Here is a 217,698-nt window from a genome sequence, read left to right on the forward strand (position 1 = left end):
GTCTGCTTTCAAAGCCTGCCTGCCTCAATTGCTGGATGAGCTGTGGCCCGCATGGGAGGAGAGCGCCTGTCCCCGGGTTCCTGCTGCACACAGAGAGGATTCGGCTGCGCCCAGCTCATGATGCAGCGGAATCCTCTCAGTGTGCAGTAGGACATTTCACATAAAGGTGCAGGAATTATAAGCCTGTATATTATTTGGAAGAAAGTCGAGGTGACTGACTTTAGCCCACGAACCCCCCGCCTTGTCCCTTCCATTACAATGGAGGGGAACTGTCCCCCGTGCATCCCTCCGCTTTCTTTGCTTCTGTGTCTCTTCTGTGTCTGTTCTGTGTGTGTCTTTGCTTCTGTGCACTCTCAGACAGCAAGCGGGAGGGGGGATTTGCCAATTCTACACACAGTGACACAGTGACTGTCACCATTTTGTGATGGAAATTACTTTTTTTTAAGTACTTGTGCCCACAGTGCAGCTCCCCATTAATGCCACCCCAGGTGGTGGTCCACATCACCCATACTAAAAACCATCACTGCATTTAATCCATCGTAACTCTCTGAATACTACAACCCCAATTCCAATGAAGTTGGGACATTGTGTAAAATGTAAATAAAAACAGAATACAATGATTTGCAAATCTTCTTCAACCTACAGTATATTCAGTTGAATACACCACAAAGACAAGATATTTAATGTTCAAACTGATAAACTTTAATGTTTTTGTGCAAATATTTGCTCATTTTGAAATGGATACCTGCAGCACTTTTCAAAAAAGTTGGGACAGTGGTATGTTTACTACTGTGTTACATCACCTTTCCTTCTAACAACACTCAATAAGCATTTGGGAACTGAGGACACTAATTGTTGAAGCTTTGTAGGTGGAATTCTTTCCCATTCTTGCTTGATGTACGACTTCAGATGTTCAACAGTCCGGGGTCTCCATTGTCGTATTTTGCTCTTCATAAAGCGCCACACATTTTCAATGGGTGACAGGTCTGGACTGCAGGCAGACCAGTCTAGTACCTGCACTCTTTTACTAAGAAGCCACACTGTTGTAACACGTGCAGAATGTGGCTTGGCATTGTCTCACTGAAATAAGCAGGGACATCCCTGAAAAAGACGTTGCTTGGATGGCAGCATGTGTTGATGTGTGATCACAGATGTGTAAGTTGCCCATGTCGTGGGCACTAACAGACCCTCCATACCATCACAGACGCTGGCTTTTGAACTTTGTGCTGGTAACAATCTGGATGGTCTCTTTCCTCTTTTGTCCAGAGGATACAACATCCATGATTTCCAAAAACAATTTGAAACATGGACTCATCAGACCACAGCACACTTTTCCACTTTGCGTCTGTCCATTTCAAATGAACTCGGGCCCAGAGAAGGCAGCGGCGTTTCTGTATGTTGTTGATGTATGGCTTTCACTTTGCATGGTAGAGTTTTAACTTGTACATGTAGATGTAGCGACGAACTGTGTTAACTGACAGTGGTTTTCTGAAGTGTTCCTGAGCCCACGTGGTAAGATCTTTTACACAATGATGTTGGTTTTTAATGCAGTGCCGCCTGAGGGATCGAAGGTCATGGGCATTCAATGTTGGTTTTCAGCCTTGCCGCTTATGCGTTCAAAGTTCTCCAGTTTCTCTGAATCTTCTGATTATATTATGGACTGTAGATCCATAAAACCATAAATCCCTAAATTCCTTGCAATTGAAAGTTGAGAAACATTGTTCTTAAACTGTTGGATTTTCACGCAGTTGTTCACAAAGTGGTGATCCTCACCCCATCTTTGCTTGTGAATGGCTGAGCCTTTTGGGAATGTTCCTTTTATACTCAAACATGAGTGTCCTCAGTTCCAAAACACTTATAGAGTGTTGTTAGAAGGAAAGGTGATGTAACACAGTGGTAAACATACCACTGTCCCAGCTTTTTTGAAACGTGTTGCAGGTATCTATTTCAAAATGAGCAAATATTTGCACAAAAACAATAAAGTTTATCAGTTTGAACATTAAATATCTTGTCTTTGTGGTGTCTTCAATTGAATATAGTTCAGGGGTGGGCAATCATGTGCCATGAAGGGCCGAAGCACTGCAGGTTTTCCTTGCTACCAATCACCTCAGCAGGTGATTTCATTAATGTTCAGGTGTTTCAGCAGGTGGTTTCATTGACAACCAGGTGTTTATGTTCAAGGGAGAAGCTCATCACCAACCCACCTGCTGAGGTGATTGGTTGTAAGGAAAACATGCAGTGTCTCGGCCCTCGTTGCCCACCCCTGATATAGTTTGAAGAGGATTTGCAAATCGTATTCTGTTTTTATTTACATTTTACACAGTGTCCCAACTTCATTGGAATTGGGGCTGTAAACTGATGTTCGCATGTTTTTTTTTTTTTTCTGTAAACATCATACATGTAGCTATGATACAGAATGAATGGTTCATCGCATTTTAATATTCATAGTGGGATTAACAGTAACAGAATATTCTGATATAACCTGGACTGTAGACAGGTATTTTGCAGACACTGTAAACACATATTATACATATATACAGTGGGGCAAAAAAGTATTTAGTTAGCCCCTGATTGTGCAAGTTCTCCTACTTAGAAAGATGAGAGGGGTCTGTAATTTTCATCATAGGTACACTTCAACTATGAGAGACAAAATTGAGAAAAAAAGATTCCAGGAAATCACATTGTAGGATTTTTAAAGAATTTATTTGTATATTATGGTGGAAAATAAGTGTTTGGTCACCCACAAACAAGCAAGATTTCTGGCTCTCACAGACCTGTAACTTCTTTAAGAAGCTCTTCTGTCCTCCACCTGTTACCTGTAGTAATGGCACCTGTTTGAACTCATTATCTGTATAAAAGACACCTGTCCACAGCCTCAAACAGTCAGACTCCAAACTCCACCATGGCCAAGACCAAAGAGCTGTCAAAGGACACCAGGAAGAAAATTGTAGATGTGCACCAGGCTGGGAAGAGTGAATCTACAATAGTCAAGCAGGTTGGTGTGAATAAATCAACTGTGGGAGCAACTGTAAGAAAATAGAAGACATACAAGACCATCGATAATCTCCCTCGATCTGGGGCTCCACGCAAGATGTCATCCCGTGGGGTCAAAATGATCATGAGAATGGTGAACAGAAATCCCAGAACTATACGGGGGGACCTGATGAATGACCTGCAGAGAGCTGGGGCCAAAGGAACAAAGACTACACACTACGTGCAGAGGGGCTCAAATCCTGCAGTGCCAGGCGTGTCCCCCTGTTTAAGCCAGTGCATGTTCAGGCCTGTCTGAAGTTTGCCAGAGAGCATACGGATGATTCTGAAGAGGATTGGGAGAATATCATGTGGTCAGATGAAACCAAAATAGAACATTTTGGTAAAAACTCGACGTGTTTGGAGGAAGAAGAATGCTGAGTTGCATCCCAAGAACACCATATCTACTGTGAAGCATGGGGGTGGAAACATCATGCTTTGGGGCTGTTTTTCTGCAAAGGGGACAGGACGACTGATCCGTGTTAAGGAAAGAATGAACGGGGTCATGTATTGTGAGATTTTAAGCCAAAACCTCCTTCCAACAATGAGAGCATTGAAGATGCAACATTGCTGGATCTTCCAGCATGACAATGATCCCAAACACACCGCTCAGGCAACGGAGGAGTGGCTCTCTAAAAAGCATTTCAAGGTCCTGGAGTGGCCAAGACAGTCTCCAGACCTCAACCCCATAGGAAATTTGTGGAGGGAGTTGAAAGTCCATGTTGCCCAGCGACCCAAAACACCACTGTTCTAGAGGAGATCTGCATGGAGGAATGGGCCAAAATACCAGCTACAGTGTGTGCAAACCTGGTGAAGACTTACAGGAAAGGTTTGACCTCTGTCGTTGCCAACAATGATTATGTTACAAAGTATTAAGTTGAACTTTTGTTATTGACCAAATACTTATTTTCCACCATAATTTACAAATAAATTCTTTAAAAATCCTACAATGTGATTTCCTGGTGGCAAGGATCCTGGGGTGGATGAAATCCGTCCTGAGTACCTTAACTCTCTGGATGTTGTGGGGCTGTCTTGGCTGACATGCCTCTGCAACATCGCGTGGCAATCTGGGACAGTGCCTCTGGATTGGCAGACCGGGGTGGTGGTCCCTCTGTTTAAGAAGGGGGACCAGAGGGTGTGTTCCAACTATAGGGGGATCACACTCCTCAGCCTCCCCGGTAAGGTCTATTCCAGAGTACTGGAGAGGAGAATTCGACCGATGGTCGAACCTTGGATTCAGGAGGAGCAGTGTGGTTTTCGTCCTGGTCGCGGCACACTGGACCAGCTCTACACGCTCCATCGGGTGCTCGAGGGTTCATGGGAGTTTGCCCAACCAGTCCACATGTGTTTTGTGGATCTGGAGAAGGCATTCGACCGTGTCCCTTGGGGCACCCTGTGGGGAGTGCTCCGGGAGTACAGGGTCCGGGGTCCTTTGCTAAGGGCTATCCAGTCCCTGTACGACCACAGCAGGAGCTTGGTTCGCATTGCTGGTAGTAAGTCAAACCTGTTTCCAGTGCATGTTGCCCTTTGTCACCGGTTCTGTTCATTATTTTTATGGACAGAATTTCTAGGCGCGGCCAGGGTGTAAAGGGAGTCTGGTTTGGGAACCACAGAATCTCGTCTCTGCTGTTTGTGGATGATGTGGTTCTGTTGGCTTCATCAAATCAGGACCTTCAGCGTGAACTGGGGCGGTTTGCAGCCGGGTGTGAAGCGTCTGGGATGAAAATCAGCACCTCCAAATCCGAGGCCATGGTTCTCGACCGGAAAAAGGTGCTTTGCCCTCTTCAGGTCGGTGGAGTGTCCTCAAGTGGAGGAGTTTAAGTATCTCGAGGTCTTGTTCACGAGTGAGGGACGGATGGAGCGTGAGATCGATAGACGGATCGGTGCAGCATCTGCAGTGATGCGGTCGCTGTATCGGACCGTCGTGGTGAAGAGAGAGCTGAGTAGGGAGGCAAAGCTCTCGATTTACCGATCGATCTACGTTCCGATCCTCACCTATGGTCATGAGATTTGGCTTATGACCAAAAGAACGAGATCGCGAGTACAAGCGGCCGAGATGAGTTTCCTCCGTAGGGTGGCTGGGCGCTCCCTTAGAGATAGGGTGAGGAGCTCGGTCACTCGGGAGGAGCTCAGAGTCGAGCCGCTGCTCCTCCACCTCGAAAGAAGTCAGTTGAGGTGGCTCGGGCATCTTTTCCGGATGCCCCCTGGACGCCTCGCTGGAGAGGTGTTCCGGGCACGTCCCACTGGGAGGAGGCCCCGGGGAAGACCCAGGACACGCTGGAGGGACTACATCTCTCAGCTGGCTTGGGAACGCCTTGGGATTCCCCCGGAGGAGGTGTGTGTGGATCGGGAGGTCTGGGCGGCTTTGCTTGAGCTGCTGCCCCCGCGACCCGACTCCGGATAAAGCGGAAGAAAATGGATGGATGATTTCCTAGATGTTTTTTCCTCATTTTGTCTGTCATAGTTGAAGTGTACCTAATGCGGTCTTCACTAAAATGTTTTTTGAGGATAATGAGAATCATCGAGAAGACTTAAAGTGTTATATCTGTAACGTTACTGCTGGCACAATATTTTTACCTGTAAGATAGAGTTAGAGTCACAAAACTCGAAAGGCTTCAGATCCACTGAGCTACAGTAAATGGAGTACATTTAGAATTGCCCCGATGTCACTGAAATGACAGCATTTCTCATACACTGTTAAATCATTCAGCATTGACTCGTGGAATAATGAACTGTGTCCACTCATCAAACTACTGGTTCAACAATCAAGTTATTTATTTGCCGTTTAATTGTATTTTAAGAGATAAAACTGTTCTGGTGTTAAATATACAAAGCTGGCTTGAATTCCCAAATTAATGCCTTATAGTCATAAATTAATCACAAAATTCTACTTTGACATTCATGACAATAAAAAGTTACAATTTCAGTACAAAAGTACAGTATAACTACTGGTAAAGCTGTATGAATTCCTAACAATCACATTTATCTATATAATCTATTTAAAAGGGGAGTAATTATTTGGGGTGTCCTTTGTGTTGTCTCCACAGTTCACAGTGATGCTGAGTTTTCAAGTATTCTTCATTCTGTAGGCACAAAAACATGATAAATCAGATGTGTCATGACATGTTGGAAGTACAGCAGTCCGTACAGTTAATGACATTGGTTTGACATACTCCTATTTACAGTTCATATTGTGTAAAATCAGTTTTTAGTCTACCATTTTACACATAAACATGGGGTTTTTTTTTATGTTAAAAACCTCCAAAGTCACACAATTCATTGACTGTGCATGTAGAAATGATGATGCTTTAAACAAATTTAACATCTGGACAGAATATATTGAGGGACACACTGAACTGGTCTGTGTTCTGTGTGACACACTCACAGTCTTTGGGAATTGAAGTTATTGCCGAGTAAGTTCTCACATACAAGGAATTTGATTTGGTGTCATTGGTGCATAAACAACTTTGTGGGAGTGTGTGTGTGTGTGTGGGGGGGGGGGGGGGGGGGGGGGGGGTAAATAGGGGTTTATGGCATTATTTGTAAGTCTAGCTGTGGATGGAAAGAAGCTGTTTTAGTGTCCTGAGTGTGGCAGGAGGGTGGGAGAGAGAGCGATATAGCGCTCAGGTTAGAGACCTAATATCAACAGATTGACACCTAGGATAGGCCTAGGACCCTGCACAAGGCAGACACAGGTTCGTTTTTACCTTTTTGAATTAAGGGGACCAGAGACCAAAAAGAATTAACTATAAAAAGAATATACCTTTATTTATTCCCAACCTTGATTAGTTAAAATCACCCCATTTACCAATATAGAAAAAAACACACTGTAAGTGAAAAAAAAAACATAAACCCAAACTCAATAATATTACAAAACTTTCATCCACACAAAAAAAGAAAATATGCAAATAAACCAAACACCAATATATTACAGTTAAAAACAACATTAAACACGTAGGGCGATGATAAAAAAAAAACGACACACTCAATAAAATACAGGAATGGGATAAATGTGGATCACAAAGCCAGCACGCGATATGTTATTTCTCTTTTTTTTACGCCCACCTCTGGCTTTGTAACCCCTACAATGTCCGTACAAAGTCCAATTTGTTACCAGACTATTAACAAGATGCAGCTTGGTCAAATACCCAGGATCCAGGAAATCAGCAGCAGGAGAAGTTACGCAAGGCGTGGATTATCAAGCCGACGCAGCTGTCCCCAGCAGCCAACGCGGGAGCTGCAGCCTGGTCCCGCTGTGATGTAGACACCACATTAGCAGACCAAAATAATTTATAATTGTTTATAAAAGATAGAAACCAGCAACTCACCAGTAAGAAGACGCACCGGTCTGCTCAAGACCCCAGTGGAGCCGCACTCCCAGCCTCCAGACAACGTGCGTAAAAGCGCACAAAGTGCCACGCTATAAGAAAAAACGACATTATAGAACGACAAAAGACAACTGAATGGGCCAAAAAGGTGAATCCGGCCGCTTACCCCAAACCAGACGCTGGTGGCCCAAACAAGCCCGCGAACAGCAGCAGCTGTAAGCCGCAGTGGTGCTTGGAGTAAAGCAGCACTCCAAGCCACTAATAAAGAGCCACCCAAAGCTTCAAAAAGGAAGGAAACAGATGAACGCATGCAGTCACCACAGCATGTAAAGCCACTCCAATGCTGCCACACAGGAGAGACCAGGAAGCAAAAGAGGAACGAAGCCACAAAACAATGCTGAATTTATATCCCTGGCTCACATCAAACACAATCAGAACCCAGGTCAATCAATCAATCAATCAATTTTTTTATATAGCGCCAAATCACAACAAACAGTTGCCCCAAGGCGCTTTATATTGTAAGGCAAGGCCATACAATAATTATGTAAAACCCCAACGGTCAAAACGACCCCCTGTGAGCAAGCACTTGGCTACAGTGGGAAGGAAAAACTCCCTTTTAACAGGAAGAAACCTCCAGCAGAACCAGGCTCAGGGAGGGGCAGTCTTCTGCTGGGACTGGTTGGGGCTGAGGGAGAGAACCAGGAAAAAGACATGCTGTGGAGGGGAGCAGAGATCGATCACTAATGATTAAATGCAGAGTGGTGCATACAGAGCAAAAAGAGAAAGAAACAGTGCATCATGGGAACCCCCCAGCAGTCTACGTCTATAGCAGCATAACTAAGGGATGGTTCAGGGTCACCTGATCCAGCCCTAACTATAAGCTTTAGCAAAAAGGAAAGTTTTAAGCCTAATCTTAAAAGTAGAGAGGGTGTCTGTCTCCCTGATCTGAATTGGGAGCTGGTTCCACAGGAGAGGAGCCTGAAAGCTGAAGGCTCTGCCTCCCATTCTACTCTTACAAACCCTAGGAACTACAAGTAAGCCTGCAGTCTGAGAGCGAAGCGCTCTATTGGGGTGATATGGTACTACGAGGTCCCTAAGATAAGATGGGACCTGATTATTCAAAACCTTATAAGTAAGAAGAAGAATTTTAAATTCTATTCTAGAATTAACAGGAAGCCAATGAAGAGAGGCCAATATGGGTGAGATATGCTCTCTCCTTCTAGTCCCCGTCAGTACTCTAGCTGCAGCATTTTGAATTAACTGAAGGCTTTTTAGGGAACTTTTAGGACAACCTGATAATAATGAATTACAATAGTCCAGCCTAGAGGAAATAAATGCATTAATTAGTTTTTCAGCATCACTCTGAGACAAGACCTTTCTGATTTTAGAGATATTGCGTAAATGCAAAAAAGCAGTCCTACATATTTGTTTAATATGCGCTTTGAATGACATATCCTGATCAAAAATGACTCCAAGATTTCTCACAGTATTACTAGAGGTCAGGGTAATGCCATCCACAGTAAGGATCTGGTTAGACACCATGTTTCTAAGATTTGTGGGGCCAAGTACAATAACTTCAGTTTTATCTGAGTTTAAAAGCAGGAAATTAGAGGTCATCCATGTCTTTATGTCTGTAAGACAATCCTGCAGTTTAGCTAATTGGTGTGTGTCCTCTGGCTTCATGGATAGATAAAGCTGGGTATCATCTGCGTAACAATGAAAATTTAAGCAATACCGTCTAATAATACTGCCTAAGGGAAGCATGTATAAAGTGAATAAAATTGGTCCTAGCACAGAACCTTGTGGAACTCCATAATTAACTTTAGTCTGTGAAGAAGATTCCCCATTTACATGAACAAATTGTAATCTATTAGACAAATATGATTCAAACCACCGCAGCGCAGTGCCTTTAATACCTATGGCATGCTCTAATCTCTGTAATAAATTTTATGGTCAACAGTATCAAAAGCAGCACTGAGGTCTAACAGAACAAGCACAGAGATGAGTCCACTGTCTGAGGCCATAAGAAGATCATTTGTAACCTTCACTAATGCTGTTTCTGTACTATGATGAATTCTAAAACCTGACTGAAACTCTTCAAATAGACCATTCCTCTGCAGATGATCAGTTAGCTGTTTTACAACTACCCTTTCAAGAATTTTTGAGAGAAAAGGAAGGTTGGAGATTGGCCTATAATTAGCTAAGATAGCTGGGTCAAGTGATGGCTTTTTAAGTAATGGTTTAATTACTGCCACCTTAAAAGCCTGTGGTACATAGCCAACTAACAAAGATAGATTGATCATATTTAAGATCGAAGCATTAAATAATGGTAGGGCTTCCTTGAGCAGCCTGGTAGGAATGGGGTCTAATAAACATGTTGATGGTTTGGATGAAGTAACTAATGAAAATAACTCAGACAGAACAATCGGAGAGAAAGAGTCTAACCAAATACAGGCATCACTGAAAGCAGCCAAAGATAACGATACGTCTTTGGGATGGTTATGAGTAATTTTTTCTCTAATAGTTAAAATTTTGTTAGCAAAGAAAGTCATGAAGTCATTACTAGTTAAAGTTAATGGAATACTCAGCTCAATAGAGCTCTGACTCTTTGTCAGCCTGGCTACAGTGCTGAAAAGAAACCTGGGGTTGTTCTTATTTTCTTCAATTAGTGATGAGTAGAAAGATGTCCTAGCTTTACGGAGGGCTTTTTTATAGAGCAACAGACTCTTTTTCCAGGCTAAGTGAAGATCTTCTAAATTAGTGAGACGCCATTTCCTCTCCAACTTACGGGTTATCTGCTTTAAGCTACGAGTTTGTGAGTTATACCACGGAGTCAGGCACTTCTGATTTAAAGCTCTCTTTTTTAGAGGAGCTACAGCATCCAGAGTTGTCTTCAATGAGGATGTAAAACTATTGACGAGATACTCTATCTCACTTACAGAGTTTAGGTAGCTACTCTGCACTGTGTTGGTATATGGCATTAGAGAACATAAAGAAGGAATCATATCCTTAAACCTAGTTACAGCGCTTTCTGAAAGACTTCTAGTGTAATGAAACTTATTCCCCACTGCTGGGTAGTCCATCAGAGTAAATGTAAATGTTATTAAGAAATGATCAGACAGAAGGGAGTTTTCAGGGAATACTGTTAAGTCTTCTATTTCCATACCATAAGTCAGAACAAGATCTAAGATATGATTAAAGTGGTGGGTGGACTCATTTACTTTTTGAGCAAAGCCAATAGAGTCTAATAATAGATTAAATGCAGTGTTGAGGCTGTCATTCTCAGCAGGTGCGCGCAAAAATATAATCAACCCAGGTGCGCACAACCAAGAACTTCCAAATACAGGTAGGGGAGGGCATACACACTCCACACTACCACATCTACCCCCCACCTTTATATCGTCGTCCCGACGATAAAAGGTCAAGACCAAGGCCTAAAGATAGCAACCTGAAGATTTGAAGTTTGCTCCGGAACTCTAGCAACCCGCTCAGCAGCCTGATTACTACCCAGAGGCTGAGGAAGCCGATGTATATTTGAATGTTGACCAGCCGTAGAACGAGTGGTTCGGTGCAAGGCCTGAGCACTGGTGTTCGGCTGGTCAACATCAGCGGAAGACGAGGGTTCAGATGACTGTATTAGAGCAGGTGCTCCACTCCGATTGCGATCTGTCACACACAAGGCCTGGGTTACTAAGGGAACAGGAGAAACTACAGGCCGATGGGATCCTGAAACCAAGAGCAACACTTCACTATCAGAGGAACAAGAGTCCTCAAGTGAGGCTGCCTCTGGTACAGAGGAAGGTGGAGCTTGATTACCCTCCAAAGGTCCCAAGACAGCTTTCAACATGTCACGATGCACATTCCGGACCTTATGCAAGTTCTCAACAGGAGCCACGGTGTAAACTGCACCCTCCCCAGATGGAATACTCACCACCTGATGGACCACCGAATTCCACAAACCCTGAATTTTATGACGCGTGTGCGCAGCATAATCCCTCACATACACCCGCTGGCCTACCGACAGTGGTGCATACCGCACACATTGATCATGGTGCTCTTTCCTACGATTTGCAGCTGCAAGAAGCCGCTCCCGAGCACAACCAAAAGCAACCCTAAGTTTCTCTTGGTGCTCAGCCACCCAGCCTTGCACCTCACCTAATCTAGGTTCCTCAATCCTCCGTAAGAGAAAGTCAATGGGAAGCCTTGGCTCTTGGCCAAACATCAAATAATACGGCGATTCTCCTGTACTCTGATGTGGTGTGGTGTTATAACAAAAGAGGACTTGAGGCAAAGAAGAAGCCCAATCCTGCTTCTGCGGCAACGGCAATGTCCGCAACAGATTATGAAGAGTGCGATTAAAGCGCTCACATTGCCCATTGCCGGCTGGATGGTAGGGCATAGTACGAGATTTTTCCACACCGTACAGCGAGCAAAGTTGCTGAATCAAGGCACTCTCAAAACTACGTCCCTGATCAGAGTGCAGACGACCTGGAACGCCAAACTTGTAGACCAACATGTGGGCCACAGCGGAAGCCCTTTGATCACGTGTTGGAACTGCCACAGTAAATTTACTGAACACATCAGTCATGATCAAAACATTTTCATACCCATTCTGCGAGCGCTCCAGCATCGTAAAATCTATGGCAAGGATCTCATTGGGCCGCGAGGAAAGCAGGTGTCCCATGTAGCTGTGTGATACTGTTGACCATAAAATTTTATTACAGCGATTAGAGCATGCCATAGGTGTTAAAGGCACTGCGCTGCGGTGGTTTGAATCATATTTGTCTAATAGATTACAATTTGTTCATGTAAATGGGGAATCTTCTTCACAGACTAAAGTTAATTATGGAGTTCCACAAGGTTCTGTGCTAGGACCAATTTTATTCACTTTATACATGCTTCCCTTAGGCAGTATTATTAGACGGTATTGCTTAAATTTTCATTGTTACGCAGATGATACCCAGCTTTATCTATCCATGAAGCCAGAGGACACACACCAATTAGCTAAACTGCAGGATTGTCTTACAGACATAAAGACATGGATGACCTCTAATTTCCTGCTTTTAAACTCAGATAAAACTGAAGTTATTGTACTTGGCCCCACAAATCTTAGAAACATGGTGTCTAACCAGATCCTTACTGTGGATGGCATTACCCTGACCTCTAGTAATACTGTGAGAAATCTTGGAGTCATTTTTGATCAGGATATGTCATTCAAAGCGCATATTAAACAAATATGTAGGACTGCTTTTTTGCATTTACGCAATATCTCTAAAATCAGAAAGGTCTTGTCTCAGAGTGATGCTGAAAAACTAATTCATGCATTATTTTCCTCTAGGCTGGACTATTGTAATTCATTATTATCAGGTTGTCCTAAAAGTTCCCTAAAAAGCCTTCAGTTAATTCAAAATGCTGCAGCTAGAGTACTAACGGGGACTAGAAGGAGAGAGCATATCTCACCCATACTGGCCTCTCTTCATTGGCTTCCTGTTAATTCTAGAATAGAATTTAAAATTCTTCTTCTTACTTATAAGGTTTTGAATAATCAGGTCCCATCTTATCTTAGGGACCTCGTAGTACCATATCACCCCAATAGAGTGCTTCGCTCTCAGACTGCAGGCTTACTTGTAGTTCCTAGGGTTTGTAAGAGTAGAATGGGAGGCAGAGCCTTCAGCTTTCAGGCTCCTCTCCTGTGGAACCAGCTCCCAATTCAGATCAGGGAGACAGACACCCTCTCTACTTTTAAGATTAGGCTTAAAACTTTCCTTTTTGCTAAAGCTTATAGTTAGGGCTGGATCAGGTGACCCTGAACCATCCCTTAGTTATGCTGCTATAGACGTAGACTGCTGGGGGGTTCCCATGATGCACTGTTTCTTTCTCTTTTTGCTCTGTATGCACCACTCTGCATTTAATCATTAGTGATCGATCTCTGCTCCCCTCCACAGCATGTCTTTTTCCTGGTTCTCTCCCTCAGCCCCAACCAGTCCCAGCAGAAGACTGCCCCTCCCTGAGCCTGGTTCTGCTGGAGGTTTCTTCCTGTTAAAAGGGAGTTTTTCCTTCCCACTGTAGCCAAGTGCTTGCTCACAGGGGGTTGTTTTGACCGTTGGGGTTTTACATAATTATTGTATGGCCTTGCCTTACAATATAAAGCGCCTTGGGGCAACTGTTTGTTGTGATTTGGCGCTATATAAAAAAATTGATTGATTGATTGATTGATGCTGAACCAGCATCCTTTGCTACTTGGCACCGCTCACATTCCTGGACCCAATCCCTTATATCCTTAAACATGCCTGGCCAATAGCACCGTTGACAGACCAAGTCTGCCGTCCGTTCCATGCCCTGATGACCATGTTGCTGATGAAGAAGATTTAAGGTCTCATGCCTTAGAGAAGCTGGTAAGAGGAGCTGAAGAAATTCCTCCCCACCATCAGGATGATAAGCCTGCCGGAAAAAGACCCCATTTTGCTCCACAAACCTTTTACGCTGGCGAAGCAAGAACGAAGCACATTTCAAGAGATGCCGCCTCTCTACAGCAGAAGGTTGAATTCTCTGCCGCAAAAACACTAGAACCTCTTTTAACAGGGGATCATTCTCCTGTAAAGACCTAAGGTCGGAAGCGGAATAGCCTGGAAGGGCTAAAACCAGAGACTGAGTAGCAGCCTCAACTGGATGTGACAGTGGACCATGCTGCAAAGCTAAAGGGGCTGCAGTACCAGGCAGTTGTTGGACCAGGGCTTCAGAGCCTGAATATTGCCGGGATAAGGCATCAGCATTTCTGTTACTTCGACCCGAACGGTACCTGATTTCGAAATCGAAGGCAGCCAGCTGAGCACCCCATCGGTGCTCCGTAGCCCCCAATTTTGCAGTCTGGAAATGACTCAGCGGATTATTGTCAGTGTACACTATGCACTTGTGACCCAACAAATATTCACGAAACTTCTCCGTCATGGCCCACTTGAGCGCTAAGAATTCTAACTTCATGGAGCTGTAAGTTGCCATGTTGCGCTCAGTGGGCTGCAACCCCCTGCTGGCATAGGCCACAGGTCTTACTCCACTGTCCGTCTCTTGGGAGAGAACAGGCCTCAGCCCACTATAACTAGCGTCCACTTCCAAAATAAACGGCTTAGAGAAATCTGCAAAAGCTAGAACGGGCGCAGATACTAGCTTGGACTTTAGTGCCTGGAATGCCTGCTCACACTGCATACTGCCTCTAAAGCTTGGCCCGAACCCTTTTTGGACTTTGTACCTGCCAGTTCATCCACCAGCCGGTGTAGAGGGCCTGCCAACCTGGCAAATCCCTCCACAAACCGGCGGTAGTAACTGGCAAAGCCCAGGAACGACCGCAGCTCTGAGGTATTGGTAGGACGCAGCTTTAATCTTTTCAGGGTCCGTCGACACCCCTTGGTCTGAGATGACATGGCCCAAGTACCCCACCTTACGCTGGAAAAATTAGCACTTTTCAAGCCGCGCCTTCAGGACTTCTGTGTTAAGCCGCCCAAGCACCATCTCCAGACACTGAAGATGTTGTTCAACAGAGGAGGAGTAGACCACAATATCATCAAGGTACAGCAAAAGAGACTGACCTTGCTGGTCACCAAACATCCTCTGCATCAGCTGCTGGAAGGTGCTTGGGGCATTACACAAGCCAAAAGGCATGCGGTTAAACTCAAAAAGGCCAAAAGGGGTACAAAAGGCCGTTTTAGGACGATCTGCCTCAGTCACAGGGACCTGGTTGTAACCACTGGCTAGATCGAGTGTAGAGAACCAGACAGCGCCTGACAACGAATCCAGTGTCTCCTCGATCCGAGGCAAGGGGAAAGCGTCCTTCCGCGTTTTACTGTTAAGCAAACAGTAATCCACACAAAGGCGTAGGCCACCATCCTTCTTTCTCACCAATACAATTGGTGAAGCATACAGACTGCTGCTTTCCCGAATGACTTGAGACTCCAGCAGCTGATTTATATGCGCCTTAACTGCCTCATATTCAGAAGGCGGGATACGGCGATACCTCTGGCGAATTGGAACATCATCCACCAGGGGTATGTCATGTAATAGAAGAGTCGTACATCCCAAGTCGTTTTCATGCTGGGCAAAGACTGACTCATAACGTTGCAACAATGACTTCACCTTCTCCTGATCCTGAACTCCTAAAGCAGGTAGTTCCAGAGATGCTATTCTGTCAGGCACAGAGGGCGAAACAACATGAGAATTTGTAGACGCCAACAGGGTTCTATCCTCAGTCACCCCAGCTGGCAAGCTCACAATCTGCGCCACACCCAGACTACCAAGTGTGGTCTGTGGGTAAAGCAGGAAGGCCTTCATCCCCACATTAACCACAGGGATATATGCAGTCCCTCGAACCACTCTCACTAGGCATGGGGAGACAAGTAAACCCGCGGCTAACCCAGTCTCTGGTGGCTCTAACAAAACACTCTCTCCATCAAACTCCTCTGAACAAGTGCAAGCCACCAACTTCATGGTACCTCCAGGCACCCGCACCACTCGTCTACCCCGGACCTTTACCGTACTAGTCATCAAATCCTCAACTGGACCCGCCTCATGGCATTTCTGTAATGCAATGAGGACCGGTTTAGGGGCCTCTAAAACAGCCGGTGTATCAAAAAGAGATGAGCCAAGTGCAGTAAAAAGCACCATAACGCTTGATGACATTCATCCCCAAAACACCAGGAACTGAAGAAACAGCACCAGGGGGGTCCCTAACCACTAAAATGCCACAATGCAGAATAACCTTACCACACAGCTCAACATCAAGTTCTAAATAGCCAATGTAAGGAATTGCCAGCCTATTTGCTGCTCAAAGCTGAAGCCAATTACAGAAACGGAGGCGGTCCTGACCCCATGTTGCAAAATGCTTCATGAACAAACTTTCTGTAATAGTAGAAACCATAGAACCAGTGTCCACTAACACGAGACCAAAACACCCCCGATTGACACATCTATATTTGGACATTGCGCAATCAGTCCGCTGGCGGTATCCAACTGTAAGCCTAAGGGTTCCCCACCTGAGCCATGGCTCAAAAGCTCAGTGGGCTCTAGTTTCCTGGCAGCCAGTCTGATTGAACAGACCTAGCAGTTCCTGAACCCGGATTATCATGCCTAGGTTGATACTGATTAAAGACCCGAGAACGGGTACAGTTCCTAGCATAGTGTCCTATTTGCCGACACCTACGACAAATTAATGGAACTGAACCTGTTGTGTGTTGGGGGGTGTGGCTGGATATTTTGGTGTTCTTTTCTTTTCTTTGCTCTCCAGGTGGCATGAGAACTGATTTGTCTGTGGAGAAGGTGCTGGCTGAAGAGTCCTTCACCCTCATCAACGTTATGTGCAGCACCTGTGAATGGTGCTCACATGCAACCTTAAAGACTTTCAGCTGAAGCAGATAATTGGATGGCGTTCTGCATTTAAGTCATGTGTGATTCAAGCAGAACTGCCGGGAACTCGACCTTGAGATGTTCGTTTGTGAGACGCTGAGGACCGCACCTGGGTTTGACACATCAAGCCCGTGAAGCAAGGAAGGGTGAGGGAGACATGCTGTCAGCACACATCAAAGGTGATTAAGTGTTTGACTAATTGTTGATAGTAACTTAGTATTTTGTTACGCAGTATACTTGAATTTGAGATGAGAATTGTGCAGCTTGCTTCTCACTGCTGTGGTGTGCGGACGAGTGATCCTCCACCTGTTGTGAGAAGCTGCTCATTTGCATAAAGTTAAAAAGACAGACCTGAATGTGTTGCTGATAGTGTGTGTCTTTTGAAGGATATTAGTTGTAACTGCTGACTTACCTCACCTCTTCTATGCTTCGCAGAGAGTCGGTTTGTCGTGTCCACCTGGGGGGTGTTTGGCGGTGGTAGTGGGTCCAGGAACGCCGGGCTTCGATCCTTTTAGGCGCTGGAGAGCGTGCCAGCCTTCACTCCACCAGAAGGACGCTATTTCTGTTTTTACACTTTTTATGCACCAGCGGGTGAAATAAATATATTGTTTTTGGAACCGCTTTTCTGGTTATTTGTAGCGCTGGGTTCCGTCTGACGCAGGTCCGCTCCTCAACCCGCGTCGACACATAACAGAACCTGAGCTACTCTCTAAGGAATAAGGGGCCTGTAGTGATACAACAGTTTGAGTAAGTTTATTCATCTGTTCTTGCTGCTGCTTTAATATGTCCATAAGCTCTCTTAAACCAGGCTCCGGTGGCTCACCCTGCTTACTTGACTGGACACTGCCTTGCACGCCATACTGAAGGCCAAAAGCCGAGGGAACAGAATAACTACGGCCTCTAGCACCACCTAGTAGGCCCTCGCGTTCCCACCTCATCACCTCAGCCCGGAGCTCCATCAATCTAATGTCTGGCTGCCTACGAACAAGGTGTTTTAGCTCGCGACGCAAGGCACTATCAAGAACGTGTTCAGTAAATTGGTCTCGAAGCAATACCTCGGCATTAGGGATCCCACCTGGTGCCTGCTGTCTAACCCGAGCCATCAAAGACATTAAAGCTAGCAAAAACTCCTGAAGGCTCTCACCCTCAAGTTGGTGCCGAGCAAAAAAATCTTGCTGCAAAGTGATGTAAGATTGACGACATCCATAAAGCTCCTTCAAAATGGCAAGAATTTTATCAGAGTCCCCACGTTCAGCAGGTGGATGGAACTTAATTTCCTGTTTGGCTTCTCCTTCCAAATGATCAAAAATAAACAAAGCACGGTCAGCAGCGGCCAGATGTTGGGAACGCATGCACGCCTCAATCTCCTCGGCCCACTCAGTTATCCCCAGCCCAGTCCTTCCATTAAACATAGGGCACCTACGGTCCCGAGGTACAACCACAAATCGCTCTGTGACAGCAGGAAGAGGGGACACTGTATTTACTGCTGAACCAGACGGCTGAGGGGCGCCCCCATCTGGGTCCAAAGCCACCGCACGCTCCCGACGGAGTTGCTCATTATCTGCTTGAAGCTGTGAAACAAGATCTTTTAACTGCTGCAATTCCTCCTCCATGTCAACTGAGGAAAGATGCCAAAAGGCCCCCCAAAAAAAGAGATCCTAAAAGTTTGGGTCCTAACACCACCTCCGCTGTTCTGGATACCTTTTTATGAAAAATCTAACAATTTAAACCACCAATACTACTAACAAAATAAAAAAAGTCTCTGCCCCCTTAATTTCCTGGTAATCCTGCCGGGGATGCCAAAATGTGGCAGGAGGGTGGGAGAGAGAGCGATATAGCGCTCAGGTTAGAGACCTAATATCAACAGATTGACAAAGTTGCTGACAGCGCCACCTAGGATAGGCCTAGGACCCTGCACAAGGCAGACACAAGTTCGTTTTTACCTTTTTGAATTAAGGGGAACAGAGACCAAAAAGAATTAACTATAAAAGAATATACCTTTATTTATTCCCAACCTTGATTAGTTAAAATCACCCCATTTACCAATATAGAAAAAAACGCACTGTAAGTGAAAAAAAATAAACCCAAACTCAATAAAATTACAAAACTCTCATCCACACAAAAAAAGAAAACATGCAAATAAACCAAACACCAATATATTACAGTTAACAACCACATTAAACACGTAGGACGATGATAAAAAAGGACACACTCAATAAAATACAGGAATGGGATAAATGTGGATCACAAAGCCAGCACGCGATATGTTATTTCTCTTTTTTTTCGCCCACCTCTGGCTTTGTAACCCCTACAATGTCCGTACAAAGTCCAATTTGTTACCAGACTATTAACAAGATGCAGCTTGGTCAAATACCCAGGATCCAGGAAATCAGCAGCAGGAGAAGTTACGCAAGGCGTGGATTATCAAGCCGACGCAGCTGTCCCCAGCAGCCACCGCGGGAGCTGCAGCCTGGTCCCGCTGTGATGTAGACACCACATTAGCAGACCAAAACAATTTATAATTGTTTATAAAAGACAGAAACCAGCAACTCACCAGTAAGAAGACGCACCGGTCTGCTCAAGACCCCAGTGGAGCCGCACTCCCAGCCTCCAGACAACGTGCGTAAAAGCGCTCAAAGTGCCACGCTATAAGAAAAAACGACATTATAGAACGACAAAAGACAACTGAATGGGCCAAAAAGGCGAAGCCGGCCGCTTACCCCAAACCAGACGCTGGTGGCCCAAACACGCCTGCGTACAGCAGCAGCTGTAAGCCGCAGTGGTGCTTGGAGTAAAGCAGCACTCCAAGCCACTAATAAAGAGCCACCCAAAGCTCCAAAAAGGAAGGAAAAAGATGAACGCATGCAGTCACCACAGCATGTAAAGCCACTCCAATGCTGCCGCACAGGAGAGACCAGGAAGCAAAAGAGGAACGAAGCCACAAAACAATGCTGAATTTATATCCCTGGCTCACACCAAACACAATCAGAACCCAGGTGCGCACAACCAAGAACTTCCAAACACAGGTAGGGGAGGGCATACACACTCCACACTACCACATGAGGTTTTAGTCCTAATTGACCTCAGCCATCTGTCAGAGGGAAGGTAACAAAAAGTTTGTGTCCTGGGTGAGAGGGATCGGCCACTATCTTCCTTGCTTGCATCAGGGCCCTGGAGGTGTGCAGGGGGCGTGGCAAGCTGCAGCTCCTTTTCATTTAAGTCGGGTGACCATATTTTTATGTTTTTTTAATTGAATTTTTCTTATGCAAAACAGAGAAAAAACAACTGCCAACCAGCTAAGCAAGAAGGCAGAAACAAAAGTACACACCAAAAAATACACACTAAACCCCCCCCCCCCCCCCCGAAAGAAAAACAGAAACACATTCCCAACCAATAGCTACAAAACTATACCCCTTCACTGCAGTACAATACACAGTTTTATAAAAATAAGTACAACCACATGTATTTATAAAGAACTGTTAAAAAGAAGGAAAAAATAGACAACAAACTGGCATGCTTCCATGAGGCACCAGATTATTACCCTATGGAGCTAGAATCAACATTTTTGTAGAAAAGCGTGCAGGGGAGCCCAAAATCTCTCTTTTTTGATTTGTGATTTAAGTCATGAGTCACTTTTTCCAGAGGGAGAAGAGTTGATATCTGTGATATCCACATATTGACTGTAGGCACCTGAGGGGCAGACCACAGCAGTAATATACATTTATTAGCAAGGAATAGCAGAATTATAATAGAGACCTTGTATCTGTATCAAAAAGACTACCAGGTACATGGTTTAACAGATAGAAAGAGGGTGACATTATAAAATGTTTACCAGTCACCTCCTGACTAACAGAGTGTACATCTTTCCAAAATGATGGATGTGATCATGTGACCAAAACAAATGAATAAGTCTCCCCTTATGAGCTTTACATTTATAACAAAGGTTGGAGCCGTTGGGGAACATCCTCTGGAGGTGGACAGGGGTGAAGTAAGTCCTATGAAAAAATTTGAAATTTTGTTTGTGTATTGAAATTGAAGAGCATTTTGGAAATTTTCCATTGCAAATCTTGATCCAGTCACTAGAGCTAAATGTTACCCCAGATCGCGCTCCCACAGCGGCCTCAAAGAATTGCAGGCAGAAGCATTGGAGTGCACAATTACAGCATAATACAGGAAGTCAGGGTGTTTTCTAGATCAGAAAGATTCCCCTGCAGAAGGGAATCAAGAAAATGATGAATTTGGAGGTATTTATAGAAGTCTTCAGAAGTAATGGTAAACTCTGTCCTAATTTGTTCAAATGACTTTAAAGAGTCAGAAGTAAACAGGCTGGTGAAATCTCAGATGTCTTTAGACATCCATTTTAACAAACAATACTCCTAACTGGAGGAGGAAAATCAGGATTCAGTGCTAGAGGGGACTGAACAGAAATAACTGAGGGAATGTTCAAATATTTAAAAATCTCTGAATGTTTCATTAATGGTAAAAGGGTTGTAAGAAACATCACAAGATGTCCTTACCATACTGATTGAACAGTCATTGTTTTGTTTTTTCAAATGAAAGGTGTCAGGGCGCGTGATGGATTGATACAGGAAACAGGTGGAGACCAATGCAGACTCTCAGACATGGCTGGTTGTGATGAATAAAAGGCTTTATCTGGTAACCAGGCAGTAGAGTCGGTACACTGGTAATCAGATAATGAGGCAGAGGTATCAGACAGGGTACAGGCTGGGACGTGGTCAAAAATACAAGCTGAGGTCATACCAACGGCGTTGAGGAGTGTCACAGGCAAAAACAGAGGCAGAGTCAAAATACAAGCTGAGTTCAGGATTAAGGCAAGGCGGAGGTCGGAGCAAACAAGCAAGGTCAAAACACTAAGGCGCAAACAAGACATGAACTAAAGGCAAGAGAGTGAACAAAGTCAACAATTTGGCAGTGAACTGTGGAACTGTGAGGGTTTTAATAAAGAGCAAACTAATCAGGTTGATGTGAAGCAGGTGTTTGGAAGGTTCTGGAAAGAGGTGTGGTTTAGTGAACAAAGAAGAGGGAAGAAAGGCAAGAGAGTGCGGGAGGGCAAAACAAAGCAGTGCAAAGCAAGAGAAGTGAGTGACAGAAAAACTAACTGAGAAACATGACATGCTGAAATAATTAATGTGAGCAAAACAAAAGGGGCAAACCTAAGAACTAACGTGACAAGTCAAAAATGGGGAAAACAAGAAAAATAATGATTAAAACTAAAACTAGAATGGAACTGTTATTGACTGATATAGAAAAGTGAATACAATAAAAATGGCAAAACAAACTATTGGTTCAACAGAGAATAAGTGATGATCAGAAAACAAAACCAGTGACTAAGTGATGATCAGAAAACAAAACCAGTGACTACTGAATAATGCAATAAACAACAAACAGAACATAATCTGATGAGCAACTCTGAAGATTAAAAATAACAAAAACCTGTGACTAAGCATTATACAACAAATGTGATAAACAGAACTAAACTAAGACTAAAGTAACTTAAAAGACCCAGAGTGAACAAATACAAACTGCACAATAAATGATAAGCAAAGAGTGAACCAGTGATGAAAGTATAACAGGAAAAGGAAAAGCAACAAATCACTGAATGACTGCAAACTAAATGATGAGGTGCTGAATGAAAACAGTGACTAAATAATAAACAAAGCAAAACAATAAACAGAACCAAACTGAGACTAACATGATAAATTATGAACTAATGAAAAGTAAAGCCAGAAAATCACAAAAGAAATACGCCAAGGGCTAGGACCTAAAACCCGAGCCAGGGCGGAGCATGACAAAAGGCAAGTAATCAGCTGGATTTGTTACCAAATTCATAATACTTTTGTTTAGACAGGAGCATTAACTTCTGAATATGGCGCATGTGATCAACATTGAGTTTAGTCTTTGCGGCCACCAGTGTTTTGAAATTTAAAATATTGGGTAATTGTTTGGGTGACCATATTTTGATTACTGAAAACCAGGACACTCAGCCAGGACACTCGGCCCGGCAATGAAATACTCATCTGATACTTGAAGTTTACTCAGAGATGCTCAAAGTTGAGAAACAATGAAAACCAGGGCCTGTATGGAAGCAGCCTAAGGCTACAAATAGCTAGAGTGACGTTATTCTAAGAAAAAAGTTCTTAGAATTTTTCTTGGTAAGATGAAAGTTGTCTGCAAAGTGCCTTAGACCTTAAGAGAGCTCCTTAGGTGTTAAACTGGTAAAAGTAGGGAGGAGGACATTTAGGAAGCCTAGAAATATCTTAAGCTGAGAAAAGACAGAGAGAAAGCAGAGATATTCTCCAAATGTAGGATGACAGTGAGTCAGTAACACACTACTCACTTGATATATGTAATTATTTTATGTTAATTTTATTTCAGTTTTGATTTATTTTCATTTATATAGCACCAAATCACAACAAAGGTGCCTCAAGGCACTTTACACAAGGTCTAACCTTACCAACCCCAAAGCGCTTTTTTTTTTACTTTATGACAAGCAAGTTTTATAAGTCCGCGGACACTGATCTGTGTGTTATAGATATAAATTTCCTTGAATCCACGGAACTTACCTCCGTAAAAGTTGCTTGTCGTAAAGAAAAAAACTGCTTTGCGACAACCCTTTAAAAAACCTCAGTGACGATCACGATTACAGAGTACACACTAACTGACTCCCCCCCCATGATGAAATACGCGCATCTCGTGGATTCGCTGAGTTTTCACAGCCCTGAATTTATAACCGCTAATGGATAGTTTCCGCCAAGTGCAGGTAAAAGTGATTATCATTATGCTAACCCCATGTTCCTGCCACAGTGCCATGATGCGGACCACATCTGTCCCAGATCCGTGCCAGATATGGGCTGTAAACAGTTGGTCTTTTGCGCATCCAGTTCAGATCTGGTCCGGATCTGTTCCAGAACTGTAAAGTGGAGCCATGCCGGATCTGGGCCAGGGTGCAAAAACACTCTGGACATCCGGCCCGGATCCTTTTGCTGTCTGGGCAAAGATTTATTGTCTTACTGTATTTATAAATTGTTTAGGTTCTTGTTATCAGATACACACTGTTAACATTACCATTATTTTATTATTAATATTTATCAGGCTCGATGGTCAGGAATGGCTGGACGCAAGTGCAGAGCTCAGGCACTAGAGGAATACGGTTAAAAGGCTTTACTGGTTAAACAGGCAAAAAACGGTACACAGTTAGGCAGTCCAAAATCAGAAACAGTAACAGAAACATAAGGCTAATGTGTGGTCCTGTCAGGATTTGAGTTTGGTTTGCTTTTATTTCTTTGCTTTGCTTTCAGTTACTTTCTGTTTGTTCTCTTGCTGGGCTTTTTTCCTGTTTGGGTCTGTCTGTCCCTTTCTCTCTTGTCTGTCTCTGCTGGCTCTTGCAGGTGGGTGTTTCCCTCTCTCTGGCCACACCCTCTTTCTGGTGCGTTCTACCTGCTCCCAATCTGCACCTCATCACCTGGGTGTATTTAAACTCCTCATTTTGCCTTACTCCTTCGCCAGATTGATGCACCTAGTGCCTTCTCTCCAGCTCTGTTTGTGTATTCTCGACCTGCTTGCCTCACGTGTGTTACGACTACCTGCCTGTATCTTCGACCAGGCATGGTCGTTGATGATGTTTTTGGTATTGTTACTCTTGTTGGACTGCCTCACTGTGTACCTGACCCCATTTACTGTTACAGTAAACTGCTTTTACTTACAGACCTTGTTGTCTCAGTCCTGCATTTGCGTCCAGCCTAACCTGTCACTCAGACCTGATAGGTCCAAAACAAGCAGGTAGTCAAAAACATATCAAGGCAAAAACGAGTCAAGAACAGAGCAAAAAATGGAGCTGGAAGTGAAGGCACAAGGCACAATGATCTGGCGGGGAACAAGTGCAACCAGTGAAGCTTATATACACCCTGGTGATGAGCTACAGATTAGAAACAGGCGTGTGGAAAGCTCCAAAATAGGATGTGGCCCAAACAGTGTGCACCGCCTACCACCAAGCACCAAGAGAGGCAGACAAGAGAGATATGGAAAGACAAAGCCCAAGCAGGAAAAACCCAGTAAGAGAAATCACATACAGGAAAACAACCAAACCTAACTAAACAGAACAAACATAATACAAAAGTCCAAATCCTGACAATATTTTTATTTTATTATTACATCTATTTTGCTATTTGATTTTAAATGGATCACAATGGAAATAAGTGTTTTCACTTTCTTGTGTCATGCATGTATTTTTAATGTATTATGTACTCACAATGAATGTACTAAATAATCTCACGCATGCACACACACAGGCATGCTTTTAATATATAGATATTTGGCATGTGAATGACGTACGTTCAACATTTTTAAGTTGTGTAACAATTCATTTAATTTTGCTAGGTTTCATCATCATAACATTAAGTTATCCTCACGATTACACGTCTTAATGCAGTTCAGGTTCATGTTGCAGGAATCCATTTCAAAATGAGCAAATATGTGCACAAAAACAATAAAGTTTATCAGTTTGAACATTAAATATCTTGTCTTTGTGGTGTATTCAATTAAATATAGGTTGAAGAGGATTTGGAAATCATTGTATTCTGTTTTTATTTACATTTTACACAACGTCCCAACTTCATTGGAATTGGGGTTGTATGATCGGTTGGTTTCACAGTCCATTCATGACTACAGCCCCTGGCAAAAATTATGGAATCACCGGCCTCGGAGGATGTTCATTCAGTTGTTTAATTTTGTAGAAAAAAATCAGATCACAGACATGACACAAAACTAAAGTCATTTCAAATGGCAACTTTCTGGCTTTAAGAAACACTATAAGAAATCAGGAAAAAAAAAAATTGTGACAGTCAGTAACAGTTACTTTTTTAGACCAAGCAGAGGGAAAAAAATATGGAATCACTCAATTCTGAGGAAGAAATTATGGAATCATGAAAAACAAAAGAACGCTCCAACACATCACTCGTATTTTGTTGCACCACCTCTGGCTTTTATAACAGCTTGCAGTCTCTGAGGCATGGACTTAATGAGTGACAAACAGTACTCTTCATCAATCTGGCTCCAACTTTCTCTGATTGCTGTTGCCAGATCAGCTCTATGGCAAGATGCATTATCATTTTGAAAAATGATTTCATCATCCCCAAACATCCTTTCAATTGATGGGATAAGAAAAGTGTCCAAAATATCAACGTAAACTTGTGCATTTATTAATGATGTAATGACAGCCATCTCCCCAGTGCCTTTACCTGACATGCAGCCCCATATCATCAATGACTGTGGAAATTTACATAATAATAATATTATAAATCTCATAGGAACGGCACCAAACAAAAGTTCCAGCATCATCACCTTGCCCAATGCAGATTCGAGATTCATCACTGAATATGACTTTGATCCAATCATCCACAGTCCACGATTGCTTTTCCTTAGCCCATTGTAACCTTGTTTTTTTCTGTTTAGGTGTTAATGATGGCTTTCGTTTAGCTTTTCTGTATGTAAATCCCATCTCCTTTAGGCGGTTTCTTACAGTTCGGTCACAGACGTTGACTCCAGTTTCCTCCCATTCGTTCCTCATTTGTTTTGTTGTGCAAAAGACACAGCTGACTGTGAACAACCAACATCTTTTGCAACATTGCGTGATGATTTACCCTCTTTTAAGAGTTTGATAATCCTCTCCTTTGTTTCAATTGACATCTCTCGTGTTGGAGCCATGATTCATGTCAGTCCACTTGGTGCAACAGCTCTCCAAGGTGTGATCACTCCTTTTTAGATGCAGATTAACGAGCAGATCTGATTTGATGCAGGTGTTAGTTTTGGGGATGAAAAGTTACAGGGTGATTCCATAATTTATTCCTCGGAATTGAGTGAGTCCATATTTTTTTCCCTCTGCTTGGTCTAAAAAAGTAACCGTTACTGACTGCCACAATTATTTTTCCTGATTTCTTATAGTGTTTCTTAAAGCCAGGAAGTTGCCATTTGAAATGACTTTAGTTTTGTGTCATGTCTGTGATCTGCTTTTTTCTACAAAATTAAACAACTGAATGAACTTCCTCCGAGGCCGGTGATTCCATAATTTTTGCCAGGGGTTGTAGGAGGGTGGAGCGCATTTGATTTTTTTTTTCTCCTCTCCTTTATGTGACAACCTATCACAGCTCTTAGAGGAGTGTGTCATACCTAGCAATGGGGTCAACCCCACATCCTCACAAAGATAGGAGTTTCTGTCCCCTCCTTGCTCAGACTCACTCTCAGAAACCTGCTGGCTCTCTCTGAGGCTAAGATTCCTTGCCAGGAAATGTTAGGCTTTGAGAGGACTTTGATTTGCTTTGTGGATACGCGCCCAGGACATTTTCAACACTTTCTAAAAATTAAAAAACCAGGAAAGGCAGTGAAAACAGGCATGTCCTTGGAAAACAGGATCATTTGGTCACCCTAATTTAAAGTAACAAACACAGTAAATGTGTTACATTTACATTACTGCATACAGTTGTGGACACACACACACACACACACACACACACACACACACACACACACACACACACACACACACACACACACACACACACACACACACACACCCTGGCTAAATACATTCATCCTCAATATAAAACTATTGCACATATTTCATTTTATCAAATGATATGGGTGTTAAACCATTCAGAATTTCCCTATAAAATTATTTTAAAGTGATATGATTGATTTCACTTTTTCTTCACTATGTCAGTTTTTCAGTTTGTCATTTCCACACAAAGACAAATGCTGTCGCAGGGAAGACTGAACTAAAGCGCTCTGATGTCAGATTTATATGATATGTCCTGTTGTGGGCTGGGGTGTTTGGTTGGCTTGGTTTTTGTTTTCTGTTTCTCCCACCAGGTGGTATGCATTCAGGACTGAGTGGCTGAGCATTAGGACCTCACCCTGAACACCTGAGGCTTGTTTTCACGTGCAGGTCATCAGGGCTCACAGCTGTGGTGTATTCTGTCTTGATCAGAGATTGCTGCACTTAAACCTTGAATGCACAGTGTGTGATTGCCAGAGACTCGACCTTGTGAGCAGACGTGTGAGATCGACGTCAGGAGAACAATCTCACCATCACGGACGCAGAGACCGCTCCAGGTTTGACGCCACAGTCTGTGAAGGAGGATTGGGTGAGGTCTCACGCTCTTCAGCACACTTCCTGAGGTAATTTGGTTTTGGTGACTTTTATGAAGTAATGACAGTGGATTTGGTGTCCCTCACACCTTGTGTTATTGAGCTGTCACGTTATGCTAATTGTCTAATCAGCTTCTGCTGCAGTTGAGATTTGAACTGAGTTGTTCTGTGCCTGCAGGGTGAGAAGCTGATATATATATATTTAAGCCAGGAAGTGTTTGCTGATTGTGTGCACCTTTTGAGCTGTGTCTCTCTGGGTGGAGAGTGTTGGACTCACCTCATGTTTTCTTTCTTCACAGACTCTGTTTGTCGCGGCCACCTGGGGGGTGTCGGCGGGGTCCCTGGGTCCGAACTGCTGTGGCTCCGGACCGTTTGCACTGCTGAGAGCGCGCCGTGTTTTCACCTCACCAGACCGCGGACTTTTTAGTTGTTTATCACTTCACTCACTTTCATTAAAATGTGTTATCCTTTGAACCGTGCTCTGCTTATTTTATGCTGGGTCCTGTCAAACGCTGGGTCGGTGCTCCGACCGCGTCCGACACATAACATGTCCATTCTGAAGGTATTAAAGTTGTCAATTAATGAATCTCGTGTTTTATTTTTAGACACAATTAAATGTTTCCCATCCAAAGTCTCTAGACAAAATGTCCTAAAATTTTTTTAATGTGCTCAGCTGCTGTACTGTTATTTAAAATCAAATGAATTTGTACTAAATGTTGTGACACAGAATTTTATTAGGATTCACTAAATCCTAAATTAGCCTCTTAAGGCTTGCTTTGGTAATGTTTTGTTGGGTGGAAGTTGTTTTTGCCCGTGTTTGTTTGTCTGTTTGTGAACAGTATGGAACCCACAATTTTTCATATATCGTTATGAAATTTTTACAGAGGATTCACATCCTGATAGGCAAGAAATTATTACATTTTTAAGGTCATAGGTCAAAGTCAAGAAAAATCTTGGAAAACTGGAGCAATCCCTATCCTTTAACATTGAAAAAATTGTCAAAAATTCATAGGTCTGTCAAAAAAGTTTTTTTCCGATTTTAGAATGTTATGTAGGATGGTATCCTTTATTGACTGACAAGGTTTGATCCGGATATGATCCAAATTACAGATTTTGTGGCCATTGAAAACCCCACTTAATGTATATTTTACAGTATGCATATATATATAAGGGGTGGGCGTTTATAAGTTTTGCTTCTGCCCACGCCCTTTCGGTCACACATATTCACTGCTGAATTGTCTTGTTTATCAGTTTTTTTGTTATTGTTGAGTCTGTGTGCTGAATAAATTAATTAATTCATTCAACACCGCTAGTGCACTAGGCCAGCTGTATGACGCCATCTGCAAACAAGAGACTAAACACCTGGATGCTGTATTTATCATAGCCAGAGATTTTAACCACCGCAACCTCAGGACTGTTCTCCCTAAGTATTATCAGCACGTATGCTTTCTGATGAAGGAAAGCAACATCATGGAACAAGTGTACAGCAATGTGAAAGGTGCCTATAAGGCTGCCCCAAGGCCACATTTTGGAATGGCTGACCCTACTGAAACCTTCTCAAGCAAGCTCCCCCAGTAAGTAAAGCTGTTATAGTGTGAAATGAAGAAACTGAACAAGTGCTTCAGGACTGCTTTGGCTGCACAAATTGGGATGTGTTTAGAACTGCAGCTTTGAGAGAGGATGGTACTGTAGATTTGGACGAATATGCCTCTGCAGGTATCAGCTGCAATAGCACACGCATAGAGACTGTTTTTCCCACAAAGCACTGCAGAAAATATCCCAACCAAAAACCCTGGGCAAACTGCAATGTAAGGGCCAAGCTGCATGCACATTCAGCTGCATTCATCTCGAGCACTGCTGAGGACTATAAAAGTGCCAGATATGACCTGAGAAGAGCCATCAGAGAGGCCAGAGACAACATAGACTGACATTGGAGGGTTACTATTCTACCTCTGACCCTCGACGCATGTATGAAGGACTCCAAAACATCACAGACACGGCAGAGGAACAGCACAGTCACATCCAGCAAAGACACACCGCCAGATGAGCTGAATGACTTCTACGCACGCTTTGAGGCCCAAGATGCTGATCAGCAGGAAAGGACGTTCGGCAAGAAGAAAATACAGGACTCATCCCTCATGGTGACATCGGCAGATGTGCACAGGGTTCTGAGCAAAACAAATCCACGGAAAGCAGCTGGTCTTGATGACATCCCCAGCCGCATGCTCAGGGTTTGTGCATCAGAGCTAGCCAGGCATGGACAGGCCATCTGACATACTGGGCAATGTCCGGTGGGCTGACGCCCATTTATAGGCCGGCTGTCATCATAATTTAAGAAAAAGTATATTATAAATCATTTTTATTGACTGTGATGGCCCTTCTTGAAGAACAACTGCAACAAAATAAGTTAAAAAGTCAACAAGTAGATGCAGCAAAATGTACCAAACTACACCATCACAAGTTTAACGCCGCCAGCAGAGACGGAGCTGGGGGGGGGCAGTTAATGAAGAACTAACCATTTGGGGAGATTCGGAAGACCAGGAGACAGATGGCAGACGTGACCCAAAGACAGGCTGAGGAGGAGCTACAGCCCCTGGCAAAAATTATGGAATCACCGGCCTCGGAGGATGTTCATTCAGTTGTTTAATTTTGTAGAAAAAAAAGCAGATCACAGACATGACACAAAACTAAAGTCATTTTAAATGGCAACTTTCTGGCTTTAAGAAACACTATAAGAAATCAGGAAAAAAAAATTGTGGCCGTCAGTAACGGTTACGTTTTTAGACCAAGCAGAGGGAAAAAAATATGGAATCACTCAATTCTGAGGAAAAAATTATGGAATCTTGAAAAACAAAAGAACGCTCCAACACATCACTAGTATTCTGTTGCATCACCTCTGGCTTTTATAACAGCTTGCAGTCTCTGAGGCATGGACTTAATGAGTGACAAACAGTACTCTTCATCAATCTGGCTCCAACTTTCTCTGATTGCTGTTTCCAGATCAGCTTTGCAGGTTGGAGCCTTGTCATGGACCATTTTCTTCAACTTCCACCAAAGATTTTCAATTGGATTAAGATCCGGACTATTTACAGGCCATGACATTGACCCTATGTGTCTTTTTGCAAGGAATGTTTTCATAGTTTTTGTTCTGTGGCAAGATGCATTATCATCTTGAAAAATGATTTCATCATCCCCAAACATCCTTTCAATTGATGGGATAAGAAAAGTGTCCAAAATATCAACGTAAACTTGTGCATTTATTGATGATGTAATGACAGCCATCTCCCCAGTACCTTTACCTGACATGCAGCCCCATATCATCAATAACTGTGGAAATGTACATGTTCTCTTCAGGCAGTCATCTTTATAAATCTCATTGGAACGGCACCAAACAAAAGTTCCAGCATCATCACCTTGCCCAATGCAGATTCGAGATTCATCACTGAATATGACTTTCATCCAGTCATCCACAGTCCATTGCTTTTCCTTAGCCCATTGTAACCTTGTTTTTTTCTGTTTAGGTGTTAATGATGGCTTTCGTTTAGCTTTTCTTTATGTAAATCCCATTTCCTTTAGGCAGTTTCTTACAGTTCGTCACAGACGTTGACTCCAGTTTCCTCCCATTCATTCCTCATTTGTTTTGTTGTGCATTTTCGATTTTTGAGACATATTGCTTTAAGTTTTCTGTCTTGACGCTTTGATGTCTTCCTTGGCCTACCAGTATGTTTGCCTTTAACAACCTTCCCATGTTGTTTGTATTTGGTCCAGAGTTTAGACACAGCTGACTGTGAACAACCAACATCTTTTGCAGCATTGCATGATGATTTACCCTCTTTTAAGACTTTGATAATCCTCTCCTTTGTTTCAATTGACATCTCTCGTGTTGGAGCCATGATTCATGTCAGTCCACTTGGTGCAACAGCTCTCCAAGGTGTGATCACTCCTTTTTAGATGCAGACTAACGAGCAGATCTGATCTGATGCAGGTGTTAGTTTTGGGGAAGAAAATTTACAGGGTAATTCCATAATTTATTCCTCAGAATTGAGTGATTCCATATTTTTTTTTCCCTCTGCTTGGTCTAAAAAAGTAACCATTACTGACTGCCACAATTATTTTTCCTGATTTCTTATAGTGTTTCTTAAAGCCAGAACGTTGCCATTTGAAATGACTTTAGTTTTGTGTCATGTCTGTGATCTTCTTTTTTTCTACAAAATTAAACAACTGAGCCGGTGATTCCATAATTATTGCCAGGGGTTGTAGATGGTGTGTTTGCTGATGTGTTTGCAGAGCTGATGATGTGTTCAATCTGTCCCTTACACAAGCCTCTGTACCCACCTGTTTTAAGTCCACCACCATAGTGCCCCAAGAGAAGCACTGTCACCTGCTTAAATAAGTATCGTCCCATCCCATAGCACTCACTCCAATCACAATGATGTGCTTTGAAGGATAGTCAAGACCACATTAAAAAGACCATCCCAGACACCACAGACCCCCTACAGTTTGCATATAGTCAGAACCGATCCACTGACAATGCAGTTTACACCGCTATCCACAGAGTCCTCACGCACTGAGAGGGCAAGGACACATATGTCAGAATGCTGTTCATCAACTACACCTCAGCATTCAACACATTCATTAATGTAAATAACAATAATTAAACAACGACAAATTATACATATAGCTGAGGGCATTTTAGCATTACATTATATTTTATATATTTTTAAAATGCAAAAGGTTTTTGTAAAAGAACTCAGCCGGGGGGAAAGACAGGTATGAGACATGTCACTAAAACTAGATGTACATATGCTTTACATAAAAATAACTAAATAAATACATTTAAAAAAAAAACTGTTTGTGAGAGAAAATCAGATTCCAAACTTTAAAATCTACTTTAAACACACCTGGTGATCTATATACAGTAAGTGTGCTAAAAGTATTTAACATGACCCCTTTAAGAGAGGAAGTAATTGGCATATCCCAGGTTTAACTACAGGATTTCTGTCACCTACATTTATTTTAGGTGAATTGTCCATATGTTTTACCCTGTAATTGTCTCTAACATGAACTTATAATGAAACGTTTGTTTGCTTTCTCTGAATCTCTTCAGGCTAAACTTAGTGGATTGAAATGTAGGTTCAGTATATTAAATGGAATAAAAAAAAGATCTGACCTGAATCTGTCCTGAGAGTTTTAAATTTTCTGCACCTGAGAGACAAGTCTGAGAATTTTAGACTCTGATGAATATGCTGATATTCTGCACCTCGTTCCAGGTTCCCGAGGGACATAAAGTGCTGTTGGCCATGCTGCTACCAGAGGGATGTGCTGACCTGTGAGGATGCAGCATCCAGCAGGTCCACTGTGGGGAGGAGACAGCTGGCCTCACCCAGGAAGCAGATCAGGATGTGGAACACGTCGGCCCAGCGACCCACAGTCAGCATCAGCACCATCAAACCACCGAGACGCACCGTCACCGTGTTCAGGACAGCCTGGCTGCTCGGCAGGCGATGCTGCTCCTCTGCAAAACCACAGAGACGTGAAGGGTTACAGGTCCATAAGTATTTGGACAGTGACACAACGTTTGGAATTTTGCCTCTGAAAATCAAGTTGTGTTTGCAGTGTAGACTTCCAGAGGTAATTCAAGGCGTTTAAAAATGTTAACCAGTTAAGAATTAGGCCTGCAGCTATTTTTATACACTGTTCTTATATTTCATAGGACACAAGTAGATGGACAAACTAATATCATTCCAAATATAAGGATTAAATAATCACTTTATATTCGCTTTTCTTATCAGGCCTGTGAGGGAAAGCATGGTGGAGTGGCACAGAGAAGGAGTCTTTTACTAGCAAAAAGATCACACACAGGCTTCAATATTTCATTTATATATATTTTTTTAGGTCTGGTGGTACTCATCACTAGAAAAAAAAACCCTCAAATTGTGAGGTGCATTGTGTGGAAAAATGTGATGCTCACAAATACAGAATTGCAAAACTTGATCAAACCATGCATCTCACAGAAAAAAATACATTTATATTCTGTGAAATGTAGCACTTTTACCAATGAGTGAGTATATCACATGAAGACATGAGCATTTAAAACATGCTCAAAGACTGGGATCCCTCTGTCTCAGCATGATGAACCTCTGCAGTGCCAGCTGTATGACTGCAAATGATATACTGTATTTGGTTAAAAGGAAAAGTTAATGTGTATATTTAATTCTCAGAATCCCCTCAGCTATGACTGGCAGGTCTCACAGTGTGTCAGTTATCTTCACAAAAGTTTGACTCCAGACCCCCCAGTAAAAAAGTATTTCAAAACAAATGTAGATGCCTGACCAAAAATGCAGACCCTGATTCAGGCGCTGATTCAGGCCCTGATTCAGGCGTTACACAGCAGCTGACTTAACAAGCTGCTGTTGGACAAAACATCACACTAATCATCAAAGTTTATACCTTTTTAAAAAGGCACTTTGCCTTCAACAATGCACGTTTGTGTGATACAGGAGTTACTGAGGACTTTGAAGAACACCAACAGATTACGTGAATCATGAGAGAGCATTTCATGTGCTGCACAAAATATACTGTATATTCAAAGAGAGAGTAAATGGAGTTTATTATCTGAATTTGGTTACGTCAATAGAAGTCAAAATCTGTGGAGCTGATGTCAGATTCTGACATCTGATGCTTTCTATCAAAAGCTCTGATGGTTAACTCTAATGTTGGACAGACTGTTTCAATGGAGTTTTCAACATCATACTGCTGTCAGCTGACAGCCGGTGTGAACACACACACACACACACTGTATATATGTATGTATATATATATATATATATATATATATATATATATATATATATATATATATATATATACATATATATATATATATACGAGGTCTGTTAGAAAAGTATCCGACCTTTTTTTTTTTTTTTCTTTCAAAAACCATATGGATTTGAATCACGTGTGATTGCATCAGCCAAGCTTGAACCTTTGTGCGCATGTGTGAGTTTTTTCACGCCTGTCGGTTGCGTCATTCGCCTGTGAGCAGGTTTTGTGTGAGCACTGGTCCACCCCTCTCGTCGTTTTTTTATTGCGAATAAATGTCTGAACAATTTGGACCTTTGCTGCATCAATTTTTTTCCAGAAACTGTGAGAGACCTCCAGGTGGACACCGTTCGGAAAATTAATATGGCTTTCAGGGACGATTTTATGGAGATTACACAGATTAAGGAGTGATCCAGACGGTTTAAAGACCGCCCACAACTGCTGAGAGCGCGCCGCGCTCCCAGCGCCGATCGACATGCTCAGACCCCGCTGAAACAACCAGATCATTTCCAACGTGAAGGCTTTGTTGATCCGGGACGTCGTCTGACTTTCACAAAAAGGCAGAAGGCGTGGACATCAGCACTTTTTTGGCACATTCCACTGTTACAGGAGTTTTTTTCATGGAAAGAAAAGCGGAGGGATGCGCCACGGAGCCGTTCATGACGCGGCATAAAACCACCTCCGTGTTGGTCTCACAGGACGGCTTTCAGGTGGATTTCAGACGGCTGTCGGTTGCTTTTGAATACAAAGCAAATGAATACAAATTCAATATTTTTACTATAAAAGAAAGCCATAAGAATTATTAGTAATAAACCATATCATGAGCTTACAAATTTATTGTTTGTCTGTTTAAACATTTGCATTGTGTGGGTGAGCGGTTTTCTGATGTCAATGTTGTGGATCGAGTGGCCCATGGTGGCGGTGGGGTTATGGTATGGGCAGGCGTCTGTTATGGACGAAGAACACAGGTGCATTTTATTGATGGCATTTTGAATGCACAGAGATACCGTGACGAGATCCTGAGGCCCATTGTTGTGCCATACATCTAAGAACATCACCTCATGTTGCAGCAGGATAATGCACGGCCCCATGTTGCAAGGATCTGTACACAATTCTTGGAAGCTGAAAATGTCCCAGTTCTTGCATGGCCGGCATACTCACCGGACATGTCACCCATTGAGCATGTTTGGGATGCTCTGGACCGGCGTATACGACAGCGTGTACCAGTTCCTGCCAATATCCAGCAACTTCGCACAGCCATTGGTCACACCAGATACTGACTGGTATCCCCCCCAATAAAACAAAACTGCACCTTTCAGAGTGGCCTTTTATTGTGGGCAGTCTAAGGCACACCTGTGCACTAATCATGGTGTCTAATCAGCATCTTGGTATGGTACGCCTGTGAGGTGGGATGGATTATCTCAGCAAAGGAGAAGTGCTCACTATCACAGATTTAGACTGGTTTGTGAACAATATTTGAGGGAAATGGTATACACACATATATACGTGTATATATATATATATATATATATATATATATATATATATATATATATATATAATCTGGCAGTTGTGGGAAGGCCTTTTTTTTTTTTTTAGTTTATTTTCTACAAGCCGTCTGGTGGCTTAAAAGTCCGATGCGGGATGCAGAAGACCTGTTACACTTGAGGCAAATGAACACTTGAGTAGGCTGGGCTTGTGCTGCTGCCTGCTCTTTCTGTCTTTGATGCTTCTGGTGTGAGGCCTCACTTCTTTCTGCCTAGAACTTCAGACTGGCGGATTTGATGCTGGAACGCAAGCTGAGTCTATCTGTAGCTAGATGCTGCCATGACTGATGCTGAATGCCTGCAAGGGAGAGCTGCTTCTTCAGCTGCTCCTTGTAGTGCTTTTTGGGGGCCCCTTGGTTTCGTCTCCCTTGTTTAAGCTCGCCAAAGAGAATTAATTTCGGCAAGCGTGTATCATCCATCCTGGCTACGTGACCTGCCCAACAAAGCTATTGTTTGAGTGTAATAGACTCCATGCTGGGCAATTTGGCTCTGGTAAGGATGTCCTCATTTGAGACGTAGTCCTGCCACTTGATCCCGAGGATGTTTCGGAGACAACGCTGATGAAAGTGTTACAGTAATCTGATCTGCTGGCGATACAGAACCCAGGTTTCAACTCCATACAGTAGGGTAGGGACCACAATGGCTCTGTAGACCTGCACTTTTGTGGAAAGGCGCAGTGCATGATTCTGCTGGCCTTGTTAAGGCGACTGTCTAGGTCCTTGGCGACAGATGCGTCGTTTGAGATAACACTACCGAGATACGTGAAGTGCTCTACTGCATTCAGGCTGGTACCCTCGATGTTGATTTGGGGTGGGGTATATGCTGTATGGAGGACCGGTTGATATAGCACTTCTGTCTTTCTCAGGCTGATGGTGAGGCCGAAGGCTCTTGCTGCTTCAGCAAAACAGTTGATGATGTGCTGCAAGGCTTGCTCCGTATGGGCGACGAGGGCACAATCATCTGTGAAGAGCAGCTCCATGATTAGGTGTTCTGTGATCTTAGTATAGGACAGAAGGTGCCGCAAGTTAAACAGACTTCTGTCGGTTCTGAAGCGGATATAAATGCCGTCTGTCAAGTCTTCTTTGGCCTCACGAAGCATCATGCTGAAGAAGATGGAGAACAGAGTGGGCGCGAGGATACAACCTTGTTTGACGCCATTTGAGATGGGGAAGCTGCCTGACAGAGGCCCGTTGTGCTTCACTTGTCCCATCTGGCCTTCATGCAGCTGGCGAAGGATGGTGAGGAGCTTTGGAGGGCAGCCAAGGCGTGCAAGAATCTTCCACAAGCCCTCACGACTGACCGTGTCGAAAGCCTTGGTTAGGTCTATGAAGGCTGCATAAAGGGCCATGTTCTGTTCTCTGCACTTCTCCTGGATCTGTCTCAGGATGAAGACCATGTCGGTGGTTCCCCTGTTGGCCCGAAATCCGCACTGACTCTCAGGAGTATTTTCATGCGCTATGGTAGGGGTAAGCCTGTTGAGTAGCACTCGAGCCAGAATCTTGCCTGCTATTGAGAGGAGAGTGATGCCCTGATAATTAGAACAGTCGGACTTGTCGCCCTTGTTCTTGTACAGGGGGACAATGAGCGCATCCCGAAGGTCATGTGGAACCATTCCCTTTTCCCAGCAACTGGAGAAGAGAATCTGAAGCTTGTCGAGGACTGCCTCACCAAAATTTTGGTACACTTCTGCTGGGATCCCATCTATGCCAAGAGACTTCCCTGGATTCAGCTGCGTGGTGGCCTTTCGGATCTCTTCAAGTGTTGGGGGGTCATCAAGTTCCCATTTCACCTCCACCTGAGCAGGCGTTTCTGTAAGCTGTCTTGGCAGAGTGGTCATCAGGTTTAGTTAAAAGAGTCTTGTGGCATGCATGTTTCTTTGCTAGTAGTTCCTGGATCTGTGCGTCAGACTCATCAAACCAGTCTTTATTTTTTCTGGCTGAGAAGCCCACTACTTCTGCTGCCATCTCTTGAAGGATGGTCTTTAATCTCATCCACTGTTTGGCCTGGAACTCCATTTTTGTGTCTAAGTCTTGCAGCTTGTGGACTTGTAGATTCTTAAACTGTGGGCCTTTCTTCTTTGGAGGGGGCTTGAAAGTGAAAGCAATCTTGGAACGGACCAAGCGATGATCTGTATAGCAATCCGTGCTAGGCATCACCTTGGTATGTAGTACGTCACTTCTATCACGCTGTCGCGTCAGGACATAGTCCAGAAGGTGCCAGTGTTTGGAGCGTGGGTGTCTCCAGGTTGCTTTGAATCTCTCTTTCTGTTGGAACAGGCTGTTAGTGATCGTCAAGTCATGAGCAGAGCAGAACTCCAGCAACAGGCGGCCATTGTCGTTACAGTTGCCTATGCCATGTTTCCCTAGGACGTCCTTCCATACAACAGAGTCGCGGCCCACTCTGGCGTTGAAAGCTCCCATGATGAGGAGCTTGTCCTGGGTGTCGACGCCCTGTAGAAGGTTGTGCAGATCACTGTAGAAGGTTGTGCAGATCACTGTAGAAAGCCTCCTTAACTCCGATGTCGGCCTGCATAGTTGGGGCATACACACTAACAACAGTGGCAAAATCCTTATTGTTGATGGGGAGTCGGAGTGACATGAGTCGGTCAGAATGTCCAACTGGCAAACTGTGTAACCTATGTGCTATGGCGCTCTTGATCATGAACCCGACCCCTGGGAGTCGACGATCTTCTTTAGCCTTTCCTGACCAGAACAGTGCCTTCCTCGGTGAGTGACCCTTGGTCTGCAAAGCGCACCTCGCTGAGTGCAGCAATGTCTATGTCAAGCCTTGCTAGCTCTTTGGCGACTAAGGCTGAGCGTCTTCGAGGACGATCGCTATTGTCTGAGTCCATCATTGTGCGTACATTCCAGCACGCAATTTTCAGGTTCTTTGTTTTCCTTTTCGCACCGCATGTCGTGATGCCCGTTGGCAGCGGTGAGCCAACCGAGTCCAGTGAGACAAGCCCTGTTTAGACCACCTTTTCTAGGTCTGTCTCCATGTGGAGCAAGTAGGGCTATCCCTAAACAGGGCTGCTTGGTCACCCAGGGCTCTGCCAGATGATGCTGTTGTCTCGGGTCAGCAACCAAACGACCATAGCTCCTGAGCCGCCTGCATGCAGGACCGAGACTGCAGCTCCCAGTGCCATCATGCACCTGCTGTTTTCGCCTCTTCCCATCGCTGCAGGACTTTCCTTCCCGCCTGCGCTTGTTGCTTAGAGTGGGGATCAGCTCGCGCACACCAATTCCACTCTTTAGGCAAGGTGGCACTCCACAGTGGCACAGACAAGCTGAGACGGCTGTGGCGACCACCAGGCTGTAGGTTTTACATCAGAGTGATGTTCTCCTAGCCTCTGGCTAAAAAAAACTTCCTCGGAGGCACGGGGGCAGTAACCCAGGCTGGGGGTTTAACATCAGGGTTCCCTTCCCCTAGGTGGACTGCCTTGACAGGGCTAATGAGTCCCATCTACCCACTGCTATAACCCAGTCAGCTGGGAGGCTCGTGATGGCGGGAGCGCCTAAATCCCGTATAGGTCCTGTATGGTCATGGACCTACCACTGCCAAAATATATATATACATATATATATATACATACACACACACATTAGAGCACCAGAGAGAGACCAGCCAGTGACGTCATGGTGCCGCTCTACTCTGATGGGCTGTCCCCCCCCCCCCCCCTCAAAACAACAACAACAACAAAAAAAACAGTTTTGCATGATTCATAGCATAAAAATATGAAACAGAATGTGACCTTTTAACCTCTTAAAATATGTCAAGGTTAGGCATCGCTGAACTTGTCCAAGGTCTGTGTCCCAAGAATGTTCCCTGTGAATTTGAAGACTCTGGCAGTAATAGGACTGGACTTATGCTGATCACAGACAGACAGACGGACACACAGACACACGGACAGATGGACGCAAAGCCTACAATACACAATGGCCATATTTTGATGACCTCGGGTAAATATAATGCAATACCCTTGGCTGTATGAGCATGCAATCAGTGAAAGAGTGTGTGGAAAAAAGTGACCTTTTGACCTCTTAAAATAGGTCAAGGTTAGCCATCTTTGAACTTGTCCAAGGTCTGTGTCCCAAGAATGTTCCCTGTGAATTTGAAGACCCCGGCAGTAATAGGACTGGACTTATGCTGACCACAGACAGACAGGCAGACAGACAGACGGGTGGATGGACGGACAGACTCACAGACACAAAGTCTTTATGATACTGGACTAAGATGGTACAGTTGATTAGTGGTTAGTGCTGTTCCCTCGCAGCAAGGTCTTGGGTTCGCTTCCTGCCTGGTGCTGTCTGTGTGGAGTTTGCATGTTCTCCACATGTTGGTGTGGGTTCCCTCCCATTTCCCACCTCTGTCTTTCTCCCACTTCCAAAAACATACAGGGTAGGTGAAATGGAATCTTTAAATTGACTACAGGTGTGTGTGTGTGTGTGTGTGTGTGTGTGTGTGTGTGTGTGTGTGTGTGTGTGTGTGTGTGTGTGTGTGTGTGTGTGTGTGTGTGTGTGTGTGTGTGTGTGTGTGTGTGTGAATGTGTTTGTCTGTCTATATGTGGCCTAAACTGGTGTCCTGTCCAGGGTGTAATCCCCCTCACCCCGCCCTATATCTGCTGGAATAGGCTCCAGCTCCCCTGTGACTCTTGATTGGAATAAACATGCACAGGAAATGAATGAATGAATAAGATGATTAATGTGATCAAACCACTTCCAAATAAACTTACTCCACAGAAGATAACGTGTGGGGAAAGCCACTTTCCAAGTGCTGTGGATGTGCTGAAAGGATTGACATCCAACTTCATTAATATTTAGTGTTATTTTAAAAATGGCCTGGCGGGCCGGCAGACCCCCAGGAACACCTGCCATGTATCCATCCTGCCAGGGTGACCATGAGTGAAACTGTCAGGCTCAGCACTGGGTTTGAGTCTCTCATGAGCCTTCTGATGAACTGTAACTGAAATTTCACATCATCTTTTTGATAAAATCCTTCTCTGTTCTGCCATCAAGTTGTCTAACTGGTGCAGCAGATAACTGAAACAATCCTGCAAATGGTGATACAAGCACCAAAGTTGGCACAAATACTCCTTAGACATTATTCTTTTGAAAAAACTGACTAGCCACTTGAATTAGCAATAGGCAGCCAGGTAGAGGTCAACTGATAAATTACACAGGTGTCACAATTAAAAATGCTCTAATCAAATTGAAAACTACACTACATTATTTGTCTGATCATAATGATTCCAAAAAGGTGTAATTTGGACTATCTATGACTGAATGTTCAGAAGTAAAAACAGCAAAAATGGTGACCAAAGTCAGTTTCAGTTTGTACAGGGGTCAAAAGTTAAAGTTCCTTCAGTTTTGGTAGAAAGTGATGCAAATTACTGGTTGGGCTGATAGAATTAATAAATTGAGTAGTCTTGACTGTGTTGAATGTTTGGTCTTCAAAGCAAAGGTCAAACAAGGTCAACACCCATTGGATTCTATGACATGTGACATATGTTACCCTGTAACATGAAAAACTAAGCAAGATACATAGTCAAAACTATTCCTTTGTAAAACCCTGTTAACTCAAGTAATAATTTGCATAACTTTTTACCAAAATTGGAGCAACGTTAACTTTTGACCATTGTACAATCTGAAACTGACCTTTGTCACCATTTTTGCAGTTTTTACCCCAAAACTCCTGAACATTCAGTCATAGATAGACTAAACTATACATTTTTGGAATTGCTATGATCAGACAAATAATATAGTGTAATTTCAATTTGATTGGGGCATTTTTATTAAAAATTCAAGTGGCCAGTCAGTTTTTTCAAAAGAGTAATGTCTAAGGAGTATTTGTGCCAAATTTGATGTTTGTATCACCATTTGCTGGATTTTGCTCTAAACATTCTCTTAGCTACTGCAGGCAAAAGCTACACTATGCAGATTCTCCAATCACACTCAGAGTTGTCATGGATGTCTTGGTGGCTTTCCTCACTGGTCTCCTTCTTTCACAGTCACTCAGTTTTTAAGAATCACCTACTCCAGACAAATTTACCACACAGTACCATACTGATAGGAATTCTCAATGACTCATGTTAATGAAGACTTAATATTCACAGGCTCCTGACTTGTCAAAAGAAAACCGGTTGTGATTTAATCCTTATATTTCAAATGATGTTAGTTGTGCAATTACCAATACTTGTGGACACTGAGTGGAACTTGTCAGGTTTGTAGCTACTGGGACATCAGAATGGTCAATTTAAAGATAGAAAAAGAAGATTCCTGCCAGTGAGAGACAACAAACTGATGAACAAACACTTTAGCTGTGAGATTTTCATACTGAAAAAACTGATATTTCAGAAAGAAAAAAAAAGACTTTGACTTAATTTTTGTCTACATAGAAAAACAATCTTGTCAAGCATTTTTACATAAGAAAAAATGTCTTATTTTGGGAAAATGTATCTCACTTTTTCTTTTCAGTTTTTCCAGCTAATATCAAGCTGTATTTAACCAGTAACAAGGAAAGGCAATGGATTTTAAATCATCCAAGCAAAGGAACAAGACTGTTTTCCTTATTTTAAGACGGAGACTAATCTTAAAATAAGAATTCTGTCTATTTTTAAGGCACATTTTGATTATTCACTGCCTAGACATTTGTCTTACCCCACAGCCAGATTTTTTTTTTTTTTTTTTTTTTTGCTTACTACAAGACAGTTTGGCTCGATTTCAGATTATTTGCCTTATTTTGAGGGGGACAGTTTTTGCAGTGCACTTTGCTGTTGTATGCGATATTGGATGCATGGAGAAGTGAATTTAGATGTTCCTCACCCTGCATGTACACCACCAGCAGGGTGTAGCAGATAGTCAGTGGTGTCCAGAACCTGAGGGCCTCTGTGGCAGAGAGGAACTGTTGGTTGATGATGGATATGGAGGCTATCACAGCCACACAGAATGTGATGATGAGACTCCTGCACAGCATCGGCAGCAGGCAACGGCCTGACGACAGCAGGCCGATGCAGATACCGCAGTACCGCTGAGAGCTGTGCAGCTTATACAAAGTCATGACGTGGTGCAGCAGGTGGGAGGTCTGCCGAGCCAGGAACCAGCTGAGAGCTGCTGCCAGGAGCTGGCACAGCCAGCGCTGCGGTGCCCCCTCATGGAGAAAATGTAAGCTGGCAGTTAAAGCACAACCCAGAGAGAACTGGCTTTGAACCAGCAGCTGTTGCAGAAAGTTCCTGGACTCCTGAGGAAAAATTAAGTGACATGAATGAAAAAAACAAACAAAAAAAACAGCGTGAGGAATGTAGTGCAGCAGATAACTGAATCCTTCACATGGTGATAGCATCAGATTTGGCATGAATGTTCTTCATAAGTCAGTGTTTGAGAAAAAGTGCTGGCCACTTGAAAATCCAATATGGCGGCCAGGTAGGGGTCAATGAAGAATTATACAGGGGTCAAAATTTAAAAATGCTCCAATCATATTGAACGCTTACCACGTTATGTGTCTGATCACAAAGATTCCAAAAAGGTATAGTTTGGACTATCTGTGACTGAATGTTATGGAGTTATGTGGTAAAACATTAAGAATGGTGACAAAGGTCAGTTTCAGTTTGTACAGGAGTCAAAAGTTAAAGTTGCTCCAATTTTGGTTAAAAAAAAAAAGTGGCTTGAACTAATAAGATTAATAAATGGAATAGTTTTGACTGTGTTGAATACTTGGTTTTAAATGTAAATGTCAAACACTGTCGGCATCCATTGGATTCTATGACGTGATATATAATGTGATAACTAAGCATGACACATGGTGCAAACTATTCCTTTTTAAAACCCTGTTAACTCAACCAATAATTTGCACATTTTTTTAAAAATTGGAGCAACTTAAACTTACCTTTGTCGCCATTCTTGTTGTTTTTACCCCATAATAGGCCACCGCAATCTCGTTTGAGGATGGGCGCTAAAGGGGTAAAATATGACGCATATGACGTGATTTCTCTACTTCCGGGGTACCAACCACAGCATTGTCACTGTTTTTTTGGGGGGCAAATTACACCCAAACAAAGTGAAAATGCAAAGAAAAATAACGATGTGGTGGAAAGTGGGCATGTGTTGCGGTTTGTTTATGATCCAGAGCTCTAGCATGTCGAGGCGGTTTTGTAGGCGAGAGAACGGAGCTACTCTGGTTTGCTGTGTAGGCTAACACTTACCGACACAATGCCTCCGACTCGCTTCGTCTTTTTGTTCTCCAGTGACAAATGAAAAAAAAAACTTTTCACGATTGCTTCTGTGATTGCAGCGGAAAAAAAAAAACAGTACACCATTTATCTGTGTGAAGTTATGCTGTGTATATATTAAATGGAGGTCCAGGCAAGTTGTCAAATCCCGCGATATCACAGAGGGTTCAAACGAGACTGTGGTAGATAGTCCAAACTATACTTTTTTGGGATATTTATGATCAGACAAATAATGTGTTAGTTTTCAATATGATTGGTTTTTAAATTTTGATCCCTGTGTAATTCTTCTTTGACCCCTCCCTGGCCGCCATATTGGATTTTCAATTGGCCAGCACTTTTTTCTCAAACACTGACTTATGAAGAACATTCATGCCAAATCTGATGCTTGTATCACCAAGTGAACAATTCTGGCCAAAAGTCAAAGTTGTCTGCTCCACTAATGTTTGGTAAAAAGCGTTGGTTTCTTACAGGTCCTGCTGTGACCCACGCAGAGACGGCTCGGAGAGAAAACTCTAACACCACCAAAGAGGCCACCCGGGAACCCACTACAGCCAGAATCCCAGTCACAAAGAAGAACTGGATCCTCCCTACAAGTCCACTTTGAGCTCTGCTTTGGTGACTTGATGTGTCTTTCTTGGTTTTATTACTCCAGCTGTAACAGATGAGGGTACACTTGTGACAATGTCTTCCCGAAACATTAAACCTTGTCACCAGGCTCATGTGGGGTTCAGTAAACATTCCAAAATAAGTGATTTCCTCACCTCTCTTCCTCTAAAAATAAATGTACTCTCATCAGAGAGCACAAGACCGAGATCCCACATGCACCGGCCAGTCCTGCAGGTCAGACAACGCACACAATAAAACTCTTCAGATATTTAGATACAGCAGGTTACAGCTCACAGTTACCAACAATTGAGAAGCTCACCCTGTAGAAAACTCTCCAGTGGATTTCCATCCAGAGTCAACCACGCTGGCGGGAAGTAGGAGGTGGGAAAGAGCGAAGTAATGAAGGAAAACATTGTGCCAAGTTTTACAAATACAGTCTCAATTTAAATACCCTCTTTAAAAAAAAACACACAAAAAATAGACATTGACACCAACAATTAATTCTGTAGTAATTTATGCCATCTTGGTCTGTAGTAGATAGTACAGACCGCGTAGTGTGCAGCGGCAGCTCGCCTGTTGTTTCTTTCTGTGGCGTCAGTTGAGATATGCACGTACAGAAAAGCCTGTCGTGTGTTGCGTACCAAAGGTTATGCGTGAGGAGTCACAGCCAGATAATACGGCAGCGCCACAGCAAAGACTTTGCCCTCAAACATAATGCCAGCAGTTAGCTTGCTCGCTGCTAATCCACCACTTACTAATGATCAGCGGCATCTCTTTTTGGAAAAATTCTAAACATGACAAAGTTCTGAAAGGATGTGGTCAAAATCTACCTCTAAATTGATATTACTATATTTTTTATTTATTATTTGGCTGGGTGGGGTGGGGGTAGGGGAGCTGAATCCTCTTAACCCTTTAAAGCACATGAGAGACAGAGAAGGAGCAGTGTAATACCCCTGTAGCTGCTGCAATCCAGGTGATCACCCTTTACTTTCCAGGAAGGGATGTCAAGTCCTTTCTTCCCCTTTGTATAATGACACCTGCATCACAGATTCAAACAAATATTGTTTGCAATGCCAGAAGAACAGCATTTCCACCCGCCTGCAGGAGTTCAGCTCCATTATAGATCATCCCAATGTTTTATGATTTGTGGTTATATGTCAGATGATCCTGCATAAAAGAACAAGAGCAGAGATTCCTGACATCTGCCAGTCTGGATCCGGATCACCTCCAAAATTCAGTGTAGTATTCCATGCCTTAATGTGGTGCAAATTTGGTGAGAATCCGTGAAGTAGTTTTGACGTAATCCTTCAAAGTGTATATAAAGAGAAATCTTGATCCAGAATCCAGATTCAGAGCCGGATCACCTCCAAAATTTAATGGAGTCTTCCATGGCCCAATATGTATCTGTTGAAAGTTTCGGCAAAATCTGTGCAGTAGTTTTGATGTAATCCTGCTAACAGTAATCCTTCAAAGCCTATATAAAGTGAAACCTGATCCAGAATCGGGATCCAGATGTGTTCTTCTATGGCCTAATATCTATCTGTGGTGAAAATTTTGTCATAATCCATGCAGTAGTTTTGACGTAATCCTGCTAACAGACAAATAAATGCCAATGATTTTATAACATCCTTGGCGAACGTAATCAGCTGTGTGAAATTCTCACAAGAATATGTAAATATTCAGACATAAGACAATCCAAGATGGTGACATTGACTGATGAACAACAACTTGTGAAATCAAAGTCGTGTAAATTGCTTGGCTGTCTCTTTGCCCTGATTTGCTATTTTTGGTTGATGCGTGGTGCATGCTCCCAGACCTCACCCGTTCTTTGATGAGAAACTTGTCATTTGCATGTGTAGAGATGCAATAGCTATCAGTTAAATTTGGTCATCTGGATGAGTAGGATATCATTTAGCCCACCACTGCTTAGAAAATGCTTGATTTCAGTATCTCTGATGACAACTCATAGATCATCAGTGTTAAATCTGAATGTTATGTTTTGTTTTTAATTAAATAAGATAGTGTGGTGTTCTGTCATTTGCATATGTGTGCTAATACTTAAAGCAGATAACCCGTAAGTTGGAGAGGAAATGGCGTCTCACTAATTTAGAAGATCTTCACTTAGCCTGGAAAAAGAGTCTGTTGCTCTATAAAAAAGCCCTCCGTAAAGCTAGGACATCTTTCTACTCATCACTAATTGAAGAAAATAAGAACAACCCCAGGTTTCTTTTCAGCACTGTAGCCAGGCTGACAAAGAGTCAGAGCTCTATTGAGCTGAGTATTCCATTAACTTTAACTAGTAATGAGTTCATGACTTTCTTTGCTAACAAAATTTTAACTATTAGAGAAAAAATTACTCATAACCATCCCAAAGACGTATCGTTATCTTTGGCTGCTTTCAGTGATGCCGGTATTTGGTTAGACTCTTTCTCTCCGATTGTTCTGTCTGAGTTATTTTCATTAGTTACTTCATCCAAACCATCAACATGTTTATTAGACCCCATTCCTACCAGGCTGCTCAAGGAAGCCCTACCATTATTTAATGCTTCGATCTTAAATATGATCAATCTATCTTTGTTAGTTGGCTATGTACCACAGGCTTTTAAAGTGGCAGTAATTAAACCATTACTTAAAAAGCCATCACTTGACCCAGCTATCTTAGCTAATTATAGGCCAATCTCCAACCTTCCTTTTCTCTCAAAAATTCTTGAAAGGGTAGTTGTAAAACAGCTAACTGATCATCTGCAGAGGAATGGTCTATTTGAAGAGTTTCAGTCAGGTTTTAGAATTCATCATAGTACAGAAACAGCATTAGTGAAGGTTACAAATGATCTTCTTATGGCCTCGGACAGTGGACTCATCTCTGTGCTTGTTCTGTTAGACCTCAGTGCTGCTTTTGATACTGTTGACCATAAAATTTTATTACAGAGATTAGAGCATGCCATAGGTATTAAAGGCACTGCGCTGCGGTGGTTTGAATCATATTTGTCTAATAGATTACAATTTGTTCATGTAAATGGGGAATCTTCTTCACAGACTAAAGTTAATTATGGAGTTCCACAAGGTTCTGTGCTAGGACCAATTTTATTCACTTTATATATGCTTCCCTTAGGCAGTATTATTAGACGGTATTGCTTAAATTTTCATTGTTACGCAGATGATACCCAGCTTTATCTATCCATGAAGCCAGACGACACACACCAATTAGCTAAACTGCAGGATTGTCTTACAGACATAAAGACATGGATGACCTCTAATTTCCTGCTTTTAAACTCAGATAAAACTGAAGTTATTGTACTTGGCCCCACAAATCTTAGAAACATGGTGTCTAACCAGATCCTTACTCTGGATGGCATTACCCTGACCTCTAGTAATACTGTGAGAAATCTTGGAGTCATTTTTGATCAGGATATGTCATTCAAAGCGCATATTAAACAAATATGTAGGACTGCTTTTTTGCATTTACGCAATATCTCTAAAATCAGAAAGGTCTTGTCTCAGAGTGATGCTGAAAAACTAATTCATGCATTTATTTCCTCTAGGCTGGACTATTGTAATTCATTATTATCAGGTTGTCCTAAAAGTTCCCTAAAAAGCCTTCAGTTAATTCAAAATGCTGCAGCTAGAGTGCTGACGGGGACTAGAAGGAGAGAGCATATCTCACCCATATTGGCCTCTCTTCATTGGCTTCCTGTTAATTCTAGAATAGAATTTAAAATTCTTCTTCTTACTTATAAGGTTTTGAATAATCAGGTCCCATCTTATCTTAGGGACCTCGTAGTACCATATCACCCCAATAGAGCGCTTTGCTCTCAGACTGCAGGCTTACTTGTAGTTCCTAGGGTTTGTAAGAGTAGAATGGGAGGCAGAGCCTTCAGCTTTCAGGCTCCTCTCCTGTGGAACCAGCTCCCAATTCAGATCAGGGAGACAGACACCCTCTCTACTTTTAAGATTAGGCTTAAAACTTTCCTTTTTGCTAAAGCTTATAGTTAGGGCTGGATCAGGTGACCCTGAACCATCCCTTAGTTATGCTGCTATAGACGTAGACTGCTGGGGGGTTCCCATGATGCACTGTTTCTTTTTGCTCTGTATGCACCACTCTGCATTTAATCATTAGTGATCGATCTCTGCTCCCCTCCACAGCATGTCTTTTTCCTGGTTCTCTCCCTCAGCCCCAACCAGTCCCAGCAGAAGACTGCCCCTCCCTGAGCCTGGTTCTGCTGGAGGTTTCTTCCTGTTAAAAGGGAGTTTTTCCTTCCCACTGTAGCCAAGTGCTTGCTCACAGGGGGTCGTTTTGACCGTTGGGGTTTTACATCATTATTGTATGGCCTTGCCTTACAATATAAAGCGCCTTGGGGCAACTGTTTGTTGTGATTTGGCGCTATATAAAAAAAAAATTGATTGATTGATTGATACCACCCTGAAGGCCAATCAAGCCATATAAATTTGAAAATGCCACTGATCCTATAAGTTAATTCCTAATCCTGTCCATCCTTGTCACTCCCAAGGAAAATCACCCCATTTTCAGCTCTCCCACCTCCTGTTCCACCTCCTGACTTTTTGTCAGACGCACTGCCTCCAACTCATTTGACGTAGCTCATCTCACTACTGTCTTATAAACTTTTCCCTTTACTCTCGTAAATTCCCTTAAATCACAAATCACTCCTGCCATCTTTCTCCACCCTGCATGCAGTCTCTTCTTCACCTCTCCACCACACTCTCCATTACTTTGAAAAGTTGATCCCAAGTATTTAGATGCATCTACCTTCACTACTTCTAGTCCTTGCAACCTCACTATTCCACCGTGTTCCCTATCATTCATTTACTGTACATGCACTCCATCTTGTTCCTCCTGACTTTCATGTTTTGCTCTCGTTCTCTCCAGAGCATATCACCACCTCTCCATGCTTATTTCAACCTGCTGTCTTCTCTCACTGCAGATCACAGTGTCATCTGCAAACGTCATCGTCCATGCGACTCCTGTGTGATCTCACCCATTAAGCGGTCATTCAAAAATTACACAATGTTATGTAACAGTGAGGTAGGTATGTGCCCTGTATTACATGGTGTTGCGGGGTGTGTGTGTGTGTGTGTGTGTGTGTGTGTGTGTCAAAAATGGCCTATTTTTGCATTACATAATTTTTGAATGGCCTCTAACCTGCAAACTTTACTGTGGTCATGTCACCCAGTGATGTACATAGTTTATAAAAGTAAAAGTCATGTCTGAAAATTTGCAAATTACCATCTCTAATACAAGTGAAGCGCTCGCTCTTATGGTAGACGAAGGCACACACAAAAAAGAATGGCACAAAAAAAAAAAATCACAATTTGGAAATGGCACAAAAAAATGTGCCCATAGGCGAAAAAGCCACAAACCAGACAACATTGTCATAAAAAGCCGTAAAAAGCCACAAACAGGAAATGGCACAAAAACAAAAAAAAAAAACAACAAAAAAACAAAACTCTGCCCATGGTAGAGGAAGCCACAAATCAGACAACATTGTCATAAAAAGCCACAAACTGATGGTAGGTCTGCAACAGTTATTCAATTTTAATTTATTGTTTGGTGATATACATATACACAGATAGTGAAGCGTTTCGCTCATTAATGTCAGCGACATCGAACATATACAGCTGTATGCAAACGTTTGGGCACCCCTGATAACTTTCATGATTTTCCTTTATAAATCATTGGTTGTCTGGATCAGAAATTTCAGTTAAATATATCATAATGCAGATGAACACACTGATATTTGAGAAGTGAAATGAAGTTTCTAGTATTTACAGAAAGTGTGCAATAATTACTTAAGCAAAATTGGGCAGGTGCATAAATTTGGGCACCCTTGTCATTTTATTGATTTGAATACATTTAGCACTAATTATTGGAACACCAAATTGCTTTGGTAAGCTCATTGACCCTTGACCTTCTTACACAGGTGACTCCAATCATGAGAAATGGTATTTAAGGTGGCCATTTGCAAATGTTTCCCCTCTTTGCATCTCTTCTAATGAGTGGCAACATAATCAATCAATCAATCATAATCAACTCTCAAATGACCTGAAAACAAAGATTGTTCAACATCATGGTTTAGGGGAGGGACAGAAAAAGCTATCTCAGAGGTTTCAGTTGTCAGTTTCCACTGTGAGGAACATAGTGAGGAAATGGAAGACCACAGGCACAGTACTAGTTAAGGCCCAAAGTGGCAGGCCAAGAAAAATCTCAGATAAGCTGAAGTGAAGGATGGTGAGAACAGTCATAGTCAACCCACAGACTTGCTCCAAAGACCTACAACATGATCTTGCTGCAGATAGTGTCTCTGTGCATTGTTCAGCTCTACAGCATGCTTTGCACAAAGAGATGCTCTATGATGCTGTAATGCAGAGAAAGCCCTTTCTGCGTACAACACACAGAGTCACTTGAGGTATGCTAAAGCACGTTTGGACAAGCCAGTTTCATTTTGGAATAAGGTTATTTGGACATAACAAGGGCCGGTATGCATGGCTGAAAAAGAACACAGCATTCCAAGAAAAATGCTTGCTACCTACAGTAAAATTTGGAGGTGGTTCCATCATGTTGCGGGGCTGTGTGGCCAGTGCAGGTACTGGGAATCTTGTTAAAGTTGAGGGTCACATGGATTCCAGTCAATATCAGCAGATTCTTGAGAACAATGTTCATGAATCAGTGACAAAGTTGAAGTTGTGCCGAAGCTGGATCTTTCAACAAGACAATGACCATAAACACTGCTCAAAATCTACTAAGGCATTCATGCAGAGGAACAAATACAACGTTCTGGAATGGCCATCTCAGTCCCCAGACCTGAATATTATTGAAAATCTGTGGTGTGATTTTAAGCGGGCTGTTCATGCTCGGAAACCAGCAACCCTGATATGTTTTGTAAAGAATGGTCCAACCAGAATCCAGACTCTCATTGGAAGCTATAGGAAGTGTTTAGAGGCTGTTATTTCTGCAAAAGGAGGATTTACTAAATATTGTACACTTTCTGTAAATCCTATAAACTTCATTTCACTTCGCAAATATCACTGTGTTTGTCTGCTATATGATATATTTAACTGAAATTGCTGATCCAAACAACCAGTGATTTATAAACCAAAATCATGGAAATAATCATGGATGCCCAAACTTTTACATACAACTGTAATGTGTGAAATTTCAAGTGTTCCAATACTTTTGGAGGACTCTGTGTCTTATGATTAGTGCAAAATGAGTGTGGTATTATTACTGTTTTGTTTAAGAATGTTTAATTTTCACTGTTGGTAATACACAAATTACCGTTTAATATGAAAATAATTAATGAAAAGAAGTCTGATTAAACTTTGCTATGCGTTGATAAATGACGTCGGTGTGACGTCAGAGAGAGAAGCGGATGTCGCGGAGCGCAGGGCGGCGTGTTTGGGGCAAAATGAAACATGGACGAGGAGGACGTTGCTGAAAGTTGGGAGAAAGCGGCAGACAGTGGGGTAAATATGCAGCAGGGCTGGTTGAGAGTTAAAGTCAAATAACTCGTGTGGGTTTTTGCTGTTGCTAATGTGAAGCTGTTTCGTGTTAAGTGCCGCAGGCCAGTAATGTGTACTAGCTCAGGCTAGCACATGTTAGCTTTGACAAACTTAGCCAGCTAACGGCAAACGCCACAAGGCGTCACATAGACAACCAGTTCGTAATTTATGCTTGTTAAAGTGTTTGCTCATTAAAGTTGGATAACGCACCATTAATAATAGAGCCGGTGTAGTTTACTAGAGTTGCTAAGCTGTGGTTAACGTTATGTAGCTGTGAGGTTAGCTTGTAACATGGCTAACATGGAAAACTTTAGTCCACACACTTTTCCATACGAACTGTTTCATGAACAGCCATAACCGTTATATACATATTGATCTAAACTTTTAATTGTCATAGGTTTTCTAGAAGTAACTTGATTAACTCTGATGTTGTGTCACGCTGTGTTTGTTTTAGCAGTTTGTTGTTTTTCTGTAAGTTGTGTGCTTTTTTTTTAATACCATGATAGCTAAAAATTTGAAGTGAAGTTGAGTTCGATAAATAGGTAGTTCACTTAGCTTCTACAAGGTCAAGTTGTAGGACAACATTCCCAGCCTTGTCATCAAATGTTTGTTTTTAATGTCGTCAGACAGGTTGGCAGCACCAAACTAACGCTAGCTGGCTACATTTAGTAGCCAGAACGTGGCCACAACGATGACCTTATAAGACACCGCTAAAGTCAAACATATTCCACTGCCGACTCATAAAAAAGCACATTTTGAAGAGTTCATCTGAACTTTCTAACCAAATCTTGTGTTGTGTTGATTAGCAGTCTAATGTTAGCTCACTGAGCTCAGTCTTTGCTGTGTCTTGGCAGCTGCCTTCTAAATGTATAAATAGCCTGAAAGTAAGTCTGCTATCAGTCTATTCTTGATTTTTCTAGCTGTCTCACTTTGTCTCATTAATCAAATCAGTGTGACCATGTTATGTTTTCACCCCACCTCACAGGAAATGGAAAAACGGTTAGAAGAGAAGCTCAGGATCAGCCACAGAGAAAAGTAAGGACTTAAAAGGTAGAAGAAAACAGCCCAAATACAGGTGCATCTTTAAAAATGTGTATTGTGGAAAAATGCTATGAATGCTATATCTAGACTCATTATATATGAACTAAAATGTTTTACTTTTTAATTTTAATTTTGAGGCCTTATGGCTCTCAAAAACAAGGAAAAGCAAAATATTAGAATATTTCATAAGATAAATAATTAAAAAAGGATTTATGACGCAAAAGTGTTGAATTTGTGAAAGTATATTCATTTGTGCACTCAATATTTGGTTGGGGTTCTGTTTGCACAAATTACTGCATCAATGCCATTAGGTCTGACAAGCATCTCCCTGGCCCTTGCTACGTTACTTATGGCAATGATGGTGATTATCTAAACTAAATAAATAAAACTAAAATTCTGGCAGTGCTTCTGGCAAAAACTAAAATTTTGGTTTGTTTTTTTGATGAACGGTAAAAAGCCATTTTGTGGTTTGTGCTGCAGTCTGACCATAGACTGTGTATACGAGGTCTGTCCATAAAGTATAGGTCCTTTTTATTTTTTTCAAAAACTATATGGATTTCATTCATATGTTTTAACGTCAGACATGCTTGAACCCTGACGTTGAACACCTCCGTGTTGATAACCATTTGTAAAATCCAGGCAGCTTTTGATGGCTTTCAGTGGAGTGAGTATATGAGAAATTGTTTAACAGCTGGACATGTTCCAACTTGTCCTTAAGGCTTCCAACGGAGGTGTTTTTCCTGTGCCGCCGCACTGCGCCGGCTGCGTCCCGACGCGCGGACCCGTCCGCACGTCTTTCATTAAAAAAATCTCCTTTAACAGTGGAATATCCGGATAAAATGCTGAAACCGACTTCTTCTGAAACGTCTCTGTTCTCGCATGACGTCCTGGATCAATAGAGCCTGAAATGTGGAGGTTTTCAGCTTGAAACAGGCTGATGATGGCGCCTGAGAGCGCTGCGCGACGTCTCGCACCGTGGGAAGTCCTTAAAGCGACAGTATCACCTCAAAATCTCTCATCAGCCGTTAAAATTTTCACTGAAAACCATCTTAATTTTTCGAACCGTGTCCACTTCGATGTGCCTCACAGGTTTAGAAAAAATTTTGATCAAACAAAGCGCCAGTCTCTCAGCAACTTCTCAGACAAAGGAATTCCGACGAGGGGCTGGACGACTCCTCCCACAAGGAGTGCTCACAGGCGAATGACGTCACCGACAGGCGTGGAAAAACTCAGGCATGCACACGAGGGTTCAAGCATGTCTGACGTTAAAACATATGAATGAAATCCATATAGTTTTTGAAAAAAATTAAAAGGACCTATACTTTATGGACAGACCTCGTATATACTGGACAAAGCCTGTGTACTGTCACCCATTGTTTTTCTATAGAAAAACAGAACAGCAGATATGAAGCCCATATCTGGGCATTGCCATGTTGGCAGCAGCAGCAGGATGATCTCATTCATTCACAAAGAGGTAGAACATGGGTGACTCAGTGTGTGAGGAAAGAAGCCTGAACATGCCCCTATTTTGGTCTCCAAACCACCTTAAGCTAACAGGATAATCTCAGGTGTTTATTAAATAGTATTTTTGGGGACTGTGCAGTGATTCTCATAAAGATTTGCTTTGGTGTGGACATTAAAAGTTACGAGCTGCTCATTTTCTCAGTAATTGTGCATTAACGGGGCTTAATGGATCAGGCTACTGATAGCTGCTAAAAGTCTTAATGCTGTTAACGAACAACATTAAATACCACGAGAATTGCACTTGGCACAAATGTTGCACCAGGGAGGTCTTAGATGATCTGTTAGGGGTCATTCCGTGTGAAATCATCAGGTGCCTCCCAGGTCACCGACTTGGATTCTCATGATTTTTTTTTTTCTTTCAAGTACCTATATATGTCTGATGAACACATGCAAAATGTTGTTGTCCATTCAGCTGCTCCCATTTTTATTTGGGGTCGCCACAGTGGATATAGCCAGATCCACATTGGCATTTGGTGCAAGTTTTATGCCGGATGCCCTTCCTGAGAAACACAGCCGCTGGTGTTCCAAAGAGGTCTCCCATCCAAGTACAAACCATGCCCTGCACTGCTTAGCTTTTGAGATCTGACGGGATCAGGCTGACACAGAGCAGATCGGCTGCATGAACGCATGCACAATATTTCTGCTTAATTTCAAGTAGTTTTTTTGGATATAATTTTTTTAATAAGGGTACCCACAATTCTATTTTACACTTGCGAATGCATTTTGAGCTTTTTTTTTTTTCATTTTTAAAAGGCATTACCGCAGCTAAAAATGCAGATATAAAGACCAAATTTGGAATACACTCTATTTGGGCACCCCAGATACAGTATTAAATTTCAAAAATGGGATACAGAGCTAATTTTTCTGTAGCATCACAAAAATGGCAGTTTTCCATTCTCGCAAAAAATACAAAATTTCAAAGAGCTGTACTAAAGAAGTGATTCAATGGATAATCTTCATATTGTAGAATACACATCTGGTGTACTAGTTATGTGTGTGTAAAACATTGTGGTCATAACTTGAAGGGTCTTTGAATTATTGACTCTTGAAAATCAAACATGATTGTAAAATGTCAAAAATAGGCCTCCAGTCTCTTTATGATTTGACCATGTGGGCAAGTGCTCAGCCACTTCATAATTTTTTTGTGGAGAGCATATTGATATACCAACTTTGTTTTTTTTTTTTTTTTTTTTCTTTTTCTTTTTCTAATCTAGCTCAGATGCCTTCATAGTGAAAAAAAAATTGCAAAGTAGGGTACCGTAACATAACCTGAACCAATTTTGAACCTCTATTTGCATATTCAGAAAGCAGTATAAAGCTCAAATTTGGTATTTACAATATTTGGCATCCCAAAATAATGGATCAACTTTGAAAGACAGATTACTCACCTTATTTTTTCTTTCATGGCACCATAAAATTAGCAATTCAGTCATCATCGCAATTTTGTTACAAAGTTTTGAAGAGCTGTACTCCAAGAGCAAATTGAGAGATAATTTTGATATTTCAGAATTTACTTTCTCTAAGTAAAATATATTTATGCATAAGTACTGCATAAGCTGTAATTAATTACTCCAAACAAAGCAATACATGCACTCCTCACTGATACAATATATACACTGGCAAGTGAACAGGTGACTCAAATTTCTTTATGTGCAGCAGCTGATTACATCATAAGCCACATTTAAAACAATGAGCAGTTACTCTTGATATCAGATCTATTTTTAAACTGCAGTGACTGTGATCAGCTTGTCTAAAATTGTCATAACAATTCCCTTGCCCTATTAATGCCTCTGATGAAATGAACAGATTAAGAAAAATACATATTGTCAGTTGTTTTAGCTACTGAACTAAGCACTATTAATATAATACTAGACTAAATATACACTTTACTGCACCATGCAAGATTTCACCTGCTTTGAGAGAGAACCCCCCATCCTGATAAATATATTTTACTTAGTGCAAGTAACTTCTGATATATCAAAATTATCTCTGTTTACTCTCGGAGTACAGCTCTTCAAAACTTTGTAACAAAATTGTGTTGACTGAACTGCTAATTTTATGATGCCATGAAAGAAAAAATAAACTCAGTAATCTGTCTTTCAAAGTTGATACATTATTTTGGGGTGTCAAATATTGTAAATACCAAATTTGAGCTTTATCCTTCTATTCGAAGCTGATATATTGCTTTCTGAATATGCAAATACAGGTTCAAAATTGGATTGCGTCATGTTACGGTACCCTACTTTGAAAATTTTTTTTCCACTATGAAGGCATTTGAGCTAGATAAAAAAATTGACATAAAGTTGGTATATCAATATGCTCTCCACAAAAAAATGTGGCTGAGCATTTGCCCACATGGTTAAATCATAAAGAGAGTGGAGGCCTATTTTTGACATTCTATGATCATGTTCAATTTTCAAGAGTCAATAATTCAAAATCCCTTCAAGTTATGACCACAATGCTTTACACACACATAATTAGTACCCCAGATATGTGTATTCTACAATATGAAGATTATCCATTGAATCCTTTCTTTAGTACAGCTCTTTGAAATTTTGTAATTTGAAATGGACAAACTGCCATTTTTGTGATGTTACAGAATGGGGAAAAATTAGCGCTGTATCCCATTTTTGAAATTTACTGCTGTATTTGGGGTGCCCAAATAGGGTGTATTCCAAATTTGAGCTTTATATTTGCATTTTTAGCTGAGATAATGCCTTTTAAAAATGGGGGAAAAAAAAAAAAAGCTCAATGCATTCGCGAGTGTAAAATAGGATTGTGGGTACCCTGATTAAATATACGAGGTCTATCAGAAAAGTATCCTACCTTTTTATTTTTTAAAAAACTATATGGATTTGAATGACGTGCGATTACACCAATCATGCTTGAACCCTCGTGCGCATGCGTGAGTTTTTTCACGCGTGTCGGTGACGTCATTTCCCTGTGGGCAGGCCTTGAGTGAGATGTGGTTCAGCCCTCTCGGCTGAATTCCTTTGTTTCACACGCTGCTCGAGACGGCGCGCGTTGCTTTATCAAAATTTTTTCTGGACCTGTGAGGAATATCCGAGTGAACACTATTCGAGAAATTAAGCTGGTTTTCTGTGAAAAGTTTAACGGCCGAGAGATTATGGGGTGTTTCTGTCGCTGTAAGGACTTCCCACGGAGCGGGACGTCGTGCAGCGCTTCCAGGGGCCGTCGTCGGCCTGTTTCGACCTGAAAACATCCTAATTTAAGGCTTAATTCACCTAGGACGTTGTGAGAGAACAGAGATTCAGAAGAGGCCGGCATGAGGACTTTATGCGGACATTCCACTGTTTAAGGACATTTTGTAATGAAAGACGTGCACGCAAATTCGCGAGTCGTCACGGAAACGACTCGGCTGTGTGCGCCGCGACAGGAAAAACACCTCCGTGTTGAAAACCATTTGTAAAATTCAGGCGGCTTTTGATGGCTTTCAACAAGTGAGTAACTGAGAAATTGTTTAACAGCTTGGGCATGTTCCAGCTTGTCCGTTAAGGTTTCCAACGGAGGTGTTTTTCCTGTCGCGACCCCCCGCGGTCGGGTCCGGCCCGACATGCGAATCTGCTCGCACGTTCTTTCATTACAAAGTGTCCGTTAACAATGGAATGTCCGAATAAACTCCTCATGCCGACATCTTCTGAAAGTTCTCTGTTCTCTGACGACTTCCTGGGTCAACAGAGCCTGAAATGTGGAAGTTTTCAACTTGAAACGGCGAGACGCTGCTGCCTCGAAGCGCAGATCGCCGTCAGGCACCGTGGGCCGTCCTTACGGCGACACTACCAGACCAAAATCTCTCATCAGCCGTTAAAATTTTTACCGAAAACTAGCTGAATTTATCGAATGGTGTCCACTCAGTTGTGCCTTACAGTTTTTGAAAAAATTTTGATCAAACAAAGCAGCAGTCTCTGAGACATTCCTAAACAATGAAAAAATCGACGAGAGGGTGGGCGACTCCTCACTCAAAGACTGCCCACAGGCGAATGACGTAACCGACAGGCGTGAATAAACTCTCGCATGCCCACGAGGGTTCAAGCATGTCTGATGTAATCACACGTGATTCAAATCCATGTGGTTTTTGAAAAAAATAATAAGGTCGGATACTTTTCTAATAGACCTCGTGTGTGTGTGTGTGTGTGTGTGTGTGTGTGTCTGTATATATATATATATATATATATATATATATATATATATATATATATATATATATATATATATATATATACTACTTGGAATTAAGCAGAAATATTTTGCATATGTTCATCAGACTTATGTGGGTACTTGTATATTTAAAGAAAATTAACCCTTAGGACATTTCACCAAACAGCAAGCCATATTATTCTAGAAATACTCCAAATGACAGCCACGGCCTCCACAACAGCGAGCAGCCACTGCCAGTGGCTTCTGAGTTACAGATGTTACAAGATACAAGATAATTTATTGATCATATGCAGGTTAACACAGAGTCAACAGTGCAGTGAAATGCTTAGGATGAGAAGGACTGTTCAAACCTGCAGGAAGTACTAATAGCATGCAATATAAATACCGAAAATATAAGCATATGTTAAAAAAAAAAAAAAAAAATATATATATATATATATATATATATATATTAGTGGTCCCTCGCTATATCGCAGTTCACCTTTCGCGGTCTCGCTGTTTCATGGATTTTTGTTTTAGTGCAATTCTGCATGTTTCTTCTTTTTTTTTTTTTAAACTGTCTGCTGTGCTTAGTCGCAGCCAAAATCTGGCAACAGGTCCAGAGACTACACTCGCTGTTTTGATGCAGAGCGCTCCAGCAGCGAAGAAAAAGCATGCGCATTGTGTTCTGCGTGTGTCTGTTTCTAAGAATCTTCTCGCTCAGAAGAAAAAAAGAGCGCCAACAACTACCCATATCACTCGGAAAAAGACACCTGCCCCGAGGTGGAAAAACACGCTGCGGAGCGGCGCCACGATGAAGGCGTGATCAGAGGAATACTGGTCAGTTACTATTAATAATTTGTTAGGTTGATCGTTAAAATTAAATTTGTTAGTTCTAAAAGCCATCATAATTATTTATAGGAAAACGTTCTATTTTTATTTCTCAAACAAATGTTTGGGCCTGAAAACAGGTTTTGATCTTTGGTTTCATTCTATAGTACTGGACTTATTTTTCTACTAAGGTTTGAACTTTGCGAGTGTTTACACAGGAGAGAAAAGTGAGAAAATGTGTGTAGTGAGGGGTTTTACAGCCTTAAAACATCTATAATAATTGTAAAAAAATAACGCCGCTACTTCGCGGAATTCACCTATCGCGGGCTATTTTTAGAACATAACTCCCGCGATAAACGAGGGACCACTGTGTGTGTGTGTGTGTGTGTATATATAGTAATTTACAAGTCTAGACGCACTTCAAGTCTTGCATACATCTTGATGTAGATATGAATGATTCTGAATCGATTCACAAATGTGAATTGTTTTTTTTTTTTGTGTCATTTGCAGGGGTGAGAACATGGGTGCTGTTTGGTTTGAGTACTTTTCATGTTCCTTATTAAGCCTGTTTCTACTTTTACTCTAGTCATTTTTAGAGCTGGAAATGTACTTTTTATTTAAATATATTTGGCGTACAGCTTCATTTCAACCATTCTGTTCCAAAATATGGGGAGACAGTGCACCTGCTGCTGCTGATCAGCTGCAGATGTTGTACAGTGTAACAGAAAAACCTCCTGGTTTTGGAATATAAATCTGAAATGCACCATAGGACAAGAAGCCCCTCATGATAAGTTTTGGCTACATTTCAACGGTTTTTAGTCCAAAAAAAAAAAAAAAAAAAACCAAAACAATGTGACGGAGCACTTGTTTGTACCGATAAAGAAAATCTCTGCTTTTGTCAGCATGTTAAAGGTTCAGGTAAAAGAAGGCTAATTAATTTCTTCAGTGATTTCCTCCAGAACTATCTGCCAAGCTAGAAAACTGCTGCATCCTAGTAAGAGCAGAATACTACTGGAATGAATGTGAATAAGAAAAGTTTTTTTTTTTTTTTTCCCTTATCAAAATGGATGCTGCACTCACTGCAGTTTATTGTCTGGAATAGCCCCAGATTGCATTTCAGAGCTTCTAGAATTCAAAAATTATCATGTGGGTGGTGTTGGTGGTAATTTTGGGTTTCAGCTTCTTTTTTTTTTTGTTTTTCCCCACTTTCCTCCCTTAATATGTCAATTGTGAGTCACTTTGTGCGGATTAAAGTCACTAACTGGGACTCCTGTCTTGTTGGGAGAAAGAAACAAGAATCGTCCTCCGTTCTGTTCATGCGGCTCTCTGCCGAGTCAAGTTAGAATGATAGTCGGAATTAACAACTTCAAAGCGAAACAGTTTAAATCAATTGACACATCTTTCCAAATGTTGTAATACAAACTGCAATCTATCAAAACGTTTTGTTTTTTTTTTTCCTCCCAAAACGAGACGTCCTGCACGGAAGTGCAGCAGCCGGCTGAGCGCAGCTCAGAGGTACGGAGAGACATTCATGCCAAAATGTCTGAAAGGAAATGCTTTTGACAAAAACTACAGATTTTATTTATGTTCAGAGATCAAGGATCCATTGACCGATTTAAAATGTTACTGACATAGAAAACCTGTAAAGCCTACTTTTAGTACACAGAAAATTCACAAGAGGTATTGATAAAGGAATTGATAAGGAATCGGCTCGATAAGCGGAGTTGATAATGGCGTCTATCGATAAAATCTTATCAATAATCCCAAGAATATTCCCTGTAAATTTGAAGACTCTGGCAAGAATAGGACTGGACTTATGCTGAGCACGGACAGATGCATGGACGCAAAGCCTTCACAATACCCATTGGCCTCGGGTAAAAATGTACAACTCTAATAACTAAAAACTTAACACACACAGCCTGGTGGCCACCTACACTTCCCAGAATGCACCACAGTGCCAGCAGAGTTCCTCTGTCTCACAGCGCATGTAAACAATGGCAAAGGGAGGATGTGGATGGTGCTGATTCACTGAGTTCAAGAGCGATTATGATATGTTCTCTCAAGTTGATTGGGTTATCTAGAGGAGGTGTAGTATCTGTGATAAATCTCTGCTGTGCGCCAATGTTGTCCACGCTTCACAAGGTGTGTTTACATTGCCCTAAACTGGAACTCTGCTAAAACGACCTCCTGCGTGAGTCATGGGCTGCCAGACGGTGCGAGATTTCACAACTGCGAAACACCAAATTAGATAGTTTAGAACTGAACCCACTTATTTTATTTTATTTTTTTTAAGTTTAGTCCGTCACTTCAGGAAATGTCCCACATTCAAAGAAATCCACAGTGTGTACTTCTGTGTTAATGTGCACAAAACAGTCTGATCCGTGTGTGATAATCCATTTTTTATTATTAAATGATGAAGTGGAAAATTCCCAACCAGCAGACTCTGCTCTGTATAGAGACAACATATGGGGATTGAGTTGCACTTAATTTTCACAAACAGTGAATTCAGAGTTGACTTGTGACTCAACCTCAAAAGACTTGAGACTTGGCTCTGACTCGAGGTTAGAGACTTGTGAACCTAATTGGTGCACGGGCCCCTTTGATTCTAAAAATGACTTTGCATATAACCCTAATGTGTAAGATATCCGTTTAGATTGATTTTCCTAAATTTATAATTGCTCTCTCTCAACTTTACCTGCTACAGCAGAAACTGATTTGCAGCTTGATATCAAGCGTGCATTAGCCAAGTTCAACTCTTGCATAAATACACAAGATCGTTCCCCATTTTACAATCATTGAGAATTCATCGGCTGGAGACGACTTATAACATGAACACTCTGCGTTTGTTTAAATCAGTTATGTGCAATAACTCCAGGGTGAGATATTTATTCCTCCACTTGATCATTTTGGATATGTGTAATCGGCTTACTGGTCATAACAATCTGGTGACATGGTTCAAGACAGTTTGCAGGGAAAGAGACATTGCCCTTTGTCGATCACGGGGGATGATGTATATGTAACCTCAGCCCGTGGAGATGTTAAAAGAACTTCTATCATGGGTGATAGATTACCAGACAGTGTGAGGCAGCTTTTAACTTGTCGTAATCCTTACGTGTTTAACCTTTTATTGATGCCATTTTAGTTGATTTGTGATGTTTTAAATTTTGAAGGCAAGAAAAAAAATTGAATAAATTATGAAGCATTTGCCTCACTCACACCAGAACGGAAAGATACAGAGCAGTTACAGACCAGTTTCGTTTAAGTGTCAAAGCCATTAAATGCTCCATTATGAATCTTCGGCTCTGGTTGGTGATGCTTCAAATTGTGAGCATCATATTTCTGGGCGTGTGGAGGCTGATTTAACGCATCATGTGGCTTTCATTGTAACTCAAGAAAATAGCGTGAATAAAACTAAATGATGGTACCTTTCAGGTGATGCAAAAGATTTATATTCCCCGTCTTTGTTGATACCAACCAGTGGGTGGTTTTGCAGTCTGCCTTAACCTGTGATTCCTTATTTTTTAAGATATCAAACCACTGCCATACAGCTGATATTGTTAGAGTAAACTGCTTTGAGTTACCTGTTAGAAAGATGTTCAGCATTACAGTGCTCCATGTTTAGTGCTTTTATTGTGAAAAGCCAGATGGAAGGTGTCTCCCCCTTTTTGCTAAGTGCACCTTTAACCCTCAACTACCTTTTCCCTCTGCTTTAGATGATGATGGGAAGTTGTTTTGTCTCTAATTCTTGTCCTGCTCTGTCATATCACTAATTTTTGGTTGTTGGGTCTTCCAGAGAGTCCAGTAGAAATTCTTCATGGTCACCGCTTAAGTCAGCCATGGTGATTCAGGACAATTCCTTGCCAGCAGCACCGCCACCTCAGATCCGCATTTTGAAGCGGCCCGCAAACAACGGGTCTTTGGGCTCACCGTTGAATCCAAACAAGCCGACACTGCAGGTTAAGTCTCTTGCCCAGCGTGAGGCAGAGTACGCTGAGGCCAGAAGGAGAATACTGGGCAGTGCCTGTGCTGATGAGACGCCTCAGGACAAGCCCAACACAGACAGGTAATCCTCAGACTCAGTGGCTTTACCTGTGTACTAAATCACCTTTTCTGGATGACAAAACCTCCTTATTTGGGTTTTTTTTAATTTTTTTATTTTTTATGTTTTTCTTGTAGCAACAGTACATAGTGGAATGGATTCTTTGTAATTGGTGCTTTTCTGCTCTTGTGTTTGCAATGGATTCAGACACCACTACAGTTCTGGGGCTGGTGCTGTTAGCTCTTAGTGTTGTGTTTGATATGGGGGATCACCATATTCTGCTTGATAGGCTGGGGAATTATTTTGGGATTGCTGTGCATGTCCTTGCATGGTTGACATCATACCTGACCAGTTGTTCTCACTATCTTGTACAACACTACTGCTAACCTTGGTGACATGAAATATGGGGTTCCACAGTGGTCTGTCTTAGGCCTTCTGCTTTTCTCCTTTATATATATATCCATCCCATTTGGGCACATATTGCAGTGTTTTGGGATTGCCTTTCATTGTTATGTTGATGACACTCAGTTGTACAACCCCTGGCAAAAATTATGGAATCACCAGCCTCGGAGGATGTTCAGTTGTTTAATTTTGTAGGAAAAAAGCAGATCACAGACATGACACAAAACTAAAGTCATTTCAAATGGCAACTTTCTGGCTTTAAGAAACACTATAAGAAATCAGGAAAAAAATTGTGGCAGTCAGTAATGGTTACTTTTTTAGACCAAGCAGAGGGAAAAAAAATATGGAAACAGTACTCTTCATCAGTCTGGCTCCAGCTTTCTCTGATTGCTGTTGCCAGATCAGCTTTGCAGGTTGGAGCCTTGTCATGGACCATTTTCTTCAACTTCCACCAAAGATTTTCAACTGGATTAAGATCGGGACTATTTGCAGGCCATGACATTGACCCTATGTGTCTTTTTGCAAGGAATGTTTTCACAGTTTTTGCTCTATGGCAAGATGCATTATCATCTTGAAAAATGATTTCATTATCCCCCAACATCCTTTCAATTGATGGGATAAGGAAAGTGTCCAAAATATCAACGTAAACCTGTGCATTTATTGATGATGTAATGACAGCCATCTCCCCAGTGCCTTTACCTGACATGCAGCCCCATATCATCAATGACTGTGGAAATGTACATGTTCTCTTCAGGCAGTCATCTTTATAAATCTCATTGGAACAACACCAAACAAAAGTTCCAGCATCATCACCTTGCCCAATGCAGATTCGAGATTCATCACTGAATATGACTTTGATCCAGTCATCCATTGGTTTTCCTTAGCCCATTGTAACCTTGTTTTTTCTGTTTAGGTGTTAATGATGGCTTTCGTTTAGCTTTTCTGTATGTAAATCCCATTTCCTTTAGGCGGTTTCTTACACTTCGGTCACAGACGTTGACTCCAGTTTCCTCCCATTCGTTCCTCATTTGTTGTGCATTTTCAATTTTTGAGACATATTGCTTTAAATTTTCTGTCTCGATGCTTTGATGTCTTCCTTGGTTTACCAGTATGTTTGCCTTTAACAACCTTCCCATGTTGTTTGTATTTGGTCCAGAGGTTAGACACAGCTGAGTGTGAACAACCAACATCTTTTCCAACATTGCGTGATGATTTAAGAGTTTAACTCTATTTTTTAAATCTTTAACAAAAAAAAGTTAACTCTTTTAAGAGTTTGATAATCCTCTCCTTTGTTTCAATTGACATCTCTCGTGTTGGAGCCATGATTCATGTCAGTCCACTTGGTGCAACAGCTCTCCAAGGTGTGATCACTCCTTTTTAGATGCAGACTAATGAGCAGATCTGATTTGATGCAGGTGTTAGTTTTGGGGATGAATATTTACAGGGTGATTCCATAATTTATTCCTCAGAATTGAGTGATTCCATATTTTTTTTTTCCCCCTCTGCTTGGTCTAAAAAAGTAACCGTTACTGACTGCCACAATTATTTTTCCTGATTTCTTATAGTGTTTCTTAAAGCCAGAAAGTTGCCATTTGAAATGACTTTAGTTTTGTGTCATGTCTGTGATCTGCTTTTTTTCTACAAAATTAAACAACTGAATGAACATCCTCAGAGGCCGGTGATTCCATAATTATTGCCAGGGGGTGTACATTTAGCATCTTAAAAAGAATCATAGTTTTGTTTCGGTCAAACCATATTTTCTATTTGTTCAGCGATTTCCTCTAGAACCATCTCCCAAGCTAGAAAATTGCTGCATCCTAGTAAGGCAGAGTACGACTAGAGAAGTGATTTTGAGTAACAATAATAATGAAAGTTGGCTTTTTTTTTTTTTTCACCAAAATAGATGCTGCACTCACTGCAATTTATTGTCTGGAATAGCCCAAGGTTGCATTTCAGAGCTTCTAGAATTTAAAAATCTATGAGGGGATTTTGGATTTCAGCTTTTTTGTTTTTCACCACTTTCATTGTTGAAATTGGTTAAAAATGCTGCTGCCAGGCTTTTGACAGAAAGTTCAACCACATTACACCCATTTTGGTATCTCTTCACTGGCTTCCAGTCCCAGTGAGATCAAATCAATTTTATTTATATAGCGCCAAATCACAACAAACAGTTGCCCCAAGGCGCTTTATATTGTAAGGCAAAGCCATACACTAATTACGGAAAAACCCGAACGGTCAAAACGACCCCCTGTGAGCAAGCATTTGTCGGCAGTGGGAAGGAAAAACTCCCTTTTAACTGGAAAAAAACCTCCAGCAGAACCAGGCTCAGGGAGGGGCAGTCTTCTGCTGGGACTGGTTGGGGCTGAGGGAGAGAACCAGGAAAAAGACATGCTGTGGAGGGGAGCAGAGATCAATCACTAATGATTAAATGCAGAGTGGTGCATACAGAGCAAAAAGAGAAAGAAACACTCAGTGCATCATGGGAACCCCCCCCAGCAGTCTAAGTCTATAGCAGCATAACTAAGGGATGGTTCAGGGTCACCTGATCCAGCCCCAACTATAAGCTTTAGCAAAAAGGAAAGTTTTAAGCCTAATCTTAAAAGTAGAGAGGGTGTCTGTCTCCCTGATCCGAATTGGGAGATCAGATTGTAAGGTTCTGCTAATCTCAGGGCGCAGGAATACTTTGTGTCCCTAGGCTGATTAAGAAGTCTGCAAGTCAGAGTTTTCTCTTATCGTGCCGCTGTTCTGTGGAATGATCTCCCTGTGTCAATAAAACAGTCAGATTCTGTGGAGATTTTGAAGTCTAGACTTAGATGCACTTATTTTCCCTTTCAAATGGCTAGCATACTGGCATAGAATGGTACCTACCCTTTTAAATTCATTTTATTAGTAAACAGAGTGGTCTGCGGCCTCAACTTTATCTAATGTCTGAGTCTTTAATGAAGCTTAGGGCTAGTGGCCGGCGATCACCTTAATATTTCTTCTGTTTTTCTTGTTGCTTAATGCTGACAAATTATACCTTATTTGTTGTCTTTCTGCTGCCTGATTCTGGGTTGTTGTTGTTTTTGTTTTTTTCTCTCTCTCTCTCTGTTTGAGGTGCGGCTCTGTCCAGAAGTGGGAGTGGGTGTCTTCTGCAAGCCTCCCGTCCTGGACACCAGCATGGACCCCCAAAATTTCCTGTATATTTGTGTTACAATGCGCAGGAGTGATGTCTGTGGACAACACGATGCTGGACTGACCGCGCGATGCCATGCTTGAAGCTGGTGCAGCAGATGTATTGGTTTCCTGTTTTCTACTTCTTCAGCTCTGTAAAACTTTGGAAAAACCTTGGAACTGTTGGAATGGCCCAAGCAGAGGGTCGCACCTTTGAGTCTGGTCTGCTTGAGGTTTCTTTCTGATATCATCAGAGGGAGTTTTTCCTTACCACTGTTGCCCGTATGCTTGCTCTGGGGGTTGGTCAGGTTAGACCTTACTTGTGTGATGTACATTGAGGCAGCTTTGCTGTGATTTGCCGCTATATAAAATGAAATAAATCAGGGCTGGCATGATTTAAAAAAAAAAAAGAAATCAGTACTTAAAACATCACTGGAATATGAAATCACTACCATTAATTAACGGTACTTGTACATGTTGTATGTGCACGTTTATGCTTTAGCCAGTAAAGAGTATAACTAAAGATATTTGTATACTAGTCTTATTTAGAAGAGTGAAATAAATGAAAAAAGTCTAAATCAATAAGTTGATTTAAACAGAAAAATCTAAAATCTCGGCATTCTTAAGTCTTTTTTTTTTTTTTTAAACCAGCCCTGAAATAAATTGAAGTTTCTCTCCAGCCATAAGGCTGAGTTTTTATTTTGCCATTTTTGCTTGCATTGCCTGATTGTCACTAATGCTAACACAGTTGCTAATTCAGACCAGTTCCTTGCTGATGCACATGACACTGAGGTCGGATCCAACTGAACATAAAAAGATCTTTGTGGCTGTACCTCTGGAATTGAGAAAGATGAAAAGGGGCTGCCCTGGAAGAGCAAAATGCCGGAGACAGGAGCAGGAGATATTTGTCCACAGGTGAGTAAGAGTGAGACCAGGAGAAAGTGACGCAAGCCGTGTCTCCCTCATTTATCAGGGGTAATGCTGGATCACTGGACAGTGAGATGGATGAGCTCGTGGTACTGGTTAAGAGCAGCAGGGAGTTTTGACAGTGCAGTTTGATGTGCTTTAAAGAGACATGACTGCATGAGCTCATTCCTGACTGCAGTGGACATTACTGGCTTTGATTGTGTGCGGATGGACTGAAGACAGGCTGGAAGTGGAAGGTGCAGAGGTGGTGGGCTCACTGTCTTCTAGACACACTGATTAACAGAACTTGGTTACAGCTCTGATGTTGACCTGTGGGACTGCGCCCAAAGTACATACCCAGAGTGTTCTCACATGCAGTGACTATCGTTTACATAGTAGAGAAGCTTGAATCTTCGACTGGACTGGGTTGCTTGACGCGAGGATGTTTCGCTTCAAATCGTAGAAGCTTCCTCAGCTAAAATTCTTGCTCTGGTAGTCTGACTTCTGTCTTGACTCTTGTGGAGAAGAATAAACAGAAGCCAACAAAAGCTGGAGTTTTTTTTTTTTTTTTACCTAACCAGACCCCTCCTACCGAGAGGCCTACTGCTATAGGCTAGTAACTAAACAATAGCTCTAATTAGCACCTATTGTGCTCTAGGTAGCACCCTCCTAAGGACAGGGCAGCTGTCCCTCCTAATGATGGGACGGAAGCCTCTCCTGATGGCTCCCTTGACGACTCTCCTGATGACGTGAATGACTCCTTACCATGAACAAAAGACTGAAACTGCTTTGACCTGAGTACCCCATTGTAAACAGGGGACAAAGCGTGTCTCAGACCCCCTCCCCGGTTAAGGCTGGGTTTCAACTTTCACATAGAATGCTTCCTTGACACCTCTCTCAAACCAGTTCTTCTCTCTGGCTAAGATTTTAACTTCCTTGTCCTCAAACGTGTGGTTAGTGTCTTTCAGGTGGAGATGAACTGCAGACTGAGGTGTTCTGTCTCAACACCTTGAGACAGAAATTAGTTCACCCTAAGGACAGGATCCCTAGTTACAAACAGAGCAATATAGTGTATTCTATCAGATGTCAGGAAGACTGTAATGAACACTACATAGGTGAGACTAAGCAACCTTTGCACAAAAGGCTATACCAGCACCGCAGAGAGGGCGCAAATGGACCTCAGTCCATTTGAAACCCAGCCTTAACCGGGGAGGGGGTCTGAGACACGCTTTGTCCCCTGTTTACAATGGTGTACTCACGTCAAAGCAGTTTCAGTCTTTTGTTCATGGTAATGAGTCATTCACGTCATCAGGAGAGTCGTCAAAGGAGCCGTCAGGAGAGGCTTCCGTCCCATCATTAGGAGGGACAGGTGTCCTGTTATTAGGAGGGTGCTAACTAGAGCACAATAGGTGCTAATGAGAGCTATTGTTTAGTCACTAGCCTATAGTAGTGGGCCTCTCGGTAGGAGGGGTCTGGTTAGGTTTAACAAAAAACAAAAAACTCCAGCTTTTGTTGGCTTCTGTTTATTCTTCTCTGCAAGAGTCAAGACAGAAGTCAGACTACCAGAGCAAGAACTTCAGCTGAGGAAGCTTCTGCGATTTGAAGCGAAACATCCCCGCGTCAAGCAACCCATTCCAGTCGAAGATTCAAGCTTCTCTACTATGAAAACCACCTGGACAACTGAGAGCCTACACAGAAACAGCGTTGTTGACGTTCCTCCATCAGTGACACGTTAAGGGCGTGTGACATCCTCAACTTGGTTATCACAAGACTTCAAACGACACATGCCGTGCTTTGATCCTCATCTCAGGTGATTTGAAACATGTCTATAAACAAGATGCAAGAATGAAATTAGCATGCATTCTTGTTGAAAAGAATTGCGGGAAATAAAAACTGACATAAAATCTCTCTATTTTCCTCCACAAGCTCTTACGCTTTGAAAATGTGTCCGGCCCTCGTTGGATTTAGTCTGTGGGCTGTCATCTGTAAAATTGTTTGGAAATGTCTCTGAGATGCCACAGTGGACATCAAGTCTCACATTTTCACGTCCTGATCTGAGATTGAAGGGTACATGTTACGTGCGCTACTCATCCAAACAGCAGCAAATGAGACGTCGTTGCAGATTTTACTGTGAAATCCGCGCTGTGCTGAAAAGACAGCAATGGATGAAATGTTTGTCTGGGAGACTAAAGTTCACCAGGAATAAATTCAAATGGGGCTGGTTCAAGCAAAAAGGACCAAGACGTCGCCCCAACTTTTTTTTTATTTTATTATTATTGCTTATACATAAACACCAACACTCCCGGTAAGTCTTTGGTTTTTGTATATCATGTTTGAGAATCTGCCTTTGGGAAGAGTTTACTTCAGATTGTCTCCATACAAACTCGAGTCTAAAACTGCATTTTGTGGTTCTTCTGTTAATGTGAAATATGCAACTGGGTGAAAATATAAACATTCAAGATGCTCTAAAAGTCAAATATTGATATGAAAAACCTTTGTGTGTTGTTTTGTGCGAGACACAAATTGTCAGTATTCCAGAAATGCTGACATCTTCAATGGATGGAAAAATCTGTTCTTGTTTCCAATTTATACAACCCCTGGCAAAAATTATGGAATCACCGGCCTCGGAGGATGTTCATTGTTGTTTAATTTTGTAGAAAAAAAGCAGATCGCAGACATGACACAAAACTAAAATCATTTCAAATGGAAACTTTCTGGCTTTAAGAAACACTAAGAAATCAGGAAAAAAAATTGTGGCAGTCAGTAACGGTTACTTTTTAGACCAAGCAGAGGTGAAAAAATAAGGACTCACTCAATTCTGAGGAAAAAACTATGGAATCACCCTGTAAATTTTCATCCCCAAAACTAACACTTGCATCAAATCAGATCTGCTCTTTAGGCTGCATCTAAAAAGGAGTGATCACACCTTGGAGAGCTGTTGCACCAAGTGGACTGACATGAATCATGGGTCCAACACAAGAGATGTCAATTGAAACAAAGGGGGGTTGTATAAGTAATAAGAATCGAATTTAAACCCAAATCAATGTTCCTGAGAACTAAAAGTGATATGAACTTAATGAACAGTAAGTGCAGCTTGTATCAGTTTATTTTTTCTTCATGTTAAGACACGATCAGTCGTTATAGAAGCACAAATTGCTGAAGACAAAAGTTTAGTTAAAAATATACAACCCCTGGCAAAAAATTATGGAATCACCGGCCTCGGAGGATGTTCATTCAGTTGTTTAATTTTGTAGAAAAAAGGTCACAGACATGACACAAAACTAAAGTAATTTCAAATGGCAACTTTCTGGCTTTAAGAAACACTATAAGAAATCAGGAAAAAAAAATTGTGGCAGTCAGTAACGGTTACTTTTTTTGACCAAGCAGAGGGAAAAAATATGGAATCACTCAATTCTGAGGAAAAAATTATGGAATCATGAAAAACAAAAGAACGCTCCAACACATCACCAGTATTTTGTTGCACCACCTCTGGCTTTTGTAACAGCTTGCAGTCTCTGAGGCATGGACTTAATGAGTGACAAACAGTACTCTTCATCAATCTGGCTCCAACTTTCTCTGATTGCTGTTGCCAGATCAGCTTTGCAGGTTGGAGCCTTGTCATGGACCATTTTCTTCAACTTCCACCAAAGATTTTCAATTGGATTAAGATCCGGACTATTTGCAGGCCATGACATTGACCCTGTGTGTCTTTTTGCAAGGAATGTTTTCACAGTTTTTGCTCTATGGCAAGATGCATTATCATCTTGAAAAATGATTTCATCATCCCCAAACATCCTTTCAATTGATGGGATAAGAAAAGTGCCCAAAATATCAACGGAAACTTGTGCATTTATTGATGATGTAATGACAGCCATCTCCCCAGTGCCTTTACCTGACATGCAGCCCCATATCATCAATGACTGTGGAAATGTACATGTTCTCTTCAGGCAGTCATCTTTATAAATCTCATTGGAACGGCACCAAACAAAAGTTCCAGCATCATCACCTTGCCCAATGCAGATTTGAGATTCATCACTGAATGACTTTCATCCAGTCATCCACAGTCCACGATTGGTTTTCCTTAGCCCATTGTAACCTTGTTTTTTTTCTGTTTAGGTGTTAATGATGGCTTTCGTTTAGCTTTTCTATATGTAAATCCCATTTCCTTTAGGCGGTTTCTTACAGTTCGGTCACAGACGTTGACTCCAGTTTCCTCCCATTCGTTCCTCATTTGTTTTGTTGTGCATTTTTGATTTTTGAGACATATTGCTTTAAGTTTTCTGTCTTGATGCTTTGATGTCTTCCTTGGTCTACCAGTATGTTTGCCTTTAACAACCTTCCTATGTTGTTTGTATTTGGTCCAGAGTTTAGACACAGCTGACTGTGAACAGCCAACATCTTTTGCAACATTGCGTGATGATTTACCCTCTTTTAAGAGTTTGATAATCCTCTCCTTTGTTTCAATCGACATATCTCGTGTTGGATCCATGATTCATGTCAGTCCACTTGGTGCAACGGCTCTCCAAGGTGTGATCACTCCTTTTTAGATGCAGACTAACGAGCAGATCTGATTTGATGCAGGTGTTAGTTTTGGGGATGAAAATTTACAGGGTGATTCCATAATTTATTCCTCAGAATTGAGTGAGTCCATATTTTTTTCACTCTGCTTGGTCTAAAAAAGTAACCGTTACTGACTGCCACAATTATTTTTCCTGATTTCTTATAGTGTTTCTTAAAGCCAGAAAGTTGCCATTTGAAATGACTTCAATTTTGTGTCGTCTGTGATCTGCTTTTTTTCTGCAAAATTAAACAACTGAATGAACATCCTCCGAGGCCGGTGATTCCATAATTATTGCCAGGGGTTGTAGTAACAGTTCAATGCAAATGCCATTTTTGTGGAGTGGTAGTAACTGTATTCTAATCCTTGTGACAGACTGTGGATTATAGTTTTGTCATCTTACCAATATGGTAAAATAGGATTTTATGACTAAAATGAACAAGAAAACGGGACTGAGAAAGAGCTCTCATTTAGCTTATTAATTGCACCAAATTGTGTGTAGTATTTCCCAACGTCATGAAAGAAAATGTCAGGATCCCCCCAAGGCCGCTTTCATCACTGCACTTGTAACCAGCCAGCCATTGTCTGAGGTGAGGTGTGGCGGGGGGGGGGTGCACTGCTCTGCAGGACTGACTTGAGGCAACAGACTGGGATGCTCTTTGTGAACCTCAGTGGTAAAGAAGAAATCTCAAGCAGACCAGACTCGGGTACTAAAATTATGTTCACATAAACACCCCCCCCACACACACACACACCCACCCATTTATTTGCCACAACCTTGTGTACACGCCGGCACCGTCTCATTTCAAATTGCTACCGTTTGGGTAATCTGTGGAACACCCTGTGCTCATCAGTGGTGATGGAACAAAGCACCTTGTGGCCATAGTGACCATTTAGTTTCAGTGTTCAAGAAGGCCCAGGAGTCACCAGAGAAGTCTCCCAGAGTCCACATCTATGTGTAATAGGCCCCAGCCTTCAACCATCCTTCTGATCAGTCCCAGTTCACTGAAGGTAAATTCAAACATCCACCTTCCCAAAATCCTCTTCACACTCGGGTAAATGTGACCCTGTGGAGCTGCTCCCCAGTGATGCTTGTCGAGGCCATCAGTGACGCCTCTTCGAGCACAGCACCTGTGGACAAGAGGACTGAGCAGAAATCAATCAGTTGGAACAAACGACTCACGGGAGCAATGTTTCACAACAGCAAAATAGTGGATCAGATGTGAGCGTGATCACTGGCCTGACATTTCTTTCACAAGCCTAGAATTTAGGTATGTTAGACAGAGTCCAGCTCCAACAGTATTAATGTAAATTTAGGGGAAAAGCTACAGTGTATCTGGAAAGTATTCTGTGCTTCATTTTTTTTCCACATTTTATTTTACAATCATCTTCTAAAATGGAGTAAAAAAATTTTTTCCCCTTAAAATTCTACTCCCAACACCCCATAATGGCAGCATGAAAAGTTTTTTGTTTGCAAATGTATTAAAAATAAAACTTCACAGAGCTGGAGGTGGCAGAGCTGAAGATGTTGCAATTCTCTTTGGGAGTGATGAGAATGGACAGGATTAGGAGTGAACATATCAGAGGGACAGCTCAGGTGGGACGGTTTGGAGACAAAGTCAGAGATGCGAGATTGAGATTGTTTGGACATGTGCAGAGGAGGAACTTGGGTTATACAGGGAGAAGGATGCTGAGGATGGAGCCACCAGGCAGGCAGGAGGAGAACAAGGAGGCCAAAGAGGAGGTTTATGGATGTGGTGAGGGAGGACATGCAGGGCGGTTGGTGTGACAGAGGAAGTTCCAGAGGACAGGGTGAGATGGAAGTGATTTATCTGTGGCGACACCTAACGGAGCAGCCGAAAGAATAGATTTGCAAAAAAAAAAATCATTGTCATTATGGGGTATTGTGTGTAGAATTTTAAGGAAAAAAAAATAGTTTAATCCATCTTGGAATAAGGCTGTAACATAAGAAAATGGAAAAAGTGAAGTGCTGTGAATACTGTCTGGATGTCTAGTATTTCTTTGCAGCAAAACTATATCAGTCATGACTGAGAACAGGGAGGACTTTAACGTAGATTTGAATGACTTCACAAAGTCTGTTTTATCTCAGCAAGCAGATTGTTCCCCAGAAAAAGCTCTGTGACCTGCTGACTTAACTTTTGGAGTACACAGTAATTGTGCATCCTGAGAAGGCAGAGCCAGTGCTGGTATATAAGGTTTAATTAGATCAGCCTGACAGAGACAGGTGCCAGTCCCTGAATCATTTTGTATGGTAATAAAGTCTGACCTGTGGATGGAGGCCACCATCAGGGTCAAACTCCATGAGCAACAGAGGAAAAGGCACATGGTCTGTAGAGCTGATAGGCATTACTTTTAACACAGATAAAAAAGTATGAAACACACAATAATGGCCTGGACTCGATCTTTTACTGTCCCAGCTGGCTTAAAATACACTCAACAAAAATATAAACGCAACACTTTTGGTTTTCCTCCCATTTTGTATGAGATGAACTCAAAGATCTAGAACTTTTTCCACATACACAATATCACCATTTCCCTCAAATATTGTTCACAAACCAGTCTAAATCTGTGATAGTGAGCACTTCTCCTTTGCTGAGATAATCCATCCCACCTCACAGGTGTGCCATATCAAGATGCTGATTAGACACCATGATTAGTGCACAGGTGTGCCTTAGACTGCCCACAGTAAAAGGCCACTCTGAATGGTGCAGTTTTATCACACAGCACAATGCCACAGATGTCGCAAGATTTGAGGGAGCGTGCAATTGGCATGCTGACAGCAGGAATGTCAACCAGAGCTATTGCTCGTGTATTGAATGTTCATTTCTCTACCATAAGCCGTCTCCAAAGGCGTTTCAGAGAATTTGGCAGTACATCCAACCAGCCTCACAACCGCAGACCACGTGTAACCACACCAGCTCAGGACCTCCACATCCAGCATGTTCACCTCCAAGATCGTCTGAGACCAGCCACTCGGACAGCTGCTGAAACAATCGGTTTGCATAACCAAAGAATTTCTGCACAAACGGTCAGAAACCGTCTCAGGGAAGCTCATCTGCATGCTTGTCGTCCTCATCAGGGTCTCGACCTGACTCCAGTTCGTCGTCGTAACTGACTTGAGTGGGCAAATGCTCACATTCGCTGGCGTTTGGCACATTGGAGAGGTGTTCTCTTCACGGATGAATCCTGGTTCACACTGTTCAGGGCAGATGGCAGACAGCGTGTGTGGCGTCGTGTGGGTGAGCGGTTTTCTGATGTCAATGTTGTGGATTGAGTGGCCCATGGTGGCGTTGGGGTTATGGTATGGGCAGGCATCTGTTATGGACGAAGAACACAGGTGCATTTTATTGATGGCATTTTGAATGCACAGAGATACCGTGACGAGATCCTGAGGCCCATTGTTGTGCCATACATCCAAGAACATCACCTCATGTTGCAGCAGGATAATGCACGGCCCCATGTTGCAAGGATCTGTACACAATTTTTGGAAGCTGAAAATATCCCAGTTCTTGCATGGCTGGCATACTCACCGGACATGTCACCCATTGAGCATGTTTGGGATGCTCTGGACCGGCGTATATGACAGTGTGTACCAGTTCCTGCAAATATCCAGCAACTTCGCACAACCATTGAAGAGGAGTGGACCAACATTCCACAGGCCACAATTGACAACCTGATCAACTCTATGCGAAGGAGATGTGTTGCACTGCATGAGGCAAATGGTGGTCACACCAGATACTGACTGGTATCCCCCCCCCCAATAAAACAAAACTGCACCTTTCAGAGTGGCCTTTTATTGTGGGCAGTCTAAGGCACACCTGTGCACTAATCATGGTGTCTAATCAGCATCTTGATATGGCACACCTGTGAGGTGGGATGGATTATCTCAGCAAAGGAGAAGTGCTCACTATCACAGATTTAGACTGGTTTGAGAACAATATTTGAGGGAAATGGTGATATTGTGTATGTGGAAAAAGTTTTAGATCTTTGAGTTCATCTCATACAAAATTGGAGCAAAACCAAAAGTGTTGTGTTTATATTTTTGTTGAGTGTAAGTCAACAGGTTTCCAGGAGTCACTGAGAAGTGTGTGATGCAGCGCCAAATCTGACCAAAGCCGTCCTTGGAAATGAAGTCTGGTCTGCTGTGTGCCTCCTGGGAAAATGCAGTTTTTTTTTAATATATATTTAATTTTGTAAGTCCGTCATAGTTGTCACAGGACTTGTGGCTTCCCTCACTTGTCTCATATGCAGACTGTCACTGGGTTTTTGATGGTTGTTTCAGCATCTTCCTCTGTAAAGTTTCCCAGCAACAGCTTCAGGATGGGAGCTCCTGGATGCTGTGGGCTTTAGAGCACTACAGGGGCAGCTGTCCACAGAAAACAGGATGTGCTGTTGAGTTCCGAGTGTCCAAAATCTTAGTTTCTGGACTATTTTCCTGTTCTTCTCTCGACAGGTCAGGGCGCATCAACTCGCCGTTGCCTTCAGAGGAGAATCGGTCCCACAATCATGCAGTCAGACAGCAAGTCAGCCCAGACGCCGCCCAAAGGTTTCGCCAGCACAGATAAGTGGGCCACGCCCCCCCTCAGCAGCCATTGGAGGAGAGAGTCGGAGGCCCCTCCCAGAGCACAGCACCTTTCCCTGCAGTCCTGAGTGTGGCGCCGCTGTCAGGCCGACCGGACCTGCTCCGAGGAAGTGCTGTGTCCTCTCCTGTCTGACACTGTGATTAAGGATGCGACCTGGACACTGTGATGATCCCTTTAAGAGACACGTCCGTCCCCGGCAGCTAAGTGGCAGGACGCCTGCAAATGGCAGCAAAGAGCGGTGGACGTCTGAGGCGCTGTGCCGGGTTGCAGCAGCAATAATACCCACGTGTTTTTAACATGTTCTCATTTGTAGCCATTTATCTGTCAAAGCACCTGCACTAGGGATGCACTGATAACTCTCTTAAATTACTTTCCAATGCATCATGTGCACATGAGGGAATTTGTTCCAGCTGAACCCAGCAGCATTTAAAAGCCACACCACCGCGTGTCCCCGACTGTAAAATATCCACACACCTAAAACTGTTTTTGAGTTAAATCGGACCTCCGTGTCTCCACGTGTCAGTCGGAGCTGTCAGTGCACCCCTAATTGCTGCACCGCCGCTACTTTCATTTTTTTTTAATTAGGTCATTGGTGTTTATTAGAAGATGACCTTTCAGAACACAATAGGTGATGCTGGTGACTCAAGTTTCATGTCTCCAATCATGAATCCATGGGTTGGGTCTGGTCCCAAGAAGTTTCGACTTCTGATTCTGTCCTGCGGTGTGATTGGCTGCACTGTCACATGACTGGATGAAGGGCCAGCTATAGGAGGACTGTTTGTTGCTACTTACAGCAGAAGCGTCTTCCCTCTAATCGCCGCAGGCCTTCTTATCCGTCACGGCTAGTAGCCGTGTGTAGTGGGGTCGAGCTTTTGTTGTGAGCAGTGTGTACTTTTTTTTTTTTTTTAAATATAAAGTATCCTGCTTTCTCAGACTGAACGGTCCACCCCTAAAAATTGTTCCGCCCTGCCTCCACTGCGCATGCATCATTTTGCAGCTCGTCTGAGACGGAGTCTCTTCGCCCAAAGCAATCAAATGGATTAATGTGACTATTAACCATCAGATGACAAGGTAAAACCTCTTAAATTATTCTAAAGTCAGTTTTAAGCTGAAACGAAGCAAAACTCTATGGACACTTTGAAATGACCAACGCGCAGTGAGCACATCAGCAAAGCAGCTCGTGTAGCCGCGGTGCTCTGATCGCTTCATCCGTCTTTTCTGATGTAATAATTCCAAAAGCTTCAGATATCTGTCGCTGAGACAGGACAACTGGAGTGCAGTTTGAAGCAGAAACGAGGTGATAAATCTGAACCGCGGCTGATGACACATGCGCAGTGAAGGCAGGGCGGACTGATTTTTAGGGGGAGCGTTTGGTCGGCGACACCGGTACCTTAAAGACAGCAGTGTACTTCAGTGGACAGCCTCTGGTGATGGACGGTCCACAGTGAGGTGGGGCTGCAGAGGTCCGGACAGCGTTCCTTCCACCAGTGAACATGAGACACCAGATGAATTCTGGTCAGTACAGTAACACCATAGAGATGTAGAAATGACTAGAGCAGACATCCAGCTCAGTTCCACAATTTTTGTATCCACATTCTTGTACGAGAAATTGCTTTGTTTTTTTGGGGGGGGGGGGGGGGGGGGGTTGCTTTAAAACTGAATATTTCACTGTAATCACTTCAGTTGTCATTATCACCTCGACGATGCGTCACAATTCTGCATTCAGTTGTAGCGTTGTCACAGTACTCGAATTTCAACTTCAGTACCACTTTCAGGGCTACAGGAGATGAATGATAAAATTGAGAGGCATTTAATAAATTATATATATAAAATAAAAAAATCAATGACGGCACTATTTTTAAGTTGTATGACATACAGTAGTGCAAAACTGTAAGGTGTGTGTATGTGACGTATTTTGTAGTCTTACTATGTCAATAAAATATTAAGTCTGAGGTAGTTAAAAAAAAAAAAATCCCAAAAATGAATCAACATAATTACGTGTTCCTTGTAAAGATGACAAAGCTTGAATATGTTACTGTTTGCATCCATATTTTCTGAGTTCATCAAGTGAATTGTTTTCTGAAGTTTCCAACTTGGATTATGAGACATTTTGGGCACAGTACAAGTATGAAGCAGTTAGTGGACCAAGCAGCCATGGTTTCTGCTCCAAACTACATTAAAATGAGAAGCAGTGCAGTCTCCTTGTATCTGACACACACCTCTGTGACCCCAGCTGTCTTTTTTGGCAGGGGTGGGGGCACTGACTTTTGTGATGTCAGCGGTTTGCTTAACACCATTCTGTATCTTAAACAGCATAGCTGTGAGGTTTTGGTTAATGTCTGGTTTGTAGAGTGATGATGTCCGCTCTAGTCTTTTGGTTTTCCCGTCTCTATGGTAACACGGTCTGTTTCACCGTGCTGCTGTCAGCTCACTGCTGCCTTAACGGTCCTCTGATGGCTTCCCTTTACACGTTTTTTTTTTTTTTAAATAGATGCTTTTTGGCTGTCTTCCTGTCATATAAGATATATATATATATATAAAATAGTTATTTAAATTGTTTTTAAATGGACACCAGTTTTACCTGTTTTTAAGAAGCTTTTCTGCCTTTTTGTATTAAATCACAGCAAACCCAACAGTGTTTTAATCAGTGAACCAAAATCCCCTTTAATAAAACTTTATATATTTTTGATTCAGATGTCTAGCTTGCAGCAGATGAGGAGATGGTCAGATGGAGAGTAACGGCACAGGTCTCTGTGTACCGCCGCCTGGTCAGCGGCGTGCACGTGATGTCACTGATGTATACAGGAACTCAGGTGCATGCAAGCAGACTGAAGTGCAGTGATTGTATTTTCTGCTGCGGCGCCCTGTGGGATGTCGGACTGAGACCCATCTCTGGACCTAGTGCCTATAAAAAGTACTTAGTTTTAAGGTTAAAAATTAAGGTTGTTTTCTAAACAAGTGAGTCTGTGCTGATGCCAGGATTCTGGAATGTTTTTTAAAACAAACCTGTGCAACATGATCAAAATTCAACTAAAAGAAAGTGTATTGTGCAAGTACACATTACAGAGAACTAAACCTGTCACTTCTGATATTTCAGCTCACTGAACCGCTTAAAACCAAGAGTAGTAAGGAGTGATGGTCGTGGCCTCGCCGGCCTGGACGCACGGGCGGAGACAGTGGCTGTGACTGGAGGATGTGCATGTGAGTTGCTGCTTCACCGGTCACAGCTGTCTGGTCGTGTGGCTCAAAGCCAGTGTCAAATCTATTCTCAGGTTTGCCAGAACAAAAGTGGGAGATTTTGAAATCAGCTGGAATAAAATTCTGTGGTCTCATGAAATCACACTGAAGCTTTTTGAGTATTGGAGCGTAACTTGGTCTGGAAAGTCTCCAGTCACTCAGCTGGGGAACGGTTGTGACCAAACAGCAGGGCACGTTTATAGGCACAGTCCACGTTCACAGAGAGCCTGTGTGATTTATTTTTGTAAGGTGTTGGCAGTAACGTCACCGATTGTTTCTTACTGACAAACAACCAGCTGTCAGTCAAAGAAGAGCGACTTTATTATAAAAAAAAAAAAAATCTGACTGTCCACCACCGTTGTGCCCAACAGTTTGTTTTTCACCTGCATCTGCTCACACATCTTAAAGCCATAATGAGCGGTGCACGTACTTCCTGACTGCTGAACCTGACGGGCTTCACCGAGCTCCGATTGAAAACAACAAAACTGCTTGTAAATACTCAGTTAATAAAAGGTTTTGCCAACATCATGTTTATGTGGAGCATTTTTAGATCTTTTATTTGGTGTAAAGCACCTGTGACAATGTGTGTGTGTACACAGATCAGTAAATTTGAATTGAATTTGTTTCTCACCCACAGATGAGCTACACCTCAAATTCATCATTATGTACTGTACAAATTAAAACAAAAGGATAAAATTTGTAAATTGTCACATGCAGTTTATTGGAAAAGTGAGCACATGAAAACTAGCTTCAGACTCACACCAACAGAGCTGTTATAGTTCATGATCTGTTTGTGTAAGACAGACATGAAAGTAAAATAACTGATCTGTTACATACGTAATTGCCATTGCTTGAATTCACATGCTGGTATTCAGATGTGTAAATCTGCGTGACTTCATATTTTTTGTGCAGGGGGTGTGAATGTTTTCCATTATAATCACTGCCCTGTGGTGTGTAATGCAGGATTTGTGTGCATTCGTTGAATGATTTTCTTCCATGCATCCAGGTTGGGGTCACCATGGCAGCAGACCAAGCTGCTCATCCCATGCATCCCCATCCTCGAACAAGTCCTGTAACTCTTACCGGGGGATCCAGAGGCATTGCCAAGCCAAATGGGAAATACAATCCCTCCAGCATGTCCTGGGTCTTCGCTGGGGTCTCCTACCAGTTGGACGTGCCTGGAAGACCTTCCTAGTAAGACAGTTAGGGGGCAACCTCACCAGATGCCTGAACCACCTCAGCTGGCATCTTTCGCTGCGAAGAAGCAGCAGAAGAGTCCCTCACATGGTTGAGCTTCACACGCTCTCGGAGTGTAAGCCCAGATACCCAACAGAGGAATCTCATTTCTGTCACTTGTATCTGCAACTTTATTCTTTCATTACCCAAACTTCGTGACTATAGGTGAGGTTAGGAGCATAAATCGTAGGGTAAATTGAGAGCTTTACCTTCTGCCTAAGCTCCATCACTACAATGCATCTGTAAAACATCAGACGCCGTCCTAGTCTATCGATTTCACGCTCCAACTTACCCTCCCACTCATGAACAAAACCCCAAGATACTTAAAACTCCACTTGGGGCAGCAACTCTCCCCAGACAATCCACCACTTCTTGACCATGGTCTCAGATTTGGAGGTGCTGATTCTCATCACAGTCACTTCACACTCGGCCTCAAACCTGCTCAGTGTGCATCGGAGGTCACGCCTGATGAAGCCAGCAGAACCACATCATCTACAAAACGCAGAGGTGCAACTCTCAGGTCATCAAACTGAACACCCTCCAGTCCCTGACTGCACCTTGAAATCCTGTTTATGAACATCACGAACAACACTGGTGACAACAGGCAGCCCTGGTGGAGTCCAACACCCACTGAGAACGGGTCCAATATGATGCTGAGAATTTGTGTGCACTGAGAAAGTTAAAGTGTAAGTTGTTTGTGTGAGAGTGAAAAAAACAACAAAAACCCTGACTTCATATTTACTGATCCATGACCTTATTCCCCACAGCTATAAATTCTACTGTCTCAGGTTCTCAGGTGTTTGGGAACTTCACAGGTAGCAACGTTTTGGCTTCTATCAATAAGAATTATTAATAATAAAAAAAAACTTGATTCTGTCCTGCAGGTGAATGACAGGATTTTGACCAGCTGCTACATTTAACGGTGTTACAGAAGAGTTGCTCGATCCTGTTCACAACACCCACACCCTCTTCTGGATTCAATGTTCCAGCAGATTAAAGAGAACACACCATGTGCTGCCAAATCACCAGAAAATAAAGTATTTCATGTCAAAACAGTCTTTAATCAAGTGTGAAGTTGCAGAAGCAGAAAAAGCAGCAGGTGTTAGCTAAGGCCAGTCAGTGAGCACTGTGTGGAGAACAGGGTGTGGTTCAGTGGCGGCCATGACGGCGAGTTGCACAGGTCAAGTTTCAGACGTTTATAGTGTTTCTTTGATGGCTTCGCCCGACGTAGTCTCCGCAGGCAGTTGAGGACACCCTTGTCGATCAGCACCTAGAAGACATGTTCACAATTAATAGTTTATAGAATCAGCTGCCATCAGTAAGGATGGTTTTCGACATCACTACTCACAACCTACAGTGGAGGCCACAACTTTACATACATGTGGCGAAACACAATATTCCATGTTACCAAACAGTAAGTGATATTGTGTTAAATTAACTGCAGATAAGTCTTGCTGATCTCCCGCAGTGGGCCAGATCCCAGAACTACCACTCGGCTCGGTGCTGCGGGTCACTCTAACTCGTGCAAAAATTGTAAAATCTCATTAAGCTCTACAGAAAGGATTATTCTCATAATTTGGAATTTCATTTGTCAATGCATGTTGTATAGGATGTTGAAAAGTCAGTAATAAAACTGCTGCAGTGAAACAACTTTGAAAAAAATATCAGGGTTTGGTGAAAATATCATGTAATTTTCTAAAAAGCTGCATAAATGGGATATTGGCATTTAGCACAATGAATTAACTAATTATTAAACTTTCCTGTTTTAAACAATTTAAGCAAGTAGTCTCATCTTTACAGATTTCAGAATGTCCAAGGTGCACCTGAAGGCATCATGAAGGCACAAACAGTTACACACCGTCAATGAAGAGCAACCATTTGAGACAGCGGCTTTTATTAAACAGCACAGAGTCCTGGTTGACTCGCACCATTATTTTATTAACCAAGTTATGTTAATACTGCTAGTACTAGTGTTTATAAATGGAGTCAGTGGGATGCAACAATTCAAACGTTTATTTGAGCTTGTGTCACTCGGGGTGTCAGGTTTTGTTGCTCTGACTGGTTGAAGGTCTTAACAGTTGCATCCAGAGATGTTTTTCTCTCCCCTTGGAGATCAAAGCTGACCTGAGAGGTTAGTTGGGCTGTGCCATAGTGAACAGTATGCTGTGATTGGCAAATTGTTTGTCTGGCACAGCCACTGAAAGAAAAGAACATATTTTACTTTCTGAGGACTGAGGATTTTAATTCAACCATCATGTAGACTCAACATCTTGTCCAGCGGTGTTTGAGATATTTATTTTTTTCTTCTATTTTAGGCAAGTACAGTAGTGTTCAGAATAATAGTAGAGCTATGTGACTAAAAATATTAATCCAGGTTTTGAGTATATTTCTTATTGTTACATGGGAAACAAGGTACCAGTAGATTCAGTAGATTCTCACAAATTCAACAAGACCAGGCATTCATGATATGCACACTCTTAAGGCTATGAAATTGGGCTATTAGTAAAAAAAGTAGAAAAGGGGGTGTTCACAATAATAGTAGCATCTGCTGTTGACGCTACAAACTAAAAACTATTAAGTTCAAACTGTTTTTTTTAGCAATCCTGTGAATCACTAAACTAGTATTTAGTTGTATAACCACAGTTTTTCATGGTTTCTTCACATCTGCGAGGCATTAATTTTGTTGGTTTGGAACCAAGATTTTGCTCATTTACTAGTGTGCTTGGGGTCATTGTCTTGTTGAAACACCCATTTCAAGGGCATGTCCTCTTCAGCATAAGGCAACATGACCTCTTCAAGTATTTTGACACATCCAAACTGATACCTGGTATGTGATATATAGGCCCAACACCATAGTAGGAGAAACATGCCCATATCATGATGCTTGCACCACCATGCTTCACTGTCTTCACTGTGAACTGTGGCTTGAATTCAGAGTTTGGGGGTCGTCTCACAAACTGTCTGCGGCCCTTGGACCCAAAAAGAACAATTTTACTCTCATCAGTCCACAAAATATTCCTCCATTTCTCTTTAGGCCAGTTGATGTGTTCTTTGGCAAATTGTAACCTCTTCAGCACGTCTTTTATTTAACAGAGGGACTTTGTGGGGGATTCTTGCAAATACATTAGCTTCACTCAGGCGTCTTCTAACTGTCACAGCACTTACAGGTAACTCCAGACTGTCTTTGATCATCCTCAAGCTGATCAATGGGTGAGCCTTTGCCATTCTGGTTATTCTTCTATCCATTTTGATGGTTGTTTTCCGTTTTCTTCCACGCGTCTGTTTTTTTTTTTTTTTGTCCATTTTTAAGCATTGGAGATCATTGTAGATAAACAGCCTATAGTTTTTTGCACCTGCGTATTGGTTTTCCCCTCTCCAATCAACTTTTTAATCAAACTACGTTGTTCTTGAACGTCCCATTTTCCTCAGGCTTTCAAAGAGAAAAGCATGTTCAACAGGTGCAGGTTTCATCCTTAAATAGGGGACACCTGATTCACACCTGTTTGTTCCACCATATTGACAAACTCACTGACTGAATGCCACACTACTATTATTGTGAACACCCCCTTTTCAATTTTTTTTTTTACTAATAGCCCAATTTCATAGCCTTAACAGTGTGCATATCATGAATGCTTGGTCTTGTTGGATTTGTGAGAATCTACTGGTACCTTGTTTCCCATGTAACAATAAGAAATATACTCAAAACCTGGATTAATCTTTTTAGTCACATAGCACTACTATTATTCTGAACACTACTGTATGTCCTTTTTTCATGTGCACTCACCTCCACTAAGAAACAAAGAAAGAGGTTGAGAGCAGCCAAGGCGACCAGCAGCACTTTGAAGATCATGTCAGTGATGTCATACAGCTGAAAAACCTGCCTGAACAAAGGACCTGGATACAGCACCAGCCATGTCAACAGTGCAGCAAGGATCAGCAGGATGCAGAGAAAAAGCACTGCAAACACACAGAAGGCAAAAGCAGTCTCCACTTCATTTTGTTTCAAACCTTAAGTATACATTTGGAACACGTTTCACAGCTTTGCGTCACTGATGACGGTGCCTGGTGGTGCACACACTCACTGTTGTAGTAGAGAGGCTTTTTGTGAGGGTAGCCTTTGGTGACAACCACAGCCATGATGATGTACTGAAAACCCGACAAGGCAAACACACCCACATTCTCCATGTTGGGCAGATTGGCTGTTCCAATCACTGTGGAATTTAGTGGAATGTACCTTTAAAAAAAAAAAAAAGAAGAAAGAACTCCTGCAGTGTGTTCAAAGACCATGTGAACCATCTCAGTGGGTTTCACAGTGATAGTCTGACAGGTGTGACAGATCTCATGCTCTCTCAGTGTGTGTGTGTGTGTACTGACCAGTCCTGGGACATGGTGATGAAGAGAGCAGCAAGCTGGCCTAGGATGTTCAAGGAGGAGAGGATGAAGAGGCTGCCCAGGACAGGCAGGGCCAACAGACTGGCAGGAGGTCTGTAGGAGTGCAGCTCCTCGCTGGGGCCTCCTCTCCCCATCACAATGGCCAGCACGGTCACCATAAACAAGTCACACCACAGGAACTGAAAGTCCGACAGGGTTGTCTTCACCTGAACACGCACACAAACAGGTCAGCAGTGACACGGTCGAGTTAAACTGCAGTCATGATGAGAAAACCATTGTTATGACATGAAAGTGAGGCCTGGGTCATGTGGTTTTGTTTACATTCTGTTGTCCCCAGAAACCATGTGGATTTGACAGACACCAACAACAAACCTTAAACTATTTTCACTTTTGGGTTTGGGTTACCCCGTGTGAATCAACCATAAATATTCCAGACGTCTTGTAGTAAAACTACATTATTTCACCTCCCCACATAAAACTAAGTCCATGTGAATATCAGTCTGCAACCTCCAACACTGTCACAGCAGCAATTCTTACAGCCCCCTTAATGTTGGTAATTATATTACCCATTTTATTCATAGACATTTTATGGTTGATTTTTGTTAAGACTTCCTTCAGAGTTGAAAAGCTCTAAAATACGGACATTACTGGAGCTCAGGTTCTTTCATCATAGGAAGCAGAAATCTCTAATAAGTGTGTGTGTCTCTCTCCGTGCGTGCGTTGAGTCGTCACTCACCGTGTAGAGGATGAGGACAGAGGAGAACTGGACCAGACTGTACAGAGCCATGTATCTGAAGAGACTGGCTGAGGTCACCAGAGCACATCGACCCTCTCTACACACAAATTAAACACTAGTGTTTCAGGAACCACTCAGCCCACTCATCAATAAATTTTGTGCTCACCTGATGAGCAGTGGGACACAGCTGATGTTAGGGGTCTTGGAAGTGAAAGGTGACGCTACCGACGCCTCTGCCTCAGACAGAGAAATCCCAACATCAGCTGCTCTCAAAGCTCCACAGTCATTGGCTCCATCACCACACATGCCTACCTGGTAACTGAAGACAAAGAGACAACCAATCAGGTGCTGGCTAACATTTCGATCTTTATTTAGTAATAGTAATAATGATTATTACCATCCTATATAAAAAAGCCTAGCATGTCAGTCTCTTGTTCTCTCTCTCTCTCTGTGTGTGTGTGCGCATGCACGTAGCCCAAACAAACTAAACCCAAGCACCAATAAATTCAGTTTACAGTTTTACAGGTTAATCTCAGTTTGGGTGTTTATTAAAATCATCATTTTGGGAGCTGAGCAGTGATTCTCATCCCGACTTTGCTTTGGTGGGGCCATTAAAAATTCTGTCCTGCTTACAACTTGATGTCATGAAGTTACCAATAGCTGCTACAAATGCTAACACCATTAGCATCCAAAATGACATCACTAAATGACAGAGAAATTTTATGGTTGATATTTGTTGTTAAGACTACATTCAGAGTTGAAAAGCTCTAAAATAAGGACATTACTGGAGCTCAGCTTCTTTCATCATAAGATGCAGACATCGGTGTGTGAATGGGTGAATGTGAGGCATAATTGTAAAGCACTTTGAGCGTCTGATGCAGATGGAAAAGAGCTATATAAATGCAGTCCATTTACCATAATTTGAGATATGCCGTTTAATATTTTTTTTGGAGCTGTAGGTCATAATTAAGAAAAGTAAAATTAAAAAAATGATTGAAACATTTTAGTTTCTATATACTAGAATATGTAAAATTTTCACTCTCTGAAATACCTGACAAAAAATATTGTACTTTGTCACGATATTCAAATTTTTTGAGATGCACCTGTACAGGCTGGCTCAGTGCACGCATGCACGCACGCACACACACACGCGCACACAGCATCCAGAAAGTATTCACAGAGTCAGATTTCCCCACATACTAGGTGATACAGTATTTCACCCTGTTCAGCACTCAGACTTTTTTCTTTCCCCTCTGCTGTTTGAACTCACTTCAGTTTCTGCAGCTCTTTCACCAGCTGGGTTTTCTGGTCAGGAGCCATGCGTGCAAATATTGTGGCACACATCAGAACCTGCAATGGTGGTGCATGAGAAATGACAAAAACAAATGGGTCAAACCCTGATCTAACAACATTTGACTTAACCTAATCATGACCTTTGAACTGCTGTCCCAGACAAACATCATGGCTGCATTTTATTCTACAGTGAACATTATTACCTTCGGCAGATGCTCGGGAAAATGGTCACAGAGGGCAGCAAAAGACTTGCCATTGACAGCCAGGTGATATCCAAACCCAGCCTGGTACAGACTCTGAAGGGAGGAGGACAACGGTCAGTGACCAAAAAAGCACATACTGAAGCACAGAACTCTGCCAATGGGCCAAAAAACAAACAAACAAACAAACAAACAAACACACAAGATGAATATCAACAAACTCTTCTCATACTTTGATAGTACCAGTCTTTTCTTGATCCACTGACCTATCTGCCAACGGCCTGCCCACAACCCACTTGTGCCACCTTTCTGTGTTCTTGGACAAAGTACTTAATCTGTACTGTCTCAGTCCACCCAGCTGTAAACGGGTACCAGCCTTTGCTGAGAAGTAACCTGCGATGGACTGGCATCCCATCCAGGAGGAGTCGTGGACTCTCATCTACATCATATCATAGAAACCAGAGAGAAGCACTGGCCCAATGGGCCTCAGGGCCGATTAAGACGTACTGTAGTCTTATTCAGAGCAGCTTCCTCCCACTTCCAAAGACATGCAGGTGTAGTGAACTGGTGACTTTAAATGGACAATGAATGAGTTTTTGTATCTATATGTGGCCCTGCGAAAAACCTGGCAGTCTATCCAGGGTGTTCCCCGCCTCTCATGCAGTGACCACTGGGATAGGCTCCAGCTCCCCCATCATTTTTAACTCAAATATGCAGGTTTAGAAAATGGATGGATGGTTCAGAAACACACATTAAGTACACAGTGTTAAAGTGACTCTGGACCAGTGCAGCGCACAGGACGGACCTGTGTAATGACCTCGATGGAATCTTGGGTGGCACTGGTCCCTCCGTCTCCCAGATGGTACTTGAGGGTGGCTGGAGAGTGAGCAGTAGGGGGGGTGGCATGGACAAATACCACCTGTTCCTTACAGCCCACCATCTCACAGCTTTTTGCCACATTAACTGCTGTTAAAATGTTGTCCCCTGGTGCAGAATGAAAACAAGGTTTTAATGTGGCACAGAATCTTCCATTTTTTTTCTTTGTGTGCACAGAAGGAAAAACAAGAGATCAAGCAAAGTAAGTTTTGAAAAGATCACTGACCAGTGACCATGACTGTGCGAAGCTGTGCCATTTTCAGGATTTTAATGACCACAGGACTTTCTGGCTTCACCAGGTTTTTCATTACCAGCAATCCCAAGAAATTCATGTCTTTCTCTACTGCCCCCCTGTGGAGAGACACAAAACTGCATTAACCCTGAGGAAATCACTGTAGAAGTGTTTGTTTCATTGTACACAATCAACTCAAGTAAAACACACTAATTCAGTTGTAGGACTGAAGCTACAGTGAGGTCCGTAAGTATTTAGACAGTGACCTTTTTTAATTATTTTCCTCTGTAAAGCATCACAATGGAGATGAAAAGAAACAATCACGATATGTTTGCAGTGCAGAGTATTAGTTGCAATTCAAAGGGTTTCATAAAAATATCACATTAACCATTTAGAAAATACACATTTTTATACAGACTGTAGCATCAACTGAAAACATGGCGCCATTTTTGGACCAACTGCGCTGAACTACTGAATGAAGCTTTTATGTTTTCAACATTTTTTTAATCAGTTAAATACAAACAGCAACACATCCAGGTAGAGATGCTATCAAAATAAATATAACAGTTAAGCTATCAAATTTATGTAAATTTACAATTTATGATGATTTATTGATTAATTTAAAGCCTGATTTATGCAGCTGTAGCTTTGTAACTCTGTGTCATGCAATGACGTGCTTGACAGTTTTAAAGTTCTCAGTTGCTGGATTATGCTTTATTATGGATTAATTTGACCCTCAGCAAGATTTTCTTTTTGCAATCATCACCTCCAAATCAAAGGTAAGCTGTACAATTTCATCTTTTTCAGACTCTGTGTTTTAAAGTTGCGCACTTTTCTGCCAAACATATGTGATCCCAAAATGTAATCAGCATGTGCACTGCAAAAACTATTAAAAGCTTTTTGCTGTGTCTGATTTAACAGGTCCGAGTCTGAGCACGGTATGAAAAAAAAAAGTAAGCGGGCAGTTTTTTTACTCACAGAAATGCCTCCGGTCCCACATGTGAGGGGGTTTTTATTTTATTTTTCCCAACTCGTCATGTCACTACTCTCTGAATAAAGGGACTCTAAGCTGAACATACTAATTTTTCATGGGGTAATTAAGTCAACTGCTTTATTTCAAATAATGTTAAGGTTAACTCAACAACTTTCCATTGAATCAATACAAACAAACGGAGCAGACTATTCGTAATGAAAAATATAATGGCTTTACGGCTTTGACATTTAAACAAAACTGATCTGACACCTCTCTCTGGTGAAAGCAAAGCAAAATGAAGCAATGCTTCACCAAGAGTAGGGCTCTGCCACAGAATTAAGGGCTTGACTCTGCAAACAAAGTGCAATGAAGCAATGCTTTGCAAGAACAATGATAGTCAGGTTGGGTCAGTTTTGGTCACATCAGCACAAAGGCACTGAACGTACAGAACTTGTGTGAAATGATGTCATAGACCTGCCTCTGTAACTTCAGGCACTTATAGTTAATGACATGTTATTGTTAACAGTGTAAATTAATATACTTTTTTTGTTGGTCTTGGCGGATCATTAATGGGATTTATTTTCATCTTGAGCAGAATGCTGAAGTGTGGCAGACGGCATTACATTTGCATCATGTGAAGCAGCACACAGAGTAAATAAAAAAGTTTTAATCTGACCTGTTGCATCCTTTCAGACGGATTCATCAAATCCTAACGGAAATTGATTTCCACATAAGACACCCTTGTTCCGGAAGACAATGTCTACAAATAATTTAAATCCTCATTGTGAATGAATAAATAAAGAAGCGTGTCTTAAAAGCTTGAAAACAATGAACTGATGTGCACCCACATGTATTGACCATGACCGACCCTGGACATGTAAGATAACAGGCCTACATGTGGGAGACTTTTTTCAATTTATAATCGCTCTCCATCACGTTTGTCTGTTACAGCAGAAATTTGCAGCTTGCTATCTGAAGCTTGTATTAGCAGAGTTCGACTCTTATGAAGCATTGCTTCATTTCGCTGAAGCCCCTTTCACAGCGGGCTAATGTAGAGTTGCGTAATGCGGTGTACCAACTACGCTGAGTTATGCAGCTCTACGCTGAGTTTTTGCTCCCCTACGCAGCAGTATGCTGATGGATATGTGAGAAAGTATGCAGTTTTTAAGTAAGACTACACAACACTCTGCTACTGTATGTAAATCTACACAACACTGTGTTACTGTACACCAAGCCTCCACAACTGTACACAACCCAACACCAGGGTGAAAAATCCTTTTTGGTTTTTTATCAGTACATACCACATTGATAGATCTTATTCATCCTGCTGAACTTTGCTGGCAGTGAATCGCCAGCAACCTACAGTAACTATAATTACTTAAGAGTTGTGATAAGTCTCTTGGTGGCTTCCCTCACTATTCTCCTTGTTGCACATTAATCCAGTTTTTGAGAAATACCTACTCCAGACAGAATTACCATATAGCACCATAATGTTTCTATTTTTCAACAATTGATGCAAATGAAGTCCAAGACAGTCAGTGACTTAAATGTTCATCTATTATATGAGCATTATTGCGTCCGCCAATGGTATGTTTTCACCCGTTTGTTTGTGAAAAGCCTGGAGCCCACAACTTTTCATATATTACAAACTTTTTTTTTTAACTCAAGATTCATATCCTGATAGGCAAGAACTGATTAAATTTTCAAAGTCATAGGTCAAAGTCAGTAAAAATCTTGGAAAAATCCCTATTTTTTTTTAACATTGAAGGAGTTTTCAAAAATTCATAACTGTCAAAAAAGACCAAATATCTGTCATATTTGAGAGTGTTATGTAGGATGGTATCCTTTGTCGACTGAGAAAGTTTGATCTGCATCTGATCCATATTGCAGATTTTGTGGCCATTCAAATTTAACACTGAAAACCACAATTAATGTATATTTTACATTATATCTTAATCAAACATGCCCCAATCTCACTCATATTTGAAAGTGAGGTGCAGACTGGCACTCACCATCACCTGACAAATTTTGATCCAGATCTGATCCAGATTGTGGATTTTGTGGACATTTGAATTTAATATTGAAAAGCCCATTCAGTGTACATTTTGCATTATATTCTCAAACAAAAGTGCCTCAATCACTCATTTGTGACAATGAGGTGCAAACTGGTACTCTCAGTGAATAGACTGTTTGCTCTGCATCTGATCCATATTGCAGCTTTAGCAGATATTTGATATTAACACTGAAAAGCCCTTTTGATCTATATTTTGTATCATATTTTAGCTTATGAAAAGCCACTTAGAACAGAGCTTTGACCCTGAAAAATTTTTCAAAGGTAAAAATTTGTGGAATTGGAAATTGTTGTTGGTGGAAGTTTGCGCTCTATGAGCGCAGTGCTCTAGTTTTTAATGTGTAGTTGGTCCAATTACATTTGCCCTCTGAAAATGGAAGGACTGTGCATATGATGGTGTGCACAGGCAAAATTACCAAATAAATAAATAGTTAAAAATTTAAAAAAAAGTGTCACTGTCCAGATGTATGGACCTGACTGTACGAGAAAACTCTGGTCCAATTTCAAATACAGAATGGAGTGTTCATGACTAACCGTTCAATTGTACTCAGATCTGTCTCCTTATCTAACGGTTTGTATCCGAGAGCAAGAACTCTGAAGCCTTCGCTGGAGAAGGTATGAAGTGTGCTTGAGAACTGTATTGGTACTGTAAAGGCAAAACATCACACTTTTCATCAGTGGTTCAAAATGCAGCACTATTTACATACATGTACACACATTCAGTTTGAGGAAAGGCCTTAGAACATTTATGCTTCTTTAACTCTAATCTTTATTATTGATATTAATTACTAAAAGTAAAACAAACTTTAATTGTTTGTGTTAAACAATTAATTAAATGTATCAAACTTAATAGTTTAAAGAATTTTGCAGTACAACAACAGTAAGTCCCTTCTGCTTCTCCCTTGTTTCACTCGGTGTCACCACAGCAGGTCCTAGGTGGATCTGCATGTTGATTTGGCACAGGTTTTACAGTGGATGCCCTTTCTCGTGCAACTCCACATTACATGGAAAATGGGCAGGGGTGGCCTTGAACCAGTACAACAATCCTTAAATATTTAACATGCCCAGAATCAGAAAACACTGATGTGTGTATCATCTTCACAGCTCATTTTCCTACATCTGTGGGGCTTTGTGTTTTTTTATGTACCAAATAAAGTTACAGAAAGGTGTGGATTCTGGATTATACATTGCCAGATTAATTTTTTTTTCCCACATTTTGATCAATTATTCATAAACTAATATGTTGATCTTTATGAAAATCAGACATACTTCCAATGATAGACAAGTTGAGAAGGGAAGTGTTTATTAAACCGCTACACTGTGAAAAACTGTGCTCTAAACATCTAATAAATGACTACATCATTTCAGTATTGTTCAGGCCTGTCACAGGAACACGCTCTGTGTGCTTCTCTTGGTCTCACCTGTTTCTTCTCGGCAGAGACTCGCCACCATCTCTGGGGACCCCTTGATAAAAGCTTGAGCTGAGCACCCCCCAGGTGCCACAGTCACCACACTCATCCTCTGGAGGGCGGAAGAGAAGGGAAAGCGTTGAACAATGCCGACAGCCTCTCTTGTGACCTGACAGCAAAACAAAAGACATAAAAAATAAGAATCACACGTACTTTTTTTTAGCTAACTGCTTTCATCATTTTCCAAAGAATAGTTGGGATCAGTTCAGGGAGCATGAGCTCGTGCTACCACATTCACAAGATTATGGAGCGATCCTGGGACCTTGAAACCAACCACCCAGGAAGACAATCAGTCCAAACCCAAATCTCAAAAGCAGACATCTATCTGCTGCAGCCAGTTGAAGCATGGACGTCCCCTTTTCCTTTCCCAGTTGCTGCGATTCTCAATACTGAGCAGGGATTAAAGCAAAAAACAGACTGATTTTTTTGTATTTTTTTTTTTACAGCCAAATCATAAGCTGTTCACCATCCAACTGTATACAGAAACTCTTTCGCGATCACATCCTAAGATTTAAGGCAGCCAAGAAAACAGCAAATGGTTCTCCCGCTGAACAAGATTATATTTCACTCACTAACCATCGCTGCTCTTTTCTAACACAGCATCCACTGATGGGCACAGTTCCATTAATCCGCTAACTGCTAATTTGCTAAACTAACTTTTTTGTTAGCTGATTACCTTTTCAGCTAACTTTGAAAACCATCAGCGGACCAATTAACTTCTGCTAAATATAGTTCTGATAACTTTTAGACCACTAACATATTTTTGGGACATAGTGAATGAAGCTTAACAGTTAAAACCATTTGGAAAGTCTGGAATCATAGATTTTAGTGCCTGCCTGTTACATGTTTTGTGGCAGACAGACAGCTGAGAGGTAGAGCTCAATCCTCTGCCTGTAGAGGAGACCTGGCTACCAGAAAGAAAGGAAGAGGGAGGGAAAAAAAGGCCATTTATTTTCACAGCCATACAGACCTGCAGACGTATCACAGGAGTCATGCACAGCAAGACAATTTTGACTTATGGTTAAAATTTTAAACAAACAAATCCAGACAAGTTATTGAAATTAACATCACCTCAGTCCTTTTACAAAGTGAAAATATCAACTATATGTTTGAGTTTAACATAATGCACTAATTTGGAAGGTTTTAGGACAGGACAATAATCATGTCATTACCTGCTGTATTTATTAGGTGCAATAATTTAACTTATGGTGCAAACTCAAGTCACTTTACCTACTATATTTTAACCTGTCCATATTGTAAATAGAGTAACTTATCGTACATTTCACGCTGAAGTCACTTTATCTGATCACTTTTACATCCCAACAGTGTATAACATCCCGGCAGTGCAGCATTGAACTGAACAATGGTAGCCTTAGCTTTACCCGGCACTCAGTGCTTTTTTTTAGTTCTTGTTTTTTAAGAGATGTTTTATTTATTTGTTTTATTGCATGCCCTTCTGTCTACTCCTACTGTTCTATGCTGCGATGTGACACTGAAATTTCCCCATTGAGGGATGAATAAAGGCTTTTCTTATCTTATCTTAGCATTTACAGACAGGAGCCTATCCCAGCACTGGGATAGGCTCCTGTCCCTGTAACCCTTAACTGGAATACCTTTATGGAGTATCGACAAAATTGTGACGGCAGGAACACTCACAGTGCCTTCAGCTTGCTGTACAGGAGGTCTCATAACAGCCAAAACTCTCTGGCCTCCAAACTGTGAATCCAGCACCTGTTTGTCTCCTTCTGGCTCTTGCAGAGTCTGGAACAGAACACACCACTTGTAAGACTGACATCAAATGTGACTGTCAATAAATGGCCTGAAACATCTAAAAAGGGAATGGCTCTTACAAAAAGTTAGAAATTTACTGTTTGTTATGCTTATGTATTTTGGGTCAAGGATAAACGCCACCAAAATGGAACACTGATAGGACTAATATTTTTGGAGAAACTATGGATATTAAAGGGTTCTAGCTAGGATAAAATTTTAGTGTAGTGGTAATGTCGAGGGAGCGCAGCGAGCAAGGGGGGTGGTGATGCGGAAGTGGGGTCCCCCTTCCATGGTGCGGAGCTTTTGAAAATTTAAGCTACAAATTGACCATTCTAGGAGTACCCAAAGGGGCAAATTGTACTTTTTACACTATGTAGTCTTAATGGATAATTTTCTTACCTTTGCATCTTGGCAGTGTGTTACCTTCACCTTGTCAGAAGATATTCAAACTCAGACACAACCAGGAATAGAGATTAAAAAAAGTTTTATTGAAAGATACACAGAACACCATTTGATTTGTTGTTCAAACTCAAAGAAGACTGTACTGACTAGTCTTTTTATACTATGTGTTTGTTTTATGTTTTGTATGTGATGGTGTCTATTTGGACGTTGGAGTCTGCAATAAAGTTTGATGTTTGTCTTCATCTCAAAGCAATTTCTGTCTGCTATTACACAAAGCTCACATCACAAATTTATACTTCTATGAAGTTGACTGTGTTTGCTCTCTCCTGCTCTGAAAGTACTTTTCCCACTTCCAGGCTTATTTACACTCTGAGGAGCGGCCCCTCCCCCTCACTCCATTGATATGGTAAACGGTGGTTTACACCGCAGAGAGAGAGCTGGCCACAGACTGATCCAATAACATTCACAGCCAAGCTAGTGGAGCAATCCTGATACTCAAACACTCTTTGTTTGAGCACGTGAGATTGTATGAGAGGCCCTCCGTCTGCTCCCTTTCAGTGATCGCTGTGCGTAATGGCGAAGGGCGCATTTGGAACAAACAGGCAGGGGACTATTCATTTCTTGCGATCAGTCACGTCCGTTTCCTCGCGATCCCTGCTGGATTCCTCACCATCAGGCCCGCTGGTTTTCTCCCGATACGGCCCGTCGTCACGACCAGGCTCGCCAGCTTGGTCACCATCAGATTCATTCAGAGTGGGACTATCCGATTTCCTCTGCGAAACTGGTCTGAAATACAATGCGATACTACACATACCTTTGTTGTCGTTTCTATGCCATTTCGATGCCTGCATGATGCCACGGATAATATTGACACAGATCGCGCAGTAGCCAAGAAGACGGTGCGTTACAAGAAGAAAATCAGCATGCACTGACCTGAGTAGCTGATGCGTCGAGGAATAACCCACGCTTACGCTGTACTGAAAATAAGTGTAACAGTCCAAAATTATAGCGTAACGGGCCATAACACAAGTTTGCGCTAGCTAGAACCTTGATATTAGCTAACAACACTGAACAATGGCCATTGATAATTACATTCTGGACTCATGCCAATAGATTGATTGCGCATAACGCGAATCCACTTCCGGTCGCCGCTATCATTACAAACAAACCCACGTACACACACATCAGGCACTGCTTACTGTTGCATCAGGCTTTGTTTACATCAGCGATTCATGCTAATCTCACTCTCAACACTTGGACTTCAGTGATACACAGCTCCCAGACCAGCAGCAGATGTTCAACTGGTAGTAGAGGCAAGATGGGCAGGATATGTGCAGTGAAAGACTGTGGGAACAGTACATAATCTATTGAGAGATGGAAGGAAAGAGTGTGGTACACAACTGCAGGTTTGTATCTGGGGATTATGATTGCCCAAGGCCATTTCAGCTATTCCCATTCCCAACTGAGCCAGCCAGGAGAGCAGAATGGACAAAGTTAGTGAACAGAAAGCAGCAGCTGGAGTCCAGCAGTATAAACAACTGGATAATTCTCATGTCTGCGATGTACACTTCACTGATGTGAAACGGACAGAACTGCACCCAAACCCAACACTTCAACTTGGCTATGAGCTAAAGCAGGTGTGTTATAATAAAGCTTATTTCTTCATGATTTTTCTACCTGTTTTAGTGCTTGTTGATTCCTCCTCCACTACAGGGAGTGACATTAAGCTTTTTCATGCGCCTGTTTTCGTGCAGGCTGGTGACCATTTTACCTGCCTGAAGAAGTTTTTCACTTGCCCACTTTTTCATTTCCTACCAGAAAACATTTATTCTTCTTGCTTTAGGTGCAAAATGTCCTTGAAGGGCGAGCGCTCATGAACGATATTGAAGTGCTTTGCCGAAGCGTGTGAGGCACGGGTTTATTTCACTGAACATAGTGTAGATTTCAGTGGTTTGTTTGTAATACTGGCATCCCATCAACTCCTGCGCGCGCGGAACTCCGATACGGTCTATCCAGCGGGGTGTGCTAAATCATCCATATATTAAAAGTGTGCGTGTGTGATTTTATTTAATTAAGTTTGATGTAAGTACACAATATACTTGTAAATATGTTAATACATGGATGACACAAGAAAGTGAAAACACGAATTTCCATTGTGGTCAATTCAAGTTAAATTTTTTTTTTAAAATTTTAAATGCAACTTTTATTTAACCAGGTTAGTCCCATTGAGATTGAGATCTCGTTTACCACGGAGACCTGGACAATTACAAAGCTTCCAATTCACCTAACCTGCATGTCTTTGGATGTGGGAGGAAGCTGGAACACCCGGAGGGAACCTACACAAACACAGGAAGAACATGCAAACTCCACACAGAAAGGCCACAGGTTGGAATCGATCCCATGACCTTCTGCCCTAATAATAATAATGATATGTGTATATGATAATAATAACCTAAACAAGTTATAAATACATTAAGACAGTAAATTAACATTAAAAAATTACATAATTAACAGGAAATAAAAGGGTTGAGGTCTTCTAAAAACTGTGAAAGTCAAAGGTTCTAAAAACATTCTGGATTCATTCTTGTAAAGCACTTTGAGCGTCTGTTGCAGATGGAAAAGCGCTATATAAATGCAGTCCATTTACCATATGCCATTCCAACTCATGATAGAAACTTTGCATAACTTATTACACTTATTAAATGTCAGCTAGCCTATTTTATAAACACTACCCAAACTACAGGCAGTGAATCCCCACGGGCAATACGCCAGTAAAAATGATAAATATAATGCAATGCTAAAATGAGCATGTACCTTTTTAGTGGAGTCTGCAGAAGGGTGTGCATGTGTGCATAGATGAGCTTTTGGAAAGACTGGAAGTTCCCGTTGACTGCGTGTGATGCGTGTGCATGCTGACATCTGTTAGATGTCTTGTAAATCACTCCAGAGGTGTTATCAGGTTACAAAAATAAGATTTTCACTTTTAAGTGTTCATTTCTCACTAGCTTTTACATAATATCTGAGAAACAAGTCAGATTTACACAGAAACACAGCGGTTATATGTATTCATTTTCTGAGCATAAGAAACCAGTAGACTACTAATATGAGCACCACATGAGGGTGAAAAGTAATTTTAGAATTTCTGGAATTTTACATGCCATTTAAAGAGTCATTTTGGTGATACACTGGTGATACAAATCTGATATGTGCTTTCTGTTTCTGCACGGTGGTGTCTCAGCCCCAAAGATGGATACTGCAAGAAGATTCATTCATTCATTTTCTGCCACTTTTCTAGGTCAGGTTGTGGTGGCAGTAAACCAAGCAGATCATCCCACCCTTCCTTATCCTCGACCAAGTCTTCGAATGCTTCCTGTGACATCCTGAAGCGTTCGCTAACAATCTGGGAAATATAATCCCTCCAGTGTGTCCTGGGTCTTTTCTGGGCCTCCTCCCAGTTGAACATGCCTGGAAGACCTCCATTGGGAGACAACCAGGGGGCATCCTCATCAGATGACCAAACCATTTCAGCTGACCCCTTTGAAGCAGAGAAGCAGCTGCTACTCAGAGTCCCTGACCGATATTCAAGCTTCTTTACTTGTTCCAGAGTGTAAGCCCAGACACCAGACGTAGCCGCAACCTTGTCATTTCGATCATTACCCAAGTTCACGACCACAGATGAGCTTAGCTCTTTCTTCACTGCAACAGTTTGGTATAGCATCCCCAGGACCTCAGACAGAACTAATATATCTGTCAATTTCATGCTCCATCTTACACCCACTCAAGAACAAGACCCCAGATACTTGAATTCTTCCACTGAAGGTAACAACTCTCCCCTGACCCAAAGGAGAATTCACCCTTTTCTAACAGAGGGCCATTACCTCAGATTTCAAAATGCTGATTCTGTTCCCTGTCGCTTCCCACATGGACACCATGAAACTGGCAGTGTCTAGGTTTGTTAATCAAGGGCCATAACTCTGGTAAAATGGACCCAACTTCAACGATATGATAATGTGTATTACCAACCTATAATAAGAAATTGTACCAAGTTTCACAAAATTCCTCTGAAAAATGTGGGAGGAGTTTATTTCAGAACGTTTACACCGTTTTTTGGGATGGACAGTCGGACGGATAGACGATGGAAATTGCGACAACATAAGCCGTCTTCTGGCCTTTGGCCAGCAGGGAATAAAAAGCAGAGATGTAATTCTGAAGTGACCAAACTAGGCACCCTCCAATCCCTAGCTGCACCTTGAAATGCTGTCTGTGAAATCACAAATAAGACTGGTGGCACGGGGCAGTTCTGGGGGCATCCAATACCCACTGGGAACAGGTCTGATATAATGCTGAGAATGTGGACACAGCTCCTACTCTGGTTGTATAATACCAGACTGCGCATCACACTGGTTCCGTTAGCCTATACTCTCATACACCCCCACCCCCCACTCCAAGAGGACACCATGTTGTTTCATGGTCTTGTACCCCTTTTCTTAGTCCACAAAACACATGTAGACTGGTTGGTCATATTCCCAAGCCCCTTCTAATATCCATGCAAGGCTTAAAGAGCTGGTCCAGAAAAAAGATTTACTTAATCGGGCCTATAAACCACCAACACGTTTAAAAATGCTGCTAGGCCAGCTCAAAATTAAAATAAATAAACTGAGTTTTATGATGCCATACCCAACCAGTGGACTCGACCATCTTGAGCTCCAGAGGGTCTCCGATGGGCTGACCGCACAGGAGCACCACTGTGTGGCAGCAGGCCAGGCCTGACAGCATGAGCCCTGGGGGGAGGAGCCTGGGCTCTCTGAGCAGTTGTGAGAAACCAGCAGGTCCTCGCTCAGTCACCCCCCACACATCCAGACCCTCTTCAGTCAGAGTTCCTGTCTGGAAAAGCAAAAGGACTTTTACAACTGATGACATCAGAATACACTGTGGTCACTCATCTTAAGTTTAGTATTTCACAGTAAACTTCAGCTAATGTTTTCTTCACCTTGTCAAAGCAGAATAGAGAGACTTTGCCGCAAACATTGATGCGTGGTGGGCTGATGCAGAAGATGTCCTGAATCTTCAGCCGGCGCTGGGCATAGATGGTGCCAGCGGTGATGGCAGCGGGAAGGGCAGGAGGTACCACAATGGTCACAATGTCAAGGGTCCTGATGACAAGCTGCAGTATGGTCACCTGAGCACACAGCTCACTAAATTAGTGATGACTTTATAATCATTGTTTCAGTTACAACATAAAATATTTTGTCCTTACAAAATAAGTTTATAAATCATAAAAAAACACTTACATTGGAATTAAAGAGGATCACAAAGCTGTAAATGCTGCCAAACAGAGCTGAACCAAGAAAGGTATTATTGGACTTTAGTATCAAAACTGAACCAACTCAACTCAAGCAATCGCTTTACTGTTACATTTATATTGCAGATTTACCACATATATTCAGTCCTGAAACAAAAAAATTCACACAAATACACATTTTTTTTCTCAGCGGCAATGGCAGCCACTGTTAAAATACTTACCAATACAAGCCAGGACAAGAAGGAACTTTGTAGCATCTTTGTAGAAACGGAAGTTAATTGGCTGAGGATACAGAATGGAGCTGACCAGTTTACCTTTGGCTGTGAAAAACCCTGGACGGCAGAAGTAGGTTAACTGAGTGATACTGGAGAACATAAGCAAAATTTGCTTCAAGAAATTTCATTGTCATCCATTTAAAAGAAGACAAGACATGCAAGACCTGTGAGCAGGATCTCTCAAGGAACAAACAGGCGTCAGTGACTCATCGCAATCTTCAAATCAACTCTATGACATAAAGCTACTCAAGATTGTGTTCTTATGACATGTAACTTGTAATTTAAAGGTAGCAACCCTTTATTCAGTGGCAAAGGATGTAAGCCAATCAAAATATGTGTGTATGTGTGTGTGTGTGTGGGGGGGGGTTATGAGGAGGTGCCATCCATGTTGGAGTGCCTATATACATACAGTGTTGACAGCTAGTGGTCTGAATTCATATTGTTTCATAGTAGTCTGGCAAATATGTAAAATACAGCAAACATTTGTGAGTTTATACATAGAATTATGAAATTTGGCACATGTCCAGGCCATGACCCTAGTAAACGTTTTAGCTATGGAGCTACCGGGAAAAAGATCTGTGTAAGCTTTGGCAGCCATTTTTCAAAATGGTGTCTAATAAACACTGGCACACATAACTTTAACACTGCATTGCGAGAGATATTGGTTCCCATCTAACCTTAGACTTCTCCAGCATGTTTCAATGAGTACATGTGGGTGTTTGGTAATCCTGGAGACTTTCACAATTATCCTGACTCAGATGACAAATGACTCAGCAAAATAATAATAATGTCACAATTTACCAGCATAAACATAACCAACTTTGTGCTAATCTTTTAGAAAGCATCACTGTTGGAATTACACATTAATGTGAAAGCAGACTCAGCCATATTATATCACATGGCAACATGCAGATTATGATTTATAAAAATGACTGCACCAGATTGATGTCAGTGTTGGTCAAGGGCACTGTACTATGGCAAAAAATCTGATATGCTTCAATGAGCTGCAGGCTATGCCCATGCCACTTGACCTAAGGCACCTCGATGATGGCAAAGGCATCAAAGCCACTGTGATGGAACACTTGGCCAAGTGGCACAAATCCCGCCAAGCAAAATTCAACAAGTCAAAGCTATAGCAAACAAAAAAAGAGACATTCTGAGAAAGCCTGTGGCGACAGTTCAGGTGCTTCCAAGAAGTTCACCTGACAAAGTGCTACACACAGAGCAGTGACAGAAGATATGTTTTTTTTTCTGTGGGGATGATGACACAGTTCACACTCTCCACGAAGCAGCAACTTTTGGGCTCAAAAAGAACACTACAAAATGTGCCACAGATCTTCAAGATCAGCAACTTCTTGCAAAACACAGTGCTGGCGACTTGGTAGCACAAGACGAGAAGTGTCACCTGTATTGTTTAATATCATTTTACAACAGAGCTGCAGCAGAGCAAGCCCAGGAAACTGTCAAGTTTCTGTGGGTTGACGCCAAAAAAACAGTTGGTAGTGCACCTCACCCACCTCGAAACAGAGACACAAGTAGTCACCACAAGTGGTGAGGATGCCCTGTGCAATCTCCTCCATGGACTTTTGATCCCTTGCTCCATGCAACCATGAAGGAGCTGACAGCCGGATGATTCTGCATTTTGTAGATGCTGTCAATGAGAGCTACAAGGAGGGTCTTCTGTGGACAGTGGACACAGATGTGGTTGTCTTGGCCATGGCAGCAGCAGTGGAGATGGACATCCAGGAGCTGTGGCTGGCATTTGGTACAGGTTGACACTTCAGGTACATACCCACTTATGAGATTGCTACATCCCTTGGTCCTGACAAGTCTCGAGCTCTGCCTGTATTTCATGCATACAACACTGGATGTGATACAGTATCATCCTTTGGTACAAAGGGAAAGACGTCAGCATGGGAAACCTGTAAAGTATTTGAAGATGTCACTCCAACTTTCCTGACTCTGTCCTCAGGACCAGCAGAAATAACTGATGACGATGTTGCTGTGCTGGAGTGCTTCATCATCCTGCTGTATGACCACACTAGTGACCCGATCAACATAGATGAAAGTCAGAAGGAACTGTTCACCAAGAAAGGGAGAACCATGGATGCCATCCCACCAATAAGAGGTGCAGTCTACCAGGGGGGACACTGCTGTGGCCAGGCAACTGCAGTCGCTCAAGAGCTGCCATCCCTTGATGAATGGGGGTGGGTCGCCCACCCAAATGGAACCCACTGTGGACCACCTTGACAGAAGCCAGCACATCCTTGATGCAAATGCAAGAAAGCAGCACTGAAATGTACTGCCTTGTGTCAGAGCAGTGGACAAGATTGTGATCCATAGAGCGGTCCCAGGCAACCTGAACAACTTATTTCACTTATATAGCTCCAAATCACAGCAAAGCTGCTTCAAGGCACTTCACACAAGTAAGGTCTAACCTTATCAACCCTTAGAACAAACACACAGGTGCCAGTGGTAAGGAAAACCTCCCTCTGATTATTTTGAGGAAGAAATCTCAAGCAGTCCAGACTCAAAGGGGTGACCCACTGCTTACGTCAAACTAAGAAAAAAAAAAAAAAAAAAAAAAAAACATTTTTAACAATACAGAGGAATATCACTTTTTTGAGAATTATTAAGTCCATGCAGATGTCCAGGAGATGGACAACAACATTGACTGTTTACAACCCCTTCAACTACATTATGGCTACCAATTAGTCTCACTTGAGGTGCAGCCTCACTCTAAGGGCCTGGTCACATGGCGCACGACGATAGCTGAACGAAGGAAAATAAGTCACACAGTCACAAATCGTTGAGAAAAGGTGGACGAATGAGCCTGCACTTCTCCCATCACCGAAAAACCTGTGAATCAAGAGCACATAAAGCAACGAAACAAAACTAAAATTAACAAAAGAAAAACAAAGTGAACGCCAACCTTATCGCCTTAAACAAAAACAAAATGAAACATGCGAATGTGTGCACAGCCATTGGTGGCACACAGCCGTTTGTGGCTGTGCGCACACGCAGACTCCAGCCAGCTGTGCACAGGGCTGTTTGTGGCTGGAACATGCATGTGCGCACAGCCTTTCCAGCCACAGACGGTTGGAACATGCGTAAATAGTCAAAGTAGTTGACAAAACGTTCTTGCCGCTATTGTTTCTGTATGACAATGTTGCTTTTCATCCCACATATGGACCAGTCACATTCAGGTCGTTGGATCTTTAGTTATTGATCTGTTCCGATATTGTCAATGTTCGTGCAAGACGTTGGAAATGGGAGGTTGGACAATCAAACGGAACACTGATGGTACGGGAACTACGCAAAAGATGAACTGTCAAGACAGAAAGCAAAACAAAATATGGGCGAATTGAAGTTGACGTCGGGATGAAGTTGGACGACAATCAATTGGAACGCTGACGGTACGGGAACTACGCAAACGATGAGGAACTGTCAAGACAGAAAGCAAAACGGAATACGGACGAATTGAAGCTGACGTCGGGATGAAGTTGGACGACAATCAAATGGAACGCTGACGGTACGGGAACTACGCAAATGATGAGGAACTGTCAAGACAAAGCAAAACGGAATACAGACGAATTGAAGTTGTCGTCGGGATTCGTTCACATTTTTCAAGAGTTTGAAAATTCTGACGATGCGCCAGTTGCAGGAATGAAGCTGGACGACAGTTAAATGGTGTCTTCAAAGTCAACGCAAGTCCAGATTTCTTGTTTCGTTTTGGCTTTGGTGTCCTTTATTGGTGCCGTGTGAACACAGCTTAATCTGCTTTTGACCTGTTGACTTGGCCAACAAAATGTTATATGCAGCAGGCGATCTGCTCTGTGTAAGCCTGATCCCGTCAGATCTCAGAAGCTAAGCAGTGCGGGACCTGGTTAGTACTTGGATGGGAGACCTCCTGGAACACCAGCAGCTGTGTGTGTTTCTCCAGGTAACACTGGAGTTGCATCAGGAAGGGCATCCGGTGTAAAACTTGTGCCAAATATCAATGCGGATCTGGTTGTATCTGCTGTGGCGACCCCGAACACAAAACGGGAGCAGCCGAATGGACAACAACATTGGTAGATTTGGCTGACCAAGCATTTTGATAATGTGCTTTTACACCTTATTTTTAATGGTTTAACATTAATAAAGGGTGCTATTTAGACAAATTGGATCATGCAATCATCTGTGATTGTTTCATTATGCAAAATACTCTGACAACAGTGTTCTTTTGACTGCCATTTTGGAAAATGGCTGCTAAAGCTCATACAGACCTTATTTCGAGTGCCTCCATAGCTAAAAGTTTACAAGGCCCATTGTCTAGACGTGCCAAATTCCATACTTCCATGTATAAACCCACAATTGTTATACCAATCTGCCTGACTATGGGCAGATCCCTTGCACGGTGCATTTACTGTGTTTGTGCACAGAAACTACATAGTCATACCTTATTCTCACCAAATAAGGTTAATTAAGATCTTTAAACAATATACCCATTTGATATGATTTACATAATTGAAATTGGAGGTTGGGGGGAAAAGTGTATTTGCTCGTTTGTTTGAATTTATTATTTATGCATGTGAATAGAAATCATGTGGAGCTATGCGTTATTCCTACACCTGCTCCTTGAACATTAAAATCTAGATGAAAAAACAACAGGAATCAATTTTTTTTTTTTTTTTTTTTACAAAGTTTCACGCAAGGTACGTGCTGTGTTGCATGAGAATGTCATCTCTTTCCTTGTATGGTACATCCAGCAGCAGTTTTGAATTTCTTTGCACTCCTCTGAGTGCTGGTTTTACCTGTGTAACCCGTTTGTTTTAGTGTATTGCTCTGTGTGTTGCCTCCGTTCCAGTCTGCATTGCCTCACATGCACCCACCGGTTTCATGCAACCAAAGTACTGCAGTACTCTGCAGTTCTTGGGTTCTTCTTCTAAAAGCTGTTGAGGTCTAAGGTCTAAGGTTCTAAAAATTTCTGTTTTCACATGCCATCCCAAGTGTCATGTTGCCATTACTATGAGTAAAAAGTGTAGTGCCTTTCTGTCTTCTGCCAGCGTCTCCATTTGTTGGTGTGTACAAATAAAAGCACCTGCTCGCGACAGAATGCAGAAAAGACAAAAAGCTCTGTGTGCATGTGTGCATGCGTATAATTTCGGTCACGGACAAACTGGGGAGAGCTGACATTTGCCGTTTGGTATCTTTATGTATTTTGGGTCAAGGTTGAACACTGCCAAAACGAAATGTTGATAGGACTAATATTTTTGGAGAAACAACATATATTAGCTGACAACACTGAACAATGGACATTGATATTCTCATTCTGGACTCACATCAATCCAGCAAGGTGTGGTAAATCATCTATATATTAACAGCATGCATGCATGATTTTATTTAGTAAGTTCGATGTAAATACATAATGTAAGTGTAAATACATTAAACATACATGGATGACAAGAAAGTGACACTTATTTCCATTGTGGTCCATTTAAAAATCAAATGACAAAATAGAAGTAAAAATAAAATAACAATAATAATATTAATCATAACAATAATAACAAATAATTGTGTATGTGATAACAAGAACCTAAACAATTTATAAATACACTGACAGTAAATTAACATTAAAAAAAGTACGCAATTAACATGAAATAAAAAGGTTGAGTTCTTCTTCAACAAACTGTTGAGGTATAAGGTTCTAAAGCATTCTGGAATCACACACCATTCCAACTCATTATAGAAACTTTGCATAATTTATTACCACCCTTGAAAAATGTCAGCTACCTATTTTATAAACACTACCCAATCTACAGCCCCTCGATCCCTATGGGCAACATGCTAGCAAAGTATTAACGTTATAGCCAAGATCAAAGTTTTTTTTTTGTCAAAAATCAGGTTTTTACCCCAAAAATACACATGGGTATAGGATAATAATATATCATCTAGTAATCAGACAGCCAAAAGATGCTGCTGCATAGGGAATCTCTATGTCCAAACTATCGTGTCTGGAAAAAACTTTGATGTAGGGTCCACACACATAACAACGGCGACGACAGATGGATCATTCATGACAGACTCACATTGCATTACATGTGAGCCAATTAACAGTTATCACTTAAAAATGAGTCATTATACGACATCATACTTATGCAAACATTACAGTTAATCTGCGGCTCTGTTCTTAACGTTAGCAGCTGCATTCCATTCAAGTGCACACTGGGACATTTTCCTCAAAGCTAAGTAAACGTCGTTGAAAATACAGTACTCAGAAAAACGAGTACTTTGTTTTTGGCGTCTCCGTACCTGTTTGTGGTGAATGCCGTATACTTTGAGATTGGTCACGGAAGTGCACAAAGTAATCCCGGTGTCACTGACCAAATTGGTCCACCCTGCCTTCACTGTGCATGGGTCATTAGCCGCGGTTCATGGATTATCACCTTGTTTCTGCTTAAAACTGCACTCCAGTCATCATCTATCTCAGCAACATATCTGAAGCTTTTGTACAACAATCAGTTCCACATAAATTCAGCATTATTTCATAATAAATGACAGATGAAGCGATCAGAGCGCCACGGCTGCACGAGCTGCTAGCTGATGCATTCACTGCACGTCGGTCATTTCAAAGCGTCACATAGTTTCACCTCATTTCTGCTTAAAACGGCCTCGTTTCTGCTTAAAACGGACTTTAGAATGATTTAAGAGGTTTTTCTTTGTCATCTGATGGTTAATAATCACATTATTCCCTTTGATCGCTTTGGGTGTAGAGGGTCAGACTCAGACGAGCTGCTATGGTCCCAAATGACGCATGCGCAGTGAAGGCAGGTGGACCGATTTTTAGGGGGGGAGCGTTCGATCTGCGACACCGGTGTATCATCAGATGGTCACTAACAGCCTAAATCTAAATTGTTATGATGTCCTTTAAGTGAATGTTTGTATATATTTGAACCTGTGTGGATTAGATGTGCTCCCAATTCTTGTTTTTAAAGTCATTAATGATGTATGTTGTGCAATCATTCCACCCCAGCAAATGAACACTTCAAAGACATCATCAAATGCCCAAAATTACCATGATATTCACAACCATGATGAGTGTTTGGAAACATTTGACCACAACAGTATGACATGACACCTCATGATTGGACTGCTATTTCAAAGTGTCCTTGGACAGAGATGAAAGGCAATTACTTAACTGGAAACTGAAACAATATACTTTATAGCAATGTTAGTGCTTCATGCGCAGTCATATTTCAGTTTTAGTTTAACAATGCCACATAAAGATTAAAGACAGTCTTATGCCGCGTTCACACTAGGCGCGATCAGCCGCTACAAATTCGCAGGGGTCGGACGCGCGTCCTTCGCCCGGTGTGTCGCTCTGCTTTTGCTGTGAAAATTCGCCCCGGTGTGTCATCAAATAGGAGGAGCTTCCATTCCGCTCGCCGGCTCCGGTTGTCAGTCAAGTTAACATGACGGACCTTGATCACACGGAGCGAGTTGTTGTGGAAAGCTCCCAATACAGGGAGTATCATTATTTGCTGCAGGAGCTGCGTCTGGACAACGACCGCTTTCAGTGGTCCTTCCGCCTCTGCGGGACCCAGTTTGAGGACCTCCTGTCCCGTTCACGCGCGCACATGTAAACAATATAAAAAAAAAAGAAACTCCGCTGCTTGTTGTGGGGCTGCAGCTCGCTCTTTCCCCCCAAAAAAACTCTGTCATAATTGTGTTTAGAAACTAGTCACCATTTGCTTTATTATACATCTGTGTAGTTAATAAGTAAAATAATCTCCATGGACAATTCGCTCGCGTGCACGTAAAAAAAAGAAAAAGAAACTCCGCTCCCCACTGCTGCGGGGCTGCTGCTGGCTCCAAAAACTGTCATAATTGTGTTTAGAAACCAGTCACCATTTGTTTTATTATACATCTGTGTAGTTAATAAGTAAAATAATCTCCATGGACGATGCGCTCGCGCGCGCACGTAAAATAAAAAGAAAAATAAACTCCGCTCCCGCTGCTGCAGGGCTGCTGCTCACTCCAAAAACTCTGTCATAATTGTGAAATAAAGGACAAAAGAGACATAAGTCCTGCTCACAGGCTGCTACCAGATACAGGACATGTTCACATCTTCAGTCAAACTCCAGACATCTCCACGTCACTACATATTCAGTCCCTGATTGGTCATCGCAGCGCGACGAGATGAAAAAGTTCAGATTTTTCAACTTGGGGAGGAGGGCAACGTGACGTGATGCGACGCAATATCGCGCCACAAAGGCGCCAATTGCTCAAAATTGCTTCACTCGCGTCGCTTCATTCGTATCCATCGCGTCGCGCTGCATGACTTGGCACCAAAACGCGTCGTTCCATAGGGATTACATGGCAACCTGTCGCTGCTGTTGCTCATGTTGCGCCCGGTGTGAACGCAGCATTAGAACAAAGTAATTCAAACATTCCCCTTACCGGTGCTCATAACAATAGCAACAGCACCAGTGGCTCCCATGCCTCCTGCTTTGGCCTGGATGATCTCAGTTCCACAGAAGAGAGTGTGCCTGCGTGCACTCTCAGGGCTGTACCTTCCTTCACCTGCTGGAAGAGAGGTTTTCAGCACTGGAACACTTTCACCTGCACACAGAATAAAATGTGATTATAGATTTTTCCCCCAAAGGTTTATTTATTGAAGCTTTTTAAAGTACAGAATACTCCATAAAAGCAATTCATGCTATAATGGCAGTACAATGTGTCTGATAAATGGTAAATGATGGCTAAAACTACTGGCTACGCTGGCTAAAACTACTGGCGTATTATATAGTGTATTACGAAACAAAAATATAGCACCCCAATGGGGTCGGCCACAGTGTGGATTGCTGTGAAAAGAACTGTTATGAATTATAATAGAGGCCCCCCCCCGGCCCTACAAGAGTGATATAACTCATTTTCTTCTTAATTTCAGAAGCCTTCAAATGAGTTTTTTGCAGAAGGGCTACCACTGTGTTCAGGCTGTACACCCCTGCCACACTTTGATGATTTATTCAGCATATACCAAGCATATTAAAAATGCTAGCATACATCTGGTAAGTTATGGGTAAGGTTTGTATAAGTTAAGAACACGTTGAAGCACGCCAATATATATCGTAATATGGCAGGTAGGTAGAATAACTTTGGGCATGCACAATATTTTCAACATATGCCAGTATATGTTTGATACATCCCGCATATGTGGACCATAAGTTGTAGGTAAGTTATGCGATTGTTGACAGACTTTTCTTGTAAATCAAAATACGTTCATTAAAACCATTCACACATGGAATAAATATGAAGTCTTCATTTCGCCTGTTTGTTTCAGTCAGATTCATCATCACAGCCTGATGAAAACTTATCCACATAAAGCATCCTGATTTTGGAAAACGACATCTGAAAATACTTTAGTTCCTTGTAGTGGCTGAAGAAATGCAGCATTTTAAAAGAAGTCCTTCAGTGTTTTGTGCGTTTCTCAGCCTGAACCAGAGAACACTGGTGCTTTGTGCCACAACAAGACAATTAACTTATTTTACAAGTTGAAAAGTCACAGCACCTCATTTATTCATGTTAGCATTTACTACAGGCATCAGTTGATTTTTCAGCATTCTACACACAATGAAAATAAATCCCATGATCCATCAAGACAAAAATAAAATGTTAAAAAATGTTAAATTACTCTCTTTGGCCTCCGTGTATAGCAAAGAGGCTGTGTGACAGCGTACGAGTGTTCGATAATGTGCTTGCCAATATCTACTTGTACCAACTGCCAAACAAAACAGTTCTGCTGCTGGTGGACATGCAAACCAAGCCAGACTTAACTGTTCTGCCCCGGACCATACCATGCAGTACCGACTTGGACCGCTCTGTGGAAACAGGGCTGTCAGCATATGCTGGTTAATCTGTCAAAGTGTAACAGCTCCATTAATGTATTCATCGTATCCAGTGTATTTGGTGCATTTTTCATACGTCGGTATATGCTGGGTAAATCGTCAAAGTGTGACAGGGCCCTAACAGGTGAATTCAAGCCTTTGACATTCCAGCTCACAAAGGGGAGGTTGCCTCCATGGGTCAGAAAGTCTGGAGCTGTAATCATAGTAAATTAGAAAAAACAAGTGGGGATAGTGTTGAAGACATGTCTGCGTATGATAGACAATGCGTGTGATGAGGGGAGGGACTACTAGGAAAGGTTTTGACAGGAGCACACACCAAACCTGAAGACATAGGTCATGGCATTGAATGCACAAATTATTTGCTGAATCAACAGATCAATATTATTCTCTTTGGGCAAAGTCCTAGAATGGCAGCACCCTATGTACATTGACTTTTTTTCTTTTGGAACCCGCATAAACTTTTTTTTTTTTTTGGAAAACTTAGACCAATGGCATGGTACTTCACTTCAGCTCTAAACAAACAAAAGTTACAGAAAACACTGGCTACTGGCCTGGTACTTTCACTGTTAATAATCCAGTACCCATTTTCAAATTATGCAGTATTTTAAGATGCACAAAATATACACTTATACATCTTATACACTACACTCTTCCCCATCTATTTTTTATGATTCCATCCCATGTTAACTTTATAGGCTGTTTGTTGATGTAGACAAGATATTGTATGATCAGTGATTGAATGGTTGTGACTTTAATGTAGTGACTGATGAAGTCTTATTATTTGGTAAGAATTATGATTTCCTTTAAAGAGCGTACCAGTATAAATATATATTTTTATTTTTTTACATATTACATCCCAAATATTCAAAATTATTTTTCTGCTATTTCTAAAAGCTCCTTCCATTTTTTTAACCAATGCATTGTTACATGTGCTTTAAAATATTTTTTGACTTCATTTCATACCTTCAAAATGACAACGAAATGTGCAGCAACAAGTAAAATCAAATGAAAGTTTGTGGAGCACAAAAAAGGAGGAAATAAAAAGAAAAGGAACTGGCAAAGCAAAGGGAAAGAATGAAAGTCATGTCATTCACAAACTGGTGAAGAAAAAGAAGAGCTCCTACAGGATAAACGAGAAAAGGCATCCAATTTGAGAGAAGAAAATGTTAATCTAACAAGTGCCAAAGACCTGCTAATATTCTTTATGTGAAGGACGATGTAAAAATAAAATGTAAAATATTGTATATAAAGAGACTTTAACATGATAATATTAGTTCTCTTTTTAAATGATTATCAATAGTAGCATTTACCGTCACACAGTGACCAGTAGTCAACATGCTAGTTAACTAAATAAAACTTTGTGCCATAGTGACTACAGTAAAACTCACATATAATAAATGCAGGTGGACCGGCGTATTTTGTCCTTTATAATCAAAATCAGCCATATGTATGAAATGGGTAAAATCTGTTTATATGTATAAAATGTGCAAAATCCGTTACATGTATGTTATATGTATGTAATGGATTAGTTGCAGTCAGGAGTATCTACGGTAAACTCCCAGGACCAATTAGGCTTACATATTTCCTTGATTAAAAGCCTGATCTTGAATAGGGAGGGGCCTGCCTCATTTAATGGCTGGGTCAAAACTTCGTCTGAAAAAATAAACACCTGCCTTAAATAAGCGCCGTACATTGTGTGCATTAAAAAAAAAATTACATTTGGTCGAGTCACTCGTTTTTCTAAGTCCACTGCAGTGGTACCTTAAAATCCTAAAGCCTGATTTAGCTTCTATAACTTTGCAACGGGGGACCGCTCGGTCTGCAACAGCAGTTTATACGATGATGGTTTATGCGAGTTTTACTGTACCTGTGAGCATGCTCTCATTGATGAGACACTCCCCAGCCAGCAGGGTGGCGTCACAGGGTAGCAGCAGCCCTTCCTGAGGAATGATTAAACAGTCTCCAGGGACCAAGTCTAGTGAACTCACACACTGCTCTTCTGAGACAACACAGAAAATAGAACATAGCCTTGTGAAGCTTTGTAGCATGAAAGCAACACTCAAACATTACCGTTACATCTGCTAGCAATATTTGCTTACTTCAAGAGTAAAGAAGGACTTACAAATGTTCACATTTTCAGAAGATTATGAATTCAAATTTACATATTTTATGGTTGTTCTTAAAATTAATTCAAAATTTCTAGTTCCCTACCCCAGACATAATATTGTTCAACATCCAGGTTGATGATGGACGTCTTCACTGGTCTTTTAACAGCTCTTTAGACGTCATACAGAAGACATGGTCTAATTTATGAATGCACCAGATGTGGATGCAAAAACCATCAAATTAATGCTGTGTAATTGTCAAATTGTTTCAAAAACTATGGATATGAGCAATAACCTAAGAGTAATATCATTTACAATTCATACTCATTCTAAAAGTTGTTTTTGCAAGGATAATGCATTTGTAAAAACTCACCTCCCGACACTCTGCGTATTGGAACATCAGTGACCAGACGAGCCATGTTGTGCAGAGTGGTGCTTTGCTGTGGAGACATAAGTTAAATAAGGTACCAATATTTATTTCAACTGTGTCTTAATTAACATCTACAATGAAAAACAATGTTTCATGCAGACTCACCTTACGGATCTCATAAAGTGAGGTAGCGATGGAGAGGATGGAGATAATAAATATGCACAAAGCATAGTAATAATATTCATCAATTATCCACAGAGTAATGCTGAATAACTGGAAGACATAGAATGGGTTGAGGACCTAAAGAAAAACAGAGAGTCAAGCAGGCTAATTCACACTCAGGTGTCCACAGACATCCTGTGAATGGAGATGCAACAGGCAAATGCTGCACCATTCCCAGTTTCTCCACTCACAAAACCCAGAAGTCTATAGTCTAGTTTCTACCAAGTGGTCCGGGTTGGTACTGCACATGTAGTATGGGTCAGAATGGTTAAGTCTGGCTTGGTTTGTATTGCTAACACCAGCAGTACCCTTTTGTTTGGTCGGCGGAGCATGTAGATGTTGACATGCATGTCATCGAGAGCGCGTACACTGTTGCTCACAGTTGAAGTGTACCAAACAGAGTAATTTACCTTTTTTTTTCTTGATGGATCATGGGATTTATTTTCAGCATTAGAATGCTGAAGAGTCAACTGATGCCTGTGGTACGTGCTGGCGCGAATGAATGAGGCGCTGTGACTCTTTCAACTTTTAAAATAAGTTAATTTTCTTGTTGCGGGACAAACTGTACCCGGAGCAGACAAACACAGAGGGACTTCTTTAAAAACGCTGCATTTCTTCAGCCATGAAAAGGAATTAAACTATTTCCAGACATTGTTTTCCAAAAAAAGGCAGCTTTATGTGGATACATTTTTGTTAGGCTGTGATGATGAATCCGACTGAAACAACGTAACAGGTAAGCTTAAGACTTTATATTTACTTGGGGTGTGAATGGTTTTAATATTTGAAGCAGTCTATACTGTTCACATGAAGACTGCAGCTTTCGCTTCGGCTGTTGAGTCAATCAATGCACAGCAATAGGTTAGCGCCTCTCCTTTGTAACCATTGATTTGACCTTATTTTCTACACAAGATGGCTGTTGGATGAACCCACTCCCACTGAAGCAACAATATTTTTGCTGTTCAAACATTACACTGTAAAGAACACAGGGATCTGATGGAAATGTTCCCTCTTTCCATGCTGTCAATAAAAGAAAGAAAAAAAAAAACCTGGGTTTTCCAGTGGCTCTTGATCAGTATTCATACCAGAATGCCAAATGTAATACTTCTAAAAACAATAACTTGTGCAAGTCAACTTATCCATACCACATCAAACAAAATACATTATTGAACTGTTCCCTTATCACACAATCTGCTTTGAATACACTCAGATAGAAACTGTATTTAGTAATGGCTGCAGAATATAGTATGTCTGAGCTTTTTTTTAAAAATTCCCACAAGGACAGCGTTAAAACAGGATGATCCATCCTGCACCAATAAACCAAAGCAATCTGTCTCACCTCTTCAAACAACAGCTGCACGTATGACTTCACAGGCACATCAATAAGATTGACCCCATACACACGTCTCCTGAAAGAACTCATGTTAATAATTCTGCAGTAACATTAAACATAAGAGGATGAGCCTGTTTATCCATCCGTGCACCCATTCTTACCTCAAACTCTGCTCCTCATAACTCAGACCCTTCCGAAAGCTATGTATGTCATTGCAGGTCCAGTCCTCATTGAGGACACTGTAGACAGAGAAAGAAGTTTAACACTGACAACTACACAGATGTTCATTCTTAACGCTGAATCCAACATGAGCTCTACAGTCACTGGTATCATTAATGGTTATTTTATTGGAGCAGGGACTGTGAAGTATGTGAAAAGGTATTAAACAATGTATTGGGAGACAAACACACAATGTCTGCAAGAAAACACCATTTTTAATTTTCAGGTCAGTTTAAAACATCAGTTAAGTACCAGCACAAAGTAGAGTCAAGGCACCAAACACTATTAAATCAACTGGAGTTAGGGCCACAAATTTTAGATATTGTCAGATTTTTAATTCAAAGTTTATTTCAGCTGAAATAATGAATATTACTTTCAAACAAACTTTCAGGTTTAATTTCAGGGTAATTACAAACAAATCAAGGTAAAAGTGATTATTTTAGTTTTTTAAGCACAAAAATTATTGCAGTTTCAACTAGTAGCACTTGGAGAGCGCAAACCTCTGCCAAGGCCATAGGGTCACTGACGTCACATGGAATACCCTTTGGCAAAGAGACTATACCACGTCGTGTCACACATCTACTGTCATGTTTCAGATTCAGTGGTTAACCCTCTGGGGTCCGAGGGCATTTTTTGGACAGTTCACTCGCCTGGCATAAATGTTTTATTATTGCTGTTAACAGCTCTCCCTGCATCCCACAATCAAGTTTTATGTCTCTTATTTTCAGGACAACCTGTGCTTTCAAAATATATATGCTATAGTTGTGTTTAAGTGTAATAAAGGTTTATAATCAGAAATAAAGGAAAAAGTAAAGCAGAAATAATTTTCCACACACACATTTATTCAAAACACGCAGAAAACTATAATAAACTAGTAACACATCACTCCTGAAAACGATCTTTGGCTTTCCACGTGACGTGAATCTGCCCTACGATTGGATTTTGGAAAACCATGTGACGGTGAACCAATTCTGATTGGACACTCACATTGCTCACGTCATCACAGAGCTTCTATGAGGAGTACAAAGATGGTGGACGGTGGCTCGAAAGGCCATGGAGTTAACTTTTCAGCAAAAAAAGTAAGTTTCTATCTCATATCATTAAAAAGTTATTTAGAATTTAGTAAAGCTTGGTCTCAGCCGTTGTATACGACGGCGTCGGCTCCAAAGGGTTAAACCCTTAGATCTTCAGCAAATATATTTATAAAGAGAAGCTGCATGAACTACACAAGTTTTTTTTAATTTTCTAATAAGTTTATTCAATGAGGAGAAACAAATGCTAAATTATTGTGTCATAACTTAATTTTTGTTCAGCCTATGTGACTCGTCTTCATGAAGTCAGATGCAAAAATGTTGAAATTGGCCCTATCCTGCAATGATAAAGAATCCTTAAAAAAAATTACTGGACCTGGATCGTGTTCTGGATCATTACCAAAATTTAATGATTTCTAAGTTAGGCCAAGATACACCCCTGGTAAAAAGTTCATTGAAATCCGTTGAGAATTTTTTGAGTAATCCTGCCAACCAACCAACCAACCAACCAACCAACCAACGCGACTGAAAACATAACCTCCCTGGCGGTGGTAACAAACAACTGGATTCACTGTTAACCTTCTACCCTTCTCTAAAACTAAATGAGCAAACATATGTCAAGTGAGACAAATGCCATCAACATCTTTCGCTCTTTCAATTTATGCAAACCACCACTACAAAACTCATTTCCTTACACAGAACGTAACAGAGACTGTGTCATGCTACTCTCACAAAGGGGGCGTGTGCATGGTGTGTTGGTGAAAACCACTGGAGTGCTATACTGCGCACACACCCACACTCACAACTGTGAGCGTGCATGCAGCCTGTGACCGCTGCATGTGTTCGGTGGTGTTTGATGTAGAGCGTCATTGGTTGTCTTCGTTTTCTACCATTTAATCATGGATTTGAAGTGTCTAAACAACCTGATGCTTTCCAGCCAGTCACACAGGTGGTGGTGTGTGTATGAATAGTTAATGCCATCTAAAGGAGCGTCCACATGATGACTAAAGTTGAGTGTTTTAATTATGTTCAAAACACTTGCTACAACCTGGTGACTGCCAGCAAATGTGGCATTGCGTGACACGTTTGTAGTGGTGTGTTTGTGATGACAGTAGCATGTTTGATGGTGAGTGTTACATGCGCCTCTAAACGCCACGCACACGCATTCTGTTGAGAGCCACTATATACCAAAGGAAAACTGCTTACACCTGCTCTATGAAATGGGAAAAAAAATCTCAACAAAAGAATTCCCTTTTTAGCAAGTTGCCCTCCTCCCCAAGTTCAAAAATCTGAACTTTTTCATCTTGTCGCGACGCGATGCCCAATCAGGGACTGAATATGTTGTGACGTGGAGATGTCTGGAGTTTGACTGAAGATGTGAACATGTCCTGTCTCTGGTAGCAGCCTGTGAGCAGGACTTATGTCTCTGTCCTTTATTTCACAATTATGACATTTTGGAACGAGCAGCAGCCCCACAGCAGCGGGACTGCAGGTTTTTGTTTGTTCTTTACGTGCGTGCGCGAGCGAATCATCCATGAAGATTATTTTACTTATCAACTACACAGATGTATAATAAAACAAATGGTGACTGGTTTCTAAACACAATTATGACAGTTTTGGGGGGAAGAGCGAGTGGAGTCTCTTTTTTTTTTCTTTTTACGTGCGCACACAAGCGAATCGTCCATGAAGATTATTTTACTTATTAACTACACAGATGTATAATAAAACAAATGGTGACTGGTTTCTAAACAATTATGACAGAGATTTTTGGGGAAGAGCGAGGAGCAGCCCCGCAGGAGGGGGAGCGGAGTTTCTTTCTTTTTTTTCTTTCTTTTTTTAATTGTTTACATGTGCGCGTGTGAACAGGACAGGAGGTCCTCAAACTGGGGCCTGCAGAGATGGAAGGACCACTGAAAGTCATCCAGACACAGCTCCTGCAGCAAATGATGATACTCCCTGAATTGGGAGCTTTCCACAACAATTCGCTCCGTGTGATCAAGGTCCGTCATGTTAACTTGACTGACAACCGGAGCCGGCGAGCGGAATGGAAGCTCCTCCTATTTGATGACGCACTGGGGCGAATTTTCGCAGCGAAAGCAGAGCGACACACCGGGCAATGGTGGCGCGTCTGTCGCCATGCGACCAAAGCGAATTTGTGGCGTCTGGTCGCGCCCGGTGTGAACACGGCATTAAACCAAGCAGTAATAATACCACACTCATTTTGCACTCATCATAAGGTTAGGATACTGTGCCCTCCAAAAGTAGTGGAACAGTTGGAATTTCACACATTTTAATTTATTTATGCCATTTTAAATACAAGAAATACAAAAAAAGAATTTATAAAATTATCTTCCTCAAACTCAAACTGAAAGCAAATCTCTAAAACTTGATAAAACCTGTAAAAATAATCAGTTTTATTGCCAATTTTCTTTAGACAAGTCAGGGGATGGAAACACGAACAATATGTCTTGGACTTTATTTACATCAATTATGAAGAAATACAAAAGTTTCTTTCACCAAAACATCAAATCTAGGCTTTCATCTCAAATGCACTTTCTGTGAAATTGCAGCGGAACTTTCAGGTCTTCTTTTTAAGAAAATCCTCCTCTACACCACTTCATCAGGAATCTGGGTTTTATATTTTTAATTTATATCAAGTTGTAGAGATTTGCTTTCAGTTTGCGTTAAGGAAGATCATTTTAGAAAAAAATGTATCTGAAATGGAATAAACAAATTAAAATGTGTGAAATACCAAGTGTTCCAATACTTTTGAGGGCAACTGCCAAACACTGAGGGGCAGCATCTTACATCTCATATATAGTGCAGCAGATAAGAGAATATTTAGAGTGGAATCCTGCAAATGGTGATACAAACATCAAATTTAGCACAAATAATCCAGAGACATGAACTCTTTTGGGAAAAAAAAAACCTGCTTGGGCACTTGAATTTTCAATAGGCAGCCAGGTAGGGGTCAATTGAAGAATTGCACAGGGGTCAAAATCAGGGGTGGGCAACTTGTTCCAGAAAAGGCCAAGAAGGTGCAGGTTTTCTTTGCAGCCACTGACTCCACTGATTAGTATCACTTTGAGCAGATGGAATCAGTCAATCAGTGGCTGCAAAGAAAACCTGCACCTTCTTGGCCCTTTCTGGAACAATTTGCCCACCCCTGGTCTAAAGATGCTCCAATCATATAGAAAACTATACCACATTATTTGCCTGATCATAATGATTCCAAAAAAGGTATAATTTGGACAATATGTGACTGAATGTTATGGAGACAAGAATGGTGACAAAGGTCAGTTTCAGTTTGTACAGGGGTCAAAAGTTGAAGTTGCTCCATTAATTTTGCTCCAGCTGTATTTGTGCTGAATTTGGTGCTTGTATCACCATTTGAAAGATTGTTTCAGTTATCTGCTCCACTAATAAGCCAACAACAATAAGACCCCCCGAATTAAAGGAGAAATGCTGCTTTTAACAACCTGGACCTCATTTCTGGCACAAAATACGGTCGTTTACTCACCAATATAAGTTTGGTGTTATTAGAAGTCCATAGTTCAAAAGACGTGTTCAGTTCAAATCTGGAGCAAACATTTTTCTTCTTCCGCTAAGGTGGATTAGAATGTTTTGTGGTACACAGCACAAACTACTGTACAGGAGGAACCTAGCAGTCAATGTGACTCACTAATTTGAAAATGCAGCTCTTTCAACTAGACGTGTGGTGCCGTGACATGTCAATCATCTGTGTCCAATCAGATTTCAGGAAAGTCCAGTGAAACCCCGGCCTCCGCTCTAGCTCCACCCATGCCAGGAAATGTTTGACATTTGAACATTTCCTGTTTCACTGTGACTGAGAATTCAGCACTTCCTGTTTGAGTGTGAGCTCGCCACTGAGTTCCCGTGAGATTCCATGGGATCTCATCTGTCAATCCAGGAAGTGATGGATATTTGAGTATTTCCTGTTTTACTGTGGATTTGAAAATTGGCACTTCCTGTTTAGGACGCCCTGTACCATGAGTGAGCTTCACGCCGCTGCCCGACACTTCGCTCATATTATGATGATAAGTTTACTTTTATTTTGTCATTGATTTTTTAAATGGGCCAAAATGGAAATAAGTGTTTTCACTTTCTTGCATCATCCACGTATTTTTCATGTATTTACAATTATATTATGTATTTAATAAAAAGATCTCACTGTGATTCTTATCATGTTCTAAGTGATAGTTTGTGGGACACCAAATGTGCCCCTCTGCAGTACATGAATGAGGGTTAGGCCTACTAACTGGTGCAGCGGCAACCCACAGGCCACATAAAGCCCAGTCATGGCCAGGGTGTCTGGAAAGGTTGAAGAAAAAGCAGATGCATATGCACCCTGAGATCTGTGATGAATGGTGATATTCTGACAAACATGCATATTAAAATTTGCTTATATCACAAATATATTTTTTCACCTAGGCAGTTTTGCGTGGTTACTGAAGGTAAAACCTGAGTGATCCTACTTTTCTAGTATTTTTTACTATGAAAAATATTTGTACATTGTTCTGTGAAAAGTAGGGGGAGGGGTTTATAAATCACAAATGCAGAAATATGGTTAAAAAAAGAAAAACAAATAATGATCCCCATCACTTAGTATTTTGTGTTTTGAGCACCTCACATTTTTCACACAGCTCACCTTGCAATGTTCTTTTTTTGGGGGGTGTGATTACCACTTTGACAGAAAAAGCTGAGGTGCAACTTATACCTCTACAAAATATGACACTGTTCTGCAATGGCCAGGACAATCGCCTGACCTAAATTCTTTAAGGCTTATATTTCAACTGCTAATGACAAAACATCCCAAGCTCAAGCAGGAACTAAAAACACCTGAAGGGGAAACCTGGTGGAACATCACAACAGAAAGACAAAAAATGCTGCCACTGTCAGTCAATTCTAGACTTCAAGCCATTGCTGACTGCAAAAGTAATTTAAAATTTCCAATATAGTTTGTGATCTTGGTCATTTCTCCCACTATGTTTTGTCCTTCAAAACTGGCCAACCACATGCAAAACAGCTCCGACACTGTTCACATGCTTCAAATACCGGCCGCAGCTTGAAACTGAAAGTCTACACCTCAAGCTCATATTCAATATTTGTTTTCAACAAAGCTCCAATACCCTGTGGCAGAAATGACTTTAAAATGCTGCCAAAGTCTAAATATTTACATTTGTGCTCAAACGTTTACATACCCTGGCAGAATTTGTTTTGTTTTGTGGGGTTATTTTTTTTGGCCATTTTTTAAGATAATATGAATGATGGCGATACTGCCACTGAATATGTCTCGAATATTATTTACATCTGTTACGAAGAAATACAAACAATATGGCACTCTATGGTAAATCTGCATGGGGTAGACAGTTCTCAAAAACTGAGTGACTGTGCAAGAAGGAGAAGAGTGAGGAAAGCCACCAAGACACCCAGACGTTGTTACAGGCTGATGTGGCAAAGATTGGAGAAATTGTGCAGTGTAAATTTTGCATCACCAGTCTTTGCTTCATAGTGGAGTAGAGTGGAGTGGAGAAGGATTTTCTTCCACCAAAACAGATCAAATCCAGCCTTGCATCTCAGATGTACCTTTTGGCAATTTGAAGCTAACCTTTCAGGCCATCTTTTTTAAGAAAATCCTCTTCTATACCACTTCATCATGAAGCTGTATAAGTGGTGATGCAAAATGCAAAGCTTGCACTGTGCACAATTTCTCCAATCACAGCCACAGAAACTTGTAACTTCTTGTGGATTGTCTGGGTGTCTTGGTGGCTTTCCCCACTCTTCTCTTTCTTGCACAGTCACTCAGTTTTGAGAACTGTCTACTCCAGTGGTGTTCAAAGTATTCCAGAACAAGCCAAGAGGATGCCTGTTTTCTTTGCAACCACTGACTCCAGCATGTGATTTCACTGATTAGCATCACTTTGAGCAGATGGGATGAGTTCATAAGTTCAACGTTAGAAAAATGGTGGAAAAACAACGAGCCAAAGGTTTCTCTTTGACAAAAAACTTTAATTATATACACCTGCACGTTGATTATATACACCTGTGTGGATCACACGACTTCCCAAAAATAAATAAATAAACCCTGAAACCCTGAGTACAACACAAGATCCACAAACACAAAAATCAACCCATCCATAACAATTTGACATTTTATATATATATACATACATAAATAAAACGGCTGAGTGGATCCTTGTCATTTGATTAGTGCTTTGTATGTTACATGATATACAAATAATGAATGTTAATGAGTTCAATGTTATGTCTGGCCTCATTGAACAGTATGTTCCAACTTTCAATGAATGAAATATTCATTCAATTGAAAGAATGTAAAAACATTCATTATTTGTTTTATATAACAGCTAAAATAGATCCTTGCCATTTGATATTTTATTAATATATAAACAACAGAAAAGGGACTTACATTTTGGTGTTCCACTGCTGCTGAAGTCCAAATTGTGACGTGTAGTCTGGTGATGCTGTGCACTGACTTCGGACTTCCATAAAAAAAAAAAGAGACTGTGTAGTTCCTCAGTCCAGCCAAAAATCATGTCAACGTTTCATGTGAACAGCTCTTCATGCATCCAGACGGCTTACAGCGTGTGTGTATGTGCATGTGTATGTTGCAAGAATTAGCAGCGTCAGTTAGTTAAATCAAATCATCATGTCGCTGTCCCCCACGCGCGTGCACACACGCAACCGGGTCGGTCGACTGTGTACATCCTCAGTGCAGCGAAAAAAAAGTCATGTCAGAAATTAGTCCAGCTTTTCAGTCTTTTTTCCTCCTAACAGCCTCCATACAGCACAGTGGATTTCTTTTGTGTGTACATTAGCAGCGGTCAGTAGCTCGATCAAATTACGTGTCAGGAGAGTCGCTGTCCCCCCGCGCGCACAACACAACCTGGTCGCACTTGTGCGTGCGTGTACTACCAAAATGAGATTGTGTACATCCTCAGTGCGGCAGGGAAAAAATGTGCACGTAAATGTGCATGCATGAGGACGTGCGTGCGTGCAGAGTGCAATGGTACCAAACGTATGGAACCAAATTTGCACTCTACGAGGGTAGGCTGAAAAGCTCTAAAGGCTCACCAAGAAGGAGAAATGCCATTTCAATAAAACTTGCATGCATTAAGTTCAACTCTTCTGATGACTAACTGTGTTATTTTCGTCCAGATTGTGAGGTACTTGCGGTTCATAGCCAAGTTTGAAAGTTTTGTGGTAGAGGGAAACAGCAAAAATGGATAAAATCTGGCATCGCAGTGTGATTAAGTTACCTGCATAAGAAGGGGGTTAAAGCCCAAGAACATTCATGCAGATATGGTTGCTACATTAGGGGATAATCTCCCTCCATATGTACAGTGCAGAAGTGGGCAGCTGAATTTAAGAGTTGCAGAGAGAGCCTTGAAGATGACCCAAGGTCCTGGGCGGCCTGCAAGCAGCCACAACCCAGAAAAACATTGACCTTGTTCATGAATGGTGATGGACGACAGACGATCGACGATTAATCAGCTAGCAGATGCTGTGGGAATAATCCCATGAGAGAATTGAACACATTCTGCATGAAGACTTGGAATGTCAAAGTGTCAGCTCGGTGGGTGCCACGTCTTCTGACGCCTGATCAGAAACGCACCAGGCTAGTCATGTTGAAGGCAAACTTGGCGCCATTTGAAGAGGATCCAGCCAATTACATGGAACGTTTTCTTACCCAGGATGAGTGTTGGGTTCACCACATTTGAACAAGAGACAAAAAAATCAATGCAGTGGAAACACCCAGGTCACCACCTCCAAAGAAGGCCAGGTCGTTTCGTCTGCGGGAAGGTCATGGTTTCAGTTTTCTGGGATATCTTGAAAAGGACAAACCATAAATGGACAGTACTATTCTAACCTACTGAGACAGTTACATGAGGCTATCAAAAGAAGCGACCAGAAAGCTGACGAAAGGGTGCTGTTCCATCAAGACAATGCCCAGCTCACAAGTCAACTGTGGCCATGGCCACTATCCACGAGTGTGGATTTGAACTGGTAGATCACCCACCATATTCCCCTGACTTGGCACCCTTGGACTTTCATCTGTTCCCAAACATGAAAAAAAACTTGTATGGAAAGCACTATTGGAGTAATGATGAGGTGATGGCTGCCGTTGAGGACTATTTTGACTCAAGATGAAAGCTTCTATGCCAAGAGAATTGAAGCACTCAAGCACCGCTGGAAGAAGTGTGTGGAGTTACAGGGAGACTATGTAGAAAAATAACCCTGAATTTGTTCAATTCAACAACTGCATCATAGTCAGCCTTAGAACCTTTCAGCCTACCCTCATAAATGGAATACAACACAAATGGGATGAATTAATTCATGTCAGGTGACATACAAAGCACCAATCAAATGACAAGGATTCACTCAGCCATTATATAACATGCACCTGCCAACAGCCTCCTGCTCTCTGGAGGCTGTTGGCAGGAAGTTGGAATGAAAAGCTGGACTCATTTCTGATGTGATTTTTTTTCGCTGCACTGAGGACGTACACAGTCTTTTTTGGTAGTACACGAGCGCACAAGCGCCAGCCCGGTTGCGTGTTTGTGCGTGCGCACGCACGAGGGACAACGACCTAACTCACGCTGCTAAGTCTTGTAACACACACACACACACAATCCAGTCCGCTGTAAACCATCTGGATGCATATTAAGAACTGTTCAGATGAAAAGCTGATGTGATTTTTGGCTGGACTGAGGAACTACACAGTCATTTTTTTTTTTTTTTAAATGAAGTCTGAAGTCAGTGCACAGCATCACTGGACTACACGTTACAATTTGGACTTTAGCAGCAGTGGAACACCAAAATGTATGTCCATTATCTGTGTTTATAAATTAATAAAATATCAAATGACAATCTATTTTAGCCGTTATATAAAACAAATAATGAATGTTTGTACATTCTTTCACTGGAACAAATATTTAATTTGGTGAAAGATGGAACATATCATTCAGTGAGGCTTCGACTTGTTGAATGGTATGTTCCAGCTTTTGCCTCATGAAATATTCGTACCATTGAACTCAAACATTACGTATTTGTATAATATATCACATATTACAACAAAAATCTGCCCTATACTCATAACCAGGCCTCATGAGATACAAGAAAAAATAGGGCTGATAAATCATACACTTTTCCTATCAATTTGGAAACTGTGGCAATAAAATCATGGTGATACAAAAAAAAAAAAAAAAAAAGACATTGAAAATACCAGGCTTTGTATCGCCCCGCTTTTCATCCAATCGGGAGCCTCCATTTCTCGGCCCCACCAATGACACACCCCCATTTTGTGTTACCCTGGTGACAAGTGCAGGATTCTGATACAGGATCCGGATCATTTCATTCAACCAAGAGGTCCGATCAAGGTGAGAGAGTTTTAGCCTCCCTAGCAGGGAGAATTCTACAACTCAAGTTGTGAGGCATCAAGAAGTTAGTGAACAGGACACTCATGACTTAACAGAGACATCAGAACAAGAACACCACCAGGAAAACAGAGAGTGATGTGAACTTGTTCACTAAATGGCAGAGTGGAACCAAGAAGGAGAAGAGAGGGCTCCATGTTCTTTCTCCAGTGGAACTTGACGAATGGAGTTGACAATAATTACATGGTTCTTCTTTATTTTTCAGACTCAGACTCACTTTTATTGTCACTCGACCCTTACAGGCAGAACAAAATGCAGTCTCTCCAGGTCTTGGTGTAGTTAACTGGGACAATTTTTTTTTTAATTTTATTTTTGTTGTAATATGTGATAAATATCTTATTACATGTCTGTTTATGTATCACACCCCGCATGATACATAAACAGACATGTGAAATAGATATATTATCCTGTATATCCCGTGATATAAGTATATCCAGTGGTGGGCACAGCTAACCAAAAAGTTAGCTTTGATAACAGCTAATCAGCTAACTGAAAAGTTATCTTTAAAGCTAAACCAATAAACCACCCCAAAATTTATCGGAAGCTACAGCTAACCAATAACTTCCAGTATTGTCTCCGGTACACTTGCAAATACAACAAGCTGATTTTGAGTTTTAACACCACGATCGCTTCTGGTAGCATCAAAAGTGACCACAGACCCAAACAATGAGTCAGCACTTCTGTCTTTGAGCGCCCTGCCCACTGCTGGAAGCTCCTGTTTACTACATAACTCTGCAGCAGTGAACCAGTTGAGAGGAGCAGCAAAGCTCAACTGCACGCACGCACGCACACACACAGAATACAGCCGTGCTGCAGTGAGGCAGTGGCCTTGGAAAATAAAGCAGTTTTGAGTTATGGTTTTGATTTTAAAAAATCATCAAATTATTCCAGATAAAATAACTCCATTAATGTCAATTCTGTCATTTGTACAAAGTTAAAATATAACACACATCTTTTAATTTTAAATAATGTATTAATTCTGAATGTTTGTAACAAACAGACAGATGCCAAAGGGATTATGGGTAAACGAGCCTCCGCTAACACTGACTGGTTTACTCATTCATTCTATGTAAAAACGGTGATGTGATGTGTGTGTGTGTGTGTGTGTGTGTGTGTTGGTGTTTACATATATATGTGCTTTTGTAACATATGCCTTTTTAAAAATTTGTTTAAAAAAGCCATTTGCAAAAAAGTCAAGTTGTGATGTGACAACTGTCTGATATAACCGGGGTCAAAATAAACAGAATACTGCCATCCAAGGGCGTCCAGACGCTCATACTGCCATGAACACTACTGGCCAGTAGATGGCAGTAGAGACTAAAAACTTGCCAAAACAAAATTCCAGATAATCTGTGTCTGCTACATTTAAGATGCATGGAATTTAATAAACGCAAACTGAATTTCAGACATCTTATATATATTACTCTGGAACAAAGACGACAAACAGTGTCTGACATAAGCAGGACTCTAAACAGGAATCGAATGCAATGATTCCAATTGAAAATATGGAGAAGCAACCTGAGCTTCTTCTGGCATTTTTACATAAAGCAAACACAATAACAATGTCTCTAGGCACAACATACAAAGAGTTTAATGCTATTGTCCATGTGGAGCCTGATCAGAGCGTCTGAAATGCATTTCTTCTGTCGTGAATGTACTGAGATTACCCATAATGCACCTGGACACAGCATGTCCACACTAAAGCTTCAAAGTTAGTGCATTACAGTGGTCCCTCGTTTATCGCGGGAGTTGCGTTCTAAAAATAGCCCGCAATAAGCGAAATCCGCGAAGTATTCAGCGTTATTTTTTACGATTATTATAGACATTTTAAGGCTGTAAAACCCCTCACTACACACTTTATACACTTTCTCAAACAGGCATTAACATTTTCTCACTTTTCTCTCGTGTGTAAACACTTTATAAAACTTCAGACGTGACGTTAACTTAAATAACTTGTGCAAAATTAATTTGGTTAAAATTTTAGATAGAGCGGTTTCTTCTGGAACCAGCTCTCCGGGTGATCGCATCTCTCCCACCTGTACTGGACACAATTCTGAGCCAAACCACATCCGATCCTTGAGACTAAATGCTTACTAAGTGAAAATCTTTCAAACGGATTGTCATCCATCTGGATGTGATGTGTTTTTTATGCACGGCAGTGATCTGTCAGCGTGTGATGGATCACCAAGTGCACACTTTGAATCTTCAAATATTATGCACAGTCAGTGGCTGCAGAGTTTTCTGCTTACCGGTGTGGCCCCCGCCCGGCGCTTGACATCATCACGATTCCTTTTATTTCTTCATAAATGAGATAACTACATTCCAAGATATATTCAGTTGCAGCTTTACAATCAGAAAGCCTCATTCACAACTACCACAAAAGACTCCAAGCTGTCACTGATGTTAAAGGGTGGCAATACACAGTATTAAGAACAGGGGTATGTAGCTTTTGATCAGGGTCATTTTGGTAGTTTCTGTTGTTGTTATAATTTAAAAAGAGAAACACAGTTGTTTGACAATAAATGGCTTCAACCAACCACTAACCATGAGGGGAAAAAAGTTTTGCGTTATCATTCATATTCTCTGAACAATGCCCTCCCCCCCCCAAAAAATCTAAAATTCTGCCAGTGTATGTAAATTTTTGAGGACAACTGTATGTAAGTTTCTGGAAATCCCACTGGTTTGTGGTATTCCAGTAGTGTCACCTCCATTAGTACCTGACTCGACAGAAAGCCCCCTTCTTGTGCAGCCAGACGTATCGCAGCCCTTCATACAGGTAGTACCGCAGCAGAGTTTTCTGAAACACAGCAAAGCTTCATTTCACTCATGAAATTCACTGTATTACCTTTTTAAAAAAACACTTCTGGTTGTCATATCTTACGTACAGTTTCCTTATACAGCTGATATGTATCCTTCGATTCATGAGACTCCAAATCTTCTACAAACTCCCAACTGAAAAAGAAATTAAATAAATTTAGTAATAAGAGACTAAAGCTTCCTGAAAACATCTTTTAAATATAAGTTTGAATATTTCAAAGGGCGAAGTATAAAGGCGTCTGATGATACGGACAAACCTGACCTGCCATCTTCCATTTCTTCTGTCAGGACCTCCACTACATGCTGCCGTCCAGCACTGTCCTGAAGAGACAATTCAACAAAAAGAAACAAGCAGAACAGAACAGTATAAAACATGACCTACATAGCATTAGCATCATCACAGAGACCGCATGTTATATTATAACCATTTTACTTATAAAGAACTTTCAAAACAAACATTATAAAATGAAAGTGTTGTACAATTCAAAGTTTACAAGATAATACAAGTTTAAATATTGAATGAAGTTTCAAAAAACATACATATACAGTTGTATGCAAAGGTTTGGGCACCCCTGAAAATTTTAATGATTTTCCTTTATAAATCATTGGTTGTTTGGATCAGAAATTTCAGTTAAATATATCATATCGCAGACAAACACAGTGATATTTTAGAAGTGAAATGAAGTTTCTAGTTTTACAGAAAGTGCGCAATAATTATTTAAACAAAATTAGGCAGGTGCATAAATTTGGGCACCCTTGTCATTTGAATACATTTAGCACAAAATTGGCTTGGTTAGCTCATTGACCCTTGACCTCCTTACACAGGTGAATCCAATCATTAGAAAGGGTATTTAACACAGGTGAGGCACAGCCTCACCTGTATTAAATACCCTGTCATCACAGAAAGAAACATGTAAAATGAAAAAATAAATGGTTATATTTATCCAGTGAGTTGTACTATAAAGTTATTTTCCTTTTAACCTCACCAATTTTGCATTTTTTTTTAATTCAAAATCACTGAATTTTCACATTTGCCGTTCGAATACTGAGAAGAGATGTGCAGTGAGGTAGCAACCAGCCGTGCCTCACCTTAGATTGCGCAATCACTGAGCTAACTGTTGGCATGCTGTGCAGTGAGACTGTCTCACTGTCTCTCTGTATGTCAATATTAAAATGGTCAAACACTTTGGCTGTATGAACTTGGATTCCATAGTTTAGCTGATGTATGTAATGTACAGTGTTTTTTGTCAACAACTGTACATGTGTAACGTGTTTTGTGTGCTGATCGATCAGAAAACGGCTACAAAAAGGCCCGGTGAGGCACGCAGTTCTCCTGCCTCATGTTAGGGGGCACTAGTGATCCCAGCAATTCTTCTTGCAGCAACTCTTCAGCTGCAAAATAAGTGACAGCAAGCTATAATTTACAGTTAGCAAGTTAAGAGCCACGGTCCATTTATTTTACTTTCAGAATTGAGGATTACCAGACTGAAACAATGTTCTAAACTGGACTTTCAATCGAAGCAGGAGGTAATAATTAAAGGAAGGGCTGCGGGACAGAAGACCTGCGCTTTTCAGACGGAGTGTGACACACAAAGTCTGGCTGTGTGGACGTCCAGCAAGAAAATGCGTTTTCTGCTGTCTTCTTTTTTCAGCTTGTGACTGTCTGGACTCTGAAGGGATATTGTGACCTGAAGAATTTTCTCAAATACGCGCGGTCAACTGCTCACATTCAAAACCAGAAAGGACGACTTTCTTCCCTGGCAGTGATCTTCACAGACAGAGAGACTTTAAAACTGAAGGAAGATAAGGAACACTTAAAAACAAGTCATCGATGCTTTTCTTCAGAAGGAGCGGCACATATGGACTTCATTTGTAAGTAAAAAGGTAAGACCATAATTTTTTTTAATTAAATGTGCTTTTTTGTGTGCTACAGTTTATATGTGTAAAGACTGCTGATATGAGATTTTACATATACATAACCAGTTAATTGCTGTCGGGGGGGGGGGGGGGGGGGGGGTCATGTTTCTTCCCATCCTCGTCTCTGCCATTGCTTCACAAGGAAATGACACTCTTGTTTGCTGTGGGTTTCTACAAAAAGGCGCAGCAAAAATGACAATAATATTCACGAAAATGCATGTTGCAAAAAAATAAAAACTCAACTCAAGTTATACTAGGCCTATTATCAAAATTTTAAAACTGGTATATAGGTTGTAGTTTGCACTTTCAACAAACATTCGAACTGAAACTGAAAGTGTGGGAATTTGGTGTGGGGGGGGGGGGGGGGGGGGGGGGGGGGGGGGGGGGGGGCTTAATTCGGTCACGTCATTCGATTCCAGAGGGTTAAAGCTGAACACACTTTGCTATCAGTAAAGTGTCTGTCACACTATAAGAGATTGAAGAAATGTATGAGGACATATATCCTGTGGCTGTCTGATGCTTCATACTGGGTTTCTGATTTGCCAAAGGGGTGTGAATTCAACACAAAAAGAGAAGACAGTTCCTGATGCAGCAATATGCAGTGCAGCTGTTCAATTAGCCAAGGTCACTGAAGAAAAAGACAGCACTGCTGTTTTTGTTTTTATGTGGACGTCACAGTGCGCTCTGCGAATTCTCTTGGTAATAAAGTGCCGCAGAGAAGGAAGGTTGTTTGCCGTCCTGGCTGTTGCAGCCACAATGAAGGCGGGCACAGAGAGAAGACGCTGTCAGCGCAAGAACATATGATGTCTTGATCCCCCAAGCTAGCCGGATTCTAGCCACATTTGTGTTCGGACCTTGGGGAATCCCACTCAAGTCCGGCTCCGTCCAGTGTGCATAAATGTCTTCAAACCAGGAAAATCATTCTTTGTTGTTTGTTTGTGTTGCAGGTGGAAATGTGATGTCCAAATCTGCCGGAGATGGATGGATTCAGCGATATTTGACACTGGACAAATTATTTCAAACCATGATCAGTTTACTCCATGTGTCACACAGCTTGACTACATCTTAACAGAGCAGGAGTGGGAGGGGTCAATGCTCATTTTACCAATACACCTCTAGGAACATCACTGTGGTCACGTCATCCTCACGTGAAAGACAGACGTTTTAATAATAAAAAAAAAGACTTACTGTGGACAACAAAATACGCATAATGATAATTATTTTGATAATCTGAATAGAAAGCTCAGTAGTATGAGAGGTATCAAATGACTAAGTGCAGAAAGGAATTAAGTTTTTTCTTACTCTGATGAGTAGAATTTCTGCAAAAGCCAGAGGACAGGAGGTGCAGCGAGCGAGGACAGCAAGCCGTGGACGCCAGTGAAACACAATCAAAAGGAGACCCAACGACAGCACTGCAGATAGCCGACACAACCACACTCGCCAACACACCCACTTATACCCCTGAACATCCTGGAAGAAGAATGGAGTAACACAGAAGTTTATTTCCAAAATAGCACTTTGTTTAAAAACAACAACAACAAAAACAGTAAATCTGAATCTATTATGTTATTGTTATTATAGAAGGAACTTGTTCTAGGAGCCTCTTACCATGTGGGAATCAGGATTGAGCAGGGGGTCTCGTGGACTGGGTGAGGGGAGTGCACTCTGTGGCTCCACCACACTACCTACAGGATAGATTAAGACACCCAGAGTCAATATTCAACAACCGATACAAAAAAAATGCAGTTTCTACTTTTTCACGTGTTTTGACCTAAGAAATTGATTAACACATTAAGGGGGACGTGATGGTCTAGTGGTTAAGCGTTGGGCTTGAGACCACAGGATCACTGGTTCAAATCCCAGGCTGACTGGAAAATCACTAAGTCTTGGGCAAGGTCCTGAATCCCCTAGTTGCTCCCGGTGTGTAGTACCATGTATGGCAGCACCCTCACATCAGGGTGAATGTGAGCCATTATTGTAAAGTGATTTGACCGTCTGATACAGATGGAAAAGCGCTATATAAATGCAGTCCATTTACCATTAACACACAGGTTTCTCCCCAGACAATGGAATAACGGTGCTGCACGTTTATACTGCAATCACATGCAGACACCAAGTTCTTCTGCTGTGGATACAGTGGCGTCATCTCGCAATTTTTTTTAAATTGACAATTTATTCTTTAAAGATGTCAATCGTGACTCACCTTTCTGCTGATTAAAGTCACTACTGCTGCATTTACACATAGGCAAGACGCGTTACGAATGTCATATTTGCGTCTCTGCACATTTCTGACATTCTTAATGTAACTTAACACATCTGAATAGGTTTCTTAATAATGTGTGTTGGTGGTTGATATTCGTGATTTTCATGGAGCATGTTTTTGGCTGTCAAAAAAATCTTCCACAAATGTCACGCACCACCCTCATTTTGCCTCATGTCGTGGAGGTTGCAACTGAGTGTGTTGATCCGTCCTGATTAGTGGTGATCCTTAATAGAGCCTGACAGCGCTCTTCTCTGATGTGCGCACAATTAAATCCTGCTGCACCGCATTCAGGTTTATTGCTGCAGTATGCTGAAGAAGGACAGTAACGCCAAGTTGGCTAAAAGTCTTGTTCCAGTGCTCCTCAGCGCGCTCCTGCAGGTGTTCCACCTGCTGCATGTGCCTGATGTTTGGGAAAACGAGCAAGACAGGAGCCACGTGAAACCACACATCTGGCTCTCTCAGTCTCCTCCTCTCTGCGCCACTGCACGGCACAGAGCCCAACTAAGCATGCAAGTTCTGCTGTGGATTTTGAGGAGCAAACTGGAGGGATCTGAATTGTTCAGCAACGGACGGTTGGATGAATATGGGGGTGTGGAGACAATTCACCTCATTCACAATGTGACAGAACTTAACTATGCACTGTTATGCGCGATAGCGTGCAACAACGTGGAACATTATTCTTGACTGTGTGTAATGCTCCCTGATAATTCTCCAGCACCATGTGCCATTAATCGTAATGCGTGGTAACAGGTTGCAGCAGTTCCTGAGGACACCTGACGCCTCTGCCTCAAATCAACACATTCGTGATCAGCGGCCAAGAATATATACTTTGTGGCGTTTGTGACTTGCGTCATTATGTGTAAATGCAGTTTTCCGGGACTTGAATGAGCTGATTACTTAAATGAGCTGATTATTTCATTCAAGTGTCTGTTAGTACTTGTTTGGCTGCACACCTGAATGAAATAACTTATAGCAGAGCAGGGGGAGATGGAAAATGTGTAGGTTAAGTGGTACGTGAGGACACAGGGTCGAGAACCACAAAGTTCCCAGGACTTGACTGAGGATAGGAAACTGCAGGGTTGATCTGTTTGGTTTACTGCCACTGTGACTCTTACTGGGAGAAGCTGTAGAAATTGAATGAATGCTCCACATTCAACAGGAGGCCATTCATTAGCGCACACCTCACAACAGGCCAAAGACACCCTTGTTGTGCTAATCCTGTAATAAGCTTTATTCCACAATGTTCAGTTAAGAAGTCAGTCAGGTTTTAAGTACTTTTTAAATACTTTTCAATTTTGTTCAATAAAATTATTAATTTATCTTTAAGAATGCAACCAACCAGCCTTTGTTAAAAAAAAAAAAAAGTTAGTACATTTTCTTTCAATGGAACCAGCATCTCCATAAACCACTGTTCAACAACCTTTAGACTCTATAAACTCATCAGGAGCATCTCAATATCAAGGCCTGAGACCAGGATATGTGCATCACTCTACAAGTTCAACACTTTCACCACATAGATACACTTCTAATGGCCAAGTCAAGGATGTCATTGAAAGCCTGCACCTTAGACTTGAATCTAAGATCATCCACAAAGTCAGTAAACATTTCCTCACCAACAAGGCCCCTGTGTTACAGGCCCTACCCAACACCCAGTCCATGTAAACATTTAGAGGACATAATAAAGCAAACACTATAGAAGCCAAAACACATCTGTGATGAACACTAAAATTCAACTGGAAGAAGTCAAAGTCTGTGCACCCGCTCCACATTGCGCGCACAGTACTTGCATACCAGCTGTGATGTCCTGTAATTTAGTGGAAACTCAAGAATTTTCAGGAATTTCCAAAGAGATGCGAAGTCAAGAGAATCCTGTTTTTTTTTTGGGGGGGGGGGGGGGGGGGGCGGCACGGGCTGAATATGAAACAAAGCTCTGCTGATATTCTTGCTTACATTCAGTAACTACTCGTAGTGCTCGGATGCCGGTGATGGTTGAGTTGATGAGTGTGAAGCCAGACAGTTCTAGTGTTCTGTCGGGTTTGTCAATTTATGCATCCTGATGCATAAATTGACAGTTCCATGTCCCGGCAATATTGGGCTGTAAATACAGCGTGCACATGCAAATTTTAACTTTTTAAAACTGAAAAGACACTTAGCTCAGATAAGATAATTATAGTGGGCGATTTTAACATCCACACTGATGCTGAGAATGACAGCCTCAACACTGCATTTAATCTGTTATTAGACTCTATTGGCTTTGCTCAAAATGTAAATGAGTCCACCCACCACTTTAATCATATCTTAGATCTTGTTCTGACTTATGGTATGGAAATAGAGGACTTAACAGTATTCCCTGAAAACTCCCTTCTGTCTGATCATTTCTTAATAACATTTACATTTACTCTGATGGACTACCCAGCAGTGGGGAATAAGTTTCATTACACTAGAAGTCTTTCAGAAAGCGCTGTAACTAGGTTTAAGGATATGATTCCTTCTTTATGTTCTCTAATGCCATATACCAACACAGTGCAGAGTAGCTACCTAAACTCTGTAAGTGAGATAGAGTATTTCGTCAATAGTTTTACATCCTCATTGAAGACAACTTTGGATGCTGTAGCTCCTCTGAAAAAGAGAGCTTTAAATCAGAAGTGCCTGACTCCGTGGTATAACTCACAAACTCGTAGCTTAAATCAGATAACCCGTAAGTTGGAGAGGAAATGGCGTCTCACTAATTTAGAAGATCTTCACTTAGCCTGGAAAAAGAGTCTGTTGCTCTATAAAAAAGCCCTCCGTAAAGCTAGGACATCTTTCTACTCATCACTAATTGAAGAAAATAAGAACAACCCCAGGTTTCTTTTCAGCACTGTAGCCAGGCTGACAAAGAGTCAGAGCTCTATTGAGCTGAGTATTCCATTAACTTTAACTAGTAATGACTTCATGACTTTCTTTGCTAACAAAATTTTAACTATTAGAGAAAAAATTACTCATAACCATCCCAAAGACGTATCGTTATCTTTGGCTGCTTTCAGTGATGCCGGTATTTGGTTAGACTCTTTCTCTCCGATTGTTCTGTCTGAGTTATTTTCATTAGTTACTTCATCCAAACCATCAACATGTTTATTAGACCCCATTCCTACCAGGCTGCTCAAGGAAGCCCTACCATTATTTAATGCTTCGATCTTAAATATGATCAATCTATCTTTGTTAGTTGGCTATGTACCACAGGCTTTTAAGGTGGCAGTAATTAAACCATTACTTAAAAAGCCATCACTTGACCCAGCTATCTTAGCTAATTATAGGCCAATCTCCAACCTTCCTTTTCTCTCAAAAATTCTTGAAAGGGTAGTTGTAAAACAGCTAACTGATCATCTGCAGAGGAATGGTCTATTTGAAGAGTTTCAGTCAGGTTTTAGAATTCATCATAGTACAGAAACAGCATTAGTGAAGGTTACAAATGATGTTCTTATGGCCTCGGACAGTGGACACATCTCTGTGCTTGTTCTGTTAGACCTCAGTGCTGCTTTTGATACTGTTGACCATAAAATTTTATTACAGAGATTAGAGCATGCCATAGGTATTAAAGGCACTGCGCTGCGGTGGTTTGAATCATATTTGTCTAATAGATTACAATTTGTTCATGTAAATGGGGAATCTTCTTCACAGACTAAAGTTAATTATGGAGTTCCACAAGGTTCTGTGCTAGGACCAATTTTATTCACTTTATACATGCTTCCCTTAGGCAGTATTATTAGACGGTATTGCTTAAATTTTCATTGTTACGCAGATGATACCCAGCTTTATCTATCCATGAAGCCAGAGGACACACACCAATTAGCTAAACTGCAGGATTGTCTTACAGACATAAAGACATGGATGACCTCTAATTTCCTGCTTTTAAACTCAGATAAAACTGAAATTATTGTACTTGGCCCCACAAATCTTAGAAACATGGTGTCTAACCAGATCCTTACTCTGGATGGCATTACCCTGACCTCTAGTAATACTGTGAGAAATCTTGGAGTCATTTTTGATCAGGATATGTCATTCAAAGCACATATTAAACAAATATGTAGGACTGCTTTTTTGCATTTACGCAATATCTCTAAAATTAGAAAGGTCTTGTCTCAGAGTGATGCTGAAAAACTAATTCATGCATTTATTTCCTCTAGGCTGGACTATTGTAATTCATTATTATCAGGTTGTCCTAAAAGTTCCCTAAAAAGCCTTCAGTTAATTCAAAATGCTGCAGCTAGAGTACTAACGGGGACTAGAAGGAGAGAGCATATCTCACCCATATTGGCCTCTCTTCATTGGCTTCCTGTTAATTCTAGAATAGAATTTAAAATTCTTCTTCTTACTTATAAGGTTTTGAATAATCAGGTCCCATCTTATCTTAGGGACCTCGTAGTACCATATCACCCCAATAGAGCACTTCGCTCTCAGACTGCAGGCTTACTTGTAGTTCCTAGGGTTTGTAAGAGTAGAATGGGAGGCAGAGCCTTCAGCTTTCAGGCTCCTCTCCTGTGGAACCAGCTCCCAATTCAGATCAGGGAGACAGACACCCTCTCTACTTTTAAGATTAGGCTTAAAACTTTCCTTTTTGCTAAAGCTTATAATTAGGGCTGGATCAGGTGACCCTGAACCATCCCTTAGTTATGCTGCTATAGACGTAGACTGCTGGGGGGTTCCCATGATGCACTGTTTCTTTCTCTTTTTGCTCTGTATGTACCACTCTGCATTTAATCATTAGTGATCGATCTCTGCTCCCCTCCACAGCATGGTTTTTTCCTGGTTCTCTCCCTCAGCCCCAACCAGTCCCAGCAGAAGACTGCCCCTCCCTGAGCCTGGTTCTGCTGGAGGTTTCTTCCTGTTAAAAGGGAGTTTTTCCTTCCCACTGTAGCCAAGTGCTTGCTCACAGGGGGTCGTTTTGACCGTTGGGGTTTTACATAATTATTGTATGGCCTTGCCTTACAATATAAAGCGCCTTGGGGCAACTGTTTGTTGTGATTTGGCGCTATATAAAAAAAAATTGATTGATTGATTGATTGATTGACTTATTGCTGTTGTATTTTCATGTAAAGACAAAACATATGTGCGTTTCCTTCAGTGGGGGAGCTCAACTCCGTGTGTGAATGTTCTGTCGAGTTGAGTGCTCAAGTTGTGCGTCCCCACAATATTGCACTGTAAATACAGCGTGCACATGCAAGTTTTTAAAGTTGAAAAGAGACGTATTGCTGTTGTATTTTCATTCCTCAGTGACTCGGTCGGTGAGTTCAACGCAGTAAAGAGGAGCCTTCAACCCAACCGGGGGAAGTGAGCAGTTGCGCGGAGGGCTGGCTTCTCAATTGCAATGACATCTTGCTGGGACACTGGCCATTGAACATCAAGTCACTGGGCAGAAAAACTGTTACTAGCCATTTTCCTAAGTTTTAGACAGGCTATGACAATGGCCATCTCAGATTACACTCAGATATAGTCCATAGTGAGTAAAGTCAGCTACATAATACGCCCATCACACATAGCAAGAATGTGCAAGAACCAGACCAACACTGCAAAATTGGTCATAATCCAGACACAGTCGGGAGGATTAGAGGCGTGGTCAGCCATGTCAGAATGCAGCCAGACTGCCTTGTGCACACCTGCAGCATGCAGCCCAGACATATTTCAGACAGCAGACTGCTGTCAGACGCCACCAACACTGGAGCTGTCACTCACTCACTCACTCACATCTTCATTCATCCTCACATACCCAGCACTCACTGACCTCGCATCAGGAGGAGGGTGCACTGGCAGGAGTCTGTGTGTCTCTTACATGACAGACTGTGCACACTTGTGTGCACAGAACAAGTGACACAAGCAGTGTGCGAGTGTGTGGTCAAAATGTTCGCTCAACTGCGTGTATGTGTGTTCATAATGGCTGAACGAGCCACTCTGCATGCACATGTGTGCCCCATGTGCAAGCCCGGGAGCTGTCCATCCAGAGGGGTGCGCACACAAAAAGGCTGACAACTGTCAGTGATCACCTGCTGTTGTACAGTCTGGCAAAAAAATCCCTTTAGGTGTTTGATAAGTATAATGTTCCAATGCACGCAACATTCTTCAGACATAGCCAGTGAACCTTTTTTCTTTTTTGGTAACTTTTTTTTTTGCCAATCTGCCATCTCCTTTTTCCTTTTACTTGTGGCCATTTCAGTGTACTTGATATGCATCTTAACACAACTCCAGCTGGACTATCTGTGTGGGGCAACACTTCACATGGGATTTTTTTTTATGCCGAAGTGGATGATGCATTTGTCAGCTGATCGATGTTGCCAGCACACAGTGCAGCTGGGTGAAAGGGACTTCTCATCCTGGCTGCTTTCTGCCCTGTGGAATGCTTCTGGGGTACTGAAGGTGAGTTGCATGTTTATTCATGCTGTCATGGGCTCAGTTCCAAGTCAAACCTGCTACAGAGTTTGGATGTGAACAAGTAATAATACGTGTATTACAAAGGTGACATCCCGTTCTGTGTTATGGGGTAATATATCGAGCCTGTGACGCGTGTAATGACGCACGTCAGAGTGCCACATACATGTTATTACATATCAACATTTCCTTTACCCTCCCTGGCCGGGGTCCAGTGGAGGTGGACGTACGTGGCACAACATGCCAGCAGGCTTTGCTGTGACCAATCCAACTCAGAGCTCAATCAACCGCAATCCGATTGTTTCAAATGCTGTGATGATGCCGTCAGAATATGGAGACTGCGATCAGATGATGCAGAAACTGCACATAGACCACTGTCAGATGTGTGTCCCATCTCGATGGTGCAAAGTGTTTTAAACTGTGCAACACACTCGGGACAGCTGAGCAAATGGGACCAAATATGTAGACTGCTCAGAGACTGCCGTTTCGCCTGCCTTCAGACCATATCTTAATACTTTCCGACTATGACTGACGCAGTTCAGCCCCAGTTGGCGTATGTGTGAGGGGGGTTTAAGTATTTGGACAGTGGCACAATTTTTTTTTTTTTTTTGTAATTTAGCCTCTGTACACAACAGAATGAACAAAAATGTATTAGCCAGCCACTTCTATGAACAGCATCTCCATTTTCAGAGGCTGTAAATGATTGGACACATCGTTATTTGATGAACCAGCCAGCAATGAGTAGCTTAGTTCCACATCTTGTTTAAGGAACTGAATGAAGTTACACAATGTAAATAAAGCAATCTGCTTTCTGTGTACTCCATAAAAGTTTTGGGAACCAAGTTACTTGGTCATCCAATCCACTGGATTAAAAACTGAAAGCTTCAGAATCAGAATAATAATGTCATAATCACTGCCTGGGTGATAACAGAGGAAACTGAAAGTTTGAAGTAATCATAGTGATAAATATTCAATTTCAATGCACAGGAACACCGTTTACACTAATGATCATTCATTCATTCATTCATTCTGAACCCCTTATCCGTGTCACGGTGGCAGCACAGCAAGCAGCTCATCCCACACTTCTTTATCCTCAGCCAAGTACTGTAAATCTTCCGGGGATCCCAAGGTGTTCCCAAACCAGCTAGCAAATATAATCTCTCCAGTGTGTCCTGGGTCTTCCCCGGGCCTCCTCCATGGAAGACCTCCTTAGGGAAACGACCAGGGAGTATACTCACCACATGTCCGAACCACCTCAACTGGCTCCTTTTGATGTGAAGAAGTAGCAGCTCTACTCTGAGTCCCTCCCGGATAATCGAGCTTCTCACCCTGTCCAGGGGTGTAAGCCCAGGTACAATTTCTGCCGCTTGTATAGACGATGTTATTCTTTCAGTCATTACACAAAGCTCACAACCATAAGCGACGATAGGATCGTAAATCGACTGGTAAATTTAACACAACGGTCCGGTACAACATCCGTGAAATTTCAGACGCCACCCCAATCTGTCTTTCGATCTCCCGCTCTAATTTATCCCCACTTGTGAACAAGACCCTGAGATATTTAAACTCCTCCACTTGGGGCAGTAACTCTCCCCTAATCCTAGTGTTGCATTATTTAAAGAGAGGGCTACTGGAGTTTACTTACAATCACGTTTCACACAAAAACACACCAAAAATTGTGGCAATTACCTTTACAAGAAGGCTGACAAAAATATCAATGAAACAAGCTCAATGGCTGCTCTAGCCTTTTTTCTCATCTCTACCAGCAGAAGTTAAGTAGCCAGTCTATTCTGTGTATACCCAATCCCATCAGAACTATGAATATAAGCAGAGTAATTCCTGAACAGTACTTGGATGGGGGCCCAATTAGGAATGGGCTGTGTGTGTGTGTGTGTGTGTGTGTGTGTGTGTGTGTGTGTGTGTGTGTGTGTGTGTGTGTGTGTGTGTGTGTGTGTTCCTCCAGGTGAAACTGGAGTTGCATCAGGAAGGGCATCCACCATAAAAATCCTGGTGCAGATCTGTACTCGAACTGCTGTGACAACTCTGTTCAGAAAGAGGGCAGCCGGAAGATGAACATCAACAAGAAGAAACAAAATTGCATGCAAAGCAAAGTGAATAACTCATAAGCCAATAAAACTTGAGGCAGTGTGGTGGCCAAGTGGTCAATGCAGAAGTTTCCTGGTTCAAGACCACCTATGCCCATTCTCCATGTAATGTGGAGTTGTATCAGGAAGAGCATCCAGTGTAACACTTGTACCATATCAACAAGCAGATCCAGTGGCAACCCAGAGCATACACTCCTCCCCACCACCCCCCGAAAAAGTTGGAAGGACTCTCAATTATAGCTGAAACAACTAATCAAGTTAATCGATTTAAATCGATTATTAAAATAGTTGTCAACTAATTCAGTCATCGATTAGTTGCTAAATAGCTTAGTTTTACCGCAAATGTTTCATTTCTTCCATATAATCAACCAAGCTTTGCTTTGAATCTTGAACCAATGAAGGAGTGCTTCGAGCTGCTGTTTTGTTGGTTTCATTTGTTTTATTTCACTTTATCTTCATCTTTCCCTAAAGAGAATATGTCTGAGAAATATTTACCTTTTTTATGTTAAACTGACCTCTTATGGTCTTCTGAAACAGTTGATAGATGTATTTTATGCTAATGCCGATGCTAACGCGTTAGCATGTCTATGGCGTTTTCAGTGTTAAAGTTAGCATTAAGCTGCTGGCATTTCAGCATGTTTGTGCATTTGTTTTCTGTATAATAATTAATGGCTCAGCGTTTGTTGTCGTAAAAGAGTCAAATGTATTACAAATATTTTTTTAATTTATTTTTATTTATATATTAATAATAATAATAGCAACAATTAATAATAATGCTACAATACAATTTTAGAGAAAGAGGCATGACTCACATGTTTGTCATGAGACATGACTCACATGTTTGTCATGAGACATGACTCACATGTTTGTCATGAGACATGACTCACATGTTTGTCATGAGACATGACTCACATGTTTGTCATGAGACATGACAGGTTTGCTCAGTCCTGCTCATGACCCAGGGCAGGGATATACATCTGGAGCTGGGTCCCCGGGCACCAAAAAAGGCAACCTCTGCTCCTAACTGGCAATTAGGATGGGTAAAAATGCAGTAAACACATTTCATTGTGCAGGGAACATGTTCCTACACTCAACAAAAATATAAACGCAACACTTTTGGTTTTGCTCCCATTTTGTATGAGATGAACTCAAAGATCTAAAACTTTTTCCACATACACAATATCACCATTTCCCTCAAATATTGTTCACAAACCAGTCTAAATCTGTGATAGTGAGCACTTCTCCTTTGCTGAGATAATCCATCCCACCTCACAGGTGTGCCATATCAAGATGCTGATTAGACACCATGATTAGTGCACAGGTGTGCCTTAGACTGCCCACAATAAAAGGCCACTCTGAAAGGTGCAGTTTTATCACACAGCACAATGCCACATATGTCGCAAGATTTGAGGGAGTGTGCAATTGGCATGCTGACAGCAGGAATGTCAACCAGAGCTGTTGCTCGTGTATTGAATGTTCATTTCTCTACGATAAGCCGTCTCCAAAGGCGTTTCAGAGAATTTGGCAGTACATCCAACCAGCCTCACAACCGCAGACCATGTGTAACCACACCAGCCCAGGACCTCCACATCCAGCATGTTCACCTCCAAGATCTGAGACCAGCCACTCGGACAGCTGCTGAAACAATTGGTTTGCATAACCAAAGAATTTCTGCACAAACTGTCAGAAACCGTCTCAGGGAAGCTCACCTGCATGCTCGTTGTCCTCATCGGGGTCTCGACCTGACTCCAGTTCGTCGTCGTAACCGACTTGAGTGGGCAAATGCTCACATTCGCTGGCGTTTGGCACATTGGAGAGGTGTTCTCTTCACGGATGAATCCCGGTTCACACTGTTCAGGGCAGATGGCAGACAGCGTGTGTGGCGTCGTGTGGGTGAGCGGTTTTCAGTGTCAGTGTTGTGGATCGAGTGGTCCATGGTGGCAGTGGGGTTATGGTATGGGCAGGTGTTGTGTGGGCCGCTGAAGAGGAGGTACTGCTGGCCCACCACCACCAGAGGGCGCCCTGCCTGGAGTGCGGGCTCCAGGCACCAGAGGGCGCTGCCGCCGACGAAGGCTGCCAGGGTGACAGCTGTCACCCATTACTGGACACAGCTGACTGCACTCAGGACGGAGGTATATCAGCAGGACAGCGTCTCCACCTCAGTGCCGAGATATCGCCTTGAGCCTAAGGTAATCTTCTCTGCAGCTTCTTTAAGTATAATCCTATAATACTTGTTAAACCTTTCAGGACAGCTGACTACCGAAAGCCGAGTGATCGGATAAGTACTCACCTTCCTGCTTATTGTGACAAGAGGTGGAGGCGGCTTGCCCCTCTCATCTACTGGGTGCGGTCGCATCCCAACCTGTGTGTTTGTGTTCTTTCCCGCCAGCAGTACCGGATCCGACGAGCGAAGGCAGTGGCCACCTGGGAATTCGGGACTTGGCGGTTCCAGTACTTCTGGGTTTCGGTGGCAGAGGAAATCTGGGTGGTTCCGGTTCGACTAGGACGGACGTCTCCTACCTTCGGGCCTGCCCACAAGACACCAGCAGATTTCGGCTTACACCTCCAAATTGTGAATTATTGTATCAGTTGTGCTAATTTCACAACAGTAAAACTTGTTCTTACCTTTTTCCATTGTCCGTTCATTGCGCCCCCTGTTGTGGGTCCGTGTACCTACACTTTCACAACAGGATATCTCGGCCAGCGTCATGGATCCCGAGGGGCGTCAACTGGCTGTTGAACGGCCAATGGAAGACCAAGGCGCGGTGGAGGCCTCGGGAGGGGTAATCGGTGAGTTGCGGCGGATCCTCACCGCTTTCACCTCTCGGATCGATTTAATGACCGAGCAACACGTTCTCCTAAACCGCAGGGTGGAGGCTCTCGCCGCACAAGTGGAGGCACGCCCTTCGGGCGCCGCTGCGGCTCTCCCTCCCGAGGACCCTGCGCGTGAAAGTAACGTTCCACTGGTCGTTCAACGGTCCCTCCCTCCGTCCCCAGAAGCATACATAAGCCCTCCAGAACCGTACGGAGGCTGTGTGGAGACGTGCGCGGATTTTCTGATGCAGTGTTCGCTCGTCTTCGCACAGCGTCCCGTAATGTACGCGACTGATGCTAGCAAAGTAGCTTATGTGATAAATCTGCTTCGCGGGGAGGCACGCGCTTGGGCTACAGCGCTCTGGGGGCAGAGCTCACGGCTCCTTCATACATACGATGGGTTTGTACGGGAGCTCAGAACGGTATTCGATCATCCCAACAGAGGAGAGTCCGCTTCAACCGCACTACTGTCCATACGACAGGGGCGTCGGAGCGCAGCTGCCTATGCAGTCGCCTTCCGCATCGCGGCAGCGAGATCCGGCTGGAATAGCACTGCCCTCCGCGCTGCCTTTGTAAACGGACTGTCTCTGGTCCTAAAAGAACACCTGGTGGCTAAGGACGAACCACGGGATTTGGATGGGCTCATTGATCTAGTCATACGACTCGACAACCGGTTAGAAGAACGCCGCCGGGAACGAGGCGAAGGGCGTGGCCAGGCACGCGTCGTCCCTCTCCCTTCCGGGTCCGATCGAGCTCCGCCCTCCCCACGCTCCTCTGTTCCTGCGCTCCGTGGGGTCACAGCTCCCCCTACTGACGAAGCTAGGGACACGAGTAGGGCAACATTTAGGGCACCAGATGCACAGAGGAGATGGACCCACGGAGCGTGTCTTGTTTGTGGTTCAATAGAGCACCATGTGAGAGACTGCCCCGAGCGGTCAAACGCCAAACGCCCGCCCTTAGAGACTGGGCCAGGGGTGGGCCAAAACATTCACGTGGGACACACCCACATTGCTACACGACTCCCAGTCACAATCCTGTATGAGGATTCAACCCTGAAGGCCCCAGCACTGGTGGACACGGGCTCTGAGGGGAATCTGCTTGACAGCAGATGGGCCAGGGAGATAGGGCTCCCTCTGGTGGCTCTTACCTCGCCTGTGCAGGTTCGAGCACTAGATGGCTCCCTACTCCCACCAATCACACACAAGACACCTCCAGTAACCCTGGTGGTGTCAGGTAACCACCGGGAGGTGATCGAGTTCTTCGTGACTCAGGCCACCTCCCGTGTGGTTTTAGGGTTTCCATGGATGCTTAAGCACAATCCCCGGATTGATTGGCCGTCCGGGGTAGTGGTGCAGTGGAGCGAAACCTGCCATCGGGAGTGTCTCGGTTCCTCGGTTCCTCCCGGCTCCCACGCTAAGGAGGAGGTCCGAGTCCCGCCCAATCTGACGGCGGTGCCAGCGGAGTACCATGACCTCGCTGACGTGTTCAGCAAGGATCTGGCTCTCACGCTTCCTCCCCACCGCCCGTACGATTGTGCCATTGATTTGGTTCCAGGCAGTGATTTCCCGTCCAGTAGGCTGTACAACCTCTCACGGCCGGAACGCGAATCAATGGAGACCTACATCCGGGACTCATTAGCCGCCGGGTTGATCCGGAATTCCACCTCACCGATGGGCGCAGGTTTCTTTTTTGTGGGTAAAAAAGATGGCGGACTTCGTCCATGCATTGATTACAGGGGGTTGAACGAGATCACGGTTCGCAACCGATACCCGTTGCCCTTGTTGGATTCAGTGTTCACCCCCTTGCATGGAGCCAAGATTTTCACCAAGCTGGATCTTAGGAATGCGTATCATTTGGTTCGGATTCGGAAGGGAGACGAATGGAAGACGGCATTTAACACCCCCTTAGGTCATTTTGAGTACCTGGTCATGCCGTTCGGTCTCACTAATGCTCCCGCGACCTTCCAAGCGTTGGTAAACGATGTCTTGCGGGACTTCCTGCACCGGTTCGTCTTCGTATATCTAGACGATATACTCATCTTTTCCCCGGATCCTGAGACTCATGTCCGGCATGTCCGTCAGGTCCTGCAGCGGTTGTTGGAGAACCGTCTGTTTGTGAAGGGCGAGAAGTGTGAGTTCCACCGCACTTCTTTGTCCTTCCTGGGGTTTATCATCTCCTCTAACTCCGTCGCCCCGGATCCGGCCAAGGTTGCGGCGGTGAGAGATTGGCCCCAACCCACTAGCCGTAGGAAGCTGCAACAGTTCCTCGGCTTCGCTAATTTCTACAGGAGGTTCATTAAGGGCTACAGTCAGGTAGTTAGCCCCTGACAGCCCTGACCTCTCCAAAAGTTCCCTTCACCTGGTCGGACCGGTGCGAGGCCGCGTTCAAGGAGTTGAAACGGCGCTTCTCGTCTGCACCAGTTCTGGTGCAGCCCGATCCTAGCCGCCAGTTAGTGGTTGAAGTGGATGCCTCGGACTCAGGGATAGGAGCGGTGCTCTCCCAGAGCGGGAAGACCGATAAGGTCCTTCACCCGTGTGCCTATTTTTCTCGCAGGTTGACCCCCGCTGAACGGAATTATGACGTCGGCAATCGGGAACTCCTTGCTGTGAAAGAGGCCCTCGAAGAGTGGAGACATCTGTTGGAGGGAACAGCCGTGCCATTCACGGTTTTCACTGACCATCGGAACCTGGAGTACATCAGGACCGCTAAGCGTCTGAACCCCAGGCAAGCCCGCTGGTCATTGTTCTTTGGCCGTTTTGACTTCCGGATTACCTACCGCCCCGGGACCAAGAACCAGCGATCGGATGCATTGTCCCGGGTGCACGAAGAGGAGGTCAGAACGGAACCGTCGGATCCCCCGGATCCCATCATCCCGGAGTCCGCTATCGTGGCCGCCCTCACCTGGGACGTGGAGAAGACCGTCCGGGAGGCCCTGACCCGTGTCCCGGACCCCGGAAACGGACCAAAGAACAAACTATACGTCCCACCAGAGGCCAGGGCCGCAGTCCTAGACTTCTGTCACGGTTCTAAGCTCTCCTGTCACCCAGGGGTGCGAAGGACCGTGGCAGTCGTCCGGCAACGCTTCTGGTGGGCATCCCTGGAGACCGACGTCCGGGACTACGTCCAGGCTTGTACCACCTGCGCCAGGGGCAAGGCCAATCACCAGAAGACCTCAGGGCAGCTACAGCCACTGCCCGTGCCTCATCGCCCTGGTCCCACATCGGCCTGGACTTCGTCACGGGTCTCCCGCCGTCCCAGGGAAACACCGTCGTCTTCACGATAGTGGACCGTTTCTCCAAGGCGGCCCACTTCGTGGCCCTCCCGAAGCTCCCTACGGCCCAGGAGACAGCGGACCTCCTGGTCCACCACGTCGTCCGTCTGCATGGCATACCATCAGACATCGTCTCCGATCGCGGTCCCCAGTTCACCTCACATGTCTGGAGGAGCTTCTGCCGGGAACTGGGGGCCTCGGTCAGCCTTTCGTCCGGGTACCACCCCCAGACCAACGGGCAAGCAGAGCGGGCCAACCAAGAATTGGAGCAGACACTACGCTGTGTGACAGCCGCGCACCCGACGGCCTGGAGTACCCACCTGGCCTGGATCGAGTACGCCCACAACAGCCAAGTGTCATCAGCCACCGGCCTCTCCCCGTTTGAGGTGTGCTTGGGGTATCAGCCCCCCTTGTTTCCGGTGGTCGAGGGAGAGGTCGGTGTGCCCTCGGTCCAGGCCCACCTACGGAAGTGCCGTCGGGTGTGGCGTGCTGCCCGCTCTGCTTTGTTGAAGGCCCGGACGAGGGCGAAGAAACATGCAGACCGGCGACGGGCCCCGGCTCCCACGTATCGTCCTGGGCAGGAAGTGTGGTTGTCCACCAAGGACATTCCCCTTCAAGTGGACTCCCCCAAGCTCCAAGAACGATACATCGGTCCCTTCAAGGTCCTCAAAGTCATCAATCCCGCCGCAGTGAGGCTTCAGCTTCCGGCCTCACTGCGGATTCACCCAGTGTTTCACGTCTCCCGGATAAAACCCCATCACACCTCACCCCTCTGCACCCCGGGTCCGGCACCACCTCCTGCCCGGATCATCGACGGGGAACCGGCTTGGACCGTGCGCCGGCTCCTCGATGTCCGTCGAATGGGCCGGGGTTTTCAGTACCTGGTGGACTGGGAGGGGTACGGCCCCGAGGAGCGCTCCTGGGTGAAGAAGGGCTTCATCCTGGACCCGGCCCTCCTGGCCGACTTCTACCGACGCCATCCGGACAAGCCCGGTCGTGCGCCAGGAGGCGCCCGTTGAGGGGGGGGTCCTGTTGTGTGGGCCGCTGAAGAGGAGGTACTGCTGGCCCACCACCACCAGAGGGCGCCCTGCCTGGAGTGCGGGCTCCAGGCACCAGAGGGCGCTGCCGCCGACGAAGGCTGCCAGGGTGACAGCTGTCACCCATTACTGGACACAGCTGACTGCACTCAGGACGGAGGTATATCAGCAGGACAGCGTCTCCACCTCAGTGCCGAGATATCGCCTTGAGCCTAAGGTAATCTTCTCTGCAGCTTCTTTAAGTATAATCCTATAATACTTGTTAAACCTTTCAGGACAGCTGACTACCGAAAGCCGAGTGATCGGATAAGTACTCACCTTCCTGCTTATTGTGACAAGAGGTGGAGGCGGCTTGCCCCTCTCATCTACTGGGTGCGGTCGCATCCCAACCTGTGTGTTTGTGTTCTTTCCCGCCAGCAGTACCGGATCCGACGAGCGAAGGCAGTGGCCACCTGGGAATTCGGGACTTGGCGGTTCCAGTACTTCTGGGTTTCGGTGGCAGAGGAAATCTGGGTGGTTCCGGTTCGACTAGGACGGACGTCTCCTACCTTCGGGCCTGCCCACAAGACACCAGCAGATTTCGGCTTACACCTCCAAATTGTGAATTATTGTATCAGTTGTGCTAATTTCACAACAGTAAAACTTGTTCTTACCTTTTTCCATTGTCCGTTCATTGCGCCCCCTGTTGTGGGTCCGTGTACCTACACTTTCACAACAGGCAGGCGTCTGTTATAGACGAAGAACACAGGTGCATTTTATTGATGGCATTTTGAATGCACAGAGATACCGTGACGAGATCCTGAGGCCCATTGTTGTGCCATACATCCAAGAACATCACCTCATGTTGCAGCAGGATAATGCACGGTCCCATGTTGCAAGGATCTGTACACAATTCTTGGAAGCTGAAAATGTCCCAGTTCTTGCATGGCCGGCATACTCACCGGACATGTCACCCATTGAGCATGTTTGGGATGCTCTGGACCGGCGTATACGACAGCGTGTACCAGTTCCTGCCAATATCCAGCAACTTTGCACAGCCATTGAAGAGGAGTGGACCAACATTCCACAGGCCACAATTGACAACCTGATCAACTCTATGCGAAGGAGATGTGTTGCACTGCATGAGGCAAATGGTGGTCACACCAGATACTGACTGGTATCCCCCCCAATAAAACAAAACTGCACCTTTCAGAGTGGCCTTTTATTGTGGGCAGTCTAAGGCACACCTGTGCACTAATCATGGTGTCTAATCAGCATCTTGATATGGCACACCTGTGAGGTGGGATGGATTATCTCAGCAAAGGAGAAGTGCTCACTATCACAGATTTAGACTGGTTTATGAACAATATTTGAGGGAAATGGTGATATTGTGTATGTGGAAAAAGTTTTAGATCTTTGAGTTCATCTCATACAAAATGGGAGCAAAACGAAAAGTGTTGCGTTTATATTTTTGTTGAGTGTATGTGCATATGACAATAAACTCCTTTTGAATCCGTCATTGTGAAAAGACCACATAGTTTACAAGTTATACAGGGAATGTTGCACATATAATAAGTCAGGCTACAGTTTTTGATTTAGGTTTTATGGTTAACTGGTTATGCTAGTTGCTCATTTGTAGCAACAAAAATACCTCTTTTTTCACCATATATTTTATAATATTTATATGTTTCAATGTTGTTTTATGGCAACTCAGCACTTTGATAAAGCAATGTAATTTGAAATAATTATTTTTGTTCTTTATTATAAACTGTTTTATTCTTTATTATTTTATATTTCAACAGCCAAGGGACATTTGATGATTTGTTGATTTTCAAGTATTTTAAGTTTTCAAATAATGTTCTGTTGTTAAATAAAGTGATGGGAGGAGAGAAAAATTGTTTTCCTGGCACATTTTTAAAAAATTCCCCGCTAATTTGATTAATCGATTGTGTCGAAACCCCATCAGATTCATTGATGATCCAAATAATCGTTTGTTGCAGCCCTACTGTCAATACAGCAATGAAACAGCAAAAAAAAAAAAAACAGTATGTTGTGTGGGCCGCTGAAGAGGAGGCACTGCTGGCCCACCACCACCAGTGGGCGCCCTGCTTGGAGTGCGGGCTCCAAGCACGAGAGGGCGCCAGACCTAGAAGAAGTGACAGCTGTCATTCATCCCCTGCCCCAGCTGTCACTCGTTCATCATCATCACCACCATAAAAGCCGGACTGCAACTCCACCTCCTCGCCGAGAAATCGACTACCATTCCTGAGGTAATCCTTCTCTGCAGTATTTGGATTAATCCACGTTTTGATCTCTGTTTGCAGCCGTTTATTCCTGTGGGACAGTTTTGTCGGAGTGGCGTGTTGTGGGAACCGCGACGTCTTCGCATCCCACTCCCTCCAGATAAGTGACTGACAGGAGCTGCTTGAGTGTATGATTGGAGGTGGAGGTGCTCCCTCCCATCAGTGTTGGACTGTGTATTACTGAGTGTGCGGACTCACACTCACACATCCTGTTTTTGCTTTCTGCCAGCAGTGCCAGGGTCGACAGCCGGGAACAGAGGCCACCTGGGGACTCGGGACTTGGCGGCTCCGGTGTTCTTCAGACCGTTGGTGGTGGAAGCCGTGTGGAGTACGGCTTCTCTCTCGTCGGGGGGGGTCTCCTATCTTCGAGCCTGCCACACGTCACCTGGTGCTAATTGACTGTGCATATTTTCTGTGTCTTTTCGTTGTGTAGCGTCACAACATTAAATTGTTACCTTTTGGTTTAGTCATTGTCCGTTCATTTGCGCCCCCTGTTGTGGGTCCGTGCTACGACACCTTCACAACAGGATTTCTCGGCCATCGTCATGGACTCCGAGGGGCGTCAACCCGAGCTTGAACGGCCAATGGAAGAACCAGGAGCGCAGGCGTCAGCAGGAGGCGTGTTGAGTGAGCTGCAGCAGATCTTAACCGCCTTCACGGCTCGGTTAGACTTAGTGACCGAGCAGAATGTCCTCCTTAATCGGAGGGTGGAGGCTCTCACCGCCAGGGTGGAAGCGCACGAGCAGGGCGCTGCTGCAGCCGCTCCTCTGGCTGGTCCTGGGCCTGTATCAGACGTTCCACTGGTCGTTCAACGAACCCCTCCACCGTCCCCTGAAGCATACATAAGCCCTCCGGAACCGTACGGGGGCTGTGTCGAGATGTGCGCGGACTTCCTCATGCAGTGTTCGCTCGTCTTTTCACAGCGCCCTGTCATGTACGCATCAGACGCTAGCCGGGTGGCTTATGTGATCAATTTGCTTCGAGGAGAGGCACGCGCATGGGCTACGGCGCTTTGGGAGCAGAATTCACGGCTCCTAACGTCTTATACTGGGCTTGTACGGGAGTTCAAACAAGTGTTTGATCATCCCAACAGAGGCGAGACCGCTTCGAACGTGCTGCTGTCGATGAGACAGGGGCGCCGTAGCGCAGCCGAGTATGCAGTCGACTGGAATAACGTTGCGCTCCGCGCCGCCTTTGTAAATGGACTGTCACCGGTCCTCAAGGAGCACCTACTGGCTAAGGAGGAACCGCGGGATTTTGACGGGCTTATTGATTTAGTTATACGCTTAGACAACCGCTTAAACGAGCATCGTCGGGAGCAGGCCGGGGGGCGTGACCGGGCACGAGCCGTCCCTCCTCCTTCCGGTTAAGACAAAGTGACGTCGTCCCCACGCTTCACTGCCAGAGAGCTCCGTGTGGCTACAGCTCCCCCTGCTGAGGAAGCTATGGACACGAGCAGGGCCAAAGTAAAAACAAACATCAGACAAAGGAGACTGGCCCGCGGGGAGTGTTTTATCTGCGGCTCATGTGAGCACATGCAGAGGGACTGCCCTAAACGGTCAAACTACAACGCCCGTCCTTAGAAACTGGGCTAAGGGTGGGCCATAATACGCACGCGGGAAAACCCCGCAAATCTGCACGAATCCCAGTAACAATCCTGAGTGGGGATTTAACCCTTCATGCCCCAGCACTATTAGACACAGGGTCGGAAGGAAATCTGCTGGACAGCAGATGGGCAAAGGAAGTAGGGCTCCCCCTGGTGGCTCTGCCGGCACCATTGCAGGTGCGAGCACTGGACGGCACCCTGCTTCCATTAATCACACATCAGACTCAACCAATGACTTTGGTTGTGTCTGGGAATCACAGGGAGGAGATAGTGTTCCACGTCACACCATCTACTTCCCGAGTGATTTTGGGCTTTCCATGGATGGTGAAGCACAATCCCCGGATTGATTGGCCGTCTGGGGTTGTGACGCAGTGGAGTGAAACCTGCCACCGGGAGTGCCTAGGATCCTTGGTTCCTCCCGGCACTACGGCTAATGAGGAGGTCAAAGTCCCCCCCAATCTATCGGCGGTGCCAAAGGAGTACCATGATCTTGCTGACGTTTTCAGCAAAGATCTGGCGCTCACTCTTCCCCCGCACCGACCGTATGATTGTGCCATCGTTTTGGTCCCGGGCGCTGAAGTACCCGTCCAGCAGGCTGTACAACCTCTCACGTCTGGAACGCGAATCAATGGAGACCTACATCCGGGACTCCTTAGCTGCCGGGCTGATCCGAAACTCCACCTCCCCGATGGGTGCTGGTTTCTTTTTTGTGGGCAAGAAAGACGGCGGACTCCGTCCATGCATTGATTACAGAGGGCTGAACGAGATCACGGTTCGCAACCGATACCCATTGCCCCTGTTGGATTCTGTGTTTACGCCCCTGCATGGAGCCCAAATTTTCACTAAATTGGATCTTAGAAACGCGTACCACCTGGTTCGGATCCGGGAGGGAGACGAATGGAAGACGGCGTTTAACACCCTGTTAGGTCACTTTGAGTACCTGGTCATGCCGTTCGGCCTCACCAACGCCCCCGCGACATTCCAAGCTTTGGTAAACGACGTCTTGCGGGACTTCCTGCATCGGTTCGTCTTCGTATATTTGGACGATATACTCATCTTCTCCCCGGACCCTGAGACCCATGTCCAGCATGTACGTCAGGTCCTACAGCGGTTGTTGGAGAATCGGCTGTTTGTGAAGGGCGAGAAGTGCGAGTTCCACCGCACTTCTTTGTCCTTCTTGCGGTTCATAATCTCCTCCAACTCCGTCGCCCCTGATCCGGCCAAGGTTGCGGCGGTGAGAGATTGGCCCCAACCGATAAGCCGTAGGAAACTACAGCAGTTCCTCGGCTTTGCAAATTTCTATAGGAGGTTCATCAAAGGTTACAGTCAGGTAGTTAGCCCCCTGACTGCCCTGACCTCCACCAAAGTCCCATTCACCTGGTCGGATCGGTGCGAAGCCGCGTTCCAGGAGTTGAAACGCCGGTTCTCGACTGCACCAGTTCTGGTGCAGCCTGATCCTGATCGCCAGTACGTAGTTGAAGTGGACGCCTCTGACTCAGGGATAGGAGCCGTGCTGTCCCAGAGCGTGGAGGCTGATAAGGTTCTCCATCCTTGTGCCTTTTTTTCCCGCAGGTTGACCCCAGCTGAACGGAACTATGACGTCGGCAATCGGGAACTCCTCGCGGTGAAGGAGGCTCTTGAAGAGTGGAGACACCTGCTGGAGGGGGCGTCGTTGCCCTTCACGGTTTTCACGGACCATCGGAACCTGGAGTACATCCGGACCGCCAAGCGGCTGAACCCCAGGCAAGCCCGCTGGTCTCTGTTCTTCGGGCGCTTTGACTTCCAGATCACGTACCGCCCCGGGACCAAGAACCAAAAACCAGATGCATTGTCCTGGGTGCATGAAGAAGAAGCCAAAGCGGAGTTGTCGAACCCCACCGAGACCATCATCCCCGAGTCCACTGTCGTGGCCACCCTCACCTGGGACGTGGAGAAGACCGTCCGGGAGGCCCTGACAAGAAGCCCGGACCCGGGGACCGGCCCCAAGAACAGACTCTACGTCCCACCAGAGGCAAGAGCTGCTGTCTTGGACTTCTGTCACGGGTCCAAGCTGTCCTGTCATCCCGGAGTACGCAGGACCGTGGCAGTAGTCCAGCAGCGCTTCTGGTGGGCGTCCCTGGAAACCGACGTCCGGGACTACGTCCAGGCCTGTACCATCTGCGCCAGGGGTAAGGCGGACCACCGGAGGACGACGGGACTCCTCCATCCCCTGCCAGTGCCTCATCGCCCCTGGTCTCACATCAGCCTGGACTTCGTCACGGGCCTCCCGCCGTCCCAGGGCAACACCGTGATTCTCACGATAGTGGACCGGTTCTCCAAGGCGGCCCACTTCGTGGCCCTCCCGAAGCTCCCGACGGCCCAGGAGACAGCAGACCTCCTGGTCCACCACGTCATGCGGCTGCATGGGATACCGTCGGACGTCGTCTCGGATCGGGGCCCCCAGTTCTCTTCACAGGTGTGGAAGAGTTTCTGTAAGGAGCTGGGGGCCACCGTAAGTCTCTCGTCCGGGTACCACCCCCAGACCAACGGCCAGGCAGAGCGGGCTAATCAGGAGTTAGAGCAAGCCCTCCGATGTGTCACCTCCGCGCATCCGGCGGCCTGGAGTCACCATCTGGCCTGGATCGAGTATGCCCACAACAGCCAAGTTTCGTCTGCTACCGGCCTCTCCCCTTTTGAGGCATGTTTGGGGTACCAGCCCCCGTTGTTCCCGTTGGTGGAGGGAGAGGTCGGTGTGCCCTCGGTCCAGGCCCACCTCAGGAGGTGCCGCCGGGTGTGGCGGGCCGCCCGCTCTGCATTGGTAAAGGCCCGGACGAGGGCTATGGCCCATGCGGACCGCCGGCGTTCCCCGGCCCCCACATACCAGCCTGGGCAGGAGGTGTGGCTTTCGACCAAGGACATCCCTCTGTCAGTCGCCTCCCCTAAATTGAAAGACAGATTCATCGGACCATTTGAGATCCTCAAGATCATCAACCCGGCCGCAGTGAAGCTTCGACTCCCGGCTTCACTGCGGATTCACCCCGTCTTTCACGTTTCCCGTCTCAAGCCACACCACACCTCGCCCCTCTGTACTCCGGGATCACCGCCGCCTCCTGCCCGGCTCATCGACGGGGAGCCTGCTTGGACAGTGCGCAGGCTCCTGGATGTCCGTCATAAGAGCCGGGGTTTCCAATATCTGGTGGAGTGGGAGGGGTATGGACCTGAGGAACGCTCCTGGGTGAAGAGGAGCTTCATCCTGGACCCGGCCCTCCTGGCCGATTTCTACGCAAAACATCCGGACAAGCCTGGTCGGACGCCAGGAGGCGCCCGTTGAGGGGGGGGTCCTGTTGTGTGGGCCGCTGAAGAGGAGGCACTGCTGGCCCACCACCACCAGAGGGCGCCCTGCTTGGAGTGCGGGCTCCAAGCACGAGAGGGCGCCAGACCTAGAAGAAGTGACAGCTGTCATTCATCCCCTGCCCCACCTGTCACTCGTTCATCATCATCACCACCATAAAAGCCGGACTGCAACTCCACCTCCTCGCCGAGAAATCGACTACCATTCCTGAGGTAATCCTTCTCTGCAGTATTTGGATTAATCCACGTTTTGATCTCTGTTTGCAGCCGTTTATTCCTGTGGGACAGTTTTGTTGGAGTGGCGTGTTGTGGGAACCGCGACGTCTTCGCCTCCCACTCCCTCCAGATAAGTGACTGACAGGAGCTGCTTGAGTGTATGATTGGAGGTGGAGGTGCTCCCTCCCATCAGTGTTGGACTGTGTATTACTGAGTGTGCGGACTCACACTCACACATCCTGTTTTTGCTTTCTGCCAGCAGTGCCAGGGTCGACAGCCGGGAACAGAGGCCACCTGGGGACTCGGGACTTGGCGGCTCCGGTGTTCTTCAGACCATTGGCGGTGGAAGCCGTGTGGAGTACGGCTTCTCTCTCGTCGGGGGGGTCTCCTATCTTCGAGCCTGCCACACGTCACCTGGTGCTAATTGACTGTGCATATTTTCTGTGTCTTTTCGTTGTGTAGCGTCACAACATTAAATTGTTACCTTTTGGTTTAGTCATTGTCCGTTCATTTGCGCCCAATGTTCCATGTTCTATGTCCATTGAACTGTCAGACCATATAATGTTTATATTTAGTCGATGTGATCTCTGTATCACACTGTATCACAAGATCATTGCTTCACTTTATCATACAGGACTAATTATATATGAGGACTGTTTTACTGTGTCGCACCGTTTCAAGCGCTCTCTCGCGTGCGCACGCTCTCCCTCCCTCATTCTCTCACTCTCTCTCTGTGTCTAATCAGAGCTGCGACTCTTTAAAATAAACACGCACTCGCTACATGTCGGTGCGCTCATCAAACGCCCTGATCGATCAGTCTGATCAAAGCTGAAAAGAGCTGTGACTCTAAAATAAAGGCGCACTCGCTGCATAAAAAAAAAAAATAAAAAAATAATAATAATAATGTTAAATGACTGTTTTTGAGCGACACCACACCATGCAGTAGAGAACAGAGTGCACTTCCACAGATTACGCTTAGCCAAGGGTGGGCTTGGATGGGCCTGGGCCCGCCCACTTGTCAGCCAAGCCCCGCCCCATCCAATGAGAAGGCTGAGTCGACACTCGACAGTCACCTGTTGTTGCCTCATTGTATTCCTATGATTATGGTATTGCATTAGCACTGAGCGACAATTAATACATTTTGTCAAAAAAATCTGGTTCATCTTCTCTGATTTTTATTAATTAATTTTCAGAGTACAGTGATCCCTCGCTATAGCGCGGTTCACCTTTCGTGGCCTTGCAGTTTCGCGGATTTTTTTTGGGCAATTTTGCATGTTTTTTTTTTTTTTTTTTTTTTTTTTTTTTAATGGCGCATTGTGTTCTGCGTCCTTATCAGGCGGGCCGGTTGCGGCACCAGTCGGCATCACCGCGATTGCTCTCACTGCCTCCGATGCGTTTTCTGCCTGCTCAGTAAACGCCGCAGCGGGCCACCTCCTCCTGTCTGCTGTGCGGAATTGCGCCAAATCTGGCAACAGGTCCAGAGACTACGCTCACTGTTTTGATCCGGATGTTGACCGCCGAGAGAGGACTTGGATTCTTTGTGGGTCCTGCATCTGTACCTCCGGAGGCAGTGAGTGAAGGGAGAGCACGCGCATTGTGTTCTGCGTGTGTCTGTTTATAATCTTCTCGTCCAGAAGAAAAAAAGAGAGTGTTTACACAGGAGAGAAAAGTGAGAAAATGTTGATGCCTGTTTGAGGAAAGTGTGTAGTGAGGTGTTTTACAGCCTTAAAATAACTATAATAATAGTACAAAATAGCGCTGACTACTTCGCAGATTTCGTTTATCGCGGGTTATTTTTAGAACGTAACTCCCGCGATAAACGAGGAAGCACATTTTTCCTCAAATAAATAGTCTTCTGTGGGCCTCCATCACAATGCCAATAACAACATGCACCGTCGAACGGCTGTTTTCTACTGTTAATCGGATAAAATGTCCACCAGAACATCCATGTTGACTCAGACTGAATGCACTCTCCGTGCTTTCCCTTGAAAGAGAACTGACTGAATCGTTGGACTACGATGACGTGATAAGAGAGTTCAACAAAAAAAAAAACGTCGTCTCCTGCTGTAGCATGCATTAAAAAGAATCATCAAATGTGTGAGACCATTAATTACTTTTTCTTCTAAATAGGCCTAATTGTTAATATTATATTGCAACTGCCACGAATCATGTTGGTGTCCGTTCTGATGGTTTTTAATTTGGCCACCGAGCCATGGTTTCCATTGTTTATCAATTTCATAATTTGGCCGCCGAGCCAACCTGTTTTCATGTTGCGGATATATTTAGAATTTTTATTTTAAAGGACTTTACATGACTAAGCGTTGCGTTGCTGCTTGCATTGTCCATGGAGTGCTTGTGTCTGACACTTTGCGTCTGTGTAACTGCACACAGCATCTGTGCAGTTGGCTGAGATGTGTTCATCATTAAACTTGGAATTCATGTTTGAAACAATGCCTTATTTAAAGACCTATTGACGTTTTGGGTTTAGGCCGAGCCAAGTAGGCTACCAGACTTGCACTGAATGTGTGTGTGTGTTTGTGGCGCTGCACTGCAGCTTCCATTATCCATGAAAAGTACTTGTGTCTGACGTGTCGCGTCTGTGTGCTCACTTTGCCAGTGCTGTAGGTTAAGTGATAACGTTGCTTGCGATGTCCAAACGAGGCATACTTTTTCAAACAGTGTATTATAATACCTACACCTTACCTACAACCCCAAAGGTTGGGCTCGTCTGATTTTTTTCTGGGCCCACCCATTTTATGATTTCTGCCTACGCCCCTGTTCCACAGAGGCAGAAAATAGCACTGAAACTGGTGCAGCATGGCACACGCGACTGTGTGCACATTAAAACGCGAACACACACAGCTGCAAGTATGAACGAACACTGTTAAAGGTTGAGTGCGCACATATTTCGTCCGTATTTAAATGAAACAATGCTGCAATGAGCAGCTCTACGAATACGCCACTGTGAAAGCCCCTAAAGGTACTCCTGGCATTAAATTTTTTTGCATTCTTACCCCCCCCCCCCCCCTAAAATTTTCTCAATGGATTTGGACGTTTCACAAAATCGACCCCCAGGACTGTCAAATCCACGGATCCGCGGAAAAATCTCATCCCTGATTCTGCACTCTTTACCTGTATTAACTGCACCTGTTTGAACTTGTTACCTGTATAAAAGACACCTGTTCACACACAATCAATCACACTCCAACCTGTCCACCATAGCTAAGACCAAAGAGCTGTCTAAGGACACCAGGGACACAATTGTAGACCTGCTCAAGGCTGGGATGGACTACAGGACAACAGGCAAGCAGTTTGGTGAGAAGGCAACAACTGTTGGAGTAATGGAAGAAACACAAGATGACGGTCAATCTTCCTCGGTCTGGGGCTCCATGCAAGATCTCACCTCGTGGGGTAAGGATGATTCTGAGAAAGTTCAGAACTACACAGGAGGACCTGGTCAATGACCTGAAGAGAGCTGGGACCACAGTCACAAAGATTACATTAGTAATACACGATGCCGTCATGGTTTAAAATCCTGCAGGGCAGCAAGGTCCCCCTGCTCAAGTCAGCACATGTCCAGGCCCATTTGAAGTTCACCAGTGACCATCTGGATGACCCAGAGGAGGCATGGGAGAAGGTCATGTGGTGAGATGAGACCAAAATAGAGCTTTTTAGAATCAACTCCACTTGCCAAGTTTAGAAGATGAGAACAACCCCAAGAACACCGTCCCAACCGTGAAGCATGGGGGTGGAAACATACTCTGGGGGTGCTCTTCTGCAAAGGGGACAGGACGACTGCACCGTATTAAAGGGAGGATGGATGGGGTCATGTATTGCAAGATTTTGGCAAACAACCTCCTTCCCTCAGTAAGAACACTGAAGATGGGTCATGGCTGGGTCTTCCAGCATGACAATGACCCCAAACACACAGCCAAGGCAACTAAGGAGGGGCTCCGTAAGAAGCATTTCAAGGTCCTGGAGTGGCCTGACCAGTCTGTAGACCTGAAATCAATAGAAAATCTTTGGAGGGAGCTGAAACTCCAAACCTGAAAGATCTGGAGAAGATCTGTATGGAGGAGTGGACCAAAATCCCTGTTGCAGTGTATGAAAACTTAGTCAAGAACTACAGGAAACGTCTGACCTCTGTAATGGCAGACACATGTTTCTGTACCAATTGTTAAGGTCTGTTTTCTAGGGGATCAAATACTTATTTCATGCAATAAAATGCAAATGATTAAAAAAAAAAAAATCATACAATGTGATTTTCTGGATTTTTTTTTTTTTAGATTCTGTCTCTCACAGTTGAAGTATACCTACGATAAAATTTACAGACCTCTCCATTCTTTGTAGGTGGGAAAACCTGCAAAACTGACAGTGGATCAAATACTTATTTCCCCACTGTACGACCTATTGCACTGAGGTTTGGGGAAACACATACAAAACAAATACAATACCTTTATTACAAAAGAAAGCTATAAGGGTTATAAGTAATAAAGCATATAATGAACCAACAAAGCCACTATTTGTTTACATATTTTGAATTTCTGGAACTTGGTTGACTATATTGCGATATAAATCATGTATAAAGTTAAAAATAAAAACTTTTTGCCTCAACATGTCCAGGATCTGTTTAAAATGAGGGAGTCCAGCTATAATTTGAGAGTAACATTAGTATTTGATAGATTAAAGATTCGAACTACTGTAAAAAGTCAATGTGTTTCTGTAAAAGGTGTAAAAATTGTACCATTAAATCATGTGGTATTTTAGTTGGCTTAAAGAGAGTTTCTAAAAACAATATAATTACTTATTATAGTATGATGAATTAGATTAACTGAGTTTGTTGCTGGTTTTTTTTTATTATTATTATTGTGCATTGCACTATTGTTTGTTCTGTGTTGAGATATTTTAGTTCACTTGTTTTTTTCTTTTTGGTATTTGTTGTTATGAGTGTACATACGTGTATATAGCAAATGGTAAAAGGGGTGGGTGTTTATAAGCTTTTGCTTCAGCCTTTTGTTTTTTGTTTTGTTTTTGTTTTACAAGAGATTTTTTGTTATGTGTGTGTGTGCGCGCGCGCGCGCCGAATTAAAAAAAAAAAATCATTCATTCATATACATCTGAGCGCAGCTGAGAAGAAGACACTTTGCGGCTGGTGGAAATCAAATTTCTTTTTCTACCTTTAATGGCAAACATGAAACAGTCTGTTAAAACGCTGTACTCAAGGAAAGCAAACAATATATCTTTCTTCTTCCCCTTTAATGATAAACACACTGAATCAGCCGCCCTGAGAGTTTTCCCTCCAGCACCCAAATAAATAATACAAATTAACTGTCAAAAGTCGGCACTTGATATTTGCATAGCTTTAACTTAAACTATATGTTTACAGAGAAGTGAACCGCACTCGTTTTATAGTCTCACCAGTACGTGTGCCATAATTCTACTTTATAGAACAGAAAGAGTTTAAACTTCAAGAAAGTCGTTAAAACACACCTGGGAAAGAAACGGAGCTCAGGTACAACCTTCACAAATATCGTCAGTCCACAGAGGCTGCTTCTTCAGAAAGAAAGAAAGTAAAAGCAGTTCAAATCAGTTGTGTTGAAACAGCTGTTCAGCAGGAACTCCTCGACGTCACACGCACTTATAACTAAAGCTGGAATAAAGATATTCACCGGAATCATTAACTTCAAAGCGAATCGACGTTTTAAATCAAAAGACATCTCTTTCCAAACGTTGTAATACAGACAACGAAGAATCTACCAAAACCGACTTTTTCCCCAAACGTGAGACGTGACGTGCAGCCGCAGCTGAGGGACTGTCAACAAATTACCACGGTGACAGGAAAAGCGTCAATTAAAAACTCAATGACGTCACATTTATGGTTTGTAGTGCCACCAAACTCACGTCACACATCAACGAACACCGTCTGGTTGTACTACAGCACCTAAATTGGAAAAATGTACAATTATATAATTTTGGGGATTTTTTTTTATTCCAATAAATTTGAATAAAATCTCAGGTTTTTATTTATTGTTTGTAGTGCAACCAAACTCACATCACACATCAGTGAACTCCCTCTGGTTGTACTACAGCACTTTCAAAATGTGTGACTATATAATTTGGGGGATTTTTTTATTCCAATAAATTTTAATAAAATCTCACCTTTTTTTTTTTTTCTTTTTTTTTTTTTTTTTGGTAGTGCAACCAAACTCGCATCACACGTCAATGAACTATCTCTGGCTGTATTACAGCACTCTCAAAATGTGTGATTATATAATTTCGGTGATTTTTTTATTCCAATAAATTTGAATAAAATCTCAACATTTTATTTTTATTTATTTTTTTTGTTTGTTTGTTTGTTTGTAGTGCAACCAAACTCGCATCACACATCAATGAACTCCCTCTGGTTGTACTACAGCACTCTCAAAATGTGTGATTATATAATTTTGGTGATTTTTTTTTTTATTCCAATAAATTTGAATAAAATCTCAGCTTTTTATTTATTGTTTGTAGTGCAACCAAACTCACATCACACGTCAGTGAACTCCGTCTGGTTGTACTACAGCACTTTCAAAATGTGTGATTATATAATTTTGGTGATTTTTTTATTCCAATAAATTTGAATAAAATCTCAAGTTTTTATTTTTATTTTTTTGTTTGTTTGTAGTGCAACCAAACTCGCATCACACATCAATGAACTACCTCTGGCTGTACTACAGCACTCTCAAAATGTGTGATTATATAATTTTGGTGATTTTTTTTTTTATTCCAATAAATTTGAATAAAAGCTCAACTTTTTATTTTTTTGTTTATAGTGCAACCTATCTCACATCACACATCAATGAACACCGTCTGGTTGTACTACAGCACCTAAATTGGAAAAATGTACAATTATATAATTTGGGGGATTTTTTTATTCCAATAAATTTGAATAAAATCTCAACTTTTTATTTATTGTTTGTAGTGCAACCAAACTCACATGACACATCAATGAACTCCCTCTGGCTGTACTACAGCACTTAGATCCTCAAAATGTGTGATTATAATTTTGGTGATTTTTTATTCCAATAAATTTGAATAAAATCTCAACTTTTAATTTACTGCTTGCAGTGCCACCAAACTCACATCAACCACTACACATTAGATGTCTTATGGAGGTGCAGCTCATGCGGCCATCAGTCCAAAACCAATTCTGGATATCTACACGACGTGCAAACTAGGTTCGCTATGACCCCACTTAGACATCAATACACAGTTAAAATTTGAACCTCAAGACTAGTTAACTTTTTTGGATGTTGTGTGGACATCTAACACAGGTGCAAGATATCCTTCCCCTAAACCATGATGTTGAACAATCTTTGTTTTCAGGTCATTTGAGAGTTGTTTAGAGGCTCCCATGTTGCCACTCATTAGAAGAGATGCCAAGAGGAGAAACATTTGTAAATGGCCACCTTAAATACCCTTTCTCATGATTGGATTCACCTGTGGAAGGAGGTCAAGGGTCAATGAGCTTACCAAACCAATTTTGTGTTCCAATAATTAGTGCTAAATGTATTCAAATAAATAAAATGACAAGGGTGTCCAAATCTATGCACCTGCCTAATTTCGTTTAAATAATTATTGCACACTTTCTGTAAATCCTAGAAACTTCATTTCACTTCTCAAATATCACCGTGTTCGTCTGCTATATGATATATTTAACTGAAATTGCTGATCCAAACAACCAATGATTTATAAAGGAAAATCATGGAAATCATCAGGGGTGCCCAAACTGTATAAAGTAATAATTACAAAGCAAAAAGAATAAAGAAAATGCAAGGAGTAGAAACGAAGCAAAATCTTGGGTATAATTCAAATAAGCAAAAAACAAGATATATCTCCACAGATCTTTCTAGCTATTGTGTTGGAGCAGCAAGACAAACATACAAGTGACAAGTTCCGGGCCCAGCTCGGTTCAGCCACAGCATACTCGCCACGTAGCACTGATACCCCCATCCTCTGAATGGTTTGTGCCAACACTGCACACTCAACTCGTGCATTAGTCTCACACATGACAGACCTACTTAACTAAGATTTCAACCAGTCAACACCACTCTGACTGGCTGAGGCAACATGTCATCATGACCTAACCAGTCAACGCCACTCTGATCAGCTGATTGCTTGTTTTTTCTTCTTTTTTTTTGACAAAAAAGAACAGATTTGCTCACCTTTTTGTTTCATTTCAATAATTTTGCATCTTTGAATATTCTTTGCCTTTTTTCAGGCCATCACGATGCAAGCACAGCACTTCAGCACAAACATCTGTCACCACCTGGTGAATATTCATCTCATCACACTTTAAACAGTCACTTTTTTATTTTATCAGGCCTTGTGTAAAAACACTCTGTGTTTTTCAGGATCTCGACATGCAGCAAAAGATTGTTCCAGGGATGGGTATTGCTCCAGGTAAAGAAACAGGATCAAATCAGTAATGGTTGGCTTCCAACACTTCTTGTTGGCCAACCAGTAGGGTTAGTTTATTTCAGTGTTATGACATGGTATTGTATTATGTCCAGGGGTTTTAAAATAAATTTAAACTGTACTAGGTCCAGCATCAGGTCCAGGTCACGGCACAGTGATCTTACCAGCCCCCCACCCATGACAGGCTAAGGCATTGGTGAGCTGTCTAAAGACCATAATTCCATCAAAGCATTTTAGTACTGTTGCACTACTAATTGTTATGTTATTTCCGATTTATTATTTCTCTTCTAATGCTGCCCTGATCTGTTGAAAAGTTAGTCATTAGGTAATTTCTAAACCATCTTTCTGTGGGGCAGATGCATTGACCGATGGAAAATGGACATTCCGATCACAGCTGGATGAGGACTTCCGGGTCACGAATGGAGTAGACGCTCATCGCTCATGCTCCCGCAACATTTCGATGTAAATTAATATTTAACAAGGACTGTGTGGCCACATAGCAGCGTTGGCTTTTATTACCAATCTTCTACTGCCCGAGGTCTGAATGGCGTCGAAGTCAGCCAGGAAAGACGGGAAAAAAGACGACGAGTCGGCAGGTGCTAACATGGCAGCCCTGGCTAAGCCACTGGAGGAGCATAAAGCAGCCCTCTCCGCTGAGTTTAAAATGGCCATGATCTCCCTTGAAACTAAGCTAGACTGTGTTCAAACAACCATCTCCGACCACGGACAGAGACTAACCTCCCTGGAAGCCAAAGCGAACCAAGTTAGTGACAAGTTGGAGGAGATGGAGGCTAAACTCGGTGCTCTGGAGCAGGGCTACAACAAGCTAAAGGCTAAGGCTATCGACCTCGAATCCCGCAGCCGATGCAACAACATATGGATAGAGGGAGTGCCTGAGTCTGCGGAGGGCACGTAGCGCACTGCCTTCTTTTCAAAGCTCCTGCTTGAAATCCTTGGCGAAGGGGTTCTGAGCTCGCCCCCGGAGTTAGACCGAGCCCACAGAGTGCCGACCGCCAAGCGCTCCGGGGACAAACCACGGCTGGTGATTGCACGAGTTCATAACTACAGGCTTAAAGAACTGATCGTCCAAGAGGCCCGCAAAAGGAGAGGGAAGCTGTTCTACCAGGGGAAACCAGTGGCAATTTTTGAGGACTACTGTCCTGAAATTATGGAGCAGCGCACAGCATACCGAGAGGTGATGTCGGCGCTTTACCAGCGGGGTTTCAAACCATCGCTGCTGTACCCGACCAAACTGAGAATTACAACCAAAGACGGTGAGAGGAAACGCCTCGCCTCTGTGAAGAATGCTGAGGACTTTCTGGCGTCACAGCGCTGAATCTGCAGTCTGCAGTGATGTACGGTAACTGTGTGACGTCCGTCCAACACGACATTTTATGCTGATGCTCTGATCCAAAGCCAGTGTGATTCGACAGCTGATTGTGGCGCCACCGCGCAGCATATCGGAAAGCACACGTGGTTTCCAGCTGGGTGCCTTTATCGCCGATATCCCCCCCCTTTTTTTTAAATTATTATTATTATAACTGTAATTAGGGGTCTTCATCTTGGTAGCACCAGCCTACTTAACCTCAAGGACTGGCCATGTCACGTGGCTTCCAGCTAGGTGCTCTCATCACCCCCCCCCCTTTTTTTTTTTATACACAAAGTTGGTGTCCGTATTTGGGTAGCGCTCACCTACCCTGTATCAAAACTGAACATGTCACGTGGCTTCCAACTGAGTGCTCCCACCAACCCCCCCCCCCTTTTTTTTTTTTTCTTTCTTAACCCTAATTAAGTGTCTTTGTCTTGATAGCACTAGCCTTCTTAACATTACACCAAGGACTGGTCATATCACGTGGCTTCCAGTTAGGTGCTCTCATCGCCCCCCTTTCCCCCCCTTTTTTTTCTCTTCTTTAAGTGCCTCCTTTGTAGTAGCACTTGCCTACTGTACACCAAGAACAACGTTCCTGCTTATGCTGGTCTGATTTATGACACCTCACCATGCTTATTCGACTGGCAACTGAGTTCTGGACCTCTCTGTTAGCAAGCCATGGGACAATGTTTACGGGGCAAGTTGCGCCAGAGGAGACATATGGCTTACAGCCCCAGTGGTTATCACTGTTACTTATCGTTACCATTCTCTTCAACATGTTAAATATTGACTAACTTTTGATCCAGGGAGAAGGAGTAGGTACACAGGGAAGTATATGCATGGAGAAGTGCGTAGGAGAAGTATGCAGCTGCAGTTCGAGTCAGCTGCTTTTTGGGAAGTGGTAAGAAGGTCTGCTCTTTGTTCTTCTGATGTTCTGGGCAGGGTTGGGGGGGGGTCTGTTTTTTACAGCAGGCACACGTGCAGGTCCCTCTATTTCTTCTTATCTTCTATGTGTTGGTACATGCATGCGCATGTATGTACGAGGTCTATTAGAAAAGTATCCGACCTTATTATTTTTTTCAAAAACCATATGGATTTGAATCACGTGTGATTGCGTCAGACAAGCTTGAAACCTCGTGCACATGCGTGAGTTTTTCCAAGCCTGTCGGTTGCGTCATTCACCTGTGAGCAGGCTTTGAGTGAGGAGTGGTCCACCCCCTCGACGGATTTTCATTGTCAGGAAATGGCGGAATGATTTGGGCTTTTTTTCCATCAGAATTTTTTCAGAAACTGTTAGAGACTGGCAGCTGGAAACCATTCGAAAAATGTATCTGGCTTTCGGTGAAAATTTTACGTGCTTCATAGAGAATAAGGACTGTTACTACAGCTTTAAGGACGGCTTTAAGGACGCTTGGCACGCCGCGCTCCGTGCCGCCATCAAGAGCCACAAACCACCGGATCATTTCTAAATGGATGGCTCTGTGGAGCCGGACCGTCGTGTGCACTTTCTCTGGTTATCACAAGAGCTGGACATCAACCATTTTCTGGCAGATTTCACTTTTAACAAGAGATTTTGTCATGGAAAGCCGAGCGGAGGCTTCGCGCGTCACGACCGATTTGCTGATGGAGCGAGACAAAGGAACACCTCTGTTTTGGTCTCACAGGACGGCTTTGAGATGGCGTTCAGACAGCTGTCGGTGGTTTTTCCATCAAGTGATTATCCGAGAAATTGTGGATGTGCCTGGAAATGCCAGAACATGTCCCGTGAGGCTTCATCACGGCGTTGCTGTGCGCCATGCGGCACTGCCGCGACGTGCAAAGCCTCCGCTCCTCTTTCCATGACAAAAACTCCTATAACAGTGGAATGTGCCGTTCATTTCCAAACTGGATGCTGTGTTTTATCCGGGACGTCATCTGACTAGCACAGGAATTGTGAAAAGACGTGGACATCAGCACTTTTTCGGCACATTGAGACAGACGTGCGGAGGAATTCCGCGCGTCGCGGCGGTGCCGCATGGCGCTATGCAACGCCATGATGAAGCCTCACGGGACATGTTTTGGCATGTCCAGGCACATCCACAATTTCTCGGATAATCACTCGATGGAAAAACCACTGACAGCTGTCTGAACGCCATCTCAAAGCCGTCCTGTGAGACCACAACAGAGGTGTTCCTTTGTCTCGCTCCATCAGCAAATCGGTCGTGACGCGCGAAGCCTCCACTCGGCTTTCCATGACAAAATCTCTTGTTAAAAGTGAAATCTGCCGGAAAATGGTTGATGTCCAGCTCTTGTGATAACCAGAGAAAGTGCACACGATGGTCCGGCTCCACAGAGCCATCCGTTTAGAAATGATCTGGTGGTTTGTGGCTCTCGATGGCGGCACGGAGCGTGGCGCGCGCCGAGCGTCCTTAAAGCTGTCCTTAAAGCTGTAGTAACACTCCTTATTCTATGTGAAGCCCGTAAAATTTTCACCGAAAGCCAGATAAATTTTTCGAATGGTTTCCAGCTGCCAGGCTCTAACAGTTTCTGAAAAAATTCTGATGGAAAAAAAGCCCAAATCATTCCGCCATTTCCTGACAATGAAAATCCGCCGAGGGGGTGGACCACTCCTCACTCAAAGCCTGCTCACAGGCGAATGACGCAACCGACAGGCGTGGAAAAACTCACGCATGCGCACAAGGGTTCAAGCTTGTCTGACACAATCACACGTGATTCAAATCCATATGGTTTTTGAAAAAAATAATAAGGTCGGATACTTTTCTAATAGACCTCGTATATGTATATACACTCAACAAAAATATAAACGCAACACTTTTGGTTTTGCTCCCATTTTGTATGAGATGAACTCAAAGATCTAAAACTTTTTCCACATACACAATATCACCATTTCCCTCAAATATTGTTCACAAACCAGTCTAAATCTGTGATAGTGAGCACTTCTGCTTTGCTGAGATAATCCATCCCACCTCACAGGTGTGCCATACCAAGATGCTGATTAGACAGCATGATTAGTGCACAGGTGTGCCTTAGACTGTCCACAATAAAAGGCCACTCTGAAAGGTGCAGTTTTGTTTTATTGGGGGGGATACCAGTCAGTATCTGGTGTGACCACCATTTGCCTCATGCAGTGCAACACATCTCATTCGTATAGAGTTGATCAGGTTGTCAGTTGTGGCCTGTGGAATGTTGGTCCACTCCTCTCCAATGGTTGTGCGAAGTTGCTGTATATAGGCAGGAACTGGTACACGCTGTCGTATACGCTGGTCTAGAGCATCCCAAACATGGTCAATGGGTGACATGTCCGGCGAGTATGCCGGCCATGCAAGAACTGGGACATTTTCAGCTTCCAAGAATTGTGTACAGATCCTTGCAACATGGGGCCGTGCATTATCCTGCTGCAACATGAGGTGATGTTCTTGGATGTATGGCACAACAATGGGCCTCAGGATCTCGTCACGGTATCTCTGTGCATTCAAAATGTCATCAATAAAATGCACCTGTGTTCTTCGTCCATAACAGACCCCTGCCCATACCATAACCCCACCGCCACCATGGGCCACTCGATCCACAACATTGACATCAGAAAACCGCTCACCCACACGACGCCACACACGCTGTCTGCCATCTGCCCTGGACAGTGTGAACCGGGATTCATCCGTGAAGAGAACACCTCTCCAATGTGCCAAATGCCAGTGAATGTGAGCATTTGCCCACTCAAGTCGGTTACGACGACGAACTGGAGTCAGGTCGAGACCCCGATGAGGATGACAAGCATGCAGATGAGCTTCCCTGAGATGGTTTCTGACAGTTTGTGCAGAAATTCTTTGGTTATGCAAACCCATTGTTTCAGCAGCTGTCCGAGTGGCTGGTCTCAGACGATCTTGGAGGTGAACATGCTGGATGTGGAAGTCCTGGGCTGGTGTGGTTACACGTGGTCTGCGGTTGTGAGGCTGGTTGGATGTACTGCCAAATTCTCTGAAACGCCTTTGGAGACAGCTTATGGTAGAGAAATGAACATTCAATACACGAGCAACAGCTCTGGTTGACATTCCTGCTGTCAGCATGCCAATTGCACGCTCCCTCAAATCTTGCGACATCTGTGGCATTGTGCTATGTGATAAAACTGCACCTTTCAGAGTGGCCTTTTATTGTGGGCAGTCTAAGGCACACATGTGCACTAATCATGGTGTCTAATCAGCATCTTGATAAGGCACACCTGTGAGGTGGGATGGATTATCTCAGCAAAGGAGAAGTGCTCACTATCACAGATTTAGACTGGTTTGTGAACAATATTTGAGGGAAATGGTGATATTGTGTATGTGGGAAAAGTTTTAGATCTTTGAGTTCATCTCATACAAAATGGGAGCAAAACCAAAAGTGTTGCGTTTATATTTTCGTTAAGTGTATATAGTTGTCCTTCCCTTTCTTTTTCTCCTTTAAATGGCAATGGCTAGGCAAGTTAATCTGGTGAGCTGGAATGTCAGGGGTCTGAACCATGTTGTTAAGAGGAAAAAGGTGCTAACCCATCTCAAACTATTAAAGGCAGAAATTGTGTTTCTGCAGGAAACTCACTTGCAATCTTCTGAGCATTCTAAATTTTTTTCCAAATGGGCAGGGCAGTGTTTTCATTCTTCCTTCCGGGCTAGGGCAAGGGGAGTGGCCATTCTCATGTCTAGAGATGTACTGTTTGAAGCAACTCACATCATGGCTGACAGAGATAGCAGGTTCTTAATTGTCTCTGGGAAACTCTTTGATACCAGTGTTGTCCTAGTTAATGCGGATGATGATGTTACCTTCTTTGAAAAAACTTTTTCCAAGCTTCCAGAGTTGGACTCGCACTACCTAATCATGGGCGGGGACTTCAATTGCTGGCTGGATCCAGTACTAGACCGCTCTTCCTCCAAGCCAACTATGAGGACTAAATCAGCCTCGTACATACAATCGTTTCTGTCAGAGGGCGGAATCTCCGATGTTTGGCGCCATCTTCATCCTGATGATAGGGCGTATTCCTTCTTTTCCCCCATGCACAATACATTCACCAGCATAGATCATTTTTTGTGGATGACAAAATCGTTCCCCAAGTCAGCTCATGTGACTATCAGAGTATAGTCATCTCCGACCATGCTCCTCTGACAATGTTAATGAATTTCCCCGGGATCCCAAACCCCTCAAGACATTGGCGATTTAATTCTACACTACTCTCAGATGATAGCTTTATCAAGTTTATGGAGGAACAGATCTCTCTATTTCTTGAAACCAACAATACTCCTGACATATGTGCACTCTCAGTTTGGGAAGCACTCAAAGCCTATTTGAGAGGCCAAATTATCTCATATACAGCAAACTTGAAAAAAAAATCCCGGAAAGACCAATCAGACCTCCTATCTGAAATCCATAACACTGACAAGAAGTATGCAAAACACCAAACTCCTGAGCTTTATAACAAAAACACTGAACTCAAAACCAGATTTGACCTCTTGACAACCTACCAAACACAAAACATTCTCCTGAAAACCAATTGCACATTGTATGAACACGGGGAGAATTCGGGGAAACTACTCGCTAACTTGCTAAGGGGACACAGAGCCAAACAACACATATCGGCCATCCGCTCTGAAAATGGAGAAATGACTTCCAACCACAATGAGATCAACACTACGTTTAGAAATTTTTATTCCAATTTATATTCCTCTGAATTTGACGGAGATGAGGCTAGTATTAGTACTTTTCTCGACTCTCTACCTATTCCCTCTGTTCCTGTAGACCTCATGGAGAAGCTAGAGGCTCCTATATCACAAGCAGAAATAACCCAAGCCATCTCTCTGATGCAGTCTGGGAAGACACCGGGACCTGACGGTTTTCCCACTGAATTTTTCAAACAGTTTTCCAAACCCCTCTCATCGCAATTTGCAACGGTCCTACACGAGTCACACCAACGTGGCTCACTTCCACCATCACTAGCTGAGGCTTTCATATCATTTATCGCAAAGAAAGGAAAAGACACGGCTGACTGCGCCTCCTATCATCCTATCTCACTCCTTAATACGGATGCCAAAATTCTAGCAAAGGTCCTAGCTCTCAGATTGGAAGAGGCCCTCCCTCATATAATATCCACTGATCAGACCGGCTTTATTAAAAGCCGCCATGCTTTTTTTAATATCAGATGCCTTCTTGACGTGCTATATACACAATCCCAAGATAAAACTCCGGAATGCATTGTTTCCATTGATGCGGAGAAAGCATTCGACCGTGTCGAGTGGAAATATTTGTTTTCAGTGCTATGCAGATTTGGCTTCGGTCCCATGTTTGTAGGCTGGATTAAGCTGCTCTATGCTGCACCTATTGCAACTGTATGGATGAATGGCATAACATCCCAATCATTTGCATTAAGCCGTGGAACACGACAGGGTTGTCTGTTGAGCCCGATACTATTTGATTTAGCAATAGAGCCACTTGCAGTCGCGCTGAGAAACAGCACTAACATCCAGGCATCTATAGGGGCGGCATAGAGCATAAAGTCTCTCTTTACCCTGACGACCTCTTGTTGTATATCTCTGACCAAATTAACTCTCTGACCGCGGCGTTGTCTCTTTTTGCAGAATTTGGACGTATGTCCGGATACAAAATTAACATCCACAAGACAAAGCTTTTTCCAATAAATGACGAGGCCCTGGCAGCTGATTACAGCAGCACCCAATCCTTAAAATTGAGAAACGGCAGTTTACTTATTTAGGATTAGAGAGCACCCATAAATTTAAGGACCTATTCCGTGAAAATTTCGTAACCCTCCACAATCGGGTGAGAACGTCTCTACAACAATGGTCACCCCTTTCATTGACACTAGCCGGTCGTGTAAATTCTGTAAAAATGAACATACTGCCTAAGTTTATATACCTATTCCAATCTCTACCTATATTTGTTCCCAAATCCTTTTTTACTTTGTTGGATTGGACTATTTCTTCATACATCTGGCAGAATAAGAAACCCAGAGTAAGCAAAGCTGTGCTCCAACGTTTGAAGATCGACGGCGACATGGGATTACCAAATATGCGCTCCTACTATTGGGCAGCAAATATTCGCTCTCTTGCCTTTTGGTATAAATACAACCTTCGATCGGATGGCCCAGAATGGCTAACAGTCGAGCTGAACTCAGTCCAAAACATGTCACTCTCTGCATTGCTTGGTGCCCCAACTAATTACCCAATACCCAAACAAATAAAAAATCCAGTAGTACGCTCCGCTTTTAAGGTGTGGACTCAGTTTAGGAGGGCATTCAGTCTTGCCGAAATTTCCATGCTCAGCCCTGTTGCATCCAATCCCCTTTTTGCCCCGTCTCAATATGATACCTCCTTCATGGACTGGCATAAAAAGGGCATCATTTCACTCTCGCATCTATTCAGGGGCAGCAGTTTTTCTTCTTTTGACGAAATCTCTGAGAAATTCCACTTGCCCAAAATGCACTTTTTTCGTTTTTTACAGGTCAGAGATTTTATGCTTCCCCAATAAACCAGGTGCTAATCCAATTGACACATTTCTCGCCTTTAATCCAACCTTGAAGGGCGCATTCTCCAAACTATATTGGAACATTATCGCACTCTCGCATTTGACACTAGACAGGACCAGAAAGGCGTGGGAACAGGACCTAGGAAGCTCGATATCCACCGACCGCTGGGACTTGATCCTAAACTCGATTCATAAATCATCAGTGTGTGCAAGACACTGCCTAATCCAATTCAAAGTGGTTCATAGAGCTCACAGACAAAGGCAGAATTAGCTAGCATATATCCCGATGTTACTCTCACCTGTGTCAAATGTAGGATGGGCGATGTCGCCCTCCTCCACATGTATTGGTCATGCCCCCACTTACAAATCTTTTGGAGTGAGATTTTTCGCACTCTTTCAAATATCCTGAAGCGTGAACTCTATCCAAACCCTATGATGGCCTTATTTGGTAACTTTGGGCCTGACGACCCCCGACTAACTTCGGCAGAGCACCACATGGTCTCCTTCTCCCTCCTGTTGGCCAGGCGGGCCATTTTGTTTAAGTGGAGGGAGGAGATCTCGCCCACACACACTCAATGGCTGAGGGACATTATGCACTGTCTTGCTCTAGAAAAGATGCGTTTCTCACTGAAAGGTACTGAGGGTAAATTCTATAAGACTTGGGGATCCTTCTTAACCTACTTTCATGACTCGTACGTGTTGTAAAATACGACTGCGGAGTAGGCCCCTGACATCTAAGTAGCTCAATATCTGAAGAAGGACAAGCCTGCTGACTACTGTGTGTGCCTTAGCTGTATTTCTTTGGGGGGGTGGCAGGTTCAACATCCTTCCTCTATCCTGATAAGATCAAGAGGAGTCATCATACGCTCCTACACAGGGGCTTGTATAACACTTGGGAGGGTAAAGCATTTAACTGTACTTTCCATACTGGTACCTGCCTAATACTGGGAAGATATGTTCTGTTGTTGTTATTATTGTTATTATATTTGTAATATACAATTCCAAGGCGTAACTACTGCCTTTTTTTTTCTTCTTTCCATGTGTGTATGTACGTGTATATGCATGTATGTATATGTATATATATGTAGGTGTGTGTATGTATATATGTGAATACGTTCGCGTTGGGAAATTTATACTCAACAAAAATATAAATGCAACACTTTTGGTTTTGCTCCCATTTTGTATGAGATGAACTCAAAGATCTAAAACTTTTTCCACATACACAATATCACCATTTCCCTCAAATATTGTTCACAAACCAGTCTAAATCTGTGATAGTGAGCACTTCTCCTTTGCTGAGATAATCCATCCCACCTCACAGGTGTGCCATACCAAGATGCTGATTAGACACCATGATTAGTGCACAGGTGTGCCTTAGACTGTCCACAATAAAAGGCCACTCTGAAAGGTGCAGTTTTGTTTTATTGGGGGGGGGGGGGGATACCAGTCAGTATCTGGTGTGACCACCATTTGCCTCATGCAGTGCAACACATCTCCTTCGCATCATCCGTGAAGAGAACACCTCTCCAATGTGCCAAACGCCAGTGAATGTGAGCATTTGCCCACTCAAGTCGGTTACGACGACGAACTGGAGTCAGGTCGAGACCCCGATGAGGACGACGAGCATGCAGATGAGCTTCCCTGAGACGGTTTCTGACAGTTTGTACAGACATTCTTTGGTTATGCAAACCGATTGTTTCAGCAGCTGTCCGAGTGGCTGGTCTCAGACGATCTTGGAGGTGAACATGCTGGATGTGGAGGTCCTGGGCTGGTGTGGTTACACGTGGTCTGCGGTTGTGAGGCTGGTTGGATGTACTGCCAAATTCTCTGAAACGACTTTGGAGACGGCTTATGGTAGAGACATGAACATTCAATACACGAGCAACAGCTCTGGTTGACATTCCTGCTGTCAGCATGCCAACTGCACGCTCCCTCAAATCTTGCGACATCTGTGGCATTGTGCTGTGTGATAAAACTGCACCTTTCAGAGTGGCCTTTTATTGTGGGCAGTCTAAGGCACACCTGTGCACTAATCATGGTGTCTAATCGGCATCTTGGTATGGCACACCTGTGAGGTGGGATGAATTATCTCAGCAAAGAAGAAGTGCTCATTATCACAAATTTAGACTGGTTTGTGAACAATATTTGAGAGAAATGGTGATATTGTGTATGTGGAAAAAGTTTTAGATCTTTGAGTTCATCTCATACAAAATGGGAGCAAAACCAAAAGTGTTGCGTTTATATTTTTGTTGAGTAATAAAAAGATTTTGAAAAAAAAAAAAAAGAAAGAAAATGGACATTCCTATTGCCTTGGGATGATAAGTATTGATCGATTGCTGGCTTGCCCAAACAATCGCGGGCTGAGTTCCAGTCGATCACATGAAAAAAAAATCTGTCCCGAAAGCATTTAGTGCTGCTATAACAGACGGGTGCAGCAGGTGGCAGCAATGCACTAATAAGGATGCTGGCTGCTGTTAAACACCAGACAAGAAGATGAGCTCTTCTTCTATGGTGGAGGATAAAAAATGAAAAAAATTTGAATTTTTATCCTGGATTATTATTTTTTTTATTTATTTGAATGGCAAATCTATCTGTCTTATCTGCAATGTAAATGTCGCTTTACTGAAGACAGGAAATACAATGCTAACTAATGCTAACTGCTAACCCGGCTAAATCCCCTCTGCTCGCCCGAAAAGTCTAGGAATTGAAAAGTTGCCTAGCAGCACAATGGTCCATAAATATGGAAGAGTGATGAATGTGGCTAACAAAATTGCATGTTCTGTTCGGGCCAGGAGTCTGAGGACGCATTTATTCTGTGTGCAGCTGGAGGAGACGTGCAGAACACACATCTGCTGCACTCAGACATTATGTGGCTCAGCAGAGGTAAATTTCTGGAACTGGAATTTCTGAATTGTTGTCTGAAATGAAAGAATTTCTGAAAAGTTCAAACCGTGCTGAATATGCACAGCTTTTAGATTTGGAAGCAGTTGGCACTTGGACAGAATTAAGCACCAGGACAAAAACTGTTGAACCTGAGAGTGCACATTATGATAATCATGTGCAGAGCATCTTGTCAGAATCTGACAGGCGCCTGACTGACTTTGCATCCAATGAGCCTGTTGTCAGTTTTCTCAGTTTTCCATTTGGGGAAAATAAAGATGTGGCCTGTATATCGTCCAAAGTGGCATCACTCTTCAACCTGGATAACTGTGCTATTGAGAATGAGATATTGAGCTCAAAATCCAGAGCAACGCCTGACATGAATGTCCAATTCTGGAATCTAATGCAGACAGAGAGTGCCCGAGTGCCTGCTTAACGCTCAGCATCTACTGTCTGGACTATGAGAGACTAGCTTCCTCCTCTTGCTGCCAGAAGTCCCACTAAGGTAGGGAACAACTTTTCCAACTTGAGGCCAGTCCTTGGCCTACTTGTGCTGATTCTTTTCCACCATGCACATTTACTTCAATAATGCATTATAATTATTAAAACTTTATCTTTTTGCCAGAAAATTGTGTTATTATATTGGTGCACAATAAATTGTGGCTACGCTATGGCGTTCCATATGGCTTGGTAGATCTCGATACACTGTCAACTTTAAAAGTAGATCTCGGTTCAAAGGCACCCCTGCTCTATTGGCAGTGTGAAATGACAATGAACGAGAGATAAGAGTACAACTTCCTCTCTTCGTTTACTCTTCTCACACAAATTGCTTCCCAATTATAGCAGTGGCTTGTTTTTCAACTGTCAACTGTAGGGTGATTTGTATCATATCAGATATCATTTGTTTGAACTTTTTTCCTTTCTCCAACACTATCTACTGTCTTGATAACAAATATTCTAAACTATTCTAAGGTAATCGGAATCAACAAATGTATTTATTTCAGTGTATCAGAAAAAAGGTCTTAAACCTGCTCGTGGACTTTTGAAATCGATATCAATAAGTGCAACCTGCCTCTTCAGCTGTGCATATTGAGAAGATGGAGACCATGGAGCATTGTGTGAGAGGAGCAAAACCTCTGTGATGCACAAGCCTTTGATGCCCTATTAGGTTTTACAAGTCTGAAAATAATTTATTTAATCAGGTTAGTCCCATTGAGCTCAAGATCTCTTTTGTAAGGAAGACCTGGTTAATTATAAAGTTTCCAATTCACCTAACCTAAATGTCTTTAAATGTGGTAGGAAACTGGAGCACTCGGAGGAAACCCGCACAAATACGAGGAGAACATGCAAATACCATACAGGAAGGCCACAGGTGGGAATTGATCCCATGACCTTCTTGCTGTGAGGCAACAGTGCTAAAAACTAAGCCACTGTGCTGCCTAGTCTAGCATAACACAATACAGTCCACTCACACACTGTTAGACTCCTCTGGGGAGTGTCAGTCACCTTTATATTGGACTTACTCCAACAGGTGCTGCAAACTGCAAGAACTGGAGGGAAGAACACCAAGGACTGCATCCACAAAGTCCTTGACAGGTATGTTTCTACATATATTATGAAGTGTGTGCTCTGTTTGAAGTTTTTTTTCTGGGTATGGACAAGCCTGCAGAACAAGCCTGTTTCATTTGCCTTTATTTTCTTGCTTAACCCTTCTGCACCCCTTGGTACAGTTCTTGCATTTCAGTTTATTATGAAAATACACTGTGGAAGAAACGGTTCCATCTTTTCCCCTTCAGACATTTTCTTTACACCATTGACTCCCATTATAATGTCAACTTCTGATCCTTCTCTACTTGTTGGCAAAAAACATTGTCTGAGGATGTCATAATAGGTGAAAAGCAAATGAAATTACAAGTTCACAACACAATACATGTGATCTATGGACCAGCTGTTCTGAAAAGAGTGGGGCAACCTAGGTACACTGATCAACATAGTAAAAAGTTCTTTGTGATCTGTGTGATGTTCCTACATATATCATTGTCACTGATTTATAAATGTCATTTATTTTTCTTTAGGGTCTTCACTAATGCCCTGATAGCAAACTTCAATATGAAGGGGAAAAAGAGCAAGAAATCTTTGGAAAGGACAAAGGTTTATAAAGCAATACAAGGTAAGCCCATATTAGTGGAGCAGATAACTGTAACAATTGTTCATTTCTGGAAAGAAGCACCAAAGTTGGCACAACTACTCCTTAGACATTACTCTTTTGAAAAAACTGAGTAGCCACTTGAATTTTCAGTAGGCTGCCAGGTAGGGGTCAATTGAAGAATTACACAGGGGTCAAAATTTAAAAATGCTCCAATCATATTGAAAGCTATACCACATTATTTTTCTGATCATAACGATACCAAAAAGGTATAGTTTGGACTATCTATGACTGAATGTTATGGAGTTATGGGGTAAAAACAACAAGAATGGTGACAAAGGTCAATTTTAGTTTGTACAGGGGTTAGAAGTTAAAGTTGTTCCAATTTTGGTAAAAAAGTGGTGCAAATTATTGGTTGAACTAATAGGATTAATAAATGAAATAGTTTTGACTGTGTTGAATGCTTGGTCTGCAAGGTAAAGGTAGAGCAATGTCGACGTCCACTGGATTCTATGACATGTGACATATGTTACCCTGTAACATGATAACTAAGCATGCCACATAGTGCAAACTATTCCTTTTTAAAACCCTATTAACTCAACCAATAATTTGCATGACATTTTACAATACTTAGAGCAACTTTAACATCAAACCCCTGTACAAACTAATGCTGACCTTTGTTACCATTCTTGCTGTTGCCAACATTCGTGCTTCTTTCCAGATTTGAAAGATTCCTCTGTAAATATTCTCTTATCTGCTGCACTATATTTCATGCTGACTAAGGGAAGAAAATAAACTCCTGCCAATCTGTAAATATTAACCTGATTAGACAAAACGTTTCCTCTCCTGTTGACATTAAAAATACAATGCCAACTGTCTAACATAACCACCTTTAACATTTGCTGTAATGGTTTTGTTTTAATCCAGTATCGGTAGTGGATGCATAGACAACCTACTTTGTTTACAAATATGGGGACTTTGTGTATGACTGCAGATTGCCTTCATATTTTCACTGTTATTTGTATTCAGTATATACAGTGGCTTGCAAAAGTGTTCAGCCCCTTGGTATTTCATGCATTTTAATTTGTTTATGATGTTTCAAATACAAAAAGTAAATCAGACTCTCAATATAAAAAAATTTAAAATCATCTTCCTTAGACTCAAACTGAAAACAAATCTCTACAACTTGATATAAATTAATTAAAAATATAAAAGCCAAGATGATGGGTTGCATAAGTAATCAGCCCCTTTGGTATAACACCTGTAAATAATCAGTTTAATTGCCAGTTGTCTTCATACAAGTCAGGGGATGGATACATGAACATTTCCAAGTCACTGAATATGTCTTGAACTTTATTTACATCAGTTATGAAGAAATACAAACAATATGGCACCCTATGGTAAATCTGCATGGAGTAGACAGTTCTCATAAACTGACTGTGCAAGAAGGAGAAGAGTGAGGAAAGCCACCAAGACACCCAGAACAACCCAGAAAAGGTTTTAGGCTTCTGTGGCTGTGATTGAAGAAATCAAGAGTTTCCCATCTCAGGGTAAACCAACTCAGAGTAAATGGTAAATGAACTGCATTTATACAGCCAAGCGTTTTCCAGCTGCATCAGATGCTCAAAGCGCTTTACACATCAATGCCTCACATTCACACCAATGTGAGGCTGCTGCATGCCATGCAAGGTGCCCACTACACACCGGGAGCAACTGGGGGATTAAGGACCTTGCCCAAGGGCCCTTAGTGATTTTCCACTCAGGCTGGGATTTGAACCAAGGATCCTCTGGTCTCAAGCTCAACGCTTTAAACACTAGACCATCACCTACCCCGTTCAGAGGGTTACTCAGTTTGCTGAACCTCCTTTCTGAAACAGGCCCCCCGATTTGTTCTGATAGTTCAGGGACAAATCGGAAATATGCAGTATTTTGGAAGACCAGGAATGGGAAACACTGACAATCTTTTGTCTTTGCCCACTCCAAAATCTAAATATATACTGTAGATCATCCATCTACGCTGTGTGACTGCTGTAATATACATCATCAACAGCAACAACAGTAATAATAACAACGATAATAACAACAATAATGATAGACTTTCAGACCATGTTTTCCTTCACCTTTGACAAAACTGTTCCAAACTCTAATCACCTCCAGATGTCTATCTAAGTAATATTCCCACAAAGTTTGATCCATCAATGTTTCTTGTTTTTGTTTTTTTGTTTTTTTTAATTTAAGGATCCCCATTAGTCTTTACCTTAGTAGAGACTATTCTTCCTGGGGTCCATTCTTAAATGAAAGTATTACAATTACATCAAAGTATTACAATTTATACAACTCATATGAGATATACATATACATATGAGTTTTTGAGATATACACACACAAAAAAGTGTTTTTCAGTACAAGTTTTCCTTGATCTTGACATTTGAACAAACTACTCCAAAATCAAATCACCTCTCGATATCAATCCAAGTAATATTCCCACCAAGTAGGAAAGAAATCTGTCCAGCTGTTTTCAATGTATCTTGTCCCCCACCCACACACACAGAAGTAAATACAATACCCTGCTCGATGCTTTGTCAATGTACAGGGCAATTATTTGACATATCAGTAACTGATAACAGATTAATCTTTTGAGTTCTTTATCAAATAAAAATGTCAAAAAGTCACTTGTTCCAGTGTGTGCGTTGGGAAGAGATGCTTTTCTCTGAAAGCACAACATTTTAAGATGCTGCCGTGCAAATGTCCTGTTTGTCAGGTTGTGCAGTGTTTCTTGTTTGTTAGCAGGACTGGTTGAGTCTTCAAGCAGGCACTGCCAAACTTTGAAGATCAATCTTATCAAGTGGAGAAGAAATCCATTTACTTTGAGTGTTTATTCTGTCTTGAGTGTTATGACCCTGAGGTCAAATGTAGTTCTGTTTGTGGCATATGAGTGTATTTACACTAACCACCTTGGTGGGGCGCTGCTTATTCTGCGTGTGTGTGAGTCTCTCTTGTTGTAGTTGAGCTTGTACAGATGGCACTGGCTGATTGGTCCTGAAAAGAAGGCTCCTGGCTTTATAAAGAAGGCTGAAACCAACCGCCAGTGCTCCACCCCCTTCCTGTTCCCAACTGATGTGTGTCTGAGGACACTTGTTTTTCTTTAATTAATCTTTTGCATTCTTTTTTGTAAATTTTTCAATTATTTCTTTTTGCAAAGCATTCCAACATTTCTTGTAAGTAGGGGTAAGAAGCCACTAGACATGGACCAATAACCGTTTCACGGTATACCGCGGTATGAAAAAGCCACGGTATCAAAACCACTACAATTTTCCGTTAAACCATCCCTACGGTATGAGCTGGTTATGAGAATTCTTGACAGGCAGAGCGGAGGTGGCCGCTGCCACCCTTTCCCCTGGCGCGCACCTCTGTCTCTGTTTACAAACAGGCAGCTAACGTTAGCAAGCTCTGCATCATGGCTGAAGGAGGCGAAGCCTACACTGAACTTTTCCCTCCATCTAAAAGGACCAAGTCGCTGTATGGGATTACTTTGGCTCCCGTAAAAAGGCTGACACCAACGAATTGGAGGAAGGAGGTCGTCCAACATTTTTTCATTTTATTTTCCGCGGAATAGCCCTTCAAACAAAAATGGGGACAACAAAGCACCGTAGCTATGGCCTGTGTCAGACGATTCAAGATACCCCCAAAGGATTACATGGAAGGAGTAAACTTTATCGCATCTTTGAAACCACTGAGAAGTACAAGCAGTGGACTCAAGTCGTGCTTGTGGTCGACCAAATTTCTCCCACAAATATGTCAAGAAGGACAAATACATCTATTCCAAGCACTTTGTTGGTGAAGCTGGGCGAAGTATTGAGCATCCAGAGTTCTGGACGTTATTCCAGCGATGTTTCTCCCTAAGCAAGTAAGTCATGTTTCCCACAGGGCAGATGCTGCATGTCTAAAAGAGAGACTATCATTTTGGTATTTTCTCTAAAGTTATCAGTGGTATAGCTCGTAGTGGTAGACATCGTGTCAATTAGTGTGCCTGAATCATGCGCACTTCATATGCAAATAGCCATAATGTTGTTAAAGCACATTTTCAAGCTATACATAATACTGTGAAACCGCGGTATTTTTGCCCACGGTTATCATACCGTCCAAATTTCATAACGGCCCATGCCTAGAAACCACGTTAATTTGATAGTTTTCTCCTGTTTTTGCTTAGGCGCTTAGGTAAGACCACTGTTGTTTGGCTGTTTTATTTTATTTATTTGAGTTTTATTTGGTAAGAACAGGGTTTTTGGTAGTTTGTTTTCATTGTTATTTTGGCCTTTTTCTCACCCTGAAGTTTTATTTAAGAATAATAAATTTGTTGTATTTGGACTGCAGACCTGGATGTTTGGTCATCCTTGGGAGTGGGGGAGTCATTTTTATGTTATGTCTTGGTTCACCCCTAGGCCCGGTCATAACATAAATTGGGGGCTCGTCGGATCCACTACAGGAGTTTTTTAGTTTTTGGGTTTTCCTTCCCTTTGTGTGGTTGTCAGTTGGTAAGTTTTTCTCACTTTTTCTTACTTTATATTTGTTGTGGACAATGGAATTTCATTTAGATAGCTTTGTCAAACATTCCACTTTGCAGCAGCTGCACACTTGAAGGAAGGTGGATCTGTTGTTGACTGCTAACCTGTTTAATGTGCAGGCACCCTTAAGTGCTAAAAAGGCAGAGCTAAGAGACATCTTGGAGGAGGAGTTGGGAAAACAGGGTTTGTTGGTAAGCCTGCCTTTAGTGGAGGGTGTGGTGGAAGCTGACGTGGACCTCCAGGAAACGGTGCATCCCGTCACGCCACACCCTGCAGGTCCTCCCCTTAAGGCAGGAGTGTCAGTGGAAGAGCTCCAGCTGACACTCCGTATTAAAGAGGTGGAGTTGAAAAGTCATGAGTTGGAAGTACAGGCAATGCACCTTCGGGTGAGAGCCTTGGAGCTGGAGCGCCAGCCCAGAGTTGCTCCCAGTCCACCAGTTGATCCACAAGCCCCACACTCCTCCCATGGGAATTTTGATGTGAGTCAGCACATTGTGCTGGTGCCTCCATTCAGGGAGTCACCAGCACATTGTGCTGGTGCCTCCATTCAGGGAGTCGGAAGTGGACTCTTATTTTAGCACTTTTGATGGTGTAGCGACCACGTTAAACTGGCCGAAGGATGTGTGGTCTTTGCTGCTGCAATGTAAATTGGTGGAAAAGTTCAGGAGGTGTGTGCTGGTCTCCCAATAGATCAAAGTCTAAATAGATCCAAGTCTACAGTGTTGCGTGCCTATGAGTTGGTACCTGAGGCATACCGACAGAGGTTTAGAAATTGTGAGAAAAATGTGAACCAAACTTATGTAGAGTTTGCACGCGAGAAAAGCGTGTTGTTTGTCAAGTGGTGCCAGACCAGCAAAATACAGGATTTTGTACAGCTCCGGGAGCTCATTTTATTGGAGGAGTGTCTGCCTGAGTGCACAGTTGTATACTTAAATGAGCAGAAAGTTTCTGTTCTGGCTGAGGCTGCTGTGTGTGCAGATGAGTTTGTTTTAACCCATAAAGATGTTTTTACGACCTCTGTGCACCAGGAACCCTCCCCACCTTGGTAGGGCGCTGCTTATTCTGCATGTATGTGAGTCTCTCTTGTTGTAGGTGAGCTTGTACAGATGCCACCGGCTGATTGGTCCAGCAACGAAGGCTCCCGGCTTTATAAAGAAGGCTGAAACCAACCTCCAGTGCTCCACCCTCTTCATGCTCCCAACTGATGTGTCTGAGGACACTTGTTTTTCTTTTGTTAATCTTTCCCTTTCTTTTTGTAAATTTTGTAATTATTTGTTTTTGAAAATCAGTCCAACATTTCTTGTTAGTAGGGGTGAGAAGCCACGTTATTTCATAGTTTTCCCCTGTTTTTGCTTAGGAGCTTAGGTAAGACCACTGTTGTTTGGTTGTTTTATTTGAGCACTAGGTAAGAACAGGGTTTTTGGTAGTTTGTTTCTTTGGCCTTTTTGTCACCCTGAAGTTTAATTTAAGAATAATAAATTTGTTGTATTTTGGACTGCAGACATGGAAGTTTGGTCATCCTTGGGAGTGGGGGAGTCATTTTTATGTTCTGTCTTGGTTCACCCCTAGGCTCGGTCATAACATGAGTTTGGATTCTGAATATTTTTATAGCTCCTTTAAATTTTGCTGTAAGAGGTCTCAATCTCAATGGGACAAACCTGGTTAAATATCAGTACATAATTCTGTTTGTCTGATTGATTTTAATAAAATCTAAGACGTATACTTATTGAGTCACATATGGATCAGAAAGATGTTATAGAAACATGTTGATAAAATTAAATATCTGCAAAACTGACTTTGCACATTTTTAGCCAGGTGTATGATATCTTACAAACCTTTACCTTGTCAGCCCAGAAATATACTGATTTCCATTTCAGATCAGACATGTTTGAGCTCTTCCTGGGTCTCGTGCCCGTTTTTCTCCAACCATTTTTAAATGGCGTAGTTTCTGTTCTTGTCCAATCTCATATTTCTGCCCAGATTTGTGAGAATTTGTTGACTGATTTTTGAGGAACAAACCAACAAACAATATGTAGCAAAAAAAAAAAAAAAAAGTCCTTCATTTCCCCATTGAGAAAGAGATAATGAAAGTGAAATATAAAGCAATGTATTTTTGTGACTTCATATTTTGTGTCCCAGTGCTGAAAATCTGAGGAAACCAAATAACTGAGCCCTGTGTGTCAGTCATCTTAGCATGTGGCAGCTTATTAAGGTTGATGTAGCGAGTTTAGACAAACTACACATTACCTTGTTTTTACAAGCTACAAAAAAGTTCAAAAAGTCATCAGGTTTATACGTGAATGCCTGCTGTCTTTCACTATTTAGTAAAAGTGTACTTTTAGTGAAAATATCAATTTCAATTTATTTCAATTTATTAATTTATATAGCGCCAACTCACGACAAAGTCGCCCCAAGGTGCTTCACACAATTCATAACAACACTAAGTAATTTAAAATCAAAATTAAATTCAAGAAAAGCACAGTAGAATAAAAAGAAATTACAAAGCAAACATAAAAACAAATTAGATTAATGATAAGACAGTCTAAAAAAGTGGGTCTTCAGTCTTGATTTAAAAGTCTCCACCGTGTCAGACTGCCTAATAACTGCAGGTAGATCGTTCCAAAGAGTCGGACCACGGTAGGAGAAGAGTCTATACCACACAGACTTCTTGTTCACCCTCGGAACACACAGAAGCCCTGCGCCCTGCGAACGCAAGGGCCGCGCAGGTACGTAGGGCTTAACCAAGTCCGCCAGGTAGGAAGGTGCCAGTCCGTGAACAATTTTATAAACCAACAATAAGACTTTAAAATCCAATCTGGCAGAAACCAGTAGCCAATGAAGGAATGCCAGAATGGGTGTAATGTGGTCAAACCTTCTACTTTGTGTCAAAAGTCTGGCAGCAGCTTTCTGTACCAATTGAAGTCCCCAAATGCTAGACTGCGGCAGGCCAGAAAATAAAGCATTACAATAATCCAGTCTAGAAGAAATAAACGCATGTATCAAAGTCTCAGCATCAGCCATAGACAGGATGGGACGAATCCTCGCCACATTTCGCAGATAGAAGACAGTCCTCATATTTCTTTGATTATGCAGTTCATGAAGTGGCAGCTGCGTTTCCTAAATTCACTCAATAAGGTACTAATGTGTAAAGTCCATAAGTATTTGGACAGTAACCAGTTCGTAAGTTTGCCTCTGTACACCACCATGATGGAGACAAAATTAAACTATCAAGATGTGCTTGTAGTGTAAACTGTTGTATGTAATTCAACTAGTAGCCTATAACAAAAACATTGCTTTAACCATTTACAAATTACAGCCATTTTTACACACACCGAAACAAACACCTGCGCTGGAGTTTAAAGTAACAGAGTCGTCGCGCAACAGCCACTCTCTGGACCTGGAAGGTTCGAATCCAATGGAATGGTGTGATGATTGGGAAGAATCCAGGTTGGCGCCTCAGCACCAGCTCACTTGGTAGAATCCAACTACGAGGATTTTCGAGGACTGCTGCCATTACCAAAATATATCCAGTCTGATCTCTGCCACCAGCTCTCATCCGCCATCGCTGCTGCCCAAGGGTTTCTTTGCCATAACCCAGGCCAGGGAGGCTAAGGGGGTACCCAGTGCTTGCCCAGGGCACTGCCCCCAAGTCTATGGAACAGGGAGGGGGGACTCACTGTCCCTCCACAGGCTGCCTAAAAAAAAATAGGGTCCTGTGCCGTACCCATTTTTACACACACTCCATAAGTAAAGTAAATCCCTTCAGCTGCTCCCTTGTTTTCACTCAGGGCTGCCACAGCAAATCTGAGGTGGATCTGCATGTTGAATTTGTACACGTTTTACACCAGATGCCCTTACTTATGCAACTCCGCATTACATGGAGGAATGTTGCAGGGGTGGGGTTTGAACTGGGAACTTTCTGCACTGAAACCAAGTGCACTAACCACTTGGACCCCTGCCGCTTTCAAAGCCCATAAGCAGAGGTGGGACAAAGTCACCAGCAAGTCACTCTCAAATCATGAATTTGCAAGTCTCAAGTCAAGTCCCAAACCAATTGTTTGCATGATGACTTCAGACTTGCAGATTGATGACTTGAGAATGACTTGACAGTGACTTTGTTCCACCTCTGCCCATAAGTAATAAAAGTAAATGCAGTACTGTTTACAAAATTATCCAGACAGTTTTCTTTAGACAAGTCAGGGGATGGATACATAAAAAATTAATTTTCAAAGTGACTGAATATGTTATGGACTTATTTTACATCAATTATTAAGAAGTGCAAACAGTATGGTAGTGTGTGGTAAATCTGTCTGGGGGAGGCTGTTCTCATCCACTGAAGAAAGAGGAGTGAGGGAAACCACAAAGACTCACATGACAAGCTTATATAGACTAAGCTGTGGAAAATCCAGAGAACAACTTTCAGGTTTATGTCAGAGCAGACAGTTGCACAGAAAAAAAAACTTCCCAGTTTCACAATAGGAAATGAGTATGCACAAACAGCAGGGCATACACAACATGGTCATCTAACCATGAAGCAAAAACCATTCTGTAACAGCAAAACGCATGTACTTTGTGTTGTCTGTGCGCTATGCAAAAGGTAAACAGCGGGTTTGGTGAGCATGATTGAGAACTTCATACTTTGTTCACTGTGCAGCAAAAGTGCATGATTTGCATATTTTGATTTCAGTTGGCCATTTAGTCTGTACATGTCAACAAATTGTGGCAACTGTAAATCACAGTTAGTTTGGAGCACAAGACAAATGCAACTCCATATTGGACAAAGGGCAGGGGTGGGTTTAAATCAGAAGAGAACCACTGCCATACACCAAAGATCCTCACAATAGGACCCTACAACTCTCTGAGGATCCTTGGGTATTACTGGAATGACTCTGCGTCAAATGAGGGGCTACTTTGAGAGCCAGATGAAGCAGACTACTTGCAGCATGCGGGAATGTCAGCTACACTACAGCAATGTGGGAATTCGCAGCATGTTCCAGTGTGCAGGTGCCTCAGTGCTAGGAACTCCCTGCAAGTGGAAAAGGCCAAGGTGATGCCAGCTATCACCTAGCAAGTAATAAAAAAAAAAAAAACACCACAGTGACTCCTTACAGCAGTTATCATTCCTCCAAAAAAAGCAACACTGACTGCAGGAGATGAACATTTTTGCCCTCACCCATGCTCAATGTGTGTTTGGCTGTGTGTCACCAACTTGATTAACCTTCATATTTAGTATATTGTTCATGTTCTCCCTGCTGTGACTTGCATCATAATGTACTGATTTTAAAAGTGTGCATAATAGGAGTGAAGTGTCATGCAGTGGCACCAAGCTCGCTCTATGGTAGATGGAGGCACAAACCGGAAATGGCACTGGTGGAGAAAAAGCCACAGACCGGACAACACTGTCATAAAAATCCATAAAAAAGCCACAAACTGATGGTACACAAGCCGCAAACCAGAAATGACATGGTGACATGCTGAAGATCTTCGCTTTCTCATGTCCACGACATATACATATTACAACTCACACAGCACATAATGTGGACATTTACTGCCCCCCGTTGGCTGTAGGAAGAGCATGAGGGGCTCAGTGGGCAAAGAGAATCAGATCTAATTCACTTTGTCATTGCGTGCTTTGTGTTGGGTCAGTTAGATTTAGAGAGTAAATTCATTCCACTGTAAGCACGTACTTAGATGAACACTAATGATAAATGTTTGAGACTGTTTCATGACACCCTCACCCCACTGGGTTAACTCAATTCAATTAAACCTATTTATATAGCGTTAAATCATAACATATGTCAAACCTCCCCATCAAAAGATAACACAACACATAAACAAGCACCCTGGTGACAGTGGGAAAGATAAACTATCTGTCATTTAACAGGAAGAAACCTGAAGCAGATCTGACTCAGTGGGGTAAAAGTCTGCTATGAGAACTGCAACAAGACAGAAAAGAAGCCACAACACAAGACTGACCAAACATTCAGTAACTTATAAAAGGAAAACTTCAACTGAGACAACCAAATACAACTCATTGTGCACAATGGCAGGATAACACAACTGACTACACAATGATGAGCTGGAGATCAAACTCACAGAGCTTAATGGGTCACTTCTCATCAAAGATGGTGAGGATTTAAAAACCTAAATAATTTCAGGGCAGATTTCAAGAGTTCTACATCTATAGATTGAATAATGAACATATTAAAAAATATGAAGCCTTTATTATCAGTTTTCATGACTGCTGACAGATGTGAACAAACGTTTTCCTCCATTCAGAACTGCTGCAAAAAAACCTGAAGCTTTTAAACAAAAGCTTATCTGTGTCTAATAAATAATAACAATAAACCTCCATCTCATAGCACAGTTAAGCAATCACATTAACTATTTTACTGTGCTTGTTTTTCTGTACAACAGAAGTCAGTACTGTTTGCTAACAGTTGTGCTAACTGTTAGCAAACACAGCAATGCACACGAGTCCTGCTGTCTGCATTGTAACTCTACTCATTATTATAGTAAAAAAAATCCTCTCACCACGCCTGTCCATGCTCTGTTCAGGACTGAAGACTTCTGTCACATCATAGAGCTTTAAACGAACAGTCTTCAGCACTATCATTTGTTTATAGGACACCGCTGTACGGCGACTGTAGTGGACCAAAATACTCAACAGCGCTCCTTCTTCTTCTGCGCTGCTGAAGCGTAGCGCCTTTCGATTAGCGCCCACAAATGACACGGATGTGAAATGCAACAAGCAGAGAATCAAACAAACAGAATAATAACAGTCTCTCTTCTGAAATAAATATCTGTGTGACTTTGGGACATGGGACCTGTACAAGATTCAATATTAGAAGAGGAATCCAACAAGGCCGTGGAAGCTTCCTCTTGTTTGTAATGGTTGCAGAAATTCTATCTTTTTCTATTTATCTCCTTTAAAATTTTTGTGAATAATAGTTTCATTGTGAATGGTAATCAAACTAACATCTGCAGTTATTTTTTTTTTTTCTATTAACAATCATCACTCTAAACAAATGTGCTAAAACAATCCGCCACTAGAGGCGCTGCAGTCAACCCAGAAGTGTGACGTCAGTGTATGGGCATGTGTTTACTACGTTTTTGAGGGCTTTTTTTTATTTTATTTTATTTTATTTTGTTTGGAGATGACAGAGCTAACACCGGACAGGATTTTCTTTTTGAGAAAAGGTACCCAATTTTTTGTTTTTGCTTTGTCAAACTCACTTAAATTGTACCGGAAGGAAGAATAGGGATTAAAAATCAATATATAGGGAATAAAGAGTAAGCATTTCTCTTCATTTTTGCTGAATATCAGAAGGATTAGCCATTTCACAAAGATTCTGGTCGATCGCCAAAATCCAGTGACTGCCAGCATGAGATGATATACAAATTTAAAATGAAGGAGAATGAAAGAGAGGTGGTAATCCATCGTTCCTGAACATTTCATGGCGATACGAGGGGATATCAAAAAGTTTTGAGCCTCAAACAGAAAGAGCAAGATATTGGGATTTGGATTTATAATGTTTTTCAATGGTGTTTTTTTTTTTTTTTTTTAGGTCTGAACAGTACGAGGTAAGGTATGATTTTTGCAGCAGAAGAGCAACAGCTGCATTAACTTGGTCCATAAAAAATAAAGCAGGGAAGGGTTTTGCACCAGCAGCTTCCGGGGAAAGTCAAGTCAGTGTTCTCATCTGAAGCATCAGTGTGTCTGCAAACTGGATAATCTGCCCGAAAAATGCATCAAGACTTCAGAAGTCATGCAGGACAATTAAAGGTCGATTAAAAATGATTAATACTGTTCACAAATGCATGCAGCATGTTCAGAAAGTCACATCATGCATCACAAATGCAGCTCAACCAGACTGGTTCAACTATTTCTGTCTTTTGGTTTTTGCATCATGCAACAAACCAACAGATGATTCATGCACTGGGTCACCGTTGAGGCCTGAACCTAAACTGCACTAACCTTCATCTGGTCCTCCAGGCGAGTCTTTCAGGCCAATGAGGGTGCAATAATTTGCCTACCATCATTTGCCAAGAAAATGAAAACAAAGTGATTTTACTGATGATCTGCACATTTTTGGCTGGTTATTATAACTGGAATAGAGCTTTTTGGGCAAACGTACCTTGAAATTTCCTCACACTCTCTTCAGCACTCCATAGGTTAGAGACACTGTGTTAGAGAACACACACCGTGAATATCTGCTGACATACTGAACTCTCAGGTCAGCAAAATTCACGTGTTGTTACGTTGAGCAATGATGACTCTCTCCATGTGCACTTTGACCTGGGTGGTAGGGGGGAGCCATTTCACGGCTCTACTCAGCATCCTCTCCTGCTGCCACAGTCTTTTTTTCAGCCTTTACACCCCTGATATATATATATATATATATATATATATATATATATATATATATATATATATATATATATATATATATATATATATATATATATATATTATTCCTGCTGTGTTGGAATACAAGTGTGCAATACAGTGGCTTGCAAAAGTATTCAGCCCCTTGGTATTTCATGCATTTTAATTTGTTTATGCCATTTCAAATACAAAAAGTAAATCAGGCTTCTCAATATAAAAATTTCTAAAATGATTTTCCTTGATATAAATTCATTAAAAATATAAAAGCCAATATGATGGATTGCATAAGTAATCAGCCCCTTTGGTATAATACCTGTAAATAATGAACAGTTTCATTGCCAGTTTTCTTCAGACAAGTCAGGGGATGGATACATGAACATTTCCAAGTCACTGAATATGTCTTGAACTTTATTTACATCAGTTATGAAGAAATACAAACACTATGGCACTCTATGGTAAATCTGTGTGAAGTAAAATTGAGTTACTGTGCAAGAAGGAGAAGATTGGGGAAAGACACCAAGACACCCAGACAACCCAGAAGAAGTTACAAGCTTCTCTGGCTGTGATTGGAGAAATTGTGCATAGTGCATGTTTTGCATTTTGTGTACCCAGTTATACAGTTTCATGATGAAGTGGTACAGAGGAGGGTTTTCTTTCACCAAAACATTCAATCTAGGCTTGTATCTCATATGTACCTTCTGGCAATTTGTAGCTAAAATTTCTTCTTTTTACGAAAATCCTCCTGCACAACAATTCATCCATCCATCCATTTTCTTCCGCTCATCCGAGGTCGGGTCGTGGGGGCAGCAGCTCAAGCAAAGCCGCCCAGACCTCCCGATCCGCACACACCTCCCCCAGCTCCTTCGGGGGAACCCCAAGGCATTCCCAAGCCAGCTGAGAGACGTAGTCCCTGCAGCGTGTCCTGGGTCTTCCCCGGGGCCTCCTCCCGATGGGACGTGCCCAGAACACCTCCCCAGCGAGCATCCAGGGGGCATCCGGAAAAGATGCCCGAGCCACCTCAGCTGGCTCTTTTCAATGTGGAGGAGCAGCGGCTCGACTCCGAGTTCCTCCCGAGTGACCAAGCTCCTCACCCTATCTCTAAGGGAAATAGGATGTGCTTGTGTCCTCCTGCACAACAATTCAAATGTACCCAAACCATGTGCAAATACAAATGGCAAATAAAGTCTCCATCTATATGTGTGTATGTATAGTGGAAGAAAAAATAAATAAATACAATTTTTCAAACGAAACATATTTCCAACCAGGCAGTGTTTTCTTCAATGAGATAAAATAAACAAGAGGACATACAAATACCAGTTAAACACACCTCTGAATTATAAATTGTATTAGTGTGATAATCCTCCCAGTGTTTGTGTCTCTTATATGTGAGCTACACCCAGTCCGTAGTTTGACAAACTTGTCAAACCCATGACCTTCTCGCTGTGAGGCAACAGTGCTAACCACTAAGCCACTGTGCTGCCTACTGAAGTATACATTCTGTTGTGTGGGCCACTGAAGAGGAGGTACTGCTGGCCCACCACCAGAGTGCGCCCTGCCTGAAGTGCGGGCTTCAGGCACAAGAGGGCGCAGCTGCCTCATGGGAGCAGCCAGGAATGACAGCTGTCTCTCATCACCACCTGACAGCTGTCACTCATCACCACCTCATCACCATCTCCATAAAAGCCGGGCAGCAACTCCACCTCCCTGCCGAGATATCGTTCTACCTCTCAGGTAAGCTCTCAGCCGTTTTGTGCCGAATGCACATTGCTTATGTCTGAACCTTTGCAGTTGTTGCTTGTGATATACTTACAGCTAGAAGCCAAGTTGTGGATTATAGCCGAGTTTGTGGATTTTGGGAGGAGTTGACGCATTTTGCTCCTCACTCCAAACTTGCTAAGTATTTCCATAAGGACTGCACGAACTGTGTTCCTGTGTTTGAGGTGGAGGTGTTTTTCCCACCAGAAGAGGAACTGTGTTTGTTGACTGTTTGCTAGGTGTGCACACACCCACCATTAAACTGTTTCTGCTTCCTGCCAGCAGTACCAGATCTGACAGCTGGAGACGGTGGCCACCTGGGGACTCGGGACTTGGCGGCTCCGGTGTGTTCCAGATTAAATTGTTATCTTTTGGCTCATCTATTGTCCGTTCATTTACGCCCCCTGTTGTGGGTCCGTGTTACTACACTTTCACAACAGGATATCTCGGCCAAAGTCATGGACTCCGAGGGGCGTCAACCAACGTTTGAACAACCAGTGTAAGAGCAGGGTGCACAGGCGCCAGCAGGAGGTGGGTTAGGTGAATGGCAGCAAATCTTAACCGCCTTCACTGCTCGGTCGGACTTAGTGACCGAGCAGAGCGCAATACTCAATCGCTGGATGGAGGCTCTCACCGCACAGGTGGAAGCGCCCACACGGGGCGCGGCTGCAGCTCCTCCTCCTGCTGTCCTGGTGCCGAATACAGAGATTCCAGTGGCCGTTCAATGAACCCCCCCCTACCGTCCCCTGAAGCATATATAAGTCCCCCGGAACCGTACGGAGGTTGTGTAGAGACATGCACAGACTTCTTAATGCAGTGTTCACTCGTCTTTGCACAGCGTCCCGTCATGTATGTGTCGGACTTTAGCCGGGTGGCTTATGTTATTAATTTTCTTCGATGTGAGGCACACTCCTGGGCTACGCAGCTCTTGGAGCAGAATTCACGGCTTCTATCGATATACACTGAGTGTGTGAGGGACTGGTGTTCGATCACCCAAATAGAGGCAAAAATGCTTCAACAGTGCTGCTGTCGATGAGACAGGGGCGTCGGAGTGCAGCCGAGTATGCAGTCGACTTCTGCATCGTAGCTGTGAGGTCCGGCTGGAATACTGCTGCACTCCGCGTCGCCTTTGTAAATGGACTGTCTTTGGTCCTAAAGGAGCATCTGGTGGCTAAGGACGAGCCGCGGGATTTAGACGGGCTTATCGACCTGGTCATATGATTAGACAATCGATTAGAAGAACGTCGTCGGGAGCGAGACGAAGGACGTGGCCGGGCACGAGCCGTCCCTGTCCCTTTGGGGTCCGAAAAGGCGCCGCTGTTCCCACGCTACACAGCCTCAGCGCTCCGTGTGGTAATAGCTCCCCCTGCTGACGTTGCTAGGGAAATGAGCAGGGCCAAAATAAGATCAGATGACAGATTGAGGAGGCTGGCCCACGGGGAGTGTTTTCTCTGCAGCTCAAAAGAGCACGTACAGAAAATCTGCCCCAAACGGCCAAAACGACAACACTCGCCTTTAGAGACTGGGCTAAGGGTGGGTCATTCACGTGGGACACACACGCATATCTGCACGCCTCCCAGTTACGATCCTGAGTGGGGATCTAACCCTTCAAGCCCCAGCACTGGTTGACACAGGGTCAGAAGGGAATCTGCTGGACAGCAGATGGGCAAGGGAAGTAGGGCTCCCTCTAGTGGCGCTCCCCTCACCATTGAAGGTGCGGGCGCTAGATGGCACCCTTCTTCCTTTAATCACACACAAGACACAACCAGTAACTCTGGTGGTGTCTGGGAATCATTGTGAGGAGATTGAGTTTTATGTAACTCCTTCTACCTCCCATGTAATTTTGGGCTTCCCATGGATGATTAAACACAATCCCTGGATTGATTGGCCGTCTGGGGTTGTGGCTCAGTGGAGCGAAACCTGCCACCGGGAGTGTTTAGGATCCTCGGTTCCACCTGGTTTGACTGCTAACGAGGAGGTAAAAGTCCCCCCCAATCTGACGGCGGTGCCTGAGGAGTACCACGATCTTGCTGACGTCTTCTGAAAAGATCTGGCACTCACTCTTCCCCCACACAGGCTGTACGATTGCGCCATTGATCTGTACCCGTCCAGTAGACTGTACAACCTCTCACGTCCAGACCGCGAATCAATGGAGACCTACATCCGGGACTCGTTAGCTGCCGGGTTGATCCGGAACTACACCTCCCCAATGGGTGCTGGTTTCTTTTTTGTGGGCAAGAAAGACGGCGGACTCCGTCCATGCATTGATTACAGAGGGCTGAACGAGATTAAGGTTCGCAATCGATACCCATTGCCCCTGTTAGATTCAGTGTTCACGCCCCTGCATGGAGCCAAAATATTTACAAAACTCGATCTCCGTAATGCGTACCACCTGGTTCAGATCTGGAAGGGAGACGAGTGGAAGACGGTATTTAACACCCCATTAGGTCACTTTGAGTACATGGTCATGCCGTTTGGCCTCACCAACGCCCCCGCGACGTTCTAAGCCTTGGTAAACGATGTTTTGCAGGACTTCCTGCACCGTTTCGTCTTCGTATACCGGGACGATATACTCATCTTTTCCCCGGATCCTGAGACTCATGTTAAGCATGTACGTCAGGTCCTGCAGCGGTTGTTGGAGAACCGGCTGTTTGTGAAAGGCGAGAAGTGCGAGTTCCACCGCACTTCTTTGTCCTTCCTGGGGTTCATAATCTCCTCCAACTCCGTCACCCCTGATCCGGCTAAGGTTGCGGCGGTGAGAGATTGGCCCCAACCGACAAGCCGTAGGAAGCTGCAACAGTTCCTCGGCTTTGCAAATTTCTACAGGAGGTTCATTAAGGGCTACAGTCAGGTGGTTAGTCCCCTGACAGCCCTCATCTCCCCAAAAGTCCCCTTCACCTGGTCGGATCGGTGCGAAGCCGCGTTTAGGGAGTTGAAACACCGGTTCTCGACTGCACCAGTTCTGGTGCAGCCCGATCCTAGCCGCCAGTTCGTCGTTGAAGTGGATGCCTCTGACTCAGGGATAGGAGCCGTGCTGTCCCAGAGCAGGGAGTCCGATAAGGTCCTCCACCCTTGTGCCTATTTTTCCCGCAGGTTGACCCCGGCAGAACAGAACTATGATGTGGGCAATCGGGAACTCCTTGCGGTGAAGGAGGCTCTTGAGGAGTGGAGACACCTATTGGAGGGAGCTGCGGTGCCATTCACGGTTTTCATGGACCATCGGAACCTGGAGTACATCCGGACCGCCAAGTGTCTGAACCCCAGGCAAGCCCGCTGATCACTGTTCTTCGGGCGTTTTGACTTCCAGATCACCTACCGCGCCGGGACCAAGAACCAGAGATCTGATGCCTTGTCCCGGGTACATGAAGAGGAGGTCAAAACGGAGCTGTCAGATCCTCCGGAACCAATCATCCCAGAGTCCACTATCGTAGTCACCCTCACCTGGGATGTGGAGAAAACCGTCCGGGAGGCCCTGGCACAGAGCCCGGACCCAGGGACCGGCCCGAAGAACCGACTGTACATCCCACCAGAGGCCAGAGCTGCAGTCCTGGACTTCTGTCACGGTTCCAAGCTCTCCTGTCACCCAGGGGTGCGAAGAACCATGGCAGTGGTCCGGCAGTGCTTCTGGTGGGCGTCCATGGAGGCCGACGTCCGGGAATACGTCCAGGCCTGTACCACCTGTGCCAGGGGCAAGGTGGACCACCAGAAGACTCAAGGACTCCTCCAGCCGCTTCCGGTGCCTCATCGCCCCTGGTCACACATCGGCCTGGACTTTGTCACGGGCCTCCCTCCGTCCCAGGGCATGATGACCATCCTCATGGTAGTGGACCGATTCTCCAAGGCGGCCCACTTCGTGGCCCTCCCGAAGCTCTCAACTGCCCAGGAGGCCGCAGATCTCCTGGTCCACCACGTAGTACGTCTGCATGGGATACCCACTGACATTGTCTCAGATCGTGGTCCTCAGTTCTCCTCTCAAGTCTGGAGGAGTTTCTGCAGAGAACCTCTCGGCCTCTCGTCCGGGTATCACCCACAGATGAACGGACAGGCAGAGCGGGCGAACCAGGACCTTGAGCAGGCCCTCCGCTGCGTGACCTCCGCGCACCCAGCGGCCTGGAGTGACCATCTGGCCTGGATCGAGTACGCTCATAACAGCCAAGTGTCCTCTACCACCGGCCTCTCCCCATTTGAGGTGTGTTTGGGGTACCAGCCCCCATTGTTTCCAATGGTGGAGGGAGAGGTCGGTGACCCCTCGGTCCAGGCCCACCTACGAAGATGCCGTCGGGTGTGGCGCACCGCCCGCTCTGCCCTGTTGAAGGCCCGGACGAGGGCCAAGGCCCTTGCAGATCGCCAGCGTTCCCCGGCCCCTGCATACCAGCCTGGGCAGGAGGTGTGGCTTTCAACAAAGGACATCCCCCTCTAAGTGGACTCCCCTAAGTTGAAGGACCGATACATTGGACCATTCAAGATCCTCAAGATCCTCAGCCCAGCCGCCGTGAAGCTACAACTCCCAGCTTCACTGCAGATCCACCCAGTTTTTCATGTTTCACGTATCAAGCCACGCCACACCTCACCCCTCTGCACCCCCGGACCGGTGCCGCCTCCTGCCCGGATCATCGATGGGGAGCCTGCTTGGATGGTTCGCAGGCTCCTGGACATCCATCGAAAGCACCGTGGGTTCCAGTATTTGGTGGACTGGGAGGGGTATGGACCCGAAGAACGGTCCTGGGTGAAGAGGAGCTTCATCCTGGACCCGGCCCTCCTGACCGACTTCTACACCCGTCACCCGGACAAGCCTGGTCGGACGCCAGGAGGCGCCCGTTGAGGGGGGGGGGGTCCTGTTGTGTGGGCCGCTGAAGAGCAGGTACTGCTGGCCCACCACCAGAGGGCGCCCTGCCTGAAGTGCGGGCTTCAGGCACGAGAGGGCGCAGCCGCCTCACGGGAGCAGCCGGGAATGACAGCTGTCTCTCATCACCACCTGACAGCTGTCACTCATCACCACCTCATCACCATCTCCATTAAAGCCAGGCAGCAACTCCACCTCCCTGCTGAGATATTGTTCTACCTCTCAGGTAAACTCTCAGCCGTTTTGTGCCGAATGCACATTGCTTATGTCTGAACCTTTGCAGTTGTTGCTTGTGATATACTTACACCTAGAAACCAAGTTGTGGATTATAGCCGAGTTTGTGGATTTTGGGAGGAGTTGACGCATTTTGCTCCTCACTCCAAACTTGCTAATTATTTCCATAAGGACTGCACGAACTGTGTTCCTGTGTTTGAGGTGGAGGTGTTTTTCCCGCCAGAAGAGGAACTGTGTTTGCTGACTCTTTGCTGGGTGTGCACACACCCACCATTAAACTGTTTCTGCTTCCTGCCAGCAGTACCAGATCTGACAGCTGGAGACGGTGGCCACCTGGGGACTCGGTACTTGGCGGCTCCGGTGTGTTCCAGATCCGTGGGCAGTGGAAATCGTGTGGGGCCCGGCTCTTCTCTGGACAGACGTCTTCTATCCTCGAGCCTGCCCACACGTCACCTTTGTATATTTAACTTGATTCTAAATCTGCAATTGTCTGTATTCCGTTGTGCACATTCACAACATTAAATTATCTTTTGGCTCATCTATTGTCCGTTCATTTACGCCCCCTGTTGTGGGTCCGTGTTACTACACTTTCACAACACATTCATATTTAAATGAAAATCAGTATTTCCAAATACAAGGATACTAAACTGAAAGGGTAAAGTAATTTTCAATATGTTTTCAATTATTCTGTGTGTCTAAGACCAGAACTGTACTATTTGCTGGACATTCCCAGAATATATGGCTGCTTGGTTCCCACAGAGTCTCCAACACTTAGAATTCCCTTTTGAGGTATGTACTGTCTGCTTTGGAGTAATAAAAAGTCTCATTAGGTTTTTTATCCAAACTCTCTCCATGTATATGAATTAGTACATTTCCACTGAAATTCACAGCAACTGGACCCTTCTTCATTTGAGATTATTAGGTTACCTTCATGCTCCCATTTATTCCTCACATCATCAGTGGAGTGAGTTTTTTTTTAAGTCATAAAACCCTTGTATAATCTAGATATAGAGCCCCTGTTCAGTCAGGAGTGTATTCCTCATAAGACTTCTTTAATCACTGGGTCATCATTAGATGATTTTTTACAGCTTGGTTGAAGTCATGGTGGAGCTGGAAATATCTGTCTTGCTTTTCTAAGCCATGATTTTCCTGGAGTGTTTGTAAATCAGTTTCCCATTTTTTGTTATGAAGTTGAATGCTGTACCTTTAGTAACCCAGGTCTTAAATCTCCTTTCCTTTTTTTAACCTTGTGTGTAGTTTGTTAGGTTTCCCCCAGATGGCGCACTGCAGAGCCAAGGAACACCTGCTGCTCATCACCGCCACACACCTGACATGCATGAGCGGTTCAGCAGCAGCGGGTTACTTAAACACAGGCTTTCAGCTTATTCACTGCTGGATTCTTGGTTTTCCATGCCATGAAGCCAGATTCTAGGCATTGCATCCTGCATGAGATTCCATGACCTTGACCTCGTCTGTCCTGCCGCTTCCATGTGCTCAGACATCGGAGCTTTCCACAGCTTGTTTCAAGGTAACCTGGCTAACTCTAATTTCCGTATTTGAGTTTGTTGATTTCTCTGGTGCTTCCAGACACTCTCCTGTGCAGCTTCCATGTCACATATGCTCCTGGCTCCACAACTATGTGCACCATGTAGCTGTGGAACTCTCCAGATCTCAGCTACAGAGTGCGTAGCTCTGCCACACTTCAGTTAATTTCCTTCATATTCTGTGAGATCCCGCTCTCACACTGTTCCTGTCAGTGACTGTGCTTGACTTAGAACTGTTTCCAACAACTGTTCCAAGAACTATGACCAAGAACGTACAATCAAAAATTACCCCAAGGATCCTCACATTGTCAGTGTGATGTAACACATGCCTAGGCTAAGCGTTAGTTGGTCAAATTGATGCGATGTCTCACTGACTGGACCAAGAACCATCATTTCAGTCTTATTAGAGTTTAAAAGTAGGAAGTTACTAGAGCTTCCGCTTCTCACTGATGCAAGGCAATCTTCTAAGGATTTTATGTGGATGAGATCACCAGCAGTTATCAGCATGTATAACTGAGTATCAGCATAGCGGTGAAAGGTAATCCCAAAACACCGCAATATGTGCCCAAGGGATGCAACATAAAGGGAGAAAAGCAGGGGGCCTAAGTCGGACCCCTATGGAACCCAAATTTCATGTCACTAAGGTTAGAGGTAGTGTTATTTTACAAAACACAGAACAACTGGTCAGGTATGACGTCAGCCACACAAGGGCACTCCCAGTAATCCCTAAATGATCCTATCGAGTAGAATATGATGATCCACGGTATCAAATGCAGCACTAAGATCTAACAGCACCAGAACCATAGTGGTGTCTGAATCCACTGAAAGCAGAAGCTCATTCACCACTTTAGTGAGCGCCGTCTCTGTGGAATGATATTTTCTAAAAGCAGACTGCAGTGGCTCAAAAAGATTATTCTTAGTAAGGTGGTCCACGAGCTGCCGTGAAACCACCTTTTCCAGAATTTTAGAGCAAAATGATTGATTTGATATCGGCCTATGTTTTTTCAATACACTAGGGTCAAGATTTGATTTCTTAAGTAATGGTTTAATCATTGCATATTTGAAACATTTAGAAACAGATCCAGAAGTTAATGAGAGGTTCATAATTTCCAGCACAGTCGGCCCAAGAGTAGGCCACAGGTCCTTAAACAGTTTTGTTGGTATAGGATCAAATAAGCAGGTTGTGCTTTTTGTAGACGTTATGAGTTTCGTCAGCACACCAAGTGAGATACTATCAAATTCTGTAAATCTAGGTAATACCTCAGGACAAGTTGGGACATGCCCAGCTCTCCACAATTTCTCTTATACTCACTCGACTGGTAAGCAACTGAAAGCCAAGATAGGCATGTCCCAACTTGTCCTCTGACACTCCAAAACGGAGGCGTTCTTTGTCTCGCTCCATCAGCGGCTCCGTCATGATGCGCGAAGCCTCCGCGCGGCTTTCCATGACAAAATCTCTTGTTAAAAGTGAAATCTGCCGGAAAATGGCTGATGTCCAGCTCTTGTGATAACCAGAGAAATTGCACACGACGGTCCCGGATCCACACAGCCATCCGTTTAGAAATGATCTGGTGGTTTCTGCCTGTCGATCACAGCTCGGAGCGCGGCGCGCCGTGTGCCATTGTGGGCCATCCTTAAAGCAGTAGTAACACTCCTTAATCTCTGTGAAGCCCATAAAATTTTCACCGAAAGCCATCTGAATTTTCCGAATGGTTTCCAGCTGCCTGTCTCTAACAGTTGCTGAAAAAATTCTGATGGAACAAAAACCCAAATCATTCCGCCATTTCCTCGCAATGAAACAACGATGAGAGGGGTGGAGCAGTGCTCACTCAAAGCCTGCCCACAGGCGATTGACACAACTGACAGGCGTGGAAAAACTCACGCATGCGCACGAAGGTTCAAGCTTGGCTGACGTAAAAACATATGAATCAAATCCATATATTTTTTGCATAAAATAAAAAGGTCCGTTACTTTTCTAACAGACCTCGTACAGTGACAAAGTAATATGGCTGTTTTTTATTCTTCTGACCTTGGCAATAATGAATGAATGAATGAGAGATTTATTGTCATTGTCATTACAAATGTAACAACGAAATTACGTTTACACTCCAATTACCTCAGAATACAGCAGTTAATCCACAATTATTACTTGTTTACTGTAATAATGGCACACAACAAAATTAAAGACAACACATATACATTTGACATTGTTTATGTGGTCTAAACTTGAAGCAGTCCATCATCCGAATTGAGGCAAAGTGGGTGATGGCCGCAGCAACGTGAGTTGCACCGCCATCAGCTTGGGGGGGAGTGGCGTGAGCGGGGGCCAGGATGGGGTGTGTGGTAGGGAGCAGGGGGGGGGGGGGGGGGAATGGAGCATGCTTCCAGTCTCTGTCCATGTGTGAGTCAGTTCTGTCCGTGTGGGAGTTAAGATAAGTGCAGCCGAATGTTCACCAAGGCCATAGACATTCTTCTGGAGGAAAGCATCGGGCATTTTGTCCTTCAGAGGCTGATAAGCAGTGAAGTTGAGCAGTGAAAACACTTTTACAGTTTCACATGAACAACCCAGATCCCAAATTAAGAATATTCCCCAGTCTCTGAAATCTTCTTCTGCAAGGTGCGCATCTGCTCCGAGATGTCATCCAACTTGCGTCTAAGTTCAAGGGTTAGCGCAGTCTGAGAATGTGTCGCCTTGCCCAACTCATTAATCATGACGGACAGGTCGTGGTTCTGGTGGCAGCAGTCTTGCCAATTTTCCGGTAGGTCAGGGTAGCACATAAGCCAAAAAGTACCAGCCCTCCTACCATGAAACCAAATATAAATAAATCCTTGACGTCCTCCACAGAGAATGGCACAAAGCATGCAACTCGCCACATCTCCCAGGCGTCGAGAACATAGCCCGCAGGGTAGGTTCCATCTGGGCACGTAGGGTCCCCCGGCCCTGATCTTCTTGTAGAAAAAATGGTGTCAATAGTGTTCAGAGACCAGCTGATCAATTCCATGGTTAATCCAATATAGTCTGAAGAATTCAGCCTGGTAAAGTAGGGACTTTGAAGGTTGGAGCAGAGATAAGGGAGAGAGGAGGAGATGCGTCCGTCCTCGCCGGAGTCCCAAGGTTGAGTCAATACGTAGCATTGTGGGCAGAGAGGAGAATCAGATATTCAAATGAGTTATATTTATGACCCCAACAGCTAATAACCTAAACCTAGATTTATAAATAAGTCATGAGGGACGTGACTAAATGTGTATGCCGGTGGGCAGGCCTCATCCAGCAATCCCACAACCTTGAATGCTTTTAGGCCTGTTGCCCTAACATCAGTCTCAATGAAAATCTTTGAGAAATTGGTACAGTCTAAAATGCTAAAAAGCACTATGCATGCACTTGACCCGTTACAGTTTGCTTACAGGCCGAACAGAGTGGAGGATGCCACACTCACTCTGCTTAATTTGCTTTTTAGACATCTGGACGGAAATGGATGTCATGCCCGGCTTTTATTTATTGACTTCTCCTCAGCTTTTATCACAGTTCAACCTTGTATTTAAACCACAAGACTTTTAGAACATTTTAAACTAAGCAAAAATCTTGACTGGATTTTTGACTATTTAATAAACAGAATACAGAAAGGGGCTTTTATCAAACACTTCTACTGGCTCGCCACAAGGGTGTGTGCTCTCACCTTTGTTATTTATTCTTTACACCAGTATGTGTCAGAGCACTTCTAAAAACAGGTTCATTTTAAAATACGCAGATGACACAGTGATTGTCAGTCTACTGAGGGACAATGAGAGTAGCCACGGCCCTGAAGTTGACCATTTTGTTAAATGATGTGAGGACTCATATCTTCAGCTCAATACATTAAAAAACAAAGATATGGTCATTGATTTTAGGAAGCATGCCAGCACATTTGGCAATAGTCAAAGTTGTGCAAACCTATAAATACCTTGGGACTAGCATTGATAATTCACTGAAGTTTGAGGCGGTCTGCAGGAAGGGTCACCAGGGCTTGTTCTGCCTCAGGAAGCTGTCCTACTTCTACATCGGCCAAACCATGTTTACACTATTTTAAGATAAGATAAGAAAGCCTTTATTCATCCCTGAATGGGGAAATTTCAGTGTCACATCGCAGCATAGAACAGTAGGAGTAGGCAGAAGGGCATGCAATTAAACAAACAAGTATCTCTTAAAAAACAAGAACTAAAAAAGCACTGAGTGCTGGGTAAAGCTAAGGCTACCATTGTTCAGTTCAATGCTGCACTGCCGGGATGATACACACTGTTGGGATGTGAAAGTGATCAGATAAAGTGACTTCAGCATGAAATGTATAATACGTTACTCTGATATTTACAATATGGACAGGTTAAAATATAGTAGGTAAAGTGACGAGTTTGCACCATAAGTTAAATTATTGCCCAAATAAATATAGCAGGTAATGACATGATTATTGTCCTGGTTGCTATGGTTACCACAGTACTAGCATTGTTCATTGTACAGTCTGACAGCAGCCGGGAGAAACGATCTGCAGAATCTCTCCCTCACACAGTGAGGGTGGATGAGTCTGTCACTGAAACTGCTCTCCAGAGCAGACAGAACGTCCTGCAGGGGGTGACACTCATGGTCCAGCACAGACGTAAGTTTAGCCAGGACCCTCCTGTCCCCCACCTCCTGCACAGTCCAGAGGACAGCCCAGGACAGAGCAGGATTTCCTGATGATCTTATCCAGTCTTTTCCTGTCCCTCTCTGTGATGCTGCTGCTCCGCAGACCACACCGTACAGGATGGCTGAAGCCAGTGGCGGTCCTAGAGTGATTTACACCCGGGCGAAACCCCCTGCGTGCGAAACCCCCCCCCCCGCGCACACTAACATGGCCACCACCTCCGCCCCACCACCCATGAAAACAAATTTCCGGTTTTAATGACTACTGCAATAACAAACACAAAGAAATTGGCACAGTCTAATGTGTCATCATCCATGGACTTATCTGCAATGATCATCTCAAAAGTTAGCAGGAGGCATCATAATTGTTTGCCACAGTGCTCACTATCTGTGATGTGAAATTCCATTGAGTAGGAGCATTTCTGGGCAACCTTGAGCAGCCTGCAGACTCAAGAAAAGAGAAAAATGTGGCAAACCCAGAGAGTGATGCAAAAAATATTCTGCACTCAGATAAGCATTTAGCCCCATGAGACAGAACCAGTTTCAGTCTGTGTGCATAGGAATGCACAAACATTGCACTGGGGGCTATTGCTTTAACTTTGGCCTGCAAACCATTGAGAGCTGAAGCCATGACAGCAGCCATGGCTTTTTCATAAGGAAGACTATGAAATGGCTTCGCCAAAATCCGGTCCACAACATTCAAATTATCTGCCATTATGTGCAGCTTGCTACCTAGCTAGCTCACTAGCTGGGACTGGCGCGAGGCTAGTGTGAAGTTTGTCCGCCTGTGAGTGCTTTGTGACGGTGGAGGAGCTCAGCAGCACCCGCTGCTCGGTAGGGGCAGAAACTGCGATAGAAGTCAGAAAGAGTGATAGAAGTCAGTCTCCAAACACAAGCAGCTACAAAAAAACACACCAGAAATAGAAGCTCGATTTGTCGATAATCGTTTTTAACAAAGAAAATGCTGCCAAGAGGATTAGGAAAGTCTCCGGTTCAACTCAGAACAGAATGAAAATTAAAAAATGCTCCCACGGATGTTTACACCAAAAGATCGCCGATTCGCTCATTTCGCTGTCAATCAAAAAGGGATTCAGCCTCAGACAGATCATCCAATCATCATGCAGAAGCTGAACGTCCAGGCCAGCCGAGGCCGGCCCACCGCCCCATAGACCTCCAGACACGCTGAGCGTCCGATGGGCGGGACAAAGCCCAGCATTTATCCAATGACTCGACTCGTCTCGTTTCACTGCATGCTTTATGTCCCTATTGAACTCTGTGGACCGTTTAAAGCACTGTGAAGCTGCGGGAATGAGTGAGGGGAAAGCCGCGTCGTTACCAGTGATAAGAAGCTGATTCTGAACAAAAGTTGAGCGCGTTGTAACCACGAACCCCCCTGTCAGGACAACCCCCGCACCCCCACCCCGTTTTTTTTTTTTTTTTTTTTACCATTTTTTTTTTTCCCCGTACGGTCGTGCCCCCCCACCCCCCGCCGGCTGCCCGGTCGGCCCGCCTCCAGGACCGCCCCTGGCTGAAGCCACCACAGAGTTATAGAAGGTCCTCCGGAGTGGCCTCCTCACTCCAAAAGACCTCAGCCTCCTCAGGAGGTAGAGGCGGCTCTGACCCTTCCTGTAAAGTGTGTCTGTGTTGTGAGTCCAGTCCAGTTTGTTATTCAGATGAACACCCAGTTACTTATCGTGATTTTGTTGAGTTTCTTTTATCCTTTTCTTTAGTGGCACAGTGTTGGGAAAGTGTCGTAACACGGACCCACAACAGGGGGCGCAAATGAACGGACAATGGATAAGAAAAGGAGTAACAATTTAATGTTGTGAAAGAACACAACGGAATACAAACAAGAATAATGATGCCAATTATACACAGGAGGACTGTGGGCAGGCTTGAAGATAGGAGACCTCGGATGAACGAAGAGCCTGGGGCCCACACCGCTTCCACCACCAACGGCCTGAAGAACACCGAAGCCGCCAAGCCCTGAGTCCCCAGGTGGTCTCTGTCCTCCGTTGTCGGCCCTGGTACTGCTGGCAGACAAGAAACAGAAGGTGGTGAGTGTGAGTCCTCACACCCAGCAACCTTTATAATTAATTCCTCCGGGAGGGATACCCTCCACCTCCAGGTACGTCTTCACTCGTGCAGCTCCCGTTTGTCCCTCTTCTGGGTCTTCACGGGCATGCGACTGCACACAGAACAATATTAGATAATCAGTAATCACAGCAGAGAAGATTACCTCTAGTCGTAGAAGATTTCTCGGCGAGGAGGTGGAGTTGCCGTCCGGCCTTTATGGTGATGGTGATGAGATGAATGAGTGACAGCTGGTGCTGAGGATGAGTGACAGCTGTCACTCCCAGTGGCTCTGGCGCCCTCTTGTGCTTGAAGCCCGCACTCCAAGCAGGGCGCCATCTGGTGGTGGTGGGCCAGCAGTACCTCCTCTTCAGCGGCCCACACAACACACAGCTTGGCAGTCTGACACTGAAGGACAGGAGCAGACTGGGTCAGATTATTACACTCAACAAAAATATAAACGCAACACTTTTGGTTTTGCTCCCATTTTGTATGAGATGAACTCAAAGATCTAAAACGTTTTCCACATACACAATATCACCATTTCCCTCAAATATTGTTCACAAACCAGTCTAAATCTGTGATAGTGAGCACTTCTCCTTTGCTGAGATAATCCATCCCACCTCACAGGTGTGCCATATCAAGATGCTGATTAGACACCATGATTAGTGCACAGGTGTGCCTTAGACTGTCCACAATAAAAGGCCACTCTGAAAGGTGCAGTTTTGTTTTATTGGGGGGGGAGGGGATACCAGTCAGTATCTGGTGTGACCACCATTTGCCTCATGTAGTGCAACACATCTCCTTCGCATAGAGTTGATCAGGTTGTCAATTGTGGCCTGTAGAATGTTGGTCCACTCCTCTTCAATGGCTGTGCAAAGTTGCTGGATATTGGCAGGAACTGGTACATGCTGTCGTATACGCCGGTCCAGAGCATCCCAAACATGCTCAATGGGTGACGTGTCCGGTGAGTATGCCGGCCATGCAAGAACTGGGACATTTTCAGCTTCCAAGAATTGTGTACAGATCCTTGCAACATGGGGCCGTGCATTATCCTGCTGCAACATGAGGTGATGTTCTTGGATGTATGGCACAACAATGGGCCTCAGGATCTCGTCACGGTATCTCTGTGCATTCAAAATGGCATCAATAAAATGCACCTGTGTTCTTCGTCCATAACAGATGCCTGCCCATACCACAACCCCACCGCCACCATGGGCCACTCGATCCACAACATTGACATCAGAAAACCGCTCACCCACACGACGCCACACACGCTGTCTGCCATCTGCCCTGGACAGTGTGAACCGGGATTCATCCGTGAAGAGAACACCTCTCCAACGTGCCAAACGCCAGCGAATGTGAGCATTTGCCCACTCAAGTCGGTTACGACGATGAACTGGAGTCAGGTAAAGACCCCGATGAGGACGACGAGCATGCAGAGGGGCTTCTCTGAGACAGTTTCTGACAGTTTGTGCAGAAATTCTTTGGTTATGCAAACCGATTGTTTCAGCAGCTGTCCGAGTGGCTGGTCTCAGACGATCTTGGAGGTAAACATACTGGATGTGGAGGTCCTGGGCTGGTGTGGTTACACGTGGTCTGCGGTTGTGAGGCTGGTTGGATGTACTGCCAAATTCTCTGAAACGCCTTTGGAGACGGCTTATGGTAGAGAAATGAACATTCAATACACGAGCAACAGCTCTGGTTGACATTCCTGCTGTCAGCATGCCAATTGCACGCTCCTTCAAATCTTGCGACATCTGTGGCATTGTGCTGTGTGATAAAACTGCACCTTTCAGAGTGGCCTTTTATTGTGGGCAGTCTAAGGCACACCTGTGCACTAATCATGGTGTCTAATCAGCATCTTGATATGGCACACCTGTGAGGTGGGATGGATTATCTCAGCAAAGGAGAAGTGCTCACTATCACAGATTTAGACTGGTTTGTGAACAATATTTGAGGGAAATGGTGATATTGTGTATGTGGAAAAAGTTTTAGATCTTTGAGTTGATCTCATACAAAACGGGAGCAAAACCAAAAGTGTTGCGTTTATATTTTTGTTGAGTGTAAATGGTCCAGTCGGCTGATTGGTGAGTCACAGCTGAGTTTAGAATCCCTGTACACCAAACAAATACAGTGCATAGCCATTGATGACTCCCACCCTCTGGCTAACAAATTCCAGCTCCTACCTTCTGATCATAGGTTCAAAATCCCAAGGTGTAGAGCAAAACCCTACAGGAGGAGCTTTATTCCAGGGGCAATTGTCCACTTGAATAAATCTTAGCAGGGTTTGCACATATTTATTTATTTATTTATGGAACTATTTATTTGCCTTTTGCACATTGATTTTATGATGGCCGTCTTTTAGTGGTTTTGCTTGATTCCTGTTTTTAGTCTTTCAGTAAGCTCGTGAGTGCCTGGTTGTGTCTGTTATACTTTTGTTTTGCATATGTTCTTTGTTAGTGTTTTCAGTGTTTGTATTGTTGTTGTTGTGCCTGACTAACATGGACCCCCTTTTCTGTTTCCTGCAAGACAGATCTACCTACGGGTACAAATAAAGGCACCTGAACCTCATCCACAAAGTCAAGATATCAAACTTTTTTCACCAACCAAGGCACGTAAGCCACTGGTTTCCACAGTCTGAACCAAAACCCAGTTCATGCAAACACTGAACAGTGTAGGAGCTAGAACACATGCCCGATTAACAGCAGTATATTTACTTTGAGATTCTGTCCCCACTCCACACACCACTCACACTACTACTGTGTTGACACTACTTGGTTTTACAATCTGATATTGCAACTGCCAACCGTTCTTTGATTAGGGGTAAATGGTCATCAGGTGGGCTGTCTCCTTCTTAGTGTTTCACTGATTTTCCCTTGACACTTCCAGAGGGCTCAGTGGTGACACTTGGCAACTCCCCCAACACCACCAATGAAAGGCTCATTAAAAGTCTGCTAACGAGTCTTTCATTGGTCAGGAAGGTGGCTCTCGAGGACCGAACTGGCCACTCCTGAACTAGGGGATTAAGGACCCTGCCCAAGGGCCCTTAGTGATTTTCAGGTCAGGCTGGGATTTGAACCGAGGATCCTCTGGTCTCAAGCCCAGCGCTTTAACCACTAGACAATCACCTCCCCACAGTGGGATGTCTAGTCCTTTCTTCCAGTTTACAGGGATGATACTTATATCCCATATTAAAATAAATATTGTTTGCAACTCCAGGAAAATAGCATCTACACTGTCTTGGAGTTTAACACCAATACTGCTGCTCTCTGAATGGTTCCCCACCTTCAGCTGTTTCATTGTCTTTGCAGTGTCACTACAATTTGGGGATTTGCACTTGAGTGGAGAAACAATCACAAGAACTTTGGGACTAGAAATGTCTAATGTCCCAGTGGAAAGCTCAGTCTTATACAGCTGCTGAAAAAGGCAGACAATACCATGGAGGCATCTGTCAGGACCGAGCTATTGTCAGCATTGGGATTGCATGTACAGTGAGGAAAATGAGTATTTGAACACCCTGCGATTTTGCAAGTTCTCCCACTTAGAAATCATGGAGGGGTCTGAAATTTTCATCTTAGGTGCATGTCCACTGTGAGAGACATAATCTAAAAAAAATCCGGAAATCACAATGTATGATTTTTTTTATATATATATATATATATATATAATTTATTTGTATGTTACTGCTGCAAATAGGTATTTGAACACCTGTGAAAATCAATGTTAATATTTGGTACAGTAACTTTTGTTTGCAATTACAGAGGTCAAATGTTTCCTGTAGTTTCTCACCAGGTTTGCACACACTGCAATAGGGATTTTGGTCCACTCCTCCATACAGATCTTCTCCAAATCTTTCAGGTTTGGAGTTTCAGCTCCCTCCAAATATTTTCTATTGAGTTCCAGTCTGGAGACTGGCCAGGCCACTCCAAGACCTTGAAATGCTTCTTACGGAGCCCCTCCTTAGTTGCCCTGGCTGTGTGTTTGGGGCCATTGTCATGCTGGAAGACCCAGCCATGACCCATCTTCAATGCTCTTACTGAGGGAAGGAGGTTGTTTGCCGAAATCTCACAATACATGACCCCATCCATCCTCCCTTCAATACGGTGCAGTCGTCCTGTCCCCTTTGCAGAAGAGCACCCCCAGAGTATGATGTTTCCACCCCCATGCTTCATGGTTGGGATGGTTTTCTTGGGGTTGTTCTCATCCTCTAAACATGGGAAGTGGAGTTGATTCCAAAAAGCTCTATTCTGGTCTCATCTGACCACATGACCGTCTCCCATGCCTCCTCTGGATCATCCAGATGGTCACGGGTGAACTTCAAACGGGCCTGGACATGTGCTGGCTTGAGCAGGGGAACCTTGCTGCCCTGCAGGATTTTAAACCATGACAGCATCATGTGTTACTAATGTAATCTTTGTGACTGTGGTCCCAGCTCCCTTCAGGTCATTGATCAGGTCCTCCTGTGTAGTTCTGAGCTTTCTCAGAATCATCTTTACCCCACAAAGTGAGATCTTGCATGGAATCCCAGACCGAGGGAGATTGACAGTCATCTTGTGTTTCTTCCACTTTCTAATAAATAATCACAATAGTTGTTGTCTTCTACCAAGCTGCTTGCCTGTTGTCCTGTAGTCCATCCCAGCCTTGTGCAGGTCTACAGTTTTTGTTGTGTGGGCCGCCGAAGAGGAGGTACTGCTGGCCCACCACCAGATGGCGACCTGCCATGCTGGCACCTTTGGGCCTCTGGAGGGCACACTTGCCCTTTATGGTACTCCTGGAGGCTCACCTGGAGGCTGTCATCAGCTGTTGTCCATCATCATCATCATCACACACACCGTAAAAGCCTGGGAAGGACACCACAACTCTGCCGAGTTATCAGCTTACCCGACAGGTAAACTTTCTCAGCCGTTTTTGTGCCGTCTGCACATTCATTGCTGCTGAAATCTTTGCAGTCGTAACCTTTAGTATACTTGCAGCTTGGAGCTGGGTTTGTGGAGATTTGGAGGAGCTGGCGTTTCCACTCCTCACTTTTCTAATTCTAAGTATATCTATTGGTACTGCACGTTCTCAGTTTTCCTGCTCTCTGGGAGTGGTGGATTTTTCCCTCAGGAAGGAACTGTGTTTTTGCTGACTGTTTGCTGGGTGTACCCACACCCACATTTAACTTTTTTCTGTTACTGCCAGCAGTACCAGTCCGACAGCCTCGTGCGGTGGCACCAGGGGAACCAGGACTTGGCGGTTCTGGGGTGCTGCAGACCTCCGGCTGGCAGTGGAACCTCGTGGGTCCCGGCTCTTCTCTGGATAGGCGTCTCCTACCCTCGGGCCTGCCCATGTGTCACTTTGTGTTTGATTGGACTCAGCATAATTTGGTTCTGTGTTGCACCTTGCATAGTAAATTGTTATTTATTGGATATTCTATTGACCGTTCATTTTACGCCCCCCTAACGTGGGTCCGTTCATTCACTTTCCTAACAGTTTTGTCCCTGGTGTCCTGAGACAGCTCTTTGGTCTTGGCTATGGTGGACAGGTTGGAGTGTGATTGATTGGGGGTAGGTAGGTAATGTGTATGTATATATAGGGTGGGCGTTTATAAGCTTTGCTCCTGCTCACCCCCTTTTTGGTCACACATGTCACTGTGGAATTGTCTTGTATATCAGTTTTTGTTATTGACGAGTTGTGTGCCAAATAAATAAGTTCAAGATTGAGTGTGTGAACAGGTGTCTTTTATACAAGTAACAAGTTCAAACAGGTGCAATTAATACAGGTAAAGATTGCAGAATAAGAGGGCTTCTTAAAGAAAAATTAACAGGTCTGTGTGAGCCAGAATTCTTGCTGGTTGGTAGGTGTTCAAATACTTATTTGCAGCAGTAACATACAAATCAATTATTAAAAAATCATACATTGTGATTTCCGGATTTTTTTTATTTTTTTTTTTAGATTATGTCTCTCACAGTGGACATGCACCTAAGGTGAAAATTTCAGACACCTCCATGATTTCTAAGTGGGAGAACTTGCAAAATCGCAGGGTGTTCAAATAATTTTTTTCCTCACTGTAGGTTTGGAGTAGCAACGTGCTTTGATTCCTCTGTAAGTAGAATGAGGGTCATTAGGTCACAATTGGTGAGGCACGTGGTCACAAAGGTCATGAAGGTAACAAAGCCTCCTTCCCTACTTTCAGGACCATCACATCCCTATAAAGTCTGAAATTTCCATCAAGCAGTATACTACAATTGCTTTGGATGATTCTTAGAGCACCCTGAGATATGAAACACCTCCTTCAATTCACATTGCCAACTCCCAGCAACTTTTAGGGCCTGGATGTGGAAGAACTCTGACACTGCATTTGGGTCAACAGTTGTCCTGTGAAACAGTCTGATCTTGGAGTTTGACCAGATTTATTCTTGGACACTGAGTAGACAACAATCTGCAAGACTTACAAGTGAAATCTCAAGGAATCCACAAGTCTCTGACCAGGCCTTCATCCCATGTGTGAAAACTTTTTCAGACCAGTGTTCATATAGCCATGGCTATAGCTTTGAGTTATTATAAGCGCTACAAAAATGCACCAGAAGTCCTGGACTTCCTCTGGGTGCTCTTGAAGATGGTATCAATTTCAATTCACTTTCTTAAACTTGTAGAGCGCCAAATCACAACAGCGTCATCTCAAGGTGCTTCACACAAAACAAAACAATAAAAACCAAAACAAATTAAATAAAAAAAATCAAAGAGCATGATGAAAAGGTTACAAACATTATAAAAAGTTAAAAAGGTAAAAAATAAAAGAATAAGAGCATAGTAAACAATATATTAATCATATAAAATAGAAAACCCATCTTCAGACACAACGTAAGTCTCCACAGAGTCTGACTGTTTCACTAAAACAGGGAGATCATTCCATAGGACAGGGGCATGATAGGAAAAAGCTTGATGTCCCACAGACTTTTTATTCACCCTAGGAATACAGAGCAATCCTGCATCCTGTGAGTGCAGAGCCCAGGCCGGTACATAGGGCTTAAGTAGATCCGCCAAGTAGGGTGGTGCTAGTCTGTGAACAACTTTATAGGCCAGTACCAGGACCATCAAATCTGATCCGGCAGAGACAGGCAGCCAGTGAAGAGACGCCAAAAAGGGAGTAATGTGGTCAAACCTACTGCTTCGTGTCAAGTCTGGCAGCAGCGTTTTGAACCAATTGAAGACCCCTGATTCTCAACCTGAGCAACCCAGAAAATAAAACATTGCAATAATCCAATCTAGAGGAAGCAAATGCATGTGTCAGCGTCTCAGGATGGATCTTCGCTATATTTTGCAGATGGAAGAGAGCAGTCCTCATGATGTCTTTAATGTGGAGATCAAAGGACAACGTAAGATCAAAAATTAACCCAAGCTTCCTCACTTTGTCTGTATGATGTATAACAAACAAACCTAAACTAAGTGCTAGCTGGTCAAACTGATGCTGATGTCTCGCTGGACCAAGAACCATCATTTCAGTCGTATCAGATTTCAAAAGCAGGAAATTACTAGACATCCAGCTTCTCACTGAAGCAAGGCAATCCTCTAGGGATTTTATATGAATAAAATTTGCAACAATTATCAGCATGTACAGTACAATTGAGTATCATCAGCATAGCAATGAAAGGCAATCCCAAAACATCGCAGTATACATCCAAGGGGTGCTACATACAGGGAAAAAAGCAGGGGGCCCAGAACAGATCCCTGTGAAACCCCAAACTTCATATCACTAAGATTAGAAGTAGTGTTATTGTCCAAAACACAATGAGAACGACTGGACAGGTATGATATCAACCACGCAGGGCACTTCCAGTAATCCCAAAATAATTCTCCAGCCTCGAGTAAAATATGATGATCCACAGTATCAAACGCAGCACTAAGATCCAACAACACCAAAACCATGGTGGTGTCTGAGTCCATTGATTGCAAAAGATCATTCACTACTTTAGTGACAGCTGTCTCCATGGAGTGACATTTTCTAAAAGCAAACTGCAGTGGCTCAAAAAGATTTTAGAACAAAATGATAAATTTGATATTGGCCTATAATTTTTCAATACGCTAGGGTCAAGATTAGATTTCTAAGGTGTAGCGGGAGACTACTGTTCCCACAATGCTGTTCGGCGGATGTTGTATGAACTTCCGGGTATTGAATAAAGATGGCTGGGGTTCCACAAGGCAGAGGAGACTCGGGTGTCCTGTTTGTACATGGTGTCAGAGAGTTCGAACTGCCTCCACCGTATTTTTGAATGCAGTACAGTGTAATTAACTTGTGAAAGTTTTCGTGCAGTCGCAACCCGAAAATGACCGACAGGCAGGCGAAACGCGGCCACGACGGACACCCGCGTTAGCTACGAGGTGGGTGCGCTCTGTTAAGCACGGGCCTACATGTCGGTGGAGGGAGACGTGGTCGGCTCCCCGGACATTTCAGATTCTGGACACGAAGCAGCCAGAGATCCACTCATTATGATGGCGACCACGGTACAAATAACTCCCCCAGAGACATTTGACTTTTCTCATCCGGCTGAATGGCCAAAATGGATCAGAAGGTTTGAAAGGTTTCGTATTGCAACCGCTCTCGACAATAAGCCTGACGAATATCAGGTCAACTCACTTCTGTAGGCGATGGGAGACGCTGCTGACGATGTTTTGGCTGTCTTACCACTGAATGATGCAGAGAAAAAGAAATATGCAACTGTTAAAGAGGCATTTGAGAAGCATTATGTTGGAAAACATAATGTCATTTTTGAAAGAGCACAGTTTAATTCCAGACGGCAACAAGAGGGTGAGAGTGCAGAATCATTCATCACAGCTCTACATAAACTTGCAGAAAACTGTGGATTCGGAGTGCTCAAAGATGAACTTATACGGGACAGAGTTGTAGTTGGCATAAGAGACAAAAGACTGTCTGAGCAGCTACAAATGGACTCAGAGTTAACCCTTGCTAAAGCCATTCAGAAAGTTAGGCAGAGCGAATCTGTAAAGAAACAACAATTAATACTTCACAGCAGCTCTGCAGAAGGGAAAACACTGAACATGGATACTATAAGGTCAAGCATGAAAAGAGGGAGAACAGAGACACGGCAGAAGAAAGAACAAAGGCCTCCCAAGCAAAGTGATAGGGAATGTGGCCGCTGTGGCCGCAAGAGCAAGCACTCATGGAAGGATTGCCCAGCTAAAGAAGTACAGTGCCGAAAATGTTTGAGGAAAGGACATTTTGCTGTAGTTTGTCGCAGTAGTGATGCTGCAAGGGTACGAGAAGTGACGGAAAGTCTAAAAGATATGGACAGTGAGGATTGTGTGTTCCTGGGAGAAGTGGGGACAGTGAGGTCACAGCCCTGGATGCAAAAGGTCAAGCTAAATGGGGAAAACATAGACTTTAAACTTGACACAGGGGCAGATGTTACGTCTATTCCTGAGGGACTATACAGCCCAGATAGGGATGGTAAGCTGCAGAAACCTAAAAAGACACTACTGGGGCCAGGCAGTTACCCACTCAATGTTAAAGGCTGCTTTGGGGCACAACTGGCAGTGAAAGGACACAGTGTATCACAGGAGGTCTACCTTGTGTCAGGTCTAGTTCAGACATTGTTAAGCAGACCTGCATGTGAGGCTTTAGGCCTCATGTATAGGGTCAATATGGTCACTGAATCGGAGATAGATTTCAGGGCGGCTTACCCAGATGTGTTTAAGGGTTTAGGAATGTTGAAGGAGCCATATCACATTGAGCTAGAGCAGGGAGCCATACCGGTAGCCCTATCCGCCCCGCGACGGGTACCGCTTCCCCTCAGAGATGCAGTGAGAATAGAGCTGCACAGGATGGAGGAGATGGGAGTTATCTCCAAAGTCACTGAGCCTACGGAGTGGTGTTCGGGCATTGTTGTGATCCCCAGACCAGTAAAAAAGCCTCCCAGAATATGTGTGGACCTCACACCCCTGAATGCAGCAGTAAAAAGGGAACGTCATATTCTCCCAGCAGTGGATCAAACACTAGCAATGATGAAGGATGCTAGAGTGTTCACAAAGCTCGATGCCGTTCTGGATTTTGGCAAATTTCTCTGACACCCGAGTCAAGGCCGCTCACAACCTTCATCACGCCTTTTGGAAGGTTTCAGTTCAACCGCCTTCCTTTTGGCATAGCATCGGCACCGGAACATTTCCAAAGGAGAATGTCGCAGATGCTGGAAGATTTTGAAGGTGTGATTTGTCATGCCGACGATGTGCTTGTGTACGGCAGAGACAGGCAGGAGCATGACCATAGGTTGCATT

General features: G+C 43.2%; 4 protein-coding genes across 8 annotated transcripts; 2 read left to right on the forward strand and 2 right to left on the reverse strand.

Annotated features, from left to right (window-relative positions):
- Positions 1-5,925: 5,925 nt before the first annotated feature.
- Positions 5,926-45,564, reverse strand: tmem82 (transmembrane protein 82). Its single transcript, XM_034171571.1, has 6 exons — positions 45,433-45,564; positions 45,269-45,341; positions 44,976-45,159; positions 43,105-43,519; positions 33,242-33,429; positions 5,926-6,113 (listed from the first exon to the last, which is right to left on the reverse strand). The coding sequence occupies exons 1-6, from the start codon at positions 45,524-45,526 to the stop codon at positions 6,045-6,047; spliced, it is 1,023 nt and encodes a 340-aa protein (XP_034027462.1). The 5' UTR covers positions 45,527-45,564; the 3' UTR covers positions 5,926-6,044.
- A 6,901-nt stretch (positions 45,565-52,465) lies between these two features.
- szrd1 (SUZ RNA binding domain containing 1) lies at positions 52,466-77,998 on the forward strand. Its single transcript, XM_034171965.1, has 4 exons — positions 52,466-52,592; positions 53,614-53,663; positions 63,976-64,245; positions 77,715-77,998. Exons 1-4 carry the CDS (start codon positions 52,542-52,544, stop codon positions 77,824-77,826), a joined length of 483 nt encoding a protein of 160 aa, XP_034027856.1. The 5' UTR covers positions 52,466-52,541; the 3' UTR covers positions 77,827-77,998.
- Positions 77,999-80,060: 2,062 nt separating this feature from the next.
- Positions 80,061-83,218, forward strand: LOC117512025. The gene is made up of 3 exons (XM_034171964.1): positions 80,061-80,758; positions 80,942-81,045; positions 82,088-83,218. The coding sequence occupies exons 1-3, from the start codon at positions 80,565-80,567 to the stop codon at positions 82,474-82,476; spliced, it is 687 nt and encodes a 228-aa protein (XP_034027855.1). The 5' UTR covers positions 80,061-80,564; the 3' UTR covers positions 82,477-83,218.
- Positions 83,219-83,357: 139 nt separating this feature from the next.
- Positions 83,358-190,585, reverse strand: atp13a2 (ATPase cation transporting 13A2). Of its 5 annotated transcripts, XM_034171962.1 has the most exons (30): positions 162,681-162,781; positions 162,502-162,564; positions 133,294-133,370; positions 132,988-133,155; positions 130,031-130,089; positions 129,837-129,903; positions 129,669-129,748; positions 116,387-116,464; positions 116,232-116,301; positions 114,839-114,973; positions 114,677-114,743; positions 114,066-114,197; positions 110,751-110,912; positions 102,255-102,365; positions 102,023-102,069; positions 101,722-101,910; positions 101,409-101,615; positions 96,216-96,320; positions 94,512-94,668; positions 93,625-93,736; positions 90,041-90,165; positions 89,744-89,922; positions 88,942-89,034; positions 88,716-88,795; positions 87,612-87,764; positions 87,446-87,542; positions 86,692-86,915; positions 86,400-86,551; positions 86,102-86,274; positions 83,358-83,587 (listed from the first exon to the last, which is right to left on the reverse strand). In XM_034171962.1, exons 3-30 carry the CDS (start codon positions 133,294-133,296, stop codon positions 83,420-83,422), a joined length of 3,393 nt encoding a protein of 1,130 aa, XP_034027853.1. In that variant the 5' UTR covers positions 133,297-133,370; positions 162,502-162,564; positions 162,681-162,781; the 3' UTR covers positions 83,358-83,419. The 5 variants fall into 5 exon arrangements, with proteins under 5 accessions (XP_034027853.1, XP_034027851.1, XP_034027850.1 ...); XM_034171960.1 differs by lacking the exons at positions 162,502-162,564; positions 162,681-162,781 and adding an exon at positions 190,466-190,585 and having other exon boundaries at positions 114,066-114,194; XM_034171959.1 differs by lacking the exons at positions 162,502-162,564; positions 162,681-162,781 and adding an exon at positions 190,466-190,585.
- Between the last annotated feature and the right edge of the window lie 27,113 nt (positions 190,586-217,698).

Source organism: Thalassophryne amazonica, chromosome 6, assembly GCF_902500255.1.
Source record: "Thalassophryne amazonica chromosome 6, fThaAma1.1, whole genome shotgun sequence".
In the NCBI taxonomy this organism is placed as follows: Eukaryota; Metazoa; Chordata; class Actinopteri; order Batrachoidiformes; family Batrachoididae; genus Thalassophryne; species Thalassophryne amazonica.

Coding starts and splice junctions, on each gene's coding strand:
- tmem82 (XM_034171571.1), bottom strand. CDS start 45,526: ATGTTTTCCTTCATTACTTCGCTCTTTCCCACCTCCTACTTCCCGCCA. Junction 45,160..45,268: donor TTATTTTTAGAGGAAGAGAG/GTGAGGAAATCA, acceptor CATCTGTTACAG/CTGGAGTAATAAAACCAAGA. Junction 33,430..43,104: donor GCTGGTGGTGTACATGCAGG/GTGAGGAACATC, acceptor GTGGTTTTGCAG/AGGAGCAGCATCGCCTGCCG.
- szrd1 (XM_034171965.1), top strand. CDS start 52,542: ATGGACGAGGAGGACGTTGCTGAAAGTTGGGAGAAAGCGGCAGACAGT. Junction 52,593..53,613: donor AGAAAGCGGCAGACAGTGGG/GTAAATATGCAG, acceptor CCCACCTCACAG/GAAATGGAAAAACGGTTAGA. Junction 64,246..77,714: donor GACAAGCCCAACACAGACAG/GTAATCCTCAGA, acceptor TTCTCTCGACAG/GTCAGGGCGCATCAACTCGC.
- LOC117512025 (XM_034171964.1), top strand. CDS start 80,565: ATGGTCAGATGGAGAGTAACGGCACAGGTCTCTGTGTACCGCCGCCTG. Junction 80,759..80,941: donor GGACCTAGTGCCTATAAAAA/GTACTTAGTTTT, acceptor CTGATATTTCAG/CTCACTGAACCGCTTAAAAC. Junction 81,046..82,087: donor TGTGACTGGAGGATGTGCAT/GTGAGTTGCTGC, acceptor CCATGCATCCAG/GTTGGGGTCACCATGGCAGC.
- atp13a2 (XM_034171959.1), bottom strand. CDS start 190,547: ATGATAGTGCTGAAGACTGTTCGTTTAAAGCTCTATGATGTGACAGAA. Junction 114,744..114,838: donor CACTTTATGAGATCCGTAAG/GTGAGTCTGCAT, acceptor ATGTCTCCACAG/CAAAGCACCACTCTGCACAA. Junction 110,913..114,065: donor CAATGAGAGCATGCTCACAG/GTACAGTAAAAC, acceptor TTCTGTGTGCAG/GTGAAAGTGTTCCAGTGCTG.